Genomic DNA, 238640 nt, shown 5'->3' on the forward strand with positions numbered 1-238640 from the left:
TATCTCTTTACCATTCAGGATCTTTACCATTCTACTTCCTTCATAGTTGCTTTTCCAAGCCCAAGTCTTTTTCTGATTTCTTGACTGCAGTCCTCATTATTATTGATGACCAATTTGTTGCAATCCAGAGCAGGGAACGAGGCCCTAAGATAACTATCCACCACACTTGACTGTGAAAAACAATCCTTTTTTATTGAAGAAAAATGGTTACAAAATCAAGGAAAAATGCAAGTCAAAAGCCACAGCAAAATCAGCAAACATGAATTTAAATGAACAAAACAAAACCCAAAACCACACTGTAAAATACTGGAACCTGTTAGCAATCCACTAACTGTGCTTGATATCCTAGAAATCTTTCAAGACCATGGCCAGGGAAACCGGGAGAACTGCCAAGGTCTTCATTAATCTGAAATGATGCCTGAACTGAGAAAGTCAAATCAAACAAACTACTGAAGCTCAAAACAAAGCTGGTGACCCCAATGTCATCTTGACCGAATGATTGAAGAAAGTAATGTATTTTCAAATCCAACTAATGGATGGTGGTCCAATGGATGCCTGTAGTTGCCAAGTACAGAATAACATGAAGTAATGTAATTCACCACTCTTGTCTGGAATCAACAAAAGACCACACTAAGACTGTGACACTGGAACTGTGGGAGTGCAGCAATCCTGGTAAGAATCAGGGACCTGCAGTGAAGATGCAAAAAATGTCAAAGCCCCCCCTTTCTGACTCAGCTACAGCTACCTGTTCAACAAACATACACACAAACACTTATAAGAAAAGCAAACTATGCAACAAAACTCTCATTCTTTGGGGACTTGACTGGAATTTGTATCATTAGTTGCTTTTGTGATGCCTGACAATTTGCAGGGCTTTGACTTTCAAGTCGTTGGCAAGTCACCGAAGGACAACATTGTGGAGACTATTTGCCCTGTTAGTTGGACTTCAAGAGAGAAATATTAAGTGTTCCTACCACCTCATCACACATGCCGATTTGTCCATTGTGCGCTACTTCTCCTTCACTTTCAGCATGGAGCCCTTCCCACAATGCAGAGGCACTTCTAGCTGGGCTCTATGACAAAGAGAGAGAGGAAGAGGCACACACTGCCAATGGGCTGAAGCCAGGCAGTTCTGCTTCTTCCTGTGGGATGAGGGGCACGGTAAGGTGGGCAATGCATGGAGCAACGGTTTCTCCACACCCCCTGCCGGGAGCCCATTGTTTTGGCTCAATGGAAGGAAAATCCATGGGCCTTTATGATGAGGTCCCTAGTGACTTACCCATTTCATTATTAATTGACAGTCACTTTATGGATTCTGTAGTTATGCATTCTTAACTCATTTGTATTAATGACCCCTACCTCTTCAATAGTGTAGAGCAGAAGTATTCTTACTTTGTTAAATGGGTTCTTTGGGACTCCATCTTTAAAATGACGCTATAGTGTGTGGAAATAGGGAGAAAATCAGCATATGATAACGTCCCTAGCTAGAGTAGCATTACAGCATTGTGCAGTCCATATCTGCTGGCAGGGGGAGAAATGTCATTGTGTCATGCAGCAATGTTGTACATTGCTAGTGCACATTATGTATTGCTGTTGCATGTTGAGATTGTTGGTGTATACTCTGCATAATCACTATGGACTTAATCACACTGGGGCATCTATCCACTTTAAGTCCATTGCTGCCTCCTGCAGAATTCTGGGGTTTGTAAACTGGGCTTCACTAAACTCCAATGCCCAGAATTCTGCAGAAGGTAGCCACAGGATTTAAAGCAGATAAATGCTCTAGTACAATGTTTCTCAAACTGTACTCCCCCAGGTGCTTTGGATTTTAGCTCCCAGAAATCCCAGCCAGTTTTACAACTGTTAGGAATTGTGGGAGCTGAAATTCAAAACACCTGGAGGAGCACAGTTTGAGAAACTCTGCTCTAGTGTGATGAAGGCCTCAGTCATTGACACACATTACAGAATGTTACTACTCTGCATAGGTGCTGCATAATGCTGGCATAGCACATCTCTACATGATGTTGTCAGAAAGCTAAACTGCTGCTATTGTCTCCTCCTCCCATTGCACTTATTTGAGCCTGATCCCAGGTTTGAACTTTATCTCAGCCTTATTGTTTTAATAATATGTTTTGTGATTGTGTTATGTTTTTATTTGATTAATTTTAATGCTGTTTTTATTTGTAACGTATGCTTGTCCTCTTGTAAGCTGCCCCAAGTCCCTTTGGGGAGATAGTGGCAAGGTATAGGAATAAAGTTATTGTATTATTATTATTATTAGTGACATATAAAGGCAGTCCAATGAGAGGGCGATCCCTGTGTGTTCAATTTCAGTTTCATTAAAGAGCATTGGAGTAAAAAAAATTAAATATATAGAAACAAAAATATCAGAACATTTGTAGGGTAAAGGGGAAAGTCATTAATTGGACAAAAATCCTGAAAATAGATATAAGATATAGTTAGTTAAGAAGAGAAAGTTATATTGAGAAAGTAAAACTAGTTTTAAAAGATACTAAGTAGAAGAAGTGAAGTTAAAAGAAATTATTTTTCTTATAGAAAAGAAGAAAAGGGGGTGAAATTGTACAAACACATGCCCATTGAGTAGGAATGAACAACACAGGTATAGAAAACAAACATGTTACTTTATTGCATATGCCATTGTAGCACATAATATGCCTTATTTTATTTACTTTCTCTGTTTTAAAAACCCAGAACCGTTTAAACTGCCAAATTCATTAGCGGATACAGGCCATTTAATACAATTACGTCAACAATGCTCAGTCAAACAGAGGTCATTACATTGCATCTTGCCAAAACAGAAACATTACCGAGTATCCAAGGTTTTTACAAAATGGCTTAAATGACAAACATTTCCTAAGGAACATTCACCAGTTTGACAGTGCCGTTCAGCAATCCTGGCTGGTTTCCAGCAGAGAACAAGCCAAGCCACATACATGTCAATGTGATACTTTAAAATGAGAAACAATATTTAAAATGAGTCTGGTTTGTTTTGAAAGTAAATTTCAACTTGTAAAGTGCATGGAAAGCAATATATAACAAACATAGCTTTGCTCATTTTGCTGCAAGTGGGAGGGTAAGGCAGCTCTCCAAATGCTGATGGGCTGCAACTCTCATTAATCTTGGTCAACACAACCATTGATAAAGAATGATGGGATCTGCTGTCTGCAGGGCTACAATATACCCATCCTTGAAATGGGGATTTTATACTGCTGTTGAGGTCATTATGCTATGTAGTGTCGTGGTAAGTATTAGTGGATCTAGGTACAAGTCAAAGTTCAGCACAAGCACTATCCAGTTCAAATGTAAATACAGGGAAATCAGATCATACTTGCTTCCATTCAAGTCTTCTAACTGCAGTTCCTTATGCACATTCAAAGGAAAGTCTGAGAAACTTATAGGTTCTTTCAGGCAATTATGTAGAGCAGGGCTAGGCAAGTCTGTGTCTCCAGATGTTGTTCATTAGAAGATATAGCCTTGTTGATATATCATGTGTATTTCTTTGAAAAGTAAAAATGATAAGACCTCCTCCATGGATTTCCTATGATTCATCTCATTAGCTCTTGCGATTCCCAAAAGTTGAGCACATTTGAAACATTTCAAATGTTTCAAATGGGTCATTTCAAATGACACCGTTGGATGTAATTGAAAAAAAATACAAATGCCTTCTGATCAATGATAAAGAATGTTTCTCTCTTTTTTCTTCTAATCATCTGAAAAATATGAAAAGTAATTGTGGGGTTGAAGATCTGAGAGGATTCACAAAGATGAATGTCAACAAACCGATAAAACAACTGCATTTTGACCATTTTTAATCCATTCTGTGCCATATGTTTCCACAAATTATTGGCATCACCTGTTTATTCTCACTATTTACCTCAAAATTATCATGCAAATATTTCAGGTAGGAACCATCTAAAACAGGGGGTATCAATTTCACAGAGGGTCAACTTAGCCTTTAATGATAGTTTGTCATTGTAAGGTTTTATAAATGTAACTATTTTGTCCTGGCATTGAAAGTCTTGAAGGCCACATAAAACTAAGTGACAGGCCCTCTGTTTGACTTGTGTGTTCTAGATCATCCTAGTTTTTTTCCATGTCAGGAGCGACTTGAGAAATTGCAAGTCGCTTCTGACCATCTGCAAGGACATTGCCCAGTGGACTCCTGGATGTTTTACCATCCTGTGGGAGGCTTCTCGCATGTCCCCACATGGGAAGCTGGAGCTGACAGACAGGAGATCATCCCACTTCCCAGATTCAAATCGCCAACATTTGGTCAGCAGTCTTGCTGGCACAAGGGGGCTCTTCTGCCATCCTAAATGATTTTGTGGATGTGAGGGCAATCTAGCTGTGACATCTGTCAAACCATTTATTGCCAAAGTTGATTTGGTTAATATGTCTGGCTAGGCAAGTGTCCCTTCTTCCCTCACCAAATGATTTTGTGCATTTAGATTAAATCAGTTGAAGTAGAGAATATAAGTTCTGAAAATTACATACATTGACTGGAATTCATGTTTGCAGCTATTAACATGTAACCGAGTGCTTTGCATTCATGACTGGTTAGTATTCACAATCCCTATACATTAAACAGAGTAGAGAATACATAGGGATCATGAAAGTCTCACAATACTGACCTACCCAAAGGCAGCCATGATGAGCAACAGGGTTCTCTTTTCTGATTGGTCAGGACACACAAACACAACAAACCTCTCCTGCAAGCAATCTCTGGTGTTAGAGGGGATTTTAACAGGGACCCTGCTTCTAACTGTTGCACCAGAGATGGCTCATGGGAGGAGGGTGAAAACATCAGTCTTCTTCGTCCCAATTGACAGGAGAACAGATCCTGTTGTTTGCAGCAGTTGCTGCCTCATAAATCTAGATGAGAGAATCAGAGTAAGAGATGCTGCTCAGATATGTTATTCTGTAGCTAAGTTGCTGATCCGGAATCACGCCCAACATCATTACAAGATACAGAAGACTTTCATTTCTATTTCCAGACATAGGTAAAGGTTTTCCCCTGGCAGTTGTGTCCGACTCTGGAGGTTGGTGCTCATCTCCATTTCTAAGCCGAAGAGCTGGTGTGGTCCATAGATACCTCCAAGGTCATGTGGCTGGCATGACTGCATGGAGTGCCGTTACCTTCAAGGCATACGTGTAATTTTTTTATTTGCATAGAATGTTCTATACTTTGGAAACTGAGTGATCTATTCTGGACTACCAAGTCAACAATATTCTTCATGAATAAATGGTTGGGCTTACATGAGACTGAGACTCCTTGATGTGTATTTGGTTTTCTGAATGTTGATCTTGTTACATTTTGTTCTGAGTTCAGCTGGCGGATAGCTATTGATTCCATCTGTTTTGAAACAAAGAGCACAGAAATAATACTAATAAAATTTTCAGGTATTGGCAAGATTTATTTTGTTCAAGCACAATGCTGGAAACCAATCTGAGAGTTTGAACAAGGGTCAAAAGCAGGAAAAATATAAGAGCATGTTTTCTTCACTGTTGTGTGTACATTTGTTTTAAAATATCAATATAAATATGTCTTCAAAGTTTAAAGTTCCTTTTCCAACTTTTTTCCATGTGTATTTCTCAAACTGGATGCAATTTTTATACACAGTTTTCAAATAGATGCATGTTTATTTACATTCTCTAATTGATAAAGAACGTTTGGCAAGCATTTTTCAAATGTGCACATTTACTCCATTGCTTTTGTCTTGCAGATTTTATCGTAAGCTCATGAACTCACTTAAAATGTTAAACCATTGAATTTCTGGTCTAGTCTTCACTGAAACTGAAAATTTTAATTAAGAAAACACTTCAAGACAGCCTTTTCCCATCTTCAAAGTCAAGAGGCAGTGTTTCTATTGTAGTAGCAAAGCACCCCATTAGAAAAAGGGGGGAAAGAGAGTTCTGTTCAGGTTATAGGGAAACCCTTCATTTATGCATAGCTGCTGAAAAGAAAGAACTAATAAGCACTTAACTTTTCATGTAGCATGTTTTTCTCAACATTTTTATCGTGTGGCTTGGATTTTTTGTTTCCTATTTACTAAGATCTGAGACTTGGCTTATATAAAAAGCAAAGGTAATGGCCAATATAAGGGATGTAGAGAAGGAGCAAAGTCTCAGCATGTTGGAAAATATGATTTTATTCTTGCAATTAATCCAATATAATTCAGCCTAATTGAAAACAGGTTAGAATACTTGCAAGAATATTTTTTCAACACCTTGAGACTTTGCTTGCTTAAATAGCCAGCAATTGGACCAGAGTGGCTTCCTCCCATTTCACCCACTGTCCAACATAGAAAGGTGGCTTTCCTGACCTTCTCAGAGCTCACAAAAAAGATACACGTTCTGTGGACGGAAGTCAATGGCACCAAGAAGATGATATGTACTATATTTGAGGTGCATACAATACTTCTAGTCACAGAGGAATGCCATTCTTTTCATAACTTTAATGAATGTTGTTTTTGTTGGTCCACCATGCAACTGGGTTGCACAGGGGCGACCTTATATATTTCATTAAAAGAGGTATATAATATATACCTCATTAAAAGGTCCGGCTTTAGCAAAGTAGATTAATCACCAGCTGCAGCTGCAGTAAATCTTGCCAACCAAAAGGTTGACAGTTCAAAGCCAGGTCAGGGTGAGCTCCTGACCTTCAGCCTAGCTCCCCGCCCACCTAGAGGAACAAAAACAGCAATGTGAGAAGATGAATAGGAACTACATTAATTGGGGAGGTATTTTAGGCACTGTGTTTCAGAGGGAAGTTTATGAACAAAGAAAACTCTTTGGCAAGGAGATGGAGCGACAGCACCCCTCGGTGGCCAGAACTGAGCACAGCCTCCAAAGATACCTAATGACGAGAAAAAGCCTATATATACCTCTATCTGTTGACTGTCTTGTCATTGTATAATTGGCATTGAATGTTTTCTGTATATGTATTCTGTGATCTGGCAGAGTGCCCTTCGGGGTGAGAAGGACGGAATATAAATACTGTAAATAAAATAAAAAATAAATGGATGCCTCTCTTAGTGCTATTCAAGACTTGGCTGGATCCTGCTATGGCAATGAAAGAACAAGGAATGAGTAAACCTTATATACTTGAGAAAGACAGTGGAATTGTGCCACTAGGCTGCTTGATATTACTGTGCCTTGTGCCATTGTTAACTCAAGAATCTAGAACCAGGCAAAGGTCAATAAACATTTCTGGGGCTCCAACTTTCAGGCCCTGCTCCCAGTGGGGGATTTGGAGTGCTGGAATCCAAAAGGTGATTTCTGGAGCCAAAGATATCTAAAGCGCTTCCAAAACAACCTCATCAGGGACTATCAGCACTGAAAGAAGGATTCCACTTTGTTCTCTAAAAATAGAATGAACGTGGAAAATAAAGCCAAAACAGTCTAGTGTGGTAAAAGCAATTGTGATATTATTCATTATAACCCATTTTTAAATGTAAGATGGAAAGAGTCTGGCCCCAGCTATGAGCTATTTTCAAACCATGTATGAAATACTTACTCCGAAGGAGGTGTAGAAATGTTTTCAGGAACTGAAGTGCATAATCCAAATCAGGCTTGTGGATTCTCCCAAGCTGAATTAAGTGCTGCTCCAAGGGTGGACTTGCCAGCTCCTCAAGTTCTGTGCTATTGTAAGTAGGTCCCAAAGAAAGTACCAGCAGGGCATAGCCTTGGCATTTGGCTCTGAGAGACACTTTCTTTAATAAATCTTTATCCCACGGGCTTGACTCCCCAGCAGATATAACCACAATAACTTTGTGTTTCCTTAGGCTGGGAGCTGATGAGAAAATGTGATTAAGAGTCCACTGAATGGCATGGCCAACAGCAGGAGCTCCACCTAGATGTTGTAAGGATTCCTGGATATGCTTCTTCATCAACCGTGTCTCACCATAGGTCACCAAGTCAAACTCTTTCTTTACTGGATTTTTCTGTATTTGAGTTTGGAAGAGTGATGGTGCATGGCTCACTATAGCCACTCTGTCACCAACTGAAGAAATTCCAGGATCGGAGGAAACCTCAAAATTGTTAAGCACCCTGCTTAAGAAACTCCCCAGCTTCTCAAATTCACTGGGGTTCATTTTCCATGAGCTATCTAAAATGAAAGCAACGTCCACATACGCCCATGGTGGATGATTTCTTCTGGTATGTTCACAAGCAAGATTTGGGTTACATTTATCTGGAAATGAAAAAAAAGTTTTACAGATCCGTTTATTAAGATCAGGTCAATGTTTTAGAAGTCATTTCTGCCTTGAACACAAAGTCAAGCCAAGGCTATGTTTCAAAGCCAAAGTATTTCCCCAGAATCAAACTGGTTCACATCTTCTATCACATGGTTTGCATGCCGCAATCTGACTCAAGGGCAAGCTGATTAATCCTGTTATTTATATAAGTTTGCTTCAATCTTTATATGGCCTAATTAAAAGCTGTGGTTACACTGACTTATTTTCCTGGAAGGGCAGCCATGTAGAATTGGTTGTGAATAATGCTGTGATGAAAGGTCCTTAACAGCTGGCAGAGTGGCTGTATTCAAGCCTTTTGAATTGTATGAAGTCTGTATGTTCTGCTGATCTCAAGTATCATGTCCATGACAAATTGGATATCAGTTGGAGTCTCTCACATGATATGTTTCTCTGCCAATGAGGGTGCTTTTTCTTATGGAAAATCTATGAGCAGAGCAATTCTACGGCTCACAGGAAGCAGCATTACCTAGAATGCCTTACAAACTAATCCTTGAAATGTTTTCACATGGGCTGGGTTGTGGCGCAGCTAGTTAGTAGCCGGCTGCATTAAATCACTACTGACCGAGAGGTCATGAGTTCAAAGCCAGCCTGGGTCAGAGTACACTCCCGACCATTAATAGTCTAGCTTGCTGTTGACCTATGCAGCCTGAAAGACAGTTGCATCTGTCAATTAGGAAATTTATGTACTGTTTTATGCGGGGAAGCTAATTTAACTAATCTACGACACCATAAAACCTTCCAGCAGCATGCGTAAGAATGAGGAAGTACTCCACTCAGTGTCACAAGTGGACCATGAAGTGGCAGCTCCCCCTGTGGCCAAAATTGAGCATGCCCTCATGAAGCTGGAAAGTTGGAATGTTAAATTGCCTCTGTCTGTATATGTTGTATGTCTATGGCATTGAACGTTTGCCATGTATATGTACATTGTAATCCGCCCTGAGTCCCCTGCGGGGTGAGAAGGGCAGAATATAAATACTGTAAATAAATAAATGTCAGTTTCTTGAAATCTCTGACCAGTTAGCCCGGGGATGTACAATTGATGCCTCTTATCAGCTTAAATAACGGGACTAAAAAAATGATTAACTTACTAACTGGTGAATAAATTTCAATTCTGGAACAGTCAGTACTATGCCTGCTGGAAGAGCTGTATTTACTGGCCCCTACCTTGCCCAAGTTCACTGCTGTAGATTGGCTTTTCCTAGGATTTTGTTTGTTTCTTTGTCTGTCTTGTTTACAATCTACTGAAGCTGTGAGAGTAAGGAAAATTTGAAGTGAGTATTGTTTTATATAGGTAGCCATGTTATGCCTAGTGGGAGAAGAATAGACACAAATTATGGTGAACATCAGCAGGCACCATTAGATGAAAGAGAGATCTCCAGAATTGCTTGTTTAGTTTGTAGCATCTAAGGGATGTGAAGGAGATTCCCTGTTGGGATGGCCTTGGAAATATCTTCTCTTTCAGGTGTGGGTCTTGAAGAAGTAGTTCTTTGGGAAAGCCTTTCAAATAAAGGCTGGTAAACTTGCTTTATGCTTAGGGTTTGGGTGCCTTGCACAAGGAATGTTAAAGAGAAGTTAGGTGGGGAGACCTCAACATGTGTGGTATTTCCTTCCTTCCTTGCAATTCACAAGTTAAATAGTTCAAATAAAGTGCCTTGACTCCTTATCTCTAAACCAATGTCTTATGCTTGTTCTCCTTATTTGCAGTGCAGAGCTGCAACTTACTAAATATATGCCATGGTCCTGAATCTAATTGCTCATCCCAATCAGAGTGAACCCATTGGATCAATAGGATTTACTTAAGAAATGGATTATTGTGTTTTCTATTTTGTTGTTAATTTCTCTTTTTGTAACAAGTTTATGGTTATTATTTTGTATTATTTTTGAGTTGTTTGTATTTGCATAGAGCATTGAATGTTTTTTGGTCTGTAAACCGCCCCGAGTCCCCTCGGGAGAGAGGGAACTATAAATAAAGTTTCATTACTATTATATTATTATTTATTATTATTAATTGGGGTCTGCTCTTACTGGGATTAGCAATTGAGTTTTTCCTTTGGCAATTTGCCTTTGTAGGTTCTGATCCCATCTTCAGTTGCGCCATTTGGATGCCACAAAGCAAGTCCGACATTGATGTCAGTTTCACTACAATTGTTGGTTAGGAGCACTTTATTTTCATTTTTACATTTATATAAAATTTAATACTGTGTAAAGGAAAATATGTTATTCAAACACTGGTGGCATAAAACCTCTAGGTAAATCAAAACTGAAATATGCAATTTCAGGAGAAAGTGCACTTCATTTAGGTATTTATAGTTAGTAAACATCAATAGTGAATTGTTAAATAAGTCCAGAGACTTCTGCCAAACTCTGTCAGGTCTATGGTGCAATATTAGAAAACAGAGTTGTTTCCTGCTGCCAAATGTAATTGTAAGGAAATTATGGATCATACCGTAGCATATAGTACATAGCTGCAGTCTATGTAAAAAGGGTGTATAATCTCCTCTTCTGGGAATGGTAATGACTTGAAACTGTTCAGAATCATCCATCTAGAAATAGAAATAAAAAGCTTTAAATAGTGGTCAAGAGAGCCGCTATGGTATATGACAGAGCTTTCCAAACTGCGTCTTGACACATTACTGTGCGGGCAGCAGTAGGTGTGTTGTGCAAATGTAATGAGAACCCCCAGAGTATATGTGAAACAAACAACAAATGGTATTTTTAAAAATATATCAAAAAGATTTTCATGATATATGTTGTGTCCCCATACCTTTTGCTATTACAATTTTTAATATGTGTCTCTGTGTCTTCTAAGGGTTGGTTTAACTTCTGGTGTGCTAGTGAAACTGAATGACTGTGTCTAAAAAGGTCACCAACATTTACAGCTATAACTTGTACAAAACTAAATACAATTACTTAATGTAAAATAAATAAAAGATGAATTTTTTCTCACCGTTAAAGCACGATTGACCTCAGAGGTGTTATTAAAAGTGATGGCTGCCAGAACAATATCGAAAGCACTGAATTCCAAGATTGCTGTGTTGATAGAATTTGGATTAACAGATTGACCACTGCTAAAAAATACAGCCACTTTCCTTACAGTAGCCCCTGGGAGAGTTCTCTTGAAGATATTCCTGGCAACATATCTCATAGACCCACCAAGGTCTGCTTTATTTGCCAATCTCTGATAAGAAAGAGCAGTGAGTTCTTGAATCAACTGCGTCTTCCTGTGGAAATCGGAAAAGCGAATGAGATGGTCGATATCTGAGCTGTAGGACACGACAGCCACTCTGGCTCCCTCCGGGCAATTGCTTTCCCTAATTTTCGTGTTGTTGACAACTTCTATGACAATCTCCTTCATCCTTTGAAATAACTGGGGTGTTGTGTCATGGGAAACATCCAAGGCAAATACCAACTCAGTGGGATACACTGGGCATTCCAGTCTTCCTAGCATGCAAAACAAAGCAATTGGTAACACAGAAAAAGAATTCTGGAAGAAAGCACAAATTCATACATTTAAGGGACTATCCTGCTGAATGTAAGTGCTTAAAATATAAACAAGTATAAGTATTATTTATAAAGGGGAGAAATGTAAATACATTCTCATTTTGCTACCATCCCTAGTCACCACATCCAATATGGCAGGAATAGTAGTTCAACAATATCTAGAGAGCCACAAGTTTCCCATCCCTGTTTTACCACTTTGGCCCCGTCCCCTACAAGTTGCCACAATAATGTTACCATGGAGAGAAACCACACATTTGTTTCCATACATTTCTACATAGTAAACGAGTCAACACTTCTTGCATGGAGTACCTGCAAAAGTAGGTCATACCATACTATAAAGCCATACCATGACTTCATGATCCCATGGCCATACTGTAAGAAGTAGCATTCAACCAACACACTTGGCAATGTAAGCAGTATTATGTTAAAGACCCACCTTCATAACAAGCTAAACAAAAGAAAGAAAAATATGATGTATAATTGTTATACAATCAATATTCTAAAGTTAACACCAATATTATTTTTTTGTAAATTAATCATTTAGACCAGTAGTTCCCAGCCTTTGGTTCTTCAAGTGTTTTGTGACCTCATCAGATGGGCAAAATTGCTTATCCTATGACAGTTAGATTTCACTTCAGGCATGGAGCCTGCTGGATTCCATTACACAACATTGATCTACTTTCAACGGGGCTCCATGCCTGGAGTGAGGTCGAACCGTTGTAAGAGGCAGCATCAACAACACGGGAGATTTCCTGTGTTACATAGAGAACAAAGGAAGGAGGCCGAGCAGCATGTCGGATGATGAAGGGATGATGCAGGTGATGTGGTGCATTGGGTGATGAGTTCCCTATGCCCCACACCAGATTTGCAATGATCCATGGTGAATCCCATTGCTATCGCCTGGATCACTGACCTCAATGTGATGAGATCCTTGGACTTCAGCTCCTACAGTTTCTAACAGCTGGCAAGAGGCCTGGGATTTCTGGGAGTTGAAATCCAAAAGAACAGGAGGATCAAAGGTTGGGAACCACTTATTTAGATTACATTCACAGTCCTGCTGTTTTACCATCTTACATCCACCCACCTCATTGCTAAACAATGGGGAAGAACGAATTCTGGCAGATAGGGCACCCCAAAGTTACCACGTAAATAGACTGAGGTGGCTCCCTATTCAACTAGCTATTTGGCAGTACAGTTTTCACTGAAGTGCCAAAGAACACCCCAAAATGCTGGATCAAATCATCTTCTTTGGTCCACTATGCACTATAAAACAGAGCAATAAACTGTGAGTAGCGGATTGCCTAACCCTTTGTTCATGCCATAAATACGTATAAGCCAATCTTAGACATGTGTTTGTGTGGGGCGGGGGCGGGTTTTATTCTTTTCCTCCCTCCACACTACAGCAACCAAAGCACCCTTCTTGAATGACTGTAGAGCCAATGAATCTCCCTCCAAGGCCATGCTGTGCCTGAGGTGGACAAGGAGAGAAGTGTTTGAAAAGCATCTATCTGGCTATGTTCTGTAGCCATCTGCTGAGACCTACAGAGGACTCTGGCAGACTCCAGTAGTTAATTGAATCATTTCACACCTGCCTGTGAGAACAATTCCCCTGCCACTACTCTCTACCATATACATGGAATTGATATAGGGGTGGAGAGGAATGGTCAACTGTAGCTTCAGCCATGTAGGAGTCTACATTAAACCATAGACTATTTTGATCATATATACTCTTATTCATACACACATACATGCCTATAACTAGTAAATATCATTACTTACAGCTGTGCTCCTGAATATAAGCAATGAGCTCACAGGGCTGTAGAGTTAGGAAAGGAGAGAAGGGGTCACATGTTATCTCAGAAATATTGTATAGGATCTTTCCAATTGCATAAGGGTTCTGTTGTAAATACATACCGAAAAGGAAGCAACACCCTTTTCACCCTTAATACCCTGAAAGGAAAGAAGAAAAATAATGGATATTTTTGTGTAAATTCCTAAGAACTTGCTTTCGTGCAAAGTTGCAGATGCTAAGAAATTGCAGAGTGTAAGTATTTAGTAAAGCAATTTCAATGGTTCTGTTCTTTTATGTCCTATGAGATGCTATAAATGTGTATAATTTATGAGGTGATATAAATTAGAAATTCAACATGGTTTGAAACTATGCAGCTATGTAACAGTTAGGGACCCTGATTGGCATTTGCAACTGTTTTATTAACACCAGACTCAGAGAATTCCTGGAGTTTTCATCATTGCAGCACCAAGAAGTTGCAATGCACATATTTCAACTATATCTATATAAAATAAAAGCCAGTGTTTGTATGCAGTGGGAGGGAGGGCAGTGTGTGTATGTATGTGGCAGCTTTCTGATTGGCTGCCACTTCCACAGGCCACTGTGACCTGCATGGGTGACGGACCTGGACCAAACTTGGCACACATAACCCCCATGACCCCCTTCATGTCCTGGTGTGGTTTGGGGGAGGATGGACCACAGATTATGGGATTTGCAGCACTTTCAAATGCTACAGCTCCCAAGGACCACTTCGGCCCCCAACAATGACAGAACATGACCAAACTTGGCACACAGACCCCCCATGACCCACTTTACATCCTGTTGCATATGGACCATGAATAGACCATGGATGATGGGACTTAACTAACTTTCTGAGAGCACTGTGCCCCACACCAATGATGGATCAAGAACAAACTTGGCACACAGGACCCACATGGCCCACTTTGCAACCTGGTGGGTTTTTGGGCAGGATGTTCCACAGATGATGGGATTTGCAGTACCTTCATCCAATTCACTTCTCACAGAACACTGCAGCCCCCACACATCATAGACCTTGATCAAGCTTAACACAGAGACCTCTCATGACCCACTTTATGTCCTGGTGCGGTTTGGGGAAGGATGGACCATGGATGACGGGACTTACAGTTCCTTCACTCACTTCCTGAGACCACTGCTACTCTCATCCAATGACTAATCAAGACCAAATTTCACACACAGAGCCACGATGACCCACTCTACATCCTGTTCTGATTTGAAGGAGGATGGACTATGGATGATGGGACTAGCACTGTCTTCACACATTTCCTGAGACCACTGCGACCCATACTAATGACTGATCACAATTGAGCTTGGCATACAGAACTCTACATCTTGGTGTAGTTTGGAGGAGGATGGACCCATGGATGATGGGACTTGCATATGGAAGTTTTAATTCACCTGCACCCAGTGAACCAAGCTGACATTGGATCTAGGCTAATCTTGGAGCACAGACAAACAATGCCTTTATCAAATAACCCAGACACCACTGGGTCCCCAAGCTAGTATGGAATAAAAACACAAGAAGGAGCAAGTAACCCTTATTCCTTATAAGGAATATGGTTTTTACTCCTTACTCATCAACAGCCTTGCATAATAAAAGGCATGCTATAATTTCCCCTTGAGTCACAGTGAAATATAGGGACCCCAGAATTGTGTTAAAATGGTGGTGGTTCAACAGGTTGTTATTAATTTTGTCTACTTACAGGTATGTACAGAAGGATGGCAAAGTACTTTCCTCATCCATTGTCACTGAAACATTCTTAAACAGTAAGGGGACAGATGCAACTTGTTTTCTGTTGTTCCAGAGACCTGGATCCAACTCTCTTAATAACACTATGTACCAAAATTTTCTGTTCCTGTCTTGGAAGTATTATTCCTGTTTAATTGTGCAATTCTTACTCTAAAAGTAATTGTTATGCTCCAGAAACTTTGTTTTTGTGACTGCCACAAACTTTGTTGAATTGGTTGAAACTCGAGCTATTCATTGAAAAACTAGAGCAAAACGTGCTGCAGGATGCTTTTGCAGATTAATAAACTTTTCCCATGTTTTATGATAGAACCAATTAGGAAATGATACAACCAATCAGGAACAAAAATCATGTTACATAATGTAATTTTTAGTGTTTAATCATAGAATACACTTAGAGGATTGATCATCCATAAAGGGTCTTAATTAAATGGTAGTCATGAGATTCATTTAAACTGTAGAATCAATGGAGTTTGACACCAGGTTTGATGCCATGGAACTGTAGTTTTAAAAGATCTTCAACTTTCTCTGCTGAAAAGTGCTTGTGCCTCACAAAACTTCAAATGCTCATCAAGTTGTATACTGGATCTGTGACAGGTTAACATACCCTGCGTCCTGGAGGACCTCGATCTCCTGGTGTCCCCTTCAGGCCAGTAGCACCTGCAGGACCCTAAAATAAAGAAGGGGGGCTTTGAAAAAATATCTAGCCACATCTTTTGAGCCCACATGAGAGGTGGATGGTGTCAATATACCATAAGCGATCTGGTGTAATAACAGTCATAAGTGACTATTTATGAATGTTTGAAAAGATCTCTTAATCCTCAATTCCTTGTGCTTGGAATCTGTGCAATTCATGTTATGCAGGGGTATTTGGTTTCTGATCCTCCATTTTTTACAATCCACTTCCATTCATTTGTACAGGAAACCACTTTAATTTTTTGTATGTCAGGAGCAACTTGAGAAAGTGCAAGTCCCTTTTGGTGCCAGAGAATTGGCCATCTGTAAGGACCTTACTCAGGGGACACCCAGATGTTTTACCATCCCATGGAAGGCTTCTGTCAGGACCCTGCATAAGAAGCTGGAGCTGACAGATAGGAGCTCACCCATGCATAAGGAGTGCTGACTGTATCACCAGTTGGAGAAAGACACTACATAGTCTTCATATGATTTAAAGTACCATTTTTTTATTTCTTGATTTCAACTTTTTATTTAGTTTTTTTAAAATTTTGTGCCTCTTAATAGGTAATCACAAGATTTTTAAAAAAATACTTCATTCATTCTTTTAACACAGGCATGGGCAAACTTTGTCCCTCCAGGTGTTTTGGACTTGAACTCCTATTGGCTGTTAGGAATTGTGGGAGTTCATGTCCGGTTGTTAGGAATTGTGGGAGTTCATGTCCGGTTGTTAGGAATTGTGGCAGTTGAAGTCCAAAACATCTGGAGGGCTGAAGTTTGCCCATGCTTGTTTTAACATGTTAAGTATACAACCTGAGGTTCTTCTGGTTGAATGGCAGTTTATATTATTTGTAAGTGAGCAATAAACAAAAATAAATAATCCATGCTAATATTTTGAACATTGAGTATAAAGGAGCAATCTTGGTTGATACCATACGAAACAATTTCTACTGATAAATTTTATGAACACATTACACTTATTGTTAAATTAAGCTTTGAGAGACAAATAAAAATAACTTGGGGAAGAATGGGCTTGTTCAATCATCTCTTTGGTCACTTACAACCAAGCATCAGCCCAAAGTGGCTAATAGGTATTGGCCAAGCATCTTCTCATCAACCCTAAATGGAGAATTCTCAATTCTCATAGCCATTGCATAGAGAACTGAAGGAATTGTAAACGAAGAGTAAAATTTCTTCGCTTTGCATTTGGCACAATCAGTTTTGTGTTTCTACCTCTTATTTAAAAATTAGTGTCAACCCCACAACCAACACATACACACACAGCTGTGAAGGCACCAATGAAATATCATAAACAGCTTGGATTGTTTAAAAACTTAATTAAGATAACATATAAGGTTTCCACTTGCCGTTTGCCCACGAATCCCTTTTGGCCCATGTCCTCCTGGAATTCCAGTGTCACCAACGTCACCCTAAGTTTAATGTATTTTAAAAACCACCGATATTAAAAACAAGAAGAAAATGACCACTTGGATTTTCTACTTATGAATCAAATTCAAACACACATGGTGAGCAACAAAACCGTGGCTAATAGTATCAAATATAGAGTAAATACTTTAAATAAATACAAATTGACTAGTAAAACAGTTCTATAGACCACAAATCCCATCTGAAATAAAACAGTATTGATCATTTTAAAATCTAGGGCAGTGGTTCTCAACCTTCCTAATGCCACGACCCCTTAATACAGTTTCTCATGTTGTGGTGACTCTCAACCATAGCATTATTTTCATTGCTATTTCATAACTGTAATTTTGCAACTATTATGAATTTTAATGTAAATATCTGATATGATGTATTTTCATTCACTGGTCCAAATTTGGCACAAATACTCAATATGCCCAAATCTGAATACTGGTGGGGTTGGGGGGGGGGTAATTTTGTCATTTGGGAGTTGTAGTTGCTTGGATTTATAGTTAGCCTACAATCAAGAAGCATTCTGAACTCCACCAGTGATGGAATTGAACCAAACTTGGCACTCAGAACTCCCATGACCAACAGAAAATACAGGAAAGCTTTGGTGGGCATTGACCCTCAGTTTTGGAGTTGTAGTTCACCTACATCCAGAGAGCACTGTGGATTCAAACAATGATGGATCTGGACCAAACTTGGTACAGAAACTCAATATGCCTAAATGCAAACACTGGTGGAGTTTGAGGGAAATTGGCCTTGACATTTGAAAGTTGTAGTTGCTGGGATTTATAGTTCATCTACAATCAAAGAGCATTCTGAACCCCACCAACGATAAAATTGGGCCAAACTTCCCACACAGAACCCCCAAGACCAACAGAAAATATTGTGTTTTCTGATGGTCTTTGGTGACCCCTCTGAAACCCCTTCATGACCCTCCATGGGGTCCCGACCCCCAGGTTGAGAAAAAAGTTGAGGTTGAAATCTAGGGGAAAGAAGAGATGACACATCCATTGTTGCGGTGCCATCATTGAAAAGCCCATGTCTAGAGTAATCCCCTCCTCTACTACAAATGGCTAGGAAACCCGAGTGTTAAAGCAGAACTAATTGAGAAGGGAGTTTTACATGGAAAAATAAGGTTTTCAAGTAACCTGCCTGGATACAGGACCCGAGAAACCATTACTTTGTTGTGCTGATGATGTCCCTTCAAGTCATTTCTGGTTGATGGAAATCCTATCAGAGAATTTTCTTGAGAAGTTTTGTTCAGAAGGGATTACCTTTGAGACTAAGAGAGTGAGGTTTATTCAAGGTCACCCAGTGGATGTCCATGACTGAGTGGAGATTTTGGTCCATGACCTTAAAAGTCATAATCTGTTGTTTAAACTACTACACTACACAGGCTCTCCATTACTTTGTACCAATTTCCAAAAGAAAATGTGAGGTCAATACAGCTATTCCAAATGCCATATGTTCTCTGCAGTCCACTTCAGTGAAACGGCTCATAGGAATGTCCTAGCTGCAATACTCCTTGTCACACTTCCAGGAAAATTCTGCCATTAATCCAACAGGAGAGAAAGACAAGACTAGATGAATTTTAGATAGTCTGATAGCTATTGCAGTCTCTGGCATTCATTACGTGGTAAATTAATGAAAGGTCATGCAATGCTAAGATCCCAGAAGCGTCATTAACTAGGATCAGAGAGTACTGGAAGTTGGAGATGACCAAACACGAAAGGCATCAAATTCCATGTGAAGAGAGACTGCAATAATCCAAATGGATTATTTGCAACAGCTTTGCAAAAGGATGTCAACAAAACAGAATCAGGGGCGGCAGGTGGGAGTGGGGCAGATGCAAACAAATGGACCAAGATGCATGTGCCGAGATCCAAGTGAATGCTGAATTCTTAGATTATTTTCAAACATAACATTATAGAGTTTTAAAAACCAATTTTGGGATATGTACAGTTTGTGTATATTTTTGCTTGCATTGGTGCTTGTATATGTAATTGAATGAAAATGTATCTAAAACACACATTTGGCAAGCACCTCCACTAGCGCAAAGTGTCTTGAATGTTATTTTCATTAATATACACATTTTTGGATGCTGTTTCCCACAATATATACACTTGAATATGTAGTTTTATTAGGAAACTCCATTGTAATTTTAAGCCTGAATTTTTTAAGTGTGAGAATTAGGTCATGTATTGGTTGATATTTTGGCTTCTTACTTTGCATTATCTGATTCAGATCCTTAGCCCCCCAAGAAGGATGAAGTGATAAACTAAGATATGAAAGCTCTGCATTGAAGCATAAAGTAGGAGAAGGGATGGAGTGAGACGGGTCATAAATCTCAGCTACATGCCATTTCTACTGTCTTCCAATGTTCCTTAGTCTGGAATGTAGTACTTTGGAAGTACAGGCAGTCTCCAAGTTACAAGCATCCAACTTACAAAAAAATCATAGTTTGTAAGGATAAGACAGCAAGAAGTGAGAGAAATCTACCCTTTGGAAGTGAAACACTCCAGAAAGAGTTATCATACAATTACAAACAAATGCAACTTATGCAGTCGCGCCTGGGGCTATAGAGAAAGAGGCATGGACGTGACATCTTTCCCCAGGGGATTGCTTCTTGCCCTCCTTTAGGGAAACTGGAACTCCCAAGGACCAGAACACAACAGGTAACTCGAAATGGTGTTTATTGTTAACAATGAGTTCACTTTCTTAGGCACAAACTTGATGTTTCAACAGGGAAAATTACTTTATAAACTCTAAAATTCCAGGGTCCTAGGAGTTGTAAGCTGAGAAGCTTTTCCTGTTCCCTCTCTCTCAATGGCTGTGAATGCCGGAGCAAACCACAACCTCAGTTCAGTGGCCTAAGTTGAAGGACAAGACCTTCCTATGGTGCCAAAGAACTGGAATGAAGGCGCCTGAGATCTTCACAATGTCGTTCAGGGGGTTTGAACATAAAGAATAAGTCCCAGGGGTAAAAACCTAAGAATCGGTAGTAAAAAATGCCTTGACCAGGGGCTTTGAGCCAAGCTTTGCACACATCCATCCAATGAGTCTTTTTCTGGGGTAAAAAAGGTGAGAGAGATACCTTTCCTTTCTCCCTTGGAAGGGGCGGAGCCTAAACAAATGAACTGGGGAAACAAGCCAACTGGTGCACAACAACAATAAATTGACAGCTATAATAACCAATGAAATTTAACTATACATATACTAGGTAGACAAGAATAAAATGACAGTTTAAATCCTGCAACTGGTTTAGCTGACCATCCACTTGAGACAGAGACAACATTTTCTCAACAGTGCTGAAGGAGACACTTTTCCTTTCTGGTGGTTCAGTGTGCACAAACTTTGTTTCACACATGACATTATTTTAAAAATTGTATAGGCTATGTGTATAATATCTATAGGAAACATAAATGAATTTGATGTTTAGATGCGTCCCATCTCCAAGATATCTCATTATGGGTGTGTATATACAAACAAAGGTGTTCCATAACCTACCCAAAATATTAATTCCCAAACATTTCTCATCCCAAGCATTTTGAAATGGGAACTTTTAGTGGGATGGTGAAGGGAAATGAAATCTTGATCAATAGGAGCACCCACAGGCTTTTTTTTTTTTTTTTTTTTTTGAGATGGAGAATTCTCCAGACTTTCTCATTGGGTCGTGGTTCTTGGGATAGGGAAGGGCAAATCTTTGGGACTGGATTTGATTGGATTTTTCCTTTAGGGCTTGAGAGGAGGGTCAGCATATTCAGGTTTCCGAAATCAGATAGTCCAGGGACAAGCTAGATTAACTTGCCTCTGGGGCTGTGTGCTTGACATTGAGGTGCTGGTATAGAAATAAGGGTACACTTGCTTGAACTCACACTGTACTTAGCAGCTCTGTTGTAGATCAGGATTAAATAGTTAATAAAATGGTTCATAGTTTTTCCATATATATTGGGTGTCTATCATTGGGTGGGCAATAGAAAATAGAGGTTAATTAAATAACTATTTCCTTCGCTGCATAGAAAAAAGAGACAAAAGAAGAAGAAGCTGGGCCATGAGTCTTGGGCTTAGCATCTTAATGAGATTTTTTAAAAAAATATATAGATAATTCATTAGATGTCTTCTCAATTTGCTCCTCATTAAAGACAGAAATAAATGAGTGCAACACCGGATAGAGGAGGGCATCATGGATTGATACTATCATAGGCCTTTGGTTTCTACAGGGAAACACTGGGGCACAGCAACAATATCTTCACAATTGTGTACAGGACTGTCAGGACTGGGTTTATCCCCCAGACAGGTTCTTGATGTACTTTTTCAATTAACATGCTGCCAAACAGCTATTTCTTCACTACAAACAACCCATTAATTGGCAGTCAAACACCATTTCCACTCTTTTGTGGATATAGTTACCAGATCATTGAAACATAGTGAAAACATTGGAGTAGTGATGCAGCTTGTCATATTTTAACCTTGTTGGAAGTACATTACCTCCTGTCCTATATCTCCAGGAAATCCTTTCTGGCCCTGCAAATCACAAAAAGATTTTTTTTAAAATAACAAGTTTTGTTCATATCTATGTGTTTTCTAAGGCTTCTTCTATACTGCCACATAAAATCCAGATTATCTATTTTGAACAGAATCATATAGCAGTGAAGAGTCATATAATCCAGTTTCAAGCAGATGGCAGCCAGACGATTTTTTAGCCAGGGAAGGCTAAATTAATTGCATGGATTTTAAATCAATTGCTGTATTTTATTTTTGTCAATTTTTTGTCTGGTTTTAAATATGTTATTATATTTTAATGTTGACATCCTGTATTTTATATGTGGTGTGGCACCATGTGTGCTATCATGTTTATTGCCTGGACTATTGCTAGCAATGTTTATTGGCTGCAATACTGCTAATAATGTTTACTGGTTGAAATACTGCCTGTTCCACCGAAGCATGAAACACTAAACACATACAAAGACAAAGGTAATACTATAACACTATCCGAAGCAGCAAACAAGCAGACAGACCTGGGATAGTGGAGGTGACAGGGTTTTAATTCCCTCAACATGCTGACTCCTGTAAGGCACAGCAGGCAACCAGTTTTTAGGGTGCAGATGTCTGGAGCAGGCAGGAGAAAGAGGTCCCTTCTACACTGCCATATAAAATCCAGTTTATCTGCTTTGAACAGGATTATATGGCAGTGTCAACTCATGTAATCCAGTTCAAAACAGATAATGTGGATTATCTGCTTTGATAATCTGGATTATATGGCAGTGTAGAAGGGGCCAGAGACCTCCTTCTTGGGATGGTGGAGGCGATGGCATTCTCCCCACTCCCAGATGCCAACTCCCTAGTGATAGGAAGAGCTGGTCATATTATTTATTTGTTTGTTTGTGTGTTTGTTTTATTTATATACCGCTTTTCTCAGCCCTCAGGCGACTCAAAGCGGTTAACAACAGCAAAATTCAATGCAAAATATCATAAAACGATTATGGGACAGTTAAAACAATAGCATCATCAACAATTAAACATCAATATAACAATCATTAGCATCTCATCAGTAAAATCAGAATCCAATCTCATCATCCGTTAATCCGTGTTCCTATATTCATTACACTGCTTAATCGAATGCTTGTTCGAACAGCCAGGTCTTCACTTTCCTCCGAAATGCCAATAGGGATGGGGCCGATCTGATATCTATAGGAAGGGCGTTCCACAGCCGAGGGGCCACCACTGAGAAGGCCCTGTCTCCCGCCAGGCGTGCCTGTGATGCAGGCGGGACTGAGAGCAGGGCCTCCCCAGATGATCTTAATGTCCACATTCCCTTCCATTGCCCTACACCGCATTTGGATTATTGGCTTTTAAGTCATTTGTGGCTTGGTTGTGGTAATAGTGTCACAGTTACAAATGAGAAGACAAAGCAGTAATGATGTCTCAGGTCCAACATCGTAACTCCTTCACTGGAGGCCAGCCTGTATTTTATTTGCCTTTATTCCATCAAGAATTCTCTTATACGTACCTTAACTCCTTTATTTCCCGCCCTACCATTGGTAAGGGGACCATCAACTCCCTGAAACAAAATTATATTTACATTGTTATTATATTTTTCATCCCCATCTTCTTCATACACAGGGCTCTTTTGTGATAGTACTAAATACAGAGGAATCAAAGGTGGATTTTGAAAAACATGTGTTGAGAGAGGAGAACATTGCAAGATACATCTCCTCATTTTCTATACGTTTTGGGTTTTATTCAGATTCATAATAATAATAATAATAATAATAATAATAATAACAACAACAACAACAACAACAACAACAACTTCATTTATATCCCACCACCATTTCCCAAAAGGGACTCAGGGTGGCTTACAAAGCACATGGTAGTGCTAACAGAAAACACAAAATACAGTAAAATACATATAACGCATACCACTGTCAATTTACATAAGACCTATATATATATATATATATATATATATATATATATATATACTAGCTGTGCCCTGCCACGCGTTGCTGTGGCCTATAGTAAAACTTATCAAAGTTGAGGTAGATATCTGGACTATTATGAAAGAGAGGACAACAAATTTATATATATATATAATGTTGTAATGATCAAGATGATGTTTGTGATCTGCTTTGGAAACTATTCCTTCCCCCTTTTCCTCCCCCTTTCTCTACTTTCTTCCTTCTCTACCTCTTTCTTTCTTTCCTTCTTTCACTACTTGGTTTCATCCTTCTCTCTTTCCTTCATTCCCTCCCCCTTTCTTCCTTTGCCTTTCTTCCCTCCCTGTTTGCTTCCTTCTTTCACTTTTTATTTCCTTTTATTTCACCACCATCATAACAATAACAATAATGCAATGCATTGCCTCCGGGACCTGACACCTCTCCCATTCCCCCTAAAAGGGTCTCAGAGGAACAATAGCATAATAATAATAATAAAAATAACAACCTTTACCCGCCACGTGTTGCTGTGGCCAATCTTCCCTCTTTCTCTCCTTCTTTCCCTCCCTCCCTCCCTCCCTCCCTCCTTCCTTCCTTCCCATCTTTCCTTCTCCTCTTCTTTCTCTATCTCTTTCCTTCCTTCCCCCTTTTTCTTTCTCTTCTGCTGTCTCTCTTTTCTTTCCTTCCATCTTTCCTTTTCTTTCCTTTTCTTCTTCCTCTAACTTTCCTTCCTTCCCCCTTTTTCTTTACCTCCCTTTCTCTTTCTTCCTTCTTTCCTTCCTTCCTGTCTTTCCTAGATTTTGACAGGGCGGGAAGGGGCGGGGTGGGGTTTGGAGGTGGCATGAAGTAAAAGGAGGTAAGATTGGGGCAGGGGAGTGGTGGAACGTGGGGTTGCGTGTGTGTGTGTGTGTGGCAGCGGGGGGAGTGATGGAGCGTGGGGTTGCGTGTGTGTGTATGGCGGCGGGGGGAGTGGGGTTGCATGTGTGTGTGCGGCGGCGGGGGGAGTGGGGTTGCGTGTGTGTGCGGCGGTGGGGGGAGTGATGGAGTGTGGGGTTGCGTGTGTGTGTGTGGCGGCGGGGGGAGTGGGGTTGCGTGTGTGTATGCGGCGGCTGGGGGAGTGATGGAGCGTGGGGTTGCGTGTGTGTGTGCGGCAGGGGGTGCGTGTGTGCGGGAAGCGGCGCGGCGGGGCTTGGAGTGGGCATGGTTTCCGCAGAGGGAACGTTGGCCGGAAGGCCATGTGCGCGCGCCAGGGAACTTGCGGCTGGGCGCCAATGCGCATGCTCAGTTGTTTTGCCGTTTTGTGAGTGTGTTGTTGTGTTGTTTTTCATTTTGAGTAGATATGTTTGTACCTTGTGGGTTGTGTTATGGGTATGGGAATTTTGGTTAAGTTTCGTTGGGGTTTTTTTGAGTTTTGTTCTTTTGCCGTTTTGTGAGTGTGTTGCTGTGTTGTTTTTCATTTTGAGTAGATATGTTTGTACCTTGTGGGTTGTGTTATGGGCACGGGGGTTTTAGTTAAGTTTCGTTGGGGGATTTTTGAGTTTTGTTGTTTTGCCGTTTTGTGAGTGTGTTGTTGTGTTGTTTTTCATTTTGAGTAGATATGTTTGTACCTTGTGGGTTGTGTTATGGGCACAGGGATTTTGGTTAAGTTTCGTTGGGGGATTTTTGAGTTTTGTTGTTTTGCTGTTTTGTGAGTGTGTTGTTGTGTTGTTTTTCATTTTGAGTAGATATGTTTGTACCTTGTGGGTTGTGTTATGGGCACGGGGATTTTGGTTAAGTTTCGTTGGGGGATTTTTGAGTTTTGTTGTTTTGCCGTTTTGTGAGTGTGTTGTTGTGTTGTTTTTCATTTTGAGTAGGTATGTTTGTACCTTGTGGGTTGTGTTATGGGCATGGGGATTTTGGTTAAGTTTCGTTGGGGGATTTTTGAGTTTTGTTGTTTTGCCGTTTTGTGAGTGTGTTGTTGTGTTGTTTTTCATTTTGAGTAGGTATGTTTGTACCTTGTGGGTTGTGTTATGGGCACGGGGATTTTGGTTAAGTTTCATTGGGGGATTTTTGAGTTTTGTTGTTTTGCCGTTTTGTGAGTGTGTTGTTGTGTTGTTTTTCATTTTGAGTAGATATGTTTGTACCTTGTGGGTTGTGTTATGGGCACGGGGATTTTGGTTAAGTTTCGTTGGGTTTTTTTAGTTTTGTTGTTTTGCCGTTTTGTGAGTGTGTTGTTGTGTTGTTTTTCATTTTGAGTAGATATGTTTGTACCTTGTGGGTTGTGTTATGGGCATGGGAATTTTGGTTAAGTTTCGTTGGGGGTTTTTTGAGTTTTGTTTCCTCGATGGATGCCCCTAACAAATTTATATATATAGATATAACAGCATAGGAAGAGCAGATTTATTTCTTTACAGTTGATTCTTCTCTTAAGGTAAATTCTTTTGTACTACAAAAATGGCAACAAGATTAAAACTGAAATGTAAACAAGAAAAATAAAATACAAACCCTCATCCCCCAAGATCCAGGTAGTCCTATCTCCCCTTTCATCCCAGGATCACCAGGTTGTCCCTGTCAAATGAAGATGATGATGATAATGATGATGATGATGATGATGATGATAAAACTTTATTTCTATCCTGTCCTATCTCCCAATGGGGACTCAGGGAGGTTCACAACATACAGCAACAAACATTCAATGCCATAAAGTGCGACCAAAAAAAAAGCAGATAAACCATAAATCAAATATTAACATATTAGACATCAACATCAGACAACAGTGACACGTTACAGCAAATTAGGCATCACACAACAAAAAAAAATCATGTTTTGACAAATAAACATTTTAAAACAAGACTTCAAAATTGAAACTGATAATAATTAAACATTAAAATTTAACATTGATACTCTAGTTTAAATTGGTACTGTCTATGTAAGTAACAAGAACTATCAGCTGAGCTCAATATTAGAACAGTATCTGGGCTCATATAACAACCTGGAAAACAACCTCTGATCAGTTTCAAAGTACAGTAGAGTCTCGCTTATCTGACCTTTCTCTTATCTGACATTTCATCTTATCCAATACTCTTATCCGACACCCCCTTTCCTCCAGCATTTCCCCTTCAATTAAATGAGCACTCCCCAACTCTCTCTCCATTCTCAGTCAGTGAAAAGGGCAAAACAAGGAGAGGAGGAGGAAGAAAAAGTGGAAAAGAGGCAGGACCGAAAGCGGAAACATCCTCCCTCTTTCCCTCTGTGATTTCCATGCTCCTCTTCCACATCCGAGCACTTCCTGCTGGGCCACTCTACCCCCGAGGTGTGGCCTTGCCTTAACTCTTTGAGTCTCTGTTGTTAGTATTCTAGTTGTCTAGAACTGCATCGGATGGGTAACAGTAGTTGACTCCGTATTATCCGACATTTTTGTTTATCCGACGTTCTGTCAGCTCGTTTATGTCAGATAAGCAAGACTACACTGTACTCTGCTTCAAAGATTTAACAGATTTCTTAGAAAACTATTGAGAACTGGACAAAATATAATGCACAAAATCTCATGTTATAATAAATCTGTTATAGTCTTAAAGGTGCTACAAGATTATTTATTTATAGGGTGCAAGATAATACCATGGCTATTCTTTTGAAAATTGCTGAGGATTGGACAGATGCTGATAATATCTGCTAGTTTTAAACATAATACTGAGCATGGAGGGATGAAACAAAAATGAAAATGCTTAATAGTTTTCTGCCTCTTAGTGATCTATTATCCAAACAAACAATTTTCTCGTTTTCACATTTTTATGATACATGTATCTTCCAAAGAAATTTTGTGATCTTTTCCATTTAATGAAATTGAGTCCCCATAACTATAAAAATAAGTAAAAAGTTAAAGTTATATCTCTAATGATTTAGTGGGGTTTTTTTCTTAAATTACAAGCACAATGTAGTTTAATTATGCATTTGTTATTGGAAGGAGTTACTGTACAAATAAGTGGTTGTTTATAAGTAGTGTTAGAACACATTACATCTTCTGTCCTAAAGTATACATGTTGATCTATCCTGAAATGTTCTGTTAAATTAAGAACTACATCGCATAATTTAGAGATCTGTGAAATCAAAAGTATAATAGTATTCCAACCTGCATGTTAACTCAGGAAATGTGGACCAGAACCAAGAATTTGGGAGAAGGGTGCAAGACTCAGTTTTTGATACATTTTCAAAGGTTTTGCTGTGATTATTTCTTATAACCAAAGATACGACCTGACATGTGGTCCAAATCCTAACATATTTTTTTCTCTTCCAATCAGAATTCCAGACTGGTCATTTTTATTGTGAAAAGTAAAATGAGCTGGGAGATGCCAAGACATGCCTTACTCCCTTTGGTTCCCCAGCTTCCAGGAATCCCTGGTGGACCTGCTACTCCTGGGTGGCCCTGGAAGAAAACAAGGAAATAAAGTAACACAATAGAAAGTGTCTGGGATTTTGTGAGGTGCAATGTTATATATTTCATCTCACACCCTAAGAATGTGCCGTTTGTTATCTGCACTCATGGCAACAATAACAAATGTAGGCTTGCACATAGCTAGAAATACTTCATTATTGAATTTCTGTCTGTTCTGCAGCTGTTCAAGGTAGGTAGGGAAAAAAACTGTTTTAAAGCAGCAATAGTGTGATATGATATTCATCCACTAAATCAGTGTTTCTCAAACTGTGGTCTTCCAGGTGTTTTGGACTGTAGCTCCCAAAAATCCCAGCCAACTCTGTCCTAGATTAAACATATGAGACAACCAGGGCTGTAACCGGGGGAGGGGGGGCTAGGGGTTCAAACCCCTCCCCCCATTTTTTCAGGTTAAAGAAAACTGGTTTACTCATGAATTTTAATTGGTTAACCAAATCCCCATGCTAAATCTATGAGAAGCAAAAATTAAATTGATTTAATTAGGTCTATATAAAATATAGAATGAACCATACTATTTAAATTATTTTGTGTTATGGAACTACTCTCCATGATCCCCCCCCCCCGAATTTTTCAACCCCCCCCCCCCCCGAATTTTTTTTCTGGCTACAAAGCTGGAGATAACAATGACTATGTGGACTGAAAAGTATGAAAAGAACTAGAATCAGGACAATGAAAAGCCTGCTTGTCCATTGGTGTATCTAGATTGTAGGATTAATGTAGTTTGGTCCCATTAATTGTCATAGTCAGTGAGGTGGAATCATAGAAATTTTCGAATAACAAGATCTTTAGACTTCTCTGCCAAAGTGCTGGTGACTTACTAACCTATAAGTCCCAGGATTCCATAGCAGTGAGTCATAGTAATTAAAATGGTGTCAAACTGCTTCATTAGACAATGTAAATGCACCTCATCTGTGCTTCTGCCTTTGTTCCAGGGCCCATCCAGACAGTACCTTTATTGCAGCATTTACCGGAATAAAGGAGGGGCTGTCCAAACAATGTTCTGGACAATCCTGAATTAATTTGCTACAAACCAGGAAAATCCTGGTTTGTAGCAAATTAATTAGATAGTGGTTTATTCCACACCTTCTTGGAATACTGTGGTCGAGACAGCATTCCCACAGTTTACCGGGCTAAATAAGCCCGGTAAATGTGGAATACCCACCCCCTCCCCCAAGCACCCAGGGCCCTTAGAAAAGTAATGAAAACTTACCCGGCCTCCATTACGGGCTTCGGTCACCTTTCCTGGCATGTAAAAATGATACACCAGGAGCGCTGGGGGAGGGGGGAATTTTCATACCTCCTCCTCTCCCCCCCCCCTCTCCTGGCATGTCATTTCTATGTGCTGGGAAAGCTGGCCGAAGCCTGTAATATAGGCCAGGTAAGTTTTCATTACTTTTCTAAGGGGTCTGGAGGCTTTGAGGGAGGGGGTTGGGACCTCTAGGCATTCTCTTGGGATAGTCCTGAGAGAATGTCCAGACACCCACCCCAGAAAGTGTGTGTGGACATGCCCCCAGGAAAATCTGCTTTTTAAAACGTGGCTTCTCCTGGGATAAAGGCCTGTCTAGATCCACCCCCAGTAGAAATTCTTCATTCGTTGTGATAGTGCATTCTTAAGGGCCCCTGATATAGAAGGCCTTTACAGGGTTGGAGACAAAGCTCCCATGCAGGACAAGGAGCTGACCCACTTCTGAAACCTCCCAGTGGAGGGGTACATGGCCAGGAAATGGCAACTGAATTGTTCAATAAACAGATTTGCCACTTTCCAGCTGATTTGAGTGCTTAGGTATATAAAAAAAGGATGGAAAGGCAAAAAGGGTACATACTGGAAACCCTTTGCTTCCTTGATCTCCTTTCCTTCCCTTCATTCCCCGAATTCCTCTTTCACCCTAGAAAGATATTTCACAAAAGAAAAACAATCAGAAATCATATATCTTGTTCTTGTTTTAATTTACTCCTTAAAACACGGAGTCCTAAAAAACAATCATCCTAAAGATCGCTTTCAACAAAGAGAAAAAGTTAGACAGGCAAAATACAAACTTGGTGGAGAAAAAATAAAATGAGGCTTGGCAGTAATAAGAGAAAGTTGAAAAGGAGTGAGAGGAATTGATGTCATGCCTGAAAAATATTGCAGAAAGGGAAAATACATGACATAATCTTGTCTCTATTGGTCCTTAATGACATACATGCTTATTCAAGTGGATTTGCACCTCCCTTTACACCTAACAGCTTTGTCATCTATACAAAAGATTAAAATTGAATAGTCCTTGGGTAGATCTTATATCATCTTTCTAAATATGGACACTCATGCTGAGACAGATCCCGCATTTCAGCTGGATCTTTATGAAGAAAAATAAATGAGGAAATGCCTTTTAGTGTGTTATCTTATACCTTTCATGTCCTTGTCTAAAACATACTCCATGCCAGGACAGTTTCCAGTTTTGCAGTTCCAAGCCTTCCAAGACTTTTGTGCATTATTATATTCTATCTACAATACCATTCATCTCAAATTTCTGCAAAATAAATTCTGCTGTTTTGAGTCAAAACACTGGCTAATTCATGGAAGAACTTATGCTTTATCCTAATGTAGCCCCGCTGAGTCAACTTTTGAATAGTGAGTCAACATATAGATAAATTCCTTTTATAAAATGGGTCTGGTTGGGACAACAATACAATTCAGGCATTAGTGTATAGATCATAATTGGAATGGATATCCGGGGTAAGGAAGAACCCAGCCCTCAAAGAGAGTTTTGCCATCTTCCCAATAGGGAACAGTCTGCTTTGAAGGAATGGAAAAACAATCCATACAGGATAGTTGATAAGGGTGTACCTCTATGGCAGTATTCCTCAACACCTGTGGAGCCTGTGTTCCTGCATTTGCTACAAAATAGGTACTAATATGCATTCCAATATGTTTGTATTTGATTAAGTCTCAATCAGCCTTCAGCTCCGGTGAAGGAACTAGCATTTGCTCAGCAAACAAACAGTGCTGGGAGATGTTCATCACCATATGTGGAATATTATGTAGCACAGTATTCTCATTATTTTTATTTATTACACAGAGGTAAATCTTATGTTCAAATACCCTCTTCACTTATGGATTTAAGCATGTGGGATCAACATTCATTTGGTAGTTTCCACTAATAGTCTTATGACCTCTTCACATAGGGCATTTTAGCCCCATTTTGCAGCTTTTAATTGTGGCTTGGACAGGGCCTACTGGGCACCATCACATGATGCATGGCAGGCCCCACCTACATTCCTCCCAAAGTGGAGGGGAAGTGCCAAAAGGTGCCTCCTCCACCACTACAGGGAGGAAAGTGTGTTTTGGGTAGCTCTGACTGAGCTACCTGCACTTTCCTCCTCCTTTCCCCATATAATGGGGGAAAGGGGGGCAGGGCAACGTGCACTGCAGTGCATTGCCCCTCTTTCTCCCATCTGATAGGGACAGGGTTCCAACGTGCTCTGTCCTGTCCCCACAGTATGATGAGGGAAGGAGGGAGGGCACACGCAATCTGCCCCATGTGACTTCCCTTTCACTGACCAGTGCTGGTGAAATGTCGCAGCCAAAAAGGGCCATATGAAGAGGTCCTTTGTGTGCATATTATTTATTTATTATTTATTAACTTTATTTGTACCCCGCTACCATCTCCTCAAGGGACCTGACAATACAAGCAATTAAAAAACATAGACAATAAGATAAACAACATTATCAATAAAATAACACACAATTAAAAACAGAGGGGAGGCCAAATGTAAAGTTAAAATTGGAAATATGCTGGGACATGAACGGAAAGTGATACTGGTGTTTGTGACAGGTCATACGAGCAGACTTAGAAAATGTAAAGTGCTTTGGAATCATTATTCCGGGAAGGCACACTGGAACAGCCACGTCTTCAAGTTCCTCCTGAAGACTGCCAATTATAGCCTTACCAATTATAGCCTTAATAAAGAAGGCTATAATTGATTCATTATGAAAATGGAAATAATGCAGAAAGCTTGCATAAATCTGTCCAAAATACAAGTACAAAATTATTGAGTTTTTAAAGCATGGATCTACCTACATCTTGGCTACATAATATTCTTACTCCCCCTCCTCCATAAGGAAAAACTTTGAATAGTTAAAATGCTGACCTGCGGGCCTTTAAATCCTTGCTGTCCAGGAAAACCACTGATTCCCTGTGATCCTCTTCTTCCCTGTAGCAACAAAAACATTTTTTATATTAAAGCAATAAAGAACCAAACAAGCTGAGGTGGTATAAATGTGATTAGACTATCCTTCTCTTTCCAAACAAAGAAAAACACCTCCTAGTTCATTTAGTTCAGATGAACATGATGTTCCTATGTAGTTTTGCAAAAGAAAATCAATACCATTCTTTTTGCTGTGCTACAGAAAACATCCTATCCCAAACACCTTGTCTCATAGAATTACAACTTTATTTTAGGTGCATCCTAAGCAAACAAGACCTTTAGTACTCAAATAAACAGGAACGGAAAAGAACAGGAAAGAGGGGACAAAGAGATTTATATGCAATCAGTTAAGAAACATGTGTGAACCCTGAAAAACTATCAGGGGTGTTTCTAAAAGATTAAAGGACAGATTGATGCCCAGTGTATTTTGTAGAATTTAGTCCAAAATAACCAAATGATAAAAGTTGTGTATTCTGAACTATGTTTATCTCTTAGATAAATTAGAACATGTCTACATATCTTAAGTATTTACACAATGAAAAAGATAATCTATTTAATAGAAACAGATGGTGAAAATACAGCACTATTCATATGAGTAGAAATGTGGGTTCGCTCCATAACACAGTACTTCTAGAATAAGGGACCCTTTGGTTCCATGTATGTTTTCACCTACAACAGCATGGTCGGGAGTAAACAATATGGGAAGGGGCAAAGCAAAATATCAGATTTCAGAAGCTGATAAAAGATGACAAAAGGTTCCCTGCTCCTGCCCTAGAATTCTATGGAAAGTTAGATTTCTCATATGCAAGAGTTCCCACAGTATATTCAGTTCAAGATACAGTAAATGTGGGAAAGAGCACTGAATTCATTGGAGGCATCTTATAGGATATGAATACACCTGTTGAATTCATTAACATTATGATCTGGCTTATTATGTGCTCTAATTTAGACACATCTTCCTTAAATACATATAAAATTAGAACAATTTCATACAATGCCTGTTTGATCTGAATTTTGCTAACCCAGGCTCCACCTACACTGCCATATAATGCAGATTGAGTCAGTGTAGTGGTCAGTGTAGACTCATATTATGCATATTGAACTGCATTGAACTGGATTATATGAGTCTACAGTGCCATGTAATCCAATTCAACAAAGTTAATATGTATTCTGAAACTGCATTATATGATAATGTAGATGGGGCTCCTATCAACTATAGATATTACGGTTAAGATCATACTCTATCTCAGTGGTTCTCAACCTGTGGGTCCCCAGGTGTTTTGGCCTACAACTCCCAGAAATCCCAGCCAGTTTACCAGCTGTTAGGATTTCTGGGAGTTGAAGGCCATAACATCTGGGGACCCACAGGTTGAGAACCATTGCTCTATCTGGAGGAAAGTAAAATACTTCCAGATAGAACTCTGCTCCATCTTCCCCCTTCCAATGTGTCAAACATACCTGTCTCATCCACCTAAAATCAGCAGTAACTATGGCCAATGACAGCCATGAAGCATCTAGCTATGTTCCTATAGCCAGAGGCAGGACAACAATGTCATCTCCCAGGTTTCTGTAGTAGCTCTTGGATGTCCAGAGGAGGATGTTGCTGTTATTTTGCAACAGACTATATGAAAATAGCTAGAAACTGTGTGGCTCTCTCCCACCACTTCAGGACCATGTGGGAGGAGTAATAGGAAACAAATGAGTTGAGTGGTTAAGAAGTTACTGCAGAAAAATAGAAATAGTGAATAATGGTAAAAGGACGTAATCAGACAAAGTTTGAACTTACACCTGCATATGCCATCAGTACCATTCTATTAGATACTGTAAGATTCAAAATTTTGTATACATACCTGGGAGCCTTGAGGACCTCTTTGACCTTGGTGTCCCTGGGATAACATAATTATAACAAAATTAGAAATAAATTGGAAGTATGTGTCACTAGATTTAAAATGGCTGACTCCCAAGAGAGCTTATTTATTCCCTAGGTAGGATCAGAATGACTTTTGTAAACAAAGAAGAAAAAAGAATGGCGGTATATTCAAACAATATTGGTGGACGTCTCCTCTCTCCGTGCCATCAATGGTATTCTACTTGTATAAAAGAAAAACTGAATAGTGCTGAGGATTTTTCTGTAGAAGCTAGTAAATTTGCATAGTATCCATACTTCTCAAAGAGTCACCACCACCCTCAGCAATAATGAAAGTAACAACTCCATTTTGAACTAACTCAGGCCCCTTCCATACAGCTGTACAAAATCCCACATTATTGGCTTTGAACTGGGATATATGGTAGGGTGGACTCAGATATTCCAGTTCAAAGCAGATATTATGGGTTATTCTGCCTGGATATTCTTAGTTATATTGCTGTGTGGAAGGGCCCTCAAGTGTCTCAAAGTTCTGAAGAGTGCTCCCAGTAACAGGGCACTCAATGCAAAAGTTACTACACTTGGCACCCCAAAGGAGGTTGGACCAGCTGACATTAATAAATAAATTTTATTTTATTTCAAACATTTGTACCCTGTCCTTCTCAACCACCGGGGGGGGGGGGGAGGGAGGGCACTCAGGGCCACTTACACAGACAACAATTTGATGCCAAACACATACAAAACACAGTATAACACATTATTACACATTAAGTAAAAACACTAGGTTAAAAAAAATCAATTTTAAAACATTATCAGCCATATGGTCATATCCAAGTCCAGTTCAGAGTCCAAAGGCTTAATTCAGAGCCTGTCCATTGTCAATTCATGTAAACATTGCAATTGCTATTGAACCTGCTACCCGAATGACTAGTCCAAAAGTGATGTCTTGAGCTTCTCCCTAAAGGAAATGAGGGATGGAGCTGACCTAACTTCACTGGGGAGCGTGTACCACCCTTGTTGCTTTTCGTATATCAGCTTCATGCTAATTTAACAGTCATTCCATAGGACACGGCTTTGTAATTTGAGGAAGTACTTAGAATTCATCCTAAGTGCTTCAGATCCCAAGATCCCTTAGGATGGGGCCATGGAGCCCTTCCACACAGCCATATAACTCAGAATATCAGCACAGATACTCCATAATATCTGCTTTGAACTGGATTATCTGAGTCCACACTGCCATATAATCTAGTTCAATGTGGATTTTATATAGCGGAAAGGCCATGGTGGTTAAAGTCGTATCAAACTATAATGATGTAGTGCAGATGCAACCAGAAAGACAAGGAATTATTGTTTTCTGAGTATGAGAATCCACGTTAAACTGTAATCTAGAATTTTCAAACTGTTATTTATGAATGGTTAATATTTACTTCTACTAACGGATAGCCCCACATAGTTGCTGCCTGTCTTGCATAACTGCTATAAGATTCAATCACAGGGAAATGGGTTTCCTAGGGCTTACCCTTGCTCCTTTGGAATTTGGCAATCCTGTAAGGCCTGTTGGTCCCCTCTCACCCTGGAGACAAAACAAGGAATGTGAGTTACAAGTCACTTGAATGTATGCCTTGTCCCCAATTTTACAGTGTATTACCCCAGAAACAGCCAGATGTTTACAAAAATGCATCATTCCACTATTTTGTAATGTGTATAAACTTCACATCTAATCACAGAAATTAGGGACATAAGGTGTATCATCTATCCCTGGTGCAGAATATTACCAAATTTTAGAAAAGGAGCAAGCAAATCAAAACAAAAAGGGTAACTATCCTTCAGTCCCTATGACTAAGTTAAGATTATGCATGTTTATATCACAGAGTTGTTCTATCTCTCTAAATGTGCAATGCAGTATAACCCCTGTATCCATGGGAGATGTGCTCCCAGACTTTGAGTGGATATACAGAATGACAGATGACAGAGAACCTTATTGAAATGATGAACTTCCACCCCAAGAATACAGTGAAGTCCCATTGGAGAAAACACCTAGAGAAGACATATTTTGTTGGATGTGGATAAATGAAATTGTAGATACTTGTCCTGTGAATACAGGGGACATACTGTACCCCCCCCCCCAAGTTACTCTTAGATGTCCGTTTAACTGAGTTTGCTTGAACATATTTCCTGATAACGTATTGGTAGGTACAATTCTGTACCACTTATTTGCTTCTGAACCCTGTGGGATTTATTTCTGTAGAGATGTGAAATTGTATATAAGATACACATGTAACATGGTTTTGGTGCCATTATTCAGTTGGTTTTTCTCCTAGAATACATTGCGTTCTATATGCACTCCGTTTCTACTTTACAATAAAATGAGATCATACATTTATGACTGATATTTACAGATAATTGTCAGTGTCTACAATTAAGCTATGATGGTCTTGCATGTTCACTGCATTTGGCAGATCCATGTTGAGTTTAGCTCAATGAAAATGAGCACATCTCGTAATTGCATTGGACTTTAATTTTGGAACTTTGAAGGTTTTTCCAAAAGTCCTGTACCTATTTTGGGAATGTAAATTGATATAAAATTAATATTTATATAAATAAATCTAGATAACCATCATCCCTTCATCATAAAATCCAAAGAGGATATATCATCCTGCTACATAGAAGTCCGCACACTTTTACCTTAAGCAGTCTATTTTGTTAGCCTGCTTGCCATGGATTGTAAATAGGAATGAAGTGGTTTCCACAGCCATGCAATCAATGCACAGTATAATCCATTTGTTACACTGTATTTCTAATAACATTATCCCATGCATCCCCTCCCCTGTTTCTAAACCGTTGTAATCCATTTTCAAAATGAAGTACAGCAGAACCCATCACACAACGCAAGGAGACTTCCTGTCTCCATCCATAATGCTTCACTTAAGAAATGTGTGAACATGTTAAGAAATGGGTGAGGGGTGAACAGAAGATGGAGAGAAATCATCTTCTGAACTCTGGATCTGCATGAAAACAGGAGAAAATGATATAAAAACATGGAATAGGATCTGTTCGATTCACCTGCATTGACGCATTTTGGTAACATTGGGAAATGGGTGTTCCTATGGGCAGTCTCCTAGAAAGCATCAATACCCTGGAAACCCCCAAAACTCTAACCCCCTGATCCTTGTATTTGTGTTCAATACAAATTGCCCTTCTTAAGGAGATCGCTACCTTGCTTTTGCTTGATTCTAACCTTCTGAAATTGTGGTTTTTTTTATATCTTTTCTTTAAAGAGACCATGAGGTCTCTTCCAACTCTTTGATTCTATGATTCTATGAAACTAGAGTTAGCAATCCACAAAAAATCATTAAGGGGTAAAGCAGAAAAGCCCATGGGGAGAAATGGGGTTAGAACAATGTTTCTTGACTCCTTGTCTCTATTGAAAGGGAGAGCAGAAGAACCCATCAGGAGAAATGAGTCTGCCTTAACTGGACTGAGAATTGATAATTTTAGGAAAAAAGGCAAGATACAACGCTGTGGGATGGGTACTGATAAATAAGAAGAGGTCCCTAGATAGCGATTTTCATTGTGTAGTGATTAAAAAAAATTAGAGCATAAAAAAGTTACCCCTCTTCCTCTTTCCCCTTGTAAACCTCTTGGTCCTGCCACATTCTTATCTACTCCAGGGGTACCCTAGTTACAAAGGAGAAAAGTGTTAATGCCATATTGCTTATTTAAAAAAATATTCAGTACTGAATTATTACATCCAACTGTAATTTGTAAAGTCCTCAGTACACTAACACAACCATTTTAATGACTGCTGCAGTAAAGTCTAAATCATCTGTGCAGATTTAATGGTATGATATATCAGTTAGGTAAAGAGAACCCTCAGCCTTCTACCAGTAATTCTATGTATTCACAGCTCTTTATGGTGACCCCATGGAGCTCATAGGGGTCACCATAAAGAATACTCAGAGGAAATTTTGTCAGTTTCTTCCTCTGAAATATTGCCTACAGCAGTCTCCATCCAAGTACTGACCAGGTCTGACCCTGTTTGGTTTCCAAGATGGTGAGCTTGCTGAGACCAATGGGTTGATAGACATTCCAGTACCAACCTTTGCAATAGCTAGGTCCTTGTAGATATGGGGTGATGCTACCTTGTTCCCAAAAGCAGACTCGAACTAGCATCCCAGACACTGGTTTGAGCCTGTTTGGCTGAAAGGGACTCTCCAAGCTGCCTCAGTGGTAGCACTGATCTCTATTGATCATATCCCACACCAATCTAAGTGATCAATGTAGACATGTCTCTGAATAAACACAACTGGAATTGCTTAAATAGAACACGTATTTTAGGTATGAGAAGAGTTTAATCATTCCTAACAAATATTATCTTTAGCTCAGATACAGTCCATATTATAATACTGCATATTTTGATGAACAAAATAATATTAATATCACAGGCTAGCTTGCTGAATAAAGTGGAGTGATCTGGAAAACCAGGGTGATAAGCCACAAATTGGATTCCAACAAAACTTACAGGATCTCCTCGAAAACCCTTTTCACCATGTTCTCCAGGAACTCCTTTTGATCCTGGGCTGCCCTTTAAAAAAATAAAAAGAAGAGACAGCTTTGGACTCAGACATCAACAGTCTCACTTATTTATTTTTTTAAAAACTGATATTTTCAGCATCAAATCAGTACAAATTATTCTTGTTTCTGATGTAGATGAGAGAACTACACTTCTATGTTTATTAGTCCAAAAAGAGCCCACAGACTTATCCCATTTACACTATAGAATTGATGCAGTTTGACACCACTGCAACTGCCGTGGCTCAATGCTATGAAATCACAGAATTTGTTATTTGATGAGGCACCAGCACTCTTTAGGAAAAAAGACTAAAGATCTTGTAAAATGACAACTTCTATAATTCCATAACATTGAGTTATGACAGCTAAATTGGTGTCAGTTGCATTAATTCTATCCACTAGGCTTAAACTTGTTTTGTATTTGTATTTGAGTTCTCATTCTTGTTTATAAACAAAAAAGTTCTTTTTAGAATTTATATAATTAAACACAACTCTAGGAATGTCACCGTAGTAGTAGTAGTAGTAGTAGTAGTAATGATAAATAAATAAAACTTTATTTGTACCCCACTACCATCTCCCCAAGGAACTCGGTGCGGCTTACATGAGGCCGAGCCCACAATACATCAATACAAGCAATAACAACAATAAACAATTAAAATAAAACTCATAAACAAAAAAGCAATAATAATAACAGTAATACAACACACATTTTAAAATCTATGGCTGGGCCAAATGCAATTAAAGTTTAAAAATAATAATGCTAGGCATGAACAAGGTAGGAGAGATGGGGCGTTGGTGAAAGCGTACAAGCAATCCTAAATCAGTGTAAAGTGCATTTAGAGGACATAATGCTGAGGGTTCATTATTCTGGGAAGGCACACTGGAACAACCACGTTTTCAACCGTACACAATTTAGGACTTGGCAAAGTCTTACTGTATATGAGGGGTAAATCAATGCAACTCAACATAATAGAAAAGAAAAAGAAACAGGCCAAATTGCACAGAATTCAATTGGAAATCAAAGAAAAGAAACTTAAACATAAAGAGCAATACAAAGATTAAAATATAGCTAAAGATCTTAAATTATTAAGAATTCAGGCATCAATTATTTTGGTGGAACAAATGGACAAAATGATTTTGGTGGGACAAATGGTTGGAGGGAATGAGAGAGTGGGCTTTTTGGGGGGCTGCCCCTCAACTCTGGAATTCCTTGCCCAGAGAATGGCCCCCTCCTTGCTGTCCTTTCGCAGCAGACTAAAACCTTTTTATTTAGGCAGGCTTTTAAAAAGATGAACGTTCTTAAGATCAGTTCAAGGGTTGCTTTGGTTTTGAACTTTGAATTTGAATTAACTCAGAATTTTTAATACTGTTTATTTAATGCTGTTTTACTGTTTGTATATTTATATATTTTAAATATCTATGCTGATGCTTTATGTTAAACTCCTTTGAGTCCCCTTCAGGGGAGACAAAATGGGGTATAATAATAATAATAATTATTATTATTATTATTATTATTATTTTAGTAGGCAGAGATTTTTCCAACAAGCAAATAAGAAAGACTTGTGTGCAAGTGGGCATGAAAACTAGAAGATACACCAAAAATGGAAGAATGGGTAGTAAAAATAGCTGGAATAGTGGAAATGAACATTTCGACAAGAAATCTTCAAATAAAAGACCCTCCAATATTCAAGAAAGACTGGGGACACTTCAAAAGTTTATTGCAGGAAAAGAAAATTCCAACATGTTTAAAATAATACTCTATTACATTATATTTCATACAATGAACCAGATAATATGGAAACAACAATTCTTATACATATGAAAGAATATGTAAAAAAAACCTTGACAATTTATTTCAATTTTAAAAAATACAATTACCTGATAGCCTGATTCACCCTTTTCGCCTTTAATTCCTGGAAGCCCAGATGGCCCCTGAAAGATAAAACAAATTGTAAATATTGTAAGATTTACTTTGTTTTTTCCTTTAAAAAACATACTTACAGTAATTGAAAAATAATTATATAAGGGAATTTCAAAATCTTACTGGTTCTCCGTTAATGCCATCCATTCCTTTCTCTCCACTGTTTCCCTGAAAAAACAAATAAAACCAGGAATGAACTGGGGGGCGGAGTTCCATGGCCGGCTGAACAGACGTCTTTCCTCCAGCTCTTGTGGAAATATAAGCAACAAGCAGTGAAAATGAATGGATAATTGTCCTTTCTGGATCAAAAAGTGAGGCGAAAGTCTGGTGCGTGTGGAAAGCCTAAGAAGGTAATTTATTACCAATTAATTGCTTTGATTTATGAGCTTTGGCAGAAGATAAAGCGGCTCCCGAAAAGTTGCTCGGAAGCTGCTGGCGAAAGTGAAACCAAGTTGCCAATTATAACTGCGCACTGACTTGGAGAAGATAAACAGCTTGCAATTTAAATACAATATTAAAATACTATAAATATTGGACTTAGTGACTTAATGATCCGGGAAGGCAAAATAAAGATTAGAGGCAGATTCCTCCTTTGAAGAAGGATCGAGCTAGTCTCGTCATATTAAAGGCGAACCCTCTTGGCATTGCAAGGCATATTTGAGTGGGACTTTCTTGTACTGTGTGCTGTGTAGAACGGGAAAACTAAGTAATTAAAAAACTGATGAAAGCAGGAGGAGTAAAACTGAGATTGAATGAGAAGGAATAAAAAAAGTCAGGATACCCCAAAGCCAAATCCTCTTTGGTTGCGTTCCAAACCTTCGGATAGATCGCTTTCAAGATTAGAAAGACTGGATAGGACCCCTGAGGAAATGAGCACTGTCAGGAGAAGTCCTCCCCTCCCCACAATTAAGGGAAAACAGCTAAAACGAACACCCCCCCAAACCCCCCCTCAAATGGAAGGGGGGGCAAAAGGGGGAGGAACTATTTCTACCTCGCTGCCATGTTTAACAGCAGAGACAAAAGAAAGCAGGATGAGCAGTGAGAGGGAAGAATTGGGGATGGGCAGTAGTCAAATGCTAAGCAAAATAGCAGAATTGATTAAAGAAACGGCTGAAAGACAAACAAAGGAAATGAACTTGAATTTGAACCTGATGTTTGATAAAGAAAGAGAAATAAGGAAGGGCGAAATTCAGGCATTGAAGCAAGAAATTCTGACCAACAACAAAGAAATGAAAACAGCGTTGGACGCGGAACGGAAAAGCTCAGATGAAAAATTTCAGACAATAAGAGAAGCCCTGGAGATTGCACAGGGTGAAATACGAAAAAACAAAGCAGAAATTGAAAGAAGTACACAGGAACAACTGGTACTCAAACAACAAACGCAAAAAAATGAAAATAGGCTCTCTGATGTGGAAAGAAAGTTTGTGTACATGCAAGACAATCAAAGAAGAAACAATGTAATAATAAAAAATTATCCAGAAGGAAACAAGAAAGAAGATCTGAAATCTGAGATTTTGAAATGGTTGCAAAAGATTTCGCCAACACTAAGCTGGTCAGAACTGGATATTGAGAGAGTTCATCGCCTTCCGGCTGGAAGAAATAGAATAATTCCTAGGAACATAATAATTCGATTTCACAATTTCGCAAAGAAAGAAGATTTGATGAAAATATTAAAGAAAAATCCAGATCTCCTAAAGATGGGCGACTCAAAATTGGAAATATTTAATGACTACTGTTCTGAAACTAAGAATTGGAGATACTCAATGAAGCCTATTACGACACAGTTAATGAAAGCTGGAATTGTGTACACCTGGGGATATCCTATCTTTCTCAAATTTCAATGGAAAGGCAAGAGATATAGAATCGACACACTGGAACAAGGTTACCAACTACTGGAGGAGCTTGGCATAGTAAGAAGACAAGAGAGAGATCGAAAGGAAGAGGAGGTGAAGGATCCGGAGGGAGGAGAATTGGAGGAGTTAATCGGTGCCGTTGGAGGAATCGAGATGTAAGAAGAAACTATACACTGCAATCAAGCTTTTTATTGATTTAAAATGAGCACTCGGGGGGAGGGAGACTCTGGGCCACGGGATGACTTCGCCCCCCCCCCTCCCCAATTGGGAAGGCCGGGGGGCCATGATTGGGACGAGTAGTCCCGAAGATTGGAAGGGGAGGAAGGGGGGAATGAGGGAAGTGGGGGGATTGGGGGGGAGGGGGGAATGGGGAGTAAGGGTAGGGGAGGGAAAGGGACAAGGGTTCACGTTGTTTCAAGCCACAAAAAAGCTTTTAAAGGGAAATGGAAAAGATGTCCCATAAATTAAGAATTTCAACACTTAACACGAGAGGGTTGGGGACGGTAATTAAGAGAAGGCGGATTGAATCTTTACTGAAGAAGGACGCAGCGGACCTCATCTTCCTACAGGAAACACATCAAAATAGGCGGGGCTCAAACGAGCTAAAGTCGAGCTGGATAAGGAACTATGAAACATCTTTTGGGTCATCAAAGTCAAGAGGAGTAGCAATAATAATAGCAAAGAAATGTAATTTTGTCATAAACAAGGTATTGAAAGATGAAGAGGGAAGATATATAATAATATATGGGGAAATAGGGGAGGAAAAATATGTATTAGTAAATGTATACGCACCAAATGTAAAACAGCAAGAATTTTATGAAAAAGTGTTAGAGCAAATAGAGAATTACCATCAACAAAATGTAATATTTGGAGGAGATTGTAATTGCTGTATGGATTTAAAGAAGGATAAAACTACGATAGCATCAAAAGCTAGAAATATTGTGACAACGGAATTAAGTAGAGTAATGAATAAATGGCAATTAAAGGATGTGTGGAGATTGGTAAAAGGGAATGAAAGTAGATATACATATTATTCATCGGTACACAAGGTATACACAAGAATTGATTATATTTTTGTCTCCAAAAATATGATAAGTAAAGTACTAAATGCTGATATAGGTATGATTAAGATTTCGGATCATGCTTTGGTTTCAATTGAGATTGTGTTGAAATGTGATTATGACAAAATGAAAAGGTGGAGGTTAAATACAAGAATACTAAACCACAAAGAGATAGTAGATAAAGTGCAAGCAGAATGGCAAGAAATATGGGGCTTTAATGAAAAGGGGGTGACAAAGGGAGTTCTATGGGACACCATGAAAGCAGTGACCAGAGGGTTATGTATAAAAGAGACAATTAACTTAAAAAAAAGGCAAGAAGAAAGGAAAAGGAATTTAGAAAGAGAAATAGAAGAGATTGAAAAAGCATATGTAATAAAGAGAGATACACGAATTTATGCTAGGTTAAGAGCAAAAAAAGAGGAATTGGATAAAATGGAAATAGACGAAGTTCAAGAAAATTTAATTTATTTAAGGAGGGAATATTTTGAGTTTAGTGATAGGAATTCAAAGATGCTAGCCAAATCAACACAGAAAAAGAAAATGGAAGGAATGATAAATACGATAAAAGATAAAACAGGCAAATTATGTAGAGCTATGAAAGAAAAATTGAAAGTATTTGAAGAATTTTATAAAGAACTATATCAAACCAAAGCAAGCCCCATAGAGGAAATTAGGAAATATGTGGAGGAAAATTGGGAAAGTAAGCTGGAGGAGAAAGATAAAGAGTTACTGGAACAACCTATTAAGAAAAAAGAAATAGAGGAAGTTATTAAGAAATTAAAAGTAGGGAAAGCTCCGGGCTTGGATGGTCTAGGTACAGAATATTATAAAAGCTTTAGAGAAGTTTTAACCCCAAAATTATTAGAATTGTACAATGGAATAATGAAGGGAGATAAAATACCCGAATCATGGAGGAAATCATTAATAATATTAATACCTAAACCTGATAAAGACTTAACAGACCCAGGGTCATACAGGCCCATATCATTAATTAATCAGGATGCAAAGATATTGTCCGCGATAATAGCCAATAGAATGAATAAATGTATGTATAAGTACATAAAAGAAGATCAGTGCGGGTTTATAAAAGGAAGACAAATGTCAAATTTGATAGGGAGAGCATTAAATAAAATTCATTGGGCTAAAGAGGGGAAAGAAAAAGCAGGGATATTATCATTAGATATTTTTAAAGCGTTCGATTGTGTGGAATGGGAGACATTAAGGGAAATATTGAATAAATTTGGAATGGGAAATAGAATAAAAGGAGTACTAAAACAATTTTACTCAAGGAACTCAGCAGTGGTAACTATAAATGACGGAGTGACAAACGAAATAAAAGTGACTAGAGGAACCAGACAAGGGTGCCCTTTATCTCCGATACTATTTGCCATGGTGATAGAACTGTTTGCTAATAATATAAGGAATGACAAAAATTTAAAAGGGTTAGGAAAAAAGGAGAAACAGAAGGTGAGTTTATTCGCTGACGACACATTGTTATTTATAGAAAATATAATGGAGAAAATGGATAGAATAAAAGAACATTTGGAGATATTTGGGAAAGCAACAGGTTTACAAGTTAATTGGAATAAGTCAGAAATTATGCTACTTAATTATACAAGAGAAGAAGAAAAAGATTTTATAGAACAGAGCAAAATGGGAATAAGAATTAAGAACAAATTAAAATACTTGGGAGTAATAATAACTAAGGATTTAAAAGAGATAGAAGAAGTAAATGTAGTAACATTAAGGAAAGAAGTCCAGAAAAAGTTAATAGAGTACGAAGGTACACGCTTATCCTGGTTTGGAAGAATAGCATTAGTAAAAATGAAAATACTTCCAAAAATAAATTTTATATTTAGGATGCTACCACTTCAAATTACAGAAGAAGAACTAACTAGATGGCAACAAATGATTAATAAGTACTGTAATGGAAGTAAAAAAAACAGACTAAATAAACAATTATGGTACAGGTCGCAAAAGGAGGGTGGACTGGCGTTACCTAATATAAAAAAATATTATGAAGCAAGTAGATTAAGTTTGGTTATAGAAGGAATGGTCAAAAAAGAGGGAATAGATTGGCTTAATAATGATTCAGGAAAAGTGGAAGATGAAACTTGGAATATATTTTTTAAACAGTTTACTAGAAAAGAAATGAGGGAAATTAGAAACCCAATGTTGAACAACATACTGAAAGTTTGGAATAAATATAAGGGGAGGTTAATAAAAGAGGGATCAATCATAACCCCAATAGTGATGGAAAAGAAGTTCCCAAAAAATTTAAAAAAAGTAATGGATAAAAAGGTAAGGGAAATAAACTTAGATAGGATAGGGGATTGGATGAAGGTGGAAATGAAGAGGGAAATGATATTGGAAGAGTTTAAAGAAATAAAATTGTCATGGTTTCATTGTATACAATTAGAACAATGGTTAATAAACTGGAAAAAAATTAATAGAAATGGAAGCCAACTCAATCAATTCGAACAAATAATACAGAAGGGAAGGACAGTAGAAGAATACGAAAACTTGAGAGGTATAATTAGCAAAATTTATAAGATACTAATTGAAATGAAAGATGAAAAAACAAAAAAGTACACCCTTAAAGAGATTTGGGAGGAGGATTTAGGGATAAATATAAGTGAAATAGAGTGGCAACAATTATGGGGACAAAGACATTTAAAAAATTTATCGATACGAGTTAAAGAAAACTATTACAAGTTAATATGGAAGTGGTATTTGACACCAGTAAAAATAGCATATATGAATAAAAATAACTCAACAAATTGTTGGAGAGGGTGTCAAGAACCAGGAACATATATACACATGTGGTGGCAATGTAAATATGTAAATAATTTTTGGGAGAAAGTATTTAGAGAAATAGAAACTATAATGAATATAGAATTAGATAAAAGCCCTAGTATAGCCTTACTATCAATATATAAAGATAAGCAATTGAAAAAGGAGGATAAAGAAGCGATAACAAACTTACTAACTATAGCAAGACTGCTTATAGCAAGGAATTGGAAAAAAGAAATGAATATACAAATAGAGGAGTGGTATAAAGAAGCATGGAAAATAGCAATAAATGATAAATTGACATGTATATTAAAGGTTAAAAAAGGTATATGGAAACAAAGCGATTTTGATGCTGTATGGGGAAGATTTGTGGTAAATGGATTAAAAAATAAGGAAGGAAAATTACCGTCACAAGAAGAAATGAAATTTTGGACAGATGAAATGTAAGAATGGTGGCTTGAGACGGGTGGAGGGGAGCACTGTGGTGAAAAGGGGGGGGGGGAAGAGAAAAGGGGTGGAAATGTCAGAGCAAAATAACAAAACAACATGTTAAAGAGGTTGATGTACAAAATGTAATAACATGTAATAAATGTGATAAAACAATAAAAAATTATTAAAAAAAAAAAAAACCAGGAATGAACTGCCAGATTCATTTTTGTTTATGTTGACAGAATTCGGGGTTGGAAAATTAGTCTAGGGACGATTTATGGGACCACCCAAGCACTGGCAAAAAATGGACCTGCAATACACCAAGATTGAAATTGGGCAGTTTGAAAATAGATGAGGATTGTTTGTTTGTTTTCTGACGTTGAACAATGCAAGGAGCCTTGGCAATCTATGAAAAAGACCCATTGTTGCTCCTAAACATTTTCAGAAGAGGCAGTTCATTCTGTCATCCCTTTCTTTGGTCAGAAAAACTATGGTTATGGGAAACCTGAGGACCTAGCTATGGGACTTAGGCAATACTGGTTTTCTTGGAAGGTGATCCACACAGGGAACTGGAGGGAGAATGTGTCCCTATTCGTTTTTCTGGATTTATGAGCAGCTTTCATTACCATTGACCATTATCATTACCATTATCCTTTTGTGTCACCTCTCTGAGATGAAGCTTGCATTCCAGTCCTTCTTGGAGAGGCAGACTCAGAAGTTGGTGCTTTTGAAGTTCAGCACCATTGTTGTTGACCTGTTCTGAGGTTCGGTTCTGATCCCCCATGCTGTTTAATATCTTTATGAAACTATTAGGAGATGTCACCTAGAGTTTTGAGGTATGGTGTCAGCAGTATTCTGATGACATCCAACTCTATCTCTCTTTCCCACCTAACCCCAAGGAAGGTAAGCCAGTGTTTACTAAATGAAATTGACTGAATTGGGGGGGACGGGGACAAACTGAGACTTAATCCGGACAAGACCAGGTGCTCTTGTGCTCATTTAATCTTTATTTAATAAACACTACACATGCAGAACATTATTTAGAAACATTTCCGTACCTTTCGGCCAATTATTCCTCTCTGTCCCTGAAAAGCATAAGAAGAACAAATGTAAGTGTAATGAGCCTTATAAGGAAGACAATAATGGGGGGGGGGGGGATTTTACAAGATGCTAATAGATGCTTACCTTAGGGCCTCGGTTACCTCGACAGCCTATGTAACCTCTATCTCCCTGTGGTCCTGGTAACCCTCTTGGACCCTGATAACAACAGGATAATGGTGAAGATTAATGATAATTAAGACAGGGAGATGTGGATATTTCTCAAAGATACCTCTAAACTTTGGCTCTCTAAAAGACTTACAGTCTTATCAGATGGGCCAAAAGAAACGTCCTAGGACACTTGTGTCCCAGTTAATTCATGGAGCTACACATATGATGTAGGTTGACTTCCGGTAGGGCTCTGTGGGCAAACTGGGGAGTCAGTGTGGTGGGATGCTGCCGCCACCAACATAAAAGCTGCTCCATCTTTCATAAGGAACAGGACTTTGTCAGAGTGGTGACGTTTCCTCATGTGGGATGGGAAAGTGTCAGCTAGCGGCCAGGTGCCAGGATTGCCCCACTGATGCCGCACTGCCACCCAGATTCTCCAAGCAGCCTGGCAAATCACAGAACTGGACCTCATCCATGTGATGAGATCCTTAGACTTCCTCCCAGAGCCCTAGTCAGCATGGCCAGTGATAAGAAATTATGGGAGTCACAGAACCAAATATCCGAATGACCAAGCTTTCAAATCCCTGATCTATGTGATTCACTGGTGGCCATGTTATAGATGTGCTTGAATGTTTTGTCTTTCGTTGTAAAATAAACAATGGATGTGATTCTGTGGTCAAATTCCACAAGAGTCTGTCCACAGAATCATGCTGAGGGGCCAACCAATATGTAGATAATTGTTCTCAATAATCTTTAGGCCTTCCAAGATAATTCTATGGTCCACTTGTGGTTGAAATGCATCATGGCTGGGAAAAAAACACTATCTTAAAGCAGAAACATCTTTTACAAAGGGAAAGCACTTCTTAGAACTTGGAGGACAGCATAACACAATGTTACTATTAGTTTCAGAAAAGCATTGCATGTTCATTGGATCCTGGCCATAGTTTGATATACTCTTTTGTCAGACCAGAAATCTATAATTACAGTTTAATAGCTTACAGGTTCGCCTTCATTTCCTGAATGTCCAGGGCTTCCTTTAAGTCCTCGAAGACCCTGGAAAGATTAAAGAGGCAATTAAAATCAAATGTTGTGAAACTACAGCATTCGCTTGAGCACTTCCTATGTAATTCAAATCCATACACAAGATGAAGCTGGTCCTCCTTACCTCCATCCCATATCTTCCTTCCTCACCAGGTTCTCCCGCGTCACCAATGCATTTGCAAAACACACAACAACAGGTGCGTTCAGCAATGTTGGTCTTGGAAAGAGAAGAAATACATAAATGACATCAAGGTTTTGTAATCTACAAGCTGTTTGCTTGTTTGTTTGTTTGCTTAGAGTTAAGTTTGTTTGCTTAGAGTACAAATACACCATCCTTCAGTCAAAACAGCCCTAGGGTGGCCTACAAATCATTATGAATTTGACAGTTCCCTGCCCTCAGGCTTACAATCTAAATAAGATGTGACACATAAGGAAAAGGCAATCAAGGAGATATTAAGACCAGCAGATTCCAGGCACTCTTCCCTTCCTCAGAGGAGGACTGGAAAACTCTAAGGTAAAAGGTAAGGCATAACTATGACTCTATTCTTCCAGCAAATTATTTTATTCTCTCCAATGTCAGAGTGCTACCATATCACAGTCATATATTGGGCATGACTGTTTAGATCTTTACCTCCGATGGCTGACACAAACACCCTACCACTGGAGAGAGTGGTCATCAGTTACTAGAGACCATAGCATTGTACCCTGAAATTCTATTGTTTTGAACAAGCTTGCCCAACTTAGTCCTCCCATAGATTTGCCATTCTGTGCAATTGGTTTGTTTTTGTAAAGAACCACGGTGGTGCAATGGGTTAAACCCTTGTGCCAGCTGAACTGCTGATCTGAAGGTCAGTGGTTCAAATCTGCAAGACAGGGGGAGCTCCCATCTGTCAGCTCCAGCTTCCCATGCCGGGACATGAGAGAAGCCTCCCACAGGATGGCAACACATCCAGGCGTCCCCTGGGCAACATCCTTGCAGACGGCCAATTCTCTCACACCAGAAGCAACTTGCAGTTTTTCTCAAGTCGCTTCTGACGTGAAAAAAATCCTGTGCAGTAAGACCAATTGAATGCCTAGGATTTGTTTCTGAGAAGCACACATCCGATTGCCCTGTGAGCACATCTATGTACCTCTGATGCATTCCTTACCATATACTTGATCAATTGACTGTCAATATTTCTCATGCCAATATTCAGCTGCGTCTTGTATTCAAATCCTTTTCCAAATTCAATGTACTGAAGGTCATTAAAATTTGAAGGTCCTTCCAGAACAACGGTTATCAGTGCATCCAGTCCTGTTTAACGTGCAAAAGATTTGGGAAAAGTCAAGGCAATGTCTTTGACACCTACTAGTTTAGGGATCATGTAATTGTTTTTTTTTTAAAAAAAAAAAAGATGGACAGACCTATTTTCAAAGGGAGAAGTGGTTTCACATGAATGGGCATAAATATTGCATGTTTGCAATCTATGCAGCAGTATACGAGGGTTCAATGAAAAGTAGTGCCTCCACCTTTGTAACTCTTCAGATGGCAGTACTGGTATGCGGCAGGTACTGGCTTGTTCAGTATACTTTCCTCTACAGTTTCATTTTGGCAGGAAGCCTTAGCATTGAACAGTTGTGTTTTAAAGTGCGAACTATGCAACCCTGCGCAGGTGGTCGGTCAATGCGACTTAAGCAACGTGCAGTCATTGAATTCTTAGCAGCAGAAGGTGTCACTCCAAAGGAGATTCATCAGAGAATGCAAGCTGTTTATGGTGATAGTGTTGATGTGAGTATTGTGCATTGTTGGGCGAGTAAGTTTAAAGATGTTGAGGTGGGAACATCTGACTTGCGTGACAAACAAAGAGTTGGACGTCCTGTGACAGCGACCACTGAATTTCACAAGGAAAAGGTTGACAGATTGATTCAGGATGATCGTTGTATCACTCAGAGACAAATTTAAAGCATAATCGGCATTTCACAAGAATGTGTGGGTCACATTATTGCTTTGCTTGGCTATCAGAAGATCTGTGCACAATGGGTTGAGGAAACAGTGTCGACTTCTTCCATGACAGCTTCAGAAAACTTGTTCATCGTTGGCATAAATGTATCCAATTGTCTGGTGTTTATGTCAAAAAGTGAATAGTGGTAGTTAAAGAGCACATTCTAAGGATTATTTTTGCATTTGATTTATTAAAATATTCCCATCTAAACCCAAGTAATGAAGATGGAGGCATTACTTTTCATTCAACCCTCATATGATCCTCTATGCGTATTCTGAAAGAAATATTAATCCTGATCCAGGAAGTAGAACTCAAGAGCAGTGGAGGAAAAAATGGGGGCTGTAATACCATTGGGACAATAAGTGTACTCTAGGTATGGTTCTGAACTTTAAATGGCCTGTCTAATGTGTTGAACGTATTTCAAAGACAAGGGCTTATTTCTATTAATAAATCCTTTAAACTTCCAATTGAAACTCAGAGCAAGATTCATTGTCCCTCTGATGTCATCAAACTCATACCTTTTTCCCTAAGTTCTTCTGACTTCTCCTCTAGGATTTCTATTCTGTCATCCAAGCCATCTGAAAATATGAGTAGCACCTGCAAAAAGTTAATTAAACTGATGGTTGGTGGACATTATATACATGAGTGACTTTGAGTGCATAAGGACGAAGGCAGAGCATGTACCTTTCTTCGATTTGCAGATTTGATTTGGAATGTTTCCCAAAGAGAATTCAAGAACTCCACATTCAGGTGAGATGCATTCTGGATAGTGGTACCCGCAAGGCTGTTCAAAAGCTTTTCACTGTCAATTTGGAACTTTGAAGCCACAGGTGGATCTGTGTTTTTCACTTGCAGTGCCACACTGGTTTGTGACTGCGATCCAGGTTTACAGCTCACACCAGTCAAGGACGTGAGGGCATTGACAATTTGAGGAAGGCGGGATTCCAGCTGGTATTGTCCATGAAAGACACGGTCACCTTGCTTTTGTGAGGAGACATCTATTCCCACAACAACATCCATGAAGCATGCTGGGTTTTGGGGGTTTTTTTAGGAGGAGAAAACAATATCAATTATTACTATACATGACTGAAAGTGAAATTTTGGGGAACTAGAAAAGAACTGAAATTGTGGTTATGGAACCAGGTCTTTGACTAGCAGGCATAATGACAGTTTGGACATTGAACTGGACCATATGATTATTATAATAATAGAAACGGCTATATGATTGTATAACTAATGTTATTGTTTTTAATCTATTGTGTATTTATGGTTTTATATTGTTGTTACATTGTGATATTGTGGCTTCGAATTGTTGCCAGTGTTAGCCACTCTGAGTCCCCCCTCGGGGGTTGAGAAGGACAGGGTAGACATGTTGTAAATAAATAAATAATAATAATAAATAACTTACGTGAAAAATTCATGGTATGAATATAGATTGAGTCTTTAGGATAACTGAGAACCCCACTCCCAAATGTAAAAGAAAAGACTGGGAAACAACCAAGAGGCTGTTTGCATAGTTGAATATGTTATCACACCAAACCATCCATTACCAAATAGTTGATCAGGTTTTACAAACGCTTCTAGAGTATTAACTAGATATGTTGCCAAGTTACGACAAAACTTCAATATATAGCAATGTTCAATCATTGCTCCCCCCTCTTCCCGTTAGGATAGTAATGGATGATCTATTTGGACATTTTTCAATAAACACCTTCGTAATTTATGGGATAAGGACCAGGAGAGTTCAATAGAAATACGATCAATTTCCCCACTTATCCCAAAACCCCTAGGATTTAGGAAAATGGAACTATTTGAATACTTGAAGTGAGAATACTTACTTGTTTTATTTTCTTCCTCACAAATATCATCAACTAGTCTTTTTTTAATTACCTTCAGTTCGCTGAAATTATCAACTGTGTATTTCCTGTCTGTGGAGCCAGCTATCTGACTAAGCTGCAAATGGTCAATTCTCCCTACTCCTATGGCATATATGTCAACACCTTTCTTTCTCAGATCTTCTGATGCTTTCACCACTTTATCATGAGATCGTCCATCAGTGATCACCAGCAAAATCTGTTGAATGTTTTCATTTACTCTGCTGCCACCTTCTGGTGTGAAGAAGTCCTTCACACTGTCAAGAGCTGCCCCAATGTAAGTCTGGAGTCCTTCCATTTGCCTAATGCGTCCAATTTGGGTTTCTAGTTCCAATTTGTGTGAGAACATGCTCAGGCTGAATTCTTCCCGGTACCTGTCACTGTATTGAGCAATGCCAACTTGTACATTGTGACCAGTGTCAAACGGGCGAACCACATCTTGCAGAAAATTCTTCATCTTGGTAAAGTCACTGTCACTTATACTGTTCGACCCATCGATAAGGAATACCAGATCAGCTGGAATCCCACATTCTACACGGCAGCAAAAGAAAAAGACTTGTAAGCAAAGAAATCTCAGGAAAAGTTGTGAAGGTTTAGGGGGATTTCTCAATTCTATTTTATTATAATAACATATACAGCTCAGGTCCAGACTATGTGGTTTACCACAAGTCCTTATATGAACCTGCCCAGGCCCTGGGATCTTCAGGAGAGACCCTTCTCTCAGTCCCACCTCCAGATCAAGCTTGATACATGGGAACAAGAGAGAGGGCTTCTTTCTCGGTGGCTGCTCCTCAACTTTGGAATTCCCTGCCCAGGGAAGCCAGAATGGTCTCCTTCCTTCCTGCTGTTCTTCCAGAGGCAGGCTAAAACCTTTTTATTCAGGCAGGCTTTTAAAGAAAAAGGTTTTTTAGATCAAGTCAGGGGTGCTGTGATTGCTTTGAATATCTTTTTAGGGATTTTAACTGAATTTTAAAAATACTAATGATATTTAATTCTGTTTTAAGGTTTGTATGTTTGTAGATTTTAAACTGCATTGAAATGCTTTTAGTCTAAACCACTTTGAGTCTCTTTGTGAAGAGAAAAAGTGGGGTATAAAAAAATAAATACAACAATAACAACACACGTATCCATGCATCTAATCAAAGAAACATTTCTTCTTAAATGTTTACATATTTAAACCTGGGACCTCATCCCATGAATTTTGGGCTCAGTTTCCATATACTTTGCAAACAATCAACTGCAGACATATCTAGGTGACTGTTATGGAAGAGAGACTCCCTTTGAGTAAATATGCATTGAAATCTAGAGAATCTAAAATTACACTCCTTTCACACTGCCCAGTTATAACACTGTGTTTTTATTTTAACTTCCCTGCTAACTTTCTATAAAATCATGAATTTTGTAGTTTAAAAGCCATACAATAGGAACCCTTTATACATGGATTCAATATCCATGGTTCCATTTACTTACACTCCCCAAAATATTCCCATATCCCCAGAAGCATATGACAACCATGCCATATTTCGAATTCCCAACTAAACAATTTTATTCCCTCATAAAAATATAAATCTCAGGAATCCATAGGATGTTGTCATAGCAGTTAATGCATATTAGTGCATATTATAATCCTTTAAAATTAGAGATCACTTATGACCTCATCATATGAGGCTAGATTTGGCAGCAAATGCCTAGCCTCACTCTAGCCCCGCTCACTCATGGAGCCTGCTGGCTCCCATCAAATGACATTGTGCCAGCTCCGTGTGTACAGAGGGGTGGAACCAGCATGCTACCATCACCCTGGCAACACAGGAGGCTTCTAGTGTTGCCCATTTCATGGGGGGAAGCCATGCGCACCACACACACAGCTTCCCCCCATTGCCCTCCCAGTGAGGCGGGTGATGCAAGCCGTGGGGCACCAGATTCCCCATACCTCATGACAAAGTAGACTACCGCCTCCTTCTGCTGTCTGATAAGGTGGTACAGCAGATTTTATACTTTAGCTTCACTCTTTTCCCCTTCTTATTATTTATATCCCATCCTATTTACAAGAATCTGTCAATCGCATTTGATAACAAAATGTATATAGTTCTGCTTCAAAATCTCTTCTTTTGAAATTCAACTTTAAGAATAATACTTCTGCTAAAATAAAATACCCGCTTACCTGGTTTTGAAACACTGCAGATCTTCTCAGATATTCTGGGATACAGATGTTTTAGTCCTTCAAATGTATTCACATAAAAGTATTTATCTTCAGACCCTGCCATGGTCAGAAGCTCATCTGGCCTGGCTCTTTCAATCCCAATAGCATAGATAATAATGCCATTTGCTCTGAGCTTCTTTGATACTTCATCGAGTTCTGCTGCATCGTGGGAATCCCCATCAGTTATCACTATAAGAACTTGTGGGACACTCCGGTGTTTACGGCTCCCGTGCTCCTCCGAGAAAAGACCTTCTGAGTGTCGCAGTGCCTTGGCTGTGTATGTGGTTTCCCCAATAGATTTATCATTTTGGATAGCCCTAATGATTGCTGATTTTGTAGTATATCTATTCAGATGGAAGAACGTTTCTGGCTCAGCAGAATATTTTACAGCCCCAAATTGAACTCGATCATGACTAACATCAGATTTTTTCACCAGGGAAATCATGAACTCTTTCATAATATCATATTCTTTAGGATCTATACTTCCAGAACCATCAATGACAAAAACAATATCTAGACGTTCTATTCTCCGGCACTCTAGAAGAAAAATAGTAAGAATGGATCATTAATACATCGCAGAGTAAACCTTTATAATTTTCTCCTTTGCTACCAGCAGAGGTTATGAACTGCCTTTTGAGAGAATCTGCTTGGAATGCATATTTAAGCAAGGTTTGAAAAAGCAGCAGTTTCTTTGCTGTGTTGCCAAACCCCAACTGACGTTAATAAAGACATCAAGCTATATTCACTTGGGCATGACAACAAAATATTTTTGGTACTTTAATGCTGGAGGAATTTCCAGATGAGCCCTTTATCTTGAAAATGTCCTGTTTCAAAGCAGGATTTTATTGAAGCTTTGGATGATGGCACTTCCCACTGACAACCTTCTATGTTTTCCACCAGTATTTCCTTTTTTTTTTTTTTGTCTTTTTACAAGAAAAAAAATAAGGAAGATAGAAATGGTATTCAGTGATTGATAGTGTTGGACTCTTCTGTCTGGAAGCATCTTGGTTTTTTTGTGCCAGTAAATAGACAATCCAGAATTTCTCAAGTGTTGCTGAAATGTGTATTACTACATTTTTGGCAATCTTCATGAAACATGCTATTTTAGTAAAAGAAGTCAAATTATTAGAGGTGGTATTATATGTCAGAGTCAGGTCTGAGATATCTGCCTCAAGTGGCAAATTTTTGATACCATTAAAAGGCAGCAATGTGTCAGGTGATTAAGTTATTATGCTGCCCAAATTCTTAATCAATTAGACTTTCCCAAACACCTCTTCAGGAAGGGAAGAGTTCGTTATCTTAGGAGCAAAAGGCATAATAGTTTAGAGAGGAGACAAGCGGGATTCAAAGGAAACCAGCTACAAAACCGCAAGATGGGTTTTGAATGATGGATGATGAAGCCAAGTGCAAGACCGTGAACCATTAGATCCTCTGAAGAGGCCGTGCTCTCCATCCCGCCATTATCACAGGCATGATTGGTGGGGATGAGAGGGAGGGTCTTCTCGGTGATTGCCCCCTGGCTATGGAACTCCCTTCCTGGTGAGATCAGACCAGCCCCCTCACACCTGTCCTTTAGAAGGATGGTAAAAACTTGGCTATGGGACCAAACTTTCAGGACAGTGCAATAAAGCAGCGATAGGAAACCTTACCAGGCCAATTAAATGAGATGAAGATGATCAAGACAGTTTTAAACAGTGTATTTTATTAATGTTTATGTATGCATATAATGAATTCATGTCCTGGCATTGAACGTTTGCTGCATATATGCTATGCTCTGCCCTGAGTCCCCTTCGGGTGAGAAGGGCGGTATATAAATGTTTTAAATAAATAAGACAGTTTGTACTACTGCCCTTCATGCTTTTTGTAGTATATCATGTAGTACCTCTCAAACCTTTTATGAAAATTGAACTAATGTTAGCTGATAAAGTTGTTCTCTAACAAGAATGCATAGCTTCCATGACATTATTACAGTTTGCAAGTTTCCTCATGGGAGTTATGTTGTGTGCATACATATGAACACGCACACAAAGTAGAAAACTTTACCCCCATGTCTACCATCTGCATGTCAAAAAGAGGGATATGATAAGAGATCTTAGGACACGATTAGTTTGAATGATCTCTCTTCGGACATGGGATAGATATGGGCATATAACTATTTTGTAGTATCATATTTGTCACAGAAATAAATAGCAAGAACACTTTTTAAAACCAAAACCTTTATATGAACTAATACTTTACTAAGTCATTCAGTACTTATACTTACAACATTGTTTTTGAGCCAAATCTTTTCCTAAAAGGAATAATAATTTACAGTCTTATCTCATGTCCACATTTAACATCTGGGCATTATCAAATTGACTCTGCCTTCTTAGTTTTGCTTTTAATTCTGATTTTTTTTTGTTTACTAAGAGGAGCTGTATTTTTAAAAATGTCTCCTGTAGGGTTTTTTTGGCAATCTTTGACAGAAGGCATGGTTTTATGGCATGTATTAGTTTAACAAGACAGTTTTATCTGCAATAACAAGAAACTGAAGCTTAAAAATGAGAAGGAAAAAGAAAATAACTGTAAGTACTGCCCCACCTGATGACTCAAATGACATCTTGAACAGTCTTGTCCCCAATGAGGAAAAGCAGTTTAGACATGTCATGATACCCCACCAAAAATATCCTATAACCTTCCATGAGATTTTCAACTTCTGTACCAAGAGTTTTCCAAATGGGTATCAAAATCAGTCCTTTGAACTGACTAATACTCTAATCCATTTTAGTCATATAAATCTGTATCCCTTTCAATTCAGATGCAAACATTACAAAAATTCAAAAACTTTCTTTCTAGAAGATGAGATTCTTGAATTTTTTTACAAATTACTTTTTATATGAAAATCTTGCACAAAAATCAATGAAAACAAAATAAAGAAGTTTGGGGGGGGGGTTGCCTTTTCACTTTTGCCTACAGAAACATCAGCTAATACTTTGAATAGAGTTGGGTGTAATTTTAATTTGTAAATCCAATCAAGTTTATTGATCACGAGACCTCTGTGTGGATCAGTTTCCTGCTGCACGATACTTACTAGGGGTGTACATTTTGGTTAAACCTCATACTGTTTTCAGTATCTGATTTTTGGTGGACCCCCAGAACAGTTTTTCTGGAGCCATTTGAATTCAGTCAGGAAAAAAAATCAATTTTTGATCAGTCAACCAAAATATCTGGGAAGATCCATCCCATTAGTGGCAATGGAGAACTTACGAGACTCCCCTTTCTCCTTGGACCTCTTTACATGCACCACCGTGCTGCTCGCCCCATGCCCCACACCATCCAAGTTTTCCCCTCATCCCTCTCCTCACACACAGGGAAACCTAAGCCTCAGTAAAACAGCTTGGTTCAGGCTTTAAAAAGGCAGAATCGGTTATTTTTCCCTTCAAGCCTCAAGCCACCTGGGTTCAGATTTTAAGGAAGATCTGGCTATTTCTCCCTCCATTCTCCCTTCTTTCCTCAGCCTGGGTTTCATGTTGCCAGAGGTGAGGGAAGCCGGTTTTTTGAGTGTGTTGAAAGTAAACTGCTTATTTATTGTTATTTAAGATAAAAAGCAAACCGAGCCAAGCAGAGCTGCATGGGACACTGAAAATTCTGTCTCTCACAGAAGCCGGCTCGCAGCAGAAAAACGGAAGCTCAGCTTGGCTAAAAGACACATGAGGTCTTTCTTCTATTCTGGTTGGCTCAATAGGCAAGGCTCATGGGGAAATCCATGTGGGTGCAAACTGCCTCTCTGCACTCCAGGTGTGCCAAAAAAAACAGAAAACAGTATCTTTTGGTAGCTACTTGGTCTGTTGTGGCCAGAAAAAATGGTGGCAGAGTCTGTGCCATTACAGCTGCCTGAAAGAACCGAACCAACCGAACCTTGCCAGAGTCCATTTATAAAAATTGAAAAGTGCACAACCCTAATACTCACCATCATATGGACTACATATTCCAAAGAGGATTTCATTTTCTATGTGCTTCAGAATGTCAAAATCTTCCAAGTAAAACACCATCTCTGGCTTCCCACTTATCTCCACCAACTGTGTTTTATTTGCATTAAATACTCCCACAGAATAAACAATGATGCCTTCTTCTCGCAACACTTCTGCAGGGGTTTTCACATCATCCTGTGCTTCTCCATCTGTTATAAGAATAAGAATTTTCTTGACGTAGGACCGGGAACCTTTGATAGGCCTGAAATAATCCAACACAAATTGCAGTGCTCCTCCCGTAAGTGTGCTCTGTCCCATAAGAGACATTCTCCCAATAGCTCTGATGATGTCACTCTTCGTAGCATATTGGCTGAGACGAAATTCTTCTTTGCTTCTGCTGCTGAATTGGACAACACCAACATGCATGCGGTCTAAACCAATGTCAGATTTGTTCACTAATTCACTCATAAAGTCTTTCATTTTCAAAAAGTTATCTGGGGTGATGCTCCTAGAACTGTCCACCAGAAAGAGAATATCACTCTTCTTTTCCTTGCAGGCTGTTTGAGGAAGAGCAAAAGAAATGTCATTATGAAATGTTTATTTGGAAATGTAAATAGACCATTTGGGGAATTTTACATTTCGATCATTAAATGACAGCATTCTGACATGGGAAGGCAAAAGAAATATGTTCTAGTGGGGCTTTGCATTAAAAAAAAACTCTTGAAGAATTGGGTTGTTGTAGGTTTTTTGGGCTATATGGGCATGTTCTAGAAGCATTCTCTCCTGACATTTCACCTGCATCTATGACAAGCATCCTCGGAGGTTGTGAGGTCTGCTTGCCATAGAGGCAGACAAAACATCAGGAGAGAATGCTTCTAGAATATGGCCATATAGCCCAAAAACCTACAACAACCCAGTGATTTCAGCCATGAAAGCCTTTGACAATACCTCGAAGAATTGTCTTAGGACAGATCAATGCAGGTAGAAAATCTGGAGAGGATGCTAAGCATTGATGACCTGGAGCATCTCCTCTGTTGTCTCCTAGGACTAACAACATCTGAAAAGAGTAGTCCATTTGATTGGTAGGGTTTTGTAGGTTTCTAGGCTTTGTATCATCTTCCTTATCTTATATCTTAAAAACTGTGTTTGGGTGCATCTACCTCCAAGTCACGTTAGCTTATGATGTTCCTATTAATTTCATGGGGTTTTCTTAGGGAAGGACTATTCAGAGGCAGTTTTGCCAATTCCTTCTTCTGAAAAATTGCCTAAGCGCCTGGTTTTCATACTTTCCCAAATATTAACTGAGGCTTTTAGCTGACCCTGTTTAATTTCCACTATAAGATAAGATCTGGTGTCTTTAAGGTTTTTAGACCTCCAACAATTTCTGTATCAACAGACCTATTAAAACCTTTCACCCACTGGAACTTTTTTGTCTTCAAATCCTAAAAGGACTGCTTGCTTTGGCAAAACAGCAGGTCATAAAATATGGTGGAACAGATTATGGACACTGCTATTATCATATAGTTGTGTTAAACTGTACTCAGAATGAAACTATAGAGTGCTATTTTTCTCCTTATTTTGGGAACAGTCTTTATTATTTTAAAACATGTTGGTTATATAGCAAAAACGATTACAGAATTTTAGGCCTGGGCGGTTTCATTTCGTTAATTCGTAATTCGTTAATAATTCGTTAATTTTTCCAATTACAAAACGATAACGAACCATTCTGGAGCAATTATTTAAAAAAACGAATTTTTAAACACGTTTTATAAATGCTTCGTATTTTGTTATTGTATTCGTTTCGTTATTGTTCTGAGGTCGTTTCGTTATTATTTCCGCATGTCTGGGCCAGTTTTATGGTTTAATTAGTGAAAAAAAAATTATAATATCACACCAACAGTCAAGAACAGAGGGAGAGGGAAGCTTCAGAAGTTTTTGGAGGTTTTTTAGCGTATTTCGCGGTCGCGTCCGCCATTAACAAATCAATTGGTTATTGTTTCGGAAATCGATTCGTTAATTTTTTACCATTTACGAAATTTCGTAAATATCGAACTTTTTAAAAGGAAAATTTTGTAATTATTTTAAATATCGAAACAAAAAAAAAACCCCAAATACAAATTGATTTTAGAAACAAATTTTTCCGTTGTTACCCAGGCCTACAGAATTTATATAGTCCCTTAGTCTTATTGCTGTTCTTACCTTCTACAGCACAGATGTCTCTGACAACGTCATTCTTTATATGCTTCAAAGAGGCAAAGTCATTCACAAAATAAGCTCTGTCTTTAGACTCTGCAATCTCATAAATCTGGGACTCGTTGGCATGTCTAATACCAATGGCATAAATGTTGACCATTTCATTCTTCAACTTCTTGGCGGGTTCCTTCACAGGGTCTTCTGACATCTGGTCTGTTAACACCACAAGATGACAGGGAACACTTCTAGAATGTTGCCCTTGTGATTTCCTTAATAAAGGATGAATAAATTTCAAAGCTTCTCCTGTGTGAGGACTCCCTCTTAATTGGCGGATGTTTTCGATGGCTTTCAATATTTCACCTGTTTTACTGTATTCCTCAGGTCCAAATTCCAGCTCATTGATTTCAGCATACTGTACAACTCCAAAACGAACCTTGTTTGGTCCAACCATAAAAAATTTGACTACTTCTTTCAAAAACAATTTTAGGTCCGCAAAGTCAAAATAATTCATACTTGAAGAACCACCAATGAGAAAATAAATGTCAGCTTCTTCTGTATCCACACATCCTATGGAGAAGATAATTTTATACTCAAATTATGCATCTGGGTTTTTTCATACAACAGCAAGAAAACCACATTCAAGCCTTGCAGTAAGTGGCCATAACACCTATTAATTTCCAGCATGGAAATGCCAATTAAGCAGGTATACAAACTGCCGACAAATTAAATAGATGTTCCAGGTACTCTGGAGCCCACTTTGATTAAACAAAAATCTGTTAAAATATATGTATTTTATATTTTAGCAGAATATATTTCAAAACCTTCAGGGTTCGAAGAATAAGCAGAAAAGTTGGATTTAAATGTAATGAGAAATTGAAAATTCTCCTAAATAGTCTATGATAGAAGAGCATGACCTTTTTTTTTTTTTTTTTTTTTTTTACAGAGACTACTAGTGGTGTAGATGCTTCAAAGTAGTAAATTCACAATAGGCATTAAAAACCTACATTGGGTTTAAAAAAACTATCCAAGGTATTGAACATTGGATAGCTCTCATCTAGTGGGCGTTAATTCCCCAAAATAATGGTGCTACCAAAGACATCTGATGCATTGCTGGTAGAAGGAGGGCGGAGGAAGGAGACAAAAGAACACACTTTTAAATAAGTGAATGCACATACTTAGATGTAAATGTAGAAATCATTAGTAGCAATGTACCGCAACACAGATGAACTGTGTTTTGAGGTTGATTGCTAATGAGCAACTATCATTCTGTTACTGAAGAAAAGGGTTTGAAACAATATTAATTAGCAATAGCTTACCTCTTTTGAGAAGTTCTACTCTTTTGGTGTCCAAGTAAAGCTTTTGCTGTATTTGATTCATGATCTTCTTATGAAATATCTGAGTTTTATTTGGCAAATGGGAAAATGTTTTTAAGTGAGTAAGGTATTTTTCTGGTGGGTAAGCAGCTATTTGGGCTAACTGGGTGGCGTTAGCTGCTTCAATGCCAATGGCAAAGATAGTCACACCAGCCCTCCTGAGAGCAGTTGCTGCACCACTCACATCATCTTCCGAAGATCTGTGGGTGATCACAATGGCTATTTGTTCTACTCCTTGAGACTTCCGACTTCCTGCACTTTTGGAGAAGATTTTTTCCTTTGTGAAATGAATGACAGACCCCATGTTGGCCTTTCCTCCCTTTGGGGAAAGACTTCGAATGCTCTGCAGGACATGAGTTTTATCTGTTGCCATTCTCAATAAAGATGTTGCCTGGGGTTTATTGCTATATGCCACTAAGCCAATCCTCATACATTTTTCCTTAACATCCAGAGACGATACCAGTTTCTCTAAAAATATTTGAATCTTTTCAATGTTTGTTTGTGTTGAGCCCACATCAACTATGAAGGCAACATCAGCAACTGCATCAGCATCACAAGCTGTAGGGAGAAGAAAACATGGAATCAAATGTTAGTAATTATTTAGCTATTCTGTGTATTTCTTAATTGTGATGAGGATGTTGCTATGAATCCATTGGCTCCTATGTTTGGAAATAGCTCCTTTTAATGATCTGTTTTTAGCTGCACAGATCTAGAATACAATAGGCTGATTCCTGAATCTTGGAGCACATAGACTTCACTGGATCTTGGAAAATTCTACTTCCATAACCCGCATATCCACAAATAGTTCATGTCTCCATTCAGGAAATTTTTCATACTTCTGTGGTATCCTGGGATGTTTTCAATACTGGAGAATCTTTCCCCAGTATAGAAAAAAGTGGATAGCACTTCTGGTTTGGGGGGAAAGGCTTCCTCAAGTCACACCAGGGAACTAAGAGAGAAATGGCAAAATTGCCTCGTGCTCCCTGGAGGATGCTGAATTTTAAAATTCAGTTTTCCAAAATCTCTAGAGGTGAAACTGCAGAATCAGGCTTGGAGACTGCATGTGGCCACATCCTGAGTCTTAGTCTTGTGTTAGTCTGATTGAATTTGATGTTTAGGGGATACTTAAACTCATTAGCTAAAGGACATATTGATCAATCTATATAAATAAAAATGTAATGTTTGTTTGTGGAATTAACATACGTAACTCAAAAACCACTTGATGAATTGACACCAAATTTGGACACAATACATGTATCAGGCCAACGAGTGACCATCACTCATAAAAACACTGAAAAACACAGCAGAAGGGACTTAAAAAGCTAAAAAAAATCACAACGCATGTACAAAATCACATATATAAACGCAAACACACATATATACACATATACGCAAATATATACACACATATACACACACAAAACAAATATACACAGACTGGGCCACAGCAATGAGTGGAAGGGGAAGGCTAGGCTGATATAGAACTGCTGCTGCATCTACAGTATTAACCATCAATAAAGCTACAGTATTAACCATCAATATATCTTATCACAATGATATATGTTAATTTTAGGTGTCAAAAAGTCTTTAGAATGCTTGAATCTGCAGCCTATTCTGTATTAGGAGAATGCTTTGCAGGAATTTGAGTTTCAGACAACCAGGGTCAGGCCCAGATCAGGGAAAAGGGAAAATATATAGTGGCCTCTCAAAATGGATTCAATGGTTCTCGTTCCACTGCTGTTCCTTAGCAGGCAAGCATGGGACAAAACTAATAGGGCAGGAAATCCACTGAATACTGATTCTGTGTTTGGTCCCCTACAGGTTTGCCCACCCCTTATTGCTAGACCTCACAAGGTGACACAAGCTTTCAACATTACCAGACCATAATATGATTCTCATTGCCAAGATTTCATAACATTGTTGACAGAATCAAGCACCAATATATTGTAAGCCAATGGAAAATATATATCCTAAATGTTCTGAATTCATTTTGCAGGAGTGAAGGCAGAGACTTTTGGCTTTTCTACAGTGGACCAAAACCACCTACTCACCATGATTTGACCACTGGCTGTCCCTATAAATCACAGAAGATTCCAGTGGGTACCATGATGTTTCACCTGATATTGCCTGGCTTTTGGCAAAGTTGGAGGATATTCCAAAGTTTGTTGTAAATTCCAGTACTTGAGGCTTCAGGACATGGACAGCAAGATCAGGTTCAGTTCAGCCCAAACCACTGTCCACATTGGCCCCTATTGCCATTGCCTTTTCCCTGGATTCATCAGTGCAGGGAAAGGTAATGGATCATGCCTGTATCTTCTCCTTCTTTCTGGTTGAGTAGGCACCCCCTCTTGACACCATGAAAAGCACCCACAACAGCACCATGGCCAGCACTTACAGAGGAGGTGGCAGTCCATCAAAGCAGATGCCATCCTGGGCTATCTGGACAACAACCTCAGATTCAGCATGCATGTGCTCCAAGGGCAGATTTACACTGGACTAACCTGACTAGTGTAGAAAAACCTTCAGTCACATTTCAAGTGTATGATTTTTTGTTGGGTTTTTAAAAAAATCTTTTTGTACTATTAAAACTAAGCACTTTCTTATAAACTTATATTTCATTCCTTACCTTCTAATGCTGTTCCGTTATTCATTGTGCTCACAGAAGTAGTGCTTGATTGATCTGTTTGCAACACATCAACAATGATCCCAGAAATGTTTTGAGAAAATAAACTGAGTTCTTCCATTGTAGGAAAAAAGAAAGAATATGGTTTTGTGGCTATGAGAAATAGTTCATCACGTGAAGCCTTTTCCATCCCCAGTGCAACAGTCCTCACTCCTGCTTTCTGTAGCATTTGAGCAGCCTCTTTCACATCATCCTCAGATGGTTGAGGTGTCATAACTATCAGAATCTTGGACCTGTTTCCTGGGATTGATTTCCAGTAAACCGACTCCTGAATCTTCTTGAGAGCATTGCCAGTTTTCAAAGGGCCACCTTTAAACACCAATTTATTTTTGATGTGGTTCAGCATTTGATTCTTCCCTTGGTAGGTATCCAGGTGGAATTCATTGTATACCTGATCGCTGAACTGAGCAAGTGCTATGCGATACTCATTTGGCCCTAGATGTAAACTATTTATTGTTTTGCTAATAAATGTTTTAACATAAGGGGATGATGCATTACTGCTGGCAACCAAAAACACAATATCTGCAGTCTTGAGAGCTAAAAGGGAGAAAATAAAAGATAAGGTTAAGCAAAACTCAAGTGTTCAAGTATTGAAGCAATGATTGCATTTCTCGCATAATACAAGAAGAGGTTACAAGAATGAAGGTTAAAATGTTATTGTGACTATGTGTGAAATGGAGGTATGGTTGGAAAACATGTTACATGTAAAATCAGTCAAGGCTACATGAAGAATAAAAGTCTAGTGTACCACCTGTTGCATCGCTGGCTACAAGCAGCTCCTTGCCAGACACTTGTTGACAATGTCACTTCTGGTGAGGCCATATCAGGGTGACCAGTAATAAGACCAGAAATGCAATGTCACCAATAGGTCTCTGGCAGGAAGTTACTTGTGGCTGACAATGCAGCAGTCTCAACAGCTCTAATATGACATTGGCCTGGCTGGCCATCTGAATGGGCAAAGGACTCTATGACATCAAAGCAGCTTTGGAGCCATTCATCCTGGATCAGTTAAGTAAATGTAGACATATCCATGGTGGTCACTGTTTTGGAAGAAGCTGATCTACTGCGTGAATTACAGTGCTAATCTGGGGAACAATCCTTTTCATAAGTTGAGAGTGTATGCATATCGAGTAATTATCATAGGTTATGTCACCATTCTGTTCTCCATCCACATCTAGCACATCTACTTGCCTTGCAGGGAATTCTTTCATTTTACCTATTAAACAGTCTGTTATTTCATTTCCAAGGATTGCCAGAGTAACTGGAGACTGGCAAAAAGCAGTGGTGTGATGACCAGTTATGGAGCACTGATGTGTATTGTGCCCATCCATTTGCCATGCCCTTAAAGAAAGTGTCAAAATGCACACAAAATGCACATGCGGAAATTTATCCAAAGTAACATGGTTCTAGCAGTTATTATCTCTACCATCGGAAGCTCTATGTAAAGCAAGAGAGTCTGAACTCTCTCACCTAAAAGATTGTGTATTATAACTGAGCTGGTTTACAACCACATGCAATTGCTAGGGAAATCAATCTATCTCAGCTAAATGTAAGGTTACAGCTAAACTCAGAGAAAAGGGAGAAACTCAAGTGGGACATCTGGGCTAATGAATAAATCCCACAATTTTAACCTTTTGAGCTCTGATTTCACTACAAAACCTTTAACAACAAAAATAGAACAATTATAAGAACAACAGAGGAAGAAGAGAAGGTAACTCAGATATTTCAGCATTAAAAAGAACACACTCAAACACAAAGATGGAGCATGTCCATGTTCATAGACTGATGGATGGATAGATGGATAGATAGATGTCACCATTAAATAGACAGACAGATAGATAGATAGATAGATAGATAGATAGATAGATAGATAGATGATAGATAGATAGATAGATAGATAGATAGATAGATATACTCATGTATAAGTCTAGAAGTTTTAGTAAAAAAATCAATCCAAAACACAGGGTCTACTTATCTATAGATCAGTGTAAGTATCATATTACAACTGTTATCAAAAATGGAACAATCTCTCTTTCTGAATAGAATGGTAAATGGCAAGAGCTTAGTCAATTCCAAGAGAACCAAAAAGAAGCATCAAGCCTCTCTACTCTCTCCATGATGGTACTGCTTCTGGTTTTTTTGAATGCCTGTATGAGAAAATGCCATCATCAGCCAAGAACATCTCACCGCTTAGATAGAACTGATGCTTTCACCTCTGCATGGAATGAGCCATGACTTACTCATATAAAAAAATCCACAGTTCGGCCCTGAAGCCTGCCCTCATCTTACACTTGAGGTCAACTTATATATGAATACATACTGTAGACAGATAGACAAATAGATTGACAGACAGACAGACTGGCCTAATTTAAAATCATCTTTACCTAGTGCTGAGAAGCCAACACATTTGGCACTTTGTGAAATTCCCATGTCCATATCCTGACTTTTTTAAAAAACAAAAAAACTCTTTGTTAAGACACATGAGCTTATTGTCTGTTAAATGCCCCTCAGTATTCGCTTTTTCTGCTCTATGATTCAAATTTCACAATTGCAAAGCAAGAACATATCGGTGTACCTGGTTTCTGGGCCAATGAAGTGTATATCTCAATCATTAATAGAACAAGTGTTAATGGCATCTTCATCTTCTGAATAATTTTTCAAGCTTTAGCTATGGAGAGAAAACAGAAACAAAAAAACTCTGTTTGCCTGGCTATCAACAGTTCATTATGCTGGAGAATAACACATAGATGGAGCCAAGTAGACTGATGCCAGTTGAGCATTGAATCCATTCCAGCTTTCTTTTTAACTTCAAAAGGAGCTTGGCATCAATTGGGGTTTGATTCCAGGTGTCCATGCAGATATCAAAGTCTGGATGCTCATGTCTCATTATATACAATGGCGTAGTATAGTGGAATTTGAGCATCATTACAAACAATTAACCTCCCATTTTTAAACTAGCAGTATTTTAAATCCAATATGAAATCATGTGAAAATTAAGACAAAAAACAATAAAAGTGCAAGACAGCGTTCCTATCAAAAGACCCCTTAGATTGTGTCTAGACAGGAACAAAACCCACACTCATCTGAAATCTGACATTGGCAGTTCATGATGCGCACAGTGACATTTGGTAAATATCTCAATTTTGAGTCCTTAACCCAACTTTGCTCTGCAATAAGCAAAGTCAGGGAAAATTCTGGAGTTTGCAGGAAACTCCAGAGTATATGCAGGCTTTGCAGCCATCTGAGCAGCTGGATTATATCTGTTTCACTTACTGGTGGAAAGTATGGAAGAGATTGGCCTAATCTCCAGGAGTAGAGAATTCCACGGTCTGGAATTTTAAGATTATAGCATTTTCCCCTTCCATTCTTTCATACTTACTACAAATGCATGACCACATTATGGGTAATCTCAATGAAAATAAGTATCATGGCTTATGGTAGTTCTGGAGAAGTGGGTTCATGCTGGCAAGACAGAAGATTGGTACAAATAACTGATTGTCTTCCCCATCGCATGGAAATGAAATAGTTCTGGATCATTCATGTCTTCCCAGCATCCTTCTTTCTACAACCTCACATAGGAACTTAATTTTAAATCAACATAAGAAACATTGGAGTACAATTCTAAATATGACTATGTATGTATGTATGTATGTATTTTACTTATATCAAATCCAAGTAATATTTGAGGGGGGGGGGTTGACCATGTATTTTGGAGATAAAAAAATTGTTTACATGAAAAGTTCATTGAATTTTATCAGCATTACATGTTTCAGGAACGGTAGTGAATCTGATCCTTTCTGGCTGCGCTGATTTTTTTCGAAGAATGGAACACTCCGAACATTTGTACTGCGAGCAAGTGAAAAAGATGTGGTAATGTCTGGAAGTTTAAACAAGAGCTAAATTTGTATTTAGGGCTGTGAATTTGCCATCATGTAGGTCTCATTTTTCCATCCATTTTTTGAGAATTTCTTACTTGGGACATCAGAATTTGTGCTTTAAAACAGATGGCTTGGCAAAGGTTTAATTTGCTTTGCATATGGTAGTAAGCTTCCTGAGCCAAACTATGTTCTTGGACACTGAAGAATGGACTCAGGAATTCACTAACTTTATATAAGTGAACAGAAGTAAAGTGTAAGCAAAGGAGACAATGATAAATGACTCCCAAGTCCTCATATTTAATATGTGTGGGCGTGCGTATATATATATATTCAGAGGCTGCCCTAGGTAATTTTCAACAGTAAGCAAACAGTATTTTGGTGCCCCCCCCCCCCAACCAATCACTGATATATATTTTCTGATCGTTGTGGGAGTTCTGTGTGAAATATTTGGTTCAATTCCATCATTGGTGGAGTTCAGAATGCTCTTTGATTGTAGGTGAACTATACATCCCAGTAACAACAATTCGCATATGTCAAGGTCTATTTTCTCCCAAGAGCACCCCTGAGCAAAATCAACTATACTACAAATGCTTACTTTGCGTAATGGGTTGAGCCGCCCCTGTATATATTCATTCATTCATTCATTCACAGGAAACAATAGACAGCCAACACATACACACACATATGAAACTGACAAAAGACAAAGTCAATACATGATACATCATGTCTATCTATGCCACACATTAAAATAGACTTTCAGTTTTTCTCAGACAGCAACTTGCTAAATTATACATGTTATATAATTTCTATATATTAAAACTTATATTTACAATATCTCCTTCTTTCCTCTTTACATACCAGTCGTAGAGGTTGCCAGATTTTAAAATACATTTCTAGAGTTTTCTTTTAATAAATTTGTCAACTTATCTGATTTCACCAAATCCATTGATTTTCCATCCATTCCACAAAAGGCTGAGAAGCAGGAAAAAAAATTGAATATTCTGCATACACCAATCCTGCAGCTGTTGGAGTATAACATATTCAAATTCTATACTCCCTTGCAATCTTATTTCTCAAAGGTGGTTGTTGTGAATGCACATTTTGAACAATATGTCATGTCTAGGAAATTAAGTCCAGTGGCAAAGCCAAGTTGTATGAAGAAAGGAAACCAATGATTGTATTTTCACCACTCCGTCCAAATTGGATGCAGACATAACTGCACCAATTAATTGTCTTGTTCATAATGAGATACTTAAAAGACTTGTAAAATGGCTACAACAACTCTGATCTGTTCCAGATTACCTTGAAAGTATCCAGTGAAGATTGCCAATAAAAGATTTGTCCTCATAAGGAAAACTTACAATGGCGCCAACTATGTCATTGCATCCAAGGATAGGAAATACAACTCATAATCTACATGTCCATAGAATCTTACATCTCATGGGAGGTTAGTGTTTTTGATTAGCCACTTGATGCAAATGCACAGTTAAAGAAAATGGTCATTCTGTACAGAGCAGTTACTGAATTTAATTCGTTACACTGAAGGAAAGCACCACTATCTCTCCCCAGAGGGACTCAGGACGGGTTGCACATAAAAAGGCAAACATCCAATGCCTTGTAATGAGTACAAACACACCAAAACAATCCAAGATAATAGATAGTAATAACAGAAAACTTGCAATGAAGGAATTAAGCATTGAAATAAAAATAAATCATGAAGAACTAAAACATAAGTAAACATTACAATATACAAATTAAGAGACATTACATTAAAAAGGCTTCATTTAAGATCATAGTAGCCATATAATACAACTGGGTATAATACCAGCATGTTTAAAGTGTTCTAGAACTCCTCCTCTCCATACACTAACGTGCATAGATGTGTTTTAAGAAGTTTCTTAAAGAAGAGGGGGGTGGAGTCCATTTTTATTTCTTTAGGGAGAGAGTTCCAGAGATGGGGAGCGATCACGGAGAAAGCCCTCTCTCTCGTTCCCACCAACCAAGCTTGTGACGGGGGTGGGACTGAGAGGAGGGCCTCCGATATAGACCACAGTGCAGATGATGGCCTATACAGGGAGATGCAATTAGACAAATAGCCTGGACCAGTTGGGGGTAATGACCAGCACTTTGTATTTAGCCTGGAAGTAGACTGGCAACCAGTGGAGCTTTGACATGACTCTATAGTATGCTGTGACTGGAAGGTGGGTAATTTTATGTAAGTTCGGTCCACCCAGAACCCTATCCCCCATGGGGTTTTTACAATACCGGGTCATATATATGAAAACATTTTACTAACCTAGAATACTACAATACCTACATTGTTTATATACAAAAATATGAATGACTAAAGGGGAGTTCCTGGCATTCACCTTGAATTCCAATAGAGTGGCTACATGTGATAATTGCCAAATTTGCTGCTGTAAGTAAATTTATGCTTATAAGTAATGTCTGAAATAATCATTTGCTAAAACAATGTTGACCAGTGCATGGCTCTGTAGATTTGGTTTCCAGTGTTGTGTTGCCTGGGTGCATAATTAAAAATCACTATTTTGGGATATCTATAAATGTGAGTCCTAAAATCATCAGATCCCATCCAAACTTGGAATCTAACCAGGCCAGCCCTGATTAGTACTTGAATGGGAGACCAGCAATGCATTCTGGGTGCTGTGGTCATATTTTAAGGAAAGAAACTGGCAAAGCCACCTCTGAATATTCGTTGCCTAAGAGAAATCTATGAAATTCATGGGGTTGCCAGAAATTAGCAGGTGACTTGACAGTGCATACCTACATAGCATGGTGAATGAAATAGACATTTGATGGAAAACTAGTTTGAAATGGTTGCTTTAGAACTATTCTGCTCTTAGTCTTGCCAATAGTAAGACATAACTCTTAAACCTTTGTTTAAAAAAAAAGCAGGTTTGTGGATGTACCAAAGTTTATAACATATATTACGAGTGTTATTTAAACAATATAATACAAAATCTGTTAAACAATATCATACGAAAGATGACTGGCACAACCTGGAGAACACAATCACATATAGTGAAGACATGTGCCCTTGCACTTTGCTACTCTGCTGCTGAGTATGCATGCCCAATATGGAATACATCTCACCACATGGCTCTTAATGAGACATGCCACATTATTACAGGATATCTATGCCCAATACCGCTGGAGAAATTATACTGTTTAGCTGGTATTGCACCACCTGATATCCTCTGTGAAATAGCAGCCAGTAATGAAAGGACCAAGGCATTGACATCTCTGGCCCAGCGTCTCTCCAGATATCAGCCAGCATGACAATGACTTAAATCAAGAAACAGCTTCCTAAGATCTACAGAGATACTCAAAGGAACACCTCAGCAAACGAGAGTCCAAAAGTGGCTGGTAAAAGCTCAGAACCTTAATTAGTGCCTGAGACCAGATGAGAGACTCCCCTTGGGCACACAGAAGATGAGCGGCTTGGAAGGTGCTGAACAGACTGCGCTCTGGCACCACGAGTTGCAGAGCCAATATGGGGCTATAAAGTGGAGACCATGACCTGTGAGTGTGGAGAAGAGCAAACCACAGACCACTTACTATGGTGCAGTCTGAGCCCTACCACATGCACAATGGAGGAAATTATTGCAGTGACACCAGAGGCACTTGAAGTGGACAGCTTCTGGTCAATGGAAATTTAGCACAATGCCAACTTTGTTTATGGTTTTTAAAAATACATTATAACTGTGTTCTCAATTTGCTTCTGAGACAAATATATATTACTGCCCATTTTTAAAGACATTGATTTGGAACCTCAAGCAAGTTCACATAAGGAACTACATGCAAGGAAAATATATCTTCTTCCATGCTTCTGAAACCGCATGCTTCCTCCCCTTCCTTCTGACTGGTTGAAAGCCAATGGAGGATGGGAGCATGGGGCAATTAGCGAAAGGAATATTGCCCTCAACAGTTAGAATCACCCTGAAGAAAACATGTTTTCCATACTTTTCCCCCATTGCAATTCATATTTTACTGAAAACCTTTTCAACTCTCTAAACGTAAGGCTGTGAGGAATAAGAACCTTTCTTTTGATGGATTTCTCTTATCTTAGGATCCAAGCCAAAACATCTTTGGCTTGCTAAACACATTACCACTTTGCACTAACTGCTTGAGATTGCCTTATTTTTCATAACCATTGTTTTAAAGTTGCCATTAATACACTCTTTGCTATTGATGCTTTAAAAGGAATTGTTTGGAAGACTATTTTTGTCAAATGACAATGAAAAGGGAAAGATGTATAATTCGGCTTCTTGCCACATTATATTGATATTGAGGAAAGCCAACAGAGGCATAGAAAAACTGGGCAAAAATTGGAGGGCTATGCTAATACAATAAGACCCCTGTAATTGTAGAACCCATATCCATGATTTTATTTACTGGTGAATTTGCTAGGTTCTCCGGAAGATTCTGTAGCACATTTTCCCCTCAAAGTAATGAAAGAGTTGCATTGGAGGATGTAATGAGTTTGTGGAAAGGCAATCTTTCTAGGAATCTCCATGTCCTCCAGTGCAACTCTATATTAGTCTGTAGTATATGAGGCTTTTCTAAACCATGGCTGAGGGGGACTCTATGGCTCCTTCAGTACAGCATTAAAACAAACAAGGACGTCTAATCACCTCTCAACAAAAGTTTGCTCTAGGCAATGTCAGGCCATTCTATGCTAATCAAGGTGGTCAGTTGAAACATTCACACCTAGCTCCAGCAGACAAGAGCCCTTTGTCTCACCCTGGTCATTCCACAGATATATAAACCCTTTTTCCCAGTTCCAACAGACCTCACTACCTCTGAGGATGCTTGCCATAGATGCAGGCGAAACGTCAGGAGAGAATGCCTCTAGACCATGGCCATATAGCCCGAAAAAACCTACAACAACCTAGTTTATTAACTGATGGTCATGTAGTACAGATTTTAATTGATAAGCTACGTAATCATACATACAAGGGAATTTATGTGACATTCCCATGTCTGTGGCATGGAGAAATCAGTCTATATTTTAGTCCAAATATTAAAGGACCTATCCAAAGCCATGTCAATATTTTAAGGACAAGCATCAGGACTTTGGATAGCTCTTTGATTCTTGGACTGAAACCCACCCACTGCTCTGCTAATATGGGAGCCGCCAATCACCTCTACTAGTCAGGATTTTTGCATTAGCCATTGGGAAAACTCTGAAAATGTTTTAAATACCTCTACTTCATATGAGCATAGCTGCATGGGAAGAAAGCGAGAAAGAGATAGCAAGTTCATCATAAAAGTCAACATTTGAACCATCTCGAAAACATGCTGTACTCTGTTGCCCGGGTCAGTTTTTCAAATAAACAAACAAAGCTACAGTACTATAAAAATAATTGGAAATAAATCCCATTGAGCTTGATAGGTCTTACTTTTGAAAAGTCATAGCTGGGGCTGGTTTGTAAAGCACAGAAGCATCCTTGCCATATTTCAGCACCAAAGATAGTTGCTGCCACTCACCTAGTAAGAAGATGTTACTCAGTGCAAAACTGCAACCTCTTCAGACCTCCAAAATTATTGCTACTGTCAGTTTACAATCAGATCAACTCCCGCAAGCTTCTTCTGTGCAGGTGAATTCCCAAAGCATTTGCCTGAAGTCCCCAGATTACCTTCCCTTATCTTTTCTACTTCGTTTCCTAACCTTTCTTTGCTCCAGCGTGTCTTCATTGCTGATTCCACCCCTAGAAAGAAAAGTATGAGTTTGCTTCTTCCATTTGTCCCATGAAAATCTTTTACTAACCTGATTTGCTCTATGGAAGGCAAGCCAATCCTGTAAATTCTTCAGCCAGCAACAGTAGGTTTTTGTTTTTTGTTTTAGATGGTGCTGCGTTTTGCAGCTCTTAGCAAGGGCGGGAGAAATAAAACAGCATCCTACTCTAACTTCATCATATCCAATTTATCAGGACCCTCCCATCCTCACCACTCAGTACAGTTTTGGTTGGCAGTGCAATGCCCACTAAGAAGGGGCTCTGCTAAGACAATTTGGACAGGTATCTGAGCAGCATGTGTCCCTTCCTTGGGTTGCTGCACAGAGACAATAGCTCCAGTGGGATGATCTATCAAGTGATTTTCCTGGTTCACCATTCTTGGCCTCAGGCAATGGAGAAAATTAGCTGGATGGTTTCTACCTGGCTCAGTCCAGGAGTGGTTTTGGGCTTGGGGTGAGGGTTCCTTGCTTATATAAATACAATGCATCTTGCAGAGATTTATTGAAAAATGAATGCTATGTCCGATTATGTGCTTCAAACATCATATAAAAAATATGTGCAGTATTTCCATTTCCAACAATAATATTGGGGAAATGCTATTTTAAAAGAAGGTTTTTCAGTGCAACTTGGATAAATTTAATTGCCATGAGGGAGGGGCAAAGCGTGGCCATGAGGCCATGCACACGCCCCTGAGGCTATTTTTTGTGACCCTCAAGCCCTTCATATTGGCCAAAATAAGGTGAATTGTTTATTATTTATTTATTTAAAACATTTATATTCCACCTTCCTGACCCATTTCTCACCCATTTCATCAGTGGAAATTATGTAAGGGTTGTCTTAACATTCAGCATTTGATGCACTTCGCTGGCCCTCATTTATGATCTCATAACACGGGCCACTAGAACTGCCATATGTCGTGGTGAATCCAGTGACTGTCATTGGGGGTGTGGAGAACCCAGCACCCTATGCCCTGCATTGCCCAGCTTGGCAGGAAACCGATACCATGAGGGAAAGCACTGACCACGCATCTTTCCTCCATTGCTTACTTTGCACTAGTTGATCCATGGAGCCCCACCAAAAGTTCCTCTGCATCATGAGACCCATCTCCATGGATCAACTAGGACTGAACCAATGTATGCTGCCAAAGGAAGCCCCATCTGATGAGATCAATAAACAACACTGAGCAGTATGGATCAAGGGCATTCTCATAACAGGGAAGATTTTGGGGTAAGGTAAGGCAGCTTCAGTGGCTTGTGCTTTTATGCATTTGTTCTGTATTCTGTTTTTATTAAGAGCTTCATCACAAAAGGCTAAAAAGCACAACTACAGAAGGATAAAAGCATATTTAGATAGAGCCTACTGCACGTCATGTCACTTCCACAGTCACATTGCACTTGAATTGTGATTTGATTGCCTCTTTTCATTAATAGGAAAAAAAAACAGTGAATGATCCCAATAACTGCTATTCTTTCATCACTCTTCCTTATGCAATAATGTCCTTACCCTGCAGTCTCAATATTGTGAATTGGGGTAGATCTCAGAAGTATGCCAAGATTGTGTGACTGTGTGGTTGTAGGGAAATAGGAAAGGAAAAATTGTGTGATGAAACACAGGCAGAAGCAAGAATATGCAGATGATTGATCATGAATATTTGCATTAGGAAAGTGCCAGAATTGTGCAATTGGGTTGAGATGTGAAAGTGATTCTTCTAATAACAGTATTTTTCCATGTGCTTAAAGTAGCAGTTTTCAAAGTGTGCTCCACGGAGCCCTTGGTGCTCTACAAAGCATACTGAGGGGCTCCATGCTTCCCTCCTCCTTTTTCCTCCGCCTCTCCCTCCAAGCTTTCCTTCCTCTTTTCAACATGCCTCCTTTGCCTCCAAAAGCCCCTTTCCTTGCTTCCTTCACCCTCAAAAGGTTTTTTTTCTTGCCTTCCATGCCACCCAGATAATTTTTCCCTCACTTGCTTTCAAAATCCTATTTCCCTTGGGGCGAGGGGTGGTGGTGGTGGTGTTGATTGTGCTTTTCCTGAATGGCAGAAGGGGGTTGGACTGGATGGCCCCTGGGATCTTCCACTGAAATATTGCTAAGTTTATGTTGGTCAAAACATTTGCGCATGCCTGAGAGATATATAGGTAAAGGTAAAGGTTTTCCCCTGACATTAAGTCCAGTCGTGTCCGACCCTGGGGTGTGGTGCTCATCTCCATTTCTAAGCGGAAGAGCCGCCGTTGTCTGTAGACACCTCCAAGGTCATGTGGCTGGCATGACTGCATGGAGTGTCGCTACCTTCCCACAGGAGTGGTCCCTATTGATCTACTAACATTTGTATGTTTTAGAACTGCTAGGTTGGCAGAAGCTGGGGCTGACAGCGGAAGCTCACACCACTACCCGGATTCGAACCTGTGACCTTTCGGTCAACAAGCTCAGCAGCTCAGTGGTTTAACCCACTGCGCCACCAGGGGCTCACGATATTATACACACACACACACACATTTCTTGGGGCTCCACAATCAACTTTTGCTTCAAAAAGGGCTCCACGTGCTTAAAGTAGCAGTTTTCTTTAAGCCAGGGGTTTGAGAACCCCTGGCTTAAAGAATGCAGTTGTGACGAGACACCAGGTTGCTGTGCTAAAGTCCTAAAACGATGACTCACTTTCATGACACAAAACTGGTGTTTGGTGATGAGTTCACATTAAGTATCCTAAAACTCACAGCTATACCTCTGCCTCAAAAAGTTCACGCATGCCTCTTTGTCCTTCCCCATGTCTAGGAAAAGAAGCAAAGGTAGGCTGGCATAAAATATACACCCACAATAAAAGGTTGAAATGGCAAACTATTTCAACTGGCAAAACATAAGGTACTTTTTCAATTTCAGTTGACATTGTACAGGAGCAGACTGCCGTTTTTAGTGATCTCTTGCTGCTGGAATTTTTAATATTCTAAGTCACTTCAGTTCTCCAAACCCACACTGTATTACTTTTGTACTGGCTGTGCATGCAATGTGTTTTTCTTTCAGACAGGAAATTCTCCTTCAGAAGGCTCATGTCTAGCCACATAGAAAAAAATGAATCTCTCGGCAGAGATATCTTTTATTGTACCATCCTTGTTCTTGCAACTGCTCCTCATTTATGAATATGTGGAGTGGGGAACCCATGGCATCATGCCACACTCCTGATTACTCAACATTTCATTGGTTGTGTGAAGGGAACCTGTCCTCAGATGGCATGTAGATGTTCAGGACCAAGCACAGGTTCAAAATGTATATGCTTGGGATCTCTTCAGTGTGGTTTGTTGGGAGGAGAAACCTACTATTTCAATCCCACTTTCAATTCCCAGGGGACTTATGAGTTTATTATTTAATTTCATTTTGTTAACTTTCCACTTTTGCCCAGCATGGGAGTTAAAGTGGCTTACAACAAATTAAAGTGCAGATAGGCTGAAAGAAGGAAGATAGACACTTTTGAACTGTGGTGCTGGAGGAAAATTCAGAGTGTGCCTTGGACCACGAGAAGATGAAACCAGTCCATACTCCAGGAAATAAAGCCTGACTGCTCACTGGAGGGAAAGACATTAGAGGCAAAGATGAAATACTTTGGCCACATCATGAGAAGACACAAAAAGCATGGAGAAGACAATGATGCTGGGGAAAATGGAAGGAAAAAGGAAGAGGGGCCGACCAAAAGCAAGATGGATGAATGGTATCCTTAAAGTGACTGGCTTGACTTTGAAGGAGCTGGAGGTGGTCATGGCCAACAGGGGGCTCTGGCGTGGGCTGGTCCATGAGATCACGAAGAGTTGGAAGCGACTGAACAAATGAACAACACCAAAAGACTTATTATGTCAACAGAGCAGATGTGTTCCTGGGCTTTACTTTGATAAAGAGGTAGAATTAACATGGAAAAATAGGGATAGCTCTGTACATCAGCATTTTTTTAAATTCTAAACTATCTTTATGAACACGGGAAACAAAATAATCAGGTTCACGAGTTAACAAAAACATTATAAATTGACTAGAGACCACCTAAACACTTTTTTCCAGACTCACTCCAGGATTTTCTTTTTTTTATGATTTTCATTTTGAGGGTGAATTGTATTGATCTACATATGCTTTTTCAATATGCTATCTAGTTCAGTATACATCTGGTTCTGGGTCATTCACTCTGTGATTTTTCATGTATGTTTCCTGCAATTAGTTCATAGCAAATGGACAGGGTACTGATGAAGCTGCAGGTGGTAACAACTGTCTATGAAGAGTTAGCAGTCATCTCAATGAGTTGGATCAATATTATGCTAGGTTGTTGTAGGTTTTTCCGGGCTATATGGCCATGTTCTGGAGGCAATTTTTCTCCTGACATTTCGCCTGCATCTATGGCAAGTATCCTCAGAGGTAGTGAGGTCTGTTGGAAGTAGGAAAAATGGGTTTATATATCTGTGGAATGACCTGGGTGAGACAAAGGACTTTTGTCTGCTGGAGCTAGGTGTGAATGTTTCAGCTGATCACCTTGATTAGCATTGAATGGCTTGGAAGTGCCTGGGGGGAATCTTTTGTTGAGAGTGATTTTATGTGCCTGTTTGTTTTCCCTCTGTTGTTTTGCTGTTGTAATCTTTGAGTTTTTTTAATACTGGTAGCCAGATTTTGTTCATTTTCATGGTTTCTTCCTTTCTGTTGAAATTGTCCACATGCTTGTGGATTTCAATGGCTTCTCTGTGTAGTCTGACATGGTGGTTGTGAGAGTGGTCCAGCACTTCTGTGTTCTCAAATAATATGCTGTGTCCAGGTTGGTTCATCAGGTGCTCTGCTACGGCTGATTTCTCTGGTTGGAGTAGTTTGCAGTGCCTTTCATGTTCCTTGATGTGTGTCTGGGCGCTGAGTTTGGTGGTCCCTATGTAGACAGCTGCATGGTACACGGTAGACTCCTGCAGAGGTGAGAGGATCCCTTTTGTCCTTTGCTGAACGTAGCATTTGTTGGATTTTCTTGGTGGGTCTGTAAGTGGTTTGTATGTTGTGTTTCCTCATCAGTTTCCCTATGCGGTCAGTGGTTCCCTTGGTGTATGGCAAGAACACTTTTCCTCTGGGTGGATCTTCATCTTTACTCTCGTGGCTTGTTCTCGGTCTTGCAGCTCTTCTGATGTCTGAGGTCCATTGGCCTGAGTATCCATTGGCCTGTAGACCCAGTTGTAGAGCCCAATATTATGCTAGTTGCTCTTAATTACTACTGAAGTTGAGTTATGATTTCAGTGGGACCTAATCCAACCGCTTGTCCACCATCTGAACTCATTAGCAGGTCCCATTAAGTTCAATGGAGCATCCTAGTCACCTGTATATTCTGAAAACTACATTGCATTTAGTTTATCTGGTGAACCACCCTAAGCTCCAGGGGAATTGAAACCCTTTAGGGCTGCATGCTTGATTGAGGATATACTATAAAACAAACAAGATGGTACTCCAGTTTCCATCAGCTCCAGCTGACCTAGCCAGTAGTGAGGAATTATGGAAGTTGTAATTCAACAGTCTTAGAGGGCCACAGATTTGCCATCCATCTTTCAAAATATCCTCTTTGCCTTGCTGGGTTATACTTATTTTTCTCTTGCAGTCAGTAAAACACAGCATGTGGAAAAATGATTTTGCGATGCTTTGAGAAACCTGATATCTGGGCTTCTGTACGTTCTAGACAGTTGGATTTATGAGTTTTAAGCAGCATAAGAATATGAAAAATGTAAGAATTCAGCCTGCTGTAAAAATGTTTATAGGCCTCTGCAAGGGATAGTTTGTAAAGCTCATTTATAGCCTATCCATTAAGCTGTTATGTGTTTATTTCTTCTAATATTGTATTCACCAAAAGAGAGTTTGATTAGAGGTGGCTCCCCTCCTGAATCATGACTCATGTCTACAGATTTTTGCCCGGGATCCTAGACATTGGGGTAAAGAAAGGAATTTGCTCTATAAAGTGTGGTTCAAAAATAGATCCCATTTTTGTTGAATCTACCATTAACCATTCAGCATTTCAGTAGGATTATCAACAATTTAAATGTAGCTTTGTGGCATAGTCAATTGCCTTTCAATGAGGACGTCCATGTGAAGTAATTGAAGAATATTAAATTCTCATATAGCAGTAATGGAGAGAAGCACGTGATAGCTTTCATTTACTAAATGGTAACCTGTTAAGAATGAAGCCTCCAGTGGCGCAGTGAGCTAAACTGCTAAGATGCTAAATTTGCTGACCAAAAGGTCGCAGGTTCGAATCCGGGGAGCGGCGTGAGCTTGCTCTGTTAGCTCCAGCTTCTGCCAACCTAGCAAATGTGCAAATGTGAGTAGATCTATAGGTACCACTTTGGTGGGAAGGTAGTCATGCTGGCCAAATGACCTTGGAGGTGTCTATGGACAATGCCGGCTCTTTGGCTTAGAAATTGAGATGACTGGACTTAATGTCAGGGGAAAACCTTTACCTTTATCTAACCTGTTAAGAAATAAATAAATAATAATCTATTTTTAATTTTCTAAAACCAGTTAGCCTTTCATAGATATTATTTACATACAATAATTTTACTCACTTATTACACACTTCCATTCAATCACCTTAGATCTCTAGATGTGATTTGCAAAAGAGAATTTGGTTTGACTATTATGGTTTTAGAAGTTCTGAATAGTGTTCCAGAAAAATAAAACTGCTCTTAAAAGAAACGCCTGTAAAAATCTGCCATGCTTTTAACAAATCTGCTGCCCCATTCACTCAAGCCCAGAAAGTTTTCAGTCACACTTAACCATATTAACCCTTTCTCACCAAATCATTTAGTGTTGTGGGACTTTTTACTATTGGAAGCAAACTATCAAATGACATTTTTATCCACATTTTAAAGTACAAAACATAGGGTTCATTGTAGTGATTAGTAAAAAAAAAATACATGTGTGGAAACATCTATAACTCTAAATTAAGGGAATGAATGTTAAGTATTGGAGCGTTCAGGATATGCTCAACTGATGGCAGCCAAAAGTCAACAGATTTTTCCATGGAAATCTGCTTTTTGGAACTACTAAGGGAAACTGGAAGAAGAATTCGTGTTGAACTCTTTCATGTTTAAGGTCTACCACTTCTTTGAGAGAAATGTGCGAGTTTCCTCGAGCGAGGGAAAATACATTTTGCAGCCTCTGGTGTAAAATACAGTCAAACTCAGAGCAGATAATAGGGTAGTTGTTGGATGCAGATGTAGACTATCAGGCATATCTAGGAGATTACATCTGCACCCTGCAGGTGCTCCACTAGTACAAATTAGGAAAAATAGGGAAAATATTCATATTTTTTACTGACTAGAAATATACACAGTCTTTCCATTGTATTTGCACATAGCACATCCATTGAGTCTTCTCCAGCAGCCCCTCCCACCATCTTTAATTGCTATTTATCTGGCCACTGAGTTGGAAGTAGCCAGCCAGCCAGACACAGCTCCATCATGTTTTATCATCTGGTCTGGGACTGGTGCGCCAGCTGGGCTACCCGCAACCATCTAATTGGCTACAAGATAGTGTCCTAGTGGGAATAGTGTTCTGCCAGACTAGCCAACTAACTGGCCTGTTGAATGTGCTCATGGACTCCGAGGGTATGTTAAGTATTGTTATTTTTACTTTCTTTTATATCTTTTGGGTTCCCCCTCCCCTCCTTTTTGTCTTGGGTTGATTTTGTTTTAATAGAATGTATATGGAGCTGGGGCAGCAATACAAGTTGTACAGGACAGAGGGAAATATGGTGATGGCAGGGTCACATGTCCTTATAGAGTAGTGGTTCTCAACCTTCCATTGCCATGACCCCTTAATACATTTCCTCATGTTGTGGTGATCCCTTACCATAACATTATTTCTGTTGATACTTCATATCTGTCATTTTGCTACTTTTATGAATCGTCATGTAAATATCTGATATACAGGCTGTATTTTCATTCACTGGACCAAATTTGGCACAAATATCCGATATGTCCTGATTTGAAAACTGGTGGGGTGGTGGTGGTGGCTGATTTTGTCATTTGGGACTTGTAGTTACTGGGATTTATAGTTCTCCTACAACAAAAGAGCATTCTGAACTCCACCAATGATGAAATTGAACTAAATTTGAACTAAATTGAACTAAACTCCCATGACCAACAGAAAATACTAGAAGGATTTGGTGGGCAATGACCTTGAGTTTTGAAGTTGTAGTTCACCTACCTCCAGAGACCACTGGACTCAAACAATGATGAATCTGGACCAAACTTGGCACGAATGCTCAATATGCCCAAATGTGAACACTGGTTTGGGAAAATAGACCTTGACATTTGGGAGTTGTAGTTGCTGGGATTTATAGTTAACCTACAATCAAAGAGCATTCTGAACCTAGTCCACAATGGATCTGCACCAAACTTGGCACACTATCTACATGGCCAACATTGAATACTGGTGGGAATTGGGGAGGCTGTTTTTGAATTCTGGGAGTTGTAGTTCACTAACACCAAAAAGGAAGGGAAGGACAGGCAGAGAGATCTTAAGCCTTCTCTGCCAAAGGGTTCCTAAGACCATCAGAAGTGAGTATTTTCTGATGGTCTTTGGTGACCCCTCTGAAACCCCTCACGACCCCCCCAGGGGTCCTGACCCCCATGTTGAGAAACACTGTTATAGAGAAAGGAGATTATACCTTAGAGAGGAAGAAGAGAATATCATTCTCACCTTTCAGTCACCCTGCTACCTTAGTAACTTGGAGAATGAGCCAGGTCACCTTTGCTCTTAGGTAATTCCAGGTCAATTAAAAATAAATCACACATTATATATGAACTCCCTAAAGATAAGGGGGTCAACCTGTCATGCTTCAATGAAACTTGGCTGTGCAATGATCATGCACCAACCTGGGCTTAGGCTCACTTACCACATACTGAGTCAGTGAGCAGATGGGGGCAAGTGAGTGCAAGAAAGATGTTATTAACCTGACGAAATTATCTACTAGGGAGCTGGCCCACATTGAGTGTGTGTACCTGAGTATGAAAATGAGGGAAAAACTTTGTGTAATCCTCCTCCCCCACCTAACAGACTCCCCAGCCAAGCTCATGGAACTGAGCTCAGAAGTGTTGTTGTTGGAATTACCCAAATTTTTGCTTCTGGGTAACTTTGACATACCAGTGGAGGCCAATTTGTCAGATGCAGCTTGAGACTTTATGGTATCCATGACCATGACAATCATGGGTCTATCCCAAATAGTTTTTCTAAAAACATGAGCCATCAATTGAGCACTTGGAGACATATCTCCAGTTACCTTTGGGTTTTATTGGGTGCCCTCTAGTTTTGTCTCTTCTACAAGAATCTAATCTTCCCATCCGACCTACCTCATTGGAGAGTTGGAGAAGTGACTGGAGATTATTTAGCAAATAAAAAATATAAACAGAATAAATTATCTCCAGCAATTGATAATATCTGCAAATATAGAGGAAAATAGTACATTATGACTATGTATTATTTTACTGAATGACTAATTAGATAAAACACAGAAAGCATTGTTTAATGAAGTGCGCTCCTGGATTTTAACCATTCTATGTTTATTTGCTAAACTGGACAAACTGAAGGACTAATTCTTTGGAAGCATTTCCCTTATTTCCCAATTTTACCCAACATAAGAGAAGTAGTTCTCTTATTTCCCAATGTTATTCAACAAAACATTGATCTGATCATAATAGCAGTGTTCAGATAATACTATTTCCAAAAGATCAACCCTTTCCACTTCTTTATGGTAAATTTAAATTTATGTTGATATTTTTGGAGAAGGCATAAAAAAGTCTAGATAATAATAATTATTATAACTTACAGGAAAATGAGAGTGTTGTTTTTTAAAGAAACAGATTGATACAATGCAGTTTCATGAAAAGTTCACTTTATTCAAATATATAATATTTATTTCTGGACAAAATACAGAACTGAGAAGGGTCATGTGCTTTACGTATTTACCACAGCATGTAATCCCACTTCTTAGAAAAAGCAAAGATTTCTTCTAATCAAGGCAGTGTGTCAGTGATATCCCAGAGTCAATAAAGCAAATATTTGAGGTATTGTGTTTTGTTTTTGCTATTTTTTCCTGCCTGAGGTACACACCTTGTTGTTCTGAACTACTATCAAGTTTTCTTTATTGTGTTCTTCCTATTAAATAACAGTCATACAGTCACAAAAGCATTAACTTTTGTTGACTATTCTGATATTAAAAATAAAGCAGAGAAGTGAGTGTGTCACAGCACAATTCTGTATACAAACATTCAGAAGTAAATCCCTTTGATTTCAACAGGACTTACTACTGTAATGTATTCTACTAGTAAATAAGATATAGGACTGAAGACTTTGAGCAAAACCCAGTTGTCAACCCCCATTAGCGGAGACCCATTGAATCAGGGGTTACTTTCTAAGGACATTATCACACGAGGCTCGTAAAATGGTTTTGGGCACTGCAAATCCATCTTGCTTGAGACTGTAGTATGCCTTTTTAGCCCCTGCTTTTAGCACACAAAGCCTTTTTCAAAGCACATCAAGAAAGATCAGAGTGTTTTCAGAAAGACTTGGCGTAACATACTTGACAAAACTCAAAGTGTGTTTAGTTTGCCACAACTCCTCCCAATCTGTCCATTCCTCTTCTTCATAGATGCCCTTCCTTTTTTATTTTTTCCCACATGAGAATTTCACAACTCCAAAAGTTCACAGTCTCACAAGACTGAGGTTTTATCTGTGAGAGATATGTGGGTTCGCACTTCTGCACTTCCGTGTTTTCAACATACTGAAGCAGCATCACTGTGAACACTTAACATATTAATTAAAAAATACAGGAACATTTTGTAATTAAAGGCATTTTTCTATTTTGTGGGCGGAGGGTAGGTTTGACTTGGAAACCTTATTTAGTGACGCACAACCACGCATGAACAGGATGTTTTGCAAAATGGTCTTGCAAGGAAAGGAGATGTTTAATTATGAGGGAAATCCATAACAACAGCTTAGTTCAGCTACAGAGTTGCATAGTTACTTAAATTCAAGAAACCGACAGAGTGAGGAGAAGTCATGGCTTTGCAGCCAAAGATCTTCTCTGTCTCTGGCGATTTAAATGCAAGCAGATTGGGAACAAAAACTGTGTAGGATAGGCACAGCCACAACATGCCTACAATAGACATCACTGGCCCCAAAGTTGCTGGAGAAGTGGCTTGAAATTACTGCATGGCTGAAGAAATGTTGAACACAGAACTAAAACAACCTCCCCCCCCCCCCCAATTTTCTAAAAATGACTGCTTGCCCATTAGTTGCAAATTGGTTTGCAGTGAGTTTGCAATATCATGCAAGTCTTTTCAATTGTGGCTAAGGACCCTACAGTACATATTACAAACCTCATGTGATTACATCTATAGTCAGCAATCATATCTGTCATCACCTGACAACTGAAAGATCGCATAATTTTCCACTACATATCTGCCAAAATAAAGACGTGAGACTTAAAGTGCCATCTGTTGTCTTATTATATATACAAATAAAAACCAAAAACAGGTAAATACAAATGTCACCTCTGCTTCACAAAATTTGAAACCTCTTTTATCTAAAATTGAGACTTTATATTTTGAGTTTTGTTCTTGCTACCTGCTTTAACAGGTAACTAGGAGCACCATTTATGAGAGACACTCTTTAATCTAGGACACCTTTGTGCATAACGCTTCACATTCTGCTCGAGAGTCAAATCTATTTTGGTTTCCTCCACAGCCACCATACCAAAACCGGGAGCACTTGGCCAGATTGTTATCAAAATACCATTTCAGAATGTAATCTTCACATTCACCATTGTCCATTTCACCATTGCAAGCATCTAGAAGGAAAACATTTACAGTTAGCAACATGAAATCAAGGATGCTTACACCATTAATGTACAACTGTGTAGACAGCTACAGCACTAGAAATCATGATTTGGAGTTATATGTTATATTTAGTGTCTGCCTTTGGCTTTGAAACTCCCTTTAGGATGTTTCTGTCCTTGCTATTTTGCCATCAAGCTGACAAAGACATAGTTAATCCAACGTACTGTGGAGAATTGAAAATTTTGAAAGGATTTTTAAAAAGTATGTTGTGCACTTTAATAGAACTATTTTATTTGAAAAAAAACTGCTTTTGCCATTTTTGATTGTATCTTTTAAATTGATTTAGCATTGTTAGTAACTGAATCCCATTTTAATGCTGCTATTTTGTATGATTTAACTATATTTTACTTGTTTTAGTTTATAAACTAGCTTGTGTCCCAAATCCACAGGAGGTCCGGTTAAAATCATTACAGAAATAATAGGGATTGTGCAGTCCTCCAGCCGGCAAAATGCAAATCCTATCATGCCTAAGCATAGAGTATTGGAGCTAGGGCTGCTGGGAACTGCCCTGAGTCCCCTTCAGGGTTCAGAAGGGAGATATACAAATACTGCAAATAAATAAATGCAGTTCCACAACATCTGAAGTGTTAAACAAGTCCCTCTCCTGGCAAATGGTATACAAGAAATTGATTGATCCTAGTTTTGCACCAAATGTCAACAAAGGTGAAGTCATGTTTACTTCTTGGAGAAGCACATTCAAAAAAGTCAGTGAGCTGCAAAGAGGGACCTCATCATACAACTGATTTTCAGTGTCGTATGACGTTTCCGCCTCAGTTGAGTCACGGAGCCCCACACCGCCCATCAGATGACATAGGCTCACTTCTAGTGTGGCTCCATGGCACGCACAGAGCACAAGCATCTTACAACACTGCGTTGGAAAAATGGGAGCCTCCCTGTGTTCCATTAGGAACAATGGGGCTAAACAATAAGGGAAAGCTGTTCGGAGAAGCTCCCCCAGGTGTGATGGAAAAGTGTCGCTGCCAGCAAGGCGGGACACAGGATTCTGGGATTGTGCCGCTGCCCTGCCAATTCACCACAGAGGCTAGAGAATCAGTATGCAGGCCCTCATCAATGTGAAGAGGTCTGAAGTCTCTATCTTATGTGAACTTATGCCACATACTTCCTCAATTGGTGGAACAAGGAGGTGGTCTTATCTTTTCCTCTTCCCTGATCTAAAAGCCCATACAGACACATCCAAAAGCACCAATACTAACAGCTAACCAAGAAGCAGGTAGATAGCCCTTTCAGAATGGATATTACATTATCTCTAACTACTTGTCTTAGAAGCATCCTGGAAGAAATGTTTAGTACCAATTCTGGATAAATTTCATAATTTCAAGTGAATTATCATAACCCAGACAAGAGGCACTGTTTCTAATCAGCTGCCTATGTCAACAAATGCCAACAGCTGGTGCATCTGCTGAAGCTAGGATATGGAGGTCTATTTAACTAAGACAATACAGCTGAATCAAGAGGGACCTCCAGACTATGAACCTTCTGTTCCATGGAAAATGCAGTCCTATTCAAAATATGCTAGCTAACCAATTCACAGATCCACAAACAACCTTTCATATAAAAAACTCTATCCTAATTCCATCCATAACTACTTCTAGGCATTTGATTCCTCCAAGTAGCAATGAAAACTGGGGCAAAGTGCCACTATCATACATGAATATTTCATCCCAATTCCTCTGTTGACTTCTCCTACATGGAATAGAACTATGCAGGATAGAATGCCACAAGTGTTATGCCCACTGGCCATTCTGGTTGAGGATGATAGCAACTATAGTCAACCACATTCTGGAAGTCATCAGGCTCTAGATTACTCAAAACACAAAACCTCACTACAGCACAAGGCATTAAACGGTGAGTGAAGTCATTAAAAAATTTTGGAAAATAGAAAAGGTTATCAGATGGGAATCAGTACAAGTGAAGCAAACTTCTTGCCATAGTTTTGTTTAATGTTCAAAGAGGGAGTTCACATTGTCTTTGGGACTGGCAATGACCTCAAGACTCCCCTTCAATTTTAGAGTGTCTGCTGGACTTTAAAGAGGGAGGGGACTCTGCTTGGAACATCACATTATTATTTTATGAGCAATTTCATCTGGTACCCAGTCTATGCTCTGCAGGATTTATTTCATAATTACTCCATCTTTGTCCTACAGTTGCTGGCTTTGGATTTCACTAGAGAAGGATAAACAAACAGCTGCTTGTAACAACAGCTCAGGAGTATGTCACAGGCTCATGAACTCATTTTCCTCCAGCACTCTTTGTATCCTGGTTAACTTAATAAAAGTGAATCAAGACATGGTCAGTCCTGTAATTAAGCTATAAAGAAACAAAGATATGAGTTTACAAATTCCTTGTGAAATCTTTATATCTGAGTTGGCAATCTATCTCTGTGTTGTAAGTTGTCACATAAATATCAGATATAATCTTTAACTAAACATGAGGGATTAGATACAAGTAGTTTTGTTGTTTCATTTTTTGGATTTGACCACACAAGCTTCCAGCAGAGGAAGGATGTTTCTGGATACAACTCATGATTTCCAATTGATCTAGACTATGCACAGTATTTGGGAGTCCATTTGAACAACCACAAGACTAGCAAATCTATACAAATAAAAATGTAATGTTCGTTTGTGGGATTAACATAACTCAAAAACCACTGGACGAATTGATACCAAATTTGGACACCTATCAGGCCAATAAATGACCATCACTCATAAACATGCTGAAAAACACAGCGGGAGAAACGTAAAAAGCCAAAAAACAAAAATTACATTACAACGCATGCACAAAACCACATATATACACAAACACACATATATACACATATACACAATCATGCACACACTCATATATACACACACAAAACACGTATACACAGGCTGGTCCACAGCAATGCATGGTAGGGGATGGCTAGTCTATATAAATAAAATATAATGTTCATTTGTGGGATTAACAGAACTCAAAAACCACTGGACGAATTGACACCAAATTTGGACAAAAGATACCTAACAACAAATGTTCTTCACTCAAAAAAATTGATTTTGTCATTTGGGAGTTGTAGTTGCTGGGATTTATAGTTCACCTACAATCAAAGAGCATTCTGAACCCCACCAACGATGGAATTGAACCAAACTTGGCACACAGAACTCCCATGACCAACAGAAAATACTGGAAGGGTTTGGTGAGCAGTGTCCTTTGGTTTTGGAGTTATAGTTCACCTACATCCAGAGAACACTGTGGACTCAAACAATGATGGATCTGGACCAAACTCTACACGAATATTCAATTTGCCCAAATGTGAACACTGGTGGAGTTTGGGGAAAATAGAATCTTGACATTTGGGAGTTGAAGTTGCTGGGATTTGTAGTTCACCTACAACCACAGAGAATTCTGAACCTACCAACAATAGAATTGGGCCAAACCTCCCACACAGAACCCCCATGACCACCAGAGAGGGTCACAGTAATGCGTGGCAGGGGACGGCTAGTGCAATATAAAATGAGGCAGATGTCCATGTGTACATGGCACTACTATGTGAGATGTTTAGGAGAATGCTCTTCTGGGTGCTGCAATCCACCCCAGAGTCTTAGCAGAGGAAATGGGAGAAATGTTAACTAACAAGGGTAATGCTAACAAGAAATGTTAACTAACAAGGGTGTATAGGGATTTGGATTGGGAATCATGTAGCATTCTAGATATGCTGAGCATTTTTTACTATTTGCTATGTTTGCTAGTGCTAGAGCTGTTGAGACTTGCAGTCCACTAACATCTTGAGGGCTGCTTTATTCCCCATCCCTGGATTTAATGGATAAGTGGATAAAATATGCACACCTGCTACTCTTTGTACTTGCTCTGAATGTTCTTGGTCCTTTTTTCTTCTCCCACCCTGGATACTAATATTTCTGTAATAGTCGTTCTTGTTATGGTCATGCTCTTCTTCTTTATGTTCCACATGTTGTTTGTTAGCTTCCATAATTTCATCTTGAAAGTTTATTCTTGGTAATTCTGATGGCAGGGAAGCATCTCTGTACTCCAATTCTGGGAAAGGAATACTAAAAAGGGGAAAATAGGTGGAGATTATGCTTCTTAAAAACAAGATATGTGGAAAATATTATTCTGAATTAATTGACCCAAATGCCATCCCATCTCAAGCTTTCTGTCTCTGCCAAAGCCAATGTAAATTCTGGCTCTTTACTTCCAAAAGAAATGAAGAACACAGTGTTGGTACCTGTCAGTCCTTGCTGTTAGTTGCTGATAAGTATCTCCCCGATCTAGACTCTCACATTCTTCCTGCAGTCCTGGTGGAGGATAAGGGTTTATTCTGCCTGTGGAAAAAAATGGAGGAAAGGGGCATAGAAATCAAGATGCTAAAATATTTTTGAAACACTGAATATGCGTCTACTTCTAACTATCATCCCAAATATACAGTGCATTTTCATCCAAATTGTGCAGTATCGTACATCCCAAATATCTCGTTCAGTGTACTAGAGTGAAGGCATTGGCAACATTCAGATGCTCTTTCTCCATTAAATTAATTTAAGTGTGGAATACAACAATTGTCTGCCCTTCCTTTGACCTTTCTCACATGTTCCATCACATGATAAATTTGTCATGAAATAACTAGGTTTTGTAAATTGAGGATCTCTGGCTTTACAATATACAATCAGCCCTCCTTATCCACAGATACTGTATACTGTATATGGATGGAAAGGCAAAGTTTGATTTTGCCATTTTATTCACTACTTTACTACACCATTGTACATAACAGGACTTGAGCACTGACAGGTTTTAGTATCTAAAGGAGGTTCTGGAACCAAACCTCAGTGGATAACAAGGGCCTATGGTATTATTTAAATTATGTCTTTCTGTCTTATATTCCTGGTTTGTTTGGTCACATTCAATTAGTATTATCCAATTAAAGCATAATGGGGAATATACATTTAAATTAAGCCAGGATCTCTACACTGAAGTCTCTGTAATATTACTGGAACAGGAGAGAAAGAAGAAATCCACCCAATAAGTTCTGAACTGTGATGATTCTCTGAATGCAAGCACTGAGAGAGGCCTCCAACTTCAAACCGAGGGGTTCAAAGAGTTCAAACAGATATGGATGTTCATAGAAGAGGAGTAGAGAACATGTAGCTCTACCACTCCCATTAGCACTTGCCAGAATAGATAACACAAAGGAATTACAATTCAACAGCATCTAATAGATCACCCATTTCACCTCCCTCCCAGAAAATTTGGTATCCAAGACCTTTAAATTTATAATATTTAGCCCTAAAAGACCATACATAAATCTTTTCAGCAGTAAATCCAGTTAAGAGATGCTGCTCAACGAAGAATGTGATCAGTGTTACTTTTTTTGCTGGGGGATAAAGATTTCACAACAATATAATTAGAAAAAATAGATTTGAATTTTGGCCAATGTATGCAAATATCACCCATGTAGTATTGCTCGTTTTGATATACTGGAAAATCTTTTTTTTAAGATAAGGGTGAAAGATAAGCAGTATCTTGTAGATAAACCATGTGGAAGTCAATATGATACAAAGAAGCAGAAAGCAAAGTTAAAAATGCAGGCTTTCTGTTTCTGTGCAGGCATGAACATGTTTACATACTACTGTCACTGAAATGAATACAACTAAATATGTTTAAATTGCATTATTTAAACATTAATTGAAAGCAAGGAACCCCTAACATTCACTCAATGGTATGACACAAAAGGAAGCAAATCAAGTTTTACATTGCTTACGTTTTAAAAGATTTAAGAAGGCACGACTAAATTTCAGGGCATACGGCAATTCGGGTTTATTCACCCTGCCAAGCTGCAACAGATGTTGTTCCACTGGCACACTAGACAGTTCTGTCATCTCAGTATCATCAGCTCCACTTCCAAGTGCTAAGGTGAACATGGTGAACCCTTGGCATTTCGCTTCTAGCGACATTTTTCTCAGCTTCTCTCTGTCCCAGGAACTAGTCTTACTCCCAAGTAGTGTAACAATGACCCTGTCTTTTCTTGGGTTGGGGGCTTCAAGAAACACATTATTAACTGTCCACTCTAGTGCATGACCCACAGCTGATGGTCCTTCCAGCTGGTTTATCGATTCTTGGATATGCATTTTCACCAAGTCTTTACTGTTATATGTAGTTAAGTCAAACTCCACATGCACTGGGCTTGAGAATCTGTCCACTGTGAAATTTCGTGGGGCTTGTTGCACCAAAGCCACTCTTGCACCACCATCAGACTCTATGGGGAGGGAAGTAATAACAAAATGATCCACCATGTTGCTCACAAATTCCTTCATGGTTTCAAACTCCTCACTTCCGACATTTGAAGAGCTGTCCATGATGTATGTTATATCCATGTCTATTAAAATAGGGAAATGTGCCATCATCTCACATTCTGGAGATGGGTTACACTTATCTGTGGAAGAAACATGAAACATTCATTAACTAAAGGGATGCACTATTTATATTTTGCTTTGCTTTAGGGAATTTGGAAATGGTCTCTCTTTGAGGCAAAAGGTAGACAAAACAAACCCAACCATACTGGTAGCCCATATTTTAAGTGACCATATATTACTATACAGATATTTCTCCCTCAAACTATGTCTGGGCTAGTGAAATGATCTGTTGGATGCATATGGATATTTTATTTAATCCACCGGTTCTTATAGTGTTCTTTTTATAATAACAATTTAAGGATATAAATACAATAATCATGTTTTTCCTAATCATTCTTGTGTTTCATTCTGGATTTGGCCATGATGTCAACTCACAAGATTATTCAACTATATATCATTAAGATTTAAATGATTTCTAAAAAACAGGACAAAAATAAAAACAGAAAAATGTGAATATGTTATATGTTTCCCTCTCCCAACACTTCTGGTGCCTCCATTTGTTTTTAAATATTTCTTTTTAAATATTTATAAACAAAAGCTGTACTCCAGCCATTTATAGATCAAGCCTTTGTATACCACTGAATTCAAAACTGTTTCATATCACTACTTAATCACTATCACTAGTAACGAAAAATCTTCTGTTGAGCATTTAGAAGTACAGTTTAGTCATCTAAAGAAAAAGAGTGGGCATAGTTACCAACATAATGAAAACACAGCAAATAAGAGAGTTCTGGGTATGTATTATTTTCAAGGCCAGGTTCTCTGTAATTCTAGAAATTTCAGGAATGAAAGGAAACTTCACTGGGGACAGAATTCTAATGAGGGGAGGTTAATCTTCTCATCCCCCCCCCCCCATAGCTAAACTTCAGCTTGCACCTAGCTATATTTCATTCTTAATGCATTCATTTCAAGCTCTATCTCACATCTGGGTTCTACAATGGTGAAATGTCATCATCACCAACAACATCATCTTTATTTGTACCCTGCCCCATCTCCCCACGAGACTTGAGGTGGCTCACAACATAAATAAATAACAATAACATACAAGAAATAAAATGAACAAATTATAATACATCAAGCAATATAAATAGCAACCAAGGTACGTTAAAACACAAGTAAGCAGCATTAACAATAAGAGTTATCAAAATATTAGTTAACATATTTCTTGATCAAGGCTGAAAATCCATATTAAATTTCTGAGGGCGTCTTGGGATCACATTCCAGTGGTGCATGAGGCCAGACCCAAAATAATGGGATGAAAAAGATCTGGGTATTATAACTTATTCTTACTAAGGCTGATGTTTTATAAGATTTTTTGGCACTTACAGCTTTTTATGTTAATGTTATCGATTTGGCATGTGGGATAAAAGAAAAGGGGAAACAAACAATCCATGGCCAAGGAATTGACCATATGGGGAAATCAGGAGGGCAGAACTGAGAGTAAAGAAGAGCTCAACGTCTGAGATTCTTCAACTGTTTTATAGATCTTAATCACCATCTCGACATGACGCTTCTCACAGATTATGATGATGATAACGATGATGATATTTTTATTTATTAGCTGCCTCTCCTTATGGTTCAAGGCACAACACAACATAGTTAAATGCTTCATAATACTAAAATAAACTCCATATTACAGATAGTAAAACATATTTCTACACATTATTAAAATACATGGAACAAAAATTAAGACACAACATAGAGTATGAATTTAAAATGCATAGTTAAAATAAATATTTTCAATTAAATTGAATTAAAGCACTAATGAGTGTACTGTCGCATACTGGGCCTGTAATAATATCTGTTTACAGGATGTGCTCTCTGTATGCCCAACGGGACACCGGGGTGCCTCAGCCGAAGGGCCCTTTAGACTTCCCAACACAAAGTTCTATTAAGGCTCAAGATAGATTCAACAAAGTTCTTTATTTGGGCTTAAATCTTCAAACAAATGAATTAAACACTTTATAACTTTGGAAAACCAGTAGCTTCCTCAATCTGCCAACAAGGGGGCAGGCAACTGGTGGTAAACTGTTCCTTTCTTCCTTAGGGAAATCCTTTGACCCTTCCCTGGGCAATCTCTCTTTACCTTGCTGCCGTGAGGCCCCTACTCCCAGCTCCAAGCTGCTTTATGGATAGCCCAAGTGGTCCCTTACCACTTGGGCTAGGCAAGGTTTCTGTAGATCTGCCAAGCTGAAAAGGTATCCTTTAGTTTCTCCACGAAGGCTGTAGGAACTGTCCTGTTGCTCCAGCAAAGGCTGGCTGTATTCCCCCAGCAAAAGCTGTGGAACCTTTCCTTTTTTTCCCCAGCAAAGCCGTGAGAAATGAAGCTTTGTGCAGGTGGGAAAGAGAATCCCACATGTCCTGCTGTTAGGTTTCAAACAGTGAGACTGAACAAAAGCCCTCCTTTCCCTCCAAAACCCTGGGGAAAGGGGTGGGCCTGAAGGCTCTAACAATGATTGACAGATTACTGGACCTATGACTGCAACCTGAGGAAGCTACCTGATTGCCAAATGCATGGCTTAAATAGATCCATGCAAACTAGCAGTGCAAGAAAAGGAATTCAAATCTCCTGGCACTACTGTGCCAGCACAAATGATAATACTTGATGGAGCCCCAAAAGGGGCATTTAACAACAACAACAACAACAACAGTATTTCTTACTCGCCTCTCCGTGGCTCACAGTGGTTACAACATTGCTAAAAATACTGATGTGTACATGAAGGAAAGGGGATAATTAAATCTATTACTGATTTAAGAACTAATGAGATGAATAGGCTTACCATAACAGAGTGCACAATGTGAAACACTGTTCAGGTTTTCTTCCTCTTTGGATTCCCAGACATATAGCTGAAAGTGATTAGTATAATCTGCCTAATTAAATGGAAAAGAAAAAGTTGGGCTAAACATGAGAGCATCCATTATAATATGTCCTGAAAACAAATGTTTTTATACATGTGCACACAGACATATGTTGATGTTGTTAACTGCTCTCAAAGTAATTTTGACTTATGGAAACCCTACGGACCAGAGAACTCCAAGTCAACATCAACAGCCCTGCTCAAATGTAGCAGACTCAGGATCAGGGCCTCCCCTGAGTCTATGTAATGCACTTTCCCTCCCTTCTATATTTCTTGACCTTATGCCATTTGTAGTAAGTCATGTCTTGATTTCACCTAGTTACTAATCCTAGGATTTTATAGGATGGAGTCATGGCAATTCTGTAGAATGGAGTTATGACTATTACAGTGGCCTCTGTGTCTGTCTATATATGTTGTATGTCTAATGTATTACAGCTGATGATGTTGTATTATTGTTTTAATTAATGTTTATGTAGTGTTTAATTAATGTATTATGTATTTTAATTGTGTTGTATTATATGAAGCGGCATCAAATCGTTGCCTAATGTAAGCTGTCCTGAGTCCCCCTTCGACGGTAGAGAAGAAATGGGATAGAAATACCATAAATAAATCAATAAATAAATAATGCCATTGATTTTTGCCATGTAATCCACCCTGAGTCCTCTGCAGGGTGAGAAGGGTGGAATATAAATAAATAAATAAATAAATAAATAAATAACTGATTAGTATTTTATTGAATCTGGATGCACCTCTGTATTTTCACCCTGTGGTGAAGACAAATTTACTGACTTCTGTGGAGGAATGAGCGATTCATAGGAAATGGCTGAAAGGTAAATCAAGGACATGTTATGTGTATTGTACAAACTGAAAAGCACAAAGAGAAAGAAAAGCAACTTCTCTTTCCATTCACCCTAACACTAGTACTCCTTTCAGAGTTGGCAGAACACCTTTTAATAAGGGCTATTGTTTCGAAACAAGTTCACATAGGCACATACATTTGAATTATGGTTTCCTTTACTGCTCTTTCTTGAGTTTACAATTTGTGAAATTGAGAAGAGGATTAAAACCTTGGCAACCAATCCAAGTAAATTGTGAGATTCTGTCAAAGTCATTACTCTACTGGAGTGGGAGTCAAGCATATGCTTTCATTCACAAGAATGCATGGTATAGCAATTAAGCTCAATAGATTGTATAAGTGTTTCTGTATTCTGCCAGGCTCTAAATCCATCAGAGGTTGGTTTTCAGTCACCCCGTTGATTTGAGCCTATTTCTATACACAGACAGTACTCTGTTGTTAGAGATGAGAGTAAGCCAGATATAATACTTTCTGAAATTATCATTCTTGGTGATTAAAGTGATTATGAGTGATCTTAGAGATTCTGGATGGACATTTAGCCCCACAATTTGAGATTTGTTCTACTTTTGTTCATATATGACTATTCTGGATCCAAACATAGTTCAATTTCACATGCTGATACCGTGTTTCATTGTGTTTCTTTCTTATGTTACAGGGGGAGGGGGGATTGGCACTGAACAATCGTACTGACGCCCATTTGAATTCATGCCATGACCTTCAACACATCACAAGCACAAGGTTAATAAATGGGTGTCCAAACATACTACAGATGTTTAACTAATGTGATGCCTGGACAGCCTTAAGCAACCATAGAAAAGGGGAAGAAACTTTGTGTCCTTCCAGATATTTTTGGACAACAACACCCATCTGCTCCAACCAGTATCCCTGGATCAATGCCTCCAATGACTTGTAGTTAAGCAAGTTTAGAGATCTGCCTGCTTCTCTCAATCTGCTATTCTGATTCAAGATTTAAAATTTACATATCTCATTTCCATCATCCAATCAAGACAATGCTTGGTTAATGCAACTGGAACTATATTCTTCCATAACGCAATAGTTATATATTGATTAAATAAATATTCACTATTATGTATTTGAAACTATCCAATATTGATGACTTGTGGAAAATAATTAGGTGATTTATGGCAGACCTCGTGAATCACACATGGTTTTCATAGGCAAGGAATGCTCAGAGGTGGTGTTGCCAGTTCTTTCTTCTAAAATATAGCCTACAACACTTGGAGTTCATTGGTGGTCTCCCACTCAAGTACTATCCAGGGCCTACCCTGCTTAGCTTCCAAGATCAAATGAGATCCATTAATTCTAGGGTATTTGGGCAGTGCTGGTAGTATGTGGAGCCAAAAACAGAAAGGAAGAACGTGGAGAGAGAAAAATCAATGTGTATCTAATAAAGGTTTCTGAAAAACCATCCAAGAAAAAATATTTTCAGTGATTGAACTTCCTCAGAAATGATCCCTGGCAAATGGAAAGCAGTAGATTTTATTTGCCCCAAAATTTTAACGAAAGACTCCAATATAGACTAACTGTAATTAAATTACTGCACATGAATGCTATTTCCTATTTGTTTTTATGTAATAGTCCTATCCTGGCAAATTCCCTCTCAGTCAATGTGACTAAAGCCTAATTGTCACAAACAGATGCTGCCATGACAAAATTTGTTTCACTGAAAAGGCAAAAACCCTATCCCTACACAGAACAAACTAGACATCAAGGGAAATGATTATGATTTATTACAGCTAGGGTCAGACTTGGGTAGGCCTGTTTAGCAGTGCTGTCATGCCAGTTACTCACCTCAGCCCTTTTACCTGTATTCCACAAAATGCCATATCTGATCCTTGCCCCTGGCACTAAATTTGAGGAAAGGCTATTTGATGGAATGAGCCAATGTGGCATAGTGACTTGAATGATGGAGCAGGACTCCAGGAAACCAATGTTCAGACACCTAGCCCACCCAAGAAAGCTCACTGGATGGCCTTGGGAAAGTTACCTTCTCTCAGCCTTAAAGTAAAGCAATAGCAAACCTCCTCTGAATAAATCCTACCTAGTAAATGCTATGGTACAGTTAGCATAAATTAAAACTTGTCTTGAAGATATACAACAAGCACAATTTATGATGGAGATGATAGAGGTCATCAACTGAACAGAAATGCATTGCCTGATTTACTGGGCAGAGCTGTTACAGAGGTGGGTGCCCTCTTGCCGACCATGGAGCCTGCGGGGGGCTTCTTTTTCCCAATAACCCCCTGTGCAGCAGGAAAGTTTCCCGTTGCTGGACCAGCTGGCCTATCAGTGGCAGGCCCTACCCCACCACCTGATTGGCCGGGGTCTGCCAACTTTCCTGCCCAGCAGCCCATTTAAGGGCTGTCCCAGGCCGTCACAGGCACCATGCCTGCTTTCGCTGATCCATCCCTCCCACCCTGCATATTTGTTTTGTTCTTGGTTCCATGTTAGCTTGTCACAACTCTAGGTTGGCATGTGGCATGGGCCCTGGATCTGGCTTGTTCATCCCCCCACCACCATCGGAAGGGGGGGTGTCCGGTGGTTACCAGGGGTGCCGCATTAACATCAGCCTGGTATTGTGCTGGTGGCACCCTTGTGTGGAAAGCGGTATTGGTCAGCAGTGGGCTGCCCGATACAGGATTCAGGACCCATGCATGGCAGCTAATCCTTGTTCCTGTAACCAATAAACAAGTTGTGGCCATTTTTAGGTCCCAAACCCTGTGTACATGTCATATTTTTCCTGCTGGCAGGAGGTGTGTCACCCATGCACATGCAACTAAGCAGCAACTCAATTGAATACACCCAATTTACTTTGTTTTGGGAATAATCAGGCTTGAGCCGGGGTAGTACTTGGGTGAAAGCCCACCAAGGAACACCAGGCATCTGTGAGTAAGGCCTGCCTGAACTCTGCAGAGCCATTGCCAGTCAGAGACAAAATACTACGCTACATAATCCAGGTGTCCTACAAATACAAGGCAGTTCCCTATGTCCGCAATTCCCTTTTTGTTATGCACTTGGGAGATGCATTCAGAGTGATAGAGAGGAGGGGGAGGTTTCTCCTTGGTTTAGTGTCCCAGCATCCGCCTGATGAAGAATTCCTTGAGACGAAAGCCTGCTTACCAAAAAGGCTTGCCGTACATTAGGTACTTCACTGAGGGCAATGACCACTGGCATAATATCTAGAGCACTGAATTCCAACACAGCTGTATTGATGGATGTTGCATCCTGTGATGGTCCAGAAGTGAGAAATATTGCAATTTTCCTCATGAGGACACCTTGACGATGCCGTTTAAAGACATTCCTGGCAACAAAGCGCATGATACTTCCAATATTGCGTTGGCCTGAAGATCTCTCCAAAGGAATTCTCTGAACTGCTTCCATAAGGAGGTTGTCTCTCTGGAAGTCAGAGAACCGAATTAGGTACTTTGGGTGAGCGTTATATGAAAGCACTGCCACCCGAGCACCAGTTGGACAGTTGCTGGTGCTTATCTTCATAACCTTCAACAAAGATGTCATAATGTCTTTCATCCTTCCAAAGGATTCTGGGGTAACATCTGCAGACATGTCAAGGGCAAACACCACTTCTGATGGATATACTGGACACCTACTCATACCTGCAATCGAAACAAAAACAGTAGAATATAACCCTCAGTATTTAAACATCAGGCTTGTTTCTAAACTCTGAAATAATATCATTGCAGAGATACTTACCTATGCAGCAAACTAGATAGGATAAAAGAAAGTTGTTTTAATTTTGGTTATCAGGTTTGTACATTGAAAAAAATCTCAACAAAACCTTACCTGTATAGAGCAGGTAGCTTGTTTTAAAATCAAACCAAAATTCATTTTAGATTTAAATAAAATATAGTAACAGCACAAGAATGGGTGAAATTATATTGGTAGCATTTAGGCCAAAGACTGCTTGGTTCTGAATGAAGCCCAGAATAGAAAATCATTAAATCATCTCAATAAATTTGCCATTAAGGCATATTTAGTTTTCTTTAATAACTATTTTTATTCAACAAAACTAAACTACAATCAATAAAACAAAGATGTGTACAGAAAGACAAATTTCACAAAACAGAAGGACCTCCCTTAAAAACATATAACAGACATTTTGTCTTAATATAAAACACAAACCAAAGCAACAACAAACTCAAGCTCACACAATCATTCTAACCACTAGCATTCCATTCAACCCTACTAAACACATCCTACACACATAGAACAATATGTGTAGGATGTGTTTCAGCCTTGCACTCGCTGGCTGTTAGTGTCTGTTTCTCAATTTACTGTTGAGAAATGGAAAACTTCAATTTCTAAATGTATTGTTAGGAGCCTCTGGTAGCACAATTGATTAAACCCTTGTGCCGGCAGAACTTCTGACCAAAAGGTTAGTGGTTCAAATCCAGAGAGTGGGTGAGCTAATGTCTGTCAGCTCCAGCTTCCCATGAGGGGACATGAGAGAAGCCTCCCACAGGATAGAAAAACATCCGGACGTTCCTTGGGCAATGTCCTTGCAGACGGTCCATTCTTTCACACCAGAAGTGATTTGCAGTTTCTCAAATTGTTCCTGACACCAAAAAAAAAAAACTGTTCCCTTGAAACATTTCTATATAACTACCCTCCGACTCTTAATAACACTCTTCTAAGTCAGAAAACCAATAGTAGAATTTTGTCCCCATCTTCAGGTGGTAAATTCATCCCAGTCTTTCTTGAAAGTGGTCAAGGTTTTCACCTTGATCAGCACTGTTAATTTGACCATTTCAGCAAACCACTATATCTTCAAAAGTCAATCTTCTTGTGTAAGGATAGGTGGGTCTTTCTTTCTTTGAGTGAAGGCTTATTTAATAAATATGCTCAACAACTTGTGCCTGCCGTATTAATGGGACAGTGAATCCACTACTGATTTTAGGCCATGTCTACATAGAAACATTAACAACCTTAGATATGCAGATAACACCACTTTGATGGCTGAAAGCGAGGAGGAGCTGAGGAGCCTTCTAATCAAAGTGAAAGAAGAAAACACAAAAGCTGGGTTGCAGTTAAACATAAAAAACCCAAGATTATGGCAACAGGAATGATTGACAACTGGGAGATAGAGGAAGAAAACGTGGAGGCAGTGACAGACTTTGTATTTCTAGGTGCAAAGATTACTGCAGACGCAGACTGCAGCCAGGAAATCAGGAGACGCTTACTTCTTGGGAGGAGAGCAATGACAAATCTTGATAAAATAGTGAAGAGTAGAGACATCACACTGGCAACAAAGATGTGCATAGACAAAGCAATGGTATTTCCCGTAGTAACCTTCGAATGTGAGAGCTGGACCATAGGCTGAGCGAAGGCTGAGCGAAGGAAGATAGATTCTTTTGAACTGTGGGGCTGGAGGAAAGTTCTGAAAGTGCCTTGGACAGTGAGAAGACCCAACCAGTCCATACTTCAAGAAATAAAGCCTGACTGCTCATTGGATGGGAAAATAGCAGAGGCCAAGATGAAGTACTTTGGCCACTGCTTCATTGTCTTAGAGAAGACAATGAAGCTGGGGGGAAAGGAAGGAAAAAGGAAGAGGGGCCAACCAAGGGCAAGATGGATGGATGGTATCCTTGAAGTGCCAGTATTGACCTTGAAGGAGCTGGGTGTGGTGATGACTGACAGGGAGCTCTAGTGTGGACTGGTCCATGAAGTCACGAAGAGTCGGAAACAACTGAAGGAATTAACAACTACATAGCCAAAATAAAGTGGACTCACTACTCGGCTGCTGCAGGGAGTCTATATCAGAATTATTCAGAAATGTGACGTTGTCAGCAAGCTTCTGTCAGGGAATTGCTTGCTGGTAGTGATACAGCAGTAGCAATTCTAATGCAACCTCAATTCGGCTGACCATGTGCATATTCCAAAAGGCTTCAGAAGAGCTTCCAGGCTGCATCAGAGCAGCTCCGGAATGCTTAAAGCTGAATTAATCTGGCAGGTGCAGACACAACCTTAGTCGTAAATTCAGTTCCTCACTGGAGCAGATTCACTGGAACTCAGATTTATGGAAGCCACCCACAACTGCTGGTAACACTTTTTTTTTAACATAATAAGGCCACATTTTGAAGATTCTTCTGGAATAAGCCATAAATGCTCAGATCTCAGCAGTGGCCAGGAGTAATTTTGCTAAACTGAGGTCAGGTTGCCAACTATTCCTATTGCTGAAGAATGCAGAACTGGCCAGGTTGATACATACCTAGGTTACATCATGTCTGGAGTACTGCAATACATCTCCCTTTGAAAGGAGCTTGAAAATGGTAGTCGGTTTCAGAATGCGGCAGCTCCATCGCTAACGGGTCTGCATACCGGGAGCTTAAAACTTTCTTGTTGAAACAGCCGCCCAGTTTGCATCAGATACAATTCAAAGGGCAAACCTGTCAAGTGACTCAAAGGATCATATTCTCCTAAACAAACCTTACCACCTATTACAATCAACTTTCAACCTTATCATAAAGGCCAGGCAAAGTGATCTGCTTTGTCTGGCCTTCGGGGTTAAAAGAGGGAGCCACAGGGAAAGCGTCACCTTCTCTGGCAAGCCCTGTGCTGCAGCCAGCACAACATGGGATGCCTCCCCATTGTCAATGTCTTTACCCCAGTTGGGGGATGTTGAGGGTGGAGCCACAGACAACAACATCTGATGGCTGCAGTGGAACTCCATCCCCCAAGCTGGCTCTATGAGTCCTAAGACACTTAATTTGAGCCTTATGATGAGGTGAGAGAGGTCCTTATATTTTCCCCACTAATTCCAAGACACATCTTATGGGTGAGAACAAAAATAAGATCTTTATGATGATACCTCTGAAACTCCCAACTCATTTATATACTAATAACTTTCCAGAAATTGACACAAATCTGTCTGTTTTAGGAAAATCTTTAGTGAGTCATTTACATGACATTTTGATCAATCTCTGATTTTCGATACAGAACAACCCCTGTGACTGTGGCTTGAGAATTTCCTAGGTCCACTGGCACAATTTTATGGAATGCATCTAGTAAATTCCTCAAGAGGATATATCCCTCTAGGAATCTATAAGCCTACAACATCAATCTAGGGTATATTGGGACTAGAAATGAGGTGGCATTCCACATATTGCATTTTCAAATAAGTGTGGTTTGGCCAGGAAGATATCTCATGTTGATACAGGGATCTTACTGTATCTACAATGTTTTATTACTTTTTACTATGTCTTTTTGCCACAGTCTTCTGTTTTATGTTTTCAGGTGAGAATGTTCTTAGTAGTTAAACATTCATTTGTTGTGAGTTGCCTTAAACTTTTCAGAGATTAAGTAGGAAAGAATGTTTAAATAAATAAATAAATATGTAAATAAATAATGCTTCCTGTCTCTTTTGACTAAGCCTCTAAACTACTAAGGGATCTACTATTCTCAAAGATATTCCAAGATTAAGTAAACTGAATACAAGCACCCTACACTGAATTACACTGAATTAAATTACACTTTTAAGGACACTAGCTAATTCTTCAAAATTGTTTTTAATGCAAAGATAAGTCATTACTGGTTTGTTGTAGGTTTTTTTGGGCTGTATGGCCATGTTCTAGAAGCATTCTCTCCTGACTTTTCTCCTGCATCTATGGCAGACATCCTCAGAGGTTGTGAAGTCCTCAAAACCTCTGAGGATGCTTACCATAGATGCAGATGAAATGTCAGGAGAGAATGCTTCTAGAACATAGCCATACAACCTGAAAAACCTACAACAACCCAGTGATTCCGGTCATGAAAGCCTTCGACAATGCATTAAATCATTACTTACGGCAGTTTCCTCTCGTAAGGTTAACAAGTTCACAAGGCTATAGATAAGAAGAAAAAAAACAAGATGACTTCACTAGCAATGCTACTTTTAAAAAATTAAGAAGTGAGTCATACTACATTCAATGTGTTTGTGTATACAAGACAGCAGCTTCAGAACCTGAACATGTGATCCATATCTTCCATTGTAAATGATTATAGCAGTTGTCTCACTGGCACAATATCAAATAGAACAAGAGTAGGTTCAAAATTGCAACTTAAGTTTGCCATTCTTCCCATATAATCTTTATTTCATTAGCTATTTGATAAAATCTTTTGAAGTTCAGTGTGTAAGGCATTCCCTTGATTTTTATTCTGTATTTACTGATTAAGTGCTTGTCTATGACCAAAATAAATGATTGGATTTGATTAAGAAATAATCTTGGATATACTTTATTATGTATGTGAGGTTAGAGTTGATTACATACCGTCATAGCTGTTATGCCTTTTTGGCCTTTAGAGCCCTGAAAAACATGAAATATAAAAAAAATGAGAATATAAGAAGAATCCCGTTGAATCAAACCAATTGCTGATTGAGGCCATCCTTCCATGTTCAAAATGCCCAGCCAGATGCCTATGGGAAGTCCACAAATAAGGCACAAGGTGGCAACATCCTGCGGCTCATGCTACACAAATGCTAACACTGAGAAATCTTTACTAGCTCTGATACTGGGGGCAAAACACAGCTATCATGACTCAGAATTGTCCATGAATCCTCCTTTTAAAATCCATTTAAAGTTGTCGATCCTGCACTAGTGGATCCCACCGTTTCACTAAGTGACCCCTTCATACTCGCTGGCAATAGGGGCACAATCAAAGTGAAAATAAAAATATTGTGTGTTTACCAAACAGAACATTGCTCTATCAATCTCTACATCCTCCAACATGACTCTCTGAAATCTATGAAATATTAGAGGATGTAACTTTATATATTTACAAAACAATTACTGATTTTTCTGTGTGACTATTTGTTACACCCATGTGCCTTCCTTGTGACATATTACTTTGCAAATCTGAATTAAAAAAAAAACAAGCATTGAGAACAGGTAACTCCCATGTCACTTGAGTTTGCTCTGAGTTTTTGTTCTAATTTTTGAACTGAATTGCTGAATTTATTTTGAGAATAGAGTTCTGACTGCAACCTGAAATTGATTTACTTGGAGTAACTTGGCTCTGGGTGATTACAGGTTTTTTCCATACTTTTGTACTGTTATCTGTCCTTAAGATAAAATTCAATATTATTCTCTCGATACAAAAATACTCTTTTTTCAAATTAATTTCAGAAGATTTTTTTCCAAATATTATTGAAGAGGTAAACATAATTTGAACTGAACAGACTATGGAACGGCCTGCCGGAAAAACTCCGACAGCTAGATTAGCTGTCAGAATTTAAGACAGAATTAAAGATCTAGCTCTTCTGGCAGGCCCAACTAAACAGTTTTAATCATGAATTTTAAACTCATGTCTTATATTCACTCAATTTTAATCATTGTTCTGTATGTGTGTGTGTGTGTGTGTATGTGTGTGTGTATATATATATATATATATATATATATATATAACACATTTTTTTTAATTTAATTTTTATGAGTTTTTCTTAGTACATTGAAAGTGTGGGAACAATAAATGGATAGGAAAGGGTGGGAAAAAAAAAGAAAAAAAAAAGAAGGAGAAGTAGGTGAATGGTGATAAGGAGAGGGCCCAGGTTAAGCAAGGGGAGGGGAAACCAGGAGTGGAAGGGGGGGGAGGGGTAAGTGTCAGTCGTTTGACTCCCGTTCGGTCTGCAGGGAAATATCTTCATTATCCAATGGTATTCTACTTCTTCTGAGTTCGTTTGTTAGTTTACAAAGTGTCTTTTTATATTTCTTATATATCAAGTTTGATCTGTTTCTTAAAATAATCTTCCAAATCTTTCCAATTTATCTGTTTGCTTCGATTCTCATTTCCTAGAATTTGTGAGAATTTGTCCAAGTTCTTGATTTCCATGATTTTTTCAAACCACTCCTCTTTACTCGGTACCTCCTTGTCTTTCCATTTCTTTGCGATTAAGATTCTCGCTGCTGCAGATAGATGAAGGAACACTCTTTCCTGATTTTTATTAAGGTTTATGTTCAATATATTCAACAAATAGAATTCTGGTTTCATATCAAATTTGGTATGCAGGATATTTTGGGTGTGCTTATGCACCATCTGCCAGAATTTATTAACTTCTTTGCATAACCAAAATTGATGGTAATAGGTTCCATTTCCTTTTTTACACTTCCAACAAGTTCCCTTATTTTTCTTGCTAAATTTGGCAAGTTGCATTGGCGTTATATGCCACCTGTAAAACACCTTGTACCAGTTTTCAATTATGTTGGAGGCCTTTATAAGTTTTAACTTGCTGTTCCAAACTTGTTCCCATTCATTAAGTAATATTGTGTGGCCGATGTCTTTGGCCCATTTGATCATGTTGGTTTTGATCAGTTCTTTTTCATTTTTCCATTCTAATAATTTCTGATATAGTGTTTTAATAGATTTTTGGTCCTTTTTCATAATAATATCCCAGCATGAAGTTGTTTCGCTAAAGCCGGATATTAAATCAATCTTGAAGCGTTCTTTAATTTGAAGGTAGTGAAGCCAGGTCATTTCCTTGTCTTCTTGTTTTAGTTCTTCCAAAGTCCTCAATTGCCACTCACCATTGTTTTTTGTAAGCAGTTGCTTATAAGTGAGCCACTTACTTCTGGGGATTTCCCTCTTATGAAAAGCCTCCACTGGAGAGATCCATGTTGGTATTTTTTGGTAGAAATATTTTCTATATTTGTTCCATGTTTTTAATAGCGCAGATCTTATGTAATGATTTGTAAAGTTCTTTTCTATGGTCGCCTTTTCATACCACAGGTATGCATGCCATCCCCTTCTAATATCGTGCCCTTCTAGGGCTAGGATTTTTTTTTGTTCTAGTGTGGCCCATATTTTGGTCCATGTTAGGGCGGCCGCTTCGTGGTATACCTGTAAGTCTGGGAGTGCCAGACCTCCTCTTTGTCTTGCGTCTGTGAGGTTCTGGAAACTTACCCTGTGTTTTTTACCATCCCAAATAAAGTTCAAAATGTCCCTATTCCATGTTTTAAAGGTTGTATCCGTTTTGATAATCGGAATCATTTGGAATAAGAATATTAGCTTAGGCAGCACACTCATTTTGATCGCTGCTATTTTCCCTAGCAGGGACAGATTTAGGTATTTCCAAGTTTTGAACTTCTTCTTGATCTCACCCCAGAGTTTTTCATAATTTTCTTTGAATAAATGTCTGTTGGAAGCAGAAATCACAATGCCTAGGTATTTTATATGTTTGACTATCTCTATTCCTGTGTTTTGGTAAATTTTTTCTTTTCCTTCTCTGCTTACATTTTTTGTTAGCATTTTAGTTTTGTTTTTATTTATTTTAAGCCCTGCTAATCTGCCAAAGTTTTCTATTTTAGCTATCCACTTGCTGGTATTTCTTTCCGGGTTATCAATCACACATAGTAGATCATCAGCAAAGGCCAAGATTTTATATTCCTCCGCTCTAATCTTCAGGCCCATAAGGTCTTTATCTTCCCTAAGGTCCTCTAATAGTATTTCAAGGACCAATATAAACAGGAGTGGAGACAGGGGACAACCCTGTCTAACCCCTCTCTGGATTTTAATTTTATCTGTCTGTAGGCCGTTTACTATTACTGTTGCTGATTGGTTTGTATAGATGGCTCTTATAGCGTTTAGGATAGAATATCCAATGTCCATTTCTGATAATACTGCAGTCATGAAATCCCAGTTGGTTCGGTCAAAGGCCTTTTCTGCGTCTAGGAATAGAAGGCCTGAGTTTTTTTGAGGGTTTTTTTCATGAAATTCAATAATATCAATTACGGTCCTGATGTTGTCCCGCATTTGTCTATTTGGTAGGAAGCCTCGTTGGTCTTCTTTTATTCTTCCTTGTAATAGCTTCTTGAATCTCTCTGATAATAGACTAGTGAATATCTTGTAGTCTTGATTCAAGAGCGAGATGGGCCGATAATTTTTGACGTTGGTGGGTTCTGTATCATCTTTGTGGATAAGTGAAATGTTTGCCTCATGCCACGTCTCTGGCATTTCACCTCCCTGCATGATGTTATTTATTATTTTCTTTAGTTGGGTTGCTAGATCTTCTTTAAAGGTTTTATAGTAGAGGGCAGTGAGTCCATCTGGACCTGGTGTCTTGTTTGGTGCCAGTTTATTTATGAATTTTGATACTTCTTCTTCATCAGTCGGCTTGTTCATGTATTCTCTTTCCGTATCTGAGAGCCTTGTAATCTTTTGTTTAGAAAGATAGGTGAATATCTCCTCTTTCGAGGTTACATCTTTTTTATAGAGTTCTTGATAGAATTTCCTAAATGGTTCGCCTATTTCTTTCTCTTTTGTGTAATTTTTGTCTCCTTGTTTAATTTGAGTTATGTACCTTTGTTGTTTCCTCTTAGCTAGTTTTTTCGCTAGATATTTCCCTGGCTTGTTGGCTTTTGCAAAATGTTGTGCCCTAAAGTAGTTCATGTTTTTGGTTAGTTGTTCTGTTTGTGCATATTCTATCTCTTTTTTTACTATCTCGATCTCTAATTTTATTTTTTTGTTGCCTGGTCTTCTTTTCAGCTCATCTTCTTTTTCTTTCAATTTTTTTTCCAGTTTTGTCATCTTCTCTTTTCTCTTCTTATTTCTTATGGCTCCCTGCTGTATGAAATGCCCTCTCATGTAAGCTTTGCTTGTTTCCCAGACTGTTTCTAATTTTGTGCCCTTGTCTAGATTATTTTTAAAGAATTCCTGCAGAATTGTTTTGTTACGTTTTATATCTTCTTCTGTTTTTAATAAGGAGTCATCTAGCCTCCATCTTCTAGGGTATTGACTTATTTGAATATCAATCCTTAGAGGACAGTGGTCTGCATGTGCCCTTGGCAGGATTTCCGCTTTCGTGGTTTTGACTGCTAAGCTGTTCGTCGCCCAGCACATGTCTATTCTAGACCACGTATTGTGTCTGTTGGAATAGAACGTGTAATCCTTAGTTTGGGGATTTTTTAATCTCCATATGTCTTTTAGTTGGAGTTCCTGCTGAAGTTCTAGGAAGTTAAGTGGTAGCCTCCCCCCTCTTGGGTCTCCCCCTCTTGTTTTCTTTTTGGATCTATCTATTGAACTGTCTATTACCCCATTGAAATCTCCTATTATTAGTAAATTATCGTATGTATGCTCCGCTATTCTCTTCCTTAAATATCTCAGGAAGGTGGTTTTCGCTCCGTTTGGGGCATAAATATTACATACAAGGATGTTATCATTTTCAACTTTAATTTTAGCGGCGATTATTCTGCCTTCTTCATCTTTGAAGGCTAGTTCGGGGCTAAGGTGGTCTCTGATGTACATGGCGACTCCTTTTTTCTTTTTGGGGGCACATGAGTAATATAGCTTCCCTAGTTGTTTGTTTTCCAGGTGCGCTGAATGTTTTTGCATTATATGAGTTTCTTGCAATGCAATTAAGTCACATCCCATACTCTTAAGTTGGTTGCAAATCAATTTTTTTTTATTTGGGCTGTTAAGCCCGTTCACATTATTCGTTACAATCTTTATTTTCCTCATCAGGTATGAGGTTAACTAAGTCCTTATTCATTTTGTTTATGGGTACTTGTTTGGTGTAGTTTTCTGGAGATGTAAGTCTCACTCTCTTTTCTCCTTTTCCTCTTCCATTGGACATTTCCATTAACTCGGTCTCCTCCTCTTCTGTTTCCTTGATTCCTTTGGGTTCAGCTCCCCTTTCTTGCTGTTTCTTGCCTCGGTCTTGTTCCTGATCTTTTTTCTTAATTTTACTGTAGAAATTTTTAGCTTTATCTACTGTTGTTATCCAGTATTTTTCTTCATCGTACGAGACCATAATGCCTTCATACTTCTCCCAGCGGAATTTAATTTGTTGTTTTTTTAGTTCATCCGTCAAGAAGTAATATGGCTTTCTTTTGCTCATTACGAATGGTGGTACCTCTTTAAGAATGGTCACTCTTCTCCCTCTGTAGATTGTTGGTTCTTTGGCATTTCTGGTCAGTATTTGGTCTCTCAGATGTCTTCTGGACAGGTGCACTACCGTGTCTCTTGGCGTGCCGTTCTTTTTGGCATAGATCGTTTGGACCCTATACGCTCGGTCAATATTCTTATCCATTTCCTCCCCCGGTATATATAACACATTTTAATAAGTGTATTTATATGATTGTGTGTTTGTTGTAAGCCGCCTCGAGCCATGAGGTGAGGTGGGTAAGAAATAAAATGATGTTGTGGTAGTGATGATGATGATAACAATGATGTAGCTAGATTTATATTGTGCATTCCTGGTAACACAAATGTATTAATATATACATATAGCATGTCAGTTTTGTTTTAGCTATGTTTAGTATCACTTTTACATTACCATTCTTCCAGGTGGACCTCGGCTTCCTCGATTCCCTGTTTCCCCTGGCATTCCAGAACTAGCCTTTTAAAATGCAAAGAAATCATTAAGTCTGTCATAAGAGAGTTGGTTAGTTGGTTCCGGCTTCATAAAAGACAAGTTTAGACAAGTTATTAATCTGTAAAGGGATTCTATCCTAAAGTACATAAAATGATGCCCTTTATCCCAAGATACAGTCCCCTGTATCTTCAACTAACCAGATACTCAATGCTGCTGTGAGAAAAATGACCATCTGGAACAGGTATGGGCAAACTTCAGCCCTCCAGGTGGTTTGGACTTCAACTCTCAGAATTCCGGCGGTTAGGAATTCTGGGAGTTGAAATCCAAATCACATGAAGGACCGAAGTTTGCCCATGCCTGATCTAGGACCATCTCCATGCTAACCCATCACCCCCTGTCCCCCTTTCCATTTATTGGATCTTAGATGTAGGACAAAATCTATAACAGGTATATTGCATTGCCTTGGGTGGAAACTCCCTCCCTATCCTCATTTTCACCTACATACACACTCTGTTGCGTAAGTAATACTGAAGATCTATAAATACAGCCCTAACCAGAATCCCACCAGTGTTTGAAGCATGTGTAAGTTCCCCAGTGGGAATGCTTGGAAGCTTTTGTCTGATGTACAAAATCCATTTTCTGTTCAAGATGGTCAGATTTACATTGCAAGCATGACTGCACGTTGTGCATGCATATGTGATTATGCATTCAATTCCACAAAAATCACAATTTGTTAACAAGGCAGCTCTGTGCAACTGCATTTAACTCTTTGAGATAAAGTTATACTCTGCCTCTTTAATGTGGGATTTCTGTCCCTGTTTACTCCTGGATGGGGTGACAAAGGTGTACAATTTTAAAATAATACAGTCTTCAAAATGAAAATAATGAAAATCTTTCTTGATCAGAAAAGGTCAACATCAATAAGTGCTTATCATCCTCACTCTTTGTCCTCTAGTTCCTTTGGCTCCTTTATCCCCTGGAATGCCAAGGTCACCATCTTCCCCCTACAAAAAAAAATATCAGAAGCAGGGGTTTGCAACAGAGAACTAGTTAAGATGTCGTGTGTGTGCTACATGTTCACAGTTCCTCTCTTTCTCTTTCTTTGAAAGCAACTACAAAACAAGAAAACTTGGATTGGGATCATGTTGCAGCCCCATTCCAAATAATTCCTCTGAAACTCCCATGTTCTGCTTGTTTCTTTACATCTTATATCCCACCCCATCCCAAAAATTAATTCAAGGCAACTTACAAAATAAAGATGATGTACCCATCACTGGCCCGGCCCTGGTTTTTATTGCATAATGATGTAATATTTTGTTATTGCTTATGTTTTCATTTACTTTAAATTGTATTGTTATTGTTTTGCTGTTGTTGTGTTGAGGCCTTGGCCTTTGTAAGCCGCATCGAGTCCTGCGGGAGATGCTAGCGGGGTACAAATAAAGTTTAATAATAGTAAGAATAAGAATAAGAATAATATCAATAAGCAACAATGACTTAAAACTTCATTAAAACTGTCAGTTGGACTGATATTTTGTCATACAAGTTGTGACGGTGCGTCAGGCCCCACTTGTATGTGAATGTACAGTTGAATTGTTTGGCTATCTACTGCTTTCTATCAATGTTATTTGCATCTGTTGAATTGCCTCCCCTGCTTAATTGTTTGGCTCCTCCCCTTCCTGGGGAAGAGGGCAGGGCTTTCTTTTCATTCCACCATCAGACAGCTTTATAGACGGATGCGAGAAAGACTTGGCTCTAAAGCCCTTGTTTAAGCTATCTCTCATCACCAATTCTCAGGTTTTTACCCTTGAGTCCATAGCCTGTCATTGTCGGAGTTCAAGCATGGTGGATACTGCTAAACCTACTGTCCAAAGGCCAGGCCCCAAAACCATGTTTTGAGCTTCTTTCTAAAAGAGAGGAGGGATGAAGCCAATCTAATATGACTAGGGAGAGCATTCCACAGGAGGAATCAGGAATCAGTCAACTCCAGAAATAGGGCCAGGAGATTATTATATGGGATTATATGGGAATTATATTATATTATATGGGAATTATATGGGAATGAGAATGAATGAATGAATGAATGAATGAATAAGAAATTGGGGTTTTTTAAAAAAAAATCATACACCTCTTTTCCTTCTCTCTCAAGTTCCAAACAAGAATAAGGGCATGTGAGATGCAACCATCAATGGTATTCTGATAACTATTTTCATTCTGGTAAGGCTTTTAGTATATCCATTTAGATTACATTTTAAGGGCCATTGAACATAAATATAAACGTTATTATAATGCTTTTCAGTGTAAATTGATTAAATTCAATGTACAGCATATAAACAATGAAGCTTTTTCTAGTAACCTTTTTCTCTCTCTAGTGCAAGTATACCTGTGGTCCAGGGTTTCCATGAAATCCAGCTTGTCCCTGGTATTGGAGAGACAGAAGACATTTGGTTTAATGTTGCCTATATGTGTCTTATTTTACAAAATAGTTGATTTTTGTGCTCTTCTAAACATATTAGAAGCATCAGCATTGCTTTATCTTTAAAAAAAACTCATTAGCCAGTGCACATTAGCAATACTTAGGTTTAAAGACCTGAACTGAAACCTTCTCTTCTAGTCACAACCATTCATCATGGCTGGGAAGTATTACACATTTCATACACAGAGAAGTTGTTTGGTGAAGCCGTTTGCTTTGGGTATGCTAAAAATAAAAGGCAAATGCAAAGAATCCCCTGCTATTTAAAGCTAAGAATTTAAGAACTCCATCCCAGTACATCAATCTATTATGATAACATAGCCCAACAAAAAAATCTTGGTGTCTTGGGTTTGGGGCCTATTCTTGGGGTTATTTGGGGTGCTGATTCAGAAAATTACATTGGATAAACCTCATCAGTTCTAGTTTTTAGATGGGGTTATTATAATTTTTTATGGACAAGCAGATGGCTACTGGCATATGTGCTGTATCTAAAAACTAGAGCTGATAGGAGAAAATGACGACACTTCTGGAATCAACAGGTCAAATATATCCAGAAAAAGATTTAACATTTGAGGCACCAAAATGTGTGTTCGGCAGTGTTATTAGTTACCACAAAAGTTAATTGAACTACTATAATCACTTGGTTCATGCTCCATGAGGAACTTCTACAGAACCTTGAGATAAATTGATGAAATACTTTCAGAACATATTACAATGCTTACTCATCCCTTCCACTAGTTCTAATCATAATAGGGTCATTGACTGAAGTAGACTATGTGCCAAAGTAATAATAGGATTCTCACCTTTTCTCCCTTCCTTCCTTGTAGACCATATCCATGGTTACCATCTTGTCCCTGAAAGGAAGGGACAAATGAAAAGCAAGTTAACTGTAAGAGTTAAGACCTGATAATTATGTCACATAAGACAATTACTTCAAGCAGAAAATTTGAGGTAGCAAAGGGTGATGATAATGATGATGAAACCATGGATTTCTAATGGAAGTAACACTTTAACTGTTATAAGTGTGTATATGGGAAGCAGATGGTTACATAAATTAAACCCATGAAGAAACAAGACCCACAAAAACTCCTTCCCACAAAAGTTCCATTTCATTCCTTAAATAATATAGCGGAATTTGTTTATTCCAAATTTGTGCAAACCACACACTATAGACATTACATCTTTAATTCTTCCCAATTTCTAAGTATAGTTCTGAAAATAACAGATTGTTTGTATTACAGACAAAATTTGTGCTGGATTAATAATTGCAAATTTGGAGACACACATATTTCATTTCCTCAAAAATGCCTTCAATTCATGTTTTAACACTGGGACTTTAACTTTCCACCAGCAGACCTGATTTTTTCCTGACAAAAGTATTGCATAAATAAACAAGTCTAAACAGATAAAATGGAACACAAACAGCTAAATAATTTTTGGCCAAAAATGGGCAGCAGTGATCACATTGTCAGTAGCTTTAAACAGTTCTTCCTCAGTGCATGAGGCAAGGCATTGTGGGCAAGCATACAGGTGCGGAGTTGTTGTTCTGTTCCACAGTCGCACAAGGTGGAGGATTCTTTTAGGTAGTGCCATTTAGCCAGGTTGTCTTTTGATCTCCCAACAACACTTCTGAGTCTGTTCAGGGACTTCCAAGTTGTCAATTCTTGGTTTGCCCCTGATGGCAGACCTTTGTGAGGGACTATCCAATTGGGATTTCCTGGTTTAGCTGGGCACAGAGGGATACTGTTGCTGTTGCTGGGGGAACATTAAGAGGAGTGGTGGTTCTCATGAAGCTTTTCCATGATTTGAGTCTACTGGGAGGAGGCCAATAGCCATGAAGTGGATGGCTTTTGCAGTGTTCAACCTTATTTATCTCACAGTTGACAGAAACTTCCTATCAAACATTGGAGGGGGGGAGCAATGCCAGCTAGCTTATAGAGTCTATCAACAGGTGTAGGTTTAAGACGTCCTGTGATTATTCTCTATGTTTCATTCAGTGCTGTATTTATCTGCTTTGCCTTGGCAGACTTGTGCCAAATGGGGCAGGCATACTTGACAGTTGAGTAAGACGATGTTCTTATTAATTTTGGGTCTGCACCCCATGCACTAGCAGACCTGATTTCTGGTTTACTGTGAACAAGGATAATTCAGTCAATTGTTTTAGCATAACTTGGCCAAGTAGCTTAGCAAAGTGCCACCTCTTCTGATCTCAAAGACATGCCTTTTCTCTGGGTCTTGAAATACATTTGCCTGTGTGGTGGGATAGTCCCACAAAGGGGCATGTAAACACTCTCACTTTGAAGAAATATATAATGAATGAAAAATTCAATCAATCTAGGTGATTTAGTAAAGAGGCAGAATCAGAAAGGTGAAACTCACAGGTAAGCCTCTTGGTCCAAATGGCCCCGACAGGCCTTTTGCTCCGGGATCACCATGTTCACCCTTTTATGATGTAAGAGAGACAGAGATTAGTAGCCTGTCAACATTACTAGAATTCCTGTGGACTTGATAAATCAGTTCTTAGTGAGATGATAGACTGTTTATTTGAATGGAATGGTATCTGTGTACAACACAATGCCTTTCATTCAGAAAAAACAGATGCCAGAAGTAAAGAGTCTAGTCCTGTCTTCTCCTGACAGACTGTTGATGATATTGAATGCTGCTCATCTTTTACATAAGACTAAAAGGTTGACAGTAGGAACAGAGCATAGCAGCTCTTCATCCTAGCATAAGCCTACCATAGTTGTGAAAGAAGAATATATTCCTATGAGAAAAGGCAAAAGGGGTGACTCTAGAGTAGCCCATTGTGACTTAAGTCCCATTTGAGTGGCCCCTTGAACCCCAAGTCCCACAAAACCTTCCAGAATTTTCAGGCAATTCTTGTTCCAAAATCTTACAGAACCCACCCCTGAAACCTCAAGCACCTCAGAACTGTGTAATAACCCCAAATATCTCAATTTTCCTCTCAAAATGGTGGCAGGACTTCACTTCCTGACACCATATTGAAAGAGACTACAGAAGAAAACAGAGGTATTTGGGCTTGCTTTAGGGTGATTGATCCTGGCTTCCATTCAGTTGCCTATCCTCATTTATGTCATTTGAATGGTAGATAATTAGAAAAACAGAACATACATGTTAGCCCTGATTATTTTTCCTAAAAATGCAAAGCAGGATGAATGGAATCAGACACAAAAGATCACTGTTAGTAGCTCCAGTTTGCCAGCCATTTTGTAGAAGAGCTGCAAAAAACTGTTTTCACTCAACATTGGTTTGGTGAGTTCCAGATAACTAAAGGTTGTTATTTTTATGAGTTTATGTATCCTGAAAATCCCAAGTAATTTAGAGCATTAGAGTACTTTGAATTGCATGCAGTGAATGGATTAATAACAAGTGAAATTCACATAAAAATAACATGTTCCAAAGGACTTACATTTTCCAAGTACAAAAAAGTATTTAGAGCTTTGATCAGTTGCTACTCACAGCTATTTTTATACTGTTCTCATATTACGGGCAAAAAAAAATGAAGGCTATATTTTACTTCACAGGTAATTCATTCAGACAGTTTGTCAAAAGCACAAAAGAGTCTTTTTGAAAGAAGGAACTTTTACCTTTTGGCCTGTATGTCCTAGTTTCCCTCCTGAACCAGGTACACCATCAATTCCTGGAATGCCCTTCAATCAGAAACACATATTGAAAGTCACATTTTAAAAAAAAAACAATTCCTGGCTTCTTCTCAACACACAAAATTCTTGGCAATGTCTCCTTTCATGGCTAATGGCCTCTCTGACCACAACAATCACTGGCAACCAGTGAAATAGCTTTTATGTTTTCCCTATAATCCTATCCAGGTTTCCAACTGCCCCGAATGATGCCTGTTAAATTCACTATGCAGGAAAACAAGGATATGCACTTATTATGGAAGGGACTGAAGTTATTCATTCCTTTTTAAAATGTTAGTCCACTTATCTGATTAGAAGGATCCCCCAGACTTCAGGGTCTGTTCCTTATTTCTGGTTCTCGGGGTAACGGCAGGAAGGGGGGGGGGTGAATGTAATGGTGAGAAAAGTGTTTTGCATGTATGTTTGCACTTATGAAAGCTCATTTGTTTGACTTGTATAACCTCCAACTGTCCTGACTTGTCTAGAACAATCCTGAATGATCCTCTGCCATTTGAAAAGTTCCACTTTCTCTCTTCTTCTCCCAATTTCCCCCTCAGCTTATTTCAATTACTATAAAATGAGGTTTGTTTAATCGTGTCAAAAGCAACTTGAGAAGAACATAATGCAAGTCGCTTCTAGTGTGAAAGAATTGGCCGTCTACAGAAACATTGTGCAGGTGACACTCAAATGTGTTACCATCCTTCTGGGAGGCTTATCTCATGTCCCCTCAAGCTAGAGCTGAAACATGGGAGCTCACCCCGTCTCACAAATTTGAACCGGCAACCTTTAGGTCAGCAACCCAACCTTCAAGTCAGCAGTCCAACCAGCACTGTTGTAGTTCAGTCTGTGATTGTGTCTGATGTCAATGGGGATGATGGTTTTTCTGGGGCTGTGTCTGATGTCAATGGGAATGAGGGTTTTTCTGGGTCTGAGTCAAGCCTGGGTCTTGCTGAGAGGCTCGAGGTCTCTCATGAATGGAGTGCTTCTCCTGTAGATTCCCAAGGTCAAATTCCTGGGAGAGGCCCACAGCAGTCTTCCTCTAAAAACCTGTCTTCTGATGATGATTTGTCAGGTGCAGAATTTAATGGATTTGAAGATAGAAAACAAGACTTTTGTAAATTAAGACAAAGCTCTCAAGATCAACGAAGGCCAGTCCGTTGGCTAGAAAAGAGACAAGAAATCCTTATCGGGCTGTAAGGGAAAACAGAATGATTTCCTTTTGATTCGTGAGACAGGAAAAGCTTTATATGATATGAGGAAAGGATTTTAGCGTCTCGTCAACACTGGAGTTTCATTATGGTCTTTTTTCCAAGTGGATTTCTAGTTTCATGTTTCAAGTTTTGCCAGGTTCCTGTTCAGGGCATTGGATCTCCATGTTGTCTTGTTCCTTTGAGTGTTGCCTCTTTGGATCTTGTGTTTTTACCTTTGTACTCTGAATTTCATGGACTGTGTATTAACTCCAAATATCTCAGATTTCATCTGTACTCTTTGAAAATACTGTTTTGGACTATACTGTTTCTATCATTTTTATTGCTTTGCTTACATATATCCTTCAATAAACTGCTTGCTGATTTTACTATACTGGTGTGGTGTTTGAGGACAAAGGTGTTCCTGCTCTGGGATACAACAGGCACAAAGGTTTAACCCCTTGTGCCACCGTGGTAGTTCAACATGCAAAAATAGTTTGCAGTCTATTGATTTAGGGCACATCTACACTGGCTATTTAATCCGAGGCCAGTTCGGGGTAACAATACTCCAGACCAGCCCCTAGTGTCTCCATCTCTTACATTGTTCCTTTTATAGCAGAGTAGATTTCGGAGTAAATCTAGTTGTTGCACAGTCAGTAGTGGTTTCTGACCTCCACCATGACCAGAAAAATGAGTTGCAATGGTTTAAGTATGTCTTACACTATTGTACGTCATCAAGAAGAGTGCATCCTTGTTGTAGAAAATGATAAAACATATTTAACACACCAAGCAAAAGCATTTTAAGACTTACTGTGGGACCTGGCAAACCTTGTGGCCCTGGTAGTCCCGGTACTCCTGGGCGGCCTGGGGCACCCTGGTGACAAAGGCAAGAAATCTGAGAATGAGCCAAAGTGTATCAGATTTTTTATTCACATTCATCCATATCCGGATCCAAACTTAGTTTTGGAACTCTGGCCAATGGACAAAACTGCCTCAGCTCATAATGCCTAACAAAGCCCATCTGTATGTTGTGGTTAAAGAAAGAAAAAAAAACCTCTTTCAAGTACACACATGCCATGCCTTGTACATTAAAACTAAACATAAGATACAGTAACATTGCAAATATAATAAAAAGAAGACCCAAGCTTGGGAAAGTTGGGCTATGGATCTCAGAATCCCTCAAAGGTCTGTAAGGTCAGCTGATAGGCCGAATTCACCACTGGGGGTCATTTCAAGTCACTCTCTAAATACAGTTTATGCATGAATTGTGCTATATATGTTCCAAAGATTACAATTCAACACAGCTTTATATTACCTGTGGGCCTTTTCGGCCAGCATCTCCAGGACCACCTGGCTCACCTTCCTCTCCTTGTGCACCCTGTCAAGTAAGACATGAAGAGATGGACAAAATGTGTATTTCCAAACTTTTACAATCTCTATTAAATTCTTTCCAACTTGGGAATGTTGTAGCAGCCCATAATCAGCTATAGTACCTGGTAATTAGTCCAACAAAACATAGCACGGAAGAGTCAAGGATGCTCCAGAGTGGACAGATAGTTTTGAGTGACCCAAAGTTTCCTCCCTTCTCTTCTATCTATTCCAACTGCTCTGTGTTGTAAACTGTTGTAAACTTAGGAATATTTTTCCACGTCTTCTCTTTTTACCGGATCTCTTCCTGTGCTTCCCTACGTTTGCTGCTTCTGCATCTGGCCCGTCACTATAGCATCTCAATTAGGCATTGTGGAGAAATTAAATAGTAGCTCCAAGTAGATGGGCTTTGGGTGTTGGTCTTGGCTTGAAAGAAAATGGACCTTCTCATGAGGATGGCCAAAAAGAGGAACACCCTTCAACCACATAAGCAAACATACAATATAGCACTACACTAGTAGCAATAACAACAAACACTTCTCTGAATATAATATGTGTTGATTTATATGTAAGGATTCATATTTGGGATTAATTATTATAATTTTAATAGAAATTCCATAGTTGATCTCTTGTTCTGGGACTGTTAATGGACAGCTTCAAGCCTCTATCTCTTCCATATTTCTTTATCACTAAAATAGTTTAAACAGGACTTGGGCTGGAAAACCACCCAATTAGTGGATGTGTTCGAACAGAGGGCAATATGGGCCACTTACCTACTTTGTTGAAAGAGTGTATTTCTATTAATCGTGGCTTGAGCAGTGGGGATATTAAAAAGAGAGTTTGTATTTCAGGAGGAAATGAAAAAGAATGACCAACAAAATCAGAATTGGCTGCTATATGGAGTGGTAATTTTTTTAAAAGCCCATGAACCTCATAGGTCATTCAACTAATGAATTCTGGTTGAAGCCTTGAAGTAAAAATTGATGTGAGCTGTTTTGAAGGTTTTTATTTAATGACAAATGAAATATTTGTAGGAGAAGCCATATTTGCAAATGTTTATTGACACCTAAGGCTATCATTACTCAAGGAAAGATTTGGAAATAAAGAGAAGCACAGCAGTGCTAAGAAATTATGTGCTTTGGATACATTTATAATATTTTAAACATGAATTTATCACTGGCCAGGAGAGTTAAATACAGAAAAATGTCAAAGCCCGCAGGGCCATCTAGAGCTCTATAAGAATATTGTCAATATATGGCAGGTTTGCAAAACAGACTTTCAATAAAGGGAATATTCTGCGAATGTTGGCCGAGGTAGAGGTAAATGGTGTGCCAAGAGTCCAATCTGGCAAGAAATGTTGGATTCTGAGGCCAACTTCTCTTCATCTCATGACAAAAATTAAGAACTTGAAGTAAGTCCTGCTGAATCATACAATAGGTCCATCTGGACCAGTATTATGTAGGACTTTTTACACTGGCCAAATGGATACTTCTAGGGAAACTAGACATGGGGCACTTCGAAAGTGATTCATGACAACCCTGTCAAGTACATTCGGCAGAAAGGTTGTGGTTGTACTTGAGCTATTTCTGCCAAGACAACAATCTTGCTAGCATTCTAGCCTAGTGTGTATGTGAAGCTTCAGAATGGTTGAACTTTGAATCTAAATAAATGTAGCCAACCTTGGTTTCTTTTTAAAGTTCTAATAATTTATGGTTTATCAGTTCCTACCTATTATTTTAGCCCTACTGCAGGTAATTTATAGCTTAAAAACAAAGATTTAGAAATGTCCCTGTTTTCACAAAAGTTATTGTTTCCCTTTCAATTACTAGCTTCACAGTTCAAGAACAAAACACAGATTTTATACACTTTCTATTTACAATGACAATGTGAGTTTCCCAATCAAGTTCCAGAAATAAGAGGCACATAGGAATAAATTCAGTACACCGAGTGTAGTGACTACTCACCTTTAAGCCAGAGGGACCTCGATGACCATCAGGGCCCTAAAAGAGTGGGGAATAAACAGTTACGGTATCCCAAACTGGAACAATTTTTAAAATGAATACACAGTACATCTCATATTTGTGCAAAATATGAATCTTATGCAGTCTATTTGCAAATCACTAGAGAATTGTAGTCATCCACTGACTCAATTTCATTAAAAAAATTTTTATTGATTTATTGATTTGCCTTGTACTTTGTACAAAGCCCACTCAAGAATTAGATCAACTTTACAGGTTAGAGTGAATCCAAAACACAAAGGTAACAAAGGGCCCTTCCACACAGCTATATAACCCAGAATATCAAGGCAGAAAATCCCACAGTATCTGCTTTGAACTGGGTTATCTGAGCACACTGTCATATATTCCAATTCAAAGCAGAAAATGTGGGATTTTATTCAGCTGTGTGGAAGGGGCCTAAGAAACCACTAATAAGCAAAAGAGCTGCGTTTCCTAAAAACTCAAAAACCTGCCTTAAGTTGCAGATACTCTATTTTTCCCAACCTTGAATACCTAGTAGAGATCTTACTACAATTACCGTCTTCCTTAGGTGTGCTTATAACCAAGCAACACCTGAGGAATTAAGGTAGGAAAAGGCTGCAGCAGACAATTAATCCTCAATTTCTTGATAAATTATATACAAACAGGGAAAATTATCATAGATCCAACTTTTTAATCTTGGAACCAAATTAAAGAAATGAAATAGAAAAAATACATCAAGTTCTAAATGGAAACATTTATTATGTTTAGTAAAGCTTTCCATGTGTTTCTTTAGGCCCCTTCCTTTTTTCTGCCCAAGAAATCACTTTGTCTAATTCTAGAGTGTTTTTTAGCATTTGCTTGAAACATCTGCTTCTTCGCCAATAAAACTTTGTGCTTACAATTGGACCATTCTCGCCTGGCTCTCCTTCCACACCATCGACTCCAGGTTCTCCCTGTAAAAAAAGAGTGAGATTACTAAATTACATCTGTGTCTTTCCTATATTCTGGCATGAGATGTCTCTAATGAAACCTGACATATAGTTGAAGAAACTCACATGCATCCAACATTCATCATGGAACATAATGTTGTATTCAGTTGTATCAACATTTCTAATTAGAAACAATGAAAACCATAAAGAGTTGTCATGTTTCAGATTCTAAGCACGTTCAATTCAATGTTCCTATGACCTCCTCAGATCTGCCAAAATGTTCCTCTGACCCCCACATATCTGCCAAAATCCACACATCAACCGAACAGTATGTTTGTGTGCCTCTTTTCTCTCCAGCAATAAGGGGACTCATATTGCACCTTTCGGCTGAAATCCAATTTTTGTTCACAACTAGAACAGACCCATTAAGTTAATGGAAAATATGTACACTTTGCCAACGCTTTGATTCAATGGGTGTATTCTTGTTGGAACTAACAACTGGATTTCAATCTAAGCCGCCAGGATTGGGAATGGGGGAGGCTCTGTTATTTTTATTTCTTTACTTTTTTTCACAAAGTTATGACTCCCAAACCAAATTAAATAAATAAATGAATAAATAAATAAAATTTATTTATTTATTTATTTATTTATTTATTTATTTAAAGCATTTATATTTCACCCTTCTCACCCCAAAGGGGATTCAGGGCAGAGCACAAAATACAAATGGCAAACATTCAATGCCGGAACATGAATACATTATACGCATACATAAACATTAAAAACATTTGTCTCAACATTAAATAAGCCAACACTCAAGCACACTATGAGAACATCATGTAGTCTTGGAGCGAAGTGCATTATTCTGTTCAGAGTAGTCTTTATTTGTCCTGAATTGGTTTGGATACCTGCCGCCCTGTGTTTCCTTTTGGACCCGGAGAACCAAAGACGTTGCTGTCAATTCCAGGAACCCCCTGAAAGAGAAAAGAGATAAAAATCTCTGAAGTGCTTTCAAAGGCCTCTGCTTTGCTAGCGCAGCAAGAAAAAAGTGAATCACAGAAACAGAATGAATGCTCCTTTCTGTTTGTTCCTTCTATCAAAAATTGCACATTATATCCCTGAAGCAATTGAAGGAAATTGTCTTAGAAAGCAATGAACTCAAGCATGTCATCTGTGTGGGTGGCTTGGTTACTGGAGCTGTAATTTTATAGGATGGAATTGTAACTGGTTAGAGACAGTAAGACTATTGCCATTTAAAATAGGATCTCATTCATGTGACTTTTTAGAAAAATGCAATTGCAGCTGTGCTAATAGCATTCAATCGAATTCTAGTTCCTTGCAACTTCTAACAATGGGCTGAGTGAAATGGTCTATTAGATCTTAGGAATGCCATATGAATCCATGCACTAAAAGACAGTATTTCTTAGGGCCCAGTCATGAAAATATGCAGAAAAATAGCTTGCCAAAGAAAATACAAGCTCTAGAAAAGTAACTTGACAGCTTTCTGAGAAGCTGTCCTATATGACCTGCTGCTGGTTCCAAAGCATCCTATAGAGCAGTGGTTCTCAACCTGGGGTCCCCAGATGTTTTTGGCCTTCAACTCCCAGAAATCCTAACAGCTGGCAAACTGGCTGGGATTTCTGGGAGTTGTAGGCCAAAAACATCTGGGGACCCCAGGTTGAGAACCACTGCTATAGAGTAATAGGATGGGGTGAGGAAAGAGGAGTCCATGGGCTCCAAGCATTCTTCCCCTCCCCAGCACTGTTTTACAAACCCAGAAGCCTCCCAATGGCTATCTGAAGTACATTTTAAGTGTGATTTTCAGACAATTTTTGTCTAAAGATCAGGGCAAAATATGTGAAAATGTGTAAATTTACTCTCCTAGACACTGTACCTCCCTGAATCCTACACACACACACACACACACACCCAATATATCTATTTTAATAATCGTTTTTGCCCATATATTAATCCAAAATGATAATCATAAATTATGTCATGTCACTTCTGATTGCCAGTTGTCAATATACACTTTGAAAAAGAAGTACCTATATACTCAAGTATAAGCCGAACTGAATATAAGCCGAGGCAACTAATTTTACCACAAAAAAATCAGGGAAAATGGATTGACTTGAGTATAAGCCGAGGGTGGAAAATGCAGCAGCTACTGGTAAATTTAAAAATAAAAATAGATACCAATATAATTACATTAATTGAGGTATCAATAGGTTAAATGTTTTTGAATATTTACACAACATATTCTGATTAAACCATTATTCTAAATTTCTTCCATGTAAATGTGTTTATGTATCCTTTCAACAATATTAAAGAGGGTAAAATAATAAGTGTAATAAAAAGAATAATAATAACAGAATACAAGCTGAAAGAGACTTTTTCAGCCTAAAAAGAGGGCTGAAAATGAGCCTTTTACTCAAGTATACACAGTAATTGTATTCTCCAATGAGTAGGATAGACCAATTGGAGTGTCAGAGGGTCAAGCACTGGCCATTGCCTTAGAAACATGAATATCTTAGGGGGTGATGAATTACTTCCAGGAACAGTGGATCATGGTGAAAAAGACGGTGCTGGTACTTTGGCCTACCTGTGGGAGAAAACTGGCCTCTACAAAAGGGAGAGGCTTTATTTGAACTAGGACGGTATGTAATAGAAAGAAAAATTGTAGAACACAGCATCAAGAAGAACAATGATAGGATTGTGTACTGATATTGTGCACTGTCTATGTTCCACCTTCACTGATACACATACTCGGTCATGCTTCTTACCCTAAAGTCGAAGAAGAGCATCCCTTCTTCCCTTCCATGTCAATCTAAGATATTCAATAAACTTTCGCCCTCCAGACAGAGATGTTCTCAGAGCAGAAAATGATACAGAAGTGTAAAACACTAGACACTATAACTCAACTACATCTTCCATCATCACTGATCAGTGGGAGAACTAAGAGGAATTGGAATCCAATATCTCTTCCATTTATTAAAATAAACACAATGGAAGCCTATACTAGCTCCTCAACTATCACCCACTAGAACAATGGTTCCCAACCCGTGGGTCCCCAGTTGTTTTGGTCTACAACTCTCAGAAATCCCAGCCAGTTTACCAGCTATTAGGATTTCTGTGAGTTGAAGACCAAAACATCTGGGGACCCACAAGTTGAGAACTGCTGCACTAGACCTTTTCTTCTGCATCCAGTTTTTGTAATACAGACATATTCTAGAAAGTCTAAGACAGGAAAAACAGTGGACTATAATACAAAGTCTCTTTCAAGGATCAAAGCATAATACTAGACTAGAGATATTTTCAGCTGAAATACCCAATCCTCACAATTGGCTTCTTCTCTTTCAAATTTTCACTTTTCTGACCAAATCAAAAAATAAAAGGAGACCTTACACCCATTGACTCCTTATGAGGCTATGTGTGTTACATTTGAACATACCTTTTAAAAGATGAATCCCTGCTGTGTATAAATGGCTAACTGGGGATTCTTTTGGGAAAGGTCTGGGCATTAAGGCAGGATGGGAGACAGATAGCTCTCACTCTCTGACTGATGTAAATGGAACTCATCCCCATTTAAATCAAAATCTTCCACATTAAAAAATATTTATAAAGGGTACATTATTCCTCTATATAGCACAATTACAAAATATCCACCACCCAATTGTTGGAGGGGTTGTGGCTCTAAAGGGACCTATTCCATGTGGCTGGAGTGCCCCAGTTTTGGCTTAGAATTATTAGTCTCATTAATGAAAAATGACCAAACAAAAAAAATAAGGCCATTGTCTACTCTACTTTTGCTTACAAACGTTATGTCTAGGAATAAAGGATTGAAATAATAAAGTGATGATAACTTTCATTCTTGCTATCACAAGACTGGAATTTGCTAAGAACTTCTTATGAAATGGGGAATTTCTTATGAAAGACCTGATGGAGATGAGTATGAAATATTTGGTTGATGAAACAACTTGAATACAAAGTGGGGAAAAAATGGCAAGTCATAACAAGAAGAATGACTTCTCCTTATTGAATATTTTGGAGCCCTCAGTGGCGCAATAGGTTAAACCTTTGTGCCAGCAGAACTGAAGACCAACAGATCGGAGGTTTGAATCTGGGGAGAGTACGGATGAGCTCCCTCTGTCAGCTCCAGCTCCCCATGCAGGTACATGAGAAAAACCTCCCACAAGGATGGTAAAACAGCAAAACATCCGGACGTACCCTAGGCAATGTCCTTGCAGCTGACCAATTCTCTCAGACCAGAAGCGACTTGCAGTTTCTTAAGTCGCTTCTGACATGAAAAACAAACATTGATTATCTAAAGGCCCATTCACAAAATGTCTCATCTCCTTCACAGCATCATGTTTGTTCTATATAACTTCTATATATCATAGTTAATTCTAAAGCTAGTTGTAAACAGTTTTAAATAATATTCTGAAAGATAACTTGTTATTTTGTTCAGTGTTTTTTTAAAGGTGTTGATATTCATTGAAATATTTTTAAAAATAATGAATAAAACATATACACACATAAAACTCTACTCACGCTATCTCCTCTTATACCAGGTCCTCCTCGTTCCCCTGGGTGTCCTCTGGGGCCTTCTCTCCCCTTCAGTTGTGCAGAAGAAGGAAACAGCAGTTCAGATATTATGCACATAGACATATTACCTGGGGCAAGTATTTGCATCCTCTGAACTTGTCCTTCAATATGAGTGGCCATAAACCAAGAAGCCATACTTATGCTCAAAGTTTATGAGTTACATTTAATGCTTACTGGAGGAGTGGGCAAACTGCAGCCTAGAGGCAACTCAAGGCAGTTTACAGAGGCTCTCAATGTTATTTCTGGGCTCGCAGACCCCAACACCTTTCAGGACACCCCCCTATAGCCACCATTTTAAAAGTTAATTCTTGATCCCGGACACCGTGACTTGCCTTATAAATAGGTTTCAGGGATCCCCAGCACCCTTTAACCAGATATATTAGTGCTTTATAACCAGGAGACATGTTGGATATAATTTTTTTTTTGCTATTCAACTGTTGTTAATAAATAGTTATTTATTTGCACATTTGGGGGGAGGGGGTCCCAGGCCCACCAAAGTTGCCCATCTTTGCTTTATTGGATTGTATGAGATGTTTCTGAAGCCTTTCTAGAAATAACTAGCACAAATTAGCATATCCAGAAAATTAATGAATAATTCACAACAGTTTCCAACAGGTTTGGGATTTTACTTTAAAAACTGAATAGTTTACAGTGGAATCCAACAAGACAGTTTAAAATTGGGACTGGTTTTACCCTCCGTCCTGAACGACCCCTTGGTCCTAGCGATCCAGGAGATCCTCGCTCTCCCTAGGCCACAAAAGAAAAAGGAGAAAGGATATCAGGCTTTGCCTCCAATAATCAAATCTTGTGGAATATGCTCCTCATAGAAATGCATCTCAGACAGAGCCCCCAACAGTTCAGACAACAAAGACAGTATTAAGACATCTGGAGAATGTTTGCATCTGGTCTTCTCTTCAAGCCATTTTGAAACATTCACAAGGTTTAATGCTTCAGAATATTGCTGGTTGCCAAGCCTATTCTAGCTATTATAACTTTTTATTATTCCATTTTGCATTCCTTTTAAAATGATATGCTTCCTCGGCACATCTCAAAAAGCGGGGTATACATGAGAATCAGAATCAAAGCTACTGGTTAAACAGTACCTCCTGTCCATCAATCCCATCGAGTCCAATGTCACCATCATGACCCTGTTGAAACATTTTAAAACATGTTTATTATGAAGTTCTTTGGACCGTCACTTGTAAATATAATTTCTGGCACATTTCTGCTGTTATAAATATAGAGAAACAAAGGCTATTTATGTGTAACTAAACATTCATCATTCAACCAATGACATTTGGTAAAGTACACCAAGGGCCAACATTGTCTCAACCCACCAGTAAGAGTGATCACAAATAATAGCTGAAATAATGTGCAAAAAAAGAATTTGAGGTTCAATATCTGGGATCTGCAGGTAGACCTCTGCTTGAAATTCTAGAAAGCCACCGTTTGCCAATGTAGAAAATGCTGACTTAGATGAACCATCCACACTGTACAACTATTATAGATGAACCCCGCACAACTGCCATGACTCCATCCTATGGAAATCTGGGATTTTAGTTTGGTGAGACATCTGAAATGTTCTGCTAGCAAATTCTAGTGCATCCCCTGGACTATTTATTTATTTATTTACTATATTTGTATACTGCCCTTCTCAGCCTGCAGGCGACTCAAGGCGGTTTACAGAGGCAACAATTCAATGCCCAACAACACCATAAAAACATTCAAAACATTTAAAACATTAACATATAATATAAAATCATAACAAGATCAATAAGACACCATAACATTATTAAAAACATTTTAAAACATTAACATATAATATAAAACGATAACAAAGATCAGTAAGACATAAATCATTTGCGTCTCCTATTTAAAACATTGTCCAATCTCATCATCCAGTTGTTCCTTTTCCCTGTTTGTTACCTTGCATTTTCCCAGAACTCTCTAGGAAAGAATTCTAAGTATCCCTCATCAAACAGTAAATCCCAGATTTCCATAGGAATGCCAGAGCAGCTAAAACGGCATCAAGTGTTATAGCCTGGCAAGCACCAGATGAGCTTTCTGAGTGCTTAGAGGATGAGGAAGGGGATGATGGGTTGTAACCTGTCATGTTTGAGGAGTTTGTGGAAGATAGCAGAGACCTGGAAAGAGATGTTTTGGAGTCTCCAGGCTGATCCCAGGCAACAAGAGAAAGTGCTACCAGTTCCCATGAGAATAGACCAGAGTGGTCTTCAGAGGATAATGTGGGTGACAAAGGCTTGAAATTAGGAGGCAGAATGTAAAACAAACTCTTTTTTCATCATCACCATCATCCATTGCTGTATTTTTCATGATGTCGGTTCATTTTTCACAATGTTGCACCAACAGCAGTATTACTGGCAGTATTAACAGAGTGAAATATTGTAGAGAATGTCTTAATCAGAGGGGTAATGTTTATGTTTTAAATGAGTACATACCTTGTTTCCTCTGAATCCTCTTTGTCCCTAAAATGTACAAAGTGACTTGTTGAAATTACACCAGAAAGAATGCAGAATTCTAAGACAGAGCTGAATGAGCAACTTACTTTCTTTCTCTTCTGATGCTTGCAATGGAAGAACAAAAGGTGATTCATGCTACACCAACACTCTTTTAGTATCCTTCCCAAACATCATTGCTCAGAGAACCAAAGGGGAAACCAATTATCTCTCCCGACCACCATAATCACAGGAGCTGTATTTACCATTCCCCTGGAATTATGACATGTGGGCATTTTGTCCCCAAGACGCAAACCAACAAAATGTAATAATCAAGCATATTTCGCTTATTTGTTTGTCACTATTTTTTAAATTAAACAACAAACATACCACAATTGTAGCATCTTAAAGACTAAGCAGCTTTATTTGACATAAACTTTCATGGACCATTGTCCACTTCATCCAATGGACTGCTAAATTCTTCAGTATAGATGCATGGAACTACTGATACAAATGCATGAAGTCTAAATTCACTGGGAAAGGGGGATTAAGCCCTCAACCAGAAGGGAAAGCACAAAACCAGGCAGAGATTCATACCAAAGTTGTAAGGAAGGAAATGGAACATAAAAATAAAATATGATAAGAGCACCAATTTGTATACCTCCTGAAAAAACTTCTAATTTGGTGCTATTCACTTGCCTTTGGTCCCCTTGCACCAGAGCACCCTCTGTTCCCTTGTATCCCTCTGATCCCCATTGGACCTTGGTCTCCCTGATAAAGAAAGAGAAATTGGTTGGAGTTATTCAGTAAACAGGGATACAACTTTATCACTGTTAGATCTTGTGTCTGAAAAATGTGCCTTTAATTAATGCAAGTTTCCTACCACCACAGGAATGCATCTACTATTTCAGCATTTATCTCATTGCCAACTAACTGCCACGTACAATAATTAAATTAAAATATAAAACACACAAACAGCACAAAGCAATACAAAGATCATTTGAAAATATTCCAAAAAACATTTTTTAAAGGAAGCTATTTTTCAAATGTCAGGAAATTCTAATAAGAAGCTTGCACTGAGAAGAATTTACAACTCATTCTGCACCAAAATTTGCGCATGGTTTTCTTACTCAGAAAGCAAGATTCTTTGCACAAAAAATAACATGTACAAAAAGGGGAAATTTTGCACAAAATAAGTCCTAAACTCCAAACTAAAAAATATATAGTATAACCAAAAAGAACAATAATCACAAACGATCTAACTCAAAGGTATATGGTATAGAACAAAAGACATTTTGCACCTATTCTTTCTTTCCCTCTTTAATAGATTTTTGATGGAAATAAAAATTGAAAAGAAGTAATGAAAAGATTATTTCAAGTGATGCCGGGAACACACCTTGTAAAAATCAGCAAATGACACAATAATAGTTTTATCCAGGGGCACTATCCTGCCCCTTCTTTAACAGCCGATGTGGGTAGAGAAAGAGGAGATAGAGGAAACAGTGGGAAAATATGAAATGATTGCACATATCATCAAAAAAAGGCAGGGCATTTGTGTCACCTGAAAAAACTCTACAACTTTAACTACAGTGCACAAAATCTGCAAAACCTCTCTCTGCCACACAATATGAAAGACATAATAAATGGCTCCCTCCCAGATGAATGAGGTCAAGGGTGTCAAAGGACTTCCATGTGGGTTTTATTACATAGAATCAAAAAATAATAAGAGTTGGAAGAGACCACAAAGGCCGACTAGTCCAACCCCCTGCCATGCAGGAAAAGCACAAAGTATCCCTGTCAGATGGCCATCCAGCCTCTGTTTAAAAGTTTCCAAAGAAGGAGTTTCCACCACACTCCGAGGCAGAGAGTTCCACGGCTCAACAGCTCGTACAGTCAAGAAGTTCTTCCTAATGTTCAGGTGAAATCTCCTTTCCTGTAATTTAAAACCTTTGATCCTAGTCCTAGTTTCAAGGGAAGCAGAAAACAACCTTGCTCCCTCTTCCTTATGACATCCTTTCACATATTTATACATGGCTATCATGTCTCCCCTCATTTCAGTTTTTTTTTAAAAAAAAACAAACCAAGGTGCTGAAGCTATATTTGAAGATTCAAAACATTGGACAGATCCTTTCAATTCTAGAATTCACCACACCAATGAGATGGGTGCTACAAGTCAACTCTAGTTGGGAGTTGCTTCAACACATGACCTATGAGTTACTTACAATTCCTCCTTCCTCACCAGGATGGCCTGGAGATCCTTGATAGCCCACACTTCCCTGAAAGATAATTATCAGGAAGAAAATTAATTTCATTTACATGACCGAGATCCTTTCCATTTATTTTGAAGATGGGAGGTTTTTCATGTGCTGAAATACACTCTGCTCTTCATTAACCAAATAGTACTCAAGGGATACCCTCTTAAAAAACAAAATGTATATTTCCATCTTCCCCAACCATATGCCACTATACTGTTTAATCTCAATCAAAGCTGACTGTGCTTCCTGGAACTATTGAAGATTGGGAAACAGAATGAACTCGGTATCCAAGGAGCGGGGGGGGGGGGGGAGACACTCTGTGACTCTCTGAAGCCATGAATAATAGTAATATATTTTTAATACTACTGGCCCAGAAGAATACCATACAGTCACACTGGAGGACCTAGGAGTGTGAGTAAGTGAAATTTTGGGTATCGATTCGAATTCATGGATAAGGAGATCATATAATATATTCAGGTACTTGTTGCATTCATGTACCTCTGATTGGAATGATGTACTCTTATGAAATTAGAGGCTGGGAAAAGAAAGGTCCAGATAAAAAAATATTTCAGGTTGAGTATCCTTTATCCAGATATAAAATTTCCAAAACACTCAAGATTCAAAAGTTGTCCATGTTGATAGCTGAGATAGTGACACTTTTGCTTTCTGAAGTTTCAATGTACACAAACTTTGTGTCATGCACAAAATTATTTAAAATGTCATATAAACTTACTTTCAGACTATGGGTATAAGCAGATATCTCTCTCTCTCTCTCTCTATATATATATATATATATATATATATATATATATATATATATTCTTACATGAATTCTGTGTTCAGACTTGAGTCCCATCTCTAAGATATCTCATTATGTATGTATATTGTATACACAAATACAAATATTCCAAAACCCAAAATACTTCTGGTTCCAAGTATTTCTAATAAATGAGACTCAACCTGCACCACCAAAAATATATGATGATATAAATAGTTCAAAAAAGCAGAAATGTTTTCTTCCAACCGAGTCAATATTTACTTGGATTTGCAAGGAAAATTTGTGGTAGAGAAATTTGTTGTCCCACTATCCTAATGAAGCCTATGCAATAACGTTGAGGCACATGCAAATGATTGGAGTCTCCTCTGGATTTAGGACCACAGAGTTGGGGATAAGAGTCTCCACATTAAGAGAATATCTCAAACCACCTGATGCCTTACACCACTTTCCTATACACTTTTGCTTTTTAGGGTAGCTTTCAGCATACAACTTTTGAAGGCGTCTTTTCCATTTTACAACCAAGTTTACTTCATTAAATCAATAAGTAGAACGTATGACAACACTGAAAGATGCTACAAGAGCTTCCCACAGAGGACTGCAATAATGATTAGTGATTCATGTCTTGTTTCATTTTCAAATTGTAAAAATTTACAAGCAAAATCGACTAGCTAATGGGATGTTTGGAATGACAGAAGATTTATGCCTAGCGAAGCTGGAGTTTTGATCCTTATTGTACACAGGAGATTTGAAAGGTTTCTTACATTTCTGTCTGAAGTATTTAAACTTTATAAAAAGTAACCGGATGAACTATCAAAATTGGTCTTGATCCATCTTCTCATTGTCCTTCACTTATTTTTCCCCAGTTAAACATTCTGCATTCAGATCATCACTCCATTTAGTTGACTTGTTATTTTGACCTTTCATTATATCTTTGAAAAGTTACAAAAAAACTAATCCCAGAATTGCTTTGCTGTGCACCCAAGGTACACCTCTGAATTCTGTTTAAAGAAGATGGAATAGAAAAATTCTAATTAAAAATATTGTTTCAGGCAAGGCCAAAAGAGGCAACCACCCGAGTTAGGTGATACTAGGGGACAGCAATAGCAGTCCCACAGGCTGTTCCAAATCCCTTCAATCCCTTGGGGCATTTCCCTCTTGTGGAAACATTTTGCTTCCTAATCTAGTCTTATATGTAGTGGTGGAATTTTTTATCCTGTTGAAAGATGTAAGGGAAGACATTATAGTAGGACTGAACTGTCAACCTACACAAGAGGAGATGAAGTGCAATTTTTTTGCACTTCATCTTTTCTAGATCAAAGTTAGGTGACATCTTCTCCTCTGGTTCAGGAAATAAAAAGCCTTGGGTTGGCCCTGATTTCAGAGATTTCCCCTTCATAGTTAGTGCACTATGTCATGAGATCTTGTTGCCTTCTATTTTATCTTAGAGCTTGGAAAAATTACTTTTGTGGATACAATTCCCAGAATCTCCCAGCAAAGGTAAACAATGGCCATACTATGCTGATTGGAAATTCTCAGACGTTGGTCTAAAAAGTAACTTTCCCAAACTCTGCTTCCTCTATTGGAATTAGTATTGCATAAGACCTCTCTATCAAGAAGTCAGTGTAACCTTCTCTAATGTCCCCGCATGGGAAGCTGGGCCTGAAAGATGAGAGCTCACCCCATCTCGCAGATTCAAACTGCAGACCTTCAGGTCAGCAGCTCAGCCAGCACAAGGATTTAACCCACTGCGCCACCGCGGCTCCTTAAAAATGTACTTCATCTTGTTTATTTATGTGCCCAAGCACAGTTTGGGAATCATTTCCCTAATTAGTGTTCTCCCTTCTCTAATTTTACCTTCCTTCCAGAAAGTCCAAGAACACCTCGAATGCCATCTTCTCCATAACACTTACAGCAGACATTGCAGCATTCCCGTTCAGTAATAGTGTCCTAAAAATAACAAATGCCAACCAATTATTCTTAATGTATCTATCATGAACTCAAAAGGATGCCTTTTATTTTAAAAAAATCCTTTTTTCATGAAACAACTTACAAAAGCTCTCCATAACATGCTGGGGAGTTCTGGGTTTCCTATGTGCAAAGGTTCCCGATATCCAAATCCTCTACCAAACTCAATTTCCTGCAATTCGTGGAATTCCTGGAAGTTTTCCAGGCCAATCATTAAAAATGAATCAAGCCCTGAAAAACAAACAGTATTTTAAACAATTCCTTCATTTTTCAAATCTTTTTGTGTATGTGTTGGACTTGTCAAGTTATATTTTTAATTCCCAAGGAAATGTTTTGAGAAGAAGAAAGGTGATAACTGGTGATGCCATCCTTAATGTTTCCAATACTCAACAAGTTAGCTTTATCCCAGGATTTGGGGTTATGGTTTATTTTGCCCTAACAAGCCAGTGTTGTTAAAAAGTTTTGAAACAGTTTGCTGTCGGTTTATGAATCATAATGCCACCGTCAGACATCACATGTAACTATATCTGATTCATTTGTTTACAAGTTTTCATGAAAGGAAGAATAAATGGGAGGAGAAATGTGTTTATACTAACATTCTGTTTATTCACATTGGGGCTAAATAAACCAGGATTCTTGGTTTATTGTTGTGTATGAACATAGTCATTTCTTTACCACGGAAACTGCCAACTTAGAATATTTGCTAGAAAATGGCAGTTTTTATCTAATTATTAAAATTGCAGTGGAAAACCAGGATTTATGTATTCTCATTGCAAGATAACTTTTAATGAGAAATTTTATCCATATAACTGATTTTCACCTTTGTTACACATTATTATTATTATTATCATCATTATTCTTTCAAACACAACAAGATTAGTGCACAGCAAACAAAATCACTATGCTGGCTGTTGTATTGGATCACATGTCGGACACTTCCCAAGTGTCTAGGACTGTGTAATGTATCAGCGAATAATGTGTGCAGATTCGAGTAGGGCGACCTTTTGCAGCTGACAGATGGTAATTTTGTCACCGCCGATTGTGTTTAAGTGCAGGCCAAGTTCTTTAGGCACTGCACCCAGTGTGCCGATCACCACTGGGACCACCTTTACTGGCTTGTGCCAGAGGAGTTGTTGTTGTTGTTGTTGTTGTTGTTGTTATTATTATTATTTCTAAACGCTTAATGTCCAACCTATCTTTGAGACCACATCTCCTTCTATGAACTGGCGTGGTCTCTGAGATCTGCCAGGTATGCCTGTCTCTAGATCTCGTCTCGGTCTCAAGCATAGTTGATGGGGACAAGAGAGAGGGTCTTCTCAGTGGCTTTATAATGCCCTCCCTAGAGAGATTCGGCTAGCCTCCACTCTCCACATTTTTTTAGTCAAATATGAAATCATGGCTCTTAAAACAGGCCTTCGACCATGATTAGAATTTTAATGGTTAAATTCAAGGACTTAGTGGTTTGCTTCACTTTGGCACTTTGGATCGATATGTGTTTGAATAAGTCTATTCTATATCTGCAGGCACCGCTACATTTTATGGAATTTTAAATCCTATTAATATGGGTTTATATGATTTTTAATGTAAAATTGTTGTGTAAACTTATATTGTCACCATTTTAAATGCTTATGTATTTGTGTATTTTATGTGTGTTGCACTTCAGAGAGCTTTTGTGTGTCGCCCTGAGTCCCTTCAGGGTGATGTTGGTGGGATATAAATAAAGTATTATTATTATTATTATTATTATTATTATTATTATTATTCCACTATATCGCTCTTAAAGGATACATATATCTATGTATATATGCATAGAGTGTAGGAAAAGACTTATTGTTATAAAAGGAACCATCTGTGGGGGAAAGACTGCTCCTTAGCCTAAAAAGGGCCAGGTTGTAAAACTGCCTCAACACATTCTTGGAGGAGCTTTGGGTGCAAAAACAGCCATCTGACCTAGATGTCTCCTACAGGCCACTATTTTCCAACACCAATCTAGACATTTCTCTAAACTGTCAAATGAGCCTTTGTGACCACTGCTAAGATCACCATAGTCCTGGTAATTTTTGAATTTCTATTACATTCCCTATATACCTTAGCAATTTCTGTGGCAATCCATCTAAATAAATAAATACACTCTATACCAGGGGTCCTCAAACTAAGGCCCGGGGGCCGGATACGGCCCTCCAAGGTCATTTACCCGGCCCTCGCTCAGGGTCAACCTAAGTCTGAAAGTTTACATTTGTTAAAATTGTCCTTCATTTTAATTATTGTATTGTTTTTAAGTGTTTTTGCACTACAAATAAGATATGTGCAGTGCGCATAGGAATTCATTAAAAAAAAGCAAATTATAATCTGGCCCTCCAGCAGTTTTAGGGATTGTGACCTGGCCCTCTGTTTAAAAAGTTTGAGGACCCCTGCTCTATACATTTGAAAAAATAGACTGCAGCGCATTAAAAAATAAGCTAAGTCAAATAAAACTTAGCTTATTTTTTGACTCAACACATAGTGTTGAGTCATCTAGTGTTTTGACACCTATGGTTTCACAGTTGTTTTTATCATACATTACAATTTCCATTAACTCTACCCAGATTGGGTTGTTGTAGGTTTTTCGGGCTGTATGGCCATGTTCTAGAAGAATTTTCTCCTGACGTTTCACCTGCATCTGTGGCAAGCATCCTCAGAGGTTGTGTGGTTTGTTGGAAAGTAGGAAAATTGGGTTTATATATCGGTGGAAGGTCCAGATTATCCAATATGAATAATGTGAGTTGTAGTTCAAAAATATTTAGGTAAACACACATCTGTGTGTTTCACAATTGCTTCCCAATTGAATTATTTTCTTAGGAAGCAGACCAGTCACTGCATAAAAAACGAGGGGGATATAGTGTTTGTGGTTCTTCCTGGGAAAAAGAGGTGAAGAGACTCCCAGGGCCAGTTCTGACCTAAACATTTTGCTGGAATTAAAATCAAGAGCACTGCTAGAAAGGAAAAGCAGTTGCATTTTCTGTTTCCACCATGTTTCAAGAGAATTTTTTTCTCAAGGGGTATTTGGTAATCCAGGCTGTTGGGATCTGCTAAAATCTGACAAGAAATGAAAGTAAACATTCCTCATTTGTTTTGTGGATACTTTTTAACAGCTGGTTAATTTTCTCCTCTTTCAGTGTAATTTCTCATTTCCATATAACTCCTCAAATAAGTACACCCAAGGTACAATCATGTCAAATGTCTGGCAACATGTTTTAGTACTTTCAAATATTCCTTAACTGACATTTCAAGATCACCATCTCCTAGGGGATCATATTGAATTACTGTTATTTCTGGACAAAATCAATGTATGTGATTTATGCATCATATCCACTAGCACTCCTACCATATTGTGTGTGTGAAGCAGGGGACTGGTGTCCTGCAAGACTTAATTTTTTTCCTCTTATACCACACTCAAACAGCTATCCCAGTAAACAAAATTCCAAAGTCCCTCAAGTTTTTGAAGCATTGCCAAATTTGCAGATTTAATATAGGCAACTGTGTGTTTTCCCTAAAAAAAAATCTGTGCTAACTGACTGGCATTTGAGGTATACCTTGCATATGAATGTAGCACTTTTCTTTGTTAAGAGAAGATCTAAACAATGATGGCTGTTGGCTGAAATGTCTATGAGACAGTGAATTGTCTCTAGACATTAATTTAATTTTCAATGGAGCTGTCCATAGTGCCAAATTTGTTGAAGCACCACTATTCAGTGCCCTAAAACTTGGAGTGGACTCATCATCCCCTTGACATGCAAATCATCAGCCACCACTAGATAAAGGGTAGGAGGAATAAACCAGGCAAGCAAAAAGCAGTAAAATCATTCCTTGTTCCATTCCTGGATTTGCCCTACACATAAGCACAACTTTGCTTTTGGATACCATGTCCCCTCAAGGAGAGAAGGTGGCCTACGCCACTGGAGAAATTATACTGATTAGCCAGTATTGCACCACCTGACATCTGCCGGGAAGTAGCAACCAATAGTGAAAGGGCCAAGGCAGTGACATCACTATTCCATCCCCTGTTTGGATATCAGCCAGCACTCCAACGACTTAAATCAAGAAATTGTTTTCTAAGATCTGCAGAGACACTCGCTGGAACACCCCAGCAAGCAAGTCCAAAAGTGGCAGGCTAAAACCCAGAACCTCAATCAATGGCTGATACTAAATGAGAGACTACCCCCTGGGCACACAGAAAACTGGGCGACTTGGAAGGCACTGAACAGACTGCGCTCTGGCACCACGAGATGCAGAGCCAACCTTAAGAAATTGGGCTACAAAGTGGAATCCACGACATGCGAGTGTGGAGAAGAGCAAACCACAGACCACCTACTGCAATGCAACCTGAGCCCTGCCACATGCATAATGGAGGACCTTCTTGCAGCAACACCAGAGGCACTCCAAGTGGCCAGCTACTGGTCAAAGGACGTTTAATAGAATACCAAGCCTGCAAACTTTGTGTTTTGTTTGTTTGTTTGTTTTTAATGCAATACAACTGTTTTGGTTCACTTCTAACACAATAAATAAATACCTTTATTTTTGTACCCCACCTCCATCTCCCCAAAAGGACTCAGGTCAGCTTACATATGGCACAATGTGCTTAGAACAACACATAAAATAAGCAAACCATAGACCACCTACTACAGCGCAACCTGAGCCCTGCCACATGCACAATTGAGGACCTCCTTATAGCAACATCATAGTCACTCCAAGTGGTCAGCTACTGGTTAAAGGACATTTAATAGAATGCCAAATTTGCAAACTGTATGTGTGTGTGTGTGATTCAAATTCAATACAACTGTTTGGCTTGCTCCTGACACAATAAATAACTAATAAATAAATAAATAAATAAAGATTATTATTATTATTATTATTATTATTATTATTATGTGTGCTCAGTATTCTCATACCTTTCCGGCGAATAACATCAACTGTTGTTTTGAGCATTTCAACACTGTCATCCGGCCCATCAGTAAACACCAACAGGACCTGTGAGAACACAAGATAGGTGAGGAATCCACTCCAGATTCTCTGGAGACAGGAAGAAAAAAAAACTGAAAGAGGTAATTGTTACTGAATCTCTCTTTGCCATCTCAAATCCAATCTGGTAACCTAAGACAGAAAGCTTTGCTTCTGGAGTGGTTCCAGGGCCTCAAGCAACTTAATCTTGTTCTGGTTAGAGCTATGCTGGCATTACCATGATCGTACTATGGAGGTTCTGCATTTGGCCAAAGGAATCGGGAGCTAAGTAGAAACAAACACACACTCCTGTTCTATCCTCGTTTACAGTTTCAGTTCAGACATATGTCACTTCCACTCTACACTATTATAGCACTTAAACTGCCATGGTTGCATCTTATGGAATCCTGGAGTTCATTGTTTAGTGGGACCAGAGCTCTGTGACTAAGTCTAACAGTCCAGCTTTGAAAGGATGGAGTCTTTCTAATTAAAATTATATCAAAGAGCTACAAATTGGGCTTTGTGAACAAGACCCCAGACTCTCCCAACTATAACACCACATTGTGTCCATCTTGGCGAACAATGCTGACATAAGCCATTGCATGTGATCAAAGCCATACTTGTTTATGTAAACCTTGGTCATATGCCAAAGGTCTGGTCACTGAGTTATTTGTGGGCTGATGGATCAGCTCCATCTCTACTCCCTCCCCACCATTAGGCAATTTCCAAATTAGACACTACTGAATTCTCTGGTTCAATTTGGTTGACATTTATTGAACAGGACCCAATATTGCCACCATAGCACTAGCACAACCAAAGGACAAGGTTATGTCCTTTAACATGTTTACTCAGACTTTTCTCACAGTATATAAATCCTCAGATGCCTGGAACAAAGTAAAGAATGATTCCATTGAAACTGACTCATAACCAAATGCCTTTTCCACCATCCAAAACCACAAGAGACACATGCTTACCTTCACTTTGGCAGAAGTCAGACTCAGAGACTGATCCCAAAAGGACTGAAGGAAATCTATATTCAAATAAGTATCCACCATGGTTTGCACAGCCAAGAATTTCTGAATGATCTCATCATTATATGGTTCAAAGTCAGAGTCAAACAAGGACTGTCCATTTCTTGAAAAAACTTGATACCTGAACCTGATGGAAGAAGCAAGGCTGCAACTGATATTGATCATTGGGGCCATTTGCTGCATAAGCCAAGGCAAGTAGGTTTGCATTTTTTGTTTCAAATGGAATGCAGATGGAGACCCCACTTGCTCCGAAATATCAACTCCTACCGAAATGTCTATGTTGCAGTCTGTTAAGAGGGAACAAAGAAAACAGGGAACACAAATAAAATAAATAAACTTTATTTATTTATGAAAAAGATCTTGGAGTCCTCGTGGACAACAAGTTAAACATGAGCCAACAGTGTGATGTGGCGACAAAAAAAGCCAATGGGATTTTGGCCTGCATCAATAGGAGCGTAGTGTCTAGATCTAGGGAAGTAATGTTAGACCACATCTGGAATATTGTGTCCAATTCTGGGCACCACAATTCAAGAGAGATATTGACAAGCTGGAATGTGTCCAGAGGAGGGCGACTAAAATGATCAAGGGTCTGGAGAACAAGCCCTATGAGGAGTGGCTTAAGGAGCTGGGCATGTTTAGCCTGAAGAAGAGAAGGCTGAGAGGAGATATGATAGCCATGTATAATTATGTGAGAGGAAGCCACAGGGAGGAGGGAGCAAGCTTGTTTTCTGCTTCCTTGGAGACTAGGACGCAAAACAATGGCTTCAAACTACAAGAGAGGAGATTCCATCTGAACACGAGGAAGAACTTCCTGACCAGGTGTGGTCTAACCAAACTGAGAGCCGTTCAGCAGTGGAACTCTCTGCCCCAGAGTGTGGTGGAGGCTCCTTCTTTGGAAGCCTTTAAGCAGAGGCTGGATGGCCATCTGTCAGGGGTGATTTGAATGCAATATTCCTGCTTCTTGGCAGGGGGTTGAACTGGATGGCCCATGAGGTCTCTTCCAACTCTATGATTCTATGATTCTATGATTTATAGACCGCCCTATCTCCCTGAAGGGACTCAGGGCAGTTTCCAACAAATATGGCAAACATTCAATACCCAAAGAAAAACCATACAAACAGCTTACATCAGGACAAGAAAACAACATAACTATAACTTAATAATCAAAATAGCAAAAAAAGAAGAAATAAAACAAAATTAAAGTAAAAACATTATAAAATACAAAAAACTGATAAAAAACTAAAAATAAAATATAAAACCGAATACATTGAACTCTATCAGATGAGGTTTAACAATAGCAATGGCCAGGAGTGCTAAAATGGACTTAATAAATTAAAAAGGGCTGAATGAAGGATAGTGCAAACAACGTATCATAGGGCTGGGGAAGTGTATGAAGAGCAGAACAGAGGACTATCTGTCGACCTAGGGACTGGGCTTAGGGACTGTCATTGTGAAACAAAAAGGCTGAACTGAGTCTCATTATTGAGAGAAAAGGTGGGATTTAAATGTCAGATACATTGAAGTTTAATTTAATTTGGAAATGTAGGTCAGCAATTTGGGGGTGCATTATCTTTAGCAACCAGCCATTACATGGTAGTGGTGTAGCTACGATGGGTTGGGAAGGGAGAGCTTTACCTTCCGAAATAAACATTCTGTTTTGCATTGAGAGTTTTCTTTAGTTTTCTTTAGTTTCTAGTGTTGTAGAGAACGAGGCACCGAAAATCACACATATTTAGAACCCTTGCATATGTTTGCATTGACTTAATATATTTGCATGCCCTTCCTCTTTTTTTGGATGCCTAAACTGGATTTCTAAGTCCTGAACCAACATTTTAACTGGTTGTAATACTATAAATTTGCAGAGTGAAGGAACATTTCATAGTAACAGAATTGTTCATTGGATGGGCTTTGGGTCCAACCTATCTTTGAGACTGAATCTCTTTCTATGAACCAGCGTGGGCATTGAGATCTGCTGGGAAGGCCCTTCTCTCGGTTCCACCGCCATCTCAAATATGGTTGGTGGGGACAAGAGAGAGGGTCTTCCCAGTGGTGGTGCCCCGGCTCTGGAATGCCCTCCCTAGAGCGATCAGCCCAGGGCCCTCGCTTCAAGCCTTCCATTCCAGTTTTAAAACACGGCTTTTTAAACAAGCCTTTGATATTATGTAAGTTTTTTTGGATTTGTCCAAGGACTTACTGTTGGCGGCACATCGGCACTGGGCTGTGTCAATTGAAAACTACTTGTTTTTATCTGCAGCTATGACTGCATTTTATGAATTTTAACGTTTTACATCATCATCATCCTCATCCTCATCATTATTATTGGCAGGCAAGGCCCTGGCACTTTTTAAAAGAATAAGCAGACTACCAAAGTTGACAGCCATATAGCAGGGGTTTTAAAATTGTGTTGTACTGCAGTTTTAAACAACAACAACACTGTGGGCACTACAACTCTGTACTTTTTAAGAAGAGTTCATGTATCCATGACAAAACATTCTAGAAAGGAAAATACTGAAGAGCAATCAGTAATGTGTATCCAAGAGCAGCTGTTCTGCTTACATTAGGTGAAGAGGAAAAGGAAGTACTGCCAGATTTAAAAAACACACGTTGGGCACATTTCCAACTTTTTCCATGTTTTTAAAAGAAATGCACATTGGCTAAAGATACTAAGGGGCCGTCTAAATGCCTCATAGACCATCTGAAACCTCAGCAATATGAATTTGCTATCTTGTTTGTGTTTTTATTCACAGGTTTAGTACAGATGCATTGAAGCTTAATTTAATTTGGAAATGTAGGGCAGCAATAAAATGGCTGTTGTTTTCTTAGCATTTAAGATCTGGGAAGAAGCGGGGCAAGTGAGAAGAATGTGTTAGTTCTCGATGTCTTGCTTTAAAAGCAATCAGACGTGTATGGATAAATTTTGTTCCAGTAAGGAAGTTCAAGATTTAATCTCTTAGCCGCAATCCCTCTTCTTGTTACGGTTCAACTCCTATATTGATTCCTAGAAACCATAAACTTAACCAATCCATGCTTTTGACAATGTTGTCTGTATTACATCTTTTGTAATTTGTGGATAAATAAATATTTGCTTCATGAAGAGTTGGAAGCAACTAAATGAATAAAAAACAGCAACAACAACAAAGTACTTGCTTGCTTACTTGTTTGCCTGTTTGGAATATAGATCTAAATACTTTCCTTATGGAAAATTAAGATAAATAATCTTATTAAAGTTGAGACTGTTTATGATGATTCATTAAAGACCAAGTTAATTGACAAAAGTACTGATAGGTCAGATACAAGGATACCTAAATATATGTGTCTTTAGGAAAATAATGCACTATGTGTTTTGTTGCAGATTGTGGGCTTGGATAATCTGCGCCATAATCTGTTTGTTATTCCAGAGGCCAAGGAAAAACCACTAGGAGGTGCTGCTGTGTCATTTTCCTATTCACATTTTTATTAATGCTTGGTACAACAAACAGCCACTGCTGCTTCTGGTTGTACTTTCTGAAGAGAGGAAGAGAAGAAGGAATACAGCTGGGTTGTACGTGTGCTTGAATATTCCACACTTGCAACAGACTCTATTTATCATGACTCAAACAGCTCAGCTAAGAGCAACCAGGATCATCGGAGGGAAAGATGCCTGATCTAAAAACTTTCCAGCTGCTGGCCTTTCTGGGACTCTTTTTAGTTCCACATCTGTTTTACCAAGGCCTCTGTAGTCTCCCATTTCCCCTCATTATCCTTGCCTACCATAAAAAAATAGTTTTATTAGGAGAGACTGGAATATCAGGAGAGAACTACAGAAGTTCATATTGTCACTTCTTATAACAACAGGTTCAGGGTAATTTCCGCTTGTGATACTATGGATTTCTAACACAGAAAAGTCATATGGTATTATTCCTTCGATTCTGGGAATTATACTCCAAAAATGACTTTCCCATGCTCTGCAAAAGTTACTCCTGTGACAGTGTAATACACTGGGATTTGCACATACGCCTGCTTGTACCTTCAGTGATTTTCTGCTGAGAATCTCAAAGAATCACCATCCAGTCCAACCCCCTATCAAGAAGCAGGATTTTTTCATGTGCTGCAGAAATGCAATAAGGTTTTTCATGTGCTGCATAAATACAATAAACTAAATGGCACTTCAAATCCATATTGATTTGAGCTGGAGCACACCAGGATGGCTACTCTTGTTATCACAACAACCCATTCCTAAAGTGCTTCAAAAAACCTGCAAGTGCTTTTAGCTTACTGCAACTGCCGTGATTTGCCTCCTCTCAATCTTCTTCATTCATGTCCTCCTTAGTTCCCCAGAAGAATTGTGGAACTCTCAAAATCTAATGAGTCTGGGTTTTGCATTTAATTATTTCTGCAATTTCACAAGCGCTGTTCCTCTACTTTGAATATTAATTTTAAAAAGGAAATACACATTTTGCAATTACTAGCCTTTCCTTGTTTTGAGTATTCTGCAAGGAAGAAATCTACTTCTCATTTCCAAACCAGCTTATTAACATCTAGCTTCCAAATTGCTACTATGTTTGCAAAAGAACAAAGGAAGGTTGGAAAACAGTACAGAAATGCCTCCTAATCAAGAATGGAAATCTCTATAACAGTTCTGCAAAAAAAAATTGAAAAAGAAAACAAATGAGGTGAAATATAAAAATCATGGCTTTGCTCATCAAATGTTTAAATGACAAGCACTATGGCCAATTAGAAGTGAAGCAGTTCAAAGTGACACTTCCAATACGTCCACAATGAACCATCACAGTCACCCAATCCTCTGTTGAAGGGCTTTTGGATTATCACACCATTTGAAAACATTTTAAACACAGTTTCAAAGCACTTTCATTTGCTTAAGCATTCCCCATTTTCTGAAAAGTACTCCTCAAAACGAGTTGAAGGTTGGTTTGGAGTGATTCAACAACATGCAATAGGAAGCACTTCAGTTCATGACTGGAAGTGTCAAATCCATGTCACAAGCTGCATGCAATAATATCCAATGTCACAAGTGGTAGACCAATGAAAGCAGATTCACCTGGACCTGTGGTAAGCTGCTAGGTGACAAAATGCCTACACTTTGTAAACCAAGCAATTTATTTTCTCAGTGCACAATTCTAGCTTTTATTGCATTGCTCACCAGATTGTTTTCAAAAGGATAGTTCAATTAAACACTGCAACTGATATATGTTTTGCATTTAGTTGGCTGGCTGGGTGGCCAGGGTCAACCAATAGTAGCTAATATTTTGTGTTTCTTTGTTTCTTTGGACGACCTTATCTGGATTTTTATTTGTCATGCTCTTACCTGATGGTAAAAGCTGCCTAACAGTGGACTCTGCTGTCTTGAAGTGTTTGGGAGTCTCTTTCTCTGGAAGTTTCTAAAGAGATGTTGGATGGCCATCTGTTAAGTGCTTTGATTGTATTTTCCTGCATGTAGGACATTGAAGTGTATGGCTCTTGTGGTCTCTCCCAAATCTATCATTTTAAATTATTTGTGGCTCCTTCTGATTAGATGTGTTGGCCTGGACTAACCTCATGTCCTCTAGTAGTACACAAAGAAAAAATGGGAAATGTGTAGCCAAGCAACTCTTGTGAATAATAACAGCATTCATTTGAGAGAGAAAATATATTTTTCAAAATCTGATATTTACCTTGACTGGGTGGATCTCCAGGATCACAGATTTCTGATACAATCTTCCTTTCAATATTCTGCAATCCTTCAAAGTTCTCTACCACATGTACACGATGGGGATCTCCAGCAATGTGAAGGAGTTCAAAGGAGTTGGGAGTGGCAATTCCTATTGCAAAGATTTGGATCCCATCTTTCCTCAGCGCAGCGGCTGCCTCATCTACACTGTCATTGGACTTCCCATCTGTAATGACTATGAGAGATTGCAGCACTCCTTTGTTCTTCCGACCTCCATTCTCAGGCTCAAAGAAGCTCCTGACAAACCTCAATCCCTTCCCAGTGAAGGTGGTGGTTTTCAACTGGACAATCTCATCAATCTTCCCCTTTATGGCAATATCAGTGTAGAACTCGTTGAGGTAAAATTCTTTCTGAGGATCTTTGCTGAACTGGACCACGCCAATCCGGACTTTGTCTTGAGCAATAACAAAGCTGTCTACAACTTCCTTCATGAAGGCCTTCATGGCAGAGAAGTTACGGGCAGATATGCTTCCTGAGCCATCGATCAAAAACACAAGGTCTGCCTCTTGAGTGCCACAAGCTGCAGAGAGAAAAATCAACTCTGTTATGTAGATTGACACCATATAGTCTTTCCTTGTCATAGCTAGTATGAACTAACCCAGGCATGGGCAAACTTCGGCCCTCCATGTGTTTTGTGTATAAATTTTTATTGTGTATAGGAAAAAAACATAATATTCAAAATTCAATGTATTTCCCCAGTCTCACCCCTTCCCCAATCCCACCTGTGAACCACCACCCATGACTTCTGACGCTACACCATATGGAAGTAGTATCTAGCAAAACTCTGTCTTGTCATTACATTAATAGATTCCTTGTGTGGCTATTTCAAGATCTGTTTTTGTCTTCTTTTTTAAATACCCAAAGACAAGTCTCCATTTTCTAACAAACTCTTCTTTGTTTCTTCCCTTTAAGCCATTGGAGAGCTTGGCCATTTGAATATACTTACCTAATTTTCTTCTCCAATCATTAATGAGTAGTTTTTCCCCCCTTCCAAGACTTTGCTATTGTAATTCTCGCAGCCACAAAACTATACTGGCAAATTTCTGCATCATCCTTACTAATTCTCTCTTGAACCCTCTAGGTGTTTTGGACTCCAATTCCCAGAAATCCCAGCCAGCCTATCGGCTGTTAGGAATTGTGGGAGCTAAAGTCCAAAACTCCTGGCAGGCCGAAGTCTGCCCATGCCTGAATTAGCCCTTAAAATGCTTAGGTTGATATTTACACATTGACTCATAGCACTATGAAGACTATCACATTTATTGTGAGAGTATATGCACACTTTGATGTATTAAAGCTTTTGCCATAAGAAATCTATCTTTAACAAGCTCCAAAGCCCCTCAGTATTTTCCAAAATACATGATTTCAAGAGTGAAGGATTTGACATGTGGCACTTTCTTGCTTCCTTGCCTTACATCTCCTTGTCCTTTCTAGAGATGGCTGCTTTTCCCCTTTAAGAAGCAGCCATCACAAACTTGGAAGAAAAATTAAATGGCCCAATTCTATCTTTCTAGACATTGCAAACTTCTTATATTGCTTGTATACCAAGAGAAAAGCATTAGTCCCTCAAAGGATAGGAATAATTGAGCTTAAAACCACTTTAATTGTTATGTGCTGCAGAATCCTGGGGTTTGTATTTTGGTGAGGTACCAGCACTCTTCAGTAGAGAAGACTAATGGCCTTGTAAAACTGCAGCTCCTGAGATTTCATAGCATTGATTCATGGAAGTTAAAATGCTGTCAAATTGATCCAGAAAAGCTGTCCTTTAAGTCATGGATGGGAGTCATATGACCATCCAAAAGTTATTGGACTGAAACTCCCATCAACCCTAAGCCACTATAGCCAATGATCAGAAATGACTGGACCTTCAATTCAACAACATACGCAGGGCCATAAAAGTGCTTTAAGCAGGACTCAAATAAAATAACTGTTAAGCTCCCTTTCAGTTTTTAATGCCTTGTCCTTCTTGCAGCATATACGTGTCTTCCATCTGGAACTTTTCATTGGTTTAAAAAAAATCAAAACAGCCGCCAGCAAATGTATTCATGCATGACAGAGCCATAGCTTTTGGCAGAGTGTCATTTTGCAAAGAACTCACAAAAGCTGCTATTGGGAGATGACAACTCCAAGAATCTCTGAGAAAATATGGCTAATGGTCATGCCGGGTAAAAGATTCTGTGAGGTGAAGTAATTTCCCAAGTTCAGGCATGCAGAATATTACTTTTATAGTTTAATTTAGATCTCCCTTACCTCTGCATCCTATAGGACATGGAGTTGGCTGAAAAGTCCTTTTCCCCCAAAGGACACAGTAAAAAGAAGCTGCTTTTCAACAGTAGTTCTTGGTTTGCCATCACTCATCCTTTGTTCCCTTATGGCAGTGGTTCCCAACCTGTGGTCCATGGACCACCAGTGATCCACAAGAACGAAAATATCATCAGCGGCCTCACAATTACTACACAATAGCCTCGAAATCATGTGGCAGCCAGAGCGACTGGTCTCGCGAAACCCTCTTATAGTGCAGAGGCAACAGGGATGTCGGGAGGTGAGAGGCTGACTACCCACGAAAGATTACTACTACCACATCAGCTCTAGATTATTAAACATGGTTTTCTGTGGGTGAGCAGATGGTGACTACTGGATGGCATGTTGTGTATCAGAAACTAGAGCCGATGTGGTCTATCCAATTTTCTGAATCAGCACCCCAAATAACCAAACTGAATCTAAAGTTGACCAAAAACTGATCTGTAACCCTTTTGGTACTAATGTTGGAGAGTGGTTCCTGGTCAAGTGGTCTCTGGTCAAAAAGAGGCTGGGAACCACTGCGCATGACTTCAGTAAAGAATATTTTGTAACAAAGGTGATTATCTCTGCAATCTTATATTGACTAACCTGTGAGCCATCATCACCAAACTCATTGTGACTTACTTATGAGTAGACATATACAGGTTACACTAACCCTTGTGGATTTACCAAAGTCTTGGCTCTAATATATGTCTCCAAGGGAAGGACTGGGGAATTTGAAAAGTGTGGAGACCATTTTTCCAGCCCTGAGACTCTTTGAAGGCTACATAGATTACCAAAAATTACTTCCAACATGAAAAATGACTAGGAATTCACTTTTAAAAAATGGGGAAATAACCAAAACCTATTTGCAAGATGAATTATTACTCTTAGAGGTTTCAAAGAGAAGCCATCTCCTCTGCTTTTTGCCAGAAAATGGTAGCCCAAGGGAACCAGAGAGTATCAAGGGGCATAAAAACAGCCTCGAGATCACCCTTTGCCCATCCCTGGGCAAGAGCCTGTTCGCATAGTTGTGATGCTAATAATCTGATCTGGCTTCATCAAATGGCCATAGTAAACTATATGCTGTCAGGAACTGAGTCAGGAATCACTGTTTCTCTTGGGGGTCTTGCTGAAACCTAACACAGCCATAGGTTCAATTGTATTTTCCAGAGGAGTATCCCAGGTTATTGCAGTAACAAAAATGCTATTAAGTGTACAAATAATAAAAATATGCCTAACCAAAGATTCTCATTACCTGGTTTTGATTCATCACATACAACATGAGTGATGTTATCATGTAAATTTTCCAGCGCATTGTAACTTGGGCTATAAAACCAATTTCCACTATCACCCGCAATTTCTTGCAGTTCTCTTTGACTGGCTCCATCTATCCCAATGGCGATGATCTCAATTCCTGCTTGCCTCAGAGCCTGCACTGCTGCTGGGAGATTGGGTCTATCTGTTGGGGTGGTTTGCTCATCAGTGATTAGCACAATCATTTGTGTCATGCCGAGAACTGACATTCGGCCACCATACGCCGCGTCAAACCGTTCCCTTGCAAAATTCAAAGCTCTTGCTGTAAAAGTGTACCCTCTCGGAAGTGTCAGCTTTTGGATGGCTTCCCTGACTTGCAGCTTTGTGGAGAACCGATTCAGCGGGAATTCCTCTCGGGGATCAGTGCTGTAGACAACAACCCCAAATTGGACATGGTCTTTTCCCACTACTGAGTCATTCACAATGGATGCCATGAGCCACTGTATCCCCTTGAACTGCAGTTCTGTAATGTATCGTGATCCATGCACAACAAAGATGATGTCAGCAACTTCTGTCCGTTTGCACTCTGCAATTGAAAGAACACAGTGACCGTGTGTTAGAAAGGTTTTGTTTCTCCCTCTTCCTTTACTATGTGTTAGCAGGCCCACTGATAACAGTTCAGTAGCCTGTTTAAGTTTTAAACCTGCAGATAAAGGAAGAGTGACTAAAGAAGCATGTGATGGAAAAATAACAGGACTCAAGTATTTTTAACATGAATTATGAGAATTTTTTTTCTAATACAGGGTTAAAAGAAGCTGAACAAGCAAAGTTGCCTTTTCTGTCTGCAGGGCTGGCAATAGGCAGACTGAGGCAACAAACTTAGGACTTCATCACAAGCAGTAAAATCAGCATATCTATACTTTTAAGAAATGGAAACTCACTGTGCCCTTCACATGACACAAGCTTCAACCGTGGAGTTGAGGTCTTTTGCAGTTTCTAAAGTGTTGGTTTCCCCAATGATTCCTAAGCTAGTGACTTATTTTTCAATTCCTTGAACAGAGACAGGCAAAATGGCCAATGTCCCTGTGTGATATTAATTCCTGTTGCCTGCTTGCAAATAAAATGATGACGCCATGTGTGGGAGGAGCCAAAATGCCAATTTATCTGATGATCACCAATGCAGAGTTTTGGGGAAAGATCGGGGTTAATTTAAAACCCCGATCCTACGATGTTTTTTTAAAACATTGGTGATTTTTTATGAAGTTAAATAATCAAAATCCTGGAGGGACAATGGGAGGAAACAAATCTCTACCTTGTGATGGCAACTCAAATGGATAAATGCTAAAGAAAGCTGAGAAAAGGAGAAGGTGTGATGAAGGTAGAAAAATCATCTGTTTAATTTCCAAATGGGATGTTGAAAAGCTTAAGGAAAAACCAACTATCCCAAATGCTTTGCTCATCCAATGGTATATTTTTATTGTGTCAGAAGCAACCCACAAATACACTGCAAGCTACTTCTAATGTGAGAGAATTGGCCATCTGCAATGACGTTGCCCAGGGTACGCCCAGATATGTTACCATCCAGCACACAGCTTCCTGTGCATGGGCAGCTGTGTGCTGACAGATGGGAGCTCATCCCATCTCGCAGATTCGAACTGCCGACCTTCAAGTCTTCAGGTCAGCAGTTTAGCCGGCACAAGGATAAAACCCATTATGCCACTGCGGCTCCCATCCAATGGGATGAAATCCTTAGATGAAAGACCGAGGGAGAGTTATTCCTTCCAAGCCCCTGGCCATTCCTCTTTCCCTAAGATAGATTTGTGTGCAGTCCCTAAACTTATCTGCTACCTTCAAGTATGAAGTGCAGCCCTATCTCGTTGCCAATGTTGAAGTAAATTTCAACTGTCAGTTCAACTGTTTTTCATGGAAGAAAAGAAGCCAAATTAACCTCCTGAGGTAGACAATTCCATAGTTTAGGTGGTAACACTTACCTTCCTCAGGATTGCAAATTTCAAACAGTATCGGCTTTTCCAAAAACAAAAGGGCATCAAAAAAATCCTCAGAAAACACTTTTTCTTGAGTGCCAGCAATCTCCAGGAGTTGGGAGTTGCTTGCTTGCAGTACTCCAATGGCGTAGATTGTGACCCCTTTATTCCTAAGATGTCTGGCAGGATTTCTCACTTCATCTTCAGATTTGCCATCTGTGACCACTATCAGATACTGCTTTACTCCTGGACGTCCTCCTTTGGATACATCAAAGTAAGGAGAGGCAAAATCTAGAGCCTTCCCCAACTTTCTTCCTTTTTTCATTTGCCTCATTGCAGAGATCGCTTTCCTCAAGTCAGCCTTGTTATCATATCTGTTGAGTGGAAACTCCTCTTGTGGATCTGAACTAAACTGAAGCAGTCCAATCTGAACCTTCTCAGCTCCAATATCAGACTTATTCACAATCAACTCAATGAATTGTTTTGTCAGCTCAAACTGAGCTTGGTCCATAGTTTTGGAAGTGTCAATTAGCAAAATAATGTCAGCTTTCAGGTTTTTACAAGCTGAAAATGAAAAGAAAGAGTTAAGAGACAAAGAAAGGGGACAAATAAATCAGACAAATATGTTACATCACAAATGGTGTGTCTGTAATTTTCTATATGTTGTTGGAGTACAACTCCAATCATGCCTCAGCAGTGTCCTCTATGGGCTAGAGCTGATGGAAACTGGAATCCAGTAACAACTGGAAGACCAGAGTTTCCCCAGGTCAACACTGTCAATTGTGGTCCTAAAGGATTGTTATGGCTCATTTACCTTCCATGTTTTAATACATTTTTATTAATGTTCTAATGCAAGCAAGAGTCTTAGGTAATTAATTCCACATACATTAATAGAAATTGATGGGATTTGTTCAGGACCTAGGCTACAGTTAAATTTAGCTTTTTTTATTCCCACTATCTAAACAATATGGGATTTTTTTCCACCAGCTTCTCTCCAAATGCACAAAATTAATGATATCATGTTAAAGCAGTTCTCTCCCTAACATGATACAAATTGCCCTGATTTATACTTTCCTGCTTTCTCTGATGGGTTTTGTTACAGGCAATATATGCCAGATAAAATGTATATATTCTCTAAATACCTGGCAAACACATTGCATAAAGAAACAGATAACTTTGGCTATCTGGTTTGCACAGCTGAATGGCTCGGAAACCATAATTGCCCTTGGATTCGTTCACATTTACTGCGGCAAACACCCATGGAATCCAGTTGCTGCATGAAATATCCAGTATCACGGAACAACAGCCATTGGCTGAGTCCACATTGGAATTTATCATTTGACTAACTGTAATAATAATAATAATTATTATTATTATTATTATTTATTTATTTATTTATTTATTTATACCCCGCCACATCTCCCCAAGGGGACTCAGAGCAGCTTACATGAGGCCAAGCCCGACAACATATCAATAAAACAAAAAACAATAAGCAAAAACAATACAATTAATATAACTCACATATAAACTGTAACACACAAGGATTTAAAAAACCTATGGCCGAGCCAAATGTAAAAATAAACACTGGGCATAAACAGAGGTAGGATGTATCTGATAGGAGGGTTTTAAAAGAAATGAAGGGAGAGCAACTCAACAAGTAGTTAAAGTGCTTCTGAGGACATTTTGCTGGGGATTATGTACCCGCCATGCATTGCTGTGGCCAACCTTCACTCCCTCTTTCTCTCCTTCCTTCTTTCTCTCATTCCTTCCCTCCCTTCCTCCCTCTTCCCTTCCTTTCCTTTTTTTCTTTCTGTCTCTCCTTCCTTCTTTCCTTCTCTACCTGTTTCCTTCCTTCCCCTCCCTTTTTCTTTCTCTCCTTTCTTCCTTCTCTACCCATTCTTGGACTGTAACTCCCAGCAGTCCTCCTGATTGATTGATCTATCTACCTACTATCTATCTATCTATCTCTATCTAATCTATATATCTATCTGGAGGATTGCTGGGAGTTGCAGTCCAAGAATAAGAAATATGTATGGATTGGGGTGCTCTCAAAGAAATCCAAGGAGAAGCAAGCTTGCAGCTTGGAAGCAGTGCATTTGGAGCATCCTTCTACCCTAAAGGGCCTGGTCTAGGGGATGCTGGGAGTTGCACATGCGCTGTATCATCATTTAGCTTTTTTGTGTTTTTTAGTCTTTTCTGCTTTTTTTGGGAGGGGTTTATGAGTGATGATTACTCGTTGGTCTGTTAGGAGTGTAGTGTTCACATTCTTCCAGTGGTTTATGAGTTATGCTAATCCCACAAACGAACATTACATTTTTATTTATATAGATGTGGCATTCTTTGGCAGAGAAGGCTAAAGGCAGTGTGAAAATACAATTCCTGTGAAACCATTGCATTGAGCCCTAGCAGTTAAAGTGATATTAAACGGGATTATTATCAAATGTAGAAACATCACTGGAATGTTTAGTTTAGTGAGATACTTAGAATGTTCTAGTATATTCCCTTAAACTGCAGCATTACTGTTATTTGGTAGAGAACACTAAGTACCTCACCAAACCAAAGAATGCCAGGCTTCCACAGGATGGGGCCATGGCAGTTAAAGTTGAATATTTGTGTAGTGAATAGCATGGAAAGACCTGAAGAGGTGCTATTAATGACAATAATATTTGCATATATTATATATGGTGTAATGGACTCGTACCTTGGAAAGCCGAAGCCTAGAAGTCAGTAAGCCAGCCTCCATGTTAGTGAGGGAATACAATGAGAGGCAGATCAGCAGAGGGGAGGAGCTCAGCTATCCCAGGATTGGCTAGGACAGATGGGAGGAGCTGGAGCTGTGAGTGTGAAAAAGGCAGGCAGCTCCTGACAGAGGGAGAGATTGGATTTTTGATCTGAAGGGTAGTGGGTGGATTTCGAGTGAGCTGAAGTTTTCCTGAGGGAGAGTGTTTGAAGGCAGGTATGGCTATAGAGAGTGGCCTGGAGAGTCGATAGCTGCCTGTGAACTGGTGTGGGTGTTAACACACTAGTTGTTTTTACTCTCTAAGGGACAGGGTATTCTAGGGAAGCTAGATACTCTGAGGGGACAGACAGGATTGGTCTGTCAGAGGGAATTTGCTCACGTTGAAGAAAAGATACCCAGTTGGGGGGTCCAGCAAGCTTGTTAGGACCCAGAAACTGTTTGAGAAGTTTGTGCTGTGATAACCAAATACGCTTGTGTAACTCAAAAAAGAATTTAGTTGTTTGTTCCGGTATATAAATAAACTTTGTTCTAGTTCAACTTTCAATAGAGCCTTCACATTGATTCATTCCATTAGATCTGTTCCAGTAAATTCTAACATCTCTTTACCTCAGATATTTTAAAGGGAATTAAAGGAAGGACTGGTGAACAACAAGCTTTACCTCAGGCCTAACATCAAGATATTTTTCTCAAATCTATTTGAGTGGTGGCAGTAATTCTACCAATACACATTCACATTTCCTCAACACAAATCGAGCTTTGTGACAGGATTGTGTTGGTGTCCAGTTGGAGCCATAGTAAATAAAATCCTTTACTCTGATCCTTCAAATTGGTGGCCAGCTGTGGGCAATGTAACAGCTGAAGGAACATGTGGGTGTGTGTGCTAGGGAATATATTAGTTAAGTATTATTCCCCTGGGCCCTGGCTGCATTACATATGGCATCTTCAGAAGACTACTTATGACAGAACTTGAGAACTTTTAATCTTAGAGAGTACCTTACCCTCAGGAGAGCAGATATCCCTCACAACGTCATGCTTGATGAGGTCTAAGGAATCAAAGTCATTCACAAAAAACATTCGGTCCTTGGTCCCAGCAATATCCTCCAGTTCACTTTGGACTGCACTCTTGACGCCGATGGCATAGATCACAATCCCTGCCGCTCGCAGCTCTTCTGCTGCTTGGGTCACATGGTCCTGGGATTGTCCGTCTGTAATTATTATAAGGAACTGCAGGACTTGGTCTCTGACTGAACTTTTAAACAGACCCTGCATGTATTTTAAAGCATCTCCTGTTCTGGTGCCACCCCCGAGCTGCTGAATCGCCTTGATGGCATCTTTTAATTGTGCCACGGTGTTATACTGGTGAATCTCAAACTCTGTTTGGGGAGTACTTCCATACTGTACGACCCCAAAACGAACTCTGTCAGTGCCAACCTGGAACATATTGATCAGTTCATTCATGAAGACTTTCATGTCATGGAAATCATCTGGGTAAATACTACCTGATCCATCGATCAAGAAATAAATGTCCGCTTCCTCTGTTTCTTCACAGCCTACAAAGGGAGAAGCAAGGAGTGAGGAAAAAATCAATTGCTCATCTCATGTGACAAACAAGAAATTCCCAGTTCCAGCAAACTAAACTCAAACATACAGAATGTTCCATAATAATAATAGTTTAATTTCCTAGAACAAGACCAAACCATGGAAAGCATGCATCAAATATGGGAAGCAGCATGTGCTTATGAGTTGCCTGTTGATGTACAGCAACACCATTCATTTGATAGGGTTTCCTTAAGCAAGGACTTCTTAGAGAGGTTTTTGCCAGTTCCTTCCACTGAAATATAGCCTACAACACCTGACATCCGGTGGTGGTTTCCCATCCAAGTACTAACCTGGGCTGACCCTGCTTAGTTTCTAATATCAGATGGAATCTCATGTATTTATAGCTTTTTTTCCCATATACTGTGGACAGTTTCTAGAGGATCATAGTAATGCAGGTTCCTTACCTTCCTTCACAATTCGGGAACGGGCTGGAACCGCAAATGTCTGAACAACAATCTCATTACAAAGCCGTTTTTTTATAATCCACTCAATGTTTGATAACTGCAAAAATGATCGCAGATTGGTGACATGTTTCCTTGGAGGGTGGGATGCTATTTTGTAGAGCTGGCCACTTGCTGAGACATTTTGGATGCCCACAGCGTAAACAGTAACACCTTTACGTCGGAGTTTGGAGGCAGGTCCAGTGAAATTATCTAGTGATTCGCCATCGGTGATCACCACAGCCAGCTGCTGCACCCCTTGGCCCTTCCTGCTCCCCATTTTCTTGGAGAAAACCTTTTCACGTACAAAGTCTATGGCCACGCCAGTGTATGTTTGCCCACCGCGATATGGCAGCTTGGTCAGATAGTTCAGAACCTCTGGCTTTTTTTCAAAGGTATCCAGGCTAAATTCTAACCTTGGCTTATCACTGTAAAGAACCAAGGCAACCCGTACATTATCTGGGCCAATATCCAGAGCACTGATGACCTTGAGGAGAAAAGTCCTAATCAGGTGGAAATTCCTCTGGCCAATTCGGCTGGATTCATCCACAAGAAATACAATGTCTGCCACAGAAGCACTGGAACAAACTGTGAACAAGAAAGTTGACAAAAGTTAGCAAGATTACAGTATATTATATACAGGCAAGAGACAACAAATGCTCAGCTCTGTAGACAGGATTTTTTCGTGTCAAGAGCGACTTGAGAAACTGCAAGTTGCGTCTAGTGTGAGAGAATTGGCTGTCTGCAAGGAAGTTTCCCAAGGGATGCCTGGATCTTTTGATGTTTTACCATCCTTGTGGGAGACTTCTCTCATGTCCCCACATGGGGAGCTGGAGCTGACAGAAGGAGCTCATCCGCACTCTCCCCGGATTCGAACTTCCGACCTGATGGTCTTTAGTCCTGCCAGCACAAGGATTTAACCCATTGCGCCACCGTGGACAGGATGCATTCAAAGGAACTTATTCCCAGGCAAGTGGTGTTTACTAGGACTGTGGACTGAACCCTTCAGTTTTTAAGAATAACCAAATGCATCACAATACTGGCAAAAGATAGGCAGAGGAGAAGACAAAGGAGCAAATTTCCCTAAAGGCAGGATTGGGAATAATGTACTCTCCAGATGTTATAGGACTTCAGATTCTATCATCTCTCATCATTAACAATACAGCTAGGACTGATGGAAGTTGCAGCCCAGTATCTGAAAGAACACATTCTCACAATATTTGGTTTCTGGGCAATGTGTGAGGATGGCTATTGGTAGTACTCTGAGAGATCCTGATGAAAAGATAGAGAATAACATCTTGTGATGACGGGTTATACAAATTCCTCACAGTGGCGCATTTGAGAATTCAGTTACTGAAAGATTGGAGTCATCTAGTGGGCACTTCCTGTTCTGCAACTCATCCCCTCCATTTGGACCATTGTCAAGTGGTCTGTTAATTCTTTACGCAGTCAGCGGAGCATTTTCTTGGAATAGGACACATATCCCTGTAAACAGCCAAGATTGGGCAGATTGGGGGGGGGGGGGGAGGTCCTGGAGTGTGTCCACCTTGTCTTTGTTAATACAGATATCCTTAGCTTAAGATTACAGAAAAACATGATGGGCAAGAAGCAAATCCAGTTTCTTCCCATGAATAAAATATGAATGGTTCCCAAGAAAATAAAGAGAAATTCAAGTGTGCACAGCGTTAACTTTATACTCAGAGAAGACAGATAGTCAGGTTGAATCAGTCCATGGAATTTAGACTATTCATATTGTGCCAATTATACTTATAATGTAAGCAATATCTTCAATGTTACTGAAGCCAGACCACAATGCCTTGGGTCTTTATGATACTTTGCTTCATTATATTCCTGTTTTACTACAACTTCTTTTAAAAAATCCATGACACTCAGGTTCAAGGAACTGGATTAAATGGGGGGATCTTATTATAACAGTGAGGGATATTCACAATAGTAATAGAGAGCCATGATACTACCACAAGAACAGCAATTTTGCTGGAGGTTGAATTCATTATAGAGTTTGCCTCCTTTCATGTAATGTAATGACTTCTCCTTCATGGCATAACGGTACCTGCAGGCACTTCTGCATCTATGGCAATCTCATGCTGCTGCTGAACTGGTACTTCAAAAACATCAAGTATGCTCTTCTGAAGCTGATTGAGGTCTTGCACATCATTGACCTGGTAAACCAAGGGAGAAGTCGCAATCGTTTCCATTTCTTCCTGATCAGAATTTAAGATGCCAACTGTTACAACTTTTATTCCTGCATCTTTCAGCACTTTGGCAGCTTCCGTGACATCATCCTCAGATTTGTCTGAAATGACAACCACTGTAAACTGAGGTGTTCCTTGTTTAAACCGGTTTCCAGCTTCTTCAATAAAATAGGTCTCATGCAGAAACTTCAGGGCCTCCCCAGTATGCAGAGGGCCCCCCTTGAATGTGATATTCCTCCGAATATGATTAAGAACATCTTCCTTGGACTCATAAGTGTTCAGCAAAAATTCTACTTGCCCTTCTTCACTGTACTGAGCAAAGGCAATCTGATATTTGTCTGTGGCAACATCCAGTTTTTCAACAATCTGGACAATGAATTTTTTAACTTCTTCAGAGTTTGAGGATCCCATTGTGTCAGAAGAATCCACAAGGAAAACAATGTCAGCATATTGCTTCGTAAATGCTATATAAAAAGAAAGAAGAAATTTTAAACGGACATGCTAATATGAAGTTGAAGCCATTTGTATGGTCACGTCTTTTGAAGTTATGTTTTTCATTTATTACAACCAATATTATTGTGTGCTTTTATGGTTAAATTATTACTATAAACTAAGAACAACAAAAACTACACACACACAGTGTGTGTTTGTACGCATTATGTGTTTGCCAATGTGCACAAATTTCAATACTTCTATAATTATTTCCGTTTTAGAAAACCTACTTTATAAACTATAAACGTTTGAAGAGCCCCACACTTTCGTTAGAATAAGTAACAGATAACAAGTAATTTTAGCAGTTTTCTTCCCCTTGCAAAGACTTTAAAAGCCTATTCAGAATGAAGGACTTCGCTACACAAAATGTGAAAATGGCATTTTCACAGGGGGGGAAACTTCTTCAGTACACGACCACATATGTATCTCACATGAGATGTCCCCAATTGCAGTATTTTCGGTGGAGGAAATTGTTTTTTTCTACACAGAAAACAGTATTTCAGCACAAAAATACTGTTTTCAATACAGAAAAGCGGTTTTTTGTGCAGAAAATACGTTTTTCAGTGCAATTCAACAATATGTCAGTTTTGCATGGAACAGCCCCAATAACAACATTTCTTTTTGGCATGCAACCACCTTTTCTGTCCATAAAACAATATTTCCATGCATAAATACTGTACAACTCCCTCATCCATACATTTAATATCCACAGCTTCATAAATTCATGCTTTAAAAATAATCCCCCATAAGTGTTTGTGCACCTTTCTAGGTCATACAGTGTGATTCTATGGTATGTTTCCAACCCAAATATAGTTAAAATATGTGTTTCACTATTACCCACAGTATAAGGTATCTATGGGGGTCTTGAGATGTATCTCCTGAAGATTATTTTATGCCCAAAAGAAACTACTTCCTGTTCTTTTCTGTGCAAATTAACTATGTATTAATTTGGTGGGGAATAAGTAATGAATTATGGATTCTCTATTTGGTCAAAGTTTTTTGTCATCAGAGTTTTGCAGCTCTTAAAAACAACACATTTTCCAATGTTTCCAACATTCTTTCTGTTCCTATTCTAGAATGTGCCTTTATGAAACCATCTTAACAAAACTTAGACTCACACTGACATCTCTAATACAGCACAGCCCCCATATTCATAGGGGATACATTACAGGACTTCCCATGGATACACAAAATCACAGATAAGAGCGAACCCTATTGAAGCGAAAGGCCTCTGACCCAAGAATCCCATTGAGTCACTTTGAAGGACCTAGAAAATGCCTAGATAGGACATATTTTGCCATACTTGGATAAACAAAATTGCGGATACTGGTCTTGCAGATACTCTAGAATGCAAATTTGAAACCAACAGGCAAACTTTGTAGTTTTTTTAAAGTTATTTGTTTGATCCAATAGGGAAGAAAATTCATAAGTTTGGCTACTCAAATTTTTGTCTCATTTACAATGTAAGCCAAATTGTCAAATGTATTTAATTAGTAATTAAATAAAGTGAAGTTGTATCCCACAGTTTCACTTCTCTTGTCCAAACATTCTGTTTTCTAAATATCTTACAAATATTTCTCTGAAATTATTTCCACTCCTCTTTCACTCTTAAACATAATGTGTAATGTCATGGGACTCATTGTTAGATAACACAGGGTCACTCATAAATTATGAAGATCATGCCCTCAATGCAATCTATTTATTATTTATTTATTTATTTACTATACTTGTATACCGCCTTTATCAGCCTTATTGGCAACTCAAGGCGGTTTACAACAAGTCAGTACACATAACAACAAAACACTTTAAAAGCAAAGAAACTCCTCCTTGCATCACAAAAGACCAGTTCACTTACCTTTAATCTGACTCTCTACTGCAAAACACACTGTTTGGAGAAGACTGCTAGTGAGTTCTTCAAGGATATCGAAATTATCAATATTAAACAGAAACTTGTTAAAGGGCCTGCTGGCAATTTCTTTAAGCTCAGCAGTGTCTTGGACACCAATTCCCACCACATACAGTGAGATTCCTCTTGCCCTCAGTTTGCTGGCTGGAACTTTGACGTCATCATTCGATTCCCCATCTGTGAGTAGAATGAGTATTTGTGGGGTGTTTTCTTGTGCTCTGCTTCCAGCAGATTCAATGAAATATCCTTCCATGATGGAATTCAAGGCAGCCCCAGTGTAAGTGCTTCCCCTTCGGAATGGCAAATTCTGTATTTGCTCCAGAATATCATTTTTCAAGGAATATTGGTTTAGGAAAAACTCCATAAAAATGTCATCACTATATTGGGCCAACCCAATTCTAATCTGGTCCTGGCTGATGTGAAGACTAGAAACCAGTGTGTACAAGAAGTTTTTCACTTTCTGAAAATTCTCCAGGCCAATGCTGGCTGAGCTGTCCACCAAAAATACAATGTCAGCAAGAGTTGCTTTTCGGCATACTAAAGAACAGAGACATTTTGGGGGCGGGGGGAGACAAAGAAAGATTTGATTAGTGTTTTACTATTTATGTAATTTCTAATTTCTCCAGTTTGAAGCACATTCTAATAGCTCGTTAGTCAATCCAAATTAGACATTTTAGTTTTGATAAGAGGAAAAGCTATTAGCTACATTTTAGGGCAGTGGTTCTCAACCTGGGGTCTCCAGGTGTTTTGGCCTTCACCTCCCAGAAATCCTAATAGCTGGTAAATTGGCTGAGATTTCTGGGAGTTGTAAGCCAAAATACCTGGAGACCCACAGGTTGAGAACCACTGTTTTAGATCAAGCTAGCACCAGGAATCTAGCTGGGGTGGGGGGGGGGGTGGGAACTTACTTTGTGGGGCCTAAATCATATTGTTAGGGATGGGAAAATATCTAGCAGTATTTTAAAATATCTTAAACATGGGTTTATCCAGAAATCCTCATGAAGTGCATCTTAGTCGAGCCAGAATCTTAGCAGATCAGAAATTAATCTGTTAAAAATTATTTTTAAAAGATAGAAATGCTGTTTTAGTTGATTTTCTGCATGCAAAATGTGGATATTTTCACAGATTAAGTATGTGAAAGTATGAATAGTCTTGAAGTATGAATAGTCTTTGAAAAATTCAGACAAACCACTGGAATAGGGCCTTGAGTCACAGTATCCAGAAACCCTCAAGCAACATGACTATACTGACTGCAGGATTCTGCAAACTTTAGTCCAGAAATACCTTTTTGAGTTAAATCATACTGACTGCTTAGTACACATCCAAGTGCAAGAGTGATATGAAAGAGAAGCCTAAGCACTCAGTCAAGGATGTATTGTAGCATGCAAGGTATTTCCACTGCTTTTTGCATTCCCAGACAGAAATAAAAAAAATTAACATTTATCAAATTGTCATATGTGGCTGACTCTTTAAGTCTGATGTATCACAACTTGTGCAGCGGACAGGTCTGATACAGATCTTGAACATTTTGTTAAACATCAGATTAAAATATATGTCCTGTGAATCTATTACAATATAGCTTCCCCTTACTTCCACTTCAATGGAAATAATTTTGGAATGCTACTAGTGGAAAGTCTGAGAAGGGTCAAAATTCTTCAAAGATACATGAACCAGAGCAGCTAGCAACACTCTAGTACAGTGGTTCTCAACCTGTGGGTCCACAGATGTTTTGGCCTTCAACTCCCAGAAATCCTAACAACTGGTAAATTGGCTGAGATTTCTGGGAGTTGTAGGCCAAAACACCTGGAGACCCACAGGCTGAGAACCACTGCTCTAGTACCTTGCTCACAAATAGTTCTGAATATCTGCACAGAGATTACTTCCAGACAAATAGATTCACAAATAAACCAATCTACTGGAAGAAAAACATTGTGGCAAAACTACCTGTCTTCCCAAATCTAAAAAGGCAATAATAAATAAATACTTTTTTCACATACAAAGTTTGGAACATGTTTTCTATTTCCCAGTTATTCATTTAAATATTGGCCATATTTTGAATTCTGTTAGATTGGAGGCATCTTACCTTTCTAGTTGTATTAATGGCATTTAAAGCTTACACATTGATGTGGTCACACATTGCAAAGCCTCTGTGGTGAATCGGCGGGGCAGCAGGGCAATCCCGACATGCAACCTTGCCGGCAGTGATGGGGATCATTGCCACATGGCTCCCCGCCCCCCCCCCCCGTGCTAGCCCCATGGTCTCTAATGGAACATGGGAAAGCTCCCATGTTCTGTGCGTAGCATTGTAGGAAGCTTGCACCCCAGTTGAGGCACGGAGCCCCGCCGGAAGTGAGCCTGCATCATCTGATGGGCAACATAGGGCTTAGTGGCTCAACTGGGGCAACTCTGAAATTTGCTCATATGATGAGGTCCATATATATATATATATATATATATATATATATATATACTATGCCCTTTTGTGTTTGATGGGATTCCCTCTGAAGGGGGAGTGTGTAGAATCTGAGTCTTAAAGGCATCCTCAGATACTGTGAGGCTCAATACCTTCTGCATACTTTACAATTCTTGTTCAGTGAAATATTGGGGGAAAACCTAATATACTCATTAATCTAAAATCAACCCAAAACACCTTGGTTGACATATCTATGGTTCAATGTGAGTACATTACCTTAACCCTTATGAAAAAAGTAATCCACCTCTTCTCTGAGTAGAGTGGCAAAAGGCAAGAGCTTAGTCCATCCCAAAAAAAACCTAAAAGAAGCACTAACCACCTCTACTTTCTCCACCTAGGCACCTCTTCTAGCATTTTTGAATGTCTGTTGAGGAAATGGCAGTGGTGGTCAGGAGGGCTCTATACACACAAACACACATTTGCAGATTTACCTGGAGATACCTGGGTGATTTGTCGAGACACTTCCTCTACAGTAGTGCATATAACCTGAAGTATATTTTGGGAGATCCCTTGTAGGCCAGCAAACTCTTCCACACTATATACATACATTTCATCTGGGTCACTAGCAATTTCTTGAAGTTCAGAGAAAACTGCATCTTTGATGCCTACAGCATAAATCATAATGCCTGCATTCTTGACTTCCTCTGCTGGCTCACGAAAATTATCTTGGGCTTGCCCATCTGTTATTACAATGGCAATTTGGGGGACACCTTCATCACGTCGACTTCCAGCTTTTTCACTAAACTGGTGATCCAGCATGAATTTCAAACTCTTCCCAGTTTTGGTGCCTCCTCCTCTGTAGCGTAGAGCCTGTATCCTTTCTAGAATGTCATTTTTGTGCCAGAAAGTGTTCAAAAAGAACTCATTGTGGGGCTCATCACTGTACAGTATTAGCCCTATCCGTACTTTATCCTCTCCAACATCAAAACTATCAACGAGGGTGTACAGGAAATCTTGAATGGTTTTGAAGTTGATTACTCCTATGCTCCAGGATCCATCCACAAGGAACACAAGGTCTGCAATGGAAGCTTCTCTACAATCTGAAGGAAGGAAATACAACATTATTCAATTTTTCCAAGGTATTGATAAAGCTTATGGAACTTACTCACTGTGATATCATGGTTATGGTCACTGACTCAAATAGCTTTTACACAGATTTAGTTAAATGTATGAGGGATATGTTTATAAAGGGCTGTTGGCAGAGAAAACTAAATTGACCCACCATAATTAGGGGAAATATACATCTGAACATTAAGTACTGGGAATTAAAAAAAAATACAAAACTGTTACCTTCATGAGTATGTATGTCTTTAGAGCTTGGAAAAATCACTTTGTGGAGCTCCAGTTTCTAGAATCCCTCAACCTAAATGGCAACTGCACATGTTGGGAAATTCTAGGGATTGTAATCCAAAAACATAATTTTTATCCTTTTCTAACGTTTTTTTCACATATTTGATTAAAACGTTCACTCTAAGAATCTCTAGTTCTTTCAGCATGCCTCTATGGTCAACTTTAGGATATCTTTGATCATACAGTTGCAGTGGAAGATGAGATATTTCTAGAGAAAGCATTTTAATCAAATCCAGGAATATTAAATCCACAAAAGTCAAATCTTCAAATGTGGAGGGCTGACTATACCTATTATTTCATTGTAATCAGTAAAAATTTGAATGGCAAACAAAGTTCACTCAAAGTTGAAAGGTAATTATTCCTTTCTTTCTCAGCACTTTTCCCATCAGTTTCTAAATATTAATCAGCACTTATTGTTTTGCTGAATACTGTATTTATTTCTCCATTATTGTTAACAACCAAGCAGTATTATTTATGAGGCAGTAGTGTCCCAACTGGGTTGTTGTAGGTTTTTTCGGGCTATATGGCCATGTTCTAGAGGCATTCTCTCCTGACGTTTCGTCTGCATCTATGGCAAGTATCCTCAGAGGTAGTGAGGTCTGTTGGAACTAGGAAAAAGGGTTTATATATCTGTGGAATGACCAGGGTGGGACAAAGGACTCTTGTCTGCTGGAGCTAGGTGTGAATGTTTAAACTGACCACCTTGATTAGCATTTGATGGCCTGGCAGTGCCTGGGACAATCTTTTGTTGAGAGGTGATTAGACGTGCCTGATTGTTTCCCCTCTGTTGTTTTGCTGTTGTAATTTTTGAGTTTTTTAATACTGGTAGCCAGATTTTGTTCATTTTCATGGTTTCCTCCTTTCTGTTGAAATTGACCACATGCTTGTGGATTTCAATGGCTTCTTTCTGTAGTCTGACATGGTGGTTGTTAGAGTGGTCCAGCATTTCTGTGTTCTCAAATAATATGCTCTGTCCAGGTTGGGTCATCAGGTGCTCTACTATGGCTGACTTCTCTGGTTGAAGTAGTCTGCAGTGCCTTTCATGTTCCTTGATTCATGTTAGGCTAGATGTGCATCTACACTATAGAATTAATATATATTAACAATATTTTAACTGTATTGTGAAAGACTTTCACGACTGGAATCAATAAAGTGTTGCGTGGCTTTCAGGCTGTATGGTTGTGTTCTAGTAGCAACAAACAATTCAGAGTGAGCAAAAGTCAAGCTACTTCCAAGCTTGCTAACCGTACCCTTCACACTAGTTCAACAGACAATGGTTATTTTCTCCCACCCTGGATATTCCACAGGTATATATACTCCACTTGCTTGACTACCATCAGATCCTCTGAAGATGCCAGCCACAGATGCGAGCAAAAGTCAGGAGAAAACGCTCCTAGAACACAGCCATACAGCCCAGAAACCACATAACACTCCAATATTTTAACTGTTATGGCTCAGTGATATGGAGCAGTAGTTCTACAAAGTCTTTAGCCATCTCTCCCAAAGAGCACTGATTGCATGATTTCATAACATTGTTTCTACAATGTCGATGCACCTTCCAGGTTCCACTATTCCTCACCATGTTGGCTGGAAATAATAAAAGTTGAACTCCAACTCTATCTGCACTCCCGGGTGGAAATCCCTCGTGGTGTAGAACATTTGCTTTCATTTTTATAACAGAGCTATGAAATTTGTGAGGATTGAGAAAGGGAAAAAAACCTCATTGAAATCTAAGTCTCCTTAATTTTGGAAGAAATTCTGACAGAGCTCCTGTGGTTTTAACAGTCTTCTGGCAGCAGATTCAATGGCTGAGGTCTGTTTTGACATGATATGCAGTGACAGAAGCCAGATGTAAAGAAATCTGACCTATTAGTGGGTGAAGATAATAAGTATTCTGATCTAAAATGAAGAACCAACATGCCACTTTCAGAGAAGATTAATTATGTTCATTTCCAGTGGCAACTGGCTTCCACGCCAGTCTTCTCTTTTGAAGATAGAGTTCAGTACCTTGTACGTATGTATGTGGATCTTCAAGTCTTAGGGTGATCTCATGAGTGTCATGTTGTATAGCTCCTTAAGTTGAAATCCAGAATGGATTTAGTACCGTCCCTTGGAATGAAAGCTACCAATGGTCATTACTCACAACCTATCACTATTTCTCCTTGGAGACAACAAGAATCTTGCAGTGGATTTGACTAGGTTCCAAAGAACTATAGATATTACTTTACCAGTAGTTTGGGCACTGGTGGTACACAAAGTCGTTAAGCACACAAGAACAAAAAACTGGTTCCAATAATCCATTCTGAAGGCATTCCTGGAAAAATAAAGAATATTTATTATTTACACAAAAAAACCCCTCCAATTGGCTGTATTATTATGCATTTAATTGTGGTCTGAGTGACCAAATGTTTCCTCAACATTATGGACTTCAATTTGTGGGGGAAAAGATGACTCTAATGGGCCAAACAGGTTGGTCATGTTTCACCGAGACATTACTAGATCTTTTAATAGTAAATCTCTCCCTCCCAACAGCAGGGAATATGCTCATTGAGTCAAAAGGAGAGTTGAGTAAAAAATAATATATATATATATTTCTATTACTATTATTATTTTAGGGATGAGATAAAGTAAAATAGCTTCATTAGGCTATAAATTTCATTATTTCTCATCAGATTGACTAGGAATAATGAGAATCATACAAATGTAGTTACTGAGCAGTCTGTAAAGAGAAATAGAGAAAGAAATGCCCATATTGATCTCTGTATTAAATCTTATGGCACTATCAATTCCCTAAGAAATCTAATATAGTATAGGAATTGTTGGAGTCTTAATACTGTTCTCTTATGCTTAGTTTGTACAAATGTACAAATAAAAGTAATACAGTCTGACTTATCTATCAAACTATAGGTTGTGAGAAGCCAGTGAAACAGGATAGCAAAACATGGTCTAAGCCTGACTAGCAAACCACAATTTGTGCAGACCAACTATAGCTATGGTCATTGCTCCATCTCAAATAGTTGGTGTACCAGGAAGATGGAAGTGGATTATGAGACTGTGGACTAATAGAGAAAAAGGAATGCAAACGAAGTCCTTTAAAACACGTTTATATGGCCGGAAGCTTTAAGCATAGCATGGGTGCTTTAACAATGGGTACTATAAACCATGGTTTAGCATATTTTCTGAATTAAGCCACTGAAAACAATTAGCAGAGTTATAGGAACTGTTTTTAGCCTTGTGCACTGACAGACCAGCTGGAGAACATCAATATTTATGGCAAGTATTTATGACATTTCATAATAAGGCATCAGCATTTTCTGAATAATTATGACAAATAAAACCTCACTGATAAGATAAACATCACTTTTGAGAAACCATATGATTAGAATCTACCTCAAAAATGCACATTTTAATGAAAGCTAGAAAGTTCAACAGCTGTAGAGATCACTGGACTTACCATACAGTCAAGTGGAATTAATGGATTTCAGATGACCTTTTGGAACAATTTGTTACTGATCTGCACTGAAATTTTATTTTCTTCATGAAAACCAAAGAGAGAAACCAATTCCAAAGAAGACAGGATCAAGGAAAGCTGAGCCCTTGATTAATAACTCTTTCAGGAATCCCTTTTCCATATTCATAAACTGAAACGCCTAATCCGGAAAATTGAAAGCTCCATAGCATTGTACTTTATATAATGAAAAGGAGCAAGGTATTTGGAAAGCAAAGGAGAAATGGCAAGAAAAGTGTATCCAGAGAACCCATGTTAGCTAATCATCAAACCTAGTAACCTACAGGACTAGTAGAATCTGATCTCAGGAGGGAAAATGTTGGAAGATACATTGAATGGACACACCATTGTGAATCAATTTGTTTTATCTGTTTGGTCCTATTGTTAAGTATTGTAGGGTACTTTGCAAGTTCGAGTGTCAGGAAAGTGTAGCAGATTCTTAATTATACACTTTAATAGAATTGTATTATTACAACCAAATTTGGACCTCATCACATTGATGAGGTCCAGCATTCAGATTCACCAGTTTCCGTGGCAAATCAGAGGGCAACAGGGCAACCCCAGCACTCCACGCCCTGCCTCGCTGCCAGTTGATGCTTCCCCATCATATGTCGGGAAGCATTGCTATGTGGCTTTCGCTAGCACTAGCCCTGTTGTTCCTTCTTTGGAGGCTTTTAAACAGAGGCTGGATGGACATCTATCAGGGGTGCTTTGAATTTTCCTGCTTCTTGGCAGGGGGTTGAACTTGATGGTCCATGAGGTCTCTTCTGATTCTATGATTCTATGAGAAGGCTCCTGTGTTGGCGGCACAGTGCCTTAAGACTCTTGTGCCCTGGTTGAACCACAGAGCCCCGCCAGAAATTAGGCTATGCCATGTGATGGGGCTCCATGGGTCAACTGGGGCAGAAGCATCCTAGAGTGCTGGATTTTCATTGTGTGATGAGGTCCAAAGATGGGAAGAGGTATTTGTGAGACATCTTCTGTCTCAAATGGTAAGATAATAGGGCTAGCTTTGGGTTTTACAATTTTTGACCAAACAGTCATGTCTAGTTATTAAATTTAATTAATCATTTCTACATTCTCACAATAAGCATTGTCAACTAACACATTTACTGAAAGTGCTTTACAAAATGCTACACATTTATAGCACTATCTTATAGCATCCTAGGAGTTGGTGTTTGGGGATCTAAGAATCTCTAAGTCCTCTAGCACAACTTTATGGTCAGCTTCGGGAGGAAGTTTGCCATAGAGTCCCAGTGGAAGACCTAGAGATTCCCAGGAAGACCATATTAATCAAATCTGCAAAAGTTAAGAGGAACAAATTGAAATGTCAATTGTTTAGAATTATTGGCCAAAAAACTAGTGTCTCACCAAATTTGAAATTCCGGGATTTCATAGGATTCTACAATGGTAATTAAAATGGAAGCACAGTACTATAATTGTATCTTGTAAAAGAGTACTCATTAAGCTTCTTCAGGAGAAAGGGATGACTAATTAGATGCACAGTTAAATTTAACTTATTTTAATCGAAGCTATATTCAAGCATTCTAGAAGTAGGAATTGAACAATCCTTCTGGGTCATTGCTCCCCCGTGTAAAGCACACCAGATTGGAACTTAACAGCAACTCTTTCTTAGGAAGACATTCTTTAGTTTAAAGCTAACCCCATTTGGTTTGATTCCAATCAGACAATCTACAGCACTGAATTACATTTGATAAATGTGGCATTTCTGGACAGCTTTCAGAGCAACAAAGCCACAGAACAAACATTGGGACAGCGGGATGTAATCATCTAGTCTAGAAAAATAACCTGAGTTAGTAGCTCTTTTCCTGTGGACAGAAAGTTCAGGACCACACAAGTAAGTCTACATTATATATAAGCCAACATCCAACTGGGTCTGGAGAACAGATTTCAGTGCATTGAAAAAGAAAGAAGATGAGTTAGTCATGAACATTTCACCAAATGAAAAGAGGAGAAATCCCATTTCTCTTACAATTGTTGTAATAGAAGACAGTTATTCTTCAAGAAATTGTTACCACCTAGCATTTTGGGGTCTTGAACTTTATTAAATTTAAATTTGAGATAACCATTTGGACCCCCCCCCCCCCCCAAAAGGAGAGGAATATAACACTATCTCTATTGGTTTGGTGGATTGCTGTGTTAATACTTTTGATGGAATTATTAAAGGTATTTAGTATTTCTAAAACTAAGTGCATTTCTGTTTCACAAATCTCCCATTTTAAAAAGAAGTAAAATAAGATTATTATTAGAAAAGAAGTCTGTAAACATTTTATTTCAAGATTAATTTTTTTAAAATTGCCATAAAGTAAACTGTGAGGCTCTAATATTTTAAGAAGGATCTGGAAAAACTGCCTATGAGTACTCCTTTCTTAAGAAAGCTCTGCAACATTCATAGGGTCAACAGGTGACTTCAAGGTCTATACATACAAAGGTCATTTAAGTTATCAGTTGCTGGAGAGCTTCTGTATAGAAATTGTCATCCAAAAATGATTTTAAATGGTAAATGGACCAAAATAATATTCAAAAATTTTAATGTACATATCATCAATTCCTATAATAGAAATGTATACTGTATCAAATAATAATAATAATAATAATAATAATAATAATAATAACAACAACAACAACTCTGTGGCCCAAATAATTCACTGGAACTTATGTCACAAGTACCACCTGCCAGCAGTAAAGAATTGGTGGGATCATAAACCTGCACGCAAAAATACTGTGGGACTTTCAAATCCAAACTGACAAAGTTTTGGAACACAATACACCAGACATCACGATTGTGGAAAATAAAAAAGTTTGGATTATTGATGTCGCCATAGCGGGTGACAGCCGCATTGAGGAGGAAAAAAAAACAGGAAAAACTCAGCCGTTATCAGGACCTCAAAATCAAACTGCAAAGGCTCTGGCATAAATCAGTACAGCTGGTCCCGGTGGTCATCGGCACACTGGGTGCTGTGTCAAAAGACCTCAGCAGGCATTTGGAAACAATAAACATTGAAAAAATCACTATCTGTCAACTGCAAAGGGCCACCTTACTTGCATCTGCACGCATCATTCGAAAATACATCACACAATCCTAGACGCTTGGGAAGTGTTTGACTTGTGATTTTGTGATACGAAATCCAGCATATAGATCTCATTTGCTGTGACATACTGTGTTTTTGTGTCAGTAAAATAAATAAATAAATAAATAAATAAATAAATCTTTATTTGTATACAACCCTATCTCCTCAAAGGGACTCAGGGCAGTTTCCAACATATAAGGCAAACAATCAATTGCCTGAAAGAAAACCATACAGACAATTAGATCAAAATAAACACATTTGACAATATAACACAACCTAATTTAACAACCTAATTTAACTTAACGAACAAAATAACAACTAAAATCCTCATAAAATACCAAAATCATCCTTGTGTCACAACACTGAATTTTACTTATCAGCAACACATCACAGTTGCAGCACAACTGCAGCACAACTGAAGGACAGAGCCCCAGGCCACCCATCACACAATGCAGATTGACTTCTGGCTGGGCTGCATAACTGAGCTGGGACGCAAGCATCCTATGATGCTTGGCTCGGAACATGGGAGGCCTCCCGTGTTTCATAAGGGCCAGAGTAGGGGGAAGGTCCCTAGTAAATCTATTCTTGAGTTTTATCATTTTAGACTGCAGGTAAGAGATATCATGATTAACTCTTCCTCAGCTATTAGCATATAGAATACTTGCTATCATAGGGAAAGTCCAGAGTTAGATTTCTCTCTGACAATGCATATTTCTGTATTTAATTATGTCTTGGTGGGGCAGAGGGATTGTCCACCAATAAGCATATAGACCACATTGATCTTATTCCTTTTCTTAAAATAATCTTTTATGAACATGGAAATCCAGAGCCTCAAAGTACATATTTAACCACAACTTAATCAATAGTATAATTTATCCTTTTTCTCAAAAAATCAAAATTTAACCACCATATATATTCATTTATCAGTTGACATCATATATAAGTCAAGGGCAGGTTTTGGACCAAAATTGTAGATTTTGATATGCACACAGGTAGGGCATTCTGCAGAGAGTGGAAAGCAGCAATGCCACCTGAGGAGGTCAACAACCTCTTCCTTCCATTGCCATTTGCCCACCCAGGCATTAAAAAAAAGCAGCACCATGACTGAAAGAGGAGGTTAATATACCTTTCAGTTTAATGTATTGTCGAAGGCTTTCATGGTTGGAATCACTAGGTTCTTGTAGGTTTTTTCGGGCTATAGGGCCTCTAGAACATGGCCCTATAGCCCGAAAAAACCTACAAGAACCTACCTTTCAGTTTGCTTGACCAAAGATAGGCTACTGAACTCACAAAAAGCAGGACCAAGTTGGAAACATTTCATGACATTTTTAACAAAACATTCAAACTACAATTTGGTAAGATACTTTTGAAATTCCCGCATATGCGATGTTTGGGGCCCAGAGTTACAGATTTAGATATGACCCATGGATTAGTCTAGAGACATTCCACAGAGAGGGGAAAGCACCAGTGTTTCCCAAACCTATCAATGAATCCCAGTCCATGCTCTAGCATTTTGTTTCTGATCCCATTTTAATAATCTGCTGGAGATATACTGAAAGCCAGCCAAATTTATTTAACTGTTCATTTTGAGTCTCCTTGTGAGCTGCTTTGAGTCTCTTTGTGGAGAGAAAAGGTATAAATAAACATAATAGCAATAATAATAATAATAACAATAATAATGATACTTCACTCCCTGTGAACATAAAGGACAAGAAATGTCATCCTTTTTGTGCTGGATCAAATATTACTGAACTCTATGACTGTGAATAATGATTCATTCTCTTACCTGGAGAAACTCTCCCTCTTGCTTTTCTACTCTGCGTTTCTTCCTCAGGATGTCATAGACCAAAGCTGAAGTTCTGGACTGTGAAATGAATGAGCCACACAAACTTCAATACATATATTTTGCTCCTCTATAAATTATGTTGAAATCTAGATTACCAAACCTTGCTTTTTCTTACCGAGCAGCAGCTCAATTGAGAAAGCCCCTTTAATCTCCTTCAAATAATTATATCTTAATTTTAGAGATAAGTCCTGAGAACCCAGCAACCTTTTACTCACAATGCATCCCAAAGTTTAAACATTCTACACAATCAATGTCATTCTTATCTACATAGGAAATTCTTAATAGAATGTTACAGGCATATTAAAAATCATTAACATATCTCTGTGAATCTTTTAAATTACGAACGTGTTTCCCCTCTTCCCACCCTTCCTACCAAGCATCCAAAGACAATGGTGGTAAATAAATGACAAAGGATATCCTAAACTCACCTGACTTCTTCAAGATTAAATTGAATCAAGTCGAGTGATTCAGTGACATCTGAAACACTGAACAGTCCAGCTGTGTGAAGGCAGCTATTGGAAGCTGACAGGGAATTCTCCTCCCAAGACATTCCCTGCATGGTCAACTCCTTGGATAACGCACCCTCCCTAGTGTAATTCTTTCACTCTTACATAAACGGAATGTAAGTTCCAGAATGGAAATGTTTCTCCAACAGACATCTAGGATTAATTTGAAAACCTTGCCAATAATGGAGGTTCTTAAGCAATGGCCATGCTGGCTGAGAATTTGGAGAGATATGATCCAAAAAAGTAACTTCTCAATGACACTGACTTAGAGTGTGTCCTATTATCTATGCATGTCATCAAGCTTTTTCTCAGACTCATTTAATCATCTAAAAAGGGACTATTGACACTGGTCAACAAGATGGGGTTGCTGCATTAGATACGGGAATTTAAATAAGCCCTGTCTATATTTCTATGACCAATCTCGATAAAATTAGTGAAGAGTAGAGACATCACATTGGCAACAAACATCCGCATAGTAAAAGCAATGGTATTCCCCGTAGTCACCTATGGATGTGAGAGCTGGACCATAGGGAAGGCTGAGCGAAGGAAGATAGATGCTTTTGAACTGTGGTGTTGGAGGAAAGTTCTGAGAGTGCCTTGGACCGCCAGAAGATCCAACCAGTCCATACTTCAGGAAATAAAGCCTGACTGCTCATTGGAGGGAAGGATATTAGAGGCAAAGATGAAGTATTTTGGCCACATCATGAGAAGACAGGAAAGCTTATAGAAGACAATTATGCTAGGGAAAATGGAAGGAAAAAGGAAAAAGGGCCGACCAAGGGTAAGATGGATGGATGGTATCCTTGAAGTGACTGCCTTGACTCTGAAGGAGCTGAGGGTGGTGACGGCCGACAGGGAGCGTGGACTGGTCCATGAGGTCACAAAGAGTCGGAAGCGACTGAGCGAATGAGCAACAACATATTTCTATGGGAGTAGGTTTCACTGTGACTAAAGAGGTTACTCCTAAAGCAACGTGTAGAGCAGGGGTCAGGAACCTTCGGCCCTCCAGGTGTGGTGGACTTCAACTCCCACAATTCCTTGAGGCTCGGCATTCGCCCCAAAGGCTTACCTTGGCCTCAAGGAATTGTGGGAGTTGAAGTCCACCACACCTGGAGGGCCGAAGGTTCCCCATGCCTGGTGTAGAGCAATGAAGCTGATTTCAGCTGGACTCAATTCAGATTCAGGTTCACGGGTGAAAAGGTAGAACTAAATGTACCAGCATATTTTCACCTTTTTATGTTATTATTTACTTGATTTGTATCCTCCTTTCTACCAAAATGGTAACCAAAGCAGCTTACAATAAAAGCTAAAGCATAATTACTAAAACAATATGTGATATAAACATTTCTCAAAACTATCAAACAGTCCATCCAGTTAAAATGTTACTTTTATAACATTAATTTGAAACCATTAAAATCACACAATATTGATATTGTGCTTTTAAAAAATATCACACCCATTGCTCAGCCTCCTATCCATACCAATTAAAACCTGAAGATTTGGATAGGTTCATTTGGGAGACCTAAAGTTCTTACAGCCTGTATCAAGATAGTGGTTTGGTCCTCCAGGTGTTTCAGACTTCAGCTTCTACAATTCTTAACAACTGTTAAGCTAGCTGGGATTTCTAAGAGTTGAAGTCCAAAACACCTGGAGGACCAAAAGTTGGGAACCATTGATCTAAGACAGTTCTCAACCTGTGGGTCCCCAGGTGTTTTGGCCTACAACTCCCAGAAATCCCAGCCAGTTTACCAGCTGTTAGGATTTCTGGGAGTTGAAGGCCAAAAACATCTGGGGACCCCAGGTTGAGAACCACTGATCTAAGACTTTAAAAAAAAATAAAAGGGTATATTTATTTATTTATTTATTTATTTGATGCATTTATTAACCGCCATTCTCAGCCCTTTAGGGCGACTCATGGCGGTGTACACACATATAAAAGACAATTTACAAAGAGGCAATTACAGAGGCAATTATATCTATACAACAGTTGAGATAGCACCTAGGAATAATGGTGTAGGAAAGGTACCATGGCCCTGTGAGGAAGCTTAAGGGACCACATTAAGAATCTTATAACATTGATAAGGTCCAGCATTGTGATTCACCAGTCTCCGTGGCAAATCTGGGTGGCATCGGGACAATCCCGGCATCCTGGCTGCTAGCGGATGCTTTCCCATCCCATGTGAGATAGCATTGCCACTCTGCTGAAGCCCTTCTATTCGTAACGGACCACGAGCAGATTTCGTCTTGGCAGCGGCAGCGTCCCACCACCCTGTCACCCGAGTTCACCCACGGAGCCTCACCGGAAGTCACCCTGCGCCATATGATGGATGGCATGGGGCTCCATGGATAAACTGGGGCAGAAGCTTCTTCCATCCCATGTTATAAGACTATAAGACTGAGAGTCCCATCCATGGTTTTGGTTTGCAGTTTTTAAAATATGCAAATTGAGCTATAGATATGCTTTTACAAGGGTTTTCAGGTTCATGTAAAAAAACAACGTTTTTATACATCTTTATACTCACAGATTCTATATACTAGTTGTTGCCAACCACATTCTATCATTCTGAGAAAATCTTTAATTTTGCATTATGTAGCATTCAAATCAATATAAGGAGGGGAAATGAGACCAAACAAGAAATGAGAGTGGATAACAAAATGAGCCTATTTGGTGTAGTGACCTATGAATCTGGAGACCACGATTCAGTTCCCCATTCAGACTATGAAACCCACTGTGTGACCTTGAGTGATTCAAATACTCTAAGTCTGAGAAAACCACACAATAGAGTCACCTTACAACGGCTATAAATCAGAAACAACTTGAAGGTACACACCACCACAACAACCTAGGAATGACCTACAGTAATTGAATCTCTATGCTGAAATCTAGGGAATAGGATTTCTAGCAACTTCATCACATGGGCTATTTTAACCGTCAGCAAAGTTCAGGATGGAGCCCATCAGATCCCATCAAATTATGTAGAGCTACTTCTGGGGGGCTCTATCCCCAAACTGTACTGAATAAGAGGCAAGGAGAACACGAGAGGCTTTCTGTGTTCTCGTTGCCAGCAACAGGGCGAGTGCAGGGCGAATCCGGACAGCGATGCTTTCTCGTGTAATGGGAAAGATGTTGCTATGGACAATGTAGGGCATGGGGTGACGGATTCTCCACTGCCCACCAGATTAATCACACTGCCTGGTGAATCCTCCTGCTGTCACCTACACTAGGTTAATATATTTATTTATCTAGTGCCATCACTATACATGGTGTTTTACAGAAAAAATAACAAGAAAAAAGCCCAGCTCAGGCTTACAGTCTAAAGAAACAACATACAATGAAAGGGTTGGTATTGGGGCAGACTGTTAAGTTGCCATATTTACTCAAGTCTTACTCATTTTTTAAGTTAAATTATATTGCTAAAATTGGGGCACAAATAAGATTCATTGCTAAGTTAGAATCGCACACATAGACCCCAAACTCCAAAGGCTGGACAGGGAGACAGGAGGTGTAAAAAGTCTGTTCCCAGGAATGGTGGCAGCCCCAGGACTCTGTGACGCACAAATAAGGAAGAGTGCCCAGCTGGTGACTCAGCCATTCCTGCTGCTTAGCTGTTGCTCCTGTCTCCCTGGACTTTATTATACCAACATACTATTCCACTGCAGTAACGTTATCATTGATAACATTATCATTGATACCAGGATGAGCACCTCTGCTCTCACAGCTCTTTTCAATGGTGCAATTGCACCAATTCAGTAATTTGTGGTCCCACAATCATACTTCTGCATATTTTTGTAACCCCTCTTTCCCACACTTCTGCTGTTCTATGAGGTTTTTATTTTAATTTTTAGAGCAATTTAGCAATTGCTACAAAGAAAGGACTATAACTGTAAAATAATATTTTTTTTAAAAAAAAACAGACACCTTGTGAAGAGCAAGGGAGGGAGAAGGAGGATCCTGCCCTGGTATCACTTTACCTAAATGCAGACATAAAAGTGGAATGGATCCATCGCACCAAAGTAGATGGCAAGAATATTGCAGAATTGTAAACTATGGAGGAGTTTTTCCCATAATGTGCTTTTCCTGCATGGCAAGGGGTTAGAGCAGATGGCCCATGTGGTCTCTTCCGACTCTTATTATTCTATAGTCATGGGAAAAAGGCAAACTAAACATGGGGTGCACATGGCATTGTGAAATAGGGATTGTCACCAAAGGTGATGGCTCATCTCAAATGCAGGTTTGTTTGCCTCATGCAATAAAATCCTAAATCTGTGGGTGTAAGGTAAGCTGTTAGTAATACAGGTAGTTCTGTTTTTCACCACCTTTCCTCTGGTAAAAATGTATAAGCTGTCAGCATCTCAGATGGCAGATACTAAACATCAGTTTCCATTTCAATCATCTTTGAGAGTTCTTGGAGAACGGGAGAAGTTCCAGCAGATTGGAGGAGGGCCAATGTGGCCCCAATCTTCAAGAAGGGAAAAAAAGGATGACCCAAACAATTACCGTCCGGTCAGCCTCATGTCAATACCAGGCAAGTTTCTGGAAAAGGTTGTTAAGGAAGTGGTCTGCAAACACTTAGAAACAAATGCGGTCATCACTAATAGCCAACATGGATTTATCAAAAACAAGTCATGCCAGACTAATCTGATCTCTTTTTTCGATAGAGTTACAAGCTGGATAGATGCAGGGAATGCCGTGGATATAGAGTACCTGGATTTCAGGAAGGCCTTCGACAAGGTCCCCCATGACCTTCTGGCAAAGAAACTAGTCCTATGTGGGCTAGGCAAAACTACGGTGAGGTGGATCTGTAATTGGTTAAATGGACGAACCCAGAGGGTGCTCACCAATGCTTCCTCTTCGTCCTGGAAAGAAGTGACGAGCGGAGTGCCGCAGGGTTCCGTCCTGGGCCCGGTCCTGTTCAACATCTTTATTAATGACTTAGATGAAGGGCTAGAAGGCATGATCATCAAGTTTGCAGATGACACCAAATTGGGAGGGATAGCCAATACTCCAGAGGACAGGAGCAGAATTCAAAACAATCTTGACAGATTAGAGAGATGGGCCAAAACTAACAAAATGAAGTTCAACTGTGACAAATGCAAGATACTCCACTTTGGCAGGAAAAACAAAATGCAAAGATACAGAATGGGGGACACTGCCTGGCTCGAAAGCAGTATGTGTGAAAAAGATCTTGGAGTCCTCATGGACAACAAGTTAAACATGAGCCAACAATGTGATGTGGCAGCAAAAAAAAAAGCCAATGGGATTTTGGCCTGCATCAATAGGAGCATAGTGTCTAGATCTAGGGAAGTAATGCTACCCCTCTATTCTGCTTTGGTTTAGACCACACCTGGAATATTGTGTCCAATTCTGGGTACCACAATTCAAGAGAGATATTGACAAGCTGGAATGTGTCCAGAGGAGGGCGACTAAAATGATCAAGGGTCTGGAGAACAAGCCCTATAAGGAGCGACTTAAGGAGCTGGGCATGTTTAGCCTGAAGAAGAGAAGGCTGAGAGGAGATATGATAGCCATGTATAAATATGTGAAAGAAAGCCACAGGGAGGAGGGAGCAAGATTGTTTTCTGCTTCCCTGGAGACTACGATGCGAAACAATGGCTTCAAACTACAAGAAAGAAGATTCCATCTGAACATGAGGAAGAACTTCCTGACTGTGAGAGCCGTTCAGCAGTGGAACTCTCTGCCCTGGAGTGTGGAGGAGGCTCCTTCTTTGGAAGCTTTTAAACAGAGGCTGGATGGCCATCTGTCAGGGGTGATTTGAATGCAATATTCCTGCTTCTTGGCAGGGGGTTGGACTGGATGGCCCATGACGTCTCTTCCAACTCTTTGATTCTATGATTCTATGATTCAGTATTCTAAACTGGTGCTTGTACATTTTCATAGCAAAGTTGTAATTCTTAGCCCGCATGGAAGAAATGTGAAAGTTAGGGGAAACCGCTTTAAAAATATAGTTTTGTTAATAGCAACAAAAAAAGCTTGAAACAAAGTAATATCCCCGGTCATTTCTAGTTATAACAAACTGATTAGGATCATACTTTAGGATGTATAAACAAGATTAAAGAGGTTGTTAATAATGGTGATTAGACTCTTCTACATATCTGTTGATTCTTACCCCCTTCAAAGGTTTCCTTGTGTACATAAAAAACACAGACTGAGGTAGTCAGCTTGCAGTATTCCAAAGTCAGCTTGGAAGAAAAACCCTGTCATTTGTAAAACTTCACTTAATAACTTAAGATCAAAAGCAAAATGCAGGCATCTGGAGATAATTTGTTACCATCATTCAAAACCAAGCAGGAGAAATGGAAAAGGCATTGCCTAGAGAAAATACACGTACTAGTATTTGTCATATTCATGCTGAGCAAATGAAAGCACTCTGGCCGAGAGCTAGGGAAAGTTACTTTTGGGATTACAAATTCCCACTGCCACTGGATATTCGTAACACTCTGTTATTGACTAGAGCATGGATTCTCAAACTGTGCTCCGTGGAGCCCTTGGGACTCCATGAGTGATAGTCAGGGGCTCCACTGTGCCATGCTGCTTCCTGCCTCTTCCTCTTCCTCCTCCTCCTCAGAAATGAAAGGAAATTAAAGTTTGGAGGTGCCTGGGGTAGCTCCTATTACTATTGCTACTACTACAGAAGCTAGATTGCCATGTGCCAGGGCTTCTTTCTTTCTTTATTATTTATTTACCATATTTATACGCCACCCTTCTCACTGCTAAGGGGACTCAGGGCGGCCTCGCAGATTGGCAACAATTTGATGCCATATAAAAGAAACAGTCAATTAAAATGAACAATTACATCAAAAACATGGGATTAAAAACATCTTAGCAGCAACACTTAAAAGCCACGCAGTCCAAAATCGTAATCCGGGGCCATTCCTGCATGGCATAAGAGAGTTGACTAGATGGCCCCTGGGATTGTTCCTATTATTATTATTATTATTATTATTATTATTATTTTACTGACACAAAAACACAGTACGTCACAGAAAATGAGATCTATATGCTGGATTTCATATCACAAAATCACAAGTCAAATGCTTCCCAACCATCTAGGACTGTGTGATGTATTTTCGAATGATGCGTGCAGATCCAAGTAAGGTGGCCTTTTGCAGCTGACAGATCATGATTTATTATTATTATTATTATTATTATTATTATTATTATTATTATTATTACAACATAGTCTAGGTGGCCATCGGTTGGAGGTGCTTTGATTATGCTTTTATTGCATGACAGAAGGGGATTAGACTTGAAGGCCCCTGGGGTTGTTCTTACTCCCACTCCGGATATTTCACAGATACATATACACCTCACCTGCCTCATTCCCACAGACCTCTGAACAAACCTCTGAGGATGCCTGCAATAGATTCGCCTGTATTCTGTCATGCAATAAAAGCATAATCAAAGCACCTCCAGATGTGGAAGGGGTCTAAATTCAGGGAAATTCTCAATTCCCTGACAGAATTTCAGTTTCCTATAGGACTAAATCTAGTTTTGTTGCTGAGACATCAGATCCCCCAACAATATGAATTATATAAAATAAACTAAAATGAAACAAACTAAAATGAAACAAAATAAAAGACCACCTTACTTGGATCTGCACGCATCATTTGAAAATACATCACACAGTCCTAGATGCTTGGGAAGTGTTCGACTTGTGATTTTGTGATACGAAATCCAGCATATAGATCTCATTTGCTGTTTTTGTGTCAGTAAGAAATTGGAACATGGCCATTAGGCTTGGGTAAGTTCCTTCGTAAGCTTCTAAAATCGTAATTAATTCGGATTAAATTACCTTTTGATCCAATTTCGAGCCATGCAGGAATAGTGGGAGGAGCAATTCTGAACTGATACAACTTCCTCATTGTTCGGAATTATTTTCGGTTGTGGCTTTGCATGCCCGGTGATGCAAAGAGGGACGAGGTGGGCGTGGCTAAGAACAGCTCTTCCTGAAGGCCACTGGGGGAGTGGCCTTCAGGAAGAGCTGTTCTTAGCCACACCCACCTCATCCCTCTGCAATCAATCACCGTTCGTTGGCACCCAAGGAAGGGAAACTGCAAGGTTAGTTTTAAAATCTCACAGTTTCCCGTACCTGGGTGGCGGCGAACAGCAATGGATTGCAGAGGGATGAGGTGGGTGTGGCTAAGAACAGCTCTTCCTGAAAGCCACGCCCCCAGTGGCCTTCAGGAAGAGCTGTTCTTATCCACACCCCACCTTGTCCCTCTGCAATCCATCGCCGTTCGTTGCCACCCAAGGAAGGGAAACTGCGAGGTTAGTTTTAAAATCTGTGTTTAGCCACGCCTGCCTTGTCCCTCTGCAATCCACAAGGAAGGAAGGGAAACTGCGAGATTTTAATGGTTCTGGAGGGAGGGAGGGGCACCTTCCATTAACGAAGCAAACAAAGCGATTCGGATTTCCTGATATTTCCGATCTTTTTTTTCAAGAAAATTTCAGAAATCATTTCAAAATCGAATCGCCAGCGCCCCCTACATCCAAAACGAGTTTTGAACCTTTTTTTGATCACCTAATGGCCATACAGCCTGAAAAACTCACAGCAACCCAGTGATTCCAGCCATGAAAGCCTTCGACAACACATCAGATCATTGTATTGTATTATTGTATTATAAATGGCTGCTATGCAAAATGCCTTTTTTAAAATAGTTTTTATTCAAGATTTTGTTTTTTTAAGACATACAATTATAAACAACTAGACATTGGACATTTGACAAAGAACAATCGACAACACATCAGATCATTGTATTGTATTATTGTATTATAAATGGCTGCTATGCAAAATGCCTTAAAGTGGAAACTTTCTAAATGTGAAAGCATAATGGAATCATAGTTATAAACAGGAAATATTTTATTATCTTATCTTGCCTAGACATAAAAATTATCTCCATTGTTTTCTTCTTTTAATATTATATTGTCTTCCTTTTCATTAAAAACAGATGTGGCAAGTCCAAGCAAGTTGTGACAAATATAACTTAAATGATAGTAAAAAGTAATACATTTCAACTGTGGAGGGGAATAAAACTGGGACTGTAGCCAAGAGGTCTAATGCTCTATTTTCCAGGATCCCAATAAAATGAACCATCAAGCACCCATTCCTCTAGGAACAAAGTTGTTTTTAGTATAAATAATTTTATTTTGATGTGGAAAAACTGGATCCCAATCACAGTAGTGTCACTAGGGCAGGTGTCACTCAAATGGGATAACCATAATGTCACTCCCCCCCCCCCACCTCCACCCCACAAACTGAGCTGATGAACCAAGCAGAAGGTACTGGACATCATCTTAGGCCCCTTCCAGACAGTCCCTACATCTCAGGATCTGATCCCAGGTTTTCATTTTATCCCAGATTATCTGGCAGTGCAGACTCATATAATCCAGTTTAAAGCAGAAAACCTGGAATCAGATCCTGGGATGGAGGGCCTGTCTGGAAGGACCCTTAGTTAATCTTTTCCAATAACCTGGAGTTCTTGATTCCAATGTTGATAATACTAAGAAGAAAAATACAGGAATTGTATTTAAGTTACTGCAATAAGGAAGTGAGAAGAAGAAACCCTTAATTTTTTAATCGTCTTTTTGCCTCAAGCTAGGACAGGTTAGTCATAATTAAATCCTATTGAGACCATCTGTTCTAATTTATGAGCCTTTGCATTCAGTGGAAAGCTCACGACTAACTATAATTGGACTAAAGCCTAAGCTTGCATTTAGACAGTTTGGATTGTGTGGTACAGATGTTTCCTTGTTCATTTCAGTCCCAAAAAGGATGTTATAAATTATTGACCTTGCTGTTTAGAGTAGCTGTATTCTCGCTGGAATGGAACACAAGGTCTCACATGCTGTTTAAACATATAAACCACAGTTAGTTTATATATTACATTAACTAAAATAACACAGGATGAAACACAAGTAAATAGAGGGTAGCCAGTTGGGACATCAGATGTGACTGATCCTGCAATTTTAATTGTCTCCATCATCCAAAATTGCCCTTATCCCGAAAGGAAAGGAAATCTCCAAGGTCATTGCAACTTTTTTCCCTGAGCCTATAAAAGCAGACTGGAGATTATTTTATCAGGAAAATGGTGCAGAGTTTAGTTTCTCCCCACTCAAATGTGCTTTATTGTCCTACTCTGAATCAGGAGTTCCAGCAGATTTTTTAAAAAAAGATATATACAAATTTGATCTCTCATATAAAAATTTTCTATGGACATTTTAAAAGAAAATATACAAACTTGGCCTCTCATTTAATAGACCTTTATTTGAAATAAGGAAATAGAAAGGGACTCAAACCTGGGAGCTGTCTTTATTCTTTGACAGAAAGGCTACTGTGCCTCACCGAACTACTAATCTCAGGATTCCTTATCATTAAGCCATGGCAGTTAAAAGTAGTGTCAAACTGCATTGATTCTACAATGGAGATGCACCCAAGCTCTTGGGTTCTTCTTTTCACCAGCATCTAATTCACAGATGAGTCACCTTTGGGACAGAAAAAGGGGATATGCCTTATAACAACAACAACAACAACAACAACAAAACTTTATTTTTATACCTCGCCGCCACCTTCCCGAAGGGACTCGGGACAGCTTACAAGGGGACAAGCCTGATAATACAGATTAAAACACAAACAATAAAATAAAATGGAACAAAATAAAAATCAACAACGTCAGAAAAACATTAAAATTACAAAATGCATTTTAAAAACAGAATAATGGCTGAAAGATTAAGTGCTGGGTGTAATTTGGAGGCAATATGTAGCATTGGAGGGAAGGATAAAAGAACTTTTTGCCACATCATGAGAAGAGAGGAAAGCTTATAGAAGATAATAATGCTGGGGAAAATGGAAGGAAAAAGGAAGAGGGGGCCACCAAGGGCAAGATGGATGGATGGTATCCTTGAAGTGACTGGCTTGACTCTGAAGCAGCTTGGGGAGGTGACAGCTGACAGGGAGCTCTGGCGTGGGATGGTCCATGAGGTCACAAAGAGTCAGAAGCAACTGAACGAATGAACAACAATGTAGCAAGATTTGTTTTAATTACAAAAAAGTTTATAATAATAATAATAATAATAATAATCTTTTATTTGTACCCCGCCACCATCTCCTCTATGGGGACTCAGAGCAACTTACATGGGGCCAAGCCCGGACAACATAATACAGCAATAAAATCAAAGCATATACAACTGACAACAACATTATCAAAATGACATTAAAATAATAATAATAATAAAATAAAATAAATATTCCAATAGACACAATCACAATAGAAATGAAAATGGGCGGGCCACATATTCCAGATAAAAAACAATTAACAAACTATGATGAGATAAAATAGGAGCAGGACGTTTAAATGGAACTCATAAAAACACACAGAGTTGTGGGCTACATGCAGACCATGGGTCACTTTGCCAGCTCTGATCTGGCTAATAGATGCTTTGCCCCAGTTCTCAATGAAGCTTTGCCTTGGCTGCTTCATCAAAGCCAATGCTGAGGGATTGTGGAAGTTCTGTCCTACAATATCTGGAAGGCAACATGTTCCCACCCCCTTCTCAAGTGTGGTTGGTGAGAACGAGAGAGACAGTTTTCTCCATGAGCGCCCCCCACCTCTGGAATGCTCTCCCCAAAGAAATAAAAACAATAATAACATTATAATAATCATTGTGCCACAGGGAAGATCCAACAGGCTTGGAAATATAGCATCAGTAATCCCACCTCAAAGTAAAAAACAAATCAAGACAATGGATACAGATGTGAGAATTTACATATTGTACTTGCTTGTATGGGGAGAACAGGGTAGAGGGAATCTTCTGCCCTGGGTTTAAAATGGTTATATGTGGTTCTAGAAATTCACAAGAGATAGACCAGGACAAGAGATGTGTATGTTTTCAAAAACTCCCAGTAATTATTGGAACAACCCCCTCCAAGTTCCAATTCTTATGTCTGGTCTGTATGAGCCCACAGCCAAAAATATAAGTGAGGCTTGTCAATGCCAAACCAGATCTCATGAGAGATGAGAGGCTTTCTTTATTTGGTGGGTGAAGGTGATCTGGCAGCAGAAGAAGATATATAGTTCCATTCAGGCATGTAGCCAGGGGGGGGGCTTGGGGGGCTTCAGCCCCCCCCCCCCCCCGACATTTTGATGGTGGTTCGCAAAAAGGCCTTAATGGTGCATTATTTAAACTGTTATGTTTATTCATATCATGATCTGATCACCATACTCAATATATCCCATATGCATGGGGGTATTGGGGTAACGATACAAAAGGTTTGCTAGGCTAGACCCTCTTCCACTCAGACTCAGCCCCCCCCCCAAAACTCAGCCCCCCCTAAACCCCCCTGAAAAAAATTCAGCCCCCCCCCCCCCCCCCGAAACGAAATCCTGGCTACGGGCCTGGTTCCATTGTCATGAGACAGATCACTACCTGGTAGAATTTTGGCTTGGTAGAATCTCTGTAGGGATGAAGGACTAATTGAAATGGCCCACCCAGGAAACTTTTGCATCTGGGTGGATTCTTGTAAACCAGGCATGGGCAAACTTCTGTCTCTCCGGGTGTTTTGGGCTTCAGCTCCCAGAAATCCCAGCCAGCTCACTGGCCGTTAGGAATTCTGGGAGTTGAAGTCCAAAACATATGGAGGGACGAAGTTGCTCATGCCTGTTGTAGACTCTTTGGAATTTCTTACTGCCTGAGCAGATTATTCTGACAAAGCCTTAGTTGAAACCTTGGTTAACTTCTGGACCATTGTAATAACATAATTGTGGGGTGCTGTACTGACCCTTCCACCAGTCATGTAACCCAGAATATCAAGGCAGATAATCCACAATATCTGTTTTGAACTGGGTTATCTGAGTCCACACTGCCATATAATCCAGTTCAATGTGGATTTTATATAGCTGTGTGGAAGGGGTCTAAAAGATGATATTCAGGGAAATTCTTCATTGCCTGATAGAATTTCAGTTTCTTGAGCCCCCGGTGGCACAGTGGGTTAAAGTGCTGAGCTGCTGAGCTTGTTGACCAAAAGGTCAGAGGTTCGATTCCGGGGAGCGGCGTGAGCTTCCGCTGTCAGCCCTAGCTTCTGCCAACCTAGCAGTTTGAAAACATGCAAATGTGAGTAGATTAATAGGTATCGCTCCGGCGGAAAGGTAACGGCATTCCATGCAGTCATGTCAGCCACATGACCTTGGATGTGTCTATGGACAACGCTGGCTCTTCGGCTTAGAAATGGAGATGAGCACCACACCCCAGAGTCAGACATGACTGGATTTAATGTCAGGGGACAACCTTTACTTTTTAAAGGGTTAAGTCTGGTTTTGTTACCAAGCCATTAGATCCCCCAACAATATGGATTATATAAAATACTTGAATTGTAAGACATGGCTCTTTTGGAATATAGCCAGCCACATGGTCATTTCTAATTGCCCTAAAAAGTAACCTTTCTATGAAATTCCCCAGAACACTAACTCACCTTGCCCTTGTCTCATCTTCACCCAGAGAAAATCACTGTAATCCAATTTCCTTTATCATCTAGCATGATATTATCTAGGCTAACTCCTCATCTACAGCACTTATCTGAACTCCCTCTGTGAATCCTCTACTGTATGTAACTGTGGCTGTGGATCCTAGCCTGCACCCTCCAGGACCAATGGGAAACCAAAATGGCGTTTTTCAATTGTTCTATACTGCTTCTTTCTGTCAAATGTACTATAAATAAACCCATGTATTCACAGTTGGAGTATGTCAGTCTTTGGGAGCAGACTTCGCTGACATCCTTTCTGATCAGGAAGAATAAAAAACCCTGGTTTTGCCTTCTAACCCATTTGTGTCTGATTTGGCTTTCTAGGTTAGCTAGACACTCCAGGCTCCTTGAACTTGTGATTTTAGCAGAACTGAAATCAAATAACAGTTTTAAAATGTTTCTCATCAGTGATTGTCAAACATTGGTCCCTAGAAGTTTTGGACTTCAACTCCTAGAAGCCCCAACCAATGGGCAGGGCTTCTGAAAGAATTAGAGAATGGAGATCACTGGTCTACTCTATTCTGTTTTCTTGAATCCAACTTAAATATATTGGAATATAAAAAGAACCATTATAATCTCCCGTGTGTGGGTTGCAAGAGCTTGATTAGACTAGCTCCTAAAAACTAAATTGCATTTTCCAACTGGTTAAGCAGTTTTTTCCATCTTCCTCACTCACATGGTATCATGCTACTTTCAAGCTAGTTCCTTTAACAGCTGCAACTCCTCCGTGGGGCTTATAAATAGTGGAAGCAAACAGTGGAGGGCTTAGGCTTCTTGTTTGCTTTGTTAGCTACCACATCCTAGAAAGTCCAAACTGTTTATTAAAACAAAGCACACGGTCAAATACAATTGCTAAGGACCACAGTGCTTTCTGTTCAACTATTCACGTTTTCATTTTTTCTATATAGGGTAATGGTGTGATAAGATGATCTCATAAAGAGCAATCCAATTGGCCAGTGGCTGAAGGAGTCTAACCAGAAATTGGCTGTGGTGCATTAGAAGAGAATGGAACTTGTCGATATCTCCAACCTACCACCAACCTCAATCTCATACTCTTCAGCTTCTACAATTGCTAGTAACGGTTCCCAGCTCTTTGAATTCTAGCAACTGAGAAAGGCAACTGGGAAAGGAAACTGCTTATTAAACCATGGATCCCAACCCCTTATCTCAAAGTAGAATCTCCTTTCCTGTAATTTGAACCCACTGCTCTGAGTCCTGCGAACTTATCGCCTAAGAAACAAAGGAGCAGGGGGGCAAATCAGTCACCCCATGTGCTGCTCTTTTGCGCTGATGCTCCCCCTATCACTCATGGAAACATAGCCCGAGCAGCAGGCTCCTGTGTTGGGAGGGAAGCAGCATGTTGGGCTATAGGGCCTGTTTGGAAGGGCCCTAGCAAAAACTTTCTGACCATGAGAGCTGTTCAACAATAGAACTCTTTGCCTTGGAGTCTGGTGGAATCCCCTTTGTTGGAGGCTTTTAAACAGAGGGTAGACAGCCATCTATCAGGGATGCTTTGATTGTGCTTTCTATTATTCTGGACAGTGGTGACCAGGGGAGCTTTTGCACTATTAAAACTTGTGCGCCAGCTGCGCCCGTACCTTGGGAAGTCTGACTTGGCCACGGTGGTCAACATTCTGGTTACATCCCATATAGACTACTGCAACGCTCTCTATGTGCAGGAGCGGCTCAACCCATTAGGCAAAGTAAGCATTTGCAGTATAGTTGATTTTGCCCAGGGGCGCTCTTGAGGTGCTCTTGGGGGAAAATAGACCTTGACATATGCGAGTTGTAGTTACTGGGATGTACAGTTCACCTACAATCAAAGAGCATTATGAACTCCACCAATGATGGAATTGAACCAAATATGGCACACAAAACTCCCATGACGAACAGAAAATATTGGTTGGGGGGGGGGGGGTGCCAAAATACTGTTTGCTTACTGTTGAAAATTACCTATGGCCGCCTCTGTCTATGTGGGGTTGCCTTTGAAGACTGTCCGGAAGCTTCAAATGGTCCAATGGTCGGCAGCCAGGTTACTAATGGGAGTGGCGCTCAAGGAGCGTACAACTCCTCTGTTGCGCCAGCTCCACTGCCTGCCAGTTTGCTACCAGGCACAATTCAAAGTGCTGGCTTTAGCCTATAAAGCCCGAAATGATTCTGGCCCAACTTACCTGTCTGAGCGCATCTCCTCCTATGAACTAGCTAGGGTGTTAAGATCATCTGGGGAGGCCTTCCTCTCGGTCCCGCCTGCGTCACAAGTACATTTGGTGGGGACGAGAGACAGGGCCTTCTCAGTGGTGGCCCCTCGGCTGTGGAACGCCCTTCCTACAGATATTAGATCAGCCCCTCCCTGTTGACATTTTGGAAGAAAATGAAGACCTGGTTGCTTGAGCAGGCATTTGAATAAGCAGTGTAATGAACATAGGAATATGGAATAATTGGATGATGAGACTGGATCTTGATTTTAACTATGAGACGCTAATGAGATGTTTTATTGATTTATATTGACTGTTTATTATGCTACTATTTTAATTGTTTTAACTGTTTTATGAGCATTGAATTTTGCTGTTGTTAACGACTCTTGAGTCACCCGAGGGCTGAGAAGAGCAGTATTCAAATATAGTAAATAAATAAATAAATATGGTTCTATGTTCTACATTCTACGCTATAGAATGAACGCAGTTTGACACCTACATTCATAGTAACTACTATGATTCAGTGCTATGGAACCCTTGAAACCAGCACTCTTTGGCAAAGAAGGCTAAAGACCTTGTAAAATTACAATGCCCAGAATTTCATAGAATTAAGTCATGGCAGTTAAAGTGGTATCAAACTGCATTAATTCTGCAGTGTAGCTGCATCCAAGGGGGTTGCAGATTTTGTTCCTGGTATCTACCTCAGTTTTGGTGTCTAGTAGCAGCCTCAGTTATTGCCCCCCCAAAAAGGCATGTGCTACTTGCAGTACTTTCCAATCCATGGCCCTCCAGATGTTCTGGACTTCATCTTCCAGGATTCCTGGATGTTGGCCAAGCTTGCTGGGGCTTCTGGGAGCTGGAGTCCAATCGTTCTTAAAGTAAAAGCCAGGATTCTCCATTATTTCCTATAGGAGGATGGAGAAAGGGAAAAATCAAACATCTATTTATTTAAACAAGTGCCATTGTGCATGTTAGCCAAAAGCCTGCTTCAAAAACCAGGATTTCAGTTTTTTTCCCTAAAGGAAAGGAGGGAGGACGCCGATCTTATCTCGCTGGGGAGTGAATTCCACAAGCGGGGGGTCACCACCGAGAACGCCCTGTCTCTCATCCCCACCACATGCGTTTGCGAGGCCAGTGGGACCGAGAGCAGGGCCTCCCTGCTGGATCTTAAACTATGAGGCAGAACATAGAGGGAAATATGCCCCAAAGTTGTATCATCAGGTAACAGAGGCAAAGGTGTTTGCACCATAAGGAATTTGTTCATTTTCCTGATATATGTACTGGTAGTTTTATGAGATACTTTTCATAATTTTCAGCCAAATAGATCAGAGGAATGACTTTGCAGAACAGGCTGGCCCCAAGTTACAAACAATATATATTATATCTTTCAGGAGTGAATTTCCCTTCCGAGGGGTAGATTTCTCTTATCTCCTGTTGTCTCACCCCTGTTCCTAACTAGGAGTCATTTATAAGTTGGGCGTTTGTAACTTGAGGATTGCCAGGATTGCCTATACTTCCTAAAATTTGGTCCTCCAGGTTTTTGGGAGACTTCGACTCTCTGAAACTTCAGCTAGTCTAACCAACAGAGAAACACTGAAGTAGAGAATTGGAGATACTAACAAATTACAACTCCTAGGCTTTTGAATCATAGAGTTGGAAGAGACCTCATGGGCCATCCAGTCTAACCCCCTGCCAAGCAGGAAAATTGAATTCAAAGCACCCCCGACAGATGGCTATCCAGCCTATTTAAAAGCTTCCAAAGAAGGAGCCTCTACCACAATCCAGGGCAGAGAGTTCCAAAGCTGAACGGCTCTCACAGTCAGGAAGTTCTTCCAAATGTTCAGATGGAATCTCCTTTCTTGTCATTTGAAGCCATTGTTCCGTGTCCTAGTCTCCAGGGCAGCAGAAAACAAGTTTGCTCTCTTCTCCCTATGAATTCCTCTCACGTATTTATACATGGCTATCATGTCTCCTTTCAGCCTTCTCTTCTTCAGGCTAAATATGCCCAGCTCTTTAACCTGCTCCTCATAGGGCTTGTTCTCCAGACTCTTGATCATTTTAGTCGCCCTCCTCTGGACACATTCCAGCTTGTCAATTTCTATCTTCAATTGTGGTGCCCAGAATTGGACGTAATATTCCAGATGTGGTCTAACCAAGACAGAATAGAGGGGTAGCATGACTTCCCTGGATCTAGACCAGCGTTTCTCAACCTGGGGGTCGGGACCCCTGGGGGGGGGGGTCACAAGGGGTTGTCAAAGGAGTTGCCAAACACCATCAGAAAACACATATTTCGGATAGTCTTAGGAACCCCTTTAGCAGAGGAGGTTGAAGATCACTCTGCCTGTCCTTCTCTTCCTTTTTGGAAGCATTTTCTGTTGGTCACAGGAGTTCTGTGTGGGAAGTTTGGCCCAGTTCTATCATTGGAGGAGTTCAGAATGCTCTTTGGTTGTAGATGAACTATAAATCCCAGAAACTACAACTCCCAAATGTCAAGGTCTATTTTCCCCAAGCTCCAACAGTGTTCACATTTGAGCATATTCAGTATTCGTGCCATGTTTGGTCCAGATCTATCACTGCTTGAGTCCAGAGTGTTCTCTGGATGTAGGAGAACTACAACTCCAAAAGTCAAAGTCAATGCCCACCAAATTCTGTTGGTCATGGGAGTTCTGTGTGCCAAGTTTGGTTCAATTCCATCGTTGGTGGAGTTCAGAATGCTCTGATTGTAGGTGAACTATAAATCCCAGCAACTACAATTCCCAAATGACAAAATCAATCCCTGCCCCAACTCCACCAGTATTCAAATTTGGGCGTATCGGATATTTGTGCCAAATTTAGTGCAGTGAATGAAGATACATCCTGTATATTAGATATTTACATTACCATTCATAACAGTAGCAAAACTGCAAGTTATGAAGTAGCAACGATAATAATGTTATGGTTGGGGGTCACCACTACATGAGGACCTCTATTAAGGGGTCGCAGCTTTAAGAAGGTTGAGAACCACTGATCTAGACACTATATTCCTACTCCTTTCCACCTAATTCCAAGGAGGCCTCTCGGGTGCTGGATGAGTGCCTGGCCGCTGTGTCTATCTCGATGAGGAGGAACAAGCTGAAGATCAATCCCGACAAGACAGAGGTCCTTCTGGTCGATCGCAAACCTGACCGAGGTATAGGGTGGCAACCTGTGCTGGACGGGGTTACACTCCCCCTGAAGTCACGGGTCCACAGTTTGGGAGTCCTCTTGGATTCAACGCTCTCGCTTGAGGCTCAGGCGTCGGCGGTGTCTGGGAGGGCTTTCGCACAACTGAGACTTGTGTGCCAACTGCGACCATACCTCGCAAAGGCGGATCTGGCCGAAGTGGTCCATGCCTTGGTCACCTCCAGATTGGATTACTGCAATGCGCTCTACATGGGGCTGCCCTTGAAGACGGCTCAGAAGCTCCAACTGGTCCAACGATCAGCAGCCAGGATGCTAACTGGGGCCCCTTACAGAGAGAGGTCAACCCTCCTGTTTAAGGAACTCCACTGGCTGCCGTTTATATTCCGAGCCCAATTTAAGGTGCAGGTGCTTACCTACAAAGCCCTGAACGGTTTGGGACCAGCCTACCTGCGTGACCGCATTTCCATCTACGAACCCACGCATTCACTTCGGTCATCTGGAGAGGCCCTACTCGTGATCCCACCGGCGTCGCAAGCGCGCTTGGTGGGGACGCAGGACAGGGCCTTTTCCGTGGTGGCCCCCCAACTCTGGAACACCCTCCCCAAAGACCTTAGACAGGCCCCTTCATTGGCTGTCTTCAGAAAGAACTTAAAAACCTGGCTTTTTTGATGCGCCTTCCCAGATTAAGAAATCTCCACTACCAAGTCCCATAAGCACTTTACCAGAACCAATGATTGTTGCACATCGCACTTGCTCTAGAAGCCCTTTATACACCTCCTGTCACATCAGCACTTTTAATTCTTGTACCCACCTTTTGGCCCCGGCCCAGTTTTATTGTGTTTTAGTGTATTGTGCCTGTTGTTTATTTTGCTTTATTTTGTTTTTAATTGTTTGATTTGCTTGATTGTATTGTTATGCTGTGTTGTTGAGGCCTCGGCCTGTGTAACCCGCATCGAATCCTTTGGGAGATGCTAGCGGGGTATAAATAAAGTTTAATAATAATAATACTCCTATTGATGCAGGCCAAAATCCCATTGGCTTTCTTGGGATGGAGCAATGAAAGTTACAAGTGTAATTAAAACGGATATAATTGTCCAGTGTGCAGTCCTTGTAGGGGTGCATCTTCCACAGGTGCAACCTTGTTCTGACGAAGCACAACCTTGCTTTCACTGCCAAACTACAGTACTCTACCTCTATATGCCACCTGGCAGGGCCGAGGCGACCTACTGCGCATGTGTAGTGAAAGAGAAAGCGGGCGCTCCTGTCCTGGCAGGGGCGGTGTCGGCGTATGAGGGTCAAGGCGTGCCGTGACGTCAGGGAAGAGGAAGCAAATGCCGGAAGTGGCTGTGTTTGGGCGCTGAGGCCCGGAGGGAAGGTCGGGGCCTGTCGCTCGAGGAAGTATTCGCAGAGTGAGGCCCGTGTCGCCTTCCTCAGCCATGGATGCCGCGGCCTTGGAGCAGGACGCCGTCAAATTCGCGCAGCTGGCCGTCCAGCGGGACCAGGGAGGCCGCTACCAAGAAGCTGTCTTCTACTATAAGGTATAGGAGTGAGGTGTGCCTTGGAGATTAGCAAGGAGGCGGCTACACTGTAGAATTATTCCAGTTTGACACCACTTTAAGTGTGTCAAAGCTATGGAGATATAGTTTTACAAGGTCTAAAGCAGGCATGGGCAAACTTCGGCCCTCCAGGTGTTTTGGACTTCAACTCCCACCATTCCTAACAGCCTCAGGCCCTTTCCCCCTCAGCCGCTTAAGCTTAAGCGGCTGAGGGGGAAAAGGAAAGGGCCTGAGGCTGTTAGGAATGGTGGGAGTTGAAGTCCAAAACACCTGGAGGGCCGAAGTTTGCCCATGCCTGGTGTATAGTCTGCCAAAGAGCACTGGTGCCTCTCCACACTACAACTCCCAGGATTCCATAGCATTCAGCCATGCTAGTTAACGTGGCATCAAATTGCGTCAATTCTTCAGTGTAGATGCACCCCAACTGCAGAATTGTGTTGCTTTGAGGCCGCTTTAACTCCAGGGCTCAAGGATACAGATTTATAGTTTGGGGAGACATTTAGCTGCATCTCTCAGGGCTCATCCAGACCGGCCTTATATCCCAGGATCTCATCCCAGATTTTCTGCTGGATTATAGGAGTCCAAACTGCCAGATAATCTGGGATAAATAGAAAACCTGGGATCAGATCCTGGAATAGGAGGGGCCTGTCTGGGACTTAAGAGCCCCCTTTCTACACTGCCATATGTTGTAGTTGTGCATTCGTTCAGTCATCTCCGACTCTTCGTGACCTCATGGACCAGCCCATGCCAGAGCTCCCTGTCGGCCGTCACCACCCCCAGCTCCTTCAAGGTTAGTCCAGTCACTTCAAGGATGCCATCCATCCATCGTGCCCTTGGTCAGCCCCTCTTCCTTTTACCTTCTACTTTCCCCAGCATAATTGTCTTCTCTAGGCTTTGCTGTCTGCTCATGATGTGGCCAAAGTACTTCAGCTTTGTCTCTAGTATCCTTCCCTCCAGTGAGCAGTCCTGGAGGATGGACTGGTTGGATCTTCTCGCAGTCCAAGGCACTCTCAGAACTTTCCTCCAGCACCACAGCTCAAAAACATCTATCTTTCTTCACTCAGACTTCCCTAAGGTCCAGCTCTCACATCCGTAGGTTACTACAGGGAATACCATGGCTTTGACTAGGCGGATCTTTGCCATATAACCCAGATTAATAATAAATAATAATAAAACTTTATTTATACCCCGCCACCATCTCCCCAAGGGACTCATAGCGGCTTACATGAGGCCAAGCCCAACAACACATCAATAAAAACAACAACAAGCAAAATAAGCAATACAATTAGTATAACTCACACGTAGACCATAAAACACAAGAATGTAAAAACCTATGGTCGGGCCAAATGTAATTGTTAATATAATAGATTATCAAAGCAGGTTATCCACTTTGTCTGCTTTGAAGTGGACGATATGACTTGACATTGCCATATAATCCAATTCAAAGCATATAATCTGGATTTTACAATGCAGCATCAAAGGGGCAAGAGTGCGCTCATGCCACAACAAACTATAAATCCCAGGATTTTCTAGCATTGAACCATGGCAGTTAAAGTGTTAAACTGCTATAATTCTGCAACATGGGAAGGGGATGCTGCTGAAGCCAATTGGCACTCTCTTGTTTTGCCAAGAGATTGGATTGTATCTTTTCATTGAGGAGCATCAACACGGCCTTCCTTAACCTTAGATCTGTAACCTGCTGTATAGGTGCCATTCCCAGAACCTGAAAAGTGGCTCACAAGTGTTATTGTTTTCATGGGTTTGATTCGTCTTTCCACCTGTTGATCATATCTATTTGAAATCTATGGAATCTGGGTTTGAAGGTATCCAACATAATTTAGGGTGCTGATGACACTGGACTTTATTCCAAAAATATGTTTCTAAAAGAGCCAGCATGCTGTAGATCAGTGTTTCTCAACCTGGGGGTCGGGACCCCTAGAGGGCTCGTGAGGAGGTGTCAGAGTGGTCACCAAAGACCATCAGAAAACACAGTATTTTCTGTTGGTCATGGTGAATCTGTGTGGGAAGTTTGGCCCAATTCTGTTGTTGGTACGGTTCAGAATAATCTTTGATAGGTGAACTATAAATCCCAGCAACTACAACTCCCAAATGCCAAGGCCTGTTTCCCCCAAACCCCACCAGTGTTCACATTTGTTCATATTGAGTATTTGTGCCAAGTTTGGAGTAGATCCATCATTGTCTGAGTCCACAGTGCTCTCTGTATGTAGGTGAACTACAACTCCCAAACTCAAGGGCAATGCCCTCTAAACTCTTCCAGTATTTTCTGTTGCTCATGGGAGTCATGTGTGCCAAGATTGGTTCAATTCCATCAAAGAGTACCAAATGCTCTTTGATTGTAGGTAAACTATAAATCCCAGCAACTACAACTCCCAAATTTGAATGTATCGGGTATTTGTGTGCAATTTGGTCCAGTGAATGATAATCCATCCTGCATATCAGATACTGACATTACAATTCAGAACAGTAGCAAAATCACAGTTATGAAGTAGCAATGAAAATAATGTTATGGTTGGGGGTCAACACAACCTGAGGAACTCTATTAAGGGGTCGCGGCATTCAGAAGGTTGAGAACCACTGCTGTAGATATTTGATGTTACTGTTCCATTATCTGGGTGGAGGCCACTAGGGGGTGCTAGAGAGAAAAGGGATAGTCCATTATATGGGGGTGAAGGGCAAGGAGGAAAACCATTTTTCCCAGTTTTCCTGCTATTACCCTCCCCCCCCCCCCCAATGTCCTCAGCGTGGAAGCAACTCTCGTTTATGTTATGGGAAGGGGAAATAACAACAAAAACATAGGAAATTGTTTTCCTTCCCCCCACCACCATAAAATGGACTATCCTTCTCTCTCTCTAGTGCCCCCTGGTGGCCTCCACCCGGATGATGGAATAGTACCGATTTGACTATTGGACTCCTTACTACAGCCATTGAAACCCGCTGGATGAACTTTGGCAAATCACACAATTTCAGACCCGTAAAAACCCATGATAGGTTCACCTTATAATCACTATAAGTTAGAAACAATTTGGAGGCAAATAACAACAACATTGGGAATGCTCTTTCCAGCAGTGGTTTCTGAACGTACCCTCTTCCTTGAATCCCTAGGTGTTTAACACAAGTGAGCATATCCAAGAGGCATTATGAAGCCTATTACAAGGCTGTGAGTGTCAATATGCCCAAATAATTTCATAACAGGGAGTGCTGTATTACTTAGAGAAGAATTAGTCAGCAGTTTCTTACATGTACATCTTGAGCAAGCCCAGCAGTGCAGTCACGGAAGAGTTAAAGTCAGAAAAATAAGGCATGATTATAGGCAGGTGCATAATGTAAACAAATTACGCCATTTTTTTAAATTTTGTAATTTTGTTTTGTTATATTGCGTCATTGGTATCTGCAAGGATTAGGTTCTAGGATCTACAACACTATTACTATTGTGTTGTATCCAAAGTTATAATGACTTATTTTACATTGTTGTTATCCTCTCTGCTACTATATGACCGATGCATTTTACTCACTAGCCCTATCCTCTGAAATGTTGTAGCACAAGTCCACCCACCAGTGACGAGACATTCAACTTTGCCATTGGATGTTGGTTTGACAATTGTTTTATAATTTGTTATAATGTTGTTGTTTTTATTTTGCTTTGATTTATACTGTTGTTTTACATTTTAATGTGTTGTATTTTAACTGTATTGGGCTTGGCCCCATGTAAGCCACCCTAAGTCCCTTCAGGGAGATGGAGGCAAGGTATAAAAATAAAGTTGTTGTTGTTGTTGTTGTCGTCATCCGCCGCTGTGGATACCAAAATTTGTGGATGCTCAACTCCTATTATATGCGGTGATCTAGTAAAATAGTGTCCCTTTTATTAAATATCAAAAAGCATTACAAGAGAGAGATTAGCAGGGGGGAAGAGGGGGAAATCGTGTCAAACCATTGATAACAGAATCCATGGATGCAAAGGGCCAACCTGTGCCATAAATCTTTCTTCTCTGACAAAACTCATTTAATACAGAAGTATATTTTCATCTCCATTCAATTAAGTTCTGCACTGCTATTATACTTTGCTGTTTATTGTTTCCATATAATATTTGGAGCAGTTGTTGAAACCTGGATTAAAGGCATCCCCAGCTAGCAAAAGATTCTCTAAAATAAATTTCCAGAATGTCCTTGATCACTGATTCAGAAACATGATTTGCTTTGATTACTGTCAGATTGTAGTTATCAAATGCCATAGGTATTTCTAAAATGTTGTTTGACTTGACATCAACAATATACTTAGGGTGCGGCTATTATTCTGAAAACGGATCTTTAGTCATGCATAATTGGGCCTTATTTATAGCACACTGTCATTTCATCATTTGTCTTCCATCTTCTTTCATATATATGCCATAGTTATGTATTTTGACTGCCATATATATATATATATATATATATATATATATATATATATGTTTTTAAAAAGTCAAGGTGAGTGTTTGTCTCTGCTGCAGCACCACTCGTGGCCTTTTGGAATCTTGGGTGAAAAAATGGAGGCGGCGCAGCACTTTTGATGAGTTGGTGCTCCTTTTAGCTTCCTCCTGGATGTACTTGAGTTCTTTCCCTTCTGGGCTGTTCAAAACGGGGAAGAGTGGTTTACATATGAGTAAGAAATGCATTGCCTCAGTGGTGGCTGCCATCTTCTCCCCATGTTCACATTCCTGTTCTGGCTCCTTCTGCAGTGGTGCTATGCTCCTCAACCTTTGTTGCTGGTGCCATAAAAAATAAATACAAAAGTAAATAACAGAACAAATAATTATTTAGTATTATACCAGGGCTTTTTGGATGCCTTCTCCTTGGAATGACCCTCAACTTATCAAGGGTCATATTAAAATCTGTAATTTTGGCCTCTAAACCTATCCTCGGCATATACATAAAATCAACTTATACCTGAGTATGATGTGCTTTTGATTGCCAGTTAATTACTTCCAATACAAGTGAAGGTGTTTCTTTTTTTTCTTTGCAAAAGCTTTATATGTTTGCCTGTGCAGCTGTGGCTCAGTTGCCTAGAGCTGATTATCAAATTATGAGAAAGCAGTCTATAATTATACCTTAATTAACTAAGTGTTCTTAGTGTTTTTGCTTCTAGAGGCAGAAATATCATTGGAAAAATAGAGATAGGTTCCTACTGTACAAAAAAAGACAAAGTATTGTCATAGCAAACTAATAAAAATATACACATGTGTGAAATAGATTAACCATGGCAAGGAAGTCTTGCATATGTATAATAAAAACTTTGAATTTCTTTAGGGAATTAATTGAAAACATTTTAATAATGCTTCCATGAATGATTTTATCTCTTTTGGTAGCCTTGTTATAATTTTATGTGACTTGTTTTATAATTTTGTACCATTTTTACATGTTATATGTTATATGTATACTCTGGAGTGCCTTGTGAGCCGCCCTGAGTCCCTTCAAGGAGATTGTGGCAGGATATAAATAAAGTGTATTATTATTTATTATTTCACTTTCCTTACAAATTTGGTGGCCAAACTTTCTTAGTATGCTGGGGGTGGCAGGTGAGGCAGTTCCACTTTCTCCTTTTCTCTCTTTATAATTACATAGATATAAGGCATTCTGGAGACAGCTGCTGTTTATCTTGCCTGTTGTACATACACTTATTTAGGATCTGTAAGGAGAAAATCCTATTCCTTTCCTATTCAGATTTTAGTGCATTGCAAGCATCCTGGTATAAAAGGTGAACTTTGGGTTTCTCTGGCCCTCCTTTATTATCTTCCCAGTGATAGTACTGCTGAAAAACATCCAGATAGATCAGTGCTTCAGTGCTTCTCAACCTGTGGGTCCCCAGGTGTTTTGACCTACAACTCCCAGAAATCCCAGCCAGTTTAGGAGTTGAAGGCCAAAACATCTGGGGACCCACAGATTGAGAACCACTGAGATAGATAGATGAAGACAATGAGAGCTGGGTAAACACTAAAAGGCCTTATAACATGGTTCCTTGTAAGAGGCATTGTTAAATGAGTTATACACGTATTTTCAATGCTCTTCAAATTTAGAAGGATTCTGCGTTCATAAAGTAACTCAACACAGAGACAGATACAGGGTGAAGCAGCATAACTTCCTTTTTTTAAAATGCGCGCCATTAAGTTGGTTAAAGATGTAGCAGGGTGCTAGTGGTCTCGTTCGAGAGGCGGGAGTATAAAGTTTTGTCCTGGCACAGTTCAGTCACCATCATGTGTTGGAACAGTGAGGAACGTGCTTTTGCCATTGAGGCCTACTTTTCGAGCGGATTTGCAGTGGCCAGCCCGCTCTCCAGATTTGACCCCTTGTGATTTTTTTTCTATGGGTTTTTTTGAAATCCCGAGTTTATGTGAACCGTCCAAGGACCCTACAAGATTTGAAAATCAACATCCAGGAAGAAATTGCCAACATAACTCCTGCTATGCTGGCAAGAGTCATGACAAACGCCAGAAATCGGTTTACTCCGTGTATGGAGAATGGGGGACGTCACCTACCTAACTTGATCTTCAAAACTACGTAAAACAAAATTTTAGGTATGCGCCTAAATTATAAAAAAAATCTGATTCATACAATGGGTTTTATTAAGTTTTGAAAAAAGGAAGTTATGCTGCCTCACCCTGTACTTTAGTCTTAAGCAATTTAACTAGCTGATTACCATAGTAATCCTTTGTAAACATGGCAAGAAACACATTATGTCTTATAAAGAACTTGGGCACAGAACTTCTTGGCTAAACAAAAGCACCTTTTGCATCCTGGTAATATATGATGTTAATTCAGAGTCTGGAAAAAGATTTTTTGTGAGACTGCCATTCCCAGAAATCTCCAGCCAGCATGACCATATCTAGAGGATTCTGGGTGCTGTTTGTTTTTTTAAAAAAATCCTGAATTTTATGATAATGCATTCTTGTATCCTTGAAATAAATAGCACTGAAGCAATTAACCCACACTGGCAGATGTTGCTTGAACAGAATCTCAATTGAACTCTAAAGACTCTGTTGGTAACAGCTGTTAGAAACAGAAATTGCATCAGAATGTTTTTGTGGAGTTCTGCTAGTCACTCTTTTATTCGGAGTGTTTCTTTCCTCCAAGATGTTTTTTTCCTCCTGTCATTCTCCCACCTCATTTCTCGTCTTCCCAGGACCTGACTTGCTTTTTGATGCTTCTGAGCATGTGTTCATTCTCATTCTGCTCTCTTAGAATTTCTCATCCAGTTGTTTCTATTAAGATAAAGGTTGTCCCCTGACATTAAGTCCAGTCATGTCTGACTCTGGGGTGTGGTGCTCATCTCCATTTCTAAATCGAAGAGCCGGCGTTGTCCATAGACACCTCCAAGGTCATGTGGCTGGCATCACTGCATGGAGCGCCGTTACCTTCCCGCCGGAGCGGTACCTATAGATCTTCTTACATTTGCATGTTTTCAAACTGCTAGTTTGGCAGAAGCTAGGGCTCACACCGCTCCCTAGAATCGAACCTGCGACCTTTCGGTCAACAAGCTCAGCAGCTCAGCGCTTTAACGCACTGCGCCACCGGGGTCTCCTGTTTCTATTAAACCTGAAGATATTTTCTATTTCTGCTAAGCTTCGGTCTTCTTCTGAGCCTGCTGGTGTCTTTCTTTTGTGAGTGGCAGGTGCCATTAGCTATGTATGCAAAAGCCATCACACTGAAACGTCGGAAGTAGAAGGGAGAAGTGTTCCTGCATCCCGGCAGCCCTTGCCACATACTGAAGACTGTTTTGCACATAGCACGAATGCACAATTAATCAAATCTTGGTATTGCCAGCTCCAACTTGAGACTGTTCAAAACTGTAGAGGACTCCGATGTCATCTCCAGCTTTTGTTTAAATCTCTCTGCCCCATCCCCATTAGCCTTAATATCAAACCTGATGAAAAGTTCTGGAAAAGCTGAAAATTTACTGTGTGTTTCATGGTGTTCAGATTGGCTCTCTTTGTCCATCTGTTTTTATCCCTACCTTTTGCAACACCTTCTCAGATGATGAAATGTGACTGTCCCCAAAACCAACGCACAATTATTTATTGGCCTTGGAAACAATATTTCCATAATGTGTGTGCATTCAAGTTGTGTGTTGGCTTGTGGTGATTCCATGAATTTCATAGGGTTTACTTAGGTTAGACAATGAATGCTCAGAGGTGGCTCGCAATGGCGTTTCGCTGAAATACAGTCAATTCTCTGCAATTAAGGGTTCAACCTTCACAGGTTTCATCATTTGTTGATTAATTGTCACTATCCTATGTAATTTTAATAGGGATTTGTAAATTTGGCTCGTATTCCCAATCTCTCTGCAAGACTGCAGGTGCAAGACTTATGCAACCCTGTTAAGAGTGGAGTAGGTGACATCACAGCTGCCCTTTTGTGTCTTGCAAAAGAAGATGGATTTAATCCATAGATCCCACTGTACTTTTTGTGTCTTATAATATGGGGGTCATTATATTTGCAATTTTATCACTTTCTTCATCCTACAAATGTGATGGTCTGATTGTATGGTTTCAGCACCTGTTATTCCTTGGTGACCTTGTATCCAAATCTGATGCCGTAAGTCTTATTTTAATAAACATGTGGTGCTCTTGTGCTGAATGAATAGATGTATTATTCATAGGGATGCTAGTCACTGTATGGGAAGATTTTAGGAGCCAGTGTTACACATACAGGTCATCCCCTTTCAGAAATGGTCTGCTTCATTCATAAGCTATTTTGATTAGTATACTGCTGGTTTTGTTGTGTTAAGTTGTCATTTGTAGCCTTTATATACACATAGCTGTGAAATATGATTTATCTGTATTTTGTCGTTTAGCAAGGTTGGTAGTCGAGGCATTTTGCTCTTTTCCATTACTGTTAAGCATATAGGAGTCAAACCTTTACAAATATGTGAATTTTCAACAGACTTTTGTAGTAACTTCACAGCAATGCATCTGTCCTTTTGCCAAGCGTACTCCTATTTGTATATGCCAGTAAGATAATAAAATTAAAATAACCAGAAGGTTTAAACTTACATTTATGTTTTCTCTCTCTCCAGGAAGCTGCACAAGCACTGATTTATGCTGCAATGGCAGGATCAACATTGGAAAATATTCCAGGGAAAATAAGTGAATATTTGGAAAGGGTTCAGGCCCTACATTCTGCAGGTTAGTAAACAAAACTTGAAGGAAAAAAACGCAACCTCCTTCTTGTATTTAAAGAATCTTCCAGACACATCCTATAGCATTACCAATACCCTCACAATCCCAGTTCTTTGTTACAGTGATTAAAACTGTGCTTGAAGTAGGAACACTGTGAAGGGTATATGTTCAGTTTTCAGGGCCACATAATACCTTACCACAGCTTGAAGACCTGTCATTGTGTGTGAAGTGCCTCTCAACATTAAATGTAGATTGGCTGAAGATTGCTCTCTTGCACTGAATGCGAAACTCCGTTATAATTTTCTCATTGTATTTTCAAAGTGTGATACTTAGTTTCATCCCAGCTTTCCAGCATCACAAAAAACACCAAATTCTCCTTGAGAATGGCCTTATTCAACCTGGTCCTCTCATACTTTCCAGATCTGTTGTACTATAACTCCCATTTCCAAACCTGGCTGTTTTGGGATGATAGTGATTACAGTCCAGCATTCTGCCTGAAGACTTAACTGAGATGGATTTATTGTAGCTTGCAGTCAATATAGGACAGTACATTTTTGGACACATGAATGGAACAGCTGACAAACATTGTTTCCATGGCATATGGAAGTAACATGGTCTTGTGGTTTTGTTTGCAGGCAAATGAGCTAACAAAATTGTCTCTTTGGTCAATAAATTAAAGCTTGTGATTTTCCTCCTAATCCAGTTCATTCTCAGAAAGTTGACCCTCTGAAGTCAAAGCAGCAGTTGGAGTTGGAACGGGCCCATTTCCTGGTTACACAAGCTTTTGATGAAGATGAGAAAGGCAACGGAGATGAAGCGATAGAGCTCTACACGGAAGCTGTGGAGCTGTGTTTGAAAACAGTATGTTAAAGCTACCACATAACTTGGTGGAATTATGTTATGGTAAGACATTCTTCCATTTATGCAGATGCCTTAAAAATAGGGTGTGTGCACATATCATATCTCAGAGTATTGGCTCAATATGGTGGAGAAGGAAGCCTGTGGAAAGAAATCTGGGAAAAATAATTTCTTTTTGTGAGTAATTGGAAACTGGTGGGTTATTTTTCCAGCCGCTGTTATCAAGTCATGTTAGTTCAAAATATGATGTGAATGCACACCCTTGGACGCTGGATTAAAAAGTGGTACTTGTATTTCTTATTTTGGGATGAAATAAATCTGTATTTTCTTATTTGACACACTTTTCCTTGCATTAAATGTCACATCTTGCATCCACACTCGAGATATATTTTGGATGCGAGTTTCCTGTCCATTTACTGTGCTATCTATTTGATGTGAATACACCTCCTGCATTAAATGGGGTTAAAATACAAAGCAGATGATTTCAACCCCCTTTCAACCCTGGTGGACCCAGTCAACAATGATTATGTAACTTATTGAAGAGCTATATCTTGTATATTTCATACTTTATACAGATTTTACTGCTTAATTATACCCTCTTAGAATCCTGATTGACTGATTTACACCTTTAGCCAAAGTCGTCCAGTTGTGTTTTTAATAGTATATGCTATATTTTATTATTTATTGTTTATGGCATTGAATTATTGCTGCTTTTCTTTTTGTTTTGTAAGCCACTCTGAGTCCCTCTGGGGAGATAGGCAGGTTAGAAATAAAATTTTATATTATTATTATTATTATTATTATTTTCTTTATTCTCTCTTAACTGCTCTTCTCGAGCTGTAAAGAAGACACCCATGTGAATTAGTTGCACCCAAGTTTTATTTCATTGAGGACTACATAAAGCCCTTGGATTTCAATCGGTTCTGAGCTTGAGTAATTTATAGCAAAATTCTACATATGTCTAAGCAAATTTAAGCCTCTGAGTTGAATGAGCATTAGCCACAAGTTATTGTGCACATGGAATTGCCATTGATATGGATCTAACCCTAATTAATGCAGATACCACTTTTTAAACACAAAGCCAGCCAATAGTAAAAAATTGTTACAGGAAGAGCTCACTATCATGATGTAACTCCACCAAGTGCTATTATTTCCTTTCTCTTGATTTCTTGAATGAACTGTTTTGAAAGAGCATCATGGAAAATACCTTGCTACTTAAGACTCAATGTTTAATTTTCTTGAATATCTGCAGCTTTTCCCCTTTTCTTCTATAGTATGGAAACTAATCTAAGAGTGCATCTACACTGTAGAATTAATGTAGTTTGAGACCACTTTAGCTGCCATGGCTCAATGCTATGGAAACGTATTTTTAGTTTGGCGAGACATCAGCATTCTTTGACGGAGAAAGCTAAAAACCATGTCAAGCTTCAACACCCATACTTTATTTATTACCTTTGAAAGAAATGGGAAATGCTTTAATATAATAAAAGGTCACCCCTCTGTGGTTTGACTTTGAGTCATACATGACATGCTCGGTGAATGTGTGCTCCAGATGTTAGACCCCAGCTTCCATTAGGCCCAACCAATATGACTGTTGGGGATGGTGAGAGCTGTAGCCTAGAACCACATCTTCGTTACTTATGATGAAGAAATTGTAGAGATGTGTGAGAAGTCTGGTTACATTTAACTATACAGTGATACCTTGACTTACAAGTTTAATTCGTTCTGTGGCCAAGCTCTTAACCCAAATTGCCCTTAAGTAAAGGTAAGGTTTTCACCTTGACATCGTGTCCAACTCGGGGGGGGGGGGGTTGCTTATCTCCATTTCTAAGCCGAAGGGCCAGCATTGTCCATAGACACCTTCAAGGTCATGTGGCCAGCATGACTGCATGGAGCGCTATTACCAACCTGCCAGAGCAGTACCTATTGATCTACTCACATTTACATGTTTTTAAACTACTAGGTTGGTAGAAGCTGGGGCTAACAGCAGGAGCTCATCCTGCCCCCCAGATTCGAACCACTGACCTTTTGGTCAGCAAGTTCAGCAGCTCATTGGTTTGACTTTGAGGTCAAATCAAATTTCCCCATTGAAATTAATTGAAATGCTATTCCAGATATTATGCCCCTAACTGGTGTGGTTGTTTTTGTTCTTAACTCAGCATTTGACTACATGGAAACAGATATTTTTCCCCTAGGGTTCAAGGTGACAATGCACAAATAAACAATATTACGAAATGGTCAGAATTCTTGCTCCAGCATAGCAATTGTGTAGGAATGGTTTAAAAAGAAGTAGCTGAAATTTCCTTACAGCTGACCTCTTGGATGTTGTGTCTTTGTATGATGTACTAGCTTGACACTATTTATGGGTTTTTCAAAATCTTTTTTCAAAATTAAATGTTAAAGGCAAATGAAACTTCAGAAACAGTACTCCAAACAAAACTGAAGCAGTTGGCTCGACAGGCATTGGACAGGTAAATTTTCTCATTACTTTGTGCAAGTATATTATATGAAGGCTTCCTTCAGCTCATCTCTGTTGCATTAAGAAAATGCTTCAGCTCCTGTAATGCCGGTCACAAAAGCATGTAAATCCTATAGCAGCATGGCGGAAGGCGATTGGGGAGAGTTGGCAAATGTATTCAAGTAATTTATTCAGTTTAATAAGCAAAACCCTCATGAAATTTCTCTCAATTATTCCCTTGGCAAAGAATATGCTTCCACTAGAAAAGTGGACAAAAAGCATCCCTTGGGCTACATGCGGATGTTGACTCGTCACCAGATTTGTTGTTATTAAAAAAAACACTTCTCACATCATTAAGGTGGTGTCAAACTGATTTTCACTAAGGGAAACATCAGTCTTATATGGTTGCCTTCAAAGCACTGTTCGTAATTTTAAGACTATATAAATGTAACTATGTTGACCTTGCATTGATAGCCTTGCAGGGCCAATACAATGGCATGGTAGGCTGGATTCAGCCTATGGACCTTGTTGGGTGAGTGAGCTTATTAACAGAAGACCCTCCTCATAAATGTACAGCAGAGTAACTTATCAGCAGCAACGTGACCCAGCACCAGCAGCCAAAAGTGATTAAAATAACAAAAACACACAGACCAATTTTATCTCTTCCATTGGCGGCTTTTCTTTATAGTAAAATAAAATGGTTGTACTATTTACAAGGTTTCCATAACACAAATGAAGGTCTTTATACTTCCTTCTTTGCTTTCATGCTGGGCTTCTTTCTCATGCAGATAACCAGCTTCACTCTCACAGAGCCTCCTCTCACACCAAAGTTACACAGGAGGTTCACACTAGAGCTTCACACATGATGGCCTTCAACCTGGGGATTCCTTTCGCTGAAGCTTCTCACACCAGGCCTACCACACACGGAGGCCTACCAACACACTGAGGCCCTTCTCCCACAGAGACCTTTCACAGACTACAGAATAGCTACCTCAGATTGAGGGCTATTAAGTTACAGGAACATCTTCTTATATAGAACTACAGCTTTTGCTGAGTCGTTGCATCCATTTAACCCTTTCAGTGCTTGACTCACATTTTTGTAATTAAAAATATCTAGTTAATATTTAATATTTATGACAGACCTTGTATTGGAATTGTGTGACTTGGACCATACATAACTTGTGGAGTAGCTGTTGATGTGGACATTTACAGGTGATGAACGTTTGGGAGTATTATAGTGGTAGTAGGCCAAGATTTCCTGCATCTTGAAAATGTATGTCTTTTAATGGAGGCAGGTGAGAATACCTACATGAAAACGGTGTAGCTTATTCCAGTACCCTGTATCTTATACTAACATTGGCTTTTGGAAGAGCTGTATATTACTAAATTCCTGGCTGCACATTGTTGTTTCTTATTCAATGTAATTTTTTTCCATTTTCTTTTAATAAAAATCTTTATTATTAGCATGTAACATTGTCTGGTCAATTTCTTTGGCAACTAAGTAGACACAGTGGATTTTGTGACTTGTGTAACTTTATCAATATGTGCAGAAATCCATAAAGGTTCAACCATGTTTGAATTATGCAGCCATTATTGCTCTATTGAAAATCAAAGTTCTTTTGTATTATTTTAGAGCAGAGGCATTGAAAGACTCAAAGCCATCTCAGAAGGACAAACCAGCACCAGTGAAAGCGAATCAGCCTGTGAGAACCTTTTTCCCACTGGGACCTGATTTTTCCTTGAACGATAAGCCGCAAACCGTTAGACCTGTGCATGCCAGTGAGCCTCAGGGCCAGCGCTACACAGCAGAAGAGATTGAGGTGCTCAGGTAATAGCAGGAAATCAAGTTTTACAAGGCTTACTAATATCTGGAGGGGCTTATGCTATTTTTGTATTGGCCTCAAACTCTATTTTGGAAAAAGTTTCTCCTGCAGTGTTTCAGCATGTTGTTCGACTGAAGTCATGAAACGGGGCCAAAGCCAAATTACATCTCCCAGGCTTCTATAGCATTGGCAGTTAAAGTGGTGTCTAACTGCATTAATTCCCAGTGCAAATGTACCCCTAGTCAAACACTGCTACACCACATAGTTTTAGCAAAAATTAGAGGAAACAATTTCAAACTTTTGAAATTGGGTCCTCCATTGTGTCAATCCTACTCAGAGAAAATTACTTCATCAGTACTTTAAGAGATGTTATGATAGATACAAATCGATTTTGCATGGTTTTATGCTTCTAATATCTTGTATGTTGTGTTAACAGGAAGACATCAAAGATAAATGGTATCGAGTATGTTCCCTTCATGAGCGTTGACCTGAGAGAGCGTTTTGCTTTTCCACTTCCTTTTTCGTAAGTGAATATAAGTTTATAGCTCCTTGAACCCAACAGGACTTTGAGATCTTCCGGGGAGGCCCTGCTCTCGATCCCGCCAGCCTCACAAGCACGGCTGGCAGGGACGAGAGATAGGGCCTTCTTGGTGGTGGCTCCCCGGCTGTGGAACGCCCTTCCCACAGACATTAGATTAGCACCATCTCTAATGGTATTCCGCAAAAAAGTAAAGACCTGGTTATTTGTGCAGGCGTTCAAATAATTTAGTGCAATGATTGGTAATGACATAGGAATGGAACAATGGATGACGAATCTGGATCGTGTTTTTTAGTGATGAGACGCTAGTGAATGGTTATTATAGTAATTGTGTACTAACTGTGTATTAGATTAGGTTGTTAAATGTGTTTTTATATTGGTGCATTGAATTTTGCTGTTTCCTGTGTGCTGTAAACCGCTGTGAGTCGCCTCCGGGCTGAGAACAGCGGTATAGAAGTAAAGTAAATAAATAATAATAATAATAAATAAATGTGTTTTGTCTCTTAAACTCTTGAGAATGTTCACTATCAAAGAATGAAAATGAATACAACAGCTATGCTATTCCTTTAATCTTACTGTGCAAAAAGCAAAGCTCATTGCTATCTGCTCATCTTTATTGTACTCATTCATATATAAAAGGCACTGTTGTCGGTTACCATCAGGAAACCTCGGGCAAAGCACTGTTCCATGTAACCATTATAAGAGGAAATGGAAATCTATAATAAAGTAAATGTAGGAAAGTATTTGGCTTCTAAATGTATAAGAGTGACAGGAATCATGAAGCTCTCAAGGTATTGTTCAACTACAATACTAAGCCTCATTCTTCACCATTTGCTGCTGGAAGTTGCAGTCCAGCAATGGTTGGAATTATGTGAAGGGCCAGATAATTCCCACCATTGGTCTAGGACAGGGGTCCACAAACCTTTTCAATAGAGGGCCAGGTCACAGTCCCTCAGACTTTTGGAGGGCCAGATTATAATTTGAAAAAAAAATGAATTCCTATGCACACTGCACATATCTTATTTGTAGTGCAAAAACACTTAAAAGCAATACTATAATTAAGATGAAAAACAATTTTAACAAATATAAACTTATTAGTATTTCAATGGTAAGTGTGGACCTGCTTTTGGCTGATGAGATAGGATTATTGTTGTTGTTGTGTGCTTTCAAGTCATTTCAGAGTTAGGTTGACCCAGAGCGAGGGACGGGTAAATGACCTTGGAGGGCCACATCCGGCCCCCGGGCCTTAGTTTGAGGACCCCTGGTCTAGGAGAAATTAGAAGAGGCAACATCTAAGGATCTAGAAGCTAAGTATCTTGGGATCTCAGAATCATTATTGATCTAACATTGCAGCTTTGCCAGTGCTTCTGTTAATTTGCATTATGTTCCTCAGTTCAGATAGCCATACCTATAGGCTTTCTGAAATTATTCCTGCATCTCTTGTCGTTCTTACACCAGGAGCATCCAAGGAATTGGATTTTAATCCATGATATCACGTGCTAAAATATATTAGTTTCAAAGGTTTTACAAAGCTGACTTGACTATTAACTTTGGGTAGTAATAAGTACTTATTACTAAGTGTATTGGTGTTCAGATTTCAAATTGCAACAGAACCTGAAAAATACAATAATTGGAAATCATGTGGCACAACTTTTATTGTGAGGAGATATCTTTTTGTCTTATGGTTTATAGATCCCAAGCAGTTTTGACCCATTTGTGGAGTATTCCAGGTGTAAAGCCAAATTCAGGTCTAAACAGCCAAGATCTCAGTAGGCAGATTTTTCCAAACTGGTATTTTTTCAATGTCTGCAGATTAACTCCATTCACAGTCATCTTGACCAGTTGTTGGCCAGTGTTCATGCACCTGGTTGGAATAATGAGAATTATAGGCCAGTGTGTTTCTGGTTGGATATGACTTTTATAGGAGAATATCGGCATTGCAAGATGTGAAATGTAACTTATCGCTAGTATTATGATGATAAGCAAGTTATAAGTAGAGGCCCATACAAAATCATTATGTGAGGGAGAACTACCTTAAAATAAAGCAGAACATCCAAAAACAGGATACAAAAGTTGAGCATTAGCTCATTTGCAAGCAGATCGTGAAGTGCTGTGTGATGTGGCTTTAAAGAATTCAGAGCTTTAGGAGGCAAACATGCAAAGCCCAAACTTTAAAAATAACAAAAGGTTTATTTACAATAATAAGAAATAACTGCATTTCTTAATTATCAGGAACTGGGTCTGAGCTACTCTAACACCCATCTCTTCTAAGGTTTCAAGAGAGGGAAAAACTCAGTCACTACATATTTCCTGAAACACTAGCAGATAGAGATCTCAAAGCACACAGCACATACTCTCCATACTGAAGTGTAAGAAGGCAGAAGGCAGATTCAAAAAGCTTGCAATAGAAAAGTATCCATTCTACACAACCAATCAGAATAAGAGCAGAAAGAAAAGAGAAGAAAAAGATACATTCCCAACTCTCATGCAGGAGTAATGGGGGAAAGGAAAACCCTTATTCAATAGTAAGCTAACTAAACTGTTCCTCATTGAGGACTTGAGACTTGTGCAGTGTGGGGTTGAATTCCAACACATTCAAAGAATGAAAATGAATATACTGAACTGGGGCAGCCAGGAATCAGAGAGAACAAGAATATTAGGATGGACTGCCCAGAATCTTTAATGGGTACACTGAAAATCTACTATAAATGTACTGGAAATTACTGCTTGAGAAAATAAACATTTTACATTTCACAAATAGTTCTGATTTTTTTTTCAATTCAGAGATAAATGTGGCAAGTTGCCTTTGTCTCCCAAGCAAAAAGCCATGTTTTCTCGATGGGTACGGCCAGATGACATAACAAACAATCCCACCATGATCTATACTGTGTCCAGCTTCAGCATAAAACAGGTAGGGATCCATTTTATGTCCAGTCTCTTTTTATTTTATTTTTCTGCATCTGTCATTAGGAATGAGTTGGGAGCTTCTCAGTTAATGCTACTTCCTCCTAATTTGAGATGTACATTTGTCTAGTAAATTCCACTGCGGTGTTTCCTAGTATGTACACATATTTAGATTCTGTGAAACGAAGAGGGACTTAATGTGGAATGTTAACTCTGGCACATTAACTTTTGTAAGAGACAAAAGAAAACAGGCAAACAAGGATTATGATTGAAAAGAAGACAAGTTGTCTTCCTGGCCATGTTGCCAAGAAGACAACATGATATCGTGTGATATCATGCAAAAAGCTATATGCCTTCAGCAACTCTCTTTTGGACTTCCGAATAATGTTCTCATTAGTTCTTGAGGTTATTTTTCAGAAATCACAACTGTTGCTTTGTTTTCAGTCTTTGATACAGTAGAACCCAAGTCTCCAAGGACTTGATGTTTATTACACTACATGGGAATTATGATAGTCTGCACTTCAAAGTTTACTTCAAAGTTTACAGGGGAATAAAATTGGTTTCATCCCTTAAAAATATGTGTGAATATTATCGTTCATGATTATGGAGCAGAAGACTAATGCTTACTAGATTATGAGAATGTAAATATTTATAAAAGAAGATTCAACATGTGGGTTAAGTAAAGTGTACTGTTTTGAATGTGTGTACTTCAAGTTGGATTACATTAGATGAATTTAGAGAAGTAAATAGATCAGGAAGCGGACAAGCCCCCTTTTGTGGCAGCTCCACTGGCTGCCAGTTTGTTTCCAGGCACAATTCAAAGTGTTGGTTATGACTCTTAAAGCCCTAGACGGCTCAGGTCCAGGCTGCTTGACTGATCGCATCTCCCTGTACAAACCTGCCCAGGCTATGAGATCTTCAGGAGAGGCCCTTCTCTCAGTCCCACCTCTATCGCAAGCTCTGTTGGTGGGAATGAGAGAGAGGGCCCCTCATCTCTGGAATTCCCTGCCCAGGGAAGCCAGAATGACCCCCTCCCTGCTATCCTTCCAGCAGCAAGTTAAAACCTTTCTTTTCAGGCAGACTTTTAAAGAGGACAGTTTTAAAGATAAATTTGGGGGTGCTGTGGTTTTATCTATGAATAGGTTTTTTAATTAGGTTGAAGGTTTTTAACTGTTTATTTTATTACTGTTCATATTTAATTTGGTACTGTTTCATTATCTGGGCCATGCTAGAGAGGGAATGCTAGAGTGAGAGAGAGAGATATGCTAGTGAGAGGAGAATAGTCCATTTTATGGGAGTGGAGGCTGGGTTGAAGGAGGAAAATCATTTCTATCAGTTTTCCTGTCCGTCCGCCCCCCTCCCCCACACACACACTCATGTCCCCGTTGTGGAATGAACCCTTGATATGAGAAGGAGGGCAGGGGGAATAAATAGGATGGGGGGATGGTTTTCCTCGTTCAACTCCTCCCTAAAACGGAGTGTCCTCTCTCTAGCACCCCCTATTGGCCTCCACCCAGATAATGAAACAGTACCTTTAATTCTATTTTAATGATTGTATATTTTTAGATTTTAAATTATAGTGTATTGGTTTTATTGTGAGCCACTTTGAATCTCTTTTTGAGAGAGAAAAAGCAGAGTACAAAGAAGGAGAAGATGTAGTAGTGGTGGTAGTAGTAGTAGGTGTTTTTGAACTTGATTCCTTACTTCTTCTTTTGAGATTCTGAATGGAGAAAGGCAGGATATGAATTCATAATATGATAAATTCTTGTTTTTCAGACAATTGTGTCAGATTGTTCTTTTGTAGCTTCACTTGCAATTAGTGCAGCATATGAGCGACGATACAGTAAGAAGTTGATTACCAGGTATGTCGGACTAGTAGAATTATGTTATTTTATTATTTATATTTTGGTTTTTTTGTTGATGTTTGTGTTAGAAATAAAACATTACTGTGCTCTGCATTCGTTCTGTGGTGATTTAAATTTGCTCTAGCCTCATTTCACCCACACAAGTGTACCAACTTTGCAAGAACTGTCTTCTCATTCTTTTCATGGTATCTGAGCCATAAAACTTTAGTTATAAGTCATTGTGTATTCATGATGGTATCTAAACCCAGACATGTAAACCTCAGAATCTTTATTTTCGCAACATTAAAAGCTTGTCTTTAATGTATGAGTTAATTTGCTGTGATTCTATGATTGTCATAAAATGGAAACTGAAACAAACAGGAAGTAGGGCCCTAAAAATTTTCTTTGTAAAAAAAAATATCTCCCTTTTGTAGTCTCTGGTGTGTTTCTCCATTGAGATTTCTCCTTTTCAATATAATGAGGCACAAATAAACATTGAACAATGCAATGCCATTCTTCCATGAATTCTTAAATTGATAGCACTATTGAAACAAACTTGTATGATTCACAGCATTTCTGCAAAGTATTTGCTGATTGTTCTTTTTTTATCACTTTCCCTCTTCTTCAAAATAGCATTATTTACCCACAGAACAAAAAGGGAGAGCCAGAATATAATCCTTGCGGGAAATATATGGTTAAGCTGCATATCAATGGTGTCCCCAGGAAGGTAAGAAATTGGGTGCTTAACTAGATGGTTTAAGGGTGCACAGCACCCTGGTGGCACAGCGGTTAAACTGCTAAGCTGCCTGAACTTGCTGATTAAAGGGTTGGCAGTTTGAATCCGGGAAGTGAGGTGAGCTCCCACTGTTAGCAACAGCTTTTGCCAACCTAGCAGTTCGAAAACATGCAAATGTGAGTAGATGAATAGGTAGCTTCTGTGGGAAGGTAACTACTCTCTATGTGGTCATACTGGCCACATGACCTTGGAGGTGTCTATGGACAATGCCAGCTCTTGCCCATAGACACCTCCAAGGTCATGTGGCCAGCATGACCGCATGGAGAGCCACAGAGTTAGACACGACTAGACTTAATGTCTGGGGATACATTTACCTTTGCACAAATTACACAATTTCTTGTAAGCGTCTGTAGCAGGCATGGACAAACTTTGACCCTCCAGATTTTTTTTTACTTCAGCTCCTACCGCCTGTTAGGAATTGTGGGAGTTGAAGTCCAAAACACCTGGAGGGCCGAAGTTTGCCAACGCCTGGTCTATACGCATGGTTTTGAGAACTGTTCTTGTCTTGACTTTCTTCAGAGCACTGTGTTCAGTAGCCGCCTTATTTGGACTGTCTGCTTGACCTTGTTTTCTGTACTATTTTTCCAGGTAATCATTGATGATTTCTTACCAGTAGATCACAGCGGAGAACTTCTTTGCTCTTATTCGAACAACAAAAATGAACTTTGGGTGTCACTGATAGAAAAAGCTTACATGAAAGTCATGGGAGGTTATGATTTCCCAGGATCAAATTCTGTGAGTATCCATTTTAAAAAAAGAGGTTGGCTAGAGAAGATTAAATAGATTATTAGATTTAGGAGTTCTTATTATGCTTTTTCCATAATTGCAAAGCATCTTTGGTCCACCAAAATTCTAGGTATGTAACACATTTGGGTCTCCTGTTTGTGTCTGATTCTTCAGCTCTTGCTACTATAATCTTTCCAGTTTAATTTTTACAAAGATTCGCCATATTTAATACCCAAACGATTGGAGTCATATGCTATAGTGCTGTCTTTTTAAAACTCTTATCTAAGTATTTTTCTGTTCTGCAATCTGAGGTACTTTCAACAAATCCATTTGCAAACCACTTTTTTTTTGGTTCAGTGCTGAATCCTCATGTTTGCCTGTACAGAAAAGAAATGAACAAAATGTTTCAGAGCAGAAGCTGTTATTAAAATACCTGTTTATTGTGAACAGTTGTAAAGGTGGCAGTGTTTCTAATGTTTATAATGCTAACAGTGGTATGATTTACTTATGTCACATTGTTACTGCTAATGAACGCTGTATACATTTCAGAATATTGATCTACATGCATTAACTGGCTGGATACCTGAAAGGATTGCTATGCACTCAGATAATCAGACTTTTAACAAAGACAGTTCCTTCAGAATGCTTTATCAAAGGTGAGTTATGAATGGTTTTAAAAAGGTTGCGGACACCATATGATAAACATAATAGCTTGACAATATTTTTCATTAGATTTACTTTTTAATTCTTTTTTTAGAAAGAGTGAGGGCATTTTTGGCTAGGTAGACTTTTCTATATCTATCTATGTATCTTTCTGTGTTTTTACTGAGACAGATTGATTTAGAACAGTGGTTCCCAACTTGTGGTCTAAAATATGGTCTGCGACCTCACCTTTACTACACCATTGCAATGAGAGCAACTGGTCTTGTGAAACCCTCTTATAGTGACAAGTCTTATTAAATATGGTTTTTTTGTGGACGAGCAGATGATTACTGGATGATATATGTTCTCCAGCAAGACATGGAGCGAGAGTTGCCAGATGTTCAAGCTGGGTTTAGAAAAGGCAGAGGAACGAGAGACCAGATTGCCAATATCCGCTGGATAATGGAGAAGGGCAGGGAGTTTCAGAAAAACATCTACTTCTGCTTCATTGACTATTCTAAAGCCTTTGACTGTGTGGATCATAATAAATTGTGGCAAGTTCTTAGTGGGATGGGCATCCCAAGCCACCTTGTCTCTCTCCTGAGGAATCTGTACAAGGACCAAGTAGCAACAGTCAGAACTGACCACGGAACAACAGACTGGTTCAAGATTGGGAAAGGCGTACGGCAAGGCTGCATCCTCTCACCCAACCATTTTAACTTGTATGCAGAACACATCATGCGATGTGCGGGGCTGGATGAATGCAAATCTGGGGTGAAAATTGCTGGAAGAAACATTAACAACCTCAGATATGCAGATGACACCACTCTGATGTCCGAAAGCGAGGAGGAGCTGAGGAGCCTTCTAATCAAGGTGAAAGAAGAAAGCGCAAAAGCCGGGTTGCAGCTGAACGTCAAAAAAACCAAGATTATGGCAACAAGAATGATTGACAACTGGAAAATAGAGGGAGAAACCGTGGAGGCCGTGACAGACTTTGTATTTCTAGGTGCAAAGATTACTGCAGATGCAGACTGTAGTCAGGAAATCAGAAGACGCTTACTTCTTGGGAGGAGAGCAATGTCCAGTCTCGATAAAATAGAGAAGAGTAGAGACATCAGACTGGCAACAAAGATCTGCCTAGTCAAAGCCATGGTATTTCCTATAGTAACCTACGGATGTGAGAGCTGGACCTTAGGGAAGGCTGAGCGAAGGAAGATCGATGCTTTTGAGCTGTGGTGTTGGAGGAAAGTTCTGAGAGTGCCTTGGACTGCGAGAAGATCCAACCAGTCCATCCTCCAGGAAATAAAGCCCGGCTGCTCACTGGAGGGAAAGATACTAGAGACAAAGTTGAAGTACTTTGGCCACATCATGAGGAGACAGGAAAGCCTAGAGAAGACAATTATGCTGGGGAAAGTGGAAGGCAAAAGGAAGAGGGGCCGACCAAGGGCAAGATGGATGGATGGCATCCTTGAAGTGACTGGACTGACCTTGAAGGAGCTGGGGGTGGTAACGGCCGACAGGGAGCTCTGGCGTGGGCTGGTCCATGAGGTCACGAAGAGTCGGAGACGACTGAACGAATGAACAACAACAATATGTTCTGCATAAGAAACTAGAGCTGATGGATCTATCCAATGCAGTGTTCTGAATCAGTACCACAAATAACCAGACTAAATCTAAAGTTGACCAAAAACTGATTTGTAACCCTTTTGGTACTACTGTTGGAGAGTGGTCCCTGGTCAAAATGGTCCTTGGTCAAGTGGTCCCTCTTTTGAAGTGGTCCCTCTTCAAAAATAGGTTGGGAACAACTGATTGAGAAAGTGACATGCTTGGATTAAAAGAAAGCCAGCATAGTGTAGTAGGGTGTTAGGCCCCTTCTAAACTGCCATATAAAATCCAGATTATCTGCTTTAAAGTGGATTATCTGACAGTGTAGACCAGGGGTCCTCAAACTTTTTAAACAGAGGGCCAGGTCACAGTCCCTCAAACTGTTGGAGGGCCGGATTATAATTTGAAAAAAACATGAATGAATTCCTATGCACACTGCACATATCTTATTTGTAGTGCAAAAAATGCTTAAAAACAATAGAATAATTAAAATGAAGAACACTTTTAACAAATATAAACTTATTACTATTTCAATAGAAAGTGTGGGCCTACTTTTGGCTGATGAGATAGGATTGTTGTTGTTGTTATGTGCTTTCAAGTAGTTTCAGACTTAGGTTGACCCTGAGCAAGGGCCGGATAATTGACCTTGGAGGGCCTCTTTCGGCCCCCAGGCCTTAGTTTGAGGACCCCTGGTGTAGACTAATATAATCCAGTTCAAAACAGATAATGTAGTCTCACAAGAAGACTGTAAAAACTGACATGTTTTGGGCAATAGATCATCTTTGTTTGGACTAAGATAGAAGGATGTAAATATTTTTCAGTAACTCAGTATTTCGGGTGCCATAAGCAGACATGGATCGCTTCTATCAGATGCTTGGAAACTGGCTTCATTAGAAGTTTTAGGAACTAAAGTCCTTCTAGAATATGTTTTCCCAACTACATTTTTGGGGATTCATTTACACGCTCTCTTCCGCTCCTACTGTATTAGCTCTGAGTGGCATCAATTATGGTATAATGTATGCTATTAAACTTTTCCGAATATCATCTGCTCCTTTCCCCCTCTATTAAGAGTTGTTAATGGACAGTAAGAATCAGAAACAGCAAAGCTTGTTCAGTCTTCTTGGAAGCAAATCCTAAAGCAAATTTTCTTGTTCTGGGTGGCCAGATTTCACAAGGGAGATGTGCTCATTACAACAGCAACAGGCATGATGACAGAAGAGGAGGGAGAAAGATGGGGTTTAGTGCCAACCCATGCGTATGCTGTCTTGGATATTCGAGAATACAAGGTACGCAGTTAATAACTTTTGAAATGCCTTCTTCAGATTGCCAGTTTGTTTTATACTACCCCTTTGTAGCATTGCTGAAAAGAAGGGAAGCTTTAATGTACATCTTCTGGATCAAGTTCAATGATTTTGATAATGTTTGCTCTCCTATACTTTCAGAAAGACATATTCAAATGGAGTAATCCAAATGCTTTTTATTTCCCATTTCTCCAGGGACTTCGATTCCTCCAGTTGAAAAACCCCTGGAGCCACCTGCGCTGGAAAGGAAGATACAGTGAGAATGATATGAAAAACTGGACCCCTGAACTCCAGAAATACTTGAATTTTGATCCCAGAACTGCTCAGAAAATTGACAATGGTAAAGGAATGATTATGGAATGTTATGGAATGTTATGTTTTTTCCAGGCATTGAATGTTTACCGATCTTTTGTTGTCCACCGCCCTTAGTCCCTTTTGGGAGATAGGGCAGTATAGAAATAAAGTTTTATAGTATTATTATTATTATTTTATATAAACTTAAGCAAACACAATTACAGATGAGCGACTCACTTCTTTCCCAGTGCATATGAAACAAGTGGGAGATTTAAAAATATTGAAGAAATGTCAACTTTATAGCATGACCATGACTAAGCATCCCTGCCATTCTCTCCATAATGGACAGGGGGAAACTGGAACTTGTTTACTGCTGAGTACAATTATTATTGTTCCACTTTTACTTTTCACATCACTGAAGAAAGTGACTTTTAAGGATTAGTAAGGTAAAGGTTTTCCCCTGACATTAAGTCCAGTCATGCCCAACTCTGGGGGTTGGTGCTCATCTCCATTTCTAAACTGAAGAGCTGTCGTTGTCCATAGATACCTCCAAGATCATGTGGCCGGCATAACTTCATGGAGCACCATTACCTTACCACCAGAGCGGTACCTGTTGATCTACTCGCATCTGCATGTTTTCAAACTACTAGGTTGGCAGAAGCTGGGGCTAACAATGGGAGCTCACCCCACTTCCCAGATTCAAACTGCCAACCCTTTAGTCAGCAAGATTATCTGATAGATAATGAGAAGTCTTATACTATTTCCCAGTAGGTAGAACATTGTAGACAAATTTCATTTGTACACATAGTCTAGCCAAGTATTAAACTCACACTTAAACTCGCACTTTTATCCAATACATAATTTCCTGTAACAGACTTTAATTCAGTAGGACTTTTAAAAAAAACATTCATAAGATTAGTGAATCTTCATTTTCTTCTTTCCAATAATTGATGTATTTCAGTTGCGTCAAAACACAGTTTTACTTGGTGGTGGTATATTTCCCTTACTTCTCTTTGTTTTGGTAGTCACTGGACTGTTGTCATGCAGAAGTGTCTAGGATAATAAAAGTTTTGGGGGTTCTGCTGGTTTTGCGAACTGTATAGGCACTCAGGAGATTCACAGTCAGGTTCGAAAAGTATGTGCTTCTCTGGCTTTTAGTGTACAGGATCTTTGACCATTGCTTTCTATAACGTGTGCTAATTGGCTTGTTGAAAAAAAAATATCACATGTTTCTCCTTTGTAGGAATTTTTTGGATCTCCTGGGAAGACCTGTGCCAGTATTATGATGTTATTTATTTGAGCTGGAATCCAAGTCTTTTTAAGGAATCAACATGCATTCACAGGTTCGTCCAATACAAAAATGATACAAGACATGTTTCCAACAAGCCTACAGCATTATTTTCTTGTGTACTCTGATGGGGGCACACCTCTCTGTCAATGTATCAGAGAGTATATTGGATATGAAATCGAATGTGTGATTAAATCAAAGTGATATAATTTTGTCTTTGTGTTCCTTCCCCATCACTATTGTTTCTCTGTTCAAATACTCTATTGACTCTAATTCTCACCTTTTTGGGCTAAATTATATCTCCAAAATTAGGTGCTCATTAGATTCACGTCATACAGTAATCTTAGTGCTGAGCCAAAGCCAAAAGGGGAAGCTGCTTCAGAAGTTCCTATTTGAGAGACATTGCCTCTAATTTAATAACCACGGCTCAATACTATGCGATTCTGGGATTTGTAGTTTGGTGAGGCATGTGTAGTGCACTTTATTTATATCCCACTTTATTTCAATGCCTTTTTACACAAACAACGACATACAATACACAGATAAGGTAAAGGCCTTCCTCTTTTTTATCTCTGGCATCTGGAGGCGATGCTCTACTTCCCGCCATGGGGAAGTGCTGTTGTTCCATTTTTACATGCCAAAGGAGCCTGCTGTCCATAGCCATCTCCGATCTTTCACAGACATGTCTGAATGGGGCACCCTTTTACCTTCCTGCTGAGGCGATACCTATTGATCTACTCGCATTACATGCTTTTGAACTGCTAGATAGGCAGAAGCTAGGGCTGACAGTCAGGAGCTCACCCCGACTCATGGGTTCGAACTGTTGGCCCTCCTTTGGCTTTAACTGCTGTGCTACTGCAACTTTGTAAAACTACAGGCCCCTTGATTCCATAGCATTGAACCAAGGCAATTAAAATAGATTCATTCTACAGCATAGTTGCATACCAAGGTTTTCCTTTCCATTGCAAGAAGCTTTGGTGTTCGAAATTACAAAGAGTGCACTTTATGCTACTACAAATTACATTCGGCAGCAAATGCTTTTTTAGTTTCAGAGTTTTGAAAATTGAGGTTCACATTAGATTTGATGGTGCACTAGACTCAAGTAAATACAATATTTATTTTCCCCTTGTATTTGTTTCCTCATCCTCATGGCCTCTTCATACTTCTTTCAGGAACTTTTCTCACATCCAGAGAACTAGCCCAGGATTTGAGTGTGACTCAAAGATTGGATAATATGCAGGGTATATAATTTAATTACTGTAGCACATCATGTTGAGACGACCCTTGGCATGCATAGGTTTGCTGCCACTCTTTTTGCTTTGCTCCATATAAAAGAAATGTTCCTTCCCATTAATATCTTACCGCATCAGAATCACTGTCATTTGAAATTAAAGCCTCTGCCGGAAACTTTAGGACAAATTGAATTTTGTATGTAGGAATTGCAATTTCTTTAAGTAAAGCACTATGTGCATCCACCCCCACTTTTTTCTCTGTTTATCCTTTTCTCTAGTACCTGGGATGCAAAACAGGGTCCCATGAAAGATGCTTACAGCCTGGCCAATAATCCACAATACAAACTGGAGGTTCAGTGCCCACAAGGTGGTGCTGCTGTCTGGGTTCTTCTCAGCAGACACATCACAGACAAGGTAGGAATATGTGCTGTTTTTTTTCCAAACACATAGCATGGAAGTACAGTCTGACCCCTGACTCATGATAACAAGGGGGGGGGGGGGGAGAACACTATATAAGCCTGCCTGTGTCTTGAGATGTTTTGGAAAGGCCCATCTCACTGTTCCACCGCCCTTTCCTTCTCAACGTCTGGTCCCAAGTTCTAGAATTCACTTTCTAAAGACATTACACTGGTTTCCTCCTTCTATCCTTTTATAGGCAGCTGTACACCATTGTGTTGTGGGATGTCTTTGAGGGCTCTCGGCTCAAGGGTAATGGGCCTTTTAAGTTCTTTACTGTTTACATTTGTAGGTTTTATTTTTAGCTTCTTTTAATTTTATTGATAATTTGATTACATTTTAACTACATTTCTAGCTGTAACTAATTTGACTCTCATAAATCACCTTGAATTCCTGACTGGGGAAAAATGGGATATAAATTGTAACAATGGTAACAACACATTTCACAGAACTCGTTCTGTTCCACTAATCTTCCAACTAAGCTGTCTAATGGAATACAGGCAGTCCCCAAGTTACGAACAAGATAGGTTCTGTAAGTTTGTTCTTAAGTTGCATTTCTTTGAAAGTAGGAACAGGTACGTCTTTTAAGTGTAACTCCAACCAAAAATAAATACTTTTTTGACTTTGGATAGCATGGGGAAGTGTTAACATCCCTATGGTGTTTGTCTTGCTGTCTGTGCCCCTGTTCACCTCATTTTCTGACACTCTGATAACTGGATTTTGAAAAATTTGGCTTGGTGCAGAAACAAGGATTGGTGATAAAGCTTTAGTGGAGACACCTTTCCCCATTATAACTCTTTCAAGAGAGAATTTCCCTCCTGAGGACATCCCTCACTTCCTGTTGTCTCACCCGTTCTTAATTATGGGTTGTTTGTAAGTTGGATGTTTGTAACTCAGGGACTGCCTGTGTACCATAAGAAAACACCACCTGTACGTTGAAGAAATAGATGACAAGCTTTTGCCTGACAGAAATTTAGCACGCAGAGAACTGCATCAAAAATTTGGCCTTTGAGTAAATTGTAGAAAACTTAAACATGAGTTTGTCTTTTTTGTATTATGTCAAATCTTAGATGAATAAGAAACACAAATAAATGTTACTTTAGGAGTACCGTACATGGAGTATACACTAGTAAACTTGTATTTGTAATTGGTTTTTTTCCATAGGATGACTTTGCACGCAATCGAGAATTCATCACAATGGTTGTATACAAAACAGACGGGAAAAAAGTTTACTATCCTGGTAAGGGTCAACATCCTGTCTTCCCCATATGACAGGTTGGACAGCCACAACATTCAAACCACTACACCAATAGATTGGGCAGCCTACTAAACAATGTAACAGGGCAAAACAAGATGGTTTAAACCAGTTAAAACAGCATTAGACAATGCAAAGCCACCTCAGATTTGAATGAAAATTAATTACCAGTATGTCCCAGAGGTAGTTGTATCAAGCTCTGTTCTTACTTAGTGCCAGAACAATATCAGTGTAGGCAAGAATATTCCACACTGGAGTGTCACTGCAGAACAGGGTTGCACTTTGGACCAGCTACAATATACTTTGTTGTTTGAATCCAGGGCATCTTCTACTTTGTAAATCATTGTTTGAGGTTGGCTTTTTGAAATAAACTGAAATTAAACACAGTTTATCAAGTTTGTATGGTAAAACACAAAGCCTTTGGGGTTTGTTGGAGTATAGGGGGAGAGTTGGAAGGAGCGCGTGAAGCTTTGTAGAGTTTATTCCTCTGAGATGGACAGCTCCAAACTATAGTTTAATGAGCCACTTGAACACGGCCACTTGTTGGACCAGGACATGAATGGTATGGCCACTCCGTGTTTGTTTCTGCAGGTAGTATATTTTGGAAAGTTAGCAAGACTTGTTGTTAGTGTGCCCTACTAATGTAAAATTCAAGCTTATTCTGCATTGGGATGGGTAATGTACCAAAAGACCACATGCAACGTACACACCCATTTTGTGTCCCCCATTGCATTGGCAACCACCATCACAACAATTCACAATGTCAGAATTGCAACCTCTTCCCCTTTTTTTAATTTGTTGCTTTCTACTCCACAATTACACAGAAGTTAGTGATACAAAGGACACTCTTGCACCTTCAAAAGCTACTGTAGTTGCAGCCTGATTTTAGCAAGTACTGTAGGTGGCAGCAAAGGCATCGGATTTCATTATTAGCAGCAGCAGGAAGTTAGATTCAAGTACTTCCCCAAAAGAGCTCCTCAATTCCAGGAAGTTAATCTGTGCTAAAGAATTTTCAAACGTGAATCTATAAATGTCTTTTTGTTTTTCAGCTGATCCACCACCATATATTGATGGCATTCGGATCAATAGTCCACATTATCTGACCAAGATGACACTGACATCTCCAGGGACTCATACGTTCACACTGGTGGTTTCTCAATATGAGAAACAGAACACAATTCACTATACCCTAAGGGTATGTACTCATAGACACCCTTGTGAGTAAAACCTGGAAATCCTGGGAGGAATGATCATCACAGCTGTCATATTAGGGAATTGGCTTTGGGATAAGTCTTATAACCGCATAGTTATAATTTAAAGTTTTATAGGAGTGATGTAGAGGTTTTTAATTTCTTATGCTCGCCATACAAATAATACTAGTCAAAATTGCTCTAGCAGAAAGGTCTTGCACACATTGTCTCCTCTGAATATAAGTTGGTTGAGAATTCCACCTGAAGCAAAATCTAAAATTTTAGTTTTTATGCATTTGTAACATCTGAAGAACAGGGAAGATTTCAAATTTGTGAAAATATTGTGAGAGAAACCCTGGCTTCCCTCAACCACATGGCTCCTAGATTATGGCACATTGTTGTGGCGTAAAAAGGCAGTTCTTGTTACTAAAGGATGCCAGTGTGTCATTACAGGCCTAAGGAAGAGAGAAGAACTTAACTTTGTGTTTGTCAGTTCCCTTCCTGTCAAATAGTTTGGAAGTGTTCTCTTTTTTGTCCTACAACAGCTACCTCCTGAGTAGAAAAGACAGATAGTTACAACTATTTCATAGTTGAATATTTGGGATCATAAGAAATGTCACAAAAGCCATAAGAGCCAGAAGATTGCTACAAGGTTGAAAATTGTCTTATATATTTTTTCTGGATTGATGCTTTTTGGAGCATTCAGATATCAAAGGGAAGCCATTTCCCCATACCCTTCTTCTTTTTAAAATTTCTAGAAAGAATAATGGAGATATTATGGGATCTTCACATATTTTACAAGATACGTAAAAGTTTTCCTTAAAAGAAACCTCTGTACGCATAATTTTTCATTAGGAAAGAATGCAAAAAAATTCATAGTTTCCATTCTGTTCCAACCCTGTCTCTCGTGATAAGGGTTTGTTTTGCAAAATGAATACTACTACATTATTTTTTTTAAAAAAAAAATCTTTTTGTTTTATCATAGGTATATTCGGCATGCAAATTTACCTTCTCTAAGATCCCAACACCATATACAGTATCCAAAAGGGTAAGATATGATTGGGTTCATTTTGGTCACCCTGGAGCATTGGGAGACAGATGCACAAAATCAGATACACATCCTAAAATTATCGAGAGAATTGCCTTGTAAGTTTTTGAAGCCCTATATACTCAGAGTTGTGAGGTTATCTCTTAATGCAGGTGTAAGGAATTGTACTGCAGTTTCCATAATCCCCAGCTCATATACACAAAAGTGAGGAATAATGAAAGTTACAGTTCAGCAATATATGGAAGGTGAGACTTTCCTCATCTCTGCTCTAAAGGCCTGTCTTCCTATCTCACTTTCATGGTAGAAGACATTCAGAAGCGGTCTACCTGTGCCTCCTTCAGCACAATGCTAAAAGTGTCAACTATGGAGCTACTTCAGTTGTCTTAAGAGCTCCTCCGCCAGTGTCAGGCTCCCATTTTCCACAACTGTTGCTGCCCAGTAATGGTTTCGACGAAATGCATCAAACTCAAGGCCTGCACGCCGAATCTGGTCCACCATGTTGTTTTGTGTGGCTCTCCAGATGCTAGGCTTCTGTATTTCTCCTCATTAGACACCATGACCACAGCTAATGAGAGTTGCGATACAGTAGCCTCTGGAAGGCCGTAGTTTGTTCTGTTAATCAGGATAGCGGGGTTTGAATTTAAAAACAAGGCTTATGGATCTGATGTCTGAATTTAGAGTGTCCTTTAACCTTTCCCCAATTTCAGAGCCACAAGTGCAGTTGGGTTGCAATTCCCATCATCCCCAGTATGCATGGCAGATAATCAAAAGTGATGGGAGTTGTCATTTAGTCACATCTGGGGGTCCAACTAAAAATACTGACCACTCTCTGATGTTGCAAACCCACCATCACAGAAATATATTTCTGTATATACTCCATATCCAGTTCACCATATCTGTGGACCAATGTAAGTAATGTATCCTAATTTTTAACCCAAAAAAAAGGAACCATTCCTTTCTCTGAATAGAATGGCAGAAGGAATGTCTTAATCTTTCCCAGGAGAACCTAAAGAAGCACTATTCCATGGGCCCTTCTACGTTGCCACATAATCCAGATTATCAAATCAGATAATCTGGATTTTATATGCCAGTGTAGAAGCCCCCCCCCCCCCCACTTCATCTGGCAATCCCCCACACATCACACAGCCAGCATTTCTAGTAGTTCAGTTCCATCCTCACCCAACCAGACTTTAGGGTGTGGACAAACAGTTATCCCTGCCAGAACTTTATCAGTTCTTTAGCATTGTTTCCCTTTGCTTCATCTTTTCCATCCTTTATAATATGCCCCTAAGTGTTACCCTCAACGTACTCATATTTTTTGTCCCATAAATCTGCCCTCAACTTATACATGTAATTGACATATACATGAGTATAAGATATGCAGGTTTCTCATATAATGCCAGAATGCAGTGAAACTCAACAGACCCTCTCTCATGGAATATGAGCAATTCAGACTTTTAAAGGGACCTGACTATTTAGTGTGGCACCTGCACTTAAGGAAAAGTACATTTTTGTATCGTTTTGTTAATATGCTCCTGTTTGCTTCTGTTTTTCACAGCAGATGGATCGAAATACTAATCTGACTTGCAGCATTGTCAGTGTAGCTTGAGAGTCTTTGAAACTTTTAATGAAGCCTTGAAAATAGGAAAGGGATGGAAGATAATGTTAAATGAAACAGTGCATTTATCTATACATGCTAAGACCGAGATTGACTTTCCTGCAGGTGAATGGGCAATGGAAAGGTCATAGTGCTGGTGGATGTAGCAATTTCAGAGAGACCTCCAAGAACAATCCTATTTACCAGTTCCAAATGGAAAAGGCTGGTTCACTCCTTATTGAGCTCCGAGGACCAAGGTTTGTGCAGAATAAATCAGGTAGCAAAATATAGTCAAAGTAACATGATGCATTCATTAAATGCAGTGCAATGCATTGTATTATTTATTTATTTATTTGTTTGTTTGTTTATTTAAAACATTTACATTCTGCCCTTCTCACCCCAAAGGGGACTCAGGGCAGAACACAGCATACAAACAGCAAACATTCAATGCCGGGACATGAATTCATTATATGCATACATAAACATTAAAAACATTTATCTCAGCATTAAAATACACTGTTTAAAACCATCTCGATCATCTTCGTCAAATCTAATTGGCCTGGTAAGGTTTCCTGTTGGTACATGTTGGTCAACAATATTACATATTAGTGGAATAAGGCAGTTTGGATCAGTTTTTCAAGGGATCTTTATAACACTTTTGAAACTGAAAGAAATAAGTTGATAGTATAAGTTTTATAGACTTAAGTTTACTTCATCAGCCTAGAAGATCTTATGGAACCAACATCTTTATTTCAGTCTCAAAGGGGACTATAAAATCCCTTTACATGATGTTCCATATTGTGTTTCCTTTAGTTTACTTATGGGGTTCAAATCGATCATATCAATATTTTTAGCTCAGTGGTTCCCAACCTGTGGTTCACGAAACACTTGTGGTCCGCAAGAACTAAAACATGGTCCGCAGCCTCACCATCACTAGACCGTTGCAACAAGAGTGACTGGTCTCATGAAACCCTCAGAGGCTTATTAAGTATATTTTTCTGTGGGCAAGCAGATGGCAACTATTGGATGGCATATGTTCTGTATCAGAAACTAGAGTTCATGTGGTCTTTCCAATGTAATTTTCTGAATCAGTCCCCCAAATAAGCAAACCAACTCTAAAGTTGACCAAAAAACTGGTTTGTAATAATAATAATAATAATAATAATAATAATAATCTTTATTTATACCCCGCCACCATCTTCCCAGTGGGAACTCGGAGCAGCTTACATGGGGCCAAGCCCGGACAACATATTACAGCAGAATAAAACCAAAAACATAAACAACAGACAACATCATCAAAATTACTAAGGAAAAAGAAACATTCCAATAAACCCAGTCACAATAATAGTGTGACTGTTCATAGCCCTTTTGGTACTAATGTTGGAGAGTGGTCCCCGGTCAAAATGGTCCCTAGTAAGAAAAAAAAAGGGTTGGGAACCACTGTTTTAGCAGTAAAAACTAAAAAACTGGGTTGCTGTAAGTTTTTCGGGCTGTATGGCCATGTTCCAGAACATTCTCTCCTGACGTTTTGCCTGTCATAGATGTAGGGGAAATGCCAGGAGAGAATGCTTCTGGAGCATGGCCATACAGCCCAAAAAACTTCAGTCCAGTGATTCCAGCTATGAAAGCCTTCGACAACAAACTAAAAAGCTGTTTTTAAACATTGCTAATTTTGACAATGTAGAATTGTAGTCTCAGTACAAAATCTTTCAGCTGCATGGAATTGCACAAACAACCCTAGAAAACAACTTCTTATCCTTTCACATTTCTATCCACAATACCTTTTCTTTTCCATTGTTGTGTCCTAAAGATAATACAATCTGTGTTGAATTCACAGGCAATATAGTGTTGGACTTGAACTCGTGACAGTCTCTTCAGTGGGAGACCCAGGTCCTTTGGGCTTTCAGAAAAAGAATAGCGGTGATTATAGGTATCCTCTTGTTTGACGTATACATATTTGATCATGTAATGTTGGATCTTGTGTTAAAATTGTTCCTCTCTCTCTCTCTCTTTTTCTCTTTTTTGTCCTCTGAAGGTGTGGATTTTGCTATCTGGAAGTTGAGAGTCTCCCTGCTGGTGTTTATAATATTATTCCAAGCACTTTTCTCCCTCAGCAGGAGGGGCCATTTTTCTTGGACTTCAATAGTGCTACCCCTGTTAGAATATCACAGCTGCAATGAGGCCGCCTCGCTCTGTGACCTTTTTTCAATCAAGAATATGGCAGAACGAATCATTTGAATGATGTACTGGAGCACAATCAAAGAACCATCCCTAAGAAAATGTTTACATGAGATGAACAAACTGAATACGGACTCTCTTACAGGGAATGTCACCCCAGAGTTGAAGTCTCCAGATCCTTTGTTGGACTGCAGCAGTCCTTTAAAGTGTAGAAGTTGGGGATAACTCATTATTTAGCCTACGCTAATACTTCAGTAGTGGCAAGCTAGAGGGCAAGCGAAGGCAAGTGCTTGAATTTATTTTTGTTCATGTGAAAACTTAATTTTGCATGGCTCTGGCACCTTACATTGTTTTGAATCAGGTTTTGGGTTTAAAATGTCTTTTGTGTTTTTTGTTTTAGCAGCTGACTTCCTAGAATTCGTGTTTTTTCAAACAATAAGATGAAATACCTCCAGTTCTGTTATTCTGGGATACCTGGACTTGTGAAAATCCTTTGTTTGTCTTGCTTGAAATAACCTGGTTTGCTTCTGATCAGGTGCATTGTGGACTTTGGTTAATCCTTGCACTATATTACTTGCTGGCGAGTAGGTTAAATGCAAATGCGAAAAATTAGAAAGTGTTCAGAAAGCATCCATGAAATTGGGTTAGAGGAAGGAGACTTGGCTATGTGACATTGCTGAAAGAATAGCAGCAACCTTCTGATTTCATCTTAAATTGCTTCTTTGATTTGCACAGAAGATCCCTCCAAATGTTTCTTTGGAGTTCAAAAGTGTAGAGGTGCAATTAACTGTGGTTGTACTTTTCCAGGTATTAGAATATTACGAACACTGATAACTTCTCAACCAGTAGTTGGTTCAGGGACCTCCCAACTGACACTGCTATGTATGGCAAATCTTTTAATCTTAGCTTTACACTTTATCTTAATGAGTCTGATTTATCCTTCGCATCAAGCTTTTTGAGTCTAGGACTTTTTGTGCCAAAATTAACTCTTAGCCACTCCCTTCCAATTGTCCAGTTTTACGATTAGCAAGACATCTAGTCAGATATCAGTGCCTTTAGAAGATGCAGACGATTTTGGATTTTAAAAAATCCCTGCCAGTTCACCATATTTTGAGCTCTCAAGCCATTGGTAAAGACATGAACTACACATGATTTTCATTCCGCCATATAAACTGACTCCTTACTTCTTCTTTTTCAGACCATCTTCCTTTGACTGGATAAAAATCATGCGTAGTTCATGTCTTTACCAATTTACACACTGTTTTGCTAAAGAAAAAATATGCCATGTAGATGATCAGTAAAGAATAAGGTGTTTATTCTTTGTTATGCAGAGCAACATATATACAGTAATGTGAACAGTTGCTTTGACTCACATATTGTCCTTTTTGAGAGAGATTCAAATGGTCCTTCAGTGTCCATATGAAGTCCTTCCAGCAGTCAAGAAGCAAAAAAATACTGTCTTAGTAAGCTCCTTCACAGAAAACATAAGCATGTAACTGTTGCCAAAACTCCCAGGCTCAGCTAGCTTCTGGGTGTGACCCAAACAATCAGCCTCATGTTTCGCCTTTTTTTGGTTAACACACTCACCAACTGATTTTTTTTTTTACATGATCCAACAGTTTAGCACAAAAAGTGGGTTGCTTTGCTGTTTACTTAATGTCCCTTGGTGGATGCCCATACCGCAGTCTTCCATTCTAGGCCCTGACATTTAAGGAAGGTGATGTTCCTCTAAAGCAGTGTTTATCAACCTGTGGGTCCCCAGATGTTTTGGCCTTAAACTCTCAGAAATCCTAACAGCTGGTAAACTGGCTGGGATTTTTGGGAGTTGTGGGCCAAAACACCTGAGAACCCACAGGTTAAGAACCACTGCTCTAAAGGATCGTATTGAAAAAGATCAAATCTTGCTATCAATAAATCCTATCAAGCTTCAGCTTTGACTGTAGTTACTTACATTATAATTAGGTTTTGTGATTAACCTTGACATAAATAGACTTCACACAGGACGTTGCTCAAGCTGTATAGGACCTCCAGTTTCATGACAGATGCCACCAAGAACACTATTTCCTTTTACTGCTGCCCCAGCTGTTATTGAATTGTTTATGGAGCAGTTGCTCCAGCCATAGGGTCCTATAGTCTGTTGTCAGTCCTAAGTACCAGTCACAAACCAACCCTTTAGCAGAGAAAAAAATTGCTAAACCAATTCTCTCTAGGCCTTCCAAAGCACTTTCTCAAGAAAGAAATATTGGTACTCCGCAGGTAACTTATTGGGAGAGCCAAGGAAAGTATCCACCCCACCTTTTTAAGATGGCTGAAGGTTCTGTATACGTGAAGCTCTATATACATCAACATATTTTTCTGGGTGTTATTGCAATTTTTTTTCTGTGACAAGTGTCCCTCGCACTCCTCATTTCTACAGACTACCTTTGACTACTCTGTGTCATGATCCAAGCACAGCTATGCCCAAAAATGGGGGTGAATTTATAGGGTAGCTGTTGTTATTTCAGTCATGTCACTTTGGCAGTGAATACAACATAACCCAACTTCATGAATATCTTTCTCAGTCCTCCCCGAATTTCACAATAAGTACTAATCTACATTTTAGTTCAAGAAGGAAATAAAAGAGTGTGTACTGCATTCTTGGCATGGCTAAACAGAAAGGGTCTGACGAGTTGTAGGCCACAATATTTAAAGAACCAAATGTTCCCTGAATATGGCGTCCTGTGTGTCAAAATGACAGTATGCTTTGTGCTTTAGACTCAACCTGTTGCACATTTCTTAAGATGTATGCCAAATGTACCGTACTTCAATTGGTTGTTGTTGTTGTTGTTGTTTTTGTGTGGGTGTGTGTGTGTCAGGAGAGACTTGAAAAACTGCAAGTCGCTTCTGTTGTGAGAGAATTGTCCATCTGCAAAGACATTGTCCAGGGGACGCCCGGATGTTTACCATCCTGTAGGAGGCTTCTGTCATGTCTCCGCATGAGAAGTTGGAGCTGACAGACAGGAGCTCACTCCACTCCCTGGATTTCGGTCAACAGTGCTGCCAGCACAAGGGTTTAACCCATTGCACCACTGGAACTGCCCTTGGTTATATCAGTGTTTCTCAGCCTGGGAGTCGGGCCCCTGGGGGGTCATGAGGAGGTGTCAGAGGGGTCGCCAAAGACCATCAGGAAACACAGGATTTTCTGTTAGTCGTGGGGGGTTCTATGTGGGAAGTTTGGCCCAATTCTATTGTTGGTGGGGTTCAGAATGCACTTTGATTATAGGTGAATTATAAATCCCAGCAACTACAACTTCCAAGTCCATTTTCCCCAAGCTCCACCAATGTTCACATTTGGGCATATTGAGTATTTGTGCCAATAATGGATCCGGACTCAAATTGGTCCGGATCCATTATTGTTCAAGTCCACAGTGCTCTCTGGATGTAGGTGAACTACAACTCCAAAACTCAAGGTCACCAAACCCTCCCAGTATTTTCTGTTGGTCATGGGAGTTCTGTATACCAAGTTTGGTTCAATTCCATCGTTGGTGGTGTTCGGAATGCTCTTTGATTGTAGCGGAACTATAAATCCCAGCAACTACAACTCTCAAATGACAAAAACAATCCCCCCAATCCTATTAGTATTCAAATTTGGACTTATTGGGTATTTGTGCCAAATTTGGTCCAGTGAATGAAAATACATCCTGCATATCTGATGTTTATATTACAATTCATAACAGTAGAAAAACGACTGTTATGAAGTAGCAACAAAAATAATGTTATGGTTGGGGGTCACCACAACATGAGGAACTGTATGAAGGGGTCGCGGCATTAGGAAGGTTGAGAAGCACTGGGTTATAGCCAATCATTTGAGTCTCCAAAATTCATTGCATAAATTCTAGATGGATGTTTAAAAACTGCCTGATGAGAGTAGTTAACTGGTAAGGCTTAACACTGTCAAGGGTAAAGATTTGGAAACACATTTAGCATAATGGCAAAATGTTAGCCGTCTATGATAACTGCTCTTTTATGAAATCGGCTACTATTTAGCAGCTCATACTGCTAAATAAAAATACTGGTGTCCGAGCCTTGCCAAGCCACAGTAATTTGTGAGGGTGTCTGTAAGGACTTGCTCTGTGTTTTACATGTGTCTTGAATCATGTTGGCAAAGTAACCAAGTGTGACTGTGTCCTCTATGCCTTGTGATGTCCCATTCTGTCCACTTGTCACTCTGAAGTGTCTGTTGTCATGAAGCGTACATTCAATATTGCCAGAGTCTGTTTAATTTGGTCCACATGAATGCTTATACTTGGTATAAAGTATACCAAATATTTGAGAGAGAGAAAAAGAAAACAGACTCAAAGAAACAAGTCAGAAATATTGTTTTTGGGGGGTTTTTTTAGAAGTCACAGTCTAGATCAGATCCATTTCAGGAAAAAAAGGCTTGCTATATTTATTTCTCAATATAGTACTGTGTACTGCAGACAGTGAAATGATTAAAGATTTTCTTTACCTTGTCTCAGTTATAAATCAAAATGGAGACTGCAGCCAAGAAATCAGAACAATAGGATTTAGAATGGCAGCCATGAAAGAACTAGATAAAATTTAAGTATACACCATTGAATTCCAAAGTCAGCATTATCAATGTCATCGCATTTTGAACGTCTATCTATTCTTGTGAAAGCTGGACAGTGAATAGTGTCCTGATAGGAGGAAAATCAACTCATTCAAAATGCGGTGGAGAGACCTGTAGATAACATGGACTGCTGAAAAGACAAATAAATGGGCCTCATCTCTTGCTAGAAGACAAGCCAATTGAACTGAGGTTATGGCTCGCAAAAAAGATACAAGGGTTGAATGAAAAGTAATGCCTCCACCTTCGTAACTCTCAACAGATGGCAGTACTGGTATGCGGCATGTACTGGCTTGTTCAGTAGACTCTCCTCTACAGTTCCATTTTGGTGAGAAGGCTTAGCATTAAACGGTTGTGTTGTTAAAGTGTGAAGTATGGAACCCTGTGCAGACAGCCAATGAGACTTAAGCAGTGTGCAGTCATTAAATTCTTGACAGCAGAAGGTGTCGCCCCAAAGGAGTTTCATCAGAGAATGCAAGCTTTTTTGGTGATTGTGTTAATGTGAGTACTGTGCATCATTGGGCGAGTAAGTTTAAAGATGTTGAGGTGGGAACATCTGACAAATAAAGAGTTGGACGTCCTGTGACAGCAACTACTGAGTTTCAAAAGCAAAAGGTTGACAGATTGATTCAGGACGATCATATCACTCAGAAATTTCAAGCATAATCGGCATTTCACAAGAACGTGTGGGTCAAATTATTGCTTTGCTTGACAATTTGAAGTTCTGTGCACGATGGGTACCCAGGATGAGAGAACTGTGAGATGCTGGTTGTGGAATCAGAGTGTTGACTTCTTCCATGACGGCTTCAGAAAACTTGTTCATCATTGGCAGAAATGTATCCAATTGTCTGGTGATTATGTGGAAAAGTGAATAGTGGTAGTTACAGAGCACAGTCTAAGGATTACTTCTGCATTTGATTTATTAAAATATTCCCATCCAAACCCAAGTAATGAAGGTGGAGGCATTACTTTTCATTTCAACCCTCATAATAATGCTTGGTGAAGTAAAAGGCAGTAGAAAAAGAGGACTTCTTCACAGATGAGTAGACTCAGTCCAGGAAACCACAACCTTGTGTGTGTAAAAGGGCTGTAAATAATAAAGTGTCTTGGAGGTTCCTCTTTCATAATAGGGCTGTCATTAGTCAATGCGAATTTTGACATTATCTAACACTATTGTTACTGGGTTGCTGCGAGTTTTCCGGGCTGTATGGCAATGTTTCAGAAGTATTCTCTCCTGATGTTTCACCCACATCAATGGCAGGCATCCAGAGATGTTGTGAGGTCTGTTAGAAACTAGGCAAATGAGGTTTATATTTCTGTGAAATGTCCAGGTTGAGAGAAAGAACTCTTGTCTGCTTGAGGCAAGTGTGAATGTTGCAATTGGGCACCTTGATTAGCATTGAATAGCCTTGCAGCTTCAAAGACTGGTTGAGTCCTGCCTGGGATATCATTTGTTGGGAGGTGTTAGCCGGCCCCGATTGTAGACTACTTCAACCAGAGAAGTCAAACATAGCAGAGTACCTGATGAACCAACCTGGACACAACATATTATTTGAGAACACAGAAATGCGGGACCACTCTAACAACCACCATGTCAGGCTACACAGAGAAGCCATTGAAATCCACAAGCATGTGGACATTTCCAACAGAAAGGAGGAAACCATGAAAATGATCAAAATATGGCTACCAGTATTAAAAGAAACCTCTAAAATCAGGACAGTAAATAAAGAACAGCACTCAGAAAACAGAGTAATTCCAAACATGAATCAATTATTGGAAATTCCATAACCTATGGAAATAAGTGCACCATAACCTTATTGAAAAGGTAAAAATGATGTGAATCTCCATGAACATGTGGAGACCACCTTTTGAAAATCAGTAGTCAAGAAAAGCATGACCTTGTGAGGAGTCAGCTCTGAACAAGCGATATTCACAAGTATTTCTGTAATGGCACACAGGTAACTCAGCTGTTAAACTGAAGAACCATATCTAAACAAGGATAAAGACATGCCACTACAAAAATATATTTGGTTAGCAGAGGTTGTTTCTTTGAAACTGAAATTGCAGTTGTAACTGCCCAAAAGATATACACTCCCTTAAAACTTCCTAGTTAAAATATGCACTCAAGAGACAAAAACAAAGTAGTGTTCTTTAAAAATAACATCTCAGGGTTACTAACAAACTTCTTGTATATTAAATTATACTGTACATGTGGCCTGCCCATTATTATTGTGATTGTGCTTATTGGAATGTTATTTTATGACTGTGTTTTTATATATATACTAGCTTGGGGACCCGGCGTTGCCCGGGTTATTAGAGAAAGTGGGTAATGGTGGTTCTGTATGCCAAGTTTGGTCTTTATTGGTCTTTGGATAACGGCTGCATTATTTTCAGGAAGTGAGTGAAGGTACTTGAAGTCCCATCATCCATGGCCCATCCTCCTACAAACAGCAGCAGGATATAGAGTGGGTCATGGGGGCTCTGTGTGCCAAGTTTGGTCTTTATCAGTCATTAGATGAGGGTGGCAGTGCTGTCAGTAAGTGAGTGAAGGTACTGCAAGTCCCATCATCCAAAGTCCATCCCCTTTCAAATTGCAGCAGGATGTAGAGTGGATCATGGGGGCTCTGTGTGCCATGTTTGGTCTTGATCGGTCATTAGAAGAGGGTTGCAGCAATGTTTTGAAGGGAGTGGAGGTACTTGAAGTCCCATCATCCATGGTCTGTCCTCCTCCAAACTGTAGCAGGATGTAGAGTGGGTCATTGGAGCTCCATGTGCCAAGTTTAGTCTTGATTAGTCATTGGCGAGGGTCTCAGTGGTCTCAGGAAGTGAGCAAAGGTACTGCAAGTCCCATCATCCATCTCCAAATTTTTCCAAACAACACCAGGACGTAAAGTGGGTCATGAGAGGTCTATGTGCCAAGTTTGGTCTTGATCCGTCATTGGATGAGGTTTGCAGAGGTCTCAGAATGTGAGTGAAGGTACGGTAAGTTCCATCATCCATGGTCAACCCTCCTCCAAAACTGCAGCAGGATGTAGAGTGGGTCATGGGGGCTCTGTGTGCCAACTTTGGTCTTGATTGGTCATTAGATGAGTTTTGCAGCAGTCTTGGGGAGTGGAGGTACTTGAAGTCCCATCATCCATGGTCTGTCATCCTCCCAACTGCTCCAGGATGTAGAGTGGGTCATTGAAGCTCCATGTGCCAAGTTTAGTCTTGATGAGTCATTGGCGAGGGTCTCAGTGGTCTCAAGAAGTGAGTGAAGTGACTGCAAGTCCCATCATCCATTGTCAAATTCTTCCAAACTGCACCAGGATGTAGAGTGGGTCATGCTGGGTGTCTGTGTAAATTGTGGTCCTGATGCATCATTGTTGGCAGTTGTAGTGGTCTTAGGAAGGGAGTGCAGGTATTGCAAGTCCCATCGTCCATGGTGCATCCTCCTTCAAACTGCACCAGGATGTAGAGTGCGTCATGGAGACTCAGTGTAGGAAGTTTGGTCTTTAGTGGTAATTGAATGAGGGTTGCAGCGGTCTGAAGAATTGAGCAATGTTACTGCAAGTCCCATAATCCACGTTCCATCCCCGGCCAAACCACACCAGGACGTAAAGTGGATCATGAGAGGTCTATGTGCGAAGTTTGGTCCTGATCAGTCATTGGATAACGTTAACAGCGGTCTCAGAATGTGAGTGGTGGTACTGCAAGTCCCATCAATCATCGTCCGTCTTCCTTGAAACAGCACCGGGATGTAGAGTGGGTTATTGGAGCTCCATGTGCCAAGTTTAGTCTTGATTAGTCATTGGCGAGGGTCTCAGTGGTCTCAGGAAGTGAGTGAAGTGACTGCAAGTCCCA

The 238640-nt window shown here is 39.4% G+C and overlaps 3 protein-coding genes and 2 long non-coding RNA genes across 7 annotated transcripts; 1 reads left to right on the plus strand and 4 right to left on the minus strand.

Annotated features, from left to right (window-relative positions):
* Positions 1 to 2623: 2623 nt before the first annotated feature.
* LOC132778637 (collagen alpha-6(VI) chain-like) lies at positions 2624 to 84345 on the minus strand. The gene is made up of 28 exons (XM_067470569.1): positions 84282 to 84345; positions 65454 to 66047; positions 62771 to 63385; positions 61461 to 62021; positions 59261 to 59818; positions 55273 to 55848; positions 53076 to 53642; positions 51922 to 52265; positions 51756 to 51834; positions 50404 to 50549; positions 49380 to 49472; positions 49214 to 49267; positions 48191 to 48262; positions 48064 to 48090; positions 40993 to 41037; positions 40827 to 40880; positions 38899 to 38961; positions 37989 to 38054; positions 35896 to 35949; positions 34363 to 34398; positions 32456 to 32518; positions 30148 to 30210; positions 28235 to 28297; positions 11224 to 11760; positions 10723 to 10819; positions 7538 to 8212; positions 5278 to 5374; positions 2624 to 3731 (listed from the first exon to the last, which is right to left on the minus strand). Exons 1-28 carry the CDS (start codon positions 84343 to 84345, stop codon positions 3728 to 3730), a joined length of 6267 nt encoding a protein of 2088 aa, XP_067326670.1. The 3' UTR covers positions 2624 to 3727.
* On the minus strand, positions 13557 to 16023 carry LOC137097386 (uncharacterized). The gene is made up of 3 exons (XR_010910186.1): positions 15960 to 16023; positions 13692 to 13727; positions 13557 to 13593 (listed from the first exon to the last, which is right to left on the minus strand). It is a non-coding gene; the product is annotated as an uncharacterized lncRNA (long non-coding RNA).
* LOC137097387 (uncharacterized) lies at positions 17400 to 23514 on the minus strand. Its single transcript, XR_010910187.1, has 3 exons — positions 23469 to 23514; positions 21947 to 21982; positions 17400 to 17457 (listed from the first exon to the last, which is right to left on the minus strand). It is a non-coding gene; the product is annotated as an uncharacterized lncRNA (long non-coding RNA).
* Positions 84346 to 86393: 2048 nt separating the features above from the next.
* On the minus strand, positions 86394 to 167883 carry LOC132779666 (collagen alpha-4(VI) chain-like). Its single transcript, XM_067470214.1, has 39 exons — positions 167811 to 167883; positions 164664 to 165272; positions 161709 to 162296; positions 159220 to 159825; positions 157113 to 157736; positions 156108 to 156659; positions 152376 to 152933; positions 150386 to 150970; positions 146795 to 147370; positions 141087 to 141430; positions 140064 to 140142; positions 135221 to 135366; positions 135025 to 135117; positions 132360 to 132413; positions 130837 to 130908; positions 130141 to 130167; positions 128785 to 128829; positions 128375 to 128428; positions 127628 to 127690; positions 123985 to 124050; positions 123050 to 123103; positions 122136 to 122171; positions 120119 to 120181; positions 119615 to 119677; positions 117566 to 117628; positions 116337 to 116399; positions 114761 to 114811; positions 113868 to 113903; positions 112429 to 112491; positions 111449 to 111511; positions 105453 to 105488; positions 104990 to 105026; positions 100900 to 100911; positions 100309 to 100802; positions 96234 to 96324; positions 92802 to 93473; positions 91275 to 91371; positions 90878 to 91098; positions 86394 to 86985 (listed from the first exon to the last, which is right to left on the minus strand). Exons 1-39 carry the CDS (start codon positions 167881 to 167883, stop codon positions 86813 to 86815), a joined length of 8202 nt encoding a protein of 2733 aa, XP_067326315.1. The 3' UTR covers positions 86394 to 86812.
* Positions 167884 to 194696: 26813 nt separating this feature from the next.
* On the plus strand, positions 194697 to 233000 carry CAPN7 (calpain 7). 3 transcript variants are annotated; one of them, XM_060781830.2, is made up of 21 exons: positions 194700 to 194967; positions 204053 to 204161; positions 204859 to 205016; positions 207417 to 207484; positions 209105 to 209299; positions 209731 to 209817; positions 212617 to 212743; positions 214513 to 214598; positions 215214 to 215307; positions 215965 to 216111; positions 216652 to 216758; positions 219515 to 219635; positions 219846 to 219990; positions 221188 to 221287; positions 222743 to 222878; positions 224085 to 224160; positions 225225 to 225370; positions 226351 to 226413; positions 228137 to 228267; positions 229848 to 229940; positions 230046 to 233000. In XM_060781830.2, exons 1-21 carry the CDS (start codon positions 194866 to 194868, stop codon positions 230188 to 230190), a joined length of 2436 nt encoding a protein of 811 aa, XP_060637813.2. In that variant the 5' UTR covers positions 194700 to 194865; the 3' UTR covers positions 230191 to 233000. The 3 variants fall into 3 exon arrangements, with proteins under 3 accessions (XP_060637815.2, XP_060637813.2, XP_060637814.2); XM_060781832.2 differs by lacking the exons at positions 222743 to 222878; positions 225225 to 225370 and having other exon boundaries at positions 194697 to 194967; XM_060781831.2 differs by lacking the exons at positions 194700 to 194967; positions 204053 to 204161 and having other exon boundaries at positions 204983 to 205058.
* The last annotated feature ends 5640 nt before the right edge of the window (positions 233001 to 238640 follow it).

This window comes from Anolis sagrei, chromosome 6 (genome assembly GCF_037176765.1).
Source record: "Anolis sagrei isolate rAnoSag1 chromosome 6, rAnoSag1.mat, whole genome shotgun sequence".
Classification (NCBI taxonomy): Eukaryota; Metazoa; Chordata; class Lepidosauria; order Squamata; family Dactyloidae; genus Anolis; species Anolis sagrei.

Coding starts and splice junctions, on each gene's coding strand:
- LOC132778637 (XM_067470569.1), bottom strand. CDS start 84,345: ATGATTGTCATGGTCATGGATACCATAAAGTCTCAAGCTGCATCTGAC. Junction 62,022..62,770: donor AGTAGAACTTCTCAAAAGAG/GTAAGCTATTGC, acceptor TCTTCTCCATAG/GATGTGTGGATACAGAAGAA. Junction 49,473..50,403: donor GTCAATTGATCAAGTATATG/GTAAGGAATGCA, acceptor TCTCTTTCCAAG/ACCAACATTGCTGAACGCAC.
- LOC132779666 (XM_067470214.1), bottom strand. CDS start 167,883: ATGGATTATTGGAACCAGTTTTTTGTTCTTGTGTGCTTAACGACTTTG. Junction 157,737..159,219: donor AGATGCAGAAGTGCCTGCAG/GTACCGTTATGC, acceptor TCTTGTTCACAG/TTTGTTCCAGTGCTTCTGTG. Junction 114,812..116,336: donor TTGGACCAAGAGGCTTACCT/GTGAGTTTCACC, acceptor CCTTCCTTTCAG/GGACAAGATGGTAACCATGG.
- CAPN7 (XM_060781830.2), top strand. CDS start 194,866: ATGGATGCCGCGGCCTTGGAGCAGGACGCCGTCAAATTCGCGCAGCTG. Junction 207,485..209,104: donor GCTCGACAGGCATTGGACAG/GTAAATTTTCTC, acceptor GTATTATTTTAG/AGCAGAGGCATTGAAAGACT. Junction 209,818..212,616: donor GCTTTTCCACTTCCTTTTTC/GTAAGTGAATAT, acceptor TTTTCAATTCAG/AGATAAATGTGGCAAGTTGC.